Source organism: Monodelphis domestica, chromosome 1 (assembly GCF_027887165.1).
Source record: "Monodelphis domestica isolate mMonDom1 chromosome 1, mMonDom1.pri, whole genome shotgun sequence".
Lineage (NCBI taxonomy): Eukaryota > Metazoa > Chordata > Mammalia > Didelphimorphia > Didelphidae > Monodelphis > Monodelphis domestica.
The window spans coordinates 319,058,180-319,346,537 of NC_077227.1; the positions used below are offsets into that span (position 1 = coordinate 319,058,180).

The 288,358-nt window shown below is 38.3% G+C and overlaps 3 protein-coding genes across 17 annotated transcripts; 1 reads left to right on the forward strand and 2 right to left on the reverse strand.

Moving 5' to 3' along the window:
• Positions 1-4,023: 4,023 nt before the first annotated feature.
• Positions 4,024-47,299, reverse strand: TRMT61A (tRNA methyltransferase 61A). 2 transcript variants are annotated; one of them, XM_007473514.3, is made up of 4 exons: positions 47,135-47,299; positions 41,505-41,868; positions 19,400-19,666; positions 4,024-5,222 (listed from the first exon to the last, which is right to left on the reverse strand). In XM_007473514.3, the coding sequence occupies exons 2-4, from the start codon at positions 41,833-41,835 to the stop codon at positions 4,951-4,953; spliced, it is 870 nt and encodes a 289-aa protein (XP_007473576.2). In that variant the 5' UTR covers positions 41,836-41,868; positions 47,135-47,299; the 3' UTR covers positions 4,024-4,950. The 2 variants fall into 2 exon arrangements, with proteins under 2 accessions (XP_007473576.2, XP_001366850.2); XM_001366813.4 differs by having other exon boundaries at positions 41,505-41,865; positions 47,135-47,291.
• Positions 47,300-57,541: 10,242 nt separating this feature from the next.
• Positions 57,542-67,842, forward strand: CKB (creatine kinase B). Of its 2 annotated transcripts, none has more exons than XM_001366860.5 (8): positions 57,542-57,672; positions 58,884-59,088; positions 59,628-59,782; positions 60,119-60,251; positions 61,604-61,775; positions 64,870-64,993; positions 66,154-66,343; positions 67,450-67,842. In XM_001366860.5, the coding sequence occupies exons 2-8, from the start codon at positions 58,896-58,898 to the stop codon at positions 67,626-67,628; spliced, it is 1,146 nt and encodes a 381-aa protein (XP_001366897.1). In that variant the 5' UTR covers positions 57,542-57,672; positions 58,884-58,895; the 3' UTR covers positions 67,629-67,842. The 2 variants fall into 2 exon arrangements, with proteins under 2 accessions (XP_001366897.1, XP_007473577.1); XM_007473515.3 differs by having other exon boundaries at positions 57,554-57,672; positions 58,913-59,088.
• Positions 67,843-107,633: 39,791 nt separating this feature from the next.
• MARK3 (microtubule affinity regulating kinase 3) lies at positions 107,634-240,887 on the reverse strand. 13 transcript variants are annotated; one of them, XM_007473516.3, is made up of 19 exons: positions 240,632-240,781; positions 221,233-221,424; positions 201,626-201,679; positions 188,769-188,817; positions 177,283-177,348; positions 165,447-165,517; positions 145,371-145,427; positions 143,829-144,065; positions 143,533-143,652; positions 141,594-141,693; positions 141,125-141,237; positions 140,502-140,655; positions 135,292-135,342; positions 134,719-134,936; positions 132,960-133,063; positions 115,558-115,815; positions 112,272-112,298; positions 110,529-110,573; positions 107,634-108,633 (listed from the first exon to the last, which is right to left on the reverse strand). In XM_007473516.3, exons 1-19 carry the CDS (start codon positions 240,680-240,682, stop codon positions 108,288-108,290), a joined length of 2,313 nt encoding a protein of 770 aa, XP_007473578.1. In that variant the 5' UTR covers positions 240,683-240,781; the 3' UTR covers positions 107,634-108,287. The 13 variants fall into 13 exon arrangements, with proteins under 13 accessions (XP_007473578.1, XP_056667195.1, XP_007473581.1 ...); XM_056811217.1 differs by lacking the exon at positions 135,292-135,342 and having other exon boundaries at positions 240,765-240,887; XM_007473519.3 differs by lacking the exon at positions 177,283-177,348.
• Positions 240,888-288,358: the final 47,471 nt, after the last annotated feature.

A 288,358-nucleotide genomic window follows, 5' to 3' on the forward strand; every position in this document is an offset into this window, starting at 1 on the left:
GGATAGAAAGCCAGGCCTGGGGGATAGGAAGCTCTGAGTTCAAATCTGACCTCAGACACTTCCTGGCTGTGTGACCCTGGGCAAGTCACTTAACCCCAATTGTCTAGCCTTTACCACTTTTCTGCCTTGGAACCAATATGTAGTATCCATCTAAGATGGAAGATAAATTTTTTAGTGTATGTGTATGTGTGTGTGTGTTTTAAATGCTATTTGAGGGACAGCTAGATAACTTAGTGGATTGCCAGGCTTGGGAAAGGGAAGGCCTGGGTTCAAATCTGGCTTCAGACATTTCCTAGCTATGTGATCCTGAGCAATTCACTTAACCCCCATTGTCTAGCCCTTCCTGCTCGTCTGCCTTGGAATCTTAATACTGACTCTAACACAGAAGGCAAAGGTCCAAAAAAAATCCTTTTTTTTTTCAATTTAAAAAGTTACTTGAAACATGTCAAGACCTTGATCAGCCATCTTTCCCCTTAACTGGTTGAAGAGAGGGAGTGGGAATGCGCCTTATTTCTACAGCACTCGGTAAACTCCCTTCTTTGGGGGTTCACATTTCCAATCCACAGTTATCCCCGATGAACATGCTGGTAGCTTTTGTTTGCCGAGCTCCAGGACCCAAAGGGGCCAGTGCCTGGCTCCTGGGCTTCCCTTCGCAGCTCCTGCTCTCACAGCGAGGGCCTCCACGTACACATGGGTGCTTTTTCCAGCACCCTCACTGTCCCTCCACTTAAAATGGAGGCGAGTCCAATCTCTATTCCCTAAACCCTCCAAGATTATAGTAGAGCCAGGGCAGCTAGGTAGGTGGTGTATTAGGCCTGGAGCCAGAAAGGTGAGAGTTCAAATCCCTCCTCAGACACTTATTAGGTGACCCCAGGCAAGTTATAACTATTGTTTGCCTCAGTTTCCTCATTTGTAAGAGGGTGATAACCGTACCGACCTCCCAGGGTTGTTGTGAGGATTAAATGGCATTTTATACCTCAGGACAACCCCAGGAGGGAGGGCTGCTATTGTTAGCCCCATTTTGCAGAAGAAACCAAGGCCCAAGCTTGTCCCAGATCACGGAGCTATTTAGTGTCGGGGTCAGGGTTATTACTTAACCCTTAACACTTAACATAGTGCCTGGCCTCTATAAATGTTAGCTATTTATGATAATGTAGCAAAGAGAACCTGAGTGGGGTCATGTAGGGCCTGGCATGGTCACTTGACCATTGAGTTAAAGGACTTCACTTCATCTCAGAGGCCTCAGTTTCCCCATCTATAAAACGGGAGGATTAGACAAGAGGACCTCTCATTTTCCTTCCAGCTGATGTTCTGGTTCCAAATGGCAGACAATCCAGAAAAAAGAATTTCAACACGAAGTGTGAGCAAAAGGCAGGGAAGACTTTCTGGACAAAGTGTGTGTATGTGTGCAGAGAAAGGCGTTTGGAACCTCAGAGCCTTCCCCAAGGAAATAGAGAAATCCTTGCGCCTCGGCTTCTTCCTTTTGTAGAATAAATTCTCAGTCTGGGTAGAACATACTTGTTGGAGGGATGCCCCGGATTGGCAGGATTCTTTCAGACCTGGTGACCTTAGGTAAATCACTTAACCTTTCTAAGTCTCAATAAAAGGATGGAGAGAGAGATGGCTCTTGCCTGCTTCTCATCGTAGTCCAGAATTGCCCGGGTCCGGGCCTTGACCAACGGGGCCACCCCACAAACCCAGCTGGCTCCAGGTCCTGCCCTCGCGCTGGGTACTGGGAGCAGCTGAAGCCCATGGCCGTCAGCAACAGGATGTGGTCTGGCAACCCACAGAACACGGCCGGCCCGTGACCCCAAGGCAGCACAGCTGCTCTCCATCACCCAGATCTCCGCGCAAACACCCCCCCAGAGGCCTAAAGGGACACATACGCACTGTGGGGACGGCTCCCGTTAACAAGGTTTAGTGCTATCCCTTCTCTCATCTGAGCCCAGGACAAGCCCAGGAGGGAGGGCCGCTATCATCACGCCCGGTTTGCAGAAGAAACTGAGGCGCCGGCTTGCCCCAGATCACGGAGTTATTAAGTGTCAGGGTCGGGATTTGATCCGAGTGTGGACCCCCAAATTCAGGACGCAGCTGCCTATTCGGCACGCAGCCATGTCTGCACAAAAGCATCTGGACAGATATGTATGCACACTCAGGCATGTGCACACACCGACACCGATAGGCCTTCATGAGAGGCCTGGGAGAACCCATTTCTGATGTCTCCTTTCAAAAGGCAAATACCCGGGAGACAGCTGTCATCTCCAGTAACACACAACTGCTTTCTGTCTTTCTTGATCCCATTCTTTAACTTGCTGGTGGGATCAGATGGAATTTCCTTCGTCCAGTTGTTTCGGTCTTGTCTGAAGACCCCATTTAGGATTTTCTTGGCAAAGAGTGGAATGGTTTGCCATTTCCTTCTCCAGCTCATTTGACAAATGAGGAAAACGAGGCAAGCAGGGATAAATGAGTAGCCCAGGGTCACGTAGCTAGGAAGTGTCCCAGGCCAGATTTGAACCCAGGAAGAGGAGTCTTCCTGCATCGTCCCAGCGCTCTCTTCACTGTGCCACTTTAGACAAGTCTGGGTTGGGGGCTAGGAAGGGTAGAAACACCAAGTGTGTATCTCTACTGGTTCATTTTCCCAGAACAGCCATAAACCCAGGCTCCACAGAGGTTCTCTTGCAGGTATTGGGGTGAGGGGTCTTGGTCTTTGAACCCCAGATTCATTTCTGCACTCCCACCCCATCAGGGGCAGCATCCTTAATGTTTCCCACCAAGAAGATGTACTGCTCCCCGTGAGACCTGAAGAAGAGAAGCCTTAAGTGGGAAATAAAATCACTGAATTCAAATACGGGAAGGGTTATTTTTTGGGGTAAAGGCTTTGGCCTTGTTCTCTTTGGTTTCCAAATTTTAGCCTGATTAAGGGTGGAAAAAATGACTAATTCATTCAAAGGGTCAAATTTCCACCTTTAAAAAGGAGATACCTGGGGGCAACTGGGTAGCTCAGTGGATTGAGAGCCAGGCCTAGAGAAGGAGGTCCTGGGTTCAAATCTGGCCTCAGACAATTCCCAGCTGTGTGACCCTGGGCAAGTCACTTGACCCCCATTGCCTAGCCCTTACCACTCTTCTGCCTTAGAACCAATACACAGTATGGATTCTAAGATGGAAAGTAAGGGTTTAAAAAATTAATAAAAAATAAAAAAGGAGATATTTGTGCAAGGATGGTGGTCAATAAGGCATCAACCAGATTTCAAAGCAACCAATTATTGACAAAAATCAGAGCTATCCAAAAATTGACTGAGCTGCCTCCAGAGGCACCAAGTTCTCTGTCACTAGAGGTCTTTAAATAGAGAGGCTGGATACTGTAGAGGGCATATTGTTCAGGGACCCCGAGAGCTGTTTGAGCTCTGAGATCCCATGATTCTGTAAGGCCCAAATTTGTCTGTTTTTATACATCCTGGAGAAATCTCAGAACTGGAGGACATCACCCCCACAAAGGGCAAGCCCTGCCCATATCCCCAAAGTGACCAGCAGTTCATCACCCCAAAAAACATTCTTTAGGGCAGCACTGATTAGCAGAAAATTTTTCCTTAGGGCAGGTAGGTGACTTAGTGGATAGAGTGCCAGACCTGGAGGGGGAAGATGGGTTCAAATCTGGCTTTAAGACACTTCCCAGCTGTGTGACCCTGGGCAAGTCACTTCACCCCCATTGCCCAGCCTCTTCTGCCTTAGAACCAATACACAGCATTGATTCTAAGATGGAAGGTCAAGGTTTGGGGGGGAGGGGGGAGTAAAGAAACTCTTCCCCTGGTATTGGGTCTGAATAAATCATTGACAAATGAAGCCAGAAGGAGAGCCTCCTCAGCCCCACCCCCACCCGCCGGCCCCCCTCAGAGAAGTGGGGAATTATTTCAGGAGATGGAAATGTGATCTGGCACTCCAAGGGAGACCTGGGAAAAACAAAGAGCTGAGACTGATGCACAAACTGGGCCAAAGACTCTCTCTGGGTAAAGAAACATGGGAGGGTTTAAAAGAATGCACCAAGTTCTCTATTGTTACAGAGGGGTCAGCCACAGGCTGGGGATGGTATATTTTCCATCTTACAGCTGCAACATTCCAGGGCAAGGGGGAGAGAGGCCCTTCCATCCCCAGGGAATCGCCGGAGGAGGGAGGCTCGCTCCTGAGGACAGCTGGAATCCAGCCCCCAAGCCAGGCCTGGGGTGGGGAACCACAGCCTGCCCAGGGCTGCCCCTGACCAGACTGGCCACTCAGTTTGGGGGTTAGAGTTCGAGTCCAATCCTCTCCTTTTACAGATGAGGAAACTGAGGTCTAGAGAGAGGAAGCCACAATGTAAGGTTGTACACTGAATACGGAGCAGGGCCCAACCCCAGGTCCCCATTTTAAAACTTGTGCTTTTTCCGCTAAACCTCAGGGCGCCCTGGGACGGAGCACCCATAGAGGAATGTGGAAGAGGCTGGGTGGCAGGGGTGGGGAGAGGGACAATTTTTTAAATCTTTAGGACAAAAATAAAAACCCAAGGAAATGAGCCTGGGGTGGGATGGGGGTGGGGGTGGTGGAAAACAGATCTCCCAAATCTAAATAAGTTTAATCCAGGCCACAGGGCCGGGGAGGGGAAGTGGGGGCGGGGGGGAGGGATGAGAAGGATGAGAGGGGATGCTGGAGGAGTTTAAGAAAGAGGGTGGGGGTGGGTGAAAAGATGCAAAGTAAACACCCCACATAGGACTTGGCCAGATTCCCTTGCTCGGCTTCCAAAAACCCGGGTGCAGGCTGCCCAGTGCCTGGCTGAGTGGCTTTTCTGCAAAAGCCCAGGCCTAAGAGGCCTGACTATATAAGGCATTCTCTGACCGAAGGAGGAAAACCGGGCGACTCCACACATCGCAGGCCCCCCTTCCCTCCACCGCCCGGCCTCCTCCCTCCTCCCGATTGGCAGCATCAAAACAGACTCTTGCTGGCAAAAGTCAGGTAGCCGGTGTGGCCCACAGTCTCCTTCAAGGGCACCCCAATCTTAAACTGGGCCTCGCCCAGGACAGGCAGGGGGTCCAGGGCCTCCCCCAGATCCGGCATGGGCAAGTTTGCTGTCCGAACATTGTACTCTCGTAGCAGGATCTCCAGGGTGGTGACTTCGATGAACCCATGCTCAGTCAGGGCCTGGCAGGTCCGCTGGACTTGCTCAATGCAGGGAGAGAAGGAGCAGAGGCGACCACCTGGGGGGAGAGGGAGGCAGGAGGAGAGCAGGATTGGGGGGGAGGGAAAAACACATAAAACAGCAAAGTTACTCTCTTCCCAAGACCAAACTCAGTTCCACCCTTAGCACCACGGGATTCGGGGCAAGGACATATCTTAGAGCAGACCTGGAGACCTTTAGGGCTCATCTCATCCACTTCCAGATGGACTGGAGAGCGGATGAAGTGCATTGGCTGGTGAGTAAGGAAAGCCAGGTGTTCCTACCCCAAAAAAATCCCGTTTTCTTCCTGTATCTCATACATGGGATGGCTCCCTTACTGGGCGATATTTACATGCCACCCCAGCCCTGAAAAAATCCAGCCCCATCCCTCCCAGGAAGAGAAGCAAGAAATTATGAGCTCCCGTGAGGTTGGGTACCTTTGGGAGTTTATTTAATTTGTCCCCCTCCTCCCCCTAATTAAAGGTTATGGTTGAATACAGGAAGGCAAATCTTTGAACAGATCCAAGATCAAAGAAGAGGTCTGACTCTGGAACTACTTGTGCGCACTACGCCCTGCCCAAAACTGCCAAACCCAGGATTACATCAACTCAAGAACCTTTCTATATTACTAACAACTATTGGTAAATACAAATACCAATAAATAATAAGGGTCAAAATACCTTTTTACCCCCGTGCCTCAGTTTCCCCAGCTACCAAATGAAGCAGTCAGACCAGATGGCCTCTGAGGTCCCTCCCATTGTGATATTTATGATTCTATGATTCTGCAGCACTGGGCTGAGAGCCAAGATCACTGGGTTGCAGTTTAGACTTCTGCCCTTAACTCTGTGTGACCGGAGGCAAGACTCTATCCCTCTCTCTAAACCCTTCTTCCTAGGTCAAATGGGAATGGTGCTTTATTGCAGAGTAGCAAAGGGTACCGGATGGTCTTAAGCTCTGTTCTCTAAGAATCAAGAAGTTCCTCTTCTTATTTATCATCCAGCCCCTCTTAGCTTTGGACACCAGGCCAGCTAGACCATCAGGATCTGTAGTTTGGAAGGTCTAAGTTGGGACTGCAATTCCTTCCTCAAGTCCATCTTTAGTTATATTACTTCCCTTCCCCACCTTCCCTGGGGACCTCAAGTCCCAGGGGATGAAATCAGAACCCTCACCTGGAGAGATTTCTTTATGAAAGGATTTGTGTCTTATCTCCATGGGGAGGAGACTTCCAGGACCTTAGGATCACAGGATTTAGAGTTAAAAAAAGACACTTGAAGATCATCTAGTCTAAGCCTTTCAGTTACAGATGAGGTACTCCCAGGGAGATTAAGAGATTTAAGGTCAAATGGGTCCGTAAGTGGCAGGGACAGAATTCAAATTCTGGTATTCTATCATTAAATTCGGGCCCTGCCAACATCTTCTATGAAGCCCCAGGGCAGTCAGAATCAAAAGTAGGAAGACCATTCAAACAAAACAATCAGAAGGTCAAAGACTCTGGCCCTCTCCTGGGATAGTGAATTTCCCAGTTGTTATTGAAGATATTGCACCAAAGGATGGATGGCTACTTTGTCAGGGAGACAGCAGAGGAGATTTAGGTGCAAGATGAGAGGATGGAGGGATGCCTGCTGAAGTTCCTTCCAGTCTGGGGAGTCTATCCCAGCAAAGGAATGCTTCATATGTGGAAGCACAAGGATTGCCCTCACCTTGATCCCTGCCCCAGTACCGCTTTCTTGCACTGTTCTCAAGGCATGCCTTCTTGCACACACACAAATTGCACAGGAACTCAAAGAAGCATGGCCTTATGCCAGGAAGCAGCTGTACCACTGTTGGAAGGCTCTCCTCTGGCGGCCTTGTCCACCTTGTACCAAGTCAGCAATTTAGCCCACAGGGCAGACCTCTAGTCACTTAGCAGCACAGTGTGACACAGAGGCTGGGGTAGCCCTAGTGTTCAGAGAAAGTGTCTCAAGAAGAGCCTCATCTTCTCTTTGAGAGAGAAGGGCTGATTCACCACCAGCATCACCACCCCCAAACCAGCTCAGCTACACTTCCATGCTCTCTGGGAAGCCTCGGCTGATTTCTCCACCCTGGGGGGTTCTGAGTTCCCCCAGTACTTAGTGGCTATATCATGCCTGAATGAATGAAATGTATTTCTTGTACAGATATAGTCTCTTCTACCTTCCTAGACAAAGAGAAGTCCTTAAAGTTAAGATCTGGGTTTTTAATTCCTGGGTGTCCCCCAAACTAGAAGCTCCCTGGGGATAGAGCTCAGAACTCAAGGTCACAGGTCACTCCTGCCACAGCACCCCACCCCCACCCCCACCCGAGTGCATACCCTCCTCAAGTCATGTATCACCTACATACTATAACATAATCACATCATGTTGTCAAGAGTATAAAGACCCCAGAATTGATGTCCTAGAGGAAGCGGCTTCCCCTCTATGCTGTCCTCCCAGCCAAATTCAACATGAATTCCAAATTAATAAATTTCTCTTTTTATTCCTAAGCTCAGTTATGAAGTCTTGCAAAGGGTACCCATCCCAAACCCAGGGGGGTTCACCTCCAGCCCCCCACAACACCGGGAGAAGTGTGTCCAGCCAGGTAAGAGAGCTGAGCTGAGAGCCCTTGTAATCCTTTCCCTGCATCCCTGACTTCTCCTCTGCAATGCTAGGTTTGCTCCTAGCCCCCACCCTTCCTACCCATGGGTCAGGCTGGAGAGAAAAGGGGCAGAGATGTCTGATGTTCACTAAGCCCTGGGCTGGGAGACGGGAGGGAACATCATGCTTGACTTCTTCCTGTTACCCTGGTGATCACCTCTGTCCCTGCACACAGGAGGTGGGGAGAGAGAAAAGGGAGATTTCTCGAGAGAAGAGGAAAGAGGGAAGTAAGGAGAGGAGAGGAGTGAGAAGAGAAAGATGGAAAGTGACAAGGTAAAATAGCAAAGAGAAGAAAGAGATGGACCTCTTCTCCCTGGTCCAGTATACGATGCTCAGAGAAGGGCACTTCCCCCCAGGAATGGCTATCCAGGAGAAAGCAGTGATGGGGAGACCTAAAGATAGCCCCAAGGTTGTGAACATGGAAAAGAACACGAAAGCTGGCATAACCCAGTGAAAGCAGGAGGAAGAGCAGGTTCAGGGGGAACAATAATCTCCCCCCTAGTAGCAATAGTGACAAATGCAGACATGAGCCCATGTGAGGAAACAAGCCAGACAAATTGAATCAGTGATCTCCACTCTCCGGGGATCAAGGGACTGAAATCCAGGGCATCCCAGTTGTTGCTCTCAAGGCTCCAATTTGTTGGGAGCACAGCTGGGATTGGAGAAGGGGGGGTGATATACGGGGCAGCACATTCCACCACTCCCCTTTTCCAACAGCACCTGCTTCTCTACAACTCCCCAGCTCTACCTCAGGAGCCCATGTCTGGATGCTCTAATCTCTCTGGAAGCTGCCTCGGTGTCTCTTGTTATACTCCCCCCAAATTCTCCCAGCCCTTAGCTCAGTGGCTAGTGGTGACATTTTAGGGAAAGAATTCCTTTGGTAATGTAAAGAACTCTCTCCCAAGAAAATAGAAAGAGGGGAGGTGGGGGAGTGGGGGACATCTTTCCTCAGCTGCCCTAGACTATGGAAGAGGGAAGGACTCAGGGGCTTTCTCCATTAAAATTCCCCACCTTCCATGGTAAGGGGGCTCAGGAAAGGTTTTGTACTTAGGTGATGGGAAGGCGTCGTCGCTGGGAGTAAGGGGGAGCCTGATTTTAGGTCCTGGGAGTCAAAAGACCGGTGGTACGGGTTAGCGTTTATAAGCTGAGCTTCTCAACCGGTGTTAGAAATGGGAGTTGTCATTGTGACAGCATGGATGCCAAGGGATAGAGAATTTTGGCACAGGGATGGAACTTAGACCACCAAAGGCTCACTCTCTTATTTTACTGCAGAGGAAACTGAGGCCTAGGAAGGAAGTTGGGAGTGGAGACACAGTCTTTGGTACACAAGGGCGTAAGCAGTAGAATTCAGAGCCAAGAAGGACCCCAAAGGCCACTGAGTTTTAAGCTAGTAACTGTGATAGCCCCGACAAAGGTCATCCATCCAGCTTCCTCTCCAAGGCCTCCAAGAACTGGGAACTCCCAAGCTTTAAGGCAGCTCCCGGTGTCTTTATCCCAACTCAGAACTGTGCTGCAGTCTCTTTTATAAATGGTTTTAAGGCACTTTTAAAAAACACCTGAAGTAGTTCCCACATCCGGCTTTAAAAATTCAGATCTTCTGGTTCTGATACTGCAATTACTGGTGACTAAGCAACCTCACGTTGAAGTGTGTGTGAGCATGGAGGGGATGTTTTTGAGAGCTCGTGTGTCTCAGAACTAAAGCAGTGGGAGGCCCTGGAACAGAGAAAGAAGGGGAAGGATTAAGACACAAAAGCAGGGTCTCCCCATTTAATCTCAGGGGACTGGGATGGGGGGCAGAATACACCTTCTAGTGACCATAGCTGCAAACGCCTCCCGTTGCTTGGTTCTGGGTTACCCAAGGCCGGAGTCCCTTTTCAGGATCTAGACTGAGTGGATCCATGTGCCTGTACTGAAATTAATTCAGGGGCGAGCTAATTAGAGAAGTCGAGCTTTGGAGGTTCGATTCGAAGGAATCAGTAAACTTGAATAGGGGACCATTTTTGAATATTTATTTCAAAATAATTTGATTTGTTTTATAATCCTGTTTTTTCTGTAATGAATTTAGAGATGTTACTCCGAGAAGGAATCCAGACTGCTTCACCTAGACTGCCAAAGGGTCCCAAAGCTTAAGAGCCTAGGCCTTAGACCTCTCAGCGGGCCAGACAGAGAGTCCCCTTCAATAATGAATTCCCAGGTGGGAGCCCCTCGCCCAGGTAAAGTGCGGAGCATGGAGTAACGCCCCGGAGATGTTCATTCAACATGACCGCACTGAACCAGGGTTGTGGTAGGATAACTGGAGATGGTTTCTGTCCAAATGAAGGAACAATAAATACGCACTTAAGCTGATGTGAAACATGTACAAAGAAAATATAAGGCAAATGCCAGATCACTGGGCTGGGGGAGGTTCTAGCAGTTCTGGAAAATCAGGAAAGACCTCCCAGGAGGAAGCGCTTCAGTTGAGCATACAAGAAAGGCAGAGGGGGAGGAGAGAAGGAATTCTGGGCCTGAGGGACCTATGCAAAGACACAGAGGGGTGGGAGAAGGAATTCCTATGTGAGGAACAGCCAGTAGGCCCATCTGGCTGGTTTGGAGAGTGCATGCAAAGGAATAAACGGATGAGTCTAGAAAAGCAGACTGGAGCCATGTCATCAAGGGCTTTGAATGAGGGCTATAAATGTGTTGTTTGTGGTTCAATCTTGTCTAGGACCCCATTTGGGAAAGACTAGAGTGGTTTTGTGATTCCTTCTCCAGTGGATTAATGCAAACAGAAGTTAAGTGACTTGCCCAGGGTCATATAGCTAGGAGGGGATAGGATTTGCCCCTTGCTTTAAATTTAAATTTCCCCAAGTGGTCAAAGGGCACAGACAATTTACAGTGGCTGCCTAACAAAATGCTCAAAATCACAAATAACTAGACAAATGCAAATGAAAAACAGCCCTGAAGTTATCTCACCTCTGCCATGTGTGAAAAGATGCTAAAAGATCATTATTAACATGCTGTTCACCTCCTGATAAGGGAAGGGATGGGCTTGGGGTATAGAATGGGACATATTTTGGGGGATGATGCCAATTTGAGAATTTGTTTTATTTGAACTATACCTATTTGCTGTTGGGGTTTTCTTTTTTCTTTTTCTAATGGAGGGAAGGTAGAAGGGAAAGAAAATAAATTTTTATTAATTGAAAAAACATTTTTTTAAAAGATCAGCTCAAGGGGTAGCTAGGTAGCACAGTGGATAGAGCACCAGACCTGGAATCAGGAGAACCTGGGTTTAAATCTGGCTCCAGATACTTCCTAGCTGTATGACCCTGGGCAAGTCACTTAACCCCACTGGTTAGGGTCTTCTCATGCAAAGCTGTTTTGAATCTTCTTTCTATGTGGCTTGTGTATCACTTTAGAATATAAGCTGCTGCTGCTGCTTTTTTTTTAAACCCTTACCAGAAGCCTTGGAATCAATACTATGTATTAGTTCGAAGGCAGAAGAGTGGTAAGGGTTAGGCCATGGGGGTTAAGTGACTTGCACAGGGTCACACAGCTAGGACATGTAGGAGACCAATTTGAACTCAGGACCTTCCATCTTTAAGTCTGGCTCTCAATCCACAGAACCACTCGGATGCCCCAGAATGTAAGCTTCTTGAGGTCAGGGGCTGTTTTGCATTTTGTGCACATAATGTGCTTGACATATGCTCACTGACTGACTGATTGATTCCTGAGACTCAGAGGCTGGTTCTCTATACATTATGCCCTACTGCATCTCAGTAATAATAGGTCATAATCCAGATTTTCTACGAAATGTTAACTTCTCTATTAATAAAAATAAACATCACCATTGTTTTAGAAAAACAAACCACCCAACAAAATTCTCTTCAATAGAAGGGCTGTGGGAAGACAGACGTGCTAATTCCACCCTGGTAGAACTGTGAATTGGTTCACTAGTCCTAGAAAACAATTAGGAATTATGCAAGCAAAGTTCCTAAATTGTTCATACCCTTTGACCCAGCATCTACTACTGGGACTATATAGCCCAAGATCGCCAACAGCAAGAGGAGACTCATGCACAAAAAATGTTCACTGCAGCTTTATCTGTGATAACAAAAACTGGAAACAAAATATGTGGCCAACAACTAGGGAAGAGCTCAACAAATGCTGGTATACAAATGCCCTAGAATATGACTGTGCCAAGAAACCAGGGAGCACGAAGGATTCAGAGAAACTTGGGAAGACTTGTGACCAATGAAGCAGAGTGAAGCCAAAAGAGAATACATATTGTGTCCAAAGCCACATTAATAAAATCCATGTGAAGAGATGACAAAATTCTGGGAAGAGGTGTGGTTGAGTGGAAAGGGTCAGAGGGCTGTAATCCCTACTTCCCTGGGCCTCTTCCCATCCAAGGGAGTAGACTCAATGGCCTGAGGCCTTCTCCAGCACCTCATAAAAGGAAAAGAGATTTAGAGGCCCCCAAATCTCCCCCCCTCATTTTAAAAATGAGGAAACAGAGGCTCAGATTCACACAAATAATGAGGGGCAGCTAGGTAGCAGAATGGATAAAGTGCCAGGACTGGAGTCAAGAAAACTCATCTTCCTAAGTTCAAATCTGGCTAGCTATATGACCCTAGGCAAGTCTTTTAACCTTGTTTGCCTCAGTTTCCTCAACTGTAAAATGAACTGGAGAAGAAAATGGCCCACCACTCCAATATCTCTGCCAAGAAAACCCCAAATGGGGTCACTAAGAGTCAGAAACAACAAGAATCGTTGTCTATGACATAATTATTCAAACCTATCAATTACAATTGATGTATCCTTTCTGTGAACAATCAATAAACTAGGAACTTTTCTAGGAACGTACTTTACAAAGAATTTTTTGGGGTTTTTTTGGGGGGGGGCACGTAGTTTGTGGAGAAATGTTTGCTGCATCAAAAATACCATTTATAAATGTGATGACATATTTTTAAGCTAATTTCCACATTTACCAAGCCAAACTGTAAATAGTCAAAGTTTACACTTTTAGGGATAGTCCCTTTGTGGGTTCTTTTTTGTATTTGTGTTTATTGATGTTAAGTTTATAAGAAATAATAATTATTATAATAATAATAAGACAAGGAGGTTGGGGTAGGTCATATCTATAGTCCAGCTATAAAGTGTGTGAATCCACCTCATTCCCAGTCCCAGAATGCTTTCCTCCACCCACCTCCTCAGTTCATATGGGCAACCACATATGTTCTTGAGGTTTCCCTAAAATAAGAAGGGCAGTGAGGTGGCTCAGTGAATAGAGAACCAGGTGTCAAGACAGGAGGTCTTGGGTTCAATTCTGGCCTCACACACTTTCTAGCTATGTGACTCTGGGCAAGTCACTTAATCCCTATGGCCTAGCCCTTTCCACTCTTCTGCCTTGCAAATGGTACTAGGTATTGATTCTAAAACAGAAGGTATGGGTTTAAAAAAAGAAACAAAACATAATGCTTCACACCTACCATTTTTATCTGAGCTTCCAAACACCCCCAAGAGGGAATCAAGGAAGTTGGAAGTATGTGACACTTTGAATAAGTCAGCATTCTTTTTTTCTGTTAGTTTCCACTTCAAAAATGGGGAAAAAACCTTCTACTACCCTTCCTCCTTGAAACAGGACTACTGTGAAGATTAGATGAGATAATATATGTAAAAAGCTTTTTCTAAACTAAAAATTGACATCAAAATTTAAGCTGTTGATATCATTACCCTTATTTGAGGAGGAGACGATAGAGTCTCAGGGAAGAAGTGAATTCACTGAGGCACAGCCTCCAGAAGGAGGAAGGGGACCGTCTTGCTTTCCTCTGTCCTGGTTAGACACCACCTGGGATAAATCTGTATGCGTCTCTGGGTACCCCATTTTAGGAATGATATCCATGAACTGCCCTCAAAGGAGAAGACTGGAGATTAGACCAAGCAGAAATCAAATGAAGGCCCTGGGGATGTTTACCCACAAGAAAATTTAGGGGAGACTAGCTGGCTGTCTTCCAGTTTTAGGTAGCCTCTCATTTGATGTGGGGATTAGAATTGTTTATGTTTTGTCCCTAAGGGCAGAATGCAATGAGTGGAAATTGCTGGGGGGAGGGAGGGGCACCTGAGGTTTGGGTTTTACATGATGATAAATTTCCTAACCATTATAGCTAGCCAAACGTGGAATGGGTTGCTTGGATATATGATAAGTTCTCCAGTACTGGAAGGCCTTTAAATACAGGCCAGATGCCCACTTGGGAAATCACAAAATTTAGAACTGGAAAGGACCCTTAAAGGTCACCTGGTCTAATCCATTGACATTTTTTGTTTTTGTTTTTTTAACACTTCCATCTAAGAATCAATACTGTGTATTGGTCCTAAGGCAGAAGAGTGGTAAGGGCTAGGCAATGGGGGGGTTAAGTGACTTGCCCAGGGTCACACAGCTGGGAAGTGTCTGAGGTCACTTTTGAACCCAGAACCTCCATCTCTAGGCCTGACTCTCAATCCACTGAGCCACCCAGCTGCTCCCTCCCTTGTCCATTTGAGAAGAATAGAGAGAAACCATGAAAGAGGAAAGGTTGTAATAGAGCAAGAAGCAGAAGTGGGATTCAAATGCTGGTCCTCAGACTCCAAATTTAGTCCCCTTCCTGTTCCAGAGAGGATTCTTATTCAGGTAGGAGCTGTCCTGAAATCTTTGAAAGTGAAGGTCTGTCCCTTACTCTTAGATTACATGGCAAGTCAGAGGGAAAGCCAGGACTAGGTCCCAAATCTTCTACCCTCCAATCTGGTGCTTTCTCCTCTTCACTAAAGTCTTATCCTCTGTTAAGTTTGTCTTCTTGAGGACAGAGTTGTGGAAAAGACCTCTGATGGCTGGGAGATGAGGGGAAAGACCTCAGGGGGCTGGGAGATGAGGGGAAAGACCTCAGGGGGCTGGGAGATGAGGGGAAAGATCTCAAAGAGACTGGGAGATGAGGGGAAAGATCTCAGGGGGCTGGGAGATGAGGGGAAAGACCTCAGGGGGCTGGGAGATGAGGGGAAAGACCTCAGGGGGCTGGGAGATGAGGGGAAAGGCCTCAGGGGGCTGGGAGATGAGGGGAAAGGCCTCAGGGGGCTGGGAGATGAGGGGAAAGATCTCAAAGAGACTGGGAGATGAGGTGAAAGATCTCAGGGGGCTGGGAGATGAGGGGAAAGACCTCAGGGGGCTGGGAGATGAGGGGAAAGATCTCAAAGAGACTGGGAGATGAGGTGAAAGATCTCAGGGGGCTGGGAGATGAGGGGAAAGATCTCAGGGGGCTGGGAGATGAGGGGAAAGATCTCAGGGGGCCGGGAGATGAGGGGAAAGATCTCAAAGAGACTGGGAGATGAGGTGAAAGATCTCAGGGGGCTGGGAGATGAGGGGAAAGACCTCAGGGGGCTGGGAGATGAGGGGAAAGACCTCAGGGGGCTGGGAGATGAGGGGAAAGATCTCAAAGAGACTGGGAGATGAGGGGAAAGACCTCAGGGGGCTGGGAGATGAGGGGAAAGACCTCAGGGGGCCGGGAGATGAGGGGAAAGATCTCAAAGAGACTGGGAGATGAGGGGAAAGATCTCAGGGGGCTGGGAGATGAGGGGAAAGATCTCAGGGGGCTGGGAGATGAGGGGAAAGATCTCAGGGGGCTGGGAGATGAGGGGAAAGATCTCAAAGAGACTGGGAGATGAGGTGAAAGATCTCAGGGGGCTGGGAGATGAGGGGAAAGACCTCAGGGGGCTGGGAGATGAGGGGAAAGATCTCAAAGAGACTGGGAGATGAGGTGAAAGATCTCAGGGGGCTGGGAGATGAGGGGAAAGACCTCAGGGGGCTGGGAGATGAGGGGAAAGATCTCAAAGAGACTGGGAGATGAGGGGAAAGACCTCAGGGGGCTGGGAGATGAGGGGAAAGACCTCAGGGGGCTGGGAGATGAGGGGAAAGATCTCAAAGAGACTGGGGAGATGAGGAAAACAAAGCCTTAGCAATCAGGAGTGGCATCTTTGAAAGCCTGCAAAGGAAGACTACCCAAACAAATATCTGAAGTATGATTTTGTCTAGACAGCAGTAACCTTGTAACCACCACCAAATCCTCCTAAAGGCTGAAAGGATTTGAATTCAGTGACCTTACTCCTTGAAGCTGGGGGACCAGACCCTGCTGGGTGGTCGAACTCAAGACTAATATCCCATCACTTCCACAGGGTTCTGCTTTCAGAGGCAGGAGTGGCCAATTTAGAGACTGAGAGGCAATAGGAGTAAATGCTGCAAAGGCCAATATGGTTGTGGGAGTGAGTGGAGACAGAAGAGGAAAAGACCCTAGGAAAAGGGATGCTTTCTTTTTTTATTCAGCAGATACTCTCTTATGCCTGCTTCAAGCCTGCTGCTCTATATTCTGGAGAAGACAGATGAATGAGAACTGGCTCCAGACCTCAGGGACTTCACAGTCTAGTAAGGAAGATAAATAGGTCCACAAAGAGCTAGGTAGAAAAGTTAAGATTTGAAACCATGTCCTCTGTTCCTAAATCCTTGAGAGCCGGGCTCAGACTGCTTTCTAATCCTCACCTGGTCACCATGCTCATCCTCATCTTCCCCCTGAAACTTGGACTCTGCCCATGGGTCCCCCAGGTTTGATAGGTGATCTTTTCCATACGTTACTTGGGGACTAGACTTCCAACCTACATCCCAATAGCCCAATAAATCTGGTTCCAAAGCCATACCCATAGCCCAAAATTCCAGCAGGTGTTGTCTTTCCCCATCAGAATATAAATCCTTGAGGGGGCAGCTGGGTGGCTCAGCGGATTGAGAGCCAGGTCCAGAGACAGGAGGTCCTGGGTTCAAATGTGTCCTCAGACACTTCCCAGCTGTGTGACCCTGGGCAAGTCACTTGACTCCCATTGGCTAGCCCTTACCACTCTTCTGCCTTGGAGCCAATACACAGTATTGACTCCAAGACGGAAGGTAAGGGTTTAAAAAAAATAAAAATAAAGCCTATGTTGACATTACTACCTCCACTTTGTTCTATATTTGATGGCCTTTTGTTTTGTTTTGTTTTGCCCTGTGATGTCTCAGCAAAATGTCTTTCTTTTGATACTTCTCCCCTTCCCCTTTAATCTCTCTAGGGTTACAAAAAGAGAACTCTGAGAACCTAAGAATCTTAAGGAAGTTATTCCCCTAAGCCTATAGTAGGCTCTTAGCAAATGGTAAAATGATAAAGAAAGTCAAAATTTTCTTTGGCCTAGTGTAAATGACTATGCTAACAAGGACACATTCTTTCCTTTGTAACAATTTAAGCATCCTGTTTTGATTTTAATAAGTATCTTTTCCTGCCTTCTGGACCATACCTGTTCTTCCCAAAACTGTAAAACATATTTTCCCTTGTTACTCTTCTCGGGGTCACATAACTCAGGAGAGGATAAACACACACACACACACACACACACACACACACACACACACACACACACACATTGGACATATCATCTGCAGAATTATAAGACATACACGCCAGTCACCTACTGATGGTGTATGTCATACTCTTGAATAAGTAAATAAATAAACAAGCTGCTGTGTTTACCTGTCTGTCTGTGTCCTGCGCTGGCTTATTTGGATAGTAATAAGTAAAGACCCTAAAAATTCTCACAATTTGGAGGCAGCTGGGTGGCTCAGTGGATTGAGAGCCAGGCCTAGAGACGGGAGGTCCTGGGTTCAAATCTGATCTCAGACACTTCCCAGCTGTGTGACCCTGGGCAAGTCACTTGACCCCCATTGCCTAGCCCTTACCATTCTTCTGCCTTGGAGCCAATACTCAGTATTGATTCTAAGATGGAAGGGAAGGGTTTAAAATTTGTTTCCCACAATTGGTCTATCTCTGCACTCACCTGTCCAGCCAGCTTTCTATTTTTAACCCACAGGTCTAGCTGTGACAATCTAGTAGGAAGGATAGGATGAATATGCAAATAAACATGATACAAAGTAGAATGTGACAGGGCAAAAGAGGACCAGGCAAAGTGCCAAGGGAAAATTTGAGGAGGGAGGAATCCCTTTTAGTTGAGAGGAAATCTGGGAAGTCTTCATGGTACCATGTTTCTAGGAGTTAGGCCCTGAGGAAGAGAGATCTCAAGAGAAAGAGATGAAGAAGGAGCCTAGGACAAGCCCAGGGGAAAAGGTGTGCCAAGGCACAAAGGCCAGGGAGGGGAGGATGAGATCTGGGAACAGGAGATGGTCATGCCAGCTGTCTGGACCCTGAGCCAGCTGGCCACTAAATGGCCCGCCTCCTCTGCCTCCGTGGCCTGCTGTCGGCTTGCCTGGTCACAGTCCAGACTCCCTCTGGGATGGCTAAGGTGAAGCCTGCGCTTTCAGGGAGCGATGGAGGAAAGTAGCCACTGAACCATCAGATGCTAAACTGCCATGTATTCTCTGTCTTCTCCTCTTCTGCCAGGCCCTGCCGTCACCTGGGAGGCTGGGCCAGGCCGGGGCCGAATGCATCTCCCACTCGGTGGGCCCAGAATGACTCTCTGCTATCCTCAGCTCCCCAGAGAAGCACAGGCTCTGACGGAGGATGCTGGAAGGTTTCCCCTCTTCCCTCCAGGCCCTGGCAGGGCGGGGAGATGAGCAGATGGAACAGGGCCCAAGCCAAGGACATAATCTCTCTCTTAGCCACCCTCTGCTGAGCAGGGAGCAGGGAGGAACAACACTGGCTAAGAGGGAGGAAAGAACACTTAGAACACACACTGTCAGAATCCGAGGAAGGGCCTAGGGAGCCTAGAACACAGACTGTCACAGCTAGACAGGGCCGTCAGCCATGGAACACAGAATGCTGGGCTGAAAGAGCCTCGGACGACGGAGCATAAAAGGACCACTTTGGAAGGGGATATAGAATGTGGAATGTCAGCTCAGGAAGGAGGTTCCGAACATAGAAGAACAGGGAATGTCAGAACAAAAAGAGGGCCTAGAATTATAGACTCTTGGGTGCCAGGGCTAGAAGAAATCAGAGATAATCTAATAAAATCTCTCCTTTTACAGAGGGAGAAAATGCAGCCCAGAGAAGGAAAAGAGTTTGCCCAAGGCCTCCTGCCTCTCAAGCCAGGACTCTTCCCTCTACATTACACACTTATAGGCTGCTCTATTATTTCCAAATATGCTCCCTCTCCCTCTTCCAGGGAAACAAGGGCTCTGTTTGACATCATCAGCACCCATATAATTCAGAGCAGTTATGACCCCAACTTTAAGTGAGAAATAACAGAGACCGATAAAGAGCCAGAACAGAGGGGACAGCTAGGTGGCAGAGTGAATAGAGCACCAGGACTAGAGTTGGGAGGTCCTAGGGTTCAAATCCTGCCTCAGTCTCTTCCTGGGAACATCACTTAAACCCCAAAAGCTCTTACTGCTCTTCTGCCTTGGAACCAATACAAAATATTGATTCTAAGATGGAAGACAAGGGTTTAAAAAAAAGTTTTAAGGGGGACACACACACACTCCTAAGTCACACACAACAGCCAATGCAAATTGACTTATGTACTCATGCACACTCATGCACACTCCAAACTATGACACCCTCTCATACCATGGAGCCAACGGCCTGCAGCTTACCTTCTACCTTGAGAGCATCCTTGGCATGGCCAATGGCCTCCCAGGGCGAGGGGATGTCAAGGAAGACTGCATCGGCCACATGGGACACGCCAAAGCCATTCTTACACACGTCCTGGTTCCTCACGGTCACCCAGCGGTCCACTCGGTGCTCCCGGAACTCTTCCTCCGCCTTCTGGGCTCGCTGCTGATGGAACTCCACAGTGTGCAGATGGCCAGTGGGAGCTACTGTTCGGATGATGGCATGGGACAGGGAGCCACTGCCTGTACCTGGGACAAATAGAGCAGGAAGTTAGTCAGACTCACTCCATTCACTTGCTGAATCCTGGGATATGCCAGGGGACTGGGCATGGATTCTTTTCTTAAAAAAAAAAAATTCCCCCAAAATCTACATTTTCTCCTTTCTACCTCTTCATTTTTTTCTTTTTTTCCCCCTCACATCACTCATTTATTCTGTTACTTTCTCCTTCATCTCTGTCTCACATGACTATGTATGTGGCTTGCTACCCCAAGGCTAACCTCTCTACTTGCACAAGTGAACCCATTCTGTCCTCTCTCCCCTAATGGATTGCCCCCTCTGTCACCCCCTCCATCACTTATCTTCAGTTTCTCCCTGTCTCTTTCTACCTCTTCAACTGAGAAAGAAAAAAGGAAAATAATAAATATGAAGAGTCAATCTAAACAAAATCTTGCACTGGCTATGTGAAAAAGAAAGAGAGAAAGTGAGGGAAAGAGGGGGGGGGGAGGGAAGGAAGGAAGGAAGGAAGGAAGGAAGGAAGGAAGGAAGGAAGGAAGGAAGGAAGGAAGGAAGGAAGGAAGGAAGGAAGGAAGGAAGGAAGGAAGGAAGGAAGGAAGGAAGGAAGGAAGGAAGGAAGGAAGGAAGGAAGGAAGGAAGGAAGGAAGGAAGGAAGGAAGGAAGGAAGGAAGGAAGGAAGGAAGGAAGGAAGGAAGGAAGGAAGGAAGGAAGGAAGGAAGGAAGGAAGGAAGGAAGGAAGGAAGGTCTCCATCTGACCCTGAGCTCCTCAGCTCTGTATCAGGAGGTAGGCAGTGGGTTTCATCATGAATTTTCTGGAATGGTAATAGGTCATCCCATTGATCAGAGTCCCTGAGACTTTCAGAGTTTGCTGTTACAGTATAAATTGTTCACCTGGCTCTGCTCATTTTACTTTGCATCAGCTCATAGAAGTCTTCCCAAGTTTCTCTGAAACCATCTCCTTCATCTTTTCTTCCAGCACGATTATATTCCACCATATTCATAGGCCATAACTTGTTCAGCAACTACTCAATGAATAGGCACCCCCTCAATTTCCAAATCGTTCCCACTGCAAACAAAGCTGCTATACAAATGTTTATACATGAGTCCTTTCCCTCTTTCTTGGTTCTCTTTGGGGTGCAGACCTAGCAGAGGTATTCCAAGGTCAAAGGCTATGGACAGTTTAATGGCTTCTGGGGAAGAGTAAGAGCTCCAAATGTTTTTCCAGCATGGCTGGCCCTATTCACACCAGGCATACATTCTTATCAGGACTCTTTGGGAGAGTAACCTTTGACTCTGCTCTCTCAAAGCTCTGTCATTCTGAAGGACAGTGTGGGGCACCAAGGAAAGGCCTTGAACAGAGAAGGTCTGGTGATCTGGGCCCTACATTGGTACGAGACCGATCAGTAATTCTCAAACGATGTTTGTTAGGAGGAAAGCACACATTTAAGTTTGGCAGCACAACTGGGAAACTTGCGCAAGAATGCACAAGTAAATTCCCAATAATTCCCAGGCCAGTATTCCTGTATGTAAATTCCACATAGTTCATGCCTTTCGAGAACCAGGGCTCTCGGGTGACTCTGGGTAGGTCACTTATGAGAGTCAATGTGGGGTCTTGGTTTCCTCATCTAAATGTAAACTTTAAATCAATGTCAATAACTCCAAGTATTAATTTTATTAATCACTTGAAGTAGAAGGAATAAAACTCTCCACCTGGTCCAATCGGGTGAAAAGAGAGAGAGCAAAGCTACCCAAAACTTATATCCTCCCTACATTAGCATGTAATATGAGAAGGAACATGGGAAGCTAGGATTTAGAGTCCTGGGGAGAAAAATAAAATTATATCTATGGAATGGGGACGATAATCCCTGCCCCTTCTCCTTCTCTGAGTTATGGTAAGATAGGGAATAGGAAAAACTTTGTAAACATTAAGGTGCTGGGGCAGCTAGGGAGCACAGTGGATAGAGTACCAGGCCTAGAATCAGGAGGTTCAAATAGGGCCTCAGACATGTCCCAGCTGTGTGGCCCTGGGCAAGTCACTACACCTCGAGTGTCTAGTCCTTGCCATTCTTCCGTCCTAGAACTGATACTAAGACAAGTAGTAAGGGTTTAAAAAAAAAATTAAGGTTTTTTTATAAATTGTAAAGAACTGCTCATGAGTTAACTGGAAGTGAAGATTTCTTTCATTGGCAGTTCTCTTCTCCAAAGCTGCAAGGCTTAGAAAGCTTTGTCCTCACAACAGACCAGGGAGTGACTTGCCAAGCACTATGGGATACAAACAAAGAGGAAAAAAAACTCCAAGTAAACAAACCCAGACACTGCTCTCAAGATCTCTGCCTAATGGGAAGACAACATGTGAATAATTATGTACAAAGGAGCCATATATAAATTGGAGATAAGTGATGGAGGGAAGGTACTAGAATCAGGGGATCAGGAAGGCTTTCTTTAGGAAGTGAGATTTTAGCTAGGACTTGAAAGAAGTCAGGAGACACAGATGAGGAAAGAGAGAGTTCTAAAGCACTGGGGAAAAGCCAGTAAAAATGCCCAGACTTGGAGGAGTGAGTGTCTTAATTGAGAAATCTCAATAGGCCAGTGTTGCTGAATTGGGGCAGCCTTGAGGATAAGATGTAAGAACTGGAAAAGTAGGAAGGGACCAGATTATGAAAGGCTCTAAAAACCCAACAGAAGATTCTGTCTGGAGGGCAAGGTAGTTGGCTCAGTGATTAGAGAGCCAGGCCTGGAGACAAGGTCCTGGGTTCAAATGAGCCTTCTGACATTTGTATTAGGGGATTATTTAAGTGGGAAATGATAATTCAAGATCAATTAGGCCTCAGCCACTTCCCAGCTGTGTGACCCTGGGCAAGTCACTTGACCCCCATTGCCTAACCCTTACCACTCTTCTGCCTTGGAGCCAATACACAGTACTGATTCTAAGACAGAAGTTAAAGGTTTAAAAACAAAACAAGAAGACTGATTCGAACCTGGAAATGGCAGGGAGCCATGAGGTTTCTGAACAGAGGTGTGACAAGGTTAGGCTTTTGCTGCAGGAAGATGAGTGGAGGAAGGCCTGGAATGGAAAAACATGAAGGATCAAACCAGAAAAGCTCTGGGTTTGGAGCTGGAATCCTTGGATTTGAATTTCTGATCTGCTATTTAACCTGTGTGATTTTAGGCACAGTTCTTAACCTCCCTGGGCCTCAGTTTCCCCATCTTCTAAATGAAAAAGCTAGACCCCATCTTTTTTCCCCCCAATCTTTAAGTCCTATGAGGTACAACATAAAGAAAAGCTTTCTATGAGGACTCTTTAAGCATATCTAAGATCCCTTCTAATTCTCAAATCTAAGAAACTACAAACTGTGGCTCCAATTGCTTAGAAGCAGATATGGGGTATATTTGAGACCCATCTAGTAATCGAAGATGTAAACGGGCTAGGGAGTAGGTTGGGGGGGGGGGATAAGCATTGCTCAAGGGCATATACTTGGAGGTCTATATTGTGGGATGGGCAGAGGAGAGGGGAGCCTCAGTCAGTCCCCTGGCTCCCCCCCTCCCAGGTCTTCCCTCCCAGCAGAAGGAGAGACAGATGGAGCTCTAGGGAAGACACAAGGAGTTTGGGGGGGGGGGCTGGCATCACAGGGAGGGGGGAATGGGAGGGGGGAAACAGGGCAGAATTTCCCCACTCTCCACAATGGGGGCTGGGACTGAAATTCCAACCGGGGCTCCCAGCTTTGTATTAGAAACAAAAGAGCTGGTCTTGAGTTTCATCTCATTTTACCCCTCTTCCAAGGCCAGAAGGATTGATCTCTGGAGGGGGTCAACAACTACAATATCAGAGAGCAGGTGGAATTGGCCAGCAGAATGGCACCTCTAACACCAAGGGAGAACAGTCACAACCCACATTTTTAAAGTGCTTGATAAGAGCACCCACTCTGAGTCAGAAGAGGCCTCAGAGGCCATCTCCCCCCCAATGAACAGGAATCCCCTCTAAAAAATAGAATTCAAGAAAAGTGGTGGTCCTTGCTTACACCCCTGTAGACAACACCCAAACTGTCTACCTCAGCCCAAGTCAGCCCCTTCCACTCCAGGGATGGTGCTCATTATTAGGAGGTTTGGCCCTGGAGCACAGTAAATCTGTCTCTCTACACGTCCACCCGGGGCTCTTCAAACTACCCCCAGAGGAGGTCTAATCCCTCTTCCACAAAGCAGTCTTTGAAGAGTCTTTCTTCCTTCTCTCTTTCTCTTCCTTCCTTTCTTTCTTCCTTCTCTTCCTTTCCTTCCTTCCTTCTTTCCTCCTTTCTTTCTACCTTCCTTCCTTTGTTTTTCTTCTTCCTTCCCTTATTAAAAAAAAAAAAAGCCTATCTTCTATCCTGGAGTCAATACCAAGTACTGGCTCCACAGCAGAAGAGCAATAAGGGCTAGGCAACTAAGGCTAAGTGACTTGCCCAGGAACCCACAGCTAGGAAATGTCTGAGGTCACATTTGAACCCAGGACCTCCTATCCCTAGGCCTGTCTCTTTATCCATGGGCCACCTAAACTGCTCTCAGTAACCCAATTTTTTAAAAAAGGAAATGGATCTAGTTTGGAATAATTTGTTCTTTTTTTTTCTTTTTTAAATCATTACCTTCTGTCTTAGAATCAATACTTTGTACTGGTTCCATGGCAATAGGGGTTAACTGTCTTGCCCAGGGTCACACAGCTAGGAAGTATCTGAGGCCACATTTGAACCCAGGAGCTCTTTCCATCCCTAAGCCTGGCTCTCCATCCCCTGAGCCGGCTAGCTGCCCCTGGCATAACTTAGTTTTGATGAAACCCCACTCTCTTCGATACCCAATTCTGCATTTACATGATATCAATCTGGAGCAGCAGTGTGGGACAGCTGGTAGGCCCCAGGCTTTCAAGTTAAAAAGGACTGAATTGAGGGCAAATGATTTCAAGTCCAAATTCTCCAAGTCCCACCCTGACCTTGACCCTCTCGGCAAATAGCTTAAATTTCAGGCAAGGGGTGGGGGTGGGGGGTGAAATAAGAATTTATATAGTACCTCCTATATGCCAGGCACTGTGCTAAGCATCTGTCAAATATTATCACATTTGTGGAAATAAGTTCTGCATAATACATGTATAACCCAGATGGAATTGCTTGCCAGCTCCCGGATGGGGGAGGGAAGGGAGGGAGGAAGATAATTTGGATCATATAACTCAGGAAAACTTGTACGGAAATTTGTAATGACATGTAATTGGTAAATAAATAAATTACAAATATTATCTCATTTATCTTCCCTACCCTGCAAAGTAGGTGCTGTTTATTATCCCCATTTTACAGATGAGGAAACTGGGGCAGACACTGGTTTAAGTGGCTTGCCTAGAGACACAGGACCAGTGAGTGACTGAGGCTGGATTTGAACTCAGGACTTCCTGGCTCCAGACCCATTAATCAATCCAGAGTCACCTTGTTGCTTCAAGGTGATAGGGTGGCTATGAAACCTATGGAGGGAGCAGCAGATGTTGGCACCAAGTCTGCAGTGACATCCTGAGTGAGGTCCTCCCTGCTCATTCCAGTCAATTGCTGCCCATTCTTGGAAACCTGACAGCATCTCCTGCCTGGACAATGCAATCTCAGGTCTGGTACTGGTCTCTCCACTATCTATGGTGGTTTTGTTCTCTATCAGCTCACTAGCAATAATAAAAGCTCCCACAAAGGCATTCTCTTCCCAGCAACCTTGTAAGGAAAGTAGTAAAAGTTATTATTATCCCCATTTTATAGATAAGAAAATTAAGAGTTGGAGAATTGAAACAATTTTCTCAGAATCACAAAGTTAGTCAGAGCCAAGACCACAATTCAGTGTCATATTGTGAAACGAACCCTGACTTTGGAATAAGGATGAGCGGGGTGCAAATTCAATCTCTGTTACTTAATCTCTCTGAGGTTCAGGTTTATCAGGGTTAGGAGCAGGAAGGTAACACCAGGCCTGGAGCCAGGAAGTGTAGGTTCAAATCTGGATTCAGACACTTCCTAGCTGTGTGACCCTGGGCAAGTCACTTAATCCCAGAATTAATAACTAAGCCAGAAGGTAAGGATTTTTTTTTTTTAATGAAGGAATTAGGCTGCCTGGTCTCCAAGATCCCTTTTCAGCTCTAAAATTATAATCCTATAGTTTTCTGATTCCAAGTCCAGATCCCTACCTTTGTTCCCCATAGTGTCTGGTCTCTCTGAGTGTGGGATGGGTCTCATTGGAGGAGAACTGGTTGGTATTTGCTGAGGGATGAATAATGCTACTTGGCATTTTGAAGGGGGCTTTTAATTATTTTTAAAAATGTTTTATGCATTCTGTAATCAAATCAACAGTAGGAGTGCCTCTAGGAAAAGAATGACAATCAGCTGTTTCACTCCCCATCATTTGATTTCCTCAACCAAATTTCCAGGCTGCTTCTCTCTGGCTCTGGCTCTGTTTCTGTCTGTCTCTATCTGTATGTCTGTTTCTCTCTTTCTCTGTCTCTGCTTCTATCTCTGTTTCTTCTGTCTCTCTCTTTACTTATTCCCCCATCCTTGCTCTCCCTCCCTCATCTCTCCTTTCTCCTCTTTCTCTCTCTTGAGAGAGCCAAGGTCCTCTCAAATCCCTGGCTTTCTATCCCTTGTGCTACCTAGCAGACCCCCCCACCCCCCAGGTCTTTTTTAGCTCTGATCTGCTCCTTACTAGCTATCTGACCTTGAACAAATCAACTACCACCTCATATTCCTAAATTTCCTGTGCTCTACCATGGAGGGGTGTTCTTGTAAGGATAAGTAAGAAGGATGTAAAGTACCTGTAAGCAAAAAATATATATAGGCCAAACACGGGAGATTATCATTACTATTTCCTTAGGGAAACATTTGAAGCTTCCCCAGTAAGCGCAGGAGCAAGGCAAAGATGCCACCTTTTGTAACTGTGATTTGACCTGCTTCTAGAAATGCTAGCAATATCAGTAAGTCAAGAATGAGATCAAAGGCATACACCCAGACAAAGAGGAGACACAACTATCCCTATTTGCTGAAGACCTGATAGTTTGCTACTTAGAAAACACTAGAGAACTGGCAAAGAGCCTGAGACAATTAATAGCTTCTATAAAGGAGCAGGACACAAACTCAAGAGCATTTCCATATAGCAATAACAAAATCCAGGAGGAATAGAGAGGGAAAGTCCCATTCAAAAGAACCACAAAATACCTAAAGTAGCTAGAAGTCCCTCTCCTTGGGAACACGCAAGACTTCTAGAGATGCAACTACCAAAAAAACAATAATTTTATATATATATATAAGATGGTGTTCATGGAAGGGCCATACCCCCCCCCCCAAAAAAAAACAAACAAACAAAAACTATTGGTTAAAAAGTAGAAAGCAGAGCTGAGTGGATATAGTACATGAAAGTAGACCTGGATTCAACAAGATCTGAGTTCAGATCCAGCTTCAGATACTTCCTATCTATGTGGCTCTGGGCAAGTCATTTAATCTGGTTTTCCTCATCTGTAAAAGGAGCCAGAGAAGAAAATGGCAAACTACTCCAGTATCTTTGCCAAGAAAATCCTACATGGGGCCATAAGGAATTGGACACAACTGAACAATAACAAAAAGTAGAAAAGTATATCAGTGGAACAGACTAGATTAAAAAGAACCAAAAACAATTCACTAGCCCAGTATCCAAAAATTTAACAAGAATTTCTGGTAAAACTGAAGAGCAATGTGGATGCCTTTAGACCTACAAAATAACAATTATAGTAATAATCGCTAGTGTTTATATAGTTCCTACTATGTACCAGGTACTGTGCTAAGCTCTTCACAAATATTTTCTCATTTGTCTCTCAGAATAGCCCTCAGAGGTAGGTGCTATTATTATTATTATTATTATTCCCACTTTATAGTAAAATAAAAAGGGAACAGTCAAAGTGACTTGCACAGGGTCACTGAGCTAGGAAGATCTGAGGTTGCATTTGATCTCAATTCTCCATAACTCCAGGTCAAACACTCCATCCACTATCCCACCAATTGCCTATACTGTGATAAGTTTTTTAACTAAACACAGGATAGAAATAATCATAGAAGAAAATCAAAATAGAAAATTCTGACTGCATGAAAATAAAAAGCGTTTTCAGGAACAAAATCAGTGTAATGAAGATGAGGTCAAATGCAAAAGAACCTTTACATCAAATATGGATATTTCTCATGTAAGATATATAAGGAAATAGAACAAATATATAACAATAGAAGCTATTTCCCAATGGATACATGGTCAAAGGATTTTGACAACCTTGTCTTTGGAAATTTCCAGATTGACCTTAGTCCCAGCCTGAAAAATACCTTTCAATCACTCAAGTCAAAACTCAACTCAAGACAGTCAAAACCTTAATTATTTATCTAATCACCATAGCCTCTTGGCTTCTTTCAGCCGCCTAAGACAGTGGCTGGGGCTTCCTTCCAAAGCAGGTGGCAGGGCCTATCCTCTACCTTCTTTCCAAAAATCTATAGAAGCATTTTGAGTTCTACAGTTCACAGGAAGTCCTAGGACTGAGGTTCTGGGCATCTTCCCAGATTAATCTGCCTCTTTAATCTCAATTAAAGACCTTTATTATAACTACTTTGGTGGTTCGTGCTGAGCATTGGTCTAAGTGAGGGGTGAGAGATAAATACAAAAAGAAAGAAGCTTATAGTCTAAGGGTGGAAGAAAACACTTCACTCAGTTAAGGTCGGGGAAGATTTTGTTGGGAAAGGAACTTGTTGGGGGAGTGGGACTATGGGTGAGTAGACGGGCATACCATCTGAAATAATGGGTCTTGGATGGTATTCATCTGCCATAGACCATCAGGGCTCCAGAGCAGGAGGTCCAGAAATGAAAAAGTTAAACCAAAACAATTCTATGTCAAAACAACTTGGATGTTTTATCTCAGACCAAGTAAACTGATAAAGAAGTTAACGCAAGTCAGCATTGAAGGGGATGATATGGAAAAGAGGCGTAAGAACTCTTGTTGGTGAAACTGTGAATTGGTGGAACCATGCAGGAACTCAAATAGGGTATTATGCTAAGAGAATAACTAAGACATCTATTCCATTTGATCTAGGGACACCATTGCTAGGTATGTACCCACCACAGAGGTCAAAAAAGGAAAGAAAGGTCTCATACACTAAAACATTTGGTAGCAGCACTTTGGGTATTGGTCAATAATTGGAAACAAAGCAGATGTTCATTGCTGGGAGAATGGGTAAACAAATCATGGTGTGTGAAAATAATAAAATACAAGGTATTTTAAACTACTGAAGCTTTAAACAGCCATAAGATTTTTGGGACATCCTGTATTGTGCCAGCTAGGTGGCACAATAGATAGAGTGCCTAGACAGGCATCAGGAAAACTTGAGTTCAAATCTGACCTGAGACTCTTGGGAGCTGTGTGACCCAGGGCAAGTCACTTAATTTGTTTGTCTTAATCCTCTGGAGAAGGAAATGGTCAATTACTCCAATATCTTTGCAAAGAAAACCCCAGGAGATGCTGACGCTAAATCACTTTATTGCAAATATTAATAATATGGAAATAGTTCTTGATCAATAATACATTTAAAACCCAGTGGAACTGCTCATTGGCTATGGGAGGGGGAAGGAAGGAGAGGAAGGAAAGAACATGAATCATGTAACCATGGAAAAATATCCCAAATTAATTAATTAAATGTTTTTTTAAAAGAAAATCCTATGAACAATATGATCCACTACAAAGAGACAGGCACAACTGAAGAACAACAACAGATATGCCAGGCACTATGCTAAGGGCTGAGACTACAAAAAGAGACAGTTCCTGCCCTCAAGAGTTTACAGTCTAATGGGAGGAACAGTTCACCAACCCACAGCTTTACTATCATCATGGAGATTGATTCAGCTTGTATACATTTGTTTGCAAGTCACCTATTAGTCCCCAGGAATAATAGGGGCTTAATAAATGTTTAATTACTGTTGACTATGTAAGACTGAATTATAAAAGGGGCTGGATTGATTAGTTTTGCTGTTACTTTCTTTCACTTACAAAAATGAACAATATGGAAATATGTTTTGATTGGTGATACATATATAACTCAGTGGAACTGCTTTTCAATTCTGGGAGAGGGAAGGGAAGAAGGGAGGAAGACAACACGAATCATCTAACTTTGGAAAGCTTACGTGGAAATTTGTTATTAAAATAAAATAAAGATAAAACATTTAAAAAAAGAAATTAAATTTAAAAAAATTACAGTGATGTAAAAACAACAACAAACTTTTTTAAACTTATTACTTTTCCTGGACAGCTGGGTGGCTCAGTGGACAAAGAGCCAGGCCTTGAGATAGGAGGTCCTGGGTTCAAATCTGACCTCTAACAGTTTCTAGTTGTGTGATCCTGGCCAAGTCATTCATCCTCCATTGCCTAGTCTTTACCATTCTTCTGCCTTGGAACCAATACCACAGTATTGAGTTTAAGATAGAAGGTAAGGTTTTAAAAAACAAAACCAAAAAAATTGATTACTGTTCCAGGGTAGCTGGATGGCTCAATGGATTGAGAGGCCAGCCTAAAGACAGGAAGTCTTGGTTCAAATTTGACCTCAGACACTTCCTAGCTGTGTGACCCTAGGCAAGTCACTTAACTTCAACTGCCTTACTGCTCTTCTGCCTTGGAACAGAAATTTAAAATCAATTCTAAGACAGAAGGTAAGGATTTTTTTGTTTTGTTTTAAATATTTCCTTTCCTTTGGCAGATCTGGAATGTTTGGTTTTTTTCCCTTATCAAAGAGAACACTCAGGAAGGGAGCTCTGGGTTCAAATAGATGCTGAAGGTCATTCTTGCCTTCCAAATGCTCATAATGATCCATGGAAGGAAGTAGGATAATAATTTTCATTCTGTAAAGGAGAAAACAGAGACCCAATGAAGGACACTGACTCCAAATACTAGGCAAAGCTGAGAGGAAGGCCTGCATCTCCAGACAATCAGCCCAAAATTGATGGCAAGAAGGAAGAGTCCCTTGGTTGTGAGAAATGATTTGAGGATTCATAATGGCAGCAACATCAAAAGTTCCTAACCATCAGTAAAGGAAAAATACAAGACAGGGTTCTCACAAGTGCCCAGTGACCCTGGGCTGGGGCCCATCTCTGAACAACCATTGTTCTAAGCCCTCATCATTATTCCAATCCCTCCCACTACTCAGTCACCCTTTTCTTCCCTCAAGGTCTTCAACTTGGAAAAGCTGGCTGAGTAGAAAGGGCCTCAGCTCTCTGCTCTCCTTCCTGGAGTGACTAGTTCCAAATCAGCCTCTTTTGAAATGTAGGTCCCCAGCTAGCTTAGAGTCAGGCAAGGCTAGTTTGGGGGAAGATATTGTCCAGGAAAGACCAGCCTCCTATCCATTTCTAGTATGTGGAATGGTACCTGAGCATCTTTGTAAAGATGGAATGGAAAATGCCCTCCTGTGGGAATCAAAAATCTAGGTTCAAATCTTACTTCCATCACGAATTTAGACAAGTCACTCACTCTAGGCCTCAGTTTCCCTTGATGAAAAATGACAGGGCTTAGATGAGATCTCTAAGATTTTTATATCACTAAGATCTCTAAGGCTTTCCCTCAGATGGTAGCTCCCTGGAAATGATTGGGAAGCAAGGCTAAATCCATTATCTGGAGACAGACCCGATGGACCAAGCCATAGGCCCTGTGTTTGCTGTCATTTTGCTACATGCTCACCACCCATGAGAATCAGAGAATTATAGCTGGGAGGCCCCTTTTAATTCTGATGTCTGTGGTTCTGAGGCTCTCCCAGTGATAGCACCACAAGCTCAGACTCAGGTCTCAACGGAATGATATCACAGGTCTGACCTCCCTATCTCTCTAAAAGCCATCGTGGTTCAAATGGGATGTGGTACTCCTGAGAAAGAAAAATACCCAGGCTGAGAACTGAGAAGTGGGTTCAAGTAGTGGCTCCATTCCTTACTTGCCATGTGACCTTGGGCATATCATTTTCCCACTCTGGGCCCTTTCTAAAAATCAAATGGTTGGATTAAATTATTATTATTTTTTGTCATTTATTTATTTTATTATTTATTCTTATATGTTATATATTACTCCAATTTATTATATGTTATTTTTATTTTTTATTATTACTTGAGGTCCCTTCCAGAGGTAACAAGCTATATACTCCAGGGCTCCTTCCTACTCTCATATTATATTATGCAAAGGTCTCCCAAAGTCGATATTTTGTCTCCCTTTGATGTGAGAGAGCCAGTCCTTCTACTCTGTCAAAAGTCTTTTCTACTCTAAATTCCCTCTCCCCAACACACACTACAATCCTCAACAGGAAAAGCAGTGTGACAACAGAGCTCAAACAAAGGGCCCATTCAATACTCCAGTCACTTGCAAAAACCAAACGGTCTTTTAAAGGGACCCATCCTTCAGAGCCGAAAGGGATAAGCTTCAGCTAAAGGCCCTCAGCAAAAAGCCCCAGCAGGTTAAAAACTCATCCCTAATGTTTGCCCTGGGAGGGTAAGAGGGCCTGTTCACCAAGTGTGACTGGGAAACAAGGCTCTGTCCACTAGCTGCAGACAGATCCAACCTTTGGGTCCTACATGTTCAGTGTCACAGAATTGGAGGTGGGCATGCCCTTAGAACATGAAACATAGAATGTCAGAGCTGGAAAGGCCTTTATTTATTTTTAATTTTTTATAATATTATATTATTAATGGTTTTTATTTATTTTTTAAATAACCTTTATCGACTTATGAGAAAGAGCGCTATCAACATCCAAAGAAAGAACTGTGGGAGTAGAAACACAGAAGAAAAACAATTGCTTGATCACATGGGGTCGAAGGGATATGATTGGGGATGTAGACTCTAAATGATCACCCCAGTGCAAATATCAATAATATGGAAATATTATGGTCTTAATCAATGACAATTGTGCATTGGCTATGGGAAGGGGGTGGGGGGAGAGCAGGGAAAGAACATGAATCTTGTAACCATAGAAAAATATTCTAAATTAATTAATTAAATAAATTTTTAAAAATTGCAATTAAATAACCCCTATCTTCCCTCTTAGAATCAATCAATACTATGTATTGTTTCAAGGTAGAAGAGCAATAAAGGCTAGGTCATGGGGGGCTAGGTGACTTGCCCAGGGTCACACAACTAGGAAGTCTCTGGGAAAGGGCTTTAGAAAGCATGTAGCCCAACCTTCTCATTTTACATTGGGAGAAATTGAGAAGAGGCTTTTGAAAGTTATGTCGTCAGGTCTCCAGAACCCCAAATACATGCGGATTCCTCTCCTCTCCTCTTCTCACTTCTCCTTCTGTCTCCTTCTCCTTCCCTCTCTTTCCTCCCTTACCCCATGCAAGCCAAGGCTAGACTGTGTCTATGATACGTAGGATCAAGGGCTCTGGACCTGCCACAGCATCTCACAATTGCAGGGGGTTCCTAAGAGGTCAGGTTCCAACCTGTCCCTGAATAGTAATACCCTTCTCAGATACCCCCAACAAGCTGCCACCCAGATCCTGCTCAAAGAACTCTGGTGTCAGGGAGCTCATTCCCCAGCAAGGATACACAATATAGTAGTGATGGGAGACTTCAATTATGCAGACGTGCCGGAGCTCTCTCTGCCAAAAGCAGAGATGACACATTCTTGGCTTCACTCTGGAATTTCATTCTTCAAAAGATGGAGGAAACAATAAAGGAAACTGCTATTCTGGATCTGGTACCCATCAACGATGAGAAAACTGAAGTAGAAACAGTTGGGGATAATCCACTGCTCTGTCCTAGAATTTTTGAAAGGGAAGCCAGATGGGGGCAGCTAATATAGAGAGCCAGGTCTGGAGATGGGAGGTCCTGGCTGACACTTCTTAGCTGTGTTACCCTGATCAAGTCACTTAACCCCCGAGGTCTAGCCCTTACTGCTCTTCTGCCTTGGAATCAATATTCAGTATTGATTCAAAGATAAAAGGTAAGAGTTTAAAATAGAAAAAAACTGAAGTTCAAGTGTGACAAGCACCCTAGATTTGGGGAAAACAGATATCAAAGGGTACAAGTAGGGTTCCAAGAACTAGAAATGCTACAGTGGAACTCAAAGAACCACAGACTTAGGGCTGGAAGGGTCCTTAAAGCTCACCTGGCCCTGGAGTTCTTAATCTTTTCTTATATTATGGACCCCTTTAGACCAATCAAACCTATACTTGTTCAGTCATTCAGTCGTGTCCAACTCTGTGATCCTGTGAACCATATGGAGTTTTCTTAGCAAACATACTGATGTGGTTTGCTATTTCCTTCTCCACTAGAGATTAAATGACTTGTCCAAACAGCTAGTAAAGGTCTGAGCTCAAATTTGAATTCAAGTCTTCCTAACTCCAGGCCCAGTAATCTATCTACTGAGCCACCACATTGCCTCCATAAAAACCTAAAAACTTAAAAACAAACAAAAAACCCTTAAAAGCCCCTTGGGGGGGGTGGGGGGGCAGCTGGGTGGCTCAGGGAGCCAGGCCTAGAGACGGAAGGTCCTAGGTTCAAATCTGGCTTCAGACACTTCCTAGCTGTGTGACTCTGGGCAAGTCACTTGACTCACATTGCCTAACCCTTACCATTCTTCTGCCTTGAGACCAATATATAGTATTGATTCCAAGACAGAAGGTAAGAGTTAAAAAAAACCAAACAAACCTTGGCCAAACAATGTTTTTAGAGGCATAAAATAAAACATATAGGATTACAAAAGAAATAAATTATATTGAAACAGTTCTTAAAATAGATTTAAAAAAAAAAAAAAACATGTTCACAGACCCCAGATTAAGAACCCCTAACCTGGTTCCACATCCTAAATTTCCTGGAACATGATATGAACTGACTTGTCCAAGGTTGCCTAGGGATGAAAGAAAAGTCAGTAATTTTATTTTTAACTTTACCTTTTGTTTTAGAATAGATACTAAGTATCAGTTCCAAGGCAGAAGAGCCATAAAGGCCAAGCTATGAGAATTAAGTGACTTGCCCAGGATCACACAGCTAGGAAGTGTCTGAGGCCAGATTTGAACCTTAGGACCTCTTGTCTCCAGGCCTGGCTCTCTATCCACTGGGCCACCTAGCTGCCCTTTACCAGTCAATATTTGGACCTAAATACTGTGACTCCAAAGCCATGAAAAAGGATAAGAATGAAATTCTAATAACATGAAAGAAACAATTCTGAGAAGGGATAAAGGAGAGAGTGGTCTAAAGAGACCACTTGTGGATACACTGACTCTTCTGTCAACTTGGAGAAGACTAGAAAAAGAGAGCACGTAAGAGAGAATGAATGGCACAGGGGATAGAGCACTAGGTAATCTTCCTGGGTTTAAATCCAGCCTCAGTCACTTACTAGCCATGTGACCCTAGGCAAGTCACTTAGCCCTATTTGCCTCAAGTTTCCTCATCTGTAAAACGAACTGGAGAAGGAAATGACAAACCATTCCAGTATCTTTGCTAAAACAAACAAACAATTCTGAGGGATTTATGAGAAAGAATGCTCTCCATATCTAGAGAAAGAACTGTGGGAGTAGAAATTCAGAAGAAAAACATGATTTATCACTTGTTTATTTTGGTATATGATTTGGCATTTTGATTTTAAAAGATTACTTTGTTACAAAAATGAACAATATAGAAATAAGTTTTGAGAGATAATATATGTATAACCCAGTGGAATTGCCCGTCAACTCAGGGAGGGGGGAAGAAAAAGGGGAAAAGACAACAAGAATCATGTAACCATGGGGAAAAAATGTTAAAACTTAAAAAAATTTAAAAACCCAAAAGGAGTCACAGAGTCAGAGAAAACTGAACAAAACTGAGAATGGTTGAAAATGAAGCATAGTCACAGAAAGGTCACAGTCAGAAATACTGAAACTTAGAAGATGGCAGAGGACAGAAGATGCTGAGGCCAGCAAAAAGGCCTTTATTCCATGATGGAGGAAAGAAGCAGGCTTAAAGTTTGAACTTGGAGTGAACGAAACTACGATCCTGAGAAAGCTCAAATCTTCCTTTAGTTTCTTTCTCTGACAGAGGAAATGAATGGCCACAAAAATGGTCAACAGGAAATTGAACCCCCAAATAAGTGAGGTGATAGCCCCCAGCTGTCACCAATTTCAAATGACCAGGCCCAGATGGAATACATCCAAGGGCTTGAGAAAAGCAAATGGAAGTGACTCCTGAGCCATTTCAGGGATCTTTGAAAGGGCATGGACAAAAGGAGAAATGGTAGAGGAGAAGGATAAAACTTAAATCTGGGCCGATCCTCCACCTCCCTTGCCCTCTCCCTTTCCTCTCTTCTCTCACTCCTTCTGTTTCTCTCCATCTCTAATTCTTTTTTCCATCTTTGTCATTCATTGTTGACTTTCTCTCTGTCTTCTCTCCATGTCTGTAATTCATTCTGTCTCTTCTCCCTCTCCTCTCATTCCTTCTGTTTTTCTCCATTTCTAATTTTTTGTCTTTTCTCCATATGTCATTCTGTCTACTCTCCCTCTCTTCTCATTCCTTCTCTTCATGTCTGTAATTCATTCTGTCTCTGCTCCCTCTCTCTCTAGTCTCATTCTATTTTTCTCCATCTCTAATTCCTTGTCTTTTCTCCATCTGTTATTCATTCTCTCTTCTCTTATTTCTTCTTTCTCTCCATCTCTCTCTTTCTATACTTTCTGTCCCCTTCACCATCTTTCTTTCTTTCATCATTTCCTTTCTCTTAGCCAAACACAGGATAGACTGGATTCTTTAATTAAACACACATTTATTAAGCACGATCATATAAATGAAATAGTCTCTGCCCTCACAAGGAGATTCCATTCTATTGAGCAGACAATAAATTCTCTAAGACACCTTCACTCAGATGATTTGCTCAGCTGAGTCTGTCAGACTTTTGAGACCAGCATGGAGGGGGCAATGAGGCAAAGAAGAGGAGCTGAAGAGGGAGACTTGAGAAGAGGAACTATAATATCCCACTTGCCAAAGCAGACTGTGTCTATCTTGCCTATTCTGCACAGTTCCTCACCCACACTGTGCCTAGGCTAGAGCTCCTAGAGCCAGATCCAGGTTTGAAATTAAAGGAGAATGGTTCCCAGTAGGGCCCACAGGCCTGGAGGATAAGGGAAGGACACAATAAATCATCTCAGCAATTCTTTCATTAGGCAAACTGCCTAACTTCTATCACTACTTCCTTTTATATGTTATTATATTTGTTTATATATTTTATATTTATTATAAATATGTATTACATATATTTTAAACCCTTATCTTTCGTCTTAGAATCAATACTGTGTATTGGTTCTAAGGCAGAAGGGTGGTAAGGGCTGGACAATGAGGTTAAGTGACTTGTCTTGAGTCACACAGCTAGAAAGTATCTGAGGTTAAATTTGAACCCTGGACCTCCCATCTCTAGGTCTGGCTCTCAATCCATGAGCTACCCAGCTGCCCCTCCTTTATATTTTATACATCCCAGGAAACCTAACTTTTCATTTTTTGCTTGATTCCTTACCCTCCTCTTTGATACTTTTTGCTCACTGTCCCCCAAACCTAAAATGCCCTTTCACCTCTGTATGCTGAAATCTTCCCTGATCTTCAAGGCCCTGCTCAGATAGCTTCTCCTCCAGGAAGCCTTGCCCAATTTCTCTCTTCCCAAGCTAGAAGTGATTTTTTCCATTCTCCAAACCTCTTTCCCATAACTTACTACCTCTCTAATTTTTTTTAGCCATCTGTCACATGCTGTATCTCTGTGTCTCATGCCTTATCCCTCTACTAGATTTGAGTTCCCTGAGGGCTGAGATTAGGTCTTATCCTTCTGCCTCCTCCCACAGCTCTCAGAAGGGTTTCCTGCACCCAGCCAGTGTTCAGGGAACATGTGCTGAAGGAAAGACCAGGAGTAAAAAGGCTTGTATTCTGTTCTTGGCTCTGCCAACCAGTTTGCTAATAAAACACGAGTGAATCACTTCATTTTGGGGTCTTTATTTCTCCATCTTAAAAGTAATGATTAAAAAAATATATAACTACTCCTATCTTCTGCACCTTTCCCCTAAGCAGGATTATCATGAAAATCAAATGACATGGCAGTTGGAAATATGTTTTGTTTTTGTCACTTTAGTTGTGTCCAACTCCTCATGATCCCATTTTGGATTTTTTTGGAAAAGATACTGAAGTGGTTTGCCACTTCTCCAGCTCATTGTACAGATGAGGAAATTGAGGCAAAAGGGTTAACTGACTCAAGGAGGTTCATGCACCTAGTAAGTGTCTGAACTCAGGTTAATTTCAGCCAGCACTGAACCATCTAGCTTTAAAACTATTAAATGTTTTGTTCATATACAAAAACACTGAACAACATCATTATTGAGGGAAGCTAGTTGGCTCATTCGATTGAAAGTGAAACCCAGAGCAGAGGGTCTCGGGTTCAAAACTGGCCTTAGACAGTTCCTTGCTGTGTGACCCTGGTAGTCATTTAACTCCCATTGCCTAGCCCTTACTGTTCTTCTACCTTAGAATCAATACACAGTAAGGGTTTGAAAAAAAAAAAGATAAAAATATCACTATTATTATTATCAAGTCCATGAAGCCCACAGCAAGCACAGACTAGGGAGAGGGACAGATGGAAGCTCCAACAAGGACCTGGAGGGCAGCCAGGCCTGGACTGATGCATGAGAGAATGAAAGAAGAACATATCAATTCTAGTCCTTTCTCCCACCTACCTCCCATGGCTGGGCAAGAAGGCTAAGACCTTTTCAGGAAACACACTTCCCACCTAGGGTGGGCCCCAAGGAAGCCCAGAGAGGACAGGGTGGGGACAATAGTTTCCTGAGGCCCAGAAAAAAGAAGTAACTTGCCCAAGGTTATGGATCCTAATCAATGTTTGAGATCAGTTTTTCTTGATTCCTAGGCCAAGGAGTCTTCAATAAACCCATCTGCCTTTCTCTTTGTTTAGTGAACTGACTGTAAAAAACACTTACTCACTCAAATCACTGGGCAGAGATAGTGGGAACAGTAAGAAAAAAAACACAGGAGATGACTAACTAGTTCTAATCAGGCTCCCTGGGGGCAGAGAAATAGGCTTAGCATTCTGGAACATCTCCAGAAAGTAGAGAAAGTGCTGGGTAGCCCACCCTCCTGCCAAGCCAGATTTGGCACTGTCTTACTCATTCATTCATTGGAGTCCTGGAATCTCAGCATTAGAAGGATCACAGATTACAAGCCTGAAGGAATCTTATGAGATCATCTAGTTCTCTCCTCTCAATTTATAGATAAAGGAACCAAAAAGACCAAATTAACCTACTCGAGGTCGCGCCTACCCCCAGATGCTGAGGAAGGCATCCTGGGATAGTGACAACAGTTTTGTTTTTTTTTAGCTGTTTTTGAATCCTGGCTTTGCAATATTTATTGCCAGTATGACCTTCCTAAAGGACAGCTGCATTTTCTTAATGCCACTCCTTAGAAGAGGTAGCTGGATGACACATTACATCGAAGGCTGGGCCTGAACATGAATTCAAATCTAGCCTAAGATGCTTCCTAAGCTGTTTTGACACTGGGCAAGTCACTTTGTTTCTCTCTACTCCCAGTTCCTCAACCATAAAATGGGGATAATTATAGCACCTAGCCAAAGAGTTGTTGTAAAGATTAAATGAGATATTTACTTTTCTTAAAAAATTAGATTGCAAGCTTTTTGAGGGCAGGGAGTGTCTTCTGCCTTTCTTTTTATACTTGGCACCTAGAAGAGTGCCTGACACAAAGCAAGTATTAATAAATTATAAATAAATATCTGATTCTTCCTTACCCAAAAGGTTCTCCCTTTCCTTCTTTTGTCAGTTGAGTTCTAAACACTCCTTTAAAGCCCCACTCAAAAATTAGAGAAACCTTCCCTGATTCTCGTTGGCCTATAATGGGCTTCTTCCTTGGACTTTCCTATACTTTCTTGGCACCTGGATATGTGCCTAATGTTTAATATTAGGTGTCTCTCCCCCTTATTAGACTATAAATCCACTAAGACAGATACCCTACCTTCCCTAAACTCTGATCTGAGATAAACACACCTGCTGAACTAAAAGTCTATTCTAGCAATAAAACTATGGCATCTAGTCTAATGTCTTTATTTAATGTGTAAGGAAACTGAGGCCTAAGAATGGGGAATAGAGAAACATTTCTTTAATAAAAAGCTTCTCTTCTTCAAATAGCATTCAATGTACAAAATTTTCATTTCTCAGTCTTTCTGATATACCATTACAGTATTAAATTGAGCTCTCACTCCTACCACTATGGTCAGAAGTATTAGGATTCAGATTTGGTTAAATTCTGCCAATTATACAAATACTTGCAAGTAAACAGTCCATAATTTGAAAACATGTACCTGGCAGACGTCCCTTTAAGGGGATCTTTTAGAATGGACCCCAAGAAGCCTTTGATTAAAGATCCAGGAACTCAAATGAAAAAAGAAGTTCAAGAATTCAAGAGACTCACCCAAGCTGAGTCACCTAATCAAACCCAGTCTGGGCACAAGGGTGCTGGGCTGGTACCAAAGGCCTAAGGTCAAAAAACAGTGGCCAGCTGGGGAGGGGGTCTTCAAGTCCCACTCACTGATACCAGATAGATCAACCTAAAAATTGAGGACTACCAAAGTAGCAATAAGGGTCTCTAAATCAGGGTAGAGGGAATGCAATTCAAGGTTACCACACAACATAGGAGAGCACTGAAGTACCAACTCTAAGGGGTGTCAACTTTGAAAAAAACAGAAGTACTAAAGTAGTCAGGAAAATCAATTCTTTAATCAGGACAAGAGACAGTGCTCAATATTCAGTGACCACAGAGTCAAGTGCTTAATACCACACAGAGCCAAAGCTCTGGGACTCTGAAAAAAGTGTCTCTGGGAAAACACACCAGCAAAGATGATTTTCCAAAGAGTAACAGAACTTAGGGGTCTTCTCATATACCTTTTGGGGAATAAAGGACAGGAAAGTATAATTGATTAGGTTTACAATGGCCTCAAGGAAAAGAGAAGTCCAGGGATGGACAGATGATTTTCCAAAGAGTAACAGAACTTAGGGGTCTTCTCATATACCTTTTGGGGAATAAAGGACAGGAAAGTATAATTGATTAGGTTTACAATGGCCTCAAGGAAAAGAGAAGTCCAGGGATGGACAGATGATTTTCCAAAGAGTAACAGAACTTAGGGGTCTTCTCATATACCTTTTGGGGAATAAAGGACAGGAAAGTATAATTGATTAGGTTTACAATGGCCTCAAGGAAAAGAGAAGTCCAGGGATGGACAATCAGGAAGAGGCTGATGCTTTACAATGGATACAAAAGACTGATTCTAGCCAGGGGCTGGCTACCTGGGAAGAGGTACCAGGGATAAGACAATACCATGGGAGAAGACAAAAAGGGTACTTAAGATTTGATTATCTAGCTCCTCCAGCTGGGGGGGGGGGGTAGATTGGGGGGAAGAACAAGAATCATGTAACCATGGAAAAACATTCTAAATTAATTAATTAATTATTTAAAAATCTTATCAAAACTGGGATCATTAAGTACTTGAAGGTTTATGGTTCAGTCATAGACAAGGTCAGTCTGGGACTTCCCTTAAGGCAAGTTCCCATGGGACTGGGGCAAACTTGGAGGGGGCTCAGTTGACAGTAGGGAGGACCAAGTGTAAATAAACTTCAACAGGGAAGATGGATCAGAGGGGGAAACAACAGTGAGTCACATTTGGGAATATCAAATATCTAGATGTGATTAGTGAAACTTTGGGAGGACTGATGGCATCAAAGTCTGATCAAATCAAGGGGTGGTAAGTTTCCAGAGATAACAGAAGACCTGCTCCAAACTCAAGGCAGCCCCTTATCACTTCATTTAACAAAACTCACCTGATTCACAGACAATGGAGCCAGGTTTCAGTTCCAGCATCATGGTGATGATGGAGATGTCTGTGGAATAGAGGATCTGGGTCCGGTGTGGAAGGTTCAGGGTCCAGAGCTCAGGGGTGGGGTGGAGCACATATACCCAGCCCCCTTTGCTACAGGTCACCCGAGAGCCAAAGGGTTGTCCAATGAGATGGGCTGAATGGCGGATCACACCATACTTGGTCTGTGTCTGAGCTCCACGTTGGACTTGCACAGGGAACATGGAGCCATGGCCCAAGAAAATGATGGCGGTATCCCCCTCCTTAATGAGCTCTTCGTACTCAACAAAACTCATGGTGGAAGTCTCTACAGAGGCTTTCCTGCCCTTCTGGAAAGAAAGAACAAAACTGTGTAAATATAGAGATTTGTATCTGGCAGGACCAGAACCATGAGTTTGTCCAGAGAAAGGCTCCCAGTAGAGGACTTTATCATAAATATCATAAAGCCTACCCAAACTTCCATTTTCTACCTCAACTATCACTTCATCCAACAACAACAATTAATAAACTATCCATTAATAGAGAATCCTTAAGCTTTATTAAAAAAAGTCTTCCTCCCCTCAACCCCAAGAGGAAGGTCATACAAGTATTACCATTCCCAGTTAGCTGATAGGAAGACGGAAGTAAAGTGACTTTCAGAGCTCCTAAGTGTCAAGTTTCCCAGATTCCCCACCCACCCAACCAAGTAGATAAGACCTTTCTCTTTTGGATCCCATAGAACACTAAGTTTGCATTTTTTGCAATGCCCTTAACATGTATCATTCTGTATTATAATACTGTGTAGTTTCACTGAAATGAATTGCCAGAGGGAAGAGGTCTTCCTCTCTTCCCCTTCCCCTATCCCACTCCCTACAGCCAGTGATTCCAAGTGCAAGGTCAAGAAAGCAGTGTAGTCAAGATTAGGTGACCTGGGAGGGGAAGAAAACCAAGAAAAATTTATTGATTGGAGACAGCACAATGAACAAGAGTAGTCAGGGTGGCCTTCATAATGAGGTGTCCCAGATCTGGGCTTTGCAAAGGATCCCATTGGCAATTAAGGACTGAAACTCGGGGGAGAGGTGAGGGCTGGTCATAAAACCATAAGAGACATTTTCATAGAGATGATACATCTCAATCCCCTTTAAATTCTCACCCCTGCCCTCTGTTAATTATTCCCATTTTATCCTGTATATAGCTTATTTGTACAGTTATTTGCATGCTATTTCCTTGAGTTCAAATATGGCCTCAGATACTGACTAGCTACATGACCTGAGCAAGTCATGTTTGCCTCAGTTTTCTACTCTGAAAATGAGCTGGAGAAGGAAATGGCAAACTGTTCTGGTATCTTTGTAAGAAAACCCCAGATGGGGTCCCCAAGTGAAGAATGACTGAATAAACCAATGCTAATTATTGATGGGGGAAAGAGTGTGAGGAGTGAGACATGAGTGTGTTATCTTCAAGTTATCCTCAATTATCAACATCTCACTGTTGTTAGTTAAGTAAGTTAAGTAAGTTAAATAAAGCTGGTCTCCTCCCCAGGGGTTTACCCCACCCCTACTTCATCAAGCAAGACAAAAGTTCTAAATGAGTTTATCTCTGAATTTGCCCTAGGCAGAAGTCCCAGGTAGATGGTCTTAGATCCCAAAGTTCCAATTTTGAAAGTCTCTTCCTATTGTATCAGAGGCTACTTAAAGGAGGTCAAACCCAATTACTGGACTTCATCCCAGATAATCCAATCCTGACTTCTTCCTCTTTGTATGATATTTCTGGATTAAAACCTTTAACTCCAACCCTAGACCGTTTCTTTAAAATATTAATTCAATTAATCTGCTTGAAAGTACCCACAGTAAAGCTATTCTCCAGTTTCTTGAAGATGTTAATTTGCTTGAATATGTTCATTGCAAAGTCATTGTAGAGCTATTCAATGATCTGATTCCAACGTCTTTTGTATTTTCCTGAGGTGGGAGTATTTTTGGAAACCAGAGAATTGTATCAAGCTATCAAAGCTATCAAGCTCTAGTCACTCAGTCTCCCTCTCTCCCTTAGTCTCTTCCAGTCTCTGTCTTTCTGTCTCTCTAGCATTACATCTTAATCCTGATCATTGGCATCCCAGTCCTATTTTTTCATAGTGGTTAAAGAAGGTATACTTTGAAATTTTCAAGGTTCCCTCAATTTCCACTCCATATAAGAGATAATCAGGAAAGGCTTGAAGGAAACAAGGAATTCCTAGTTAAAATTGTGGTTCCAGGTAATCTGGATAGTTTGTGCAAAGCTGATTGAAGTCAGGCACTACTAGACAGTAGGCCAAACTGGCTGAAAATACAATTTGTGAAGGGGAATAATATGAAACAACCCTGGAAGGAGAAGCTGGAATCATATTGTGGAGGGCCTTTTAAGACCTTGCCAGGCTGTATTTTATTCTAGAGGCAGCTACTTAAATTCTTCTATAGTAATAATATCTGACAGTTATATATGCACTTTAAAGTTTATAAATCATTTGACAATATATTATCACATCGGAGCTGAAACAAATGGGGAGTGATGGCTGTAGTGAGGCTGATGTTTGAGGAATATTCACAGGTCAGTTGTGTAGATATTGTATAGAAGAAATTGTGTAGAAGGAGGAGACCTGATAACCTGAAGGCAGAATGACCAAGTAAGAAGCCATTTGAATAGTTCAAACAAGATGTGATGAGGGATGGAACCAATCAGGACAGAGGCTATATGAGTGGAGAGGAAGGGGCCAAGGGAAGAGATATAGAAAGAGAATTTATAAGACTTAGCAACTAACTGGACATGGGGTGAGGGAGGAGTTGAGGGACCAGAAAGATTCAAGGATGACTCCAAGATTGCAAATACGGGTAGCTGGAAGAATGGAGACATTCATTCTGGTCAGAAAATTCTTAGTTTTTCATTCATAAGGAGGTGGAAAGGGCTGGCAAGGCAGGGGGATGAGGAACATTTGTTTTCGACATGTTGAGTTTAAGATGTGGCTGGGCCATCCAAGTAGATTTATTCAGCTGGCTTCTGGGGATTAAGGACCGAAGGTCAGAACAAAAAGGAGAAATTAATATACAGATTTAACTTAATTCTCAAGGGATGGGTGAGGGACAGGAAGGAGAGAGAGAATTTGGAACTCTCAAACATAAAAAAAAATTTTTTTAATTTACATGAAATTTGGACATATTTAGGAAATGTTAAAAATGTTTTAAAGAGACTTCATAGACAATAAATGAATTCATGAGAGCTGATAAGAATCATAAGAGAAGGGAGAGAAGAAAAAAGGGTCCAGAACCAAATCATAAGGGATACCTATATATCTAATGTGGATAGAGCACTGGACCTGGAGGCACGAAGACTTGATTTCAAATAAAGCCTTAGACACTAGTTGTGAGACTTTGGGCAAGTCACTTACTCTGCCTCAGTTTTCTCAACTGTAAAATAAGGATAATAATAGCATCTACCTCTCAGGGGATTAAATAAGATAATATTTGTGCAGAATGCCTAGCAGTACATTTTGCCATTTGTGGTTTCAGTCACATCCAACTCTTCATGACCCCTTTTGGAGTTTTCTTGGCAAAAATATTGGAGTGGTTTGTCATTTCCTTTTGAAGATGTGGAAACTGAAGCAAACAGGGTTACATTACTTGCCCAGGGTCACACAACTAAGGTCAGAAGCCAGATTTGAACTCATAAAGAGGAGTCTCCCTGATTCAACATTGGGCACTCTAATCACTGTTACCACCTTGCTGCCCCACTAAGCACATAGTAGGTACTTAAATTCTTGTTTCTTTCCTTCCTTGATGAGAGGGAATGAAAGATCCTAAAAAGGAAGACTGTCAAGAAGATAACCAAAAGAGAACACTGTCAGAAACCAAGAAGACAAGAATATAGAAGGTGCTACAGACAGGCCTAGATAAATGAGAACTTTAAAGATATTTGATTTGTTCAACTGTTCCCAGTTACTACAGAGCTAAAAGTCTACGTGGGGAGACAAGACCCCTATTGTGTCAAAGGAAAAGGGAAGTGGGCACTGAATATCTCATCCTGCATATCCTCCTATTTGTGGGAGTTAACTTCTCACTGGGTCTCTGGGTACTTTTAAAAGGCAAAATACATGCTGGAAGTAAATCTGAGATAAGAATCAGGGGACCCTTGTCTAATAAATACTGGTGGGGAAAAAATAATGAAATCTGGACCATGCATGGGAACAGGGCCAGGGAAGGGACCCAGAAGTGGGACAGGCAAGGAGTAAGGGATGGCAGACAAAGGGAGGTGCAAGCAGAAAGGGGCTGGGGTTGGTATACAAGGGAGCCTGAAGGAACTGGCATGGGGAATGGAGCATTATGGGAAGGAGTAACACACACTGTATTGATGTATGATGGATGGATGGATATATAAAGGTCTTTTATACACCAACATATTATCATTATGGGCAAGGATAATACACACAATATCTACCTATAATATGTCTATATATTTAAAGACCCTTTACCGGTGGCACAAGGCCTGGACTGAGGAAGACTCTAATTTAAATCTAGCCCCAAACATTTCCCAGCTGTGTGATCCTGGGCAAGTTACTTCACCCTATTTGCCTCAATTTCCTCATCTGGAAAATGAGTTAGAAAAGGAAATGGCAAACCATTCCAGTATCTTTACCAAGAAAACCCTCAAAGGGGTTACAAATAGATAAATAAAACAACATACAGATTTAAATTTTTTTTTCAGTGAACCCCTACCATGTGCCAAATACTAAAGATTCAAAGACGAGGAAGATTCAGCTTACAGCTCCAGCAGCTGCTGGGGAGAGGAGAAAGACCTCAATTAGAAGCTTAACTTTAAAGGAAATGAGAAATTCAAAGGAGCAGAATTGAGAATATCTGTGTATACATACAGATCTACAATACACACATCTTTTTATTGATCCTTTATACGCCAATATATTTTTAGCATTATGGGTAGGGGTAATACATACTTTGTGTATATATACACATACACACTATATATGTATATATATGTCTAAAGCATTATGGGTAGGGGTAATACACACTGACACACACACACTATATATATATACATATATATGCATATATATTCAAAGCATTATGGACAGGGGTAGATACTCTGTGTACATACAAACTATATATGTGTAGATATTTTTAAAGCATTACCACACATTCACGGGCACCCAATATAAATGTCTAGACTCACATATATACTTAAAGGAACACCAACATTTTCAGCAAAACTTTTTGTGGTAGGAAAGAACTGGAAAGTAATTTGTCCGTTGGGAGGTGGGTAAACAAATTTCGGTACATGGTCTGAGCAGTTTGGGCTCTGTGCCTAATACCTTATGAGAACCCGAGGGGATGGAGGGATTGGGGCCTGTGGGCAAAGGGCACGGGATGGTCTTTGTGACTTTCCACGCCTTGTTTTCCCCCATTTGTCATGTGAAGGCTCGGTCTGGAGAACGACTAAAGTTTTCCCCACTCTTACCCCAAGACTGCTGTTTGGGGTCCGACACCACGAGGAGTTAGGGGGTTGGGGTGGGGGGGATGATTGGGGGTCCCTAGGTCCTGCTCATCCTGCGCTGCCCCGCCCGCCTCGGAGCCTCACCTGGGGCTGCTCCGGGCTCCTGCCCTGCCTGCCCAGCTGTCCCGCGGGGTCCGACGCGGGCCGGCTCCGCACGTGGTCGGGGGCAGCGGCGGCGGCAGCAGCGGCGGCGGTGGCGGCTCCGGGAAAGCTCAGCTTCCTGGCCGGGCGCTCAGTGCTGACGCCGCGAAGCCGAGCTCGGGCTCCTCCCCCGGCCCCGCCTCCTGCCGGCTCGGGTCCCGGGCTGCAGCGGTGAACGAAGCCCTCGGTCCGAGCGTGAAGTGCTATTAGTGCGATGGTGACAAGGACAGCTATTAGTACGATGGGGGGGAGGGGGGGTCTGGTTTGAACGCCGTCCGGGGGGGGCTGTGGGAATAACTCACAGGATCGAAAGTGGGAAGAGACCGAAGTGCAATCCCCCTACATTTTACAGATGGGGAAACTGAGGCCAGCTAACTTGCCCGAGGTCTCATATTGGATGTAAGAGGTAAACTAGTGCCCTTCAACTCCAGACCTGAAAGCCAGCAGGGCCCTTGTACCTTAATTAATAATAATAACAATCTCATTACCAGTGCCTCTCGAAATTTTACCGCGAAAACTGAACCGAGGGCTGCCAATGACTTTCATGCCTCTTTCTGCCCCAACCTCAATCTCCTCTCACTATCACCTCTTCCCTTCTTTGCCTCCCTCAGAAGCCACAGACCACTGCAGCAAACAGGGTCATAAAGTGACAAACCATCCCTTCCAGACCTATCCACCCCCCTCCACCTGCTCTGCCCCCTCCAACCCGTTCCTCCTTCAGATTTCCTTATTTCTGGCTTTGTTGCAGCTGTACCTCGAAGCCTCTTCCATTTCAAGACCTTCCATCTCTCTCCCTTCTCATTTGAGTAGGTTACTGTAGCAAGGCTTGGGGATTCTCTCTTCATAGTAACTCATCTGCCTCCTCTTCTTTCTATTCCTGTATCCACCACTGTAATGGCCATCCACTTGGACTTTGGAAATCGCCTCCTTCCAATAGGTCTTCTCACCTCCACTACTGAAATAATTTGAGGGCCTCACAAATGCGTGAAGGCCCTCTACCCCTAGAGTGAACAGAAGAGGATGTAGTGATCTCTGGAGAGGTGGCTGTTGCATTTTTATCTTTTTATCATCAGCAGTGAGCACAGGGCCTGAACAAGAAGAGCTTGATAAATGTCTGTTGACTTACTAGTGGGGGAGGACAGGAAACAATTCTCCCAACATTCACCTCTCTGCTCCCTTATCACCTCAAACTTGAATCACTGGATAGCCTTCTAAGGGGTTCCTCTGCCACTAGTCTCTTCCCTCTCAAATCCATATTCCCTACAAGTTGCCAAGAACTGATCATGTTACTTCTCTGCTCATCGACCTCCAGTGACTCTACTACTGCTTCTAGAAAGAAACATGAACTAATTGACTTGGTATCTAAAACCCTCCATCTTTTTTTTAAACCCTTTCATCTTAGAATCAATATTGTATATTAGAAATGAGTGGTAAGGGCTAGGCAATGGGGGTTAAGTGACTTGTCCAGGGTCACACAGCAAGGAAGTATCTGAGGCCAGATTTGAAAGCCCTCCATAATCTTGATCCAACCTATGTTTCCAATCTTCTTCCACATCATACCCTGTGAATGGTTATACCTTCCAGAAAACTTCCCAACCTAATTTCTCTTCCTATCCCCTCTTGCTGTTAGCTTCTACAGTGGTGGGGAATTGAGAATGCAAAATGTGTTATCTAGATAATTTTACACAGGTCAGGTTCCTTCAATTACCTCCTTCCTCAATTCTGCCCCTTTGAATCCTTCATTTCTTTTTTTTTAACTCTTACCTTCTATCTTAGTAGCAGTTCCAAGACAGAAGAGTAGTGATTTGCCCAGGGTCTACCCACTGTACTAACTAGCTCCCTGCCTCTTTCCCCTTAAAACTCATCTCCTAAAGAAGGCCTTTCTAATCTCCCCTACCAGCTGCTGGGGCTATCAGCTCCTTGAGGTTGGACTCCATGTCTTAGAATTTCTAGTATTTGGCACATGGTAGGAATTCAATGAATGCTTATTGTTTGGTTGATTGTATCCCCAGCAATTAAAATTAACATAATGGCCTCCACATTAATGTGTGCACTCATATAAGGAACCCTCAATGTTGAAACTCCCTGGACCCATGCAAAACTTCCTGGAGACATTGAGAGGTTAAGAAAGCTGCCCTGGGTCACACATGTGTCAGAGGCATGACTTGAGTCTTCCAGACTGAAGTTGCCCCTCTGTTTTCTATGGCATGCAGCTTCTCATCTCTCACATAATAGCCTCTTACTAAATGGCTAGTAATTGAATTGAATTGGGAAGGGGATGGAAGGTACACATACTTTAAACATTGGGAGGAAAATTCTGAGGGGTTGGTGAGTAGGAGGAGGCAAGAATAGAAAGAAGAAGTCGAAAAACCAGCCCTGACTCACTGACCATTTCTGCTTTCTGGGGCTAAAGGAAGGTGTTTGTCAGCAGATGTGAGGCTGATTGACTGTGACTAGGATCCTCCATTGTCTTGAGCCCTTCCAGAGATGTCCCATGTGAACTGAGTCCTAACCCTTCATATAGATTGACCTCTCCAAGGGCAGAGCCACTGTCTGCTTCTCTGGTTCATGAAAAAGACAGAGGACTTCGGGAAAGTTGACTTGACCAAGGTTGGACATTTGACCTCCACTCCCCTTCTCCATCACCTCAAAGATTTAGAATCATTCAGTTAAATCTAATAAGCATTCAGTACATGCCTACTATGTGGGTGGGTAGCTAAGTGGTGACCTGAAAAAAATATGGAACTATCAAAGTAGTTATGATAAAGGTCTTTAATCAAGGCAAAAAAATTATAATCTGGGAAAGCACACAAAACCATAATAATGAGACTTCCACTGCACTACAGAAAATGGACACCAAACCACTAAAGTAGTCATAAAACCAAATCTTTAATCAGGAAAGAGACATCCGTAATAATAAGCAGCCACAGAGCCAAGTGCTAAATAGTACACAGTAGAAACCCCGGGAGCTCTGGGGACAGTGTCTCTGAGAGAATCACTGCCAAAGATGATTCACCAAAGAATAATAGAACTTGGAGACTTATATACCTTTTGGGGAATTAAGTACAGCAAACATACGTGGACAGTTTATAAGCAGGCTTGGGGAAAAAAGGGGAAAAGCCAGAGGCTGGGGTATCAGCTAGTGGCCTAATTTGCAATGGGTACAAAAAGTATGGTTCCTGCCAGGTATTGATCTTCTTGGGGAAGGATCTCTGATATGATGGAAAAACTTCTGAGAGAAAAGGGGTGACTGAGGATTTTAACATTTCTTTTACTCCTATTCAGGATGCTTAATGGAAGCTTGAAGATCTCTTGTTCTGTCTAAGACAAAGTCAGTTTGGGACTTCCCTTAAGGCAATTTTCCAAGGATAGAGGCAAACTTGGGATTTCCAGAACTCAAGTTGGCAGGGGTGATTGTATAATTTTTCTTGGAAGGGAGGAGGTTATAACTAGGTCTCTAGAGTTCACAAAAAAAATTGGAGAAAAAAGCAATAGCTAGATGCCAGAGGGGCTAGGAGAAACCTAGATGCAATAGCTGGAGGCTAGGGCAATGGAAAGTTACTTTAAATTTGATTGTTTTCTTTAACTAAATCAGGGGAAAGTGGCAAAACCAATTAATAGTTAACTTAAACATTTTCTGTCTTTTGAAATCTTTGTTTTCATACTCTGAGAAAGATTCTAGCCCTTGAGTATGAAAATAATGTCATTAGTCTAGAGCTAGCCTAAGGCACTTAGTAGCTGTGTGACCCTGGGCTTGTCACTTAACCCTCTTTGCCTCAATTTCCTCATCTTTAAAATGATCTGGAGAAGGAAATGGCAAATCACTCCAGTATCTGCCAAGATCCCCAAAAGGGATCATAAAGAGTTGGGCACAACTGAAGCAACTGAACAACAATATTGTTGAGAATAGTATTAGGAACTAGACATATAAAGGGGGAAAAACAGTATGGTCGACATATATAACATATAATACACTAGCACACATAAACAAATAACTATAATTTAAATTTGACAGTAAGTGCAAAAGGGCCTAGACAAAAAGTTAGCTCAGCAGAGAGATAAATTACAGCTTTCAGTGCTGAGAAGAAGAGAAAAAGAGTCAAGGAAAACTTCCTGGAGGATGAGGCACTGGAGCTAGGCCTTAAAGGGAATGAAGGTTTGGGTAAAAAAATGGAGTTCTTCCAAGTATGTACAAAGGCAGAGATGGGAGAGAACAGGATGAAATCATGAATTCTCAGATACTCCTGGGATGAAGTCCTGAAAGCCACTCCTGGCTTCTCCAAGCATCAATAATGAATTGGCTTTGAAACCCTTTAGAAACTCAGAGATACCAGGATGGCAGAGGCCCTTCTGATCTTCCCAAACCCTCAAGATGAGAGGTTCTAGTCTCCACCTAAAACAGAAAAGAAAAATACAAAGACAAGGACCAAGGAGGGCCTCTCCCCTTCTAGCACCAGTTTTTAGAACATAAAGTTGAGAAGAAAAACAAAGGTATAGTATGATTGAGTCAAATTCCAAAAGATCTTCACAAGTTAAGATCTTATTTTTTAATTTTATTCAGATGAAATTCCACAGGGATAAATGGAAGTTCTTGCACTTGGGTACAAAAAATCAACTCTACCAATATAAGATTTATGGGGGAGGGCAGTGTGGTTGGGGGATAGGAAGGAAGGGAAATGAGAAAAAGGAATAAACATTTTAAAAGTACCCACTATGTGCCAAACACTGTGCTAGGGTCTTTTTACAAATACTATTTTATTCTTGTACCAACCCTAAAAGGTAGTTGCTATTATTATCCCCATACAAATGAGAAAATTGTAGCAGACAGACAACGTGTCATGATTACTATCACATAGCTAGTAAGTATCTAAGGCTAGATTTGAACCCAAATCTTTCTGACTCTGTCCTGGTGTGCTCTATTCATTGTGTCAACCCATCTGCCTCATTAGAAAACAATTGTTCTTAAATATATCTGGGGGTTTTGTTATTCAAAAGTGTCCAACTCTTCAGCACTCCTTTGGGGATTTTTCTTGGCAAAGATACTGGAGTGATTTGCCATTTCCCTCTCCAGTTCATTTTACAGATGAAGAAAAGAAGGCAAATAGGGTTAAGTGATTGGTCCAGGGTCCCACAGCTAGAAAGTATCTGAGGGTTTTAGTGGACTACAAGTTCTTTATGAGTCATCAGTGTGATGTTTTTTGGTTGGCAAAAAAAAAAAAACAACACAAACCCTGATGCCTTCTTAGACTGCATTCAGAAGGACATAGTTTTCAGAAATGGGGAGATGATAGTACCTATCACTGTCTTATTCCCTTCTCAGAACTTATTTGGACTATCATGTTCAATTCTGGGTACTAAAGTTTAGGGAAAACATTGATTAAACTGGAGAATGTCTAGAGAACATCTAGAACAGTGAAGAGCCTTATATTTGTACAGTAAGAGGACTGTTTGAAGGAATTTATAATATTTAGCCTGGGGAAGAGAAGATTTGGTGGAGGGGAGGATGGACATGATAGCTGTCTTCAAATATCTGAAAGGTTATCCTATGGAAGAGAGAATAGGCTTGTTCTTTTCAGTCCTAAAGGGCAGAACTCAGAACTCTGCACTGGGTGAAAGTTGAAAAAGAAGCCCAATTAGGCTTGATGTTAGAGAAAACTTCCTATTAAAGCTATACAGTAGTAGAATGATCTGCCTCTTCCTCAGAGGCCTTACAGCATAGGGGAAATGACCACTTATCAGGGATATTATACCTTTTGAGTAAGGGCTATGTTAGAGATGATCACTGAGGTTCTTTCCAACTCTCATTTATGGTGATTCTGTAATGCAGAGCCCTGTCAAGGTTGTACTACTTGGCTGGGAGGAAAGGTCTTTGCCAACTTTAAGGCCCTATGGGACCAGGGAAAGCTCTTAGATTTTCCCCTCCTTACACTGAACAAGAATCAAGGAGAATGAGGATTGACTTTAGAGACTGAAATATATTATTAGATGGTCACCAGGGATTTAATTTTTAAATCCCAAAATGAATTACTAAAGTAAATGGAATTTATGGTAGTTTATTTACAATATTTATAATAGAAGGAAGATATTAAGGAATGAGAGAGAGAGAGAGAAAAAAAACTCTGGCTTCTTCTGATATCAATTAGAATTTCTAAGCCCCAGCCAGGGGAAGAGAAAAGCAAGGTCACTAAGTCAGCCTTTCACTGACCAATGGTGACAGTCTAAAAAGAAATCTGGTTGTCTGTCTTCCAGTCTCTCCTCTGTAACTGTGAAAATGTGGGTTTCAAGACTGTGAATTGCCAAAACTGTAAAGATAATTTTTAGTGTCTTGATTTAAATAAAAAATGAGTGGTTGCCATGAGAAAATTCCCAAATATGAAAATACCCAAGTCAGCTGGGTTTTATGGAGATTTTAATTAATACAAATGAAGGAATTAAGGGAAGAGAGAGAGAAGAGAGAGCCAGCTCCTCCAAACTAACTGGAAACTCCAACCTCCATGGCGAACCCCCTGAACTAACTTCAGAGAGCTCCTTTTAAAGAGAATTTTCTCTTATGTCACCTTCCTTAAATTTTCACATCTACCAATCACAGTAGACACTTTTCCCCAGGACTGTCCATTCTTGGTTCACATCTCTCTTTAGTTCTCACCTTCTCTGGGTAGATTATATCTTCTGAGTATTTCACATCTCTTTTGCTGAACTTGCCTTTTGTAAGTTGCTTGACCTTTTAGTGATTAATTTAACCTTTATAGGTACTTAGCACCCTTTTGTATTAGAGCTAAAAATAGAAATAGCTTAAGGTTCCTGCTTTACTATAAGTATGAGTTAGGGACTTTTCATTATTCCATCAGGAGTTTACAACTTTATCTTCTCCTAAGGCACTGTCTGAGCAGGGTGGAGTAATTTTAAAGTTCTCCATACATTCCTGACTAAGTACCTATATTGTTACAATAGGGGAATAGCTTAATCAAATCTTCTAAGGTATAGTCTGAGCAATTTTAAGATTCACATCTCCAAGTCAGTGCCTCCAACTGGAAACTCTAATCGAATATCTGTCCAATGAATCTTCTTCTGCCATTTTGGTCCTCTTTAAAGATCTTTTTCTTTTGTGTCACCTCCCCTAAATTTTCATGTTTACCAATCACAGCAGACACTTTTCTCCAGGATTGCCCACTCTTTAGTTCTCACCTTCTTTGGGGTTAGATTATATCTTTTGGGTTTACTTAACACCTTTTTTGGTAAGTTCACCTTTTGTAGTTACTTAACACCTTTTTGTGCCTTACATATAAAGGGCACTTCATAATGTTGATTAATTGATCGCCAAAATCCCCTTACAGAACCAGTGAGTATTCATGTAGAAGGCAGGTCAGTCACTTGTTCACCAGAGAAACTAGTTAGATTTTGCTATGGGTGTCTGATACCCAACACCAGGCTCTGACTCAGGGCCACTGCCCATAATTATAAAAGCTGTAGTTCTTTGAGGTTCTTGGACAGAATGAGGAGGCTGCTGGGATGGAGTTCAGTTGTAGTTCTCAGGCCCAGGCCCCACCTCACGACTGATGTGTCATAAAACATGTCTTTAGAAGAACCCTAAAAGCTATAAAACCATCTCTGCCTGCCTATAGACGCCGAGTCCTAAATACTTCTTTTTATAGGGAAGGGAAGTTTCCATATGGGACAGTCTCTCTGTATGGCCATCTTCATTTGTGGTATTTCCTAAAAAAAGTAATGGGTGAAAATAGATTGTTGGGACCTGGAGTCAAGAGACTGGACTTCAAATCCTTCTTCAGATACTTGCTAGCTATGAGATCACAGGCAAGTGATTTAAAGTGTTGGAGCCTTAATTCCCTCATCTGTAAAACGGGTACCTTAATCTCCACCCTACTTACCTCACATGACTGTCTGGTAGAAAGTACTTTTGCAGATATTGGAGTTTTATATAAATGAAAGTTGCTGTGTGGCAGACTCACTGTATGATGATAGTCTTTATGGAGGCTTCTACAAGTGGACTATTGTGGAGATCTCCAGAGAGGGGCAGGCTGTAGAATTTGAATGGACACCATGATGGTCCATTCCATTAATTTTCAGGGGACGGGTCTTTCTGGGACTTAATTTATTCCAAGTGAAAGTCTTCTCTTTCCTTGATCTTTTCCTTGATTATGAAGCTGATCTTTCCTACCAGGGCTGATATGAAAAATCTGAGGAAGGAGAACATATCTCAAGGGTAAAAAACCTGACTCATTCATTCACTGCTAGAAGATTTGCCTGTGTTTTCCTTATAATCCTCTGAGACTGGGAGTATACATTTATTATCATCATTTTACCGATGAAGAAACTGAAGCTCTGAGATGGTAAGTGACTAAGATTACCCTGTTAATCAGTGTCCATGGCTGGATTCAAACTCAGGTCTCCTGACCAATTCCAAAACTCTTTTCATTATGCCATGTTGATTTCTTTTTTAACTTTTACAAAGTCTAAGGTAATAAAACCTTCATATTTTAAGATACTTTGTATGTCTTTAATGTACTAACCATGTATTATGTTCTATTCTAGTTAGCAAACTATTTTGTCTCTCATCCAATTCTCCTCTAGTACCCAAGGTTACACATTATAGATTAGTAGTAGCAGTAAGATTGATGAGGAGAGTAGCTAATATTTATATAGGGCTTTAAGGTTTGTAAACTATTTTCAAATATTCTCATTTGATTTTTATAACCACCCTGGGAGACAGGTTACTTTTATTATCCCCATTTTTTGGATGAGGAAATTGAGGCAGACAGATTAAATCACACAGCTACTGGGCTTGAACATAGGTCTGATCCAGCACTCTACTCACTGCACTACCTAGTTTATGTTGTGATTGCTCTGGGCAGATGGTGAGGGCCAGGGCATAAGGGAGTCCAGCCCACATAGGCTGAATAAAGTTGACTGCAGAACTGGAGTTCTGAGATTGTTAGGAACACCAAACTAGACTAAAGTCAGGGAATTTTGAGCAAGTTTCAAAGCTGGAAGAGACCTTAGAGATTTCTTTGACCAAATTCTCACTTCACAGATGAGGTGCCAGTGAACCAAATATGGTTAAATGATTTGTCTAAAGTCACAAAAGAGATTAAGTGGCAGCACTGGGATTCTAACCTATGCCCTCTGACCCCAGATTCAGCTTTTTCCCCACTACATCCCAGGTCTCCCCTCATAGGATAATAGAAACATCAGAACTGGAAGGAGTCTTAAAGCTCATCCAGTCCCATAATCTTATTTTACAGAAGCAGATCCAAAAATCAAAAGGAATATTGCCTGGGGTCCTAATGCTAGCTATTGTTGAGCTAGGACTCAAATCTCTGGACTCCTGACAGCCTGAGCTTCCTTTCTACAAAGATAGGATTGCATAGTTTCTAAGAATTCTTCTAGTTTTATAAATTCTATTATTTGAATTCTGGCTCTCCTCCTGATTTGCTTTATGACCTTGGAAAAGTCCCTTCACTTTTCTGACACTTCATTTCTAAAATGAGAGAGTTGGATTCAGTGACTCTCTAAACCACGCCCCCCCCAGCCCTCACCCCTCCAAATTCTGACATTGACATCTTATGATTTTACCATAAGGTTGTTGGAGAGAGGAATTCAAGCTCAAAGCTTGAGTCACTTGATCTCTGTGACATCCATCTACCCTTGGGTTTGCAGAGGACCAAGAGTCCTGCGTCATCCCAGCTGCCAAGGTTGGAAAAAGTCCTCCCCGCTATTCCTCTAGGGACCAGAGACAAAGCTTTGGAAGCTGACATTTGGTGAGAGGGTGCCCTGTGGTAAATGGAGAAGACATTGGACCTGGATTTGAATCCGGGCTTTGCCATTTTCTCATGTGCCACTTCCCCACCGTGGGCCCCTTTCTCCATCCCTAAAATCAGAGGGTTGGACTGATAGCTAGCATTGAATAACTGGCATTTACCCAACGTTTTAAAGGTGCGCAAAGCGTTTCCCTTGGGTTATCTGGTTATCTGTTGTAAGGATGATCTCTAAAGGCTCTTCCAGCTTCAAAATCATATGAGATGCCTTCCCACCCCTCTTCTCGCCCATCCTTGCCCCGTCTCTCCTCCCCATCCGCCTCCCACCCTAAAGAGAAAGAGGAGGCTGGGCCCAAGTACCAGATTACTGAGGAGGCTCTAAGTACCCCCCTCGGGGGATTGAAGAGGGAGGGCAGCAGATCCCTGAGGGTTAACAAAATGGAAGGCATCAAGCTGCTTAATAGACAAAGACAGCGGGGCGACTCCCTCCAGCCTGGGGCCAATAGAATGAATGGGATATAAATACCCACCAATGGGAGGGCCCATCCTGGCCACTATAAAACAGGAGGAGGGCAGCTCGTCCGGGACTTGGTGACTGAACTCTGGTGTAGGTGGCTTGGGAACGCAGCAGCAGCTCCTTGCCGCCGCCGCCGCAGCAGCAGCATCCTCCGATCCTCACGCCTTTCTGCGACCCTTGCAGCAGCCTTGGTGAGTTCGCACCCTGGCGCCCTCCGGTAGCTCCAGATGTGCAGCCCCCGGTTCGACGCGCACCTGCTTCTGGGGATGAGACGTGTGTGTGTGTGTGTGTGTGTGTGTGTGTGTGTGTGTGTGTGTGTGTGTGTGTGTGTCTGTGTGTGTCTGTGTGAGCCTGTGTGTGTGTGAGCGTGAGCGTCTATCTATGAAAGTATCATCTCGTGAAATTTCATGTGTATGCTTGTGTTCGCTGGCAACTACTGCCCGATGTTTAAGGAACGGGAAGCAGGGGTGGCGGAAAGGATCCCAGCCCCCTTTGTCTTCACTGTCTGGCAGCCCTGGAGCCCGGGGGAGCGCCCTCTTGCAGAATTGGGAGGAAGGGGGGGGGGGTTCTTGAAGAGGACGTAGGTGAGGCTGAGCCTCTCCTCTGTCTTGGGGATCAGGAGGTAGAGGAGTCGGGCACAGCTGCTGGGCCCTTGTCTCCCCATCTAGTCCTCGGATTAGCTCGGGTTGAAGCTTTAGATGTAGAGGGGGGAGAGTTTATTTACCTCGGGCGCCCCCCCCCCACTCCCCCGGGGATGAGTGTGTGTGTGTGTGTGTGTTTGTGCCTGCCTTCTGGGGTGGAGAATCTCTAGGGATGTGAGCAAAACAGATGGCTGCTTCTGGAGGGGAGGGGGATCCCAGGGGCGGGTCTGGCTCCTTTTCTCATCTTCAAGCTTCCATCCTCTTTGCTCACCCGCTCTTCCAGTTCCATCTCCCTCGACCCGACCCTGGCCTCTAGACATTGCGGAGGCAAAGACCGGGGGGGGGGGGGGCGGAGGGGTCCTCCCTAGTTCTCGTGATCTCCCCCTTTCCGTTTAGTCCTTCGACTGCCGCAGGATAACAGGTGTTGGGTCCAGGAACCTCGACCCCTGCTCAGGGAGCCCAAAGAGCTGCAGGGCTGCAGAGGCTTTGACCTTGGGAGGGCTGCCGGGAGGAGGAGAAGGGAGAAGGGAGAGGGGGAGGAGGGGGAGGAGACAGCCTGGCAGTCAGCAGTGAAGTAGCTTTGTACATATTGCACGGGGCGTTGTCGCAGCCTCCTCCTCTCTCCCCTCCTTCCTCCTCCCCCACCCCCTTCCCTGCGGCTGTAATTCTGGCTCCCAGCAGGGGTTCAAAAGAAGACTGGAGAAACTGGGGGGGGGGGAGGTCGGGGGCCTGGATAATTGATCCCCTTATCCCCCTGCCAGTCTCCCGCCATCATGCCGTTCTCCAATAGCCACAACATGCTGAAGTCCCGCTATACCGCTGAGGAGGAATACCCCGACCTCTGCTCGCACAACAACCACATGGCTAAGGTGCTGACCCCAGAGCTCTATGAAAAACTCCGGGATAAGGTCACACCCAGCGGTTTCACCCTGGATGATGTCATCCAGACCGGTGTGGACAACCCAGGTATCTACCCCCCCTCCCCCATCTTATCCAAGTGCTGCTTTCTCTGTCCTCTTCAGTTTTTATCTTCCCACACATTTTCCTGGTCAGTCACATCCAGTGATGGGAGGTTTTGAGGCTATGGTCTGTCTATCCTTTTGCCTCTATTACCTCTAGTCTTAGTAGATTTTGATCATTCTTTCCCATCCTGTTAACCCCTTTAGAGGTTTGAATATCAGGTCCCTTCCCTAATTTGGGATCTGTTACAGATGACAGGCTTTCATCACCACCCCCACCACCCCAATCTGCTAGAGTGTTCTTAAAGCAGAGAGGTTTCCCATTTTTCAGTTACTTCCAAGTCATGTATGTTAGGGGCTGGGGTTGGAGTTGAGTGCCTTCTTTCAGCTCTCCTAGTGAGATCCTTCACCCCATATCTGAAAATTTTCCTCAGATCTGTTTACTTCCTCCCCAGTTGTTACTTGTTCTTCCCTTCTGCTCAATAGAGAGGAGGAAGCCTCAGCTTTCTCTCCTACATCCTTCTCCCCCTTTTCCCTCCAACCTAGGGCACCCATTCATCATGACTGTGGGCTGTGTGGCTGGAGATGAAGAGAGCTATGATGTGTTCAAGGAGCTGTTTGATCCAATCATTGAAGACCGACATGGGGGCTACAAGCCTTCGGATGAGCATAAGACTGATCTCAATGCTGATAATCTGCAGGTAGGTCTGCCTCAAGTCTCTGGCTGCCTGCCTGCCCTTATATGGCCTGATCTTAAGCCTCAACTCTAAACTAAGGGGATTAGATTAGTCTATTCTAGACCCTCTGCTGGATAGTTTGGTTTTACATATATGTTAGGAGTTGACAGGAGAAGGGATAGGTTCTTAAACCAAGTTAAAACTAGAACAAAATTATGCATGGGGGGTACACAGGTAGACATGGGTAGGACAGGATTTGAATAATGTCATAAACTAGGCTGAGGCAATTTCTGGGAGGTCTGTTAGGGGGTTAAGTAGTAACTTCCCCTCTTTTCTTCCCCCTTTTCCCCTCTCCCCCAGGGTGGTGATGATCTGGACCCTAATTATGTGCTGAGTTCTCGTGTTCGAACTGGCCGTAGCATCCGAGGATTCTGTCTGCCCCCACATTGTAGCCGAGGAGAGCGCCGTGCCATAGAGAAGCTCTCCGTGGAAGGTATCACCTCAGAAGGAAGGGGAGTTGTGGGGGGGGGGAATACATCGGACCCTTTCTCTTCAAGGGGGAGAGCTGCCAACAAAATAGCCCTGTATGGGAGGCATTCAGGAAAGAGAAAGAGAAAGAGAAAGGGGGAGAGATCTTGAGGCAGACTGAGGTGAATCTGGTTTTCAGTAGCCTTAGGGGAGGCAAGCATCACCGTGCAGGAAATATCCTAGCTAGGGCCCAGGAGACCTTCATTCTAGTTCTACTTTGTAAGGCTCTTTGACCTTGAGCAATATGATCTTAGGCTGCAGCAGAAGACAGAGATAGAGCCCACTAGAAGTCATCTGCCAGTGCTGGGCACATTTTAAGGAAGGACATTCCTTGAAAAGCTGGGACTTCAATGTCCTTCTGTAAGATAAAGATAATTGTATTTAATTGGCTTGGAAATTCCTTTGTAAGCCTTCAAGTGCTTTTGGGCATAGCATGGACTGACTGTCCTTGGAGACAATGGGGCCAGCAGACCTCCATTCTAGGGTCCTGCTGATAGGGAAGGTAGTAAGCCAATGATGCAGTAGTATCAGTAGTACCAGCTCAGAGCCTGGCCAAAAATTCCCTTTATGGTTAATCAGGAGTCCTTGGCTTCAGAGCTTCCCTCACTAGGATGTTATAGAACCTAACATCTTTAACTAGCTCTGACTCCTTTACTATGTGACCTTGAACAAGTCATTTAACCTAGAATCCCATTTCCCCCACCTTTCCAGCCCTGTGGAACAATTGATTTTTGGATGAAGTCTAAAATCTGAGAACTTAGTGGGACCCAGGGCAGATCCCCAATTTTTACAGGGAGAAGAAACAAGCTGAGAGGTTAGGTCACTGGCCCAACATTATAACAAAGTGTGAACCAAGAAAATGAACTAGACATCATATTTCCAAGGCTAGAACTGTCAGGGCACTTTCTCCCTGATTCTGCTTTTTTCCTCATCCTCTTTAAGATGGAACAACTAGACTTGTTTTGCTTGGCTCTAGATCCCATTTGCTTTGGGTTCATGTTGAGGAAGCAGGGGGGAATTCAAGAGGTGTAGATCTCTGTATACTTCCTGTCAGAATTGTTTCTCAAAGGGTACTTACTTGAGCTGCCTATTGGAACCAGGCTTCAAAAAAAGCCAAATAACCACTTGGTGGGGGCGTGCGTTATAGTGGGCTTCCAGTTGAAGTATAGCCCATGGATGGTTCAGAGAACAACACTTAGGTATTTTCTCATGCCCTGACTCTAGAGAAGTAAAGGCTCAGGGCAGGAGCAAGGGTGAATTGCATGGGTTTCTTTCCTGGTCTTGGGGCTACTGGTCTGACTTCCTGATTTCCCCCAGCTCTGGCCAGCCTAGAGGGTGACCTGAATGGGAAGTACTATGCCTTGAAGAACATGACTGAGCAGGAGCAGCAGCAGCTGATTGATGACCACTTTCTCTTTGACAAGCCTGTCTCCCCACTCCTCCTGGCATCTGGCATGGCCCGAGACTGGCCTGATGGCAGGGGCATTTGGTGAGTTTTTGATACAACTATGTAGGATCCAGAAGGATCTTTTTCAAATTTTCAAGAAGCCAAAAAATCTGTTTCTCTGGTTAGCAGTATGGATTTTGAAGTCTCTTGCATTTTACAAATTGAATACATATGGTCACCCTGGAAAGTGTTCCTATTAAAGGGGTAGATATTTTAATAATTGGGAGTTGGTCTTTCTGAAGCATGAGGATGGAAGAAGGGTTTTTTGCTCATTTACTTGCTGCCTCTCTTATAATGTGACTTATACAGAGTGTATGCCTTAGGAAGTTTAACTTCCTTTCTTTGGTATTAGAGTAATAATGCTTAAATGTAATGATTGTTGATCATATTGGCCACATCCTTTTTAGAAATGTTTATTTTTAAGGACTGTTTTTGCTATCTTGTAGTGCAATAGGTCTAAACCCAGACCACGTATCAGAAATTAGTCCCTTGAGAATCTCAATCTATAAGTATCTGGGGGTGGTAGAGTGGATAGAGCTGGGCTTGGGAGTCAGGAGTTCAAACCTAGCCTCAGGCACTTATTAGGTATTATGACCTTGGACAAATCACTGTATCTGATCCTGTAAAATAGGAATAATCTCACTGGGAAGTTGGTGAGGATTAAATGAGAATTTTTATAAATATCAAGATCCTTAAATCCAATCCTCTACTTGTGGGGGGAAGGATGAAGGGGAAAGAATTCAAGGCTTACAGATTGGACTTGCCCAAGTCTCTGGTAGCCAGTTGTAGACAGCCAATTTCTTGACATCTGTCCAAAGGAAGTATAAAGCTAGATTAGGAACCTAGAAGTATAAAGCTAGATTAGGTCCAGTGAAGGGGAGGAACCTAGTTCCGTAGTAACCTAATTGGTACTGAAGGAGGTATTACTGGCCACTGCTCCCAGCTCAGCTTGGGGTTCAAACCCAGTGATCTCACCTGGATCTAAGTGTTCTTTCTACCCTAGCAGTCTCCCCCATGGCTTAAATACTTTATAGCTGTGATCATGGACCAGTCACCACCTTCCTTGCAGACTCCAGCCTAAATACTCTGGAAGGAAGGTCAAGGTGGTTTAGAGGTGTTAGTTTAGCCACACCCAGACAGACTTGTGATGCCTGCCTGGCTGGCACAGCCTGCTGCCAGTATGCAGAAAGCATTCCCCAGCTTCCTGGTGGGGATGAGCTTATGGCTTTTGTGACCTTGGACAGCAGGACTGACAGTGCCAGAAATAGGGCCCCCTACCACAATAGCTAGATCAAGTAGGGGCATGGCGAGGAGGGGAAGAAGCTAGAGATGGGATTCCCGCCCTCTGCCCACAGTCAAGTCAGAAGACCTGTCAGAAGAGTCTTCTCTGTCCTTTACTGGTTAGCTTTTTCCCCCCCTCAGTCCTCAGTTTGCTTCTAGAAAACAAAGGGGGTTCAAGGAGGCAGTTTTAGTCTCTTTCCTTCCATACTCCCATCCCCACCTCACCTTGCCCTCCAAGAAGACAACATGAAGACTTGGTGATTTAATTTCTAGCTGGAGGAGAGTTAAGTTGCTGAGTTAACACCTGGGTGGGAGCCCACACTGCAGCCTCAGCACTGACATCACTGAGCTCCTGCAGTTCCTTTGCCTCCCCATTGACCACAGTAGCCAAGTCCATGGACAATTCAACCTCTTCATCACCTCCAGAGGTCTGTCTGCAGTGACTTGCCCAAGGTCACACAATTGGTAAATAATAGGAAGAATTCAAACCCAGCTATTGGATTGCAAATCCATCTACCTTTAACCCTTATTTTCCATCTTAGAATAAATACAATTTATTGGCTTGGGGGTTGACTTGTTGAACCCAGGACCTCCCATCTCCAGCCCTTGCTCTCAGTGAGCCTTTATGAAGCTAAGGAGCTAGTTTATATTAGCCCCCCAAAATGCTTTAATATTTTCAAAGCCCAACTCCTCTTCCCCCCCCCCCGCCCCCCCAGAGGTTAGCAAGCAGGAGGATGAGGCTGTTCTAGCCTTGCATTTTTTAGGGTGAATCTGGTAGGATGTTGCCATGTGCGGATAGGAGCTGGACTTGGATGTCCTGGAGCACCAAGGTCTTAGGAGTCATCCTTCTTAAACTGGTCTTGTTGCTTCCTGCTGTCTGTTCCCTAGGTCCCCTGTGTCCCTGAAGCTTGGCTGCGTCCCCAGCAGTCAGGTGGCTGAGGAGGCTGTTAGCTATGAAGATGTAGCCATTGCAGCAGTGGGGAGGAGGGGGAGGCCAGGAGGGGAGGTGAACCTGCAGAGCTTCCTCCCTTGCCAAGGCAGGTGGAGGGAGGGAAGGGGAGAGGTTATTCCTGGCGCCAGGGCCTGGTTTTTCCCCTTTCACTTGGGCAGCTTCCACTGACCTTCACAGAAAGGGCTGTGGACACAGATGCTTTGTCCCACAAAGACCGTTTTCTAGTTTGGCCCTGCTACACTGGGATGAGCACGCCAAGGTCATGGCCATTGTCTTCCTGAGTCCTCAGAGCAGGGAGGACTTGGCTATCATTTCCTCTGTCTGGGCCCCCTTAGATTTAGGGGAAAAGTACTATGTTGACTGCTTAGTGTTGTGGTGATTCCGCTTCTGGATTTTCTCTTCCACAAAATGGGGTAGACAAGACTTGGACTAGATCAGGGGATCTTGCCAAGTTTCAATATAATTCATTTCCTTAAACATTTTAGGCACTTAAACCTTCTAAAGAAGGGGTCTACAGACTTAGCACACAAATGAAGAACAGGAACTGTTTTCTATTTTCTCAAGGACTTAGCAGCTTTGTTCTTTGCAGATAGAGCATAATAAATGCTAGCTGCATTCATTCAATAAGGAGTTTATAGTGAATCCATGCTTGAAGGTGCTTGTGGGAATGATTCTGAAATCTGGATTTGAATCCCAGTTTTGATTCTTGGGGCTTTGGACAAGCAATTTCCTAATTTATAAAAGCAAGGGGACTCTAAGATTTCCTCCCAGTTTTAGGATGATTTTCTGCCTCTGCTTTGCTACTACATGGGGTATCTGGAGCTTAACTGAGGCATAGAAATCCAAGGTGGCCTTGAATTCCCTGGAAAAGACTCTAGGGCTGACACTCTTGCTCTGTCCCAGGCACAATGACAACAAGACCTTCCTGGTGTGGATCAATGAGGAGGATCATCTGAGGGTCATCTCCATGCAGAAGGGGGGTAACATGAAGGATGTGTTCACACGTTTCTGCACAGGGCTCACTCAGGTAAGGGGGCTAATGGGGGGAAGGGTATGCTGAGAAGGATGGTATGCGGAGAAGGATCCGCCTTAGGAAGGAATCTTGAGCTATTTCTAGAAACAGGAACTCAAAGAAAGAAATTAGAATTCTGATGTCAGTCAGTAAGCAGAAGTCAGTCTACAGTATTCCCTGAGCCCAGGCTAAGATGGCTGGTGAGTTGGTAACACAAAAGACACAAATGTCTCACACTGATGTGAATTAAGTACAGTGTTGCTGAAATTCAGAGGAAGAATTTTATGGGTTGGAGGCTGTCCTAATAGGACTATGTAGGGGAGGAGGGGTGGTTATTTCAGAAGGTAACCTATGGGTAAAGATAGCTCTTGAGGTTCCAGCTGGGTCCATGAACCCCTTTCTTGTTTGGCCCTCCCTATACAATTTGGGGAGGCCCTTGCAAGCCCATTTGTTCTGGCCCCTCTTGGGAAGTGAGAATAAGCCATACATGCCCTGCCTCAGTGCTGTGTATCATTCTTAGGTGTAATAGTAATTGGAGCTAATTTGATAGTTGCCCTTTGCACAACCAGATGGGAGGTATCAGCTTCCATAGCCCAGGTTGCCACAGCACCTGGCTCTGGCTATGTGGTTCTCTCCCCTGCCCCACTATTTCTTTTCCTCACCTGATAGCCAGGAATTTGCACAGATCCCTTTGAAAAAAAGTCTGTCACTGTCTCTGGGGGATTAACTTGGTGGTGTGGCATCTGCTTCCTCTGTTGCCATGGCCCCAGTCCCTGGGGATCCTGGTTCTGACGCCATTGGGCTCCTTCCTTTCCCTTCCACCCCCACCCTCTGGAAGAGTCATCATGTTCCCTCCTGAAGGGGTTGGTCCTATTCCCCAAGTGCCTCCTGGGGAACCATGCCAACAAGAATCAACAGAAGCCTGTGGGATCCTCCTGCTTTTCCTTGTGATCATTCCCCTAGTCATCAAGGCTTCAAGCTTCCATCACTTGCCTCAGATGATCCCCCCCAGACCATGGTGATCTCTAAAACCTCTGCCACCCACTGGATACTGATCATAGCACCTGGATGCTCAGGAATGATTAGATTCTGAACTGGCAACAAGGGTAGAATTAGGGTGGCATGATTTCTGTTGAAATGTGGGCTAATGAATGAATTTCCTGTCTTGTGTCCAGATTGAAACCCTTTTCAAGACCAAGAACTACGAATTCATGTGGAACCCTCACCTGGGCTACATCCTGACTTGCCCCTCCAACCTGGGCACAGGCCTACGTGCTGGTGTCCACATCAAACTTCCCCACCTGGGCAAGCATGAGAAGTTTGGGGAAGTACTGAAGAAGCTGAGGCTGCAGAAAAGGGGGACAGGTATGGAGGTCATAGGGATGGGGAAGGACCAGATAATGGCTTCTTTGATTAAACAAAGGACCGCAAAGAAACGGAGCAGCTGCCATCTCAGAGTATTCTGTGGTATCTTCCTGAACAGGAAACCAAAAATGAAGGCTGCCTCATTCTGGGTCACCAACTAGATAGATCCCAGAGCAGTTGGCCCCCAGGGCTTTGCTTCCTTCTCACCCTGTTTTGAGATAAATGAACCCTTGGGCAGCAGCAGGCCTTACCTGGGGAGGATGTGGGATCAGGGTTATTATTTGGTGGGGGTTCTTCCTTCAGAGGAAGATGGCATCTCTTTTATTCTATCCCAAGACAACCATCCCTGACCATATTGGAATCCTGAGCCCACATTGGTCAGGGGTCTGCCATAACTTGAGCTCTGGCCATAGCTTTCTAGAAGCCAGGGTCAAACACCCCACAACAGCAGCAAAAGATGAAAATATAGCCTGCTTATATGTATATAAAGCTGTAGAAATATTGGGCAAAGAATACCAGGATGGGAATAGACACTGGTCACCTTTGGGGGACACTTTCATAGAAGAAAATCAGAATAGGAGGGGACTCACAGTTGGTTCTCCCACCCTCAAATTTGCAAGTGGAGGTTGCAGAGCAATTAGTGGAGAAGAATTATATAACATACTAACTGGTAAGACTGGTAATCCCTCCTGACCCTGTCTCTCAGCTCTCTAGGGTTCTGCTCCACTCATTCTCCTGCTTCAGAGGGAAAAGTCCTTGGTTCTATTTCACTGACTGGCCAGACAGAACCTTGATTTTTAGTTCCTTCCTGTCTGTCTCAGTTTCTACAGCTTTAAAATGGCTCCTTATAAAAAAAGTGGCTTCTTTGCAACCACAGTGCTTGCTCCTTGCAAGCATTATGCTTACTTGAGATGAACTTTTGAGGCTCAGAAATATTTCATAGTAAGTTTTAGACCAAGGACCTTCTCTTGCAAATATAGTGCTGATCTTGACTTCCTATCTATCTTGACAAATTAGGGGTTGAGCCCAAGTCTCCCAACTGTTAGCATTTCTGGATTTTCTGAATTTTTTTCTCTCAGACCCTTACTATTTTGTTCCTTGCACAGGGGGTGTGGACACAGCAGCTGTGGGTGGTGTCTTTGACATCTCTAATGCTGATCGACTGGGCTTCTCAGAGGTGGAGCTGGTCCAGATGGTGGTAGATGGTGTGAAATTGCTCATAGAGATGGAGAAGCGTTTGGAGCAGGGCCAGTCCATCGATGACCTCATGCCAGCCCAGAAATGAGCAGTCAGCCCCCCAAATTCTGCCGCTTCCTAATTTATTGGACGAATGAATAACCACCATCCTATCCCGCCTGAGGTGCCCTGGGGGCTCCGGATGCAGCCCACCTAATCATGCTGTAGAGAAGTCTTCCTTCCATCCTTCCGGTGTTAGAGTTTATTTTTGATGGCTGAGATGTTGCTGAATGCTGAAATAATAAACTATTGTTTTGGCCTGACCAGGTCTCATGATAATTAGAAACATGTTCTCAAAATCCCAGAGAGGGTCCAGTACACAGTAGGGGTGTGCCAGTGCCAGATGTTTGTATCCACCATCTCAGGGGCCCCTAATTTCACTTTGAGGAATCCCCACATACACACCATCCCATCCTTCTCTGAATGCCTCCTTAAAGCAATCCATACCATTTTTGGACAGCTCTCGGACGTTCCCTCCCCTGACATACTCCAGAGTAGGATATTTTTGTTTGAGTTGGATGTGTAGGATTAATAGGCTGTAGCTCTCCTTAAAAGGCAAGTTGCTGTCAGTTAAGCAGCACTGATTAATCACTTGCTGCCCAAAGGGAGATATAATAAAGTTAAGCTAGATCAGACTGCCCCTGCCTTCACATACAACTGCTACTTCATATTACATAAGTGTGGTTGGAGGCTCAAAGCTGTCATGTTTGGGAGAATGGGCTGGAATCAAAGCCACAAAACATGCCCAGTTCAGTGGGAGAAAACTTCCTCACACCCTAGGAGGGGGTGGTTCAGGGAAGAGATACGGGTATTTCAGGGAAGTTCAGATTTGCCCCTGAAAGGAAGAACAGGGAAGTCCAGAGGGTTACCTGGTTGGGGTATTCTGGGGTCCTCTGGGACCTTGTTTTTTGCCCACATCATGGTCAGGCTTTTGCACTTGGGACAAGAATCTTCCCCACTTTAGGCTACTCCATCCTGCCAGGGTTATTTTTGAACTAATATGACTTGGGACTTTTAAACCCCTTCCTAACCTGCATTCTGGTCTTGGCCCACCCACACCAGGACTTTCCCTCCCACTCCCACATCTAGCAGTGGACCCCAGAGCAGCCTTCAGGGATCAGTTTCAATCTTCTACAGACTTCCTAAACCAGTTGCCAATCTCAAGTTTCCCACAGTAGGGCTCTTTGGGGCTTTACCCAAAAAAATTTTTAACATTAGTTGGTGGTTCAACCTTGGGCAAAGAGGCCTCTCTGGGTCAGTCAATGAGCACTTTGATGAAGTGCCTACCTCATCAGTCCCACTTGGTGAGGCTACGAAGGCAGGGTCAGTCTTATTCCTCAGTTAGATTCTGCTGAGAGGAAAAAAAGACAAATAGGTAAATTGAGAGGCAGAGCTTGGGGAATCTAGAAAGGTTTATGGAAGGAAGAAACAAGCCTTCCAGGAGGCAAAGGTGACAGCCTTCCTGGAGTGGGAACCTTTTGAGTTCCTAAAAATCCCTGTTGTTCAAAATCTCAAAACAGGGCTTAAGTAGGGTTAAGGACATCATACTCATAAACTTTGTCAGTGACAAGATAGGGATCTAATAAAAAGGATAATACACATAAAATTAATAGTGGTCACAGGAGTAGCCACTCAGGCTGCACCTCCATGACAGGTCCTGTGGGCTATAATTCTAAGGGGGTGGTGTTGGTGTTGGGGCACATGGATGGGGACTGGCCCTCCTCCATCCAGCCTACTGCACCAGAAGATAGGCCATAAATAAGGCACTTTACCTTGAAAAAAGATTTGACGTTTACTTGTGGAAGTGGGTGTCTGCTGGGTTGTAGCTTGTGAGTTATTGGGAAATGGTGCAATTTTCTGCATACTTGATGTTTCCTGAAGACAAATCTCAAACTATAAATTCGTGTTATGTTCAGATTGTTCCCTCATATATCAATTGCTGTGGAACAAATTAGCATTTTAAAAAAGTTATAGTAGAACTGACTACAGGGAACAGTAAGGATGTTAGTTTGGCTGGTACTAAAGGGTGAGGAGGAGGAATATATCCACCGGAAAGACAGAAGGTTTTTAAATGCCAGGCAAAGGTTTGTCTTGTCCTGGAGGCCATGGGGAGCCACTGAAGCCTCTTGAGGGGAGGGGAGTGATCAGATCAGCTATAAGAGGGATGGATTAGAAAAGAGTGAGTTTGGAAGCAGGGAAAGCCTAGTTAAGGCTACTGTAATAATCTAGATGAAATGTGAAGAGGGTGAGACTAGACTGGTGGTGGTGTGAATGGAGAAATGGTTTAAGAGATGCTGACCAGTTGATGAGATTTGGCAACTGATTACATATCAGGAGGGAAGGGGAGAACAAAGGTTCTCCTGGGTTGAGGCTAGGGTGGTTCAGTGATTAAGAGTACTAGGTCAGGAGTCAGGAAGACTTGAGTTCAAATCCAGTCTTAGAAACTTCCTAGCTGTGTGACCCCCAGATAAATCACTTAATCTATGATTGCCTAACAAAGGATTCACTGAAGAAGGAAATGGGCAAACCACTCCAGTATCTTTGCAAGAAAAGTTCATGATTAGTTGTAGTCCATGGGGTCACAAAGAGTACAACCTAGGTTGGGAACTTGGGTTACTATGGGAATGGTATCCCAACAGAAATAGGGAAGTCAGGAAGGGTTTTTGTTTTTTAACCCTTACCTTTGTCTTAGAATCATATTCTAATTATTGGTTCCAAGGCAGGAGAGAAGTAAGGGCTAGTCAATTGGGGTTAGATGATTTATCCATATAGCTAGGAAGTATCTGAGGTCAAATTTGAACACAGGACCTTCTGTCTCCAGGCCTGGCTCATATCTGTCAGGGCTGAACCTTTGGTCAAGATTCAAGCCCGTTTCCTCAAGACCAGCTGCATGGGAAGAAAAATAAAGAGTTGGGCTGGGGGGTGAGGTGAAGAACTCTACTTCTAACTCTGCTGGTAACTCAGTATGACTGGAGAATCCCCTCTCAGAGTCAGTTTTCCTAGGAGGTAAATGAAGAGGTTGATCCACAAGGTTCTCTGAAGTTCCTGTCTGCTTTATTCCAACATTATCCCACTAGATTGGGAATTAGATAACCTGGGTCTCATCCCACCAATTTAGGAGGTATGACTGTGAGCAGGTCACTTCCTCCTCTTGGTCCTGGTTTCTTCAGTAAAATTAATACTATCTGTCTCCCAGGGTAGTTGTGTGGAAAGCATTTTATAAATCATAACATTCATTCACTGGAAATTCAACCAGCTCTTAAGCTTCCCCTGAAACAAAGGCCCATCCTTTTCACATCAGAATTCTTCCTTCCACTTTGCTGGGGATATCACAGTTTCTGAAGAATTTGAGTTGGAGCTCTCCCAAATGGCAATGGAGAGACACCTGGGAGGTGTGAGTGGGCTGTGACATATTAGCAACAGAGAACTTTGCAAGAGAAATGCCATAAAGGATGCCATCCAAGAGTCGTAGGACTGAAATAGGAGGTGGACTAGTCATGTAGGAAGAACAAGAGATAATGAATGCACAGCTTGTGTGCTCTGCTGTTATGTATCAATTTACCTGAGGGCAAAGACAGGAACTGCGCAGGATAAGACATGTGGCATCTCTATCACTGTGAACTGCATCTGACCCACCCTGGCACTGCTTTCCCCCTCATCCCACTCCTTCAAGTGTTCTTCCTCTTCCCCCATTAGAATGTAAACTCCCTGACTTGACTTCTTATCCCCAGTTCTTAGCACAGGGCCTGGCACATAGTGAGAGTTTAATAAATGCTTGGTGCTTGCCTGTCTGCATGGAGGCAATACTTACACTAATGAGGCCACATCTACTTAAATATAAAGGAATTATTGATGTTATTAGTCCTCCTCTGCTGCCTCACTGTGGTCCCCTGGGTGTCTGCAGGTGCTGACAGTAAAGCTCCAGAATAAGGTCTGGAGGGCTCTGAGTGGGACCTCTGTGACCTGCATCTGGGGCCAGAGAACCAACGAAGGGGCAGGGAGCCATGGGGTACCCACAAGGTGAAGGATTTTTCAATTACAATAACTCACAGGGAACTATGGGAGGTTTTTCAGGCAAGTGAATCTGAAGTACTAGGTTATAACATGTTTGCTATTATTATTGGGGTGTCATTGGAAGACCAGCCTTGTCAAAGAGGGAGAAGCTTATAAGCAAAGGGTTGGCCAAGGGGGATACTTTTTTCCCCCTTATGACAACTTTTTTTCTTAATTTTAAATAAAAAATTAATGCAATTCCTACTCCAATTACATGTAAAAAGTTTCCATCACTTAACAAAAAGAATTTTTTAAATCTCAAATTCTTTCCCCTCAACCAGCTGAGATAGTGAGCAATCCAATACAGATGTTATATATGCAATTTCATGGCAATATTCTTGAAAAATAGTCTAATGACAATTTGGAGGGAGTTTCTCGATCCTTAAATCATGGAATCCCCTGACTTGGGGATGACACAACATGAAATGGAATCTGGGTCAGCAAAGAGAGAAGTATAGGTTGAAGGAAGAGAAAATAATAGCATTTAGTTAGAAGGATCATAGAAGCCTTCCTAAAGGCATCCTAGAATAATGGAAAGAACACTATTCTTGGAATTAGAAAACCAGAAGGCATTTTGAGTCCCTTGTTCAACACTTCTCATGTGATTTTGGGCAAATCACTTCCATCTCTGGGCCTCAACTTCTTCATCTGTAAAATTCAGGGGTTCCATTATGATTTTTAAGGTCTCTTCCAGCTCTGATATTCTGTGAGTCTAACTTAAACTGGGCCTTAAGGGACATAGGATTTAAAGAGGTTCAGAGAAGAAATGGGGGAATTCCAGGCAAGTCGATCTGAAAAGGGAAAGAAATGGGCTGGGTGGTGCATGTGTGAGAATCAGGAGAGAAGATTAATATTAGATGGAACACAGAGAAGGCTTCCTTTCTTATTTGACCAGATTTTCTTTTGACCCACCCTGATTGATGTCAAGGGTGGGTGTGCTTTCTTGATTGTCTTGTCTGTCACTTATGGGCATGTTGTATGAGATTGTTGCCTAGCCTAGATTGTCAGGCTTTTTGTTTCCCTTTGCTTCTTCCCCAGAGATGGCTAGATCTTGACCTCAGAGCTGGGTCAGGGATAGCTATGGAAACTGCCAGAAGAGAATTGGGAAGGTTCTGGAACTGTCAACTGTGACCTCTCTGGAGTTGGGACCACAGGAAGGAGGGCTCAGACAAGGAAGGAAGACTGGATGACCTCTGGGGGTCTTTGCCAAGAATGGTAGAAGTACATTTCACTGTCAGCACTCTGGGGAGAATACTTAAGCAAACCAAAGATAGATAAGCTCACAGAAGACTGGAAAAAAAAAGACCATTTAAATTAGGTGACATTTTTAAAGTTTTTCCAAGAATAAAAAGGAATCAGATAAAATAAGAGAAACCATCAAGTGGAGGAAGTTTGCATGAAACATTGCAAATTAGTCAACTAGATAATTAAGTTGAAAAAATTGTTTTAACAATTAACTTTTAGAAATGGCTTTTTACTATAGTGGTATAATTACAATAAAGCATCCTCCCTCCTACTCTGTGACAGGCTCTTCTACAAACACATATGATGTCCAGGGGGAAGTGGGTTCAAGCTAAGAGGACAGGTGGCAAAGAGTAGAACTCATAGGTCCTTTGTGAGAGTCCACAAGATTTCTTCTGGGCTTTTTCTGCTAGGCTCTCTGTAGAGCCTCAGATCTCCTTTCTTCATTGCATCCGATCTGTCTCCTCTTCCCAATGCAGATGCTACCATCAGCTGTTCCTGAGGCCCTGCTGGATGGCAAAAGGAAGTCTGAAAACTCCAGACCCTTCAAACCTTGTAAAGTCCTCCTCCACCTAAGGGTGGGGGGTGTAGAAGACCAAGGCCAAGGCGGAAGGCCTTTTCCTAATCCCAGATTAATTCTTTTTCAGCAATTTGCCTGGAAGGCTTCCATCAACTAAATTGCCAGGATTGAAATTCTGCATTGCAAACTAGTTGTATATGAGCCCAACCTGGCTTAAGCTAGAATCTCCCCCAATCCAAACATGCTTTCTGAGTGGTTTCATTTCATTTCTCTCAATAGCCTGATTAAAGACTTTTCAGACTTAGTCTAAAGTTGCTTAATTCATTCATTAGAGCTGTTTAGGTATGATTCAAACTTAGTTCCTACCTCTGATTGAAGGACAGATTGTTCTTTTTATTTTTGTTTGAAGTCCCTGTGTGTGGTTCCAAGGCAAAAAAGCAGTAAGAGTTAGGCAATGGGGGTTAAGTGACTTTTGTACATCCTCAGATGTGAACCGAGGACTCCCAGTTCCTAGGCCTAGCCCTCAACCCAACCCATTGAGCCTGGACCTGGGTGCTCTCCTTCCACCCTCCTCTCCCTCCCCATTACTATTCTTACTTGTCAAAGAGATAACTATTCTTGGTATCTAGCTGATCACTTTAAGTAGCTTAAGGTAACTGGCTAATTCAATTCACTACCAACCTTTGGTATTTTGCCTGGCCCTTAACACCTGACTTATATGGAGCATGAAGTTCATTAAAACACCCACATCTATCTTTCTTTCTTTTCTTTTCTTTTCTTTTCTTTTCTTTTCTTTTCTTTTCTTTTCTTTTCTTTTCTTTTCTTTTCTTTTCTTTTCTTTTCTTTTCTTTTCTTTTCTTTCCTTTTCTTTTCTCCTCTTTCTTTCTTTCTTTCTTTCTTTCTTTCTTTCTTTCTTTCTTTCTTTCTTTCTTTCTTTCTTTCTTTCTTTCTTTCTTTCTTTCTTTCTTTCTTTCTTTCTTTCTTTCTTTCTTTCTTTCTTTCTTTCTTTCTTTCTTTCTTTCTTTCTTTCTTTCTTTCTTTCTTTCTTTCTTTCTCCCTCCCTCCCTCCCTCCCTCCCTCCCTCCCTCTCTCTCTCTCTCTCTCTCTCTCTCTCTCTCTCTCTCTCTCTCTCTCTCTCTCCCTTCCTTCCTTCCTTCCTTCCTTCCTTCCTTCCTTCCTTCCCTACTTCCTTCCTTCCTTCCTTCCTTCCTTCCTTCCTTCCTTCCTTCCTTCCTTCCTTCCTTCCTTCCTTTCTTCTTTAGTGCTCTAACCTGTCAAAATCCTCTTGGATCTTAATTCTGACATCTGGGATGCTAGAAATCTCTCCTATTCTGCTTTGTTGTTGTTGTTGTTCAGTCATTCTAAGATATGTGTGACCCCATGGACCATAGCAATCGAGGCTTTCTAGCTAGCTCCATGATCTCTCCAAGCTAATGTTTGCTGCTTCTGTTGTGGGAGGAAATCTAACCTGCTTTGGGTGAGCTGACTCACCCAGAGCATTGGCAGGCTCACAGTGAATTCTATAAAATAGAGAAATTTATTAGGAGAGAGGATTATATGACCAGGAGACAAGATGGAAATTGCTTCCTCAAGGGAAAGGATAGTCAGGCTCATATATGTTTATAGACAAAGAAGGCTATGGGCTGAATGAGGAGCTTACAAAAAACTGGGAAGGGGACTGTCTTGGGGTTTGAGAAATGGGCTATCAATGAAGTATGCAGCAAGGAGCCCACATGTCTGGGGTGTGAGTTTGAGGGGTTCATAAACTGGGGAGGGGATGTGGGGCATGCAATAAACATCCTGCCAAAATATCGAGGGGATTCTGTTTTTTACCAGAGTCAGAATTCTCCAGCCACACCACATTCCAGGGGTCCAAGACTGAGCTGGTTCTCACATAATATCCAAAGTTTAAGGATCTCTTAGGATTTGGGATCTCTAGATTTCTTTCGAATCCCATGTTCCACTACATTTCTATAACACTGTCTATCCATCTCATCCTCTACTGTTCCTTTTCCTTTTGCCTTAAGGTCTTCTCTGATGAATCCTGTCTTCTCATTATATGGCCAAAGTAAATACTTTCAGCATCACTATTTGACCTAATTTGAACTAATTACTTTAGGTATTGATTGATTTGACCTCCTTGCTATCCAAGGGACCCGAAAAGTCTTCTCCAGCACCATCATTTGAAAGCATCTATTCTATAGCACTTACCTTTCCTTATAATCCAACTCTTACAGTCATACATTGCCAAAGGTAAAATCATAGTTTGGATTATATAGAGCTTTGTGGGCAAGGTGACATCTTTACTTTTTAGTATGGTGCCCAGAGTTGCCATAGTTTTTCTTCCAAGGAATCTTTTAATTTCATGGCTGCAGTTGCTATCAGCAGAGATCTCTGAGCTCAAGACTATAAAACATGACACTGATTCCATTTCTTTTCCCTCTATTTACTTGCAAGTGATGGGACCAGTTGCTAAGATCTTAGCTGTGTGTGTGTGTGTGTGTGTGTGTGTGTGTGTGTGTGTGAGTGTGTCTTCATTAAGAGGCTTCTTAATTCTTTCTTATTTTCTTCCATTAGAGTGGTATAATCTGTATGTCTGAGATTGCTGTTATTTTTCCTGGCAACCTTATTTCTGCCTTTCGATTCCTCTAGCCTGGCATTTTGCATGATGCACTCTACTTCTAAATTAAAAAAAAAAATAAGGTGACAATATTCAATCCTGCCATACTCCTTTTCCCATCTTAAATCATTCAATTCTTCCACGCTTGATTCTAACTATTGCTTCTTAGCTTGCATACAGATTCCTCAGGAGACAAGTAAGATGATCTAGCACTCCTGTTTCTTTGAGGATTTGCCACATTTAGTGTCCATATAGTGAAAGGCTTTAGTGACCTCAATTAAGCAGAAGTAAATGTCTTTAAAATTTCCTTATTTTCTCCATAATCCAAGTAAATGTTGTCAATTTGGCCTCTAATTCCTCTGCCTCTTTGAAAATCAGGTTGCTCTTCTGGAAGGGTTCAAATATTACTGAAGCCTAGCTTACAGAATCTTAAGTGTTACTTTATTGGCTTATGAATTGAACACAATTATTCAGTAATTTGAATATTCTTTGGTATTGCCCTTCTTTAGGATTGGGACATAAACTGATCTTTTCCAATCCAATGGAATGATAAGTTTTCCAAATTTGCTGGCAGACTGAGTGCAGCACTGTAACAGCATCATCTCTTAGGATTTTAAATAACTCAACTGGAATTCCATCACTTCCAGTTACCAATATTTCCAAAGGCCCATTTTACTACCTTTTGGGGGATGTCTGGCTCTAGATCAACAACCACACTATCATGGTTATTGGTGATGTTAAGATCCTTTTTTGTATAATCCTTTCATACAATTTTGCCATCTCTTCCTAATTTCTTCTACTTCTGTTCAGTTCCCACCACTTTGGTCCTTTATTAGGCCTATTTTTGCATGAAACACTCCCTTGACATTTTTTTATTTTCTCAGAGAGATCTCTTGTCTTTCCCATTCTATTGTTTTCTTCTATTGCCTTGCACTGCTCATTGAAGAAAACCTTATCTCTCCTTGGCTAGTTTCTGGAATTCTGCATTCAGTTGGGTATATTTTGCTTTCCTTTTTTCTCAGCTATTTGTAAAGTTGGATCAGACAGTCATTTTGCTTTCTTGCTCTTTTTTTTCCTTTGGAATTTTTTTGTTGCTGCCTCCTGTACAATATTGTGAACTTCTATCTATAGTTCTTTAGGCATTCTATACCATATCTAATTCTTTAAATCACTTCACTTTATATTCATAAGGGATGTTATTTAGGTCACATCTATGATGTTTTTTTTTACTTTGTTCAATTTAGGTCTGAATTTTTGCAACAAGAATCTTGTGATCTGAGCCATAGTTACCTTCAGGTTTTGTTTTAATTGTACAGAATTTCTTTTTTGAAAAATTGGTTACAAGAATCTTTCTTTCCCTCCCCTTCCTGTAGCCAAAGTGAAATTCCACTGGGTTTAACTGCACAGAATTTTTAAACCTTTTGCTGTAAAGTACATAACCAGTTGAAAAGGCATTTTTGTAATAGATGAGAGCAAGGTTTTGACCCAGGAATTGATCGACTGATGGTTCCAGCTGACTCTATTGTAAGGAAGCAAGCTTTACTTTTAAGAGAATATAGTCAGAGTAGCTAGTATTAAAGTAATTAAAGTAATTAAAGTAAGGATAAGGAGGTAAGGAGAAAGAGAGAGAGAGAGAGAGAGAGAGAGAGAGAGAGAGAGAGAGAGGGAGAGAGAGAGAGAGAGAGAGAGAGAGAGAGAGAGAGAGAGAGAGAGAGAGAGAGAGAGAGAGAGAAAGAGAGAAAGAGAGAGAGAGAGGTGGATAAGGATTTTCAGCAATGCTTTTTGTCTTGATTAGTTGCCAAGGAAGGAGCCATTTGTTTGGATATTTCTTGCCTTCTGTTTCCAGGGAACTGATGCCATTTTACCCATGGTCCACTTTGGTCTGCTTAGCTTTACCCATGGTTCATTCTGCCCACTGGGGGCAGAGAGCAAATCTGTTAAAATATGTTAAATACCCTGGGCCAACTTCATGTCACTTTTGCCCCTTTCTGTGCAGACTCAAAAGAAAGCAGTGAGTGTGGAAACTGAGCATTGTTTGAACCCAGTCCTGTGTGACTGGGGAACAGAACCCCCTGTGTTTGCTGCCCAGAGATCCCAACCAAGGCCCTGGGTTATGTCTAAAGATTGATGTGAGGAGTTTTCTCATAATTGTGAATCTAAGCAACTCATGTGTCTTATCTGAAAGGTGGCTCCATTCTAACCAACCAGTTATTGTTTCTCTGTTCTTTTAATTGTGTGCAGCTACTTGGCAGGGTTTGTGGGACATTTCAGCCCACATCACTTGACAAAGCTCTAGTAGTCTCTACCCTGCTTAATTTTGTATTCCATGGCCAAACGTGATTGTTTTTCCAGTTATCTTTTTATTTCCTACTTTAGCATTTCGATCCCTTACAATGAATGTGGAATCATCTGTAAATTCAGTCTGCTTTCTCCAAGTTACTGATAAATGGTGAAGGCAGTTCTGGGTCATCTTTTCTTCAATTTCCTGAAGAGTGAGCTTCTTAAGGGTAAGGGAAAAACCTGTCCCAAAACCGAATTCCATGAGGTCAAGGACTAGGGGCCATCTTCCATCTGTTCCTCCCAGCATGTGAGATTAGAATAACTCTGCTAGAGGGGTTAGGTGACTTTGAAAATGTGCCAATCTCTTTTAGTCTTGGGACCTTCCTGGCCGAGTGCCCTCGAACAAAGAATGGCCCTGAAACAAAAATGGTTTGGGCACCCAGATCCTACCTGGGAGGTAGGCACCCAAGATAAACAGAACTATTGTCTCCCATGGGGCCTTTGTGAAGGGCCAGACTAGGACCTCCTACTGCTTGGCTTAGTCTTCTGTGAATATATGTACATATAGGGGTAGAGAGTTGTTATTGTCTAGTGGAGGAGAGAAAAGAATGAGTGACCCATACTTGCTGCCTTTCACACAACTTTCTCCCCTTCAGTAACTTAGCATGTTCTGTCTTGTCTGTCCACCCTGGGTGGCAAGTACTGTTGGGCAAGATAGGAAGAAGGAATGGAAAAAAGAAGAGAGAAAAAAATAAGGGAGCTAGTGCTACACTGTATGATATGAAGAGGCCTTCCTATCATACGAAGGGGGTGATGGGAGGCTTTCCCTTCTCCTGACATCCTGCTTCACTGCTATCTGAAAGTCCTTTATTTGACTTGTAATTTGGGGGGTTAAAGATTAGAGACAATCATTAAGCTATAACTATTTGGTTCTGGGAGGAGAGAGTACCCTGACACCCATAATTATTTTGTGGAGGTATGAGTAAGTCTGAAGTAATGGAGAAAAAATAGAACGTATCATAAGGGTTTTTAATTTCCCTTTATTAGACTTTATTATTTGGGGTTCAGGGCTGACTCTCCTGTTTTGGAGGTTATTTGGCTGGCTGCAACTTGTCCTAGGAGAAGTTAAAATTTAGTGAAGACCTCCAGATATTCCTGAGATAAGAAGCCAAAAGAGAAGCCAGGTTTCCCAAAGTAACTGGACTTTTTTTATTTGTGGAAGGTCTCGAAGGCTCCCTCTGTTCTTGCCTTTAAATCTCCCCTCTCAATAAGTCCATTGTAAATTCTAAATTTTGCAAACCTAGCTTTAATATGTAACCTACTTTAGGTTATCTACAGATGTTGGAACTAAGTTTGTTTTTAACTTTTATGGTGTTGGCCTTAGAGGATATGGGATAATTGCCTCTTTTTCAATCAGATGTAGGAATAAAAACTTTTTCTCTGCCTCTCTGACATAATCGAAATTGAAATAAACTTTGTTAGAACCATAATCAGGTTTCAGAACCTATTTTTCTGAACTCTTAATCTAGGCTTAAACATAATAAAACCAAGGTTTTAACCTCTGGAATCTCTACTTGATGATAGTGTTATTTGGCAGCAGTTTAACTATCATAAGAACTGAGTGGCAGTATTTTTTCCCATCTCAAAAGCTTCCTGGATCCAGAGCCAGGAGACCAGTCCAGGAGTGGGCACCAATTCGTGTGTCCTTGGGCAAATTCCCTTACCCCTCACCAGTAGAGAGGCCTTAGTTTCTTTGTGCGATGAAGGCAATGGGATTTTCTATCTGAAATAACCTTCCCTCTGATCTCACTTAGCACTTGGTGAATTAATCACATTTTGGGGGGCTCCTTAGTTGTTTGTGCCTTCATATCTTCCCAGGGTGGATGTGGATAGGGCTAAAATCGAATATTGTATACAAGAGACACTTCCATATTGAATGAGTGAATCACGTCTTAGTTACCTCTATTTCTGGGGCCATGTTTATCTGTCTTGCTTTTCTCTCCACTCTGTAAGCGTTGGGCTAGCAGGAAATAATGTAGGATTTGGCAATCAGGAGATTGGGGTTTAAATCCTAGCTCTGGTTGTTTTCCATCTGTGATCTTATGCAAGTCATTTAAGCCTCCTTCATATCAGTTTTGTAACCTATAAAAGAAGGTGGAGGCTCAGATTCCATTCATCTGAAGCCATGAAAGTGTTTATGTGAGGATGTTGCAGGCTGGTGGAATGGCCCTGGTAGAGATGGACTAGGAAATGCAGGGATTAACGTTGTTCTCTGCTTCTTCTCAGAATGTTCCTCCCCAGGCATTTTGGGGTGTTCCAAGGTAAAACCCTGGAAAATGGGCATGGAGGAGGTGGGTACCTTTAAGGCAGAGGTGTATTTTAAGGGTCTGCATGTCATAAGGTGAACTTTAGGGCACACACAAGAAAGAAAGGGGGCAGAGGCAGCATTTGGGGAATTTCCCTTAATTGCAAAGAGCCCCAGTGCACATGTGTTATGTTCCCTCTTGTATCCTGCTTAACATCACGTGTCAGCCATTGAGATACCTCCGGTACCCTCCTCGACAGGCTTGGAATGTTAGGCAAGCTCTTATCAGATGGGTGGAAGGCACAGGGAAAGCAGAGGATCGTATATGTCATGGGCAGAAAGCACAGGGTTGGCATATACTTTTTTACATTCTATTTTGCAATGTTTGCTCACTGCTGAAAAGCCCAAGATCTCAAAGCACACAGTCCCACCTCCGTCACTTCCCACCCCATCAGAGTCAACCAGTGAGGAATGATTAGATAATTCAAAGTATCATAGATTTAGAGCTAAAAAGGATGTTAGAGGTCATCCCCTTCATTGTACAGAGTAGGACATGGAGAACCTCAGAACTTCATTCAACACAATTTAAAAAAACATCATGGGAAACTAAGTGGTTCTAAGATGGAAAGTAAAGGTTTAAAACAAAACCAAAACAAAACATGATGAAGCAGGGATGGGATGAGGGTCAGGGTGGAAAATGCAGCTGAGTTTTATGTTAATGAGACTCCTGTTCTTCTTCAGGTCTGTCTGACTCTTCATGACTTTATTTTGGGGTTTTCTTGCCAAAGATAATGGAATGCTTTGCCATTTGCTTCTCCAGCTCATTTTTACAGATAAGGAAACTGAGGCAAACAGGGCTAAGTGACTTGGACAGGGTCACACAGCCAGGAAGAGGCCACATTTGAACTCAGGAAGATGAATTTTCCTGATTCCAATGCCAGGGTTTGATGATGGGGAAAAATGACAGATTTAGATTGAGTCATAAAAAATGTTAGGATATATCACTCATCACTCATCATCGTCACAATTAACCCTCTAAAGTATGGAGGTGACATGGAAGAATGAGAATATTAGATCTGAAATTGGATAATATAGTTTTATTTTGCTGAAACCCATGCTGTGGGACTTTTTGGGCTTTGGTAAAATTCAGCAAAATTTATCTCCCAAACATAAGTACACAAAGTGAGGACGTAACTGAAAAGGATACTGAATGTAGTTCAGGTGTATTAAATGTCTATTTGTGCATTAGCAAATTATACATTTTATACATTAGTAAATTTATACATTAATATTAGTAAAATTAATTAGTAACTTGGTAAATATTAATATTAGTGAATTGATTAGTAAATGGATAAATATTAATATTAGTAAATGAATTAGTAATATATTGATGTTAGTAAAATTAGTAGCTTGGTAAATACTAATATTAGTAAATGGATAAGTATTATTGGTAAAATTGATTAATAAACCAAACAATATTAATATTAGTAAAATCAATTTATAAATAAATATTAATATTGGTAAAAATGAGTAAACATGAGTTCTTTTTTATAGATAAGGCTGACAGTGGTAGACTGGACATTACAAGACTGGTTAATAGTAGAATTCAGGCCCACATCCAGGGCTATTTTGTGACATTATGATTTGACCCTCCTGGGCACACTAGAGGGACTGATGGGGCTCAGCCTTATGACTGCAGTTGGGAGGAAGATGAGAAGGAAAAGCGGTGGAAGAAGGCCCCACCTTCCCAGATGGAAAATCTAAAAGTGATTCACTGCCTCACCCTTCCCTGAGGTTGTGGTGGGACCTTTGATGTTCCCTGGGCCTCTCTGGGGAAATAAGAAGAGGAGGGAGGGAAGAAGGACTTCCCCTACCCTCTTAGCTCTGGCTCTTTGCAATAATATTTAGCCTGGTTGCCTTTCTTTAGGCATCTCTGCTTCTTTCCCTGTGGCTATCTGCTTGACCCTGGCTTTTCCTGTTGCCTTATATTCAGGCTCATGGGAGAGAAGAGAGTGGCCCTTATAGTGGACAAAGCTAGGTCCATCTTTGGGATACTGTAGGAGTAAAAAGGAATAAATATGCTTCTCTTCCACCTCTAACCAAACCTGGGACTACATCCAGGCTTAGAACTGTGATTGAGAAGGAGGGAAGGAGAGATGCTGCCAGTGGATAAATCACTTTATATCACTTCTCTCTAAAATGGGAAATTTGTTCTGTTGTTTTCCAGTTGTGATCCATCCTTGATGTGGTTTTAAAAGGTAAAGTAATAAAAAAGGAACAAACAAAAATGTAATGTTGGGGGCAGTTGGGTGGCTCAGCAGATTTGGAGATGGGAGGTTTCCAGGTTCAAATCTGGCCTCAGACACTTCCTAGCTGTGTGGCCCTGGACAAGTCATGTAACCACCATTGCCTTGTCCTTACTGCTCATCTTCTGCCTTGGTATTGATCTGAAGCATTTGATTCTAAGACAGACGGTATGGGTTAAAAAAAAAAAGTTCTGTGACCCCATTTAGGGTTTTCTTGGCAAAAATAATGGAGTGGTTTACCATTTCCTTCTCCAGCTCATTTGCCAGATGAGGAAACTGAGGCAAACAGGGTTAAATGATTTGCTTAGGATTACACAGTGTCTGAGGCCAGATGTGAATTTAGGAAAAATGAGTCTTCTTGACACTAGTGTTTGATCCAGTGCTCTATCCATTGTGCCACTACTTAAATTGTTCTATTTAACTATTTTTCAAGGGAAGGTAGTATGGAGGTTATTTTTTTTGGTAGGAAGGGGAGGGACATGTATATTGAAATAATGTATATCTATGACTATAACATAAATGCTCATAAAAATAAGGATTATATCCTTGCACTGCTTACACCTCCCAGAACTGGAAAGGTGTCTCTGTATATATTATTGGGCTTATTATACCCAGGTCCCAAAACCAGGAAGCAGCTAGAACAGTGTGGGATCATGTTACAGTCTAGTTAGCTACCTGCCATGATTCTGGTCACAGATGGAAGAACTACTTCTCTTGTAGACATCTTGGAATGACGGTTCCTTCTGCTCACCAACATTTCTTCCATTTCTGAAGAATTTTAGTTTTTTCTCATTTTGATTAGATATTGATACCCTTCAGGATTGACACTGGAAAACCAAAGACCTAATCTGTCCTCTCTGAAGTCCCTTTTTTCCCAAAAAAGAAAAAGGAGAAGAAATTAGACAGGGTCCTCATCCCCTCAAATGCAGAATAATTCAATCTGATACCAAGCTCCCCAATTTTTTTTTTTCAGAAAGGCTAATGCCTTTCCTTATGGGCAGTCATGGGGAGGAGATGTGGGAGGAGAGAAGGGATCGGTGGTCAGCCCTTCTCAAGGGGCTAGAAGGATAACCCCCTCTTCACAAGGCTAGAATGCCAGGCTCATGAGGCCACTCATCTGGAACTGCCCAGGCCCACACAGTGGCTCAGAAAGCAGTCTGAGCATAATGGAAGTCGCAGAGGCAGATTGCAGATGAATAACCAGAGCCATCCAGAAGTGAATAGATTTTCTTTCAAGGTAGTTTCCCCATGATTGAAAGTGCTCAGGCAGAAACTGGATTCATCCCTGAAGACCAATATGGAGCCTATTGTTTTGAAATAGCTTGAGTTTCTGGGCCTACAACTTCTTACATCTTTAGGTGCTAGAGAAGAACAGAAGCTTAGCTGTGCAGGGTGTTAACGTGCTAATGAGTAGAAGACCGGAAACCGGTGAAAATTGCCCCTTTGATGCTATCTATAGAACACATGCCAGAGAAGGGTGTGGCCTAGATGGGGATCCTGATCCCCAAGAAGGTGAAGGGCATCAGATGGCCTGCCAGCACCAGGAGGGGGAAGGGAGGGAGGAAAACTTGTTTGTAAATTTATTATTACAAGTAATTGGTAAACACACATACAACTAAAAAAGAACAACCCCATGATCACCACTAAAAAAATTTTTTTTAAAGGTTAAGGGCTTAATTAACTTTTTCAAATGTCCTTTTCTGCCTCCCGAGCTTCTTTAGGTTTCTGTGGGTCAGTGTTGCAAGCTTTCAAATGAATACTAAAATGCTTTTGTTGTTATTTAGTTGTTTTCAGTTGTGTTTGACTCTTCATGACTCCATTTGGGGTTTTCTTGGCAAAGATACTGGAGTGATTTGTCAATTCCTTCTCTAGATCATTTTATAAATGAGGAAACTGGGGCAGAGTCACATTTGAACCCAGGGCCTCCTATCTCCAGGCTCAGCTCTATCCACTGAGCCATTCAGCTGCCCCTAGAGCTGGACTTGTGCTCATCTTTTACTGGACCCCTCTTGATGCACTTGCTGTTTGTTGCTGCTTTGTTGAGTCATGAGTATGGGGGTCTCTTCCTACTAGAATGTGAGATTCCTGAAAGCAGGGACTGGTTTTTCTATTTGTGTCCCTATGGCTTATTAGCACAGTGCTTTGCACATAGCAGACACTTAGCACTTTTTAAAAATAATCTTTTCCTTCCATCTTAGAAGCAATGCTGTGTATTGGTTCCAAGGCAGAAGAGCGGTAAGGGCTAAGCAATAGGGGTTAAGTGACTTGCCAGGGCCACATAGCTAGGAAGTGTCTGAGGTCAGATTTGAACCCAGGACCTCCCATCTTTAACCTAGCTCTCAATCCACAGAGTCATCCTGCTACCCCCTTCTCTCTAGGTTTTTAGGGCATCATTTTCTCCTGGTTCTTCTCCCACCTATCTGTCTACTTCTCAGTCTCCTTTGCTGGATCCTCCTCCAGATCATGCTCTCTAAGTGTAGGTGACCTACAGAATTCTGCCCTGGGCCCTCTTCTCTTCTCCCTCTATACTACTTCACTTGGCCATCTTGTCAATTCCAACTTTTTTTTAAACCCTTACCTTCCATCTTGGAATCAATACTGGTATTGATTCCAAGGCAGAAGAGTGGTAAGGTCTAGGCAATGGGGGTTAAGTGACTTGCCCAGGGTCACACAGCTAACAAGTGTCTGAGGCCAAATTTGAACCCAGGACCTCCTGTCTCTAGGCCTGGTTCTCTTTCCATTAAGTCACCTTGCTTTCTTCTGAATGGTTTTAATTACCAATCACTACTGATGACTCTCAAATCCAGTCATCTTTCTCTTTTATATCGGTTGATTTCCAATCTGGTATCTCCAACTACCTTTCAAACATCTTGAACTGAATAGCCACTAGAGAGCTTAAAATCATGTCCAAAAGAGAGCTTCTCTTTTACCCTAAACTCTACTCTATCCACACCCCAAAACCTGCTTTGTCACTCTAGAGGGAAACACCTTCCAAGTCCCCCAGATTTGAAACATAGGAGTCATACTGGTCTCTCCACCATCTTTCATCCCTCATATACAATCAACAGCCAAGGGCTGCTCACTTTCCCTTTTCTAACCTCTCTTGACCCCTTCTCTCCTGGCACTGCCATCATTTTAGAGTTTGCCCTCAACATTCCACTCCAGAATTATGGCAACAGCCTGTTCTGTTTGCCTCGAGTCTCTCCCCACTTCAATCACTCTCCCTCCAACCAATAAAGTAGTTTTCCTAAAGCGCAGGTCTGTTCATGTCTCCTTTTTACCCAATAAACTCCAATGATTTCCTTCTACCTTGAGAATCAAATACAAAATGCTGTTTGGCATTCAAAACCCTTCATGACTTCCTCTCTACCTGTCCATTCTTTTTTTCCCTTAAACCCTTACCTTTTGTCTTAGAATCAATACTATGTATTGGTTCCAAGGCAGAAGAGTGGTAAGGGCTAGGCAATGGGGGTTAAGTGACTTGCCCAGGGTCACACAGCTGGGAAGTGTCTGAGGTCAAATTTGAACCCAGGACCTCCTGTCTCTGGGTCTGACTTTCAATCCACTGAGCCACCCAGCTGCCCCCTATTCTTCTTATATTTTATTCCCTGCCACAAGCCTTCTTGAACAAGACACTTCTGTGTTCCCCGTAGCTGGTAGACCTTCCCTCCTCATCTCTGCCTCTGGGTTTGTTTCCATGTATTCCTTTAAGTCCCAAGTAAAACCTCACCTTCTACAAGAGGTCTTTCCCAATCACTGCCTTCCTGGGTGTCAGAGCCCAGACTGGGTGAGAGAGACACCAGAAAGGTAGAGAGAGGCAAAGGATATGTTTACTGTGCTCTTCTCAGGAGACCAGTATGCTTGTGGGAGCTCCTCTCCAAGGGACCATTAGATACAGGAATTATTTATGAAAATGAGGAAGGAAAGGGAAGAATAACCACCCCAACACAGGGAAAAGGCATGACAGCAAATTCTTGCTGTGGGTGTGGGTTGCCTGTAGATACAGGCTGATAACAGTTACTTTATCTGGAACATCTCCAAGGTTGCTCCTAGTGGAGATAAGAAGTCACTAAAGGTTGTTTCCAGTCCAGGTTCAGCTGGAACAGTCTGGTCAGGATTCAGTTGGTGGATTCCCATTTCTCAAGCTTGGCTTATAGTTGCAAAGGATTATGGTTATGTATCAGAGACCTCTGGGGAAAATGGCAGCTTGAACAGATCCAACTAAGGATTAGAGTCAGCATTCCTTTTATTTTCTCATTCTAAATTCCGGGTCCTTCCTTCTGTTAATAATAATAGCAACAGCAATTTCCTATTTCTCTTGTCTATAGCATATTTGTACATACTTGTTTACCTGTTGCCTCCTCCATTAGCTTGTGAGTTCCTTGAGGGCAGGCACTGTTTTTTGCATCTTTTTGTATCTCCAGCCCCTGGCATAGTGTTTGACACATGGTACGTACTTAGTAAATGTTTATTGACTCTGTTTGTGACTTATATTTATTTGTGAACATGACAAGACCTACTAGTAAAATGTCTCCCTTTTGGGTTTATATCCCAATGCCAATGCCTGGTGCATTGTAGGCACTTAAAAATGTTGGGGGGCAGCTCAGTGGATTGAGAGTCAGGCCTAGAGATGGGAAGTCCTGGGTTCAAATCTGGCCTCAGATACTTCCTAGCTGGGTGACCCTGGGCAAGTCACTTGACCCCCATTGACTAGCTTTTACTGCTTTTCTGCCTTGGAACTAATATGCAATATTGATTCCAAGATGGAAAGTAAGGGTTTAGAAAGAGAAAAAAGAAGAGAGCTCTGAGTCAAATATAAATTTGGAATTAGGACTAAAAGCGGAAGCCTTGGAAATAAATGAGATGATCAAAGGGACAGATCTCTGTAGCCAGAGAAGATGGCCAAGTAGTGGGGAATGTCTGTGTGGGAGGGCCAGAGCAGATTGAGAAAGGTTAAGATGATAACCCAGAAAGCGCTGTCCAAAGCCTGGAGAAATGGGTGGGTAGGAGATGTTGAGACTTTACTGTCTCTCAATAATATTCCATGGATCAAAGGCGATAATTCTTGAAAACAAAAGGATTATACATATGTGAGACGTTATTATTTCCTGCTCCACCAGCCATCCTTTGCTCTCTTCCTGGCCTGCTTGATGTAAAAGGTCCAAAATGATAACAGAAACCCACATTCCCTTCTACTCTATGAGCTGCCGGCCAAAGGCAGTAGTTATCCCAAAACTCAAAAAGTCACACTTCTTAATGGACAAGAGTATGCTGGCCAGCAACATAGAGCTATGTGAACTTGAGTAAATCACTTCCCTTTTGTGCCTCAGTTTCCCCACCTATAAAAGGAGCATTAAAAGGGCCGGTAGCTGAGGGCCCTTCAAGGTCTGCTATATTGTGGTTTCAGGGATGCTAAATTATGGAGGGCATTGTGGCCAGTACGTGGCAGCAGTAGGGCCTGAACTCTTGGGCAATCTGCCCAGAAGTCCAGCCTCTTAGATGCCAGTGAAGCTGCCACTGTAGATGTATTTACAAACTCTTTTCTCTCCTCCTAGGCAGGGTGAGGAGGGAGTAGGAATTGGCAAGTGGAGAGAAATCTGGCCTCATAGTCCAAAAATGATACAGGATGTGAATTAGATTCAGTGAGAGATGCTAAGTTGGGAAGTGTTATCTATACTCAGAAAGACAAATAGGCAGGGGCCTGGGGGCCAGGGCCATGGAAGGGTGGAGAAAGGGAACAGTAAGCACAGATTGGCTCTGGGCACATGGATTCCTCTCTCAAATCTCTCATAGTCCATTCTCCCTTTTGTTCCCATGACTCCCACCTTTCCCCAGGCCCTTATGTCTTATATGAATTATAAAAGTAGTCACTCCCAGGGCAGCTAGGTGGGTCAGTGACATACTTGAGTTCAATTCCAGCCCCAGACATTTACTAGTTGTGTGACCCTGGAAAAGTCATTTAACCCAATTTGCCTCAGTTTCCTCATCTGTCAAATGAGCCAGAAAAAGAAATGGCAAACCATTCTAGTATCTTTGCCAAGAAAACCCCAAAAGGGGTCTCACAAGAGTTGGGCATGACTGAAATGGCTGAACAAATGGTCACACTTCTAATCCAATTTATTCTGCACATTTAGAAATCCCCATCTCTTTACATTGCTCCTCTTCTCAAACATCTTTCAGTGGCTCCCCACTGCCTACAGGATAACATCCAAGCTCTTCATCCTGGATTTCAAGGCCTTATAAACTTGATCCCCATCTGATGATCCCCATGTGGGGATCATCATCCTCAGAGTCTCATTCTCTAGTTTACATTTCAGTCCAAAAGGACCAGTCAGGGAAGTTCATAGAATTTAAAGAAAAAATAAAGTATGATCAATGGTTTTGAATAGGAAGGACCTGAAAGCGTAGCTTTTTTACAGATGAGGAAACTGAGCCCACTGACCCATAAAAGGAAGTGGTTTTAGTCAAGGTCACAGTTACAGAATTTTATTCCAAATCAAGTGTTCTTTCCACTGAATCGTTCCATCTCCTTTCAGATTCCCAGCTGCCTCTGCGGATCATAAACTGACTTCATTCTCATTGGTGAACCCTTCCCTGAAGGCCCCTTTCCTTCCCTTTGCTTAGTGAAATCTTCCCCTTCCTTCAAGGTTTTAGTGAAGCTCCCCAGATCCCGAAAACCTTCCTTTATCATTGTGAACCAATGATTTCTCTTGCCCTTCTCTGCCTTCTTGATTGTTTTTCCCTTCATCACAGACTGCACTTGGGGTCAGCTCTTGAATAAATTGGGTTACATAGAACTACGTTGGGGAGATCCTCCATGGAAAATGTACAGGAAAATATGGAGGAGTTTTGCATAAGATCAGTACAGGGCTTACAGCGGTGGAGGAAGCACCTATCCTGATAAGATCATGTACCCATTAAAGTGTCAAGCAGATATTACCCAGCTGCTCAAAATGATTAACAAAGAGCTCATATTTCTCCATCGTTTATTTATTCATTCATTTGTTCATTCATTCATTTATTTATTTTCAAGCTCAATCCTAGTCATTGAAAAAACCCCACAAGAATTGCTTGTTGGCTCTGGGAGCTGGGAGGGAAAGAAAATGAATCATGTAAACATAGAAAAATATTCTAAACAAATAAAAAAGAAAAAGAAAAAACCCATGAAAACTTACCTTCTGTCTTAGAATCAATACTGTGCAACACAGAACAGTAAGGGCTAGACAATGGGGGTTAAGTGATCTGCCCAGGGTCACACAGCTAGGAAGTGTTTGAGGTCATATTTGAACCCAGGACTTCCCATCTCTAGACTTGGTTCTCAACCCACTGAGCCATCAGCTGCCCTAGTCTTTGTAATTTTAATAAGAGTAATGGTAATTATACGTAATAAGAATTACAACTTACTTAGCAAAGTTCTTGGTACATAGTAGGCACTATATACATTTTGGTCCATTTATTGTTATTATTTACAAATATGCTCTCCATTAATCCTTACAACACAATGATTTTTACTTATTTTAAACCCTTACCTTCAGTCTTAGTGCCAATTCTAAGAAGAGTGACAAGGGGGAGAAGTATGTGAGGTCAAATTTGAACCCACAGCCTCCCAACTCCAGGCCTGATGCTCGATCCACTAGCTGTCTCCTCTTTTTTCTCTCCCCCAACATTTTTTTTTAGGACTGCAAAACCCTTTCCTTGGGAGAGGATTGATTGCAATGCTGTGTTGCAGATGAGGCAGAATGAAGCTCTGAAGGGTAAAGTGACTTAAACCCCAAGTAAGTCAACAGAGTGAAAACGCTAGCACTGAACTTGTGCTTTCAGGCTCCAAGTTCCTCCCTTTGACTCTTATCCTGGACTGAAACCTCTCCATATCTCTTCCCCACATGAGCAACCCACGTGAGCGCGCGGATTGTGTCTTATTTATATCTCTGTATCCTCCCAAGGCATAAGAAGAACGAGCTAGATAGCTGCTGCTTGATTGATGGCTCTAAATGTACTTTGTGTAAGGGGCTGTGCAGATGCTGAACTCAGAGAACACAATGCAGAACAATTTATCTACCCAACCAATTGCATTCACCATCAGGTGAGGCAGAGCCGCCACCCTTCAATAACAAAGGATTCACCCATGGAATATGAAGTCATTCCTTTGGAATTATTCCCTAAGTGAGGGAGGGAGGTACAAGAGGCCACCTTTCAGGGTCCCGGGGAATCTGATCTCACAGGCTTGGTCCCAGCTCACCTTTGTTCAGGTAAAGAACACCTTCACTCACTTAAGCAGGAGAATGAATGGCTGTCTGAAGAGCTGTTTCCTCCAGCTGGTAAGTAGTTCCAAAGAAACTCCATTTTCTGTAAACTTGGGACACTATGCAGTCTCTTAAGATCTCGCCAACACTATTTTCAAACTTTTAATAAAATAGACAATTAAATATAAATTTCTGAAATCAAGACAGAATGTTCTTTTATGTAGAACGTCATACTATGAAAAAAAATCATTGTGTTTTAAAGCTGTTTCATTTCATTGATTCCACAGAATATCCTAGATAAGGTGATTTGGGGAGACCAAGTCAATTTAGTTCTGTGTGAGAATTTTGGGCACAGAATTCTGAGCGACCCATAACCTGGTTTAGAGGCAGAGAGACAAAGTGGGCCCAGTGGCAGACTTGCTGTCAGGAAGATCTGGGTCTAAATACCCTTCTCAAAGGAATTCCACGTGAACTGGAATGACCTCCAGGAATTGATGCAGAGTGAAAGGAGCAGAACCAGGAGAACCTTATATACAGAAACTGATACACTGTGGTACGATCAAATGTAATGGACTTCTCTACTAGCAGCAATGCAATGATCCAGGACAATTCTGAGGGACTTATGAGAAAGAACATTACCAAATTCAGAGGAAGAACTGTGGGAGCAGAAATGCAGAAGAAAAACAACTGCTTGATCACATGGATCGATGGGGACATGATTGGGGATGCAGACTCTAAAGGATCACCCTAGTGCAATTATCAATAATATGGAAATAGGTCTTGATCAATGACACCTGTAAAACCCAGAGGAATTGTGTGTCGGCTATGGGAGAGGGATTGGGGGAGGGCAGGGAAAGAACAAGAATCTTGTAACCATGGAAAAATAATCTAAATTAATTAATTAAACAATCCCCCCTCAATAAATAAATTCCTTCTCAAACACTTGGTAGTTTTCTCAATTGTAAAATGGGGATAATAATTGTGCCTGCCTTGCAGGGTCGTTGTGAGGCTCAAATGGGATCATATTTGTAAAAAGTGCTTAGCCCAGTATCTGGCACATAGTAGGCATTACATAAAAGTGCTTAATGCTGACTTGTTGTTGTTGTTCAGTTGTGTCCAACCCTCTGTGACCTTATTTGGGATTTTTTTGGCAAAGATACTGGAATGGTTTTCTGTTTCCTTCTCATGCTTACTCTATAAATGAGGAAACGGAAGCAAACAGGGTTAAATGACTTGTTCAGGGTCACACAGCAAGTAAATACATGAGGCCAGAAATGAACTTGGGGAAAATGAGTCAGGTATGGCACTGTCTTCTGTAAAACTTTGCTGCCCCCAAAATGCTGATTATTGATGCTGAATTGCTTTCCTTAGAGCAGCCTTGGAAGGGGCTAGTAGAGCAAAGAGAATTAGACCCAATGTACAGAAAAGGAAGTAAGGTACATAGCTGGTAAGTAGCAATGGTAAGGTTAGAACTCAGGTCTTCTGAATTCAAAGATCGCAGAAGGGTGAACTGATTCTTCACATTTTTCTGAGACATTTATAAACTGTATAAAATAGGACAGTTATATGGTCACATGGAAGAACATGAGAAAGACATAATGAGCCCGGAGGCACTAAAACAAAGTAAGTTACTTGAAAAGAAGCAGGGATGAACAATAGACAGGTTGGTTTCAAGTGTTTCTATTTATGCCTCCATTACCCAATTTCATCTCTTTTTTGGCCAGTTTCTATTTTGACTAAGTAAATAAAAAGTGTGCGAATTTGTAAAAAGTTTTTTTGGAATTTTAAAGTCCTGTGCTTCATAAGAGGAAGTAGGCTCCACTAACTTTCCAGCATCAGTAGGCTAATGGAGACTTAAGGCTTAAGGCAGGTCTATTAGCCTTGGGAGCTGAAATCAGACACAATTATAATCCATCCCCCCACCCCCCCCCAATGCCTCTTTCCTACTGTAGGCATGAGTCTCTTAAGACTATCTAGAGAAGAGGGCAGCTAAGTGGCTCAGTGGATTGAAAATTAGGCCTTGAGAAAGAAGGTCCTGGGTTCAAATTTGACCTCAGCTACTTCCTAGCTGTGTGACCCTGGGCAAGTCACTTAACCCCCATTACCTAGCCCTTATACCCTTCTGCCTTGGAACCAATACACAGTACTGATTCCAAGATGGAAGGTAAGGGTTTTAAAAAATATAAGACTATCTAGTGGAGATCAGATTGCTTACTATCTCCAGGAGGAATGAGGAAGGGAGAGGGACAGTTTGGATCTTATAACTTCAGAAAATGTATGTGGAAAATTGTCGCATATAATTTGGAAAATATTTTTTGGGAGATCCTGTGTTCAAATTCGACCTTAGACACTTCCTAGCTGTGTGACCTTGGGCAAGTCACTTGACCTCCATTGCCTAGTCCTTACCTCTCTTCTGCCTTGGAACCAATACACAATATTGATTCCAAGACAGAGGAGTAAAAAAAAAAAAAAAAAATATATATATATATATATATATAGTCTTTGCTGCTCTTCTCTTAGAATTAGTACGAAGAATAAGTACTAAGATAGAAGGCAATGTGTGAAGTAAACTATCTAGGGCACCTCCATTCCAGCTTTGATCCCATATACCCTAGTGGCAGGACATAGGACTCACAGAGTCCTGTGTCATGTCTGATAGCCCAACACTGGTGTTTCCTGGCGTTACCGTGAGCATCTCAGGGGTGCCAGAGCCAGTGTGATGGTGTCATGGAGGTGGGAACTGGTGAGGGTGGGAAGAAGAGAGGTCTTTTTGCTTCCTCCTTTGACTGAATGGTCTCTGGGGCTTTGCTTTCTCTCGGCTTCCTTTTATGATTTGGTCATCTCTGGCTGCCTCAGCCATCCAGCTAAATGGAGAATCAGATCTATCCCCAAAGTTAGCAAGGCTGAGATCTCTCTCTCTCAAACATATGTACATATATATATCTTTCTCTCTTTATTAAAAAATGCTTATAAATCTGAAAGAAGCCTCCAAATTAATTTTTATTTATACAGTAAGAATTTTAAAAATCCAAATAAATAACTGACATTAATATTAATGTAACTTCAAATTGTAGAATAAAAATGAACGGTTTTCTTCAAAATAAGGTGCTATGAGGGTAGAAAAATATTTGACATCTTATATTCCCACTAAAAAAAATTAACTTACCTTTTCTCTAAGAATAGATACTGCAGACTGGTTCCAAGACAGAGTGGTAGGGCTAGACAAAAGCAGTTAAGAGACTTGCCCAGGGTCACACAGCTAGGATCTCCCATCTTCTGTCCTGGTTCTCTAACCCCAAAGCTCCCCCATTGACCCTCCTCAAAGCTTTTTAAAGACTACAATAGTATGACACATTTAGAACTGAAAAGAACCTCAGGGCCAAATGGTCCAACATCTTCACTTTACATAGGAGGACAATGTGGCCCAAGGTGTAATTTGCCCAGAGTCACTCAGCTAGGAAGTATTTGAACCCAGGACCTCCAGTCGCCAGGCCTGGCTCTCAATCCTCTGAGCCACCTAGCTGCCCCTATATTTTCATTTTGTTGAAGTTAAAGAAGAGTTGAGTTGACTTGCACAAAGTTGTCTTCAGACATCTGGGATTTAGTGTTCCGTGTCATTTTCTAAAATCATATCTTAAGAAGAAAGGGCATGAGGCAGCTACATAGACAGCTTCTCACTGTGTGACCCTGGGCAAGTCACTTAATCTCCTTTGCTTAGCCTTTACTGCTCTTCTGCCTTGGAATCAAGTGAAATAAGAAAGTAGTCATTAAAAAAACGTGATAGCCATGCATTTTCACATCATAGAGTTAGATTTAGAAAAGGTCTCAGAGGCCATCTACTTTAATCCCCCATACTTTGGAGAGAAATCCTGGAAAGGTCAACTTGCCCATACAGGTAGACACCACAGGCAGGATTGGAATTCAGATCCTCTTGATACCAGAGCCAGAGCCCTTTTTGTCAAACCATACTGTCTTTGCCTTTCTGTTTTTGTTCACATTCTCATAGTCCCTTTTAGAGAAAGAGCTTCCCTTTCCTTTTTAAACTCATGGAGTCTTTCTTCCCTTTCACTCTATCCCCTACTGATCTCGCTCTTCTCTTCTACCTTCCACTCTTGTTTCAATCAAGTATTACCGTTAACTTTTATGCACCTGCTTCAAAGTGTGTGCACTTTCTCCATCTCACCTGCGTGTAGCACACCATTGGACAGACGTATAGTGGGCTCAACCAATACTCCAGCTCAAGTACAATTGTGCTGGTCTATCCTGAAGCACTGACCGCTCTAAATCTTCCATGCCAAAACCTTCAGTCTGATCCTTCTGCCTGCTTACTGAATAAAATAAACTTTTGATGCTGGCATTCAAAGTCATTGATTACCAGGCTTCTTATGCCATTCCCATTCCCATATTCTACATCCTTTCTTCTATCTGGGTGCCCTGGCTAATGCCTCGGCCCTTTCCTGAAAGTCTCCTTCCAAGGCATCTTCCAAACTTCTCCTTTTCTTCAAGGTTGGCCACAGAGATCCTTTCCCAAGAAGCTTTCCCCTCCCTTATCTTCAGGTTAAAGTGATTTCTCCCTCCAATTTCTTATAGTACCTAGTTTTGTTCTATACTACTGATCTATGTCTTTGCAATTGTCTACTCCATTAGACCATAAGTTCCTTGAGGGAAGTGCCTGCCACAGTCCTCTTTTATCTTAGCACTTGGTATGGTGCCTGGCATGTAAGAGGTGCTTGGTAGATGTTTGCTGAATTGAACATTGGAGGTGGAAAACAAATATTAAACTACTGAACACTGGGATTCAAGGTGGATGTCTTTTATTTTTAAAGTTTATTTATTTAGTCTTTTTAAAAAAGTTTATTTATTTAGTCAATTTAGAACATTATATCCTAGCTAAAAGAATCATATTCTTTCCCTTCCTGTAGGCAATGCACAATTCCACTGGGTACCACATGTGTCCCTGATCAAAACTCATTCCCATGTCATTGATGTTTGCACTAGGATGTTCATTTAGAGCAGCGGTTCTCAATCTCTCAATTTCTGGCAATGAGAATACATAGTGCATATCAGGTATTTACATTCCAAATCATAACCGTAGCAAAATTACAGTTTTGAAGTAGCCACCAAAATACTTTTTTGGTTTGGGGTCACTGAAACATGAGGAACTGTATTACGAGGTCACGGCATTAGAAAGGTTGAGGACCACTGCTTTAGAGTAAACGTCCCCAATCATATCCCCTCAACCCATGTAATCAAGCAGTTGTTTTTCTTCTGTATTCTACTCCCAAAGTGGATGTCTTTTATCAAGGGACTTTACTGATTTTAAGACAGAAGGTAAGGGTTTAAAAAAAAAAAAGAACTCAGATCTATTTGTTCTTCCTAGCAGATCCCTTATTAAAAAAAATCCTTCAAGCAACTTGGCCTCCAAGGAATCATGGTCACAAGTAACCCACTTCCTCCATGTTCTTTCTCATCTCTGAAGTCTTGAGGGTCAGGTATTCAATAATCTTATTGAATAATCTTATAAGATAAGAAGAGAGCACATTACTGTGAAGTTGTACTAGCCTATGTGAAGGTCTTGACTGCAATTTCTTTTCTACTTCTTCTCAAACAACTTGGCAAAATGTCCCGTTCTTTAGTCAGCATGGAAACCACTTAGCAAGCTCATGTAAGCCAAAAATTGAAGTAAAACATTTGGAGTATTAGAAAACAGCAGAGGACACACTTCTTGGAATTATTTCTTTTTGAGTTTTCTTCTTTGTTCAGGTACTGAGATCCAGGGCTTCTCATCTAATGGTGGTCCAAGAATTATAAGGAATCAAAAAGCACTTATTAAGTGTCTATATGCCAAGTGATAAAGGACACAAAAATGGAAGGGTTTATGCTCCGAAGGAATTCACATCTTATCAGAGTAACATGTACACACAGAAATGCAAATACAAATCACTTCAGATACATAGTAATTTCTATTTTTTTTTTTAAGCAGGTGAAAGCCACTAACAGCCTGGAAGGAAGATTAGGAAAGGCCTCTTGTAGGTGGGGCACCTGATCTGAGATCAGAAGAAAGCTACAGATTAAATGTGGTGTATAAGGGAAAAAATCAAATCAGTCTGGATTGAATATATGTGTAAGGGGAATAATATGTAAGAAACATGGAAAAGTAGGACAACTAAATTGTAAGGGGCTTTAAAAATGCCACATCAAAGCGACGGGGAGCTGGAGCTTTTTAAACAGGCAGGTGACATGGTCTAATCTTTGAATTAGAAAAATGACTTCATGACTTCGGCAGCTGTCTGATTGGATATGAGAGAGGACTTGGGATGGTGAGTCCTTAGAAGGCCATTCTGGAACCTGTGAGAGGGGATGAAGCTCTGAACAGGTGGTGGTATATAACCTGGAAAGTGAAAGCATGCGGGAAAGCATATGTATTCTATCCAATAACCTGTAGTTCTGGCATAGTACTGAGCTTTTACTTTGTTGCCACTCAGCAAAGAACACTTTTCTGAATGTTACCATCAACATCCATTGCTATAATTCATAGATATAATTATGCTTCTGTCTTCCTTTCTTTCTCCTTTACCTTCCATCTTGGAACCAATACTGTGTTTTGGTTCCAAGGCAGCAGAGTGGTAAGGGTTAGGCAATGGGGGTCAAGTGACTTGCCCAGGGTCACACAGCTAGGAAGTGTCTGAGGCCAGATTTGAACCTAGGACCTCCCGTCTCTAGGCCTGACTCTCAATCCACTGAGCTACCCAGCTGTCCCCAGTTTCTGTCTTTCTTGTAAAGTTTTAACAAATTTGCCTATTGCTTTCTGAATAAAATAATACAGTCATGTTTCTTAGAGAGACAACAAAAGTAAAGCCAGACTTGGGGAAATAAGGACCTTTCTTTTTCTTTTGAAAAATGTATTTAATTAGCCAATTTAGAGCATTATTCCTTGGTTACAAGAATCATATTCCCCCCACCCTCCATAGCCAAGGCACAATTCCACTGGGTATTACATGTATCTCTGATCAGAACCTATTTCCATGTTGTTGATGTTTGCACTAGGGTGATTGTTTAGAGTCTACATCCCCAATCATATTGCCCTCAACCCATGTGATCAAGCAGTTGTTTTTCTTCTGTTCCTACTCCCACAGTTCTTCCTCTGGATGTGGATAGTGTTCTTTCTCATAAGTCCCTCAGAATTGTCCTGGATCATTGCATTGCTGCTAGTAGTAAAGTCCATTACATTAAATTGCACCACAGTGTATCAGTCTCTGTTTACAATGTTTTCCTGGTTCTGCTCCTCTCACTCTGCATCAATTCCTGGAGGTTGTTCTAGTCCCCATGGAATTCCTCCAGTTCATTATTCCTTTGAGCACAATAGGATTCCATCACCAACATATACCACAATTAGTTCAGCCATTTCCCAATTGAAGGTCATCATCTCATTTTCCAACTTTTGGCCACCACAAAGAGTGCAGCTATGAATATTCTTGTACAAGTCTTTTTCCTTATTATCTCTTTGGGGTACAAACCCAGCAGTGCTATGGCTGGATCAAAGGACAGACAGTGAAATAAGGACCTTTCAAGATATGACCTAGGTATTTTAACAAGCAATAATGACAGAGGGATGCATAATTTTATAATTTCATAACTAGTCTTTACATGCTCTATAAAGTGCTATGGAATCAAACCCATGGAAACTACCTGTAAGCCAGAATTGGGAGGAAACATAAAGAGGGGAGAATTAAAAAAAAAAAAGAGAGAGAGAAATGAGGAAGACAATAAGGGACTGGGTAACTTTTGTTTCACATTTTTCTTCTTGGAATTTTAAATATGCAGATTCGGCATCACCTCTGTAGAGTGATCAGGATGAAATCTTGCCTGGAAGACGGTGCCCATTAATAAATGGAAAGCCATGCTTTTATTGGATAGTTGTTGTCAATCCTTTGTTCAAAGGAGACCGAAGATGAGATGTGTGTCTAGATTGGATTTAAGGGAGGCAGAGTTACACAGTCGTCTCACTCTCTCTTCTAGGAGACAAAAGTCTGGATGACTGATGATGGTCTAGGATGTGATGGAAGACCGAGCTTCTCTGAGGTCTGATCAAACTCAAGATGCGTCGCGGCGCCCGTTTCAGTTACCTTCATAGTTGTTGGAACATATTATTCTCGTCCTCCCATTCTGCTGGGGGTGGAAATCTTCACATGCATGGAGAATGACTGGTTTGAGGCCTATCAGTTGCCCTCAACCTGGTTTAGCCTGTCTGCTGAGGCAGTTTTACTAGGGCATGGACACTGTGCATGCTACAGCTTCTTGGAGTCATAGGTAAGAATTGGGCAAAAGATACCAAAGATGGATGAGCAGACCTGAAAAATTAGACGATGGGAAGTCCCTTTAAGGACTATTAAAGCATGCGGTGTGAAAAGTTATTAAAATCCCATTACAGTTTCATTTTTTGGGAGAATATATAGAAAAGCCAGTCCAAGGGTCACAGAGAACCTTCAGGTCACAGATTTCTCATTCCTGGGCTACATAATGGCACTTTACTATAAAGTCAGCCTTTCTGAATCAAGGCACCCTGAGGGAGATACAGGAAGCAGCATGTGCCAGGCAAGTTGAACCATTATCACTACCCTGACCATCATGCTCCTTCAGACCCTGAACCCAAGAATAGGAATATTTCCCACCTTGTGCCTGTAACCAGCTTCCTAGGAAGCAACTCACAGGTGTTACAGTGACAGCTAAGGAAGACCCAGAAAAGAAACTTTTTGTCACTAAAATTCTTGGCATTAACAAATGGTTTGACATCAAAACAGGTGGATTTTATCAGTGGAAATGGTATCAAAGAGGCATCACCACCTGCTTGGTTGCTTCATCCAAAGGACACAGATCCTGCCTGATTGCAGTTGAAACCTTCCATATGTTGTCTCCCCCATTAGAATGAGCTCTTTGAGAACAGGGATTGTCCTACTTGAATTTCCAAGGCTTTGCACATAGTAAGTGCTTTATTCATTTATTCTTTCACTTCAGGTACAGTACAAAGAGAACTAGAGGTTTGAAGGGGACTTGGGGATCAGCTAATCCAATCTCTCCTAGTAGTGAGGTAGGGACTGTTATCCTCCAGTATCAAACACAGCAACTAGTAGGTCCATAAGACACTTGCTATATAGAATTAATAAAATATTAGATTTTGCAACAATGCCCATTTCTGAAGGCCCTTCAAATATTTGAAGTGAATCATATCTACTTAATGTTCTCTTCTCTAGATAATGCTTTCTTCTTTAAAAATAATCCTTATTTTTGCTTAACAAGAGGGCAGTAAGGGGTAGGCAATAGGGGTTAACTGACTTAACTATGGTCTCACACAGCTGGAAAGTGTCTGAGGCCACATTTGAACCCAGGACCTCGTGGTCTGGTTCTCTAGCCTCTGAACCACCTCGCTGCCCCAGATAATACCTTCTTAATTCAGCTGATCCTTATTTCTTGGCTTTTTCTTATCTTGGTTGCCCCTCCACTAGGTGATACTTGCCAACATCCCTTTTATAATTTAACACACAGCACAGGGTTATATAAAATAGGTGCTTAATGTCGTACCGCTTCTGGGGTCAGGCCTCCAACTTATACCCATAGGTTGGTAGTCTAGAGCAATGTCTATGACCCGAGGTCTAGGCATGCTTCCATCAACAGTCAATAGATTTTATGGCTTCTAAGTCTTTGAGTCCATTGCCAGTATTCTTGTTTAGTGAAAGGAGTTACACTCTTTGAAGCGCTTCCTTTCTCAGGGGACATCTTTCTGTATCTTTGTCCTTGTTTTTTTCCCCCATTCCAGGCATGAAGCATTCCTTATCTCCTGTTGATCCTGTCCCTTCAATGACATGGTCAAAGAGAAAGGAAGAGATAGAGAACCCCTTCATTCCCAGCTCATGAGAGATTCCCTTTCAAGGGCCCAATTTCTCCTCTTCTGGGTGTCATTTCCAGAACTGATAAAACTCCAAACTGAAACTCTTCCATCAATGGACTGGTCACCCTTAAAACTGATTTGCCACTGTTTTTTATATTAACCCAGAGACATATCCGATTCTCTGGGCCAATCACAATATACCCTATGTGGCGTCAGCTTCTTTTCATCCCACGGACAAAGCCCTATAATCCTCTGGAATTAAGGATTTATTCCTACATTGTAGGGATACAAGGAAATTCCTAAAACCTACCTTAAGATTATATTTCTTACCTGACAAAGGGATCAAAGTTTAAGAGAATTTTTTTTATACATTGAAACCTAATCATGTCCATCTACTGATTAATTACCATGACTGAAGAGTCTAGGCCTTTGTGAGTGATTACTTTGGGGTAGAAGGTGGATCTACTTCCTACTCTACATTAAAGTTTGTTGCACTGAATTTGATCCAGACAATCTAGGAGAGAGGCAAAGCAGGCAGAACTTAAGAGATGAAATTCAGATAGTGACTTGCTGAATCAGTCTCAGGAACACACTTGGGATACAGTTTTAGAGATGCTCTGTCAGATTTTGGCTACCTATTCCAAGAACTCAATAGATATATTTATATAATTTGTTGTCATTGCCAGGCATGTATTAGCTGGCTGGATCCCAGCAAGGATTCACAAATTACTTGTGTCTTCAACTTCTCCCATTCCTAATCAACACCTTTATTCCTTGGATTATAAACATTCTCCTTAGAGAGACTAGATGCTCTCTTCTAGGAAAAAGCTTGTTATTTACTTCAAGTGTACATAGTTCTTATCTTTTTCTTTCTCTCTGTCACATTATACAACTTTTAAATCTCTTGACAGACGTGAGGATACAGATCCTTTTTTCGGCCTTCATTTTTACCTTATATTTGGACATGTATATTTCTGCTCCCTGTTTCAAGATAACTATGATAAAACTAAGTTATATTTTTTCACTAAAATTCAGATATCACTTTTATAATTAAGTAATGACATAGACAAGCTATCTTGTACATAATAGGAACTATAATGAATACTTGTGAAATTGGATAAAAGTTTAAGATTGGGTTCTGTTCTGTAGTAAAACACAAATGGCCTTCTCCTTGTAGTATTTAGAGTTGCAGCACCATCAAGTGGTCATTATTGTTAGTTCTCTACCTTTCATCTCTCATAAAGAAAACTTTTTTTTTTCTTTTAAAACCCTTACCTCCCATCTTGGAGTCAATACTGTGTTTTGGCTCCAAGGCAGAAGAGTGGTAAGGGCTAGGCAATGGGGGTCAAGTGACTTGCCCAGGGTCACACAGCTGGGAAGTGTCTGAGGCCACATTTGAACCTAGGACCTCCCGTCTCTAGGCCTGGCTCTCAATCCACTGAGCTACCCAGCTGCCCCCAAGAAAACCTATCTTTAAAGAATAGGATCATAAGATTTATAAGATTTATTGACATTTAGTCTAACACTTTAATATTATGGATGAGGAAGCTGAGGCCCAGGGAGTTGTGATTTGTTTAAGCACATGAGCATGTACCGCCCCCCACGGTGGTAGAGCTAGGATTTAAAATCAGGTTCTTTAACTCCAAATTCAGTCTTTTCTCTTCCAGCACCACGACTGTCTTGAATTTTGGCCAGTTATACAGAATTGGAAGAGATTTTAGAATATAATAGTTTTAAAGGTTTAGGAACAATTAGAAAAGTAAGGGATTAGGCAAGATTTTCTAGTCCATTTCTTTCCAAAAAAAGTAACCCTTGGGGGCTCAGTGGATTGAGAGACAGGAGGTCCTAGGTTCAAATCTGGCCTCAGACACTTCCCAGCTGTGTGACCCTGGGCAAGTCAGTTAATCCCTATTGCCTAGCCTTTACCACTCTTCTGCCTTGGAGCCAAATCACAGTATTGATTCCAAGATGGAAGCTAAGGGTTTAAAAATTAAAAAAAAAAAAAAAGACTTGATGATCTAGCCTTCAATCCTAAGGTCCCTCTATCACTTTGTCAAGTCTAATGAAATGGACAGCACTGAGGATGTTTTTTCAATAACTATTTTGGAATTCCTTAAAATAGGCTCAATATTAGTTACTTAGGGATGTTTACTTAAGGGATGCCTTAAAAAAGTTCAGGGTCCCTCCTGTTTCAGCAGGTTCTTACGGCATCTGAAAATGTTTTGTTTTTTTTTTAAACCCGTACCTTCCGTCTTGGAGTCAACACTGTGTATTGGCTTCAAGGCAGAAGAGTGGTAAGGGCTAGGCAATGGGGGTCAAGTGACTTGCCCAGGGTCACACAGCTGGGAAGTGTCCAAGGCCACATTTGAACCCAGGACCTTGTCTCTAGGGCTGGCTCTCAATCCACTGAGCTACCCCGCTGCCCCTCTGAAAATGTTTTGAGAGCCATGTGGCCACAAATGATATTGCCAGAAGGAATCTGGAATGAATTGTTAAGGATTATGAAGTCTTGGGCAAGAAACTGAACAACATAGGGCCCAAGGAGGTACTTTTATCACTGCTACTAATTTAAGGCAAGGGCTTCAGAATGACAGATCTGGAAAGTAAACAGTAAAGAATATGACAGAACTAGAAAATAGATGGCAAATTACAGAGAGGCAATTGAAGTTTGGTATGAAACACTTTGCTACTTGAAATTCTAATGAAGAATCGCCTTTTAAAGAAAGGAGTCCTGATAGCCATTTAGTTTCCCTTTAAACACTTCTATGAAAGGCTCTTGTTGCTTTAAAAGAATAATCTATTCTACTCCAGAGTACTGGGTAACTATTGATTAGCAATTTTTTCTTGTTTAGCTTAAATTTGCTCCCCAATAGACCCAACTTTGCCCTCTGGAGGTACACAATAAGACTATGCCTCCTTCCACATGGCAAACCTTACCTTTTCCCTTTCTCCCAAAGTACTCTGACTGTACAACTAAAATCATCTGATTTTTCATATGGATTATCCTATTCATTCTCATATGAACATGTTCCCTCTTAAAATGTGGCATCCAGATCATCCTGAAAATTTCCAGAAGGATCTACTTTGGTGCCAGACCTAATAAGATCAAATATTTTCATAAATGTACATAAAACAATGTCTGTTTTAAACCCTTTACTGACACCCATAAATTTCACATGTAGTACAGTGAAGAGTACAGAACTGGGAGTCAGAAGATCTGGGCGAGTCATTTCCCTTTTCTGACATTCACTTTCCCCATCTATAAAATAAGGAGGTTACGGGATATTGAAGGGTTTAACCACATTCCATTTTTTTGAGGTCTTATGTTTAGTGGGAATTTATTTAGCCCACAATGAATATAAACTCAAGAATCTTTACTTTCTTCCAACTTTTAAGAAAAATAGTGAACACAATGCAAGAGATCTTCCTATTCAGTGACATGTAGATTTGGTTATGGAATGGGTTTACACGTGAATGAATTTGAATAACTTTTCCAAAGCAACAAGCAGATAAATTTCCTCCCCCTGCCCCACCATGTTGGCATCAGGCTATAGTATATTTTTCCCTTAAGAAGAGTTACATTTACTGCACAAAGTAGTAGTAATGTTTTTAGTGGTTTTAAATTTATTAATTCTACAAATATTGTCAGCACTCCCTGCATCAGGCAATGTGATTGTGATATCCCATATTCATGAACCTTGGCAGCCAGTAGAGACCCAGGGCTAGTGCTAAGGATTTTCTTTTAGCTCCCAAATAACAATTCTTTCTTCCCTATCACTTGGTTTATTGTTGCTGGGATTGTAGATTTGCAAAAGACCGTGATGCAAGGCTTTTCACAAATGGCAATTATCTAATGTTAGGGTCTTCAAAGTTATAGTTTCCAGAAAAGGAACTTGCTTAGACTATATCAATCCCATACAAAAAAAACCCTAATACCAACATGACCCAAGCTCAAGGAAAATTGCTGGGACAATCATCACAGTAGTCATGCTTCTGAAAATGTATTGATCTTCACTTCCACATATTAAATAGGATCAATCATTTCTTAGAAAGAAGTGTTTTGTTTCTAAGAAATGACAAGTTGAAGACTGGAGACCATGCCACAAAGGATATGCTGAAGGAACCTGCAACATTTGGCCTACAGAAAACTTTAAGGGGTTGTAATAGCTGAAGTATATGAAGGACGGTCATGGGAAAGACCACCTAGATCTATTCTGCCTGGCCCCAGAAGGCATAACAAGGCTTGATGTAGAGTTGTATAGTGGTGAAATGGGTTGTCTCAAGATGGAGTATGTTCCCTTCCCTTTAATTAGCGATCTGGAAGTTTAGGCTGGATGACTTTGTGTTAAGAGAGTTTACAAATAGAATTTCCATTCAAGTATGAATGATGCCTCATTTCTAAGATTAGGAAAACTTTCTGGGAGATGGGTAAACTAAATAGTTAAATTGCTTTGATTAGGATGATTACCGCTTTTATCAGAATCGCCATTAACTAGGTCATGCTTCAGGAGAGATGAGCACTGATGGGGGGAGGGGGGAAAGAGGAAGCCAGCTAGGTGGTTCAAAAGATTGAGCCAGGCCTGGAGATTGGAGGTCCTGGGTTCAAACGTGGCCTCAGATATTTCCTAGTTGTGTAACCTTGGACAAGTCATCCCATTGCCTACCTCTTACCACTATGCTGCTTTAGAACCAATAAGCAGTATTGATTCTAACACAGAAAGGGTTTAAAATAAAAATTCCTCATTGACTTCTAAAATCTGAATGACCTTTTACTTTTTCTATGTCTATTTGTCACTTTATTTTTCATTTTTCAAACCCTTACCTCCTGTCTTAGAATCAATACTGTGTATTGGTTCCAAGGCAGAAGAGTGGTTAAGGGCTAGGCAAGGGCCGTTAAGTGACATGCCCAAGGTCACACAGCTGGGAAAGGTCTCAGGCAACATTTGAACCCAGGACCTCCCATTTTTAGGCCTGGCTTTCCATCCACGGAGCTACCCAGCTGTCCCAAAGGTGTCCTTTTCAAAGGACTCTACTCTTCAATTCTGTATAACAGAATGTGAATTATCTGAATGAGAATTAAAACATTTCTTAGAAAGAATAATAAAGAGACACTAGGAAACACCAAAACTTGTCCTCTAAATGCTTTTGCACTGTTTTGTTTTATTTAACCACGGAAAACTTCTAAAGAACAACTAAGGATATGGTTATGATGGTGAGATAATTTCTAGGGTAATAGTTTTAAGTAAAGTTCAAGCTGCTGCTCCAGTGTAGTTGATTCATGGTGTTTTGCTGAATCATGGAGCTTAGGGCAGAAGGGTACATGTCTCTAAGCTGCTGATGGACTGGTAGGGAAACCGTAAGGACTTGGGTACTGTAAAGTACTCCCAAGTTCTCTGAACAAGTGTTATATGTAGATGCAAAGGGGAATTATTCAGTAGAAAGAAAAACTCATAGAAAGAAATCTATCTGGAAATTGTGTTCTGGAATGGATACTTCCAGGTACTTCCCATTTTCTATATAAATGGAAAGATATTTACTTCCTCTCAAGTGTGTCCACCTAGCATTTTCTAAGAATGACCAAATAAAAATACAAGAAGGAAGGAAGCAAGACCTGAAAAGGTGCCATTGGCACATTGGGCTTTATTATATAACCTTGAGTGGGAAAAGAGAAAATTTCTGTCCAACTAGAGCTCAGAAATGAAAGGCAAAGGCCTCAAGCAAGATTTTTTTCTCCCAAGGTAAGTTTAAGAGCTATTGCTATTTAAAGCCATTTAAAATGGGGATTAGGGCTCATCTTGTTTCATGCCTATCCTCCTTTCTTCCTCATTTTGCAAATTAAGAAACTGAAGCCCAGAGGGAAAATAACTGGCCCAAGGTGATCCCTATGGTGATTCTGTAAATATCTGCTTCCAGGGAACTTCAGTCTTAAAAAAGTAATTCTGAGTTAACAATTTCCCTATCAAGAAGCTATAATCAATCACAAACTGATATCTGAATTAATTATGCTCTCATGTAATCATGTAGGAAGTAGGAAAAAAGCCTGTAAGCCCGAAACAGGCAACAAACCACAAAGAATAAGAAAATTTCATACTTCATTGAAAGCAAATCTAATGCCATCTCAGATTCGGGTCCTGGTTAGAAATTGAGAGAATCAAGTCTCTCCACAGGTCTAAATCCTTTCTCAAATCACATGGAATTATGCTCCTTATTCTAATTCCTCTCTGAGAAAAGGTGCCAGGTTAAAAAACACTGCCCTTCTATTCCCCCCACCCCTCACTCTCCACAGCTGTTCTAAGGATACAGTAAAGAAATTCCAGCTCCAAGGAGAAACTTACTATTCAATACAGAGGCACTTTAACTGAGTAATATGAAAATATCCCCCGAGAACACCTTGCTCATGTTCTACTAAATGCCCACTGCTAACATTGTTTCCATGTAACTATCTTTCTTTTTCCATGGGCAACACTGTCTTGCCTGTTATGATTATAAGGACTCTATTGATGCTATTAGGTGAAATATGCTTGTACACTTTGGTTGTTATTATTATTATTATTACCAAATTTTAAATACAGTACTAGGAGACATAATGCAGAACTCTATTGAGGAAAAGTGATTTTTTAATGATCTCATGAGATCTACTCGGGAAGAAAAAAAAACAACAAATGCGCAATGTTCACAACTGTAAATTCAAACCCTTTGCACTTTTTTTTAAAAGAAAAAAGAAAACCCCACAGTAGCAAACTGTAAACCCGCACTAATTATAACTATTCCTATGTTGATTTTTATATTAAATGAAAATTTCCTCCTTGGCTATATCCATTTTTAGCACCAAAATGATCTTCCAAAGAGGTATTGGTACAGCTTGGGATGTTGGTGAAAGGACTTGTTTACATATATAATACTTTAAACTTATATACTATACACACATACTATACACTCTCACAGCCACACAAATGGGAGGCATATTTAAATGGATATATTCTGTAGACTGTTAAGAGACCTTAGAACAATGAAAATAAAATGATGGGGGGTAAATATTTTACAGAGTAGGCAACTTTAATGCTGCAGTGCACTTAGAAAAAAAAAGTCCAACTCTTTCTTCTGGCTGAGCAGCTCATTTTCATATATATATATTTTTAATACCATGATTCTGAAGATGCAGAAGTTATTGCCTAAATATTATTCTATACATTTCCATCAGTGTTCAGGAAAACACTTGAAATTGGTACTTAATTTACATCATAATTACTTTGTTACAGCTTTAACTCATTGGCAATTTTGGAAGCAATGTTTTTAAAAGCTATGGATGTTCCTGATATCCGCTTGAAGCGGACTCCATTCAGCGACAGTCTTGGCAGTTTGCACACCTCCATTTCCCACTGTACAAGGTTTTCTGCATGCCCATCTCCATGGACACAAAAGAGCAAGAATCGCTCTCTCTGTTCATAGTCACAGTTATTGGCATCCAAGACTTTTCGAATTTCCCTCATCATGTCATTGGGATCCATGGAACTGGTGGTTTTCATGCTCCAGGTAAACCGCAGGGAGCGGGGCTTTGCCTCCTTGTTTTCATCCTTGTGCTCGGCTGACACGTTGCGACTGAAATGCACAGAGGGCAGGTTTATTTTTAATTACATATGAAAAACAATATCATCCTAATTTGGTTAGTGAAGCAAATGGCAAATTAAACATGCAGTGTTTAATAATGCACACATGTCATTTTTCATGAGAAAGCATCTATTACAAGTGGTCACAAACATCCTTAAAAAAATTCATCATGCCATCTAAGTCCTATCTGGCTAGTAATTTGCATCAATTTCATATTCATTTATTTCTCACCTTCTGCTGTTTTGAGGAAACACTTTATAAACCTCAGTGCCATAAAACTGAGTTATTACTAATTTGAATTTCATTAGCTTTAATTATCAAGAATTCTTCCACAAAAAAATTTGGAAAGCCAAGAAAAAAATAGAAAATAGGAAAAAAAGGGCACAAACAGGGTATACATAATATTCCTTTCAGGTCTATCAGAAATCCTTTGTATTTTCATGGATTACCAGGAATAGAGAAGCAGCTGTTTTTTGTTTTTGATAGTGTACAATTAAAATCCAGAAACCTACAAAATGATTTTGAGAATAGTTCAGTGGATAACAATATATTTTAAAATGTTTTCCCCCCTCCTATCCCTTATTTCCTTATAATGATACACAATTTGATCATTTTTCTAGAGAAAAATTATATTCATTTCTCATGTCTAAAGACATCCTCTTATCCCAGATAAACAGGATCTAGATCATATTTTATTAGGAGTCTAAGGATAATTTTCTAGAATGATGATAGTAGTGCTGAGGAAATAGGAAAGTAAATTCTGGGTATTCTGGGACTCTTTAGTCACTTTCCAACAAATAACTGGTTATTTTGCCTCTATTTCTTTAATGGTTAAAAATGAGAATATAAATTTCTAAATCCCAAGTGATTATAGTATTCTCAGATTACAACATCTGTAGTTAATGATTAAAGCAGTCATCAAAACAAACTCTTAAAAATGTAAATTTCTACGTTTTAAGGAATGTTTATTTAGTATTTTTTTCAATATGCTAAAGGCAATGTTATAGAAGAAAACCCAGAGTGACCCACCTACAAAATCCCTTTTTGGAGAAGAAAAAAACAAGAAAAAAAACAACCAACCTTCATTCATCTTTTTGTTAGAGATTGCTGGGCTTTGAATTAGAGTACAAATCCTGTGCTCTTTCTATTAGTGTATATATAACACAGTGAAACTTACTAGTGTACGACTACTTGTAAAATATCATACTCGTGTGTCTTCTTTCAGGTAGGACTTGGAGCTGTGGGAGCTTAGGAACCCTATCATTTACTACTCTTCTCCCAATCCTAAGCCAATGCTATTCTATGGCTGGGAGATACCTTCTCTCTCAAAACTTATGCTTCCTACTACTAATATAACTGGAAAATGTTGCCTAATTCTAGCAATGTAGACACTAATGAATCAAATAGGAATTTGTGCAATGCTACTTGTATGTGTACCTGTTTTCACCCTATAGGAAAGCAGTCTGGGGACACACTAAATGAAAACAGTGGTAAATCTACTATATTCCTTCCCTTAACTCTTACATTCTTATATTTGGGAAGATGGCAATACACATAAACATATTTAAAACAAATTAAGGCGTACTATTATATGAAATTATTAGGGAGGCTTTCTGGAGTTCCATTAGCTCAGTTAAGATGATGGATAAGTCACATCAAATCAGCACCCCCATGTAGTTAATTAAAGTAATTAAAATCTCATTAGTAATAAATACACCTTGAATTTTGAGGTAACAACAGCAAGCACATGCTTTGACTAAAGCTAAAGCAGACTCAAAAAAGTGACAGGTTTATTAATGTGATACACAAGATTCAAGTAATATGTTATCTCCACTATACAAATGCAGTAATTAAATAAAATTTTAAATAAAAATGATTCCCCTCACCTTGAGCCCTCATATCTCCCGTTCCTCTCATATTCAGTTGGGAGCCTCAAGGAAAAGAATGAAGAAGCATAGGGAAGTGGGAAAAAGAAGAGAAATCTTATACTAGTGCACAACTATCTAAATATGACACAAGAAATTATTTAAAAAGACACCAGATTTATGTCTACATAAATAATATTTTCCTAAACATTTACTTTTCTACTTTAATCTTGTAAAGATCATTAGGTATAATTTCAAAAGAATATCTAACACTATACTTGTATGATGGATGACAAATGATATATACAAAGATAGAAAAGTATGAACTTGATTCTGAATTTCTAAAACTGTTTTCAAAAAAAAAAAGTGGGCTTCTGACAGCAAAAGTGGGTTATAGTTTTAGTTCAGACCCTTTATGAATTCATTTTTTTCTTAAAAAGGTAAATTTGACAGATTTTGTTTCTCATAATGCCTAACTAGCAGCTAACTTACAATAGTAGTGGTGAATTTTAGCATTTAATAAAAGACACACCAGTCTATAAACCGTATGTGAAAAAAAAAAACACCCCAGCATTTTCACCCTTTACAAAAAAGTCAAGAGAATATTGTAACCAACCTCAATGGTTCTTTGCCCTTTATTTTTTTATTTCACATTTTAGTGCTCATCATAAAAACATGTAGCTTACTGATAAAATAAATAAGTCAAAGCACACTTTTATTTTTTAAAAGCTTACTTTCTATCTTAGCAATGATACTAAGTATCAATTCTAAGGCAGAAGAACAGTAAGGGGCTTAGGTGACTTGCCCATGGTTGCACAGTAAGAAAGTGTCTGAGGCCACATTTGAACCCAGGTCCTTCTGACTCCATGCCTGGCTTTCTATCCATTGAGCTGCCTAGCTGCCCCAACACTGGCTTTTAGTTACTTAACAGTAAAAACACTTAATGATCATCTCACAGAAGCTTACGGTATCTTTATTCATGCATATATTTGCATGCCCTGGGATTGGAAAAAAAGGTAAAGAATTAGCCTTATTTAATGGATGAAGAAATTGAAATGGAAAGTAATCAAGTGGCATATAATGATGACAGGAATTTGAGTCATAAATGAAACTTCTTGATTCCCTCATTCATTAGATAGAGCCTACATCTTTTGTTGATAAAATCAAGTAATCAAAATGTTTAACTCCAGAATATCTTAAATGTGGCTGTTAAGCAGTTGTCTGCGTCTTAAGGTTTTCTAGGCTCACTACATTGTACCTCAGCATTATTTGAATTTGGGTCTGTTTCTAGGAAATGAATGTGGTAAATTTCACCATCATTCTGATTTTCCAAGAATTAATTAAACCCTCTAAACAGAGAAACTGTGATCAACACAAATATTACTCACCTTTGGCATGCTAATGGCTATAGAGCAATAGTTTATAAATGCTATTGAATATTTCATTCTTCAAAAAGAAGCATGCTAAGTATATTAGTATGAAGACCAAATTATTCAGATGCTAATCATTCTACAAAAGAAAGAAAATGCACAGAGCATGCTTAGCCTCTTGTTATATGGGTGCCACAGGCCCTTACATTTTGGAAAGAGTTCATATGATTCTTTCCATATACTTAAAAAAAAAAAAAGAAACAAAGTATTTAGTTCTCAGCAGAAATTTTAGTTTTAAAAGAAACCAGGGCTATGAAGCCAAACCTGATGTTAATTGCAGAAGCCATTTGGGGAGGGGGATGGAAATATGTATATATGTATATATAAGTCCTACCTTTTGATAAACCTGAATGACATGTTTCTAAAAGAAATTAAGCCAAAAGCAAAATTAACCAAGATGATTTGAACAAATTAAAATGAAAAAAATCCAGTCAATTAGAGAGACAACAAAAAACAATAAATAAAACAAACATTATCTTACTAACAAATAATGAAACTGTTTCAAGATGTTGGCTGAAAAATGAGTCAGTTATGTTAAACTGAATATACAAGTTCTTAATTTGGGATTTTAAAGTGAACAGGGATCAAATTTACTTTGTAGCAGAAAAACTTTTTTGGGGGGAGTATGGGGAGAATGTCAGAAACAAATAACAAAGTTTTGTATAACCTTGTATTGAATTAAACTCTTTAGATCTTCACAGGTATAACTAATCATTATTCTAGAAAATTCAAGTTACATTAAGAAAAGTGAGAAATGAAAGGTTTTTAAAGCAGATCAAGTTAGTTGTGATTCTCATAAACAAGTCACTGTTGAAATTTCTTTATCTAAGTGACAAGCTTCCCATGCAAAAACTTTGAAATTACTAAAAATCTGAAAATATTACTACTAAACAGAAATACATATAGAAATAACCAAATACTCAAAAATCAGCCAAACTTTATGGTGTCAATATTAATGCTACTCTGAGGAGGGGTAGGGAGTAATATATTTCAAAATCAATACAACCAGTTTTTAAGCTCTGAAATTGATATATTAATTAATGATAATGAATTATTTCAAAATGGGCTATTACACATTTTAAATGAATTATTTAAACTTTTGCAGTGTCTTTATTTCAATGATAGTAGCTATACCACATTTCAATCACTCTTGGGAAAAAATAGGTCACAATTTCAGAGCTTAAAAGTACTTTAGATTTTCAGATTTTTTTTATTACAATTATAATTTCCTTGTTGTGTAACCTTTGCTTTTTAGTCATTCAGGAAAAGTGACATAATTTCAGAAATTAACAAATTAGCCGAAGTAACTAAAAATAGTAGGAAATTGTCTTTCTAGAGCCCTTTGCATAAATTGTGTTCTGTTTAAAACATTTTGCCTTATATTCATTTTACCTATTAGGCCATCAGCTCACAAATCCATACTCATGTTTGCATCCTGCGCAATACCGTGCACATATTAGGTGCTTAATAAATATTTACTGAATTAAAAGTTTCATAAAACAGAAAAAGAGGCAGTGCTATATTCTACTCTTTTTATATTAGGATAAAAGTGACAGAAACCATAAGCTGTAGCCATGAGTAAAATATATTCATTTAAAAAAACTGTTCCCCAAGTATAATTTATATTAAATCTCAGTCAGTATTTTAAAAATTATTTTTCTTTTAAGGCAGGAAGAGCAAAAAGAACAAGCAATTTGGGCTAGACTGATTTGGGAAAATGGGCAGTGTTTTTAATGACCCTGGGCTGCTCAAGGATTCAAAGGCCATTCTTTTTTAACAAAAATATTCTCCCAACGACACAATATGGCTTGTAACTCATGGAACATTTTGATTTCAGAAAAATCATAATCGCAGGTAATTCAAAGGGCAATGAAAAGACAAAACAGAAGTGTGTGCAAGCTGTAGGATATTATCAGCAATGGTTATATGTATGAGAAATTGTGTTGAGTTTATATCAGCTCATAACTCAAATGTTCAGAGCTGGCTCTAGTTAAGGAGAGAGGTAGAGGCTAAGTGCTCTTCCTCAACTTTGATTCCATGATGACTCATGTAAAAAAATTTCCTGAGAATTTCATGTCACTTGTATTAATTAAAGGAAAGAGAAATTAATGTGACTGTCACAGGGTACAGTAGAAGGTATGTTACACTTGGAATCAAGAGATCTGGGTTATAATTTCTCATGACTACCAAAGAAATTTCAGGGTTCATTCATTCATTCATTCATTTATTTATTTACAGGAGGAAGAGGTTAACTAGATGTTATCTAAGGTTTTTTCTAAATATGAAACTCATGATCTAAGTCTTGGACTGATGATCTAGACAAGCCATTAAAGGGGCCTACTAGATTGAAGGATTCAGCACACATCTTAAACAATACAGATCACATAAAAAATAAAAGTGATAATATAAGCGACCAGGAGAAGTCTTGACGAATAAGAACTCAAGAGAAGATCTCTACTTTTCTTTTTAAGCAAGAAAGCTGACAAATAAGAAAATGTTTTCAACTTGCAGAAGTTTAGCATGAAATAGCAGGCAAATCTAGTTTCAGAGGCCCCTCACTAAAGGAATCTTTTGAGATGTTATCTTGGATTTACAATGGCTCTCAATTTTTTTAAACACGCTCTTAATTTTTGCTATCTGTCTATACAAAGGGCCACAAGTTCATCAATGTGTTTCTTTTTTTTTTTTTTAACCCCTTAAGAGCTAGTATTTTCCAGGCTATATCACTGTAACAAATTTTACCTCTCATTACTAAAATGAAATACAATCCTTTATTAGAAAGAATCTTGTGATGATAGGGGTGGGAGGGGAGGAAAATACATTTTTAAAATTAACAATAAAAAAGCCCAAAGAATTTTACATGATATATAGGATTTTAGCAGCCATAAAGATGGTATTCTTCAAACAGTTTCATGATTCAAAATTTAGGGAACCCAATTATAGAATCAAAGAACTTGGCAAGGACTGCAGAGGTCATCTAATCCAACTCAAATCTGACTAGGAACACCTTCCACAATATCCTTGCCACTTTTGTCTAGTTTCTGCTTGAACACCTGGACGAGGAACTCAACCTGGCCAGATAACAGACACTTTGGATGGCTTTAACTTCAAGCAAGTAAGTTTTTCTTTCTACCAAGTGCAAGCTTGCTGCTGTGCATCTTTCATTCTTTGATCCTTCTGTAATGATCCTAGACTTCAAGGGCACTAAAATCAGTGTGAAGGAAGCCTATCCTTCACTTTTTAAAAGGGCATTGTCATTTTTTAAAATGTTATTATTTATCGAGCATCAACTGAGCATTTTTGCTCAAACTTTAGAAAATGACACAAACATATGGATCATAAAGTACATTTATTCAACACAGATACATTCCTAAATGCTAACTTTGAATACTATGAAAAGATTTTAAAATGTCTGGCTATTAATTCCAAAAGGCTTTGTAGCATCACATTTCTAAAAATTAATAAAGGCTAAATAAGCTAAAGAATATTCAAGACATGCTGACTGGAAAAGCATGAGTTGAAGTGAGAAGCATTTGACTAGTGGCTTCATATAACAGAGGAAAAAGCAGCTTTTCTAGGTTTGGTCAAATTAAAACATACCCAAACTCCATAGTACTTACCTTCTTGTGAGTTTTGATGTTAATTTGCTAAAAAGATTAGAAGATCCCCTACTTCTGGTCTGGGAAAGTGGAGTCGCTTCATGTGACAAACTGGGTGATGCTGGTGGGCCATTGTAAGTTGCTGTTCGCCGCTCACGGGGCTGGCCATGGAAAGTGCTACGACTGGCAGTTCCTCTTGGGAAGCGAATTCGATCAGGAGTAGTTGCACTGCTGATACTATGGGTTGAAGCAACTGGTGTTCTCTGATCAGGAACAGTGCTGCAAAAGTAGAAAATCATAATTAATTTAAACTTCCTATTCTTTGACCTAACCTTTGGCAAATAATCCATGGATATCATATTATAGTCACAATACAACTTTTTGCACAAAGGAAAGAACCAGTCATTTAAAAAAAAAGTCCAAAACAGGGACATTTTACAAAGAATTAGGAGAAAAAAGTAGGCTAGAATAGAAGAGGAAATAAAGGGAACAGTATGAAGAAATAAACCTTAAGGGGAACTTAGGAGAATCGTGCATACAGATTTTCAGGGATAAGACTAATATAGGGAACTTCTGGGACAAAGAATGTTTAAAATTTCTAAAATTTCTTTCTGTTGCTTCCCCTCTCACAACGGTGCCTACATGCAGAGAAACTTCCCAATTAAAAATAATCTGACAGAAGAACACACAGGTGGAATTTAAAAATAGGCAACTGAAAAACTTTTTAAGCCCATAAAAAGTACCATTCCACATGCTAAAAGAACTGGGAAGGGAGCGAAGGAATTCCTTGTACCCGAACAACTATGCAGAAGGTATTTAAACACATAAAGATATTGCAATATATGAAAGACGTCACCACACAGAGCATAAAGAAAAAGATGGTGAGAAAGGACATTTTATAGACGGTCATAGACTTTATGACTCTAAAATCCACAGCACACAATCAAAGCAGTGGGTACACATTAGTATCACAAGGATTTTGTGGGGTTTTTTTCTTACATATCCTTGAAGTTATCTCCTTCACTGTCTATTGGAGGTAACATCATCTTGGGTTGCCCAGAGGCTGACATGGACATCGACTTCTGATGTCTCAGCCGAATACAGGTAGAAGATGTGGTACAAAGTGAGGCAGGACTAGCTGCATAAGCGAACATTTCTGTCAGGCTGTGAGGGGGGGTTTTGGGTTTAGGCAGAGGCAGAAATAACAGCATGATGGACCAATGACAAAGAAAAGCAACTACAGTTTAAAGCAAACACCTTCTTTCCCAAACCATTTAATTTTTGTCAAAGAATGAAAACTTATCATCAATTGCCATGAAGAAATTGGTGCATTTTGCTAATCTAGAACTGAAATATTCTAAAAAATAAAATTCTTCAAAGATTAGCTTGAAGAGAAGATAGCTATTTCTATATTTCTAATTTCATACAAATATATTTAGATATAGATATAAAAACCAGAGCTCTGAAGGTTTGTAGAAAGTCAATTTTAATAGGACATTTCTAAATTCAAACTTTTAAAGTTTTAATGTATGCATATATGCTGAGTATGCTTGCATCCTTGTTCTTCAAATAGACTCAATCTATTGCAAGCATTTAAAAAAAATCACTAAAAAAATGGATTAGCAAGTTATGGATACAATGGATCCCCAGTTAAACTTTTATTCTACTTGCATGAAAACATCCTGTGTGTGCAAATAATATAGTTTAGAAATATTGATTATGAAAAAACAGAAATTCCTTTTCAATGGGAAATAAAATCAATAAATATTTATTAAATGCTTACTATGTGCCAGGTGCTGTGCTAGGGTACTGGAGAAACAGACAAAAATGAATCAATTCCTTTTCTAAATGATCTTAAAACTTTACTGAAGGGATAAAAACTGAGAAGGCAGAAAGCACTGAAAACTAGGGGGAATCAGGGAAGGATTCATAGAGGAGGTGATAACTGGGTTGAGTCTTGAAGAACAAGGCTTTGGATAGGCACTTATGAAGAAGAAATGCATTCTAAGCAAAAAAATACTGTGTGAAGTCTCAAGCAGAAATGAATGAATAAAAAGCTTTATTAAGTGCTTACTTTGCGCAAAGCACTATAAATACACCTCAAACTTCCTGAGAGTTGTTCTAAAACACCAATTAGGTAAAGAAAAGTAGGCAGACCAAGTGAGCTAATTATAGCCAATAATGTTTGTCACAAGTGACTACAAGTCCACCATGCTTCACTGAACAAAAATGAAACTGTTAAAATAATTTTCAATGTGATTTCTCAGCATAGGTATAGCTAAGTAACAATACCTTAACTATCCCACCCCTGCAATATCATCATTCCTACATTAAAAGTAATCTTCTGATACTTTCCATGGCAAGGAAAGGTCTTAACAGAGTGAAAAGATTTAAGAGTACTGGTCTTGAATGGGCTGCCTGAGAATCAGTCTGGGCACAGGATCATGAAAATTTCAGCCGTATATTTTCTTTCTTTCTTTTTTTAATCTTTTCCTTTTGTCTTAAAATCATTTGGTTCCAAGGCAGAAGCAGTTAGGGTTAGCAGTTAGGCAATGGGAATTAAGTTAGCAGTTAGGCAATGGGAATTAAGTGACTTGCTGAGAGTCACACTGCTAAGAAATGTCTGAGGTCAGATCTGAATCCAGGACCCATTTCTGCCTTGCTTTATTGAGCCACTTAGCTGCCTCTAGCTACATTATTTTTCAACAAAGAGATTATAATGGGTATCAAATGAGTAGTTATTGACGAAATTTTGGATCTGAAATATTGAGCTAACGGCAACAACATAATCTAAATCAAGTCTGGGGTCTTCATTTCTTTCCTTATTTTTTCCTTGATAATCTCATTAGCTCCTCTGGAACTCAGTTATTTTTCTTCTATTGAGATGACTACCAAAGATCTATCTATCTATCTATCTATCTATCTATCTATCTATCTATCTATCTATCTATCTATCTATCTATCTATCCAGTCCTAAGATTTTCACTTTGATGATGTTCACTTGCTTTAGTCTTGTATGACTTTTCAAGACCCCACTTGGAGTCTTCTTGGCAAAGGCACTTGCCATTTCCCTCTCCAGCTCATTTTAGAGATAAGGAACTGATCCCAGGCCAATCTATCCACTGAGTCACTTAGCTACCCTACCCTCACTGTGTTCCAATTCTCTACCCCAAATACCTATTGAAATTTGGAACAGAAAGTGCCCTAAAGCACCCCAAATTTAACATATCTAAAAGATAACACATTCTGTTTTTCCCCAAACCCACCCCCCTTTTACTCCCAAGGACACTAGCATCATTTTATTTACCCAGGTTTGTAGCCTCAAAATCATTCTTCTTCACTTTCATCACTGTACATATCTACCTAGCTGTCATATTTTATAACTTTTTCCTCGATATCACCTCTTGTATATGTCCCCTTTCTTTTTTAAAACCCTTACCTTCCATCTTGGAATCAATATTGTGTATTGGTTCCAAGGCAGAAGAGTGGTAAGGGCTAGGCAATGGGGAGAGTTGCTGAGTCACACAGCTGGGAAGTGTCTGATGTCAAATTGGAACTTAGGACCTCCCATCCCTAGGCCTGACTCTCAATCTGCTGAGCTACCCAGGTGCCCCCTGAACAGTTAAAAAAAAAAAAGAAGAAGAAGAATCAATTCTGACTTCAGAAAAAAGCTGGAAAGATTTACCTGAACTGATGCAGAGCCACATAAGCAGAACTGGGAAAACATTGTCTATAATAACAGCAATATTTAGAATGATCAACAGTTAAAGATTTAGCTACTCTCAGCAATACAACGATCTGGGACAATTCTGAAGGATTTATGACAAAGTATGCTATTCACCTCCAAAGGAAGAACTGTTGGAATCAGAATGAAGAACAAAGCAATACTATCTTCCACATTAGTTTATCTTCATTTATATTTTTGGGTTTTGGTCTTATATAAATATTCTCTTACAATGATGACCAATATGGAAGTATGTTTTGCATGATAATACATGTATAACCCAGATCATATTATTTACCATCTCTGAGAGGAGGGAGACAATTTAGATCTTATAATTTTGGAAAAAGTATGTTGAAAATTTGTTATTACATGTAATTGGGAAAACAAAATATCTGAATAAGAAAAAAATCAATTCTACATTTAAAAATTGTTTTGTGTGAATGTGTTTCTTTCTGAACTATCTTCTGTTGTTATGTCTACATTAAGCAAAAAAAGTTTCCATTTCTCTTTTGGATGTGACTACTGTTGATCCCATCCTTATTAATTAAAAAACCAAGATAAAAAAGAAAAGAAGAATCTTCATAGTCAAGCAAAATAAAACTATACACTGGCTTAATCCAGAAACATGTGTTTTCCTCCAAACTTGGAGATTATCATCCATCAGAATATGAGCAACAAATATTTTATCAGTAAGTCCTTTGGAAACACTGATTGTAGTTTTAAACTATTTAAAAAGTTATTTTTCTTTACACTTGCTGTCTTTGTGCAAGTTCCCTTCTCCATCTCCTTTTCCAATCTTTAGAACAGAATCCATCCAACCCCAAGATGCTTTTTCATTTTTTAACTTTCTCAATACTTTGTGAAGTCATTATGGATCTTAACAGACATGTGTTTTTCCCTCCCTATTAGAATATTAGAACCACACCATTATATAATCTCTTTCATTTTCAAAATTTTATTTATTTAATTTAGAATACTTTTCTATGGTTACATGGTTCATATTCTTTCCTTAACATCCCCCCCTCCCGTAGCCAATGAGCAATTCCACTGGGTTTTACATGTATCATTGATCAAGACCTATTTCCATATTATTAATATTTGCATTAGAGGGATCACTTAAGAGTCTACATCATGAATCATATCCCCATCGGCCCATGTGATCAGGCATTTGTTTTTCTTCTGTGTTTCTACTCCCACAGTTCTTTTTCTGGATATAGGTAGTGTCCTTTCTCATAAGTCACTTTTTTGCTCTGGCATATGTGTATTTGATCTGCATACTTTCTGCTTTCCATCTTTTCAAGTTTTGCAAGATTGTAGTCCTGTTAAATCAAGGACTTCTGCAATTTCTAGCATGGCAAAGGAACTATTCCCTATTCCTAAAACTCCTGACTATATTCTTTCTTTTTGGAAGTTCCACTCCATTTCCTGCTCAACTGAAAGAAAAAAAACAAAAAACTTATCTCCACCATAGCTTTTATTCCATCATACGAAAGAGGCAAGAGGGAAAATTCCCTTTAGCACTTTTTTGATTCTTTTGGCATGAACATTCTTGCATGCAATACTCCTCAAATTTTTTACATCACTTTGTCTACCTCTCTATTTTGTCCTCATCCTATCTACTTGGGTATATACACATTTGCATATATGTTGTATTTTTATTCTTTTGGAAGTTAGCATAGTGCCTTGCACAAAAAAGGAGTTTAAAAATAACTTGCTAGAAATCAATCATTCTCTTTACTATTTGGTTCAGATGTTTTTATACACCTTTTTTAGAAGCAAATAAGAAAATATGAAATGATCCTTTATAATAATTATAAAGTGCTTTGGTTCTTGGTGCTATTTTTAAAAGGACTAATTTTCTAAACCTATATAAGAAGAGATAGAACTATCAGACTACATAAAAGCCATGACTAATGGGCTGGACATCATAACAGAAAATTGCTCGGATATATTCAAACCAGAGGGCAAAGTAAAAATAGAAACTACTAGTAATCTTCTGAAATTGGATAATGAAAACTCTGAGAAATATGATGGACAAAAACCAGAAATTCTAGGATAAAGAAAAAAAAACTTCAAGAAGCCAAAATAATAATAATAATAATAATAATAATAATAATAATAATAATAATAATAATAATAATAATAATAATAATAATTCAAGTACCCAGGAGAAACCAGAGCAAGAATCACCCAAGGTTTAGTGGCTACCACTATAAAGGAACAAAGAGACACAAAACAATAGAAGAGAATTTCAATAGAAGAGAACAATTCTAAAACATCTAGAGGCAAACACTTAAAAGAGATGAAATGTTAAAAAAAAGTTTAAAATGTTTTTTATCAGTGAAATGAGAAGATTAGAGGAAAAAATCAGAAAAGAAATGAGAGCTACAAAAGAAAAAATTGGAAAGGGAGTCAACAGCTTAGAAGACAAGAACAAAGAACAAACTTCCTGAAAATTAGAATAGATGAAATAGAAGCCAATGATTCTATCAGAGAATGAAATATATTAAAAACAAAAACAAACCCCGAAAATCTAAGGTAGCTCACAGCAGGAATATCTGACTAGGAAGAGTTCAAGGAGAAAAAATTAATAAACCACTGGACTACCATGAATCCCCCCCTCTCCCACCACAAAGTTCATACATCAGATTTTAAGAAATGTAGAAATAAAATTACCACCCTTGGGAATAAGAGAGCAAAGAAGAAATTAAAAGAATTTACTGTCCTCCTCTTCAAAGAAACTCCAAAATGAAAGTTTCTAAGAAGATCATAGACAGAATTCAGAGCTTCTAGATCAAAGAAAAGATACTGCAAGCAGTCAGAAAGAAAAAAATTCAAGTACCAAGGAAACACACAATATAGGCAGTCATCCCATGAAGTGAAACACTTAGAATACAATAATCCAGATGGAAAAGGAATCAGGCTTATAGTCAAGAATGATTTATTCAGTAAAACTGAATATAATTCTAAAGTGGGTAAGTCTTTACCGTAAATAAAATAATAGAACTTTTGAGCATTTCTTATATAAAGAACAGAACTGTATAGAAATCTGTAAGTTAAAATATAAGAATTAAGAGAAACAAAAAGACTGAACAAGTATAATCTGCTTACATCCTAATATGTGAAGATGATACATGTATTCTCTAAATGAACCTTTGATACCACAATTATGCACAAAATTTTTATAGCAACTCTTTAGGTGTTGAAAGTACAGAAACTAAATAAGTGCCTAGCAATTGAAGAATGGTCGAATAAATCATCGTATATGAATGTGACAGAATGCTATTGTGTTTAAGAAGAAATAATAGGTATGGTTTCAAATGAAATAGGTATGGCTTGTATGAATGGATACAGACAGAAGTGAGCAGCAGAACCAGAGGAATAATTGATAAAAATAATAATATTGTAAAGACAAAAAACAAAACAAAACAAAAACCAAACCTGCAAAAGCCATAAGCACTCTGATCAGTGCAACGATTCCAGAGGACGAGAAGTAATATGCTGTCCACATTCTGACTCTAGAGAGGTGATACACTCAGGGTTCAGACTGAGATATATTTATTTGGAAATGGCCAAGGTGGTGTTTTTTTGGTTTGATTATGCATATTAAAAAGTGGGTTTTCTTTTATTTCTTAAGGGAGGAAGGTGGGAGGTAGAGAAAATAAACTGAAAAAAAATTTTAAATGTTGGGATTGGATGGCTTTGAGTTTTAAAAAATGTATTTAATAGATATATTCTCATATTCTAACTCTAATTTTAAAAATTATAAGTGGGAGAAGATATATGTGGAATATAACCTCCTTCTTTCAAGAACTACCCTAGATAGAGACATCCTTTGGTTTAACAATATTTTTTTTCTTTTTTTTTAATATATTTTATTTGATCATTTCCAAGCATTATTCGTTAAAGACATAGATCATTTTCTTTTCCTCCCCCCCACCCCCATAGCCGACGCGTAAGTCCACTGGGCATTAGATGTTTTCTTGATTTGAACCCATTGCTTTGTTGATAGTATTTGCATTAGAGTGTTCATTTAGAGTCTATCCTCTGTCATGTCCCCTCCACTCCCATAGTTTATCCTTTGCTTATGAATGGTGTTTTTTTCTCCTGGATCCCTGCAAGTTGTTCAGAGACATTACACCGCCACTAATGGAGAAGTCCATTACGTTCGATTATACCACAGTGTATTAGTCTCTGTGTACAATGTTCTCCTAGTTCTGCTCCTCTCGCTCTGCATCACTTCCTGGAGGATGTTCCAGTCTCCATGGAACTTCTCCACTTTATTATTCCTTTTAGCACAATAGTATTCCATCACCAACATATACCACACTTTGTTCAGCCATTCCCCAATTGATGGGCAGCCCCTCGTTTTCCAGTTTTGGGCCACCACAAAGAGCGCAGCTATGAATATTTTTGTACAAGTCTTTGTGTCCATTATCTCTTTGGGGTACAGACCCAGCAGTGCTATGGCTGGGTCAAAGGGTAGATATTCTTTTGTTGCCCTTTGGGCATAGTCCCAAATTGCCCTCCAGAATGGTTGGATCAGTTCACAGCTCCACCAGCAATGAATTAATGTCCTTACTTTGCCACATCCCCTCCAGCATTCATTACTTTCCTTTGCTGTTATGTTAGCCAATCTGCTAGGTGTGAGGTGATACCTCAGAGTTGTTTTGATTTGCATCTCTCTGATTATAAGAGATTTAGAACACTTCTTCATGTGCTTGTTAATAGTTTTGATTTCTTTATCTGAGAACTGCCTATCCATTTCCCTTGCCCATTTATCAATTGGAGAATGGCTTGATTTTTTGTACAATTGATTTAGCTCATTATAAATATGAGTAATTAAACCTTTGTCAGAGGTTCCTATGAAGATTTTTTCCCAACTTGTTGTTTCCCTTCTGATTTTAGTTACATTGGTTTTGTTTGTACAAAAGCTTTTTAGTTTGATGTAGTCAAAATTATTTATTTTACATTTTGTGATTCTTTCTATATCTTGCTTGGTTTTAAAGCCTTTCCCCTCCCAAAGGTCTGACATGTATACTATTCTGTGTTTACCCAATTTACTTATGGTTTCCTTCTTTATGTTTAAGTCACTCACCCATTTTGAATTTATCTTGGTGTAGGGTGTGAGGTGTTGTTCAATTCTTATCTCTCCCACACTGTCTTCCAATTTTCCCAGCAGTTTTTATCGAATAGTGGATTTTTGTCCCAAAAGCTGGGATCTTTGGGTTTATCGTATACTGTCTTGCTGAGGTCGCTTTCCCCCAGTCTATTCCACTGATCTTCCTTTCTGTTTCTTAGCCAGTACCAAATTGTTTTGATGACTGCTGCTTTGTAATATAGTTTTAGGTCAGGGACTGCAAGGCCCCCATCATATGTGTTTTTTTTCATTATTTCCCTGGATATCCTTGATCTTTTGTTCTTCCAAATGAACTTTGTTATGGTTTTTTCTAAATCAGTGAAGAAGTATTTTGGTAGTTCAATGGGTATGGCACTAAATAGATAAATAAGTTTGGGTAGGATGGTCATTTTTATTATATTGGCTCGTCCTATCCATGAGCAGTTAATGTTTTTCCATTTGTTCAAGTCTAGTTTTAGTTGTGTGGCGAGTGTTTTGTAGTTGTGTTCATATAGTTCCTGTGTTTGTCTTGGGAGGTAGATTCCTAGGTATTTTATTTTGTCTAAGGTGATTTTGAATGGGATTTCTCTTTCTAGTTCTTGCTGCTGAGCTGTGTTGGAGATATATAGAAAAGCTGATGATTTATGTGGGTTTATTTTGTATCCTGCAACTTTGCTAAAGTTGTTGATTATTTCAATTAGCTTTTTGGTTGAATCTCTAGGATTCTTTAAGTAGACCATCATGTCATCCACAAAGAGTGATAACTTGGTCTCCTCCTTGCCTATTTTGATGCCTTCAATTCCTTTATCTTCTCTAATTGCTATTGCTAGTGTTTCTAGTACAATGTCAAATAGTAGAGGTGATAATGGGCATCCTTGTTTCACTCCTGATTTTATTGGGAATGCATCTAGTTTATCCCCATTGCAGATGATATTAGCTGTTGGTTTTAGATATATACTGTTTATTATTTTTAGGAATGGCCCTTCTATTCCTATGCTTTCTAGTGTTTTTAATAGGAATGGGTGTTGTATTTTATCAAAGGCTTTTTCTGCGTCTATTGAGATAATCATGTGGTTCTTGCTAGTTTGCTTGTTGATGTGGTCAATTATGTGGATGGTTTTCCTAATGTTGAACCAGCCCTGCATCCCTGGTATGAATCCTACTGGTTTAACAATATTTTAACGTACCTAAGGTACTTAATGGCATCTGACTGTATAAGTAATTCCTAATGAAGGTCAATTTGAAAGATTCTGAAGTGAACTAGTTTTATGAAATAACTAATAAGTCATTGCCTAATTAGATTTTAAAAAAGAAAGAAGAAAACCAGATTAGCAGTATTAAAAGTGAAAAAAGTGAATTCACAACTTATCAAGTAAAAAAAAGGAAATGGGGGGATTTTCAGTAATTCTATACAATTACAAATAAAACTGACACTCAAAAATAGAAAAACATGAAATAAAATAATTAAATAATTCTATCTTATAAAAAGAAACTGAACAAATCATAAATAAAGCTCCCTAAAGGGGACCCCCCCCAAACAGGATTTCCATTGACTTTTACTAAAGATTTAAAGAATAATTTATTCCAATACTACGTAGACTGTTTAGAAAAAATTAGGTAAAAGAGAAATACAATTAAAGTCCTTTTATAACAAATATAGTCTTAATATCTAAAGTAAGTAAAGTCAAAACAGAGAAAACTATAAATCATTTTCCCTAATGAATACAGATGCAAAAGTCCTAACAAGGAGATTAGAACAATAAAAAACAAATATTATATATACCATGAACAGGCTGGATTTATATGAGGAATGCAGAGTGGGATCAGTATTAAGAAAGCTATTTAGCCTAACTGACAAGATCAATAACAAAAACCACATGAGTATTTAAATAGATACAGAAAAAACCCTCAATAAAACATACCTATTCATATTAAAAACACTAGAAACAGGAATAAATGGAGGTTTCCTTAAAATGCTAAGTATTATCTATCTAAAACTAAGAGCAAATATTTATAATTGTGAGAAGTTACAGACCTTTCTAATAGGATTAGGAATGAACCAAGGATTTCCATTATTACCACTCCTATTTAGTACTGCCCTAGAAATGCTAGCTATAACAATAAAAGGCAAAAGAACTTGAAGGAAGAATAAGCATAGACAAAGAGGAAACAATACTATCATTTTTTTTTGCAGTTGATATGATGATTTATCTAGAGAACTTAAGAGTCAAGTAAAAAACTAATCAAAACAATGAATGACTTGAACAAAGTTGCAGGATATAAAATAAATTCACAAAAATAATAGTCAAAATTCAGCAAGAAGAGACAGAATAAGAAATTAGATTTAAAAGAACTTCAGATAGTATAAGGTACGTGGGAGCCTACCTGCCAAGAAACAAATAAGACCTGCATTAAAACAACTATAAAACATTCTTTATGCAAACAGAGATCTAAATATTTGGCTCATGGATAGGCCAAGCCAAGATAAGAAAAATGACAATACTATCTAAAGTAATTATCTATTCAGTGCTATATCATTCAAATTATCAAAGAATTACTTTATAAAGCTAGAAGAATAACCATAACCAAATTCATATGGAAGAATAAATGGTCAAGAATATCAAAGAAGTCAATGAAAAAAATAAAAAGCGAGGACTTAGCAGCACTTGATCTCAAAATATACTACACAAAGTTGTAATTGTCAAAACAATTTAATAACATGTAAGAAATGGAGAGGTTAATAACTGGAAAAGCCTAGGTACATAATCTACAGAAACAAATAAGCACAGTAGCCTAATGTTTGATAACTACAAAGACCTTGGTTATTGCATCAGGGAACTCTCTATTGTATAATTGAAAATCTGTTACCCGAAAGGGGAACTACAATTCCCGAGAGCCCACTGACATCCTGTCATTACATACTTCCTGTAGACTCACACAGCGGTTAAGTTAAAAAGGAAATAGATCTCATTTTTTTGATGAGAAATCTTTGTATTCTACCTCTCCTTGGCTGACATAGTGTGTCACTGATTATAAGCTATATATTTTTTATTTTTAAAACTCCTTTATTATTGTTTTTGCTTGCATGTTTAATATACTATTTCAGTTTTTTCTCTTCTTTTTGTATTTGAAGCACATGTCAACAGTATTGAGATTTTCTTTAACTTTCTTGATTTTGCAGTAATATAAGTTTAAAATACATTTGCCCTGATGTCAATGCATACCCAAAAAGCTTTAGATTATATAAATGATGTCAATGGACTTTCCTTAAGGATTCTGTCTGATTCCAGGACAAGAGAATACAAAAAGAGCCATTGCACAGTGCCAAAGAAACAAAAAAGCTAAACTGCATAGTGCCAATTGAGCACAAGGCCAAAGAGACCAACCAATCCTGATGGGATTGAGGAAAATTTTGAGCCAAGACAAAGAGGACCTGAACTTGTTTGGGGTTCAAGGTTACGGCTGTTTAACATGTGTTAAAGGCAGGTCTTCCTTGTCCCACATTCTACCAACTATCTCAAATTTGGCTCCTATAACCTAGTCCCTTTTCTGTCTTTCATGGTGTAGCAAACTTTCTATAGTCCTGGCTACTGATTGGGTAAATGCATAATTGCTTAAATCATTTTAATTGGGCCCTGATCCAAGGACCTGTTATAGTTTTTTTTTCCCTTCGCTTAGAATTTTTACACATAAGACTTCAATAGTCTATATTTCATCGAGAAATTATTTTTTATTTGGATTTTTTAAAATGTTTTTTATTTCTATTGCCAATTGATTCATGCATCTCATAACTTAGCCATGCATTCCTAAGTAATCCCTGTGTTTTTCAACACCCTCTTCAGGAGGGAATGTATAATTATTCTAAATTGCAAAGTTTAAATTCCTTTTGAGAGTAATTTTAGGTTAAGAAACATGCTACCTCTCCGAATCCAGAAAATGAACTGTTTGGAGAAGGCACCATGAAGATGCCTCCACAGACCACACACGACACCAGAAGATCCAGAATGAACTTTGGGATATGGTGATTTGAACTGTGTGGGGTTGAATGCATTTGTTTTATATGTATACTTTTATGCTGAAGGGGACTGACCTCTAATTGGCTTTTTGTCAATATGCCTAGAAATCATTAGTTTTGTTCTCTTTTCCTCTTATCCTCAAATTATTATAATTTCAAAGTTGGTATGTTTACAAGACCCACTAGAGAGACTAGTCTTCCTCTGCTCTCAGGAGGGGAATGTATAATTGGAAATCTGTTATCCTAAAGGGAAACTACAATTCCTGAGAGCCCAATGACATCCTGTCATTTCATACTTCTTGTAGACAGGGAACAAATATCCAAGGGGGAAGTTCTGCTCTGTCTCTTTTTGGGAATGATGCAGCAATCAGCAGTGATGGTGGTAAGGTGGGGATTTTGAAAATGCCTAACCAGCCATGGGCACATGGTTTATATTTTATATCCTCTTTATTTCTTGATTTTTTAATGATCTTTTAATGAACCTCCTAAAATATATTTTATTATGTAAAAAATAGACTCGAATACAGGACTACAATCCCCACAAGCCTTTGCTCCACTTCCCCAAAATGCTTTGTAATCTCACGGGAATTCTGAGGTGGGCCGAGATCGAGGAAGGATTTAAGCTGGTGGCAAAGGTTTTTGGGGGTCTTTTTTTTTTTTTACTTCCATTTTGGAGCAGATGCATCTCTTCTGTGATGTGATGTTTTCTGGCCTAGGCCTCTGGCCTAGGCATGTGTTTTTTCTTATTCTGTATTTTCTTTAATCTTTAACCTTCAATAAACCTCTAAAAAAATATAATACTCATTGCAGAGAGAAACTAATTTCTACCTGCCTCAGATGCCTCAGCCTCCCCATATTCCCTAAATTTTAATCTTTACAATTATTAGATATAATTTTAATTTTTACACTATTGGACATTAACTGCTGGAAAGTAATCTGACAAAAACTTTACAGTTTATCAAGACAAGCTTAAAAAGGATGCATGATTTAGACATAAAGGATGATATGTTTGGAACATTAGTGGAACAGGAATTATCTGTCAGATCTATGGAAAGGGGAGAAGATCATAACCAAACAAGAGATAGAAGATAAAACATAACTTTGAATACATAAATTTAAAGTTATTCCATAAACAAAACCAATGCAGCTAAAATTAGAAGAAAAGTAGGAAATTGGGGGTTGGGGAGGAGTGGAAGAATCTTTGCAGTGAGTTTTTCTGATAAACGTCTCATTTCTAAATATATAGCAAATTCAGTCAGATCTATAAGAATAAGCATTCTCCAACTAATATTGGAGGATAAGAATAGACAGTTTTCAGAAGAAATCAAAACAATCAATTGTTAGATAAAAATGCTCCAAATCACTAATAATTAGAGAGATACAAATTAAAATAACTGAGATACTACCTCATTCCCATATGATTGCCAAAAATGACATTGGAGAAGTGGGAAAACAGATACACTAATGTCACTGTTGGTAGGGCTGGGAATGAATCCTGCCATTCTGGGAAGCAATTTGGAATTATGTTCATAAAGGTTATTATATCATGCATACCCTTTGATCTACCAATACTACTAGCAGGGTTGCACTCCAAAGAGAACAGAAAAGGAAGGATCTATATGTGCAAAAAGATTTATAGCAGCTCTTTTTGTGGTGGTAAAGAACTAGAAACCATGGGGATGCCCATCAATTAGGGAATAGCTTAATAAGTTAATAGTATATCAATATGTATGTCTTAATAATACTATTATGTTGAAAGAAAGAAATGATGGAGATTGGGTTTCATAAAAACCTGGGAAGATTTGAAACATACTATCCCACCTTCAGATAAAGAGTTTTAGAACTGATAAGACTCAAGAGTGCAAATGGAAGCATATTACTTTCTTCTTTAAAAAAAACAAGAACATGGCTAATATAGAATTTTTTTTTTGCCTGACCATGCATATTTACATATTTGTAATAGGCTTTTTCTTTCCTTCTCATTGGGTGAAGGGGATAGGGGAAGGCAGAAAATTCAAAACTGAAAAAAAAATAGTACCTTAGAATTTAGATATTTACAGGCTATTAAGTGAGGGACACAAAAGTGGTGAAACAAAATACATTTTAAAATCTCTTGATAAGAGAAATAAATCATATTAGGAAATGATCATCTATTAAGGGTACACAAATAGGAGGAATAGTTTGAAAAAGTACATTTCACCCTAAAGAATCCTTAGTAAAATCAGAACTCAATGAAGTTCCAGTTTCATAGAATCATGAATTCTAAGGCAGTCACAGAACTTATAGAATAATACTTATACAGTCACTTCAGGTCATGAACAATCTAGAAACTTTCATTCAGCATTCTGTTTATCAATAATTTTTTATTAGGCCACTTTTTTGGAGATGGAATGTGAAGTACTTTTAGAATGAAATTTTAGTAAAAAAATAAACTAGCAGAGAAATTGAATTTTTAGTCACATGTATGTGAAGAGGACAGGCATTTAGAATGAGAATGCATGTTCATGATATTTAAACACATAATTATATGAAAATGTATTCCTTCGATGAAGAATTTATAAATTTACATATTGCTTAGCACCACAAGACAATGAGATAAACGTGGTGCTTTTCTTTGGGTCATGTTAATAATAATGACAATAAAAGAAGAGCAGAACTTTAGTTGTCTCATTAGCAGTACACTAACATACTATTCTGATATTTTGTTGTGTAGAGATGTTTCTTAAAGACATATAAGCTTTGGCAAATTTTATCAACCAGAAAAGCTTTCAGTATTCCCTCATCAACACAACTTGTATCTGTGGTCTGAGAAGTAGCCTAAAGAAAAGATTATTACTACATAACAGGTCACCAGGTGATGAATTTTTCAGTTACAGAAACACACAAAGGCTGTCTACTAAAGTTTGGAAGGCTTGTAATCTCATGTCAGTAGGCAGAGTCTATGCTACACAAATTAAATGACATTTTTTGACACACTGATGTGAGTTTCTAGTAATTAGAGATGTAGGAAAAAAGTCATGGATATAAAGAAACAAATAATTGCTGCATTTACAGGAGATTTAAAGTATATAAGCTATCTATATGCATTATCCATCCTTGCCTCAAAATCAGTCTGAAATTTTGATAAATATTTTGGACATATTATTACTTCAAATACTATGGATTCATTTTTATTTCATGTTAATTCAACTATTGTGATGGCATCAGAGACTTACAGGAAGCTGACTAAAACAGGGTGAAAAGCTATTTTAAAGAAAGAGGAGCAAGGTTTTTGGATTAAGATTTGTTATTAAGAAGCTTATTGGATGTAGAAAAAATGACAAGTATTAAAAATGAAATTAAAACAGACAATGATGGTAAATTAATCTCAGTAAGGAAGAAGAAAACAAAAACTTTTGTGGTTAAACATAAGAATTAGATATGACTGAATAGAATTCAAACAATAAAAAAGACAAAGTTATAGTATACCTAATAACAATTAGCAAGAGACATACTATTAGGTCACACATTTCATTGAGGAACAAGAGAATCTAAATTTCCTAGATAATTTATTGTGAATCTCACAAATAAATATTTCATTTTAATATAGATTTTCATGGTTTCAGTTTTGGTTCTAATAGTATTTTTCCTAAAAGGGGTCTAAATGAGAACTTGGCATTCAGGAAAATATATGTTCATCTCTCAGTGCAACTGATGTCTTTCTTACAACTTTCTCTTTATATTAGCTTTCCTAATCTCACTCTTCAACAATAATTAATTTGTTTAATCTGTGTCCTTTTGATTTTCATATTCAGTTTACATATCACCTTATAAATTTTAGTTTTTTTAGAAAAGTGCCTGGCATTTCTTTTAACTGTGTATACTTGTTACTCCAAGAAAAGATTGACATTTTATATGAAGGAAAATCTTTCTTCCAAGATATTCTCATGAAAATTAGAATAGAAAGTGCTCAATAGATGTTTATTTCCATTATTTAAAAACCCCAAACCTTAAGTATTCAAAAGAAAGGTTCGTTGTTTAGATTCCAAAGATGAAATAAATTTCAGTATATAACTTGAGTATGTATCAAAATACTTTTATACTGAACATGTTTGTCTGTCATTATCCATAGTTATTCAGTCATTCACAATTACCCTCTGGGATGAATTTAGTTTTGATCTTTGACTTCAAACCTTTCTGATTACCTATAGAACTGCAGCTCCCATTCTATCTAATTCTCCAACAGAACCTAATAGTAGTCTTCTGCATCAAGTTTTTTATTTTTCTGCCTGTGAGCCTTTGTCCTTGTTGCCTAATAACCATGGATATAAAAATGTCCTTCCTGTAGCACAACCTAATTTCTTGTTACTTAGTCTATTTAATTGAATTGTCAAAAATTTACTGTTTATGACCCTGACTATGAAAAAACTTCACAATGTGGGAGTTTCTGTGAATAAGCACACTAATAAAGCAGGAGTCATTTGTTTTTCACATTGTTAATCATAATGAGAAAAGAAAACAACACATGATTCTTGGGGGAAAAAACAGATGTTCACATTTCTCTGATAATAGTTTAAGCTTCATACCTGTTTTCTTTGCCATTCTGAATCACTGAATGTCTATCTGCAGTAGTTCTTTCACTACAAACGTAAGTATTTCGCCGTGTCATCCCACCAGATGTTGAATTATTCTAAAAGTAAGAATAGAATTTATTTTCATGCTAAGAAAAGCTCAATTTCTTAATACAAAGTTTATGAAAATAGTAAATCTCAAGACTATTTCTTGTTTTTTATCACAATTTGATAGCACACTCACACTCAATAGCACACTCCAAATATACAGATCTCTCAAAGTACAATAGAAGAAAATAAATGAAAACCTAATCATAAAATCAGAGCTACTCTGAATCTTTAAAGAAAATCAGTTATAAAATACTAAAAGTAAAGCCTAGAATGAACATAGATGACAAATTTACAATGAAGTATATTCAAAGACAATATAAAATCAAATATTTATAAGTAATGGAAAACCTTAGATTGGAGAAAAAATTTAAGATCACTATTCCAATTCCCTCATTTTACACACATCAGGAAACAGAACCAGAGAACCATCACATAATGCTTTAGAAGAGTATTACCATTTTCCTTTATTGAACAATTATATTTGTCCATTATTATCACCTTACTGAAAACTGCCCTTGATAAAATCCACATAGAATCCCCAAATCACCCCAAGTGACACAACACAATATAATTTAAAAAGGCCACAATTATCAATGAACATTTATGAATTAATGAAAAAAGGAGGAAATGAAATAGTAAATATAAGAAGTAGTGGATATTTCTTAAAATAAGAATGCTTTTCAAATAGTAAGTGGATGCTCTAAATATTTAAGCAAAAAGATAACATATTTTCCCAATGAGTTCTGAATGAATAAGAGAAATTAAAAAAATTCAAATTTATTTCTCTAAAAAGAATTAAATATAGACGATTGACTATCATGGAAGTATTTGCAAGAGAACTGGAGAATGTGATGGAAGGCTACAGTAGGTAAGCAAATCTAGGGCACTCTATAAGCCACTGCTCCTCTCTAAGACCTATTTTATCTATAAAATGAGGGAATTGGACAAGATATTATCTAAGGACCCTTCCAACTATAATAATCAGGGAAATATTATATATAGATATATAATATAGACATATTTTATGTTTTTGTGACTAGTACTAGCATAATAAGCTAGGAGTGTAAAGAGATAAAAATCAAAGTTGAAAAACTTGAAGAGCCAATACAACTTCAGAAATCAACTTGCTAGGCTTTATTCCCAATAGGAAGAAGTTAACTAAACACTGTCTAAAAACTAATGAAATCCTTTATGTTTCTTTCCTTAGTAGTCATCTTATTAGACTTTCTGGAGCCATATTGGCCTGCTAGGGAAATAGCAGAGCACAGTTACACAGTATAAACCTTTTGACAACTTAGTGACGATCAAATAGGATTTAATTCTCTTGAGTCACACTTAAAAATGATGCAATTTCAACTAGATGATGCAAAAGGCCCTTCCAGTTCTAAATCTAGAAACCTATAAGCCTAAGAAAAACCAACTCAGAAAGAAGAAAAGATATATCAAAGGTCACACAAAAATAGTAGATAGATTTGAACACAGGGCCTATGACTACAAATCCACACTTCTACTATTCAACTATTTCTGTAAGAGCTAAAAGATAACTTGTGATGGTAGTTGAACAAAAATAGAATTCATTCATAGGCAAAATTGTTCAAATCAAGTATTTAAGCTCTCCTTACACAAGAATAAAACTACAACTACTGAAAAAAACATGACTTACGCTAGGAATAGTGGCACTTTTCTTCCGTTCAGGAATATCAGCCTTATTTGGATTATTTGCATTTCCTAACATGGGACTAGCTGGTGCTAGTCCCTTTCCTCCCACAGCACTACTACTGGATTTTCTTGGCTGAATTCCTTCTTCCTTGAGGTCATTATCTGTTGTGCTGGTCTGACTTCTCTTGGGATATGCCACAACTGGAGGAATGGATGGTCCAGCTAAAATACAGAATTTTTGTTTCAAATTAGAATAGATTTTTCTATTATTGACTTGTTGAAAATCAAGTACTTAACAAGCAGGGCAAGAAAGTGCTATTCCAAAGGGGGGAAAAAAGGTAACGCAGTAAAATCCTCTATGAAGTTCCCCCTGATATACAATTTTTTAACGAATAATCTAAATTGTTAGGTGTCATCTACTTATTCATAATTTTTAATTTCCTTTAAAAGATTTTATAATTAAGAAGCTTCTGATAACTGTCCTTTGGAAAACATCTTAGGAGGATGTTACTGTAGTCATAACAAATCAACTATGCTAATGATGCACACAAAAATCATGCAGAAGCAATGGGTTCACCTTGGAAATTTGACTGAATTACATCCTTTTTTGTATAAGAGAGGCCTTCACCTTTTGGAACAGAATAGTATTACACAATTACAAAACATTTCCTTTGAATTGTTTTAAATTTTACCCTGAATTTAACTCTTTAATGGAATGAAACTGTGGCTCACCAGGATGGGAAAAGTCAGTGCTCACTTAAGCAGAAGAAAATTAAAAATTCAAACATTTTTGAAAATGAACAATTCCAATATTATGGAGGTAAAGAATAAAAATGTATGACCATCTTTCAAGAGGCAGCATGAGATAGTGGACTTGTGTGAATTGTGTTTTTATCCTGGCTTTGATATTTACTTGTATGAATGGCAAATTACTTTGAATATGAAGCTCAGATTTCTTATTTAACAGGAATAATCCAGGAAGGAGGGAATAAACCCTCATTTTGCTTTTTTTTTTTTTAAAAACCCTTACCTTCTGTCTTGGAGTCAATACTGTGTATTGAGCAGAAGAGTAAGGACTAGGCAATGGGGGTCAAGTGACTTGCCCAGGGTCACACAGCTGGGAAGAGTCTGAGACCACATTTGAACCCAGGGCCTCCCGTCTCTGGGCCTGGTTCTCAATCCACTGAGCTACCCAGCTGTCCCCTCACATGTCTTTTTAAAGAAAAGTACTTTGTAAATTTTAAGGCCCTGTATAAAATCTACAATATTCTTATATTTAGTATGATGAGCATTTAAGGTTTTATAGCTAAAAGGAAAAAGAACATGGCTCATCTCTTTCAAAGAGAAAATTCCAAATCAAGATATTTATTTGGGTTGAACCAAATAAACAAGGTTTTATTAGGAAAGCATGATTAAGTTTGGTAAGTTTCAAAACAGAAAAAAAGCAGTAAAATACTACTAAAGCTTAAAATTTGCCTATGATACTGTCCTTGGCTCAAAATGTCATTTCTTTTCTTTTCCACATCTTAAGAGGCCTAGCATCACCTCAAATGTCTACTTTCAGGTAGAAGGGGAGAGGGAGAATAACCAAACCAGAAAAAGAAGAGATTCAAAACATGAATGGAACACGAGAGCTGCCCTATTCAGTTAGAATGTATATAAAATATATGAAGCTGAAAGGGTAGGTTTGAGCAAGAAAGTGGATGGTCTTCAATGCAAGGCTCAAAAGTTTTATTTCATTTCACAAATAATTTGCAACCATTAATATTTTATAAGGTGGAAGGGAAAGTAAGGTAAGAGAGAAGATGCAAATAATTCAGAATCAATATGAATCTAGTAAAGGATTAACCACAAGGTACAAAACCAGGAAGAAAATTTCCAAATCCTTAAAATTTTTTCATACCCTCACAAGGCAGTTAGTCACATATTTATATATTTAGAGGGGAGAAGAGAAAGGGGACATATTCTCATTAAAATTCTGAGACATTCATAAAGTTTTTTTTTTCCCCAGTTCATTAAAGTATTAAGTTAACTGCTTCTCTGCTCAGGCAATGGTAGATGCTATATAAATCAACTTAAATCTATTTGGTCCCTTCTTTTTAGGAGCCAAGACTTTGAAAACACTGATAAAAATAGGCACATCTTTAAGGGCATAAAAATACTTCTACTCTAAGCTATCAGTTATGATACAGAAATGGGATCTAAACTAAATAAAAATAGTTCTATATTATTTGCTGACAACTTCAAACTAATATGTAACTTTGGTCAAAAGTATCCATGATACTGGACATCAATAGGAATTGTATTGGAAATCCAAGAAATATTTTGTAGATTTTGTACAAAGTTGATGTTTGTCCACACTTGGACTCATTTTGCAGATATTGTCATAAAACCTCAAAGTAAAATAATGGAGATAGAGTAGAGCACAGAACATCTCAAATAAAGGGATAAAGATACGTCCAAATGATGATATATTAAAAACAAAATAAAAAAACAGGACTGAGTCAATGATCTTAGAATCTAAAATTAAGAATCTAAGATCTGATCTTAGAATACTAGAATCAGGGGAAAAATTAGATTGAAGTTTCCAAGAACTAAAATACTTCCTGTTAATAAAAACAAAAGCAATTACATTATGCTCTCATTAAAATGATAACGTGGAAGATCATTGACAGGGCTGTCTTAATGAGTTAAACTACTTCCATAAACCAACCCTCTTCAAAAGGGCTCCAGGCTTATAAATGAACTTTATTAGGAAGAGTACTACAGGAATGCTATATTTACCATGAGTGGCTGATGAATATATAAGTGTAGATCTGTGTTCTAACACTTGAAAGAACTCACACACTTTACCATTCACAGAATCTTTAAGGGTTAAGCACCATGGTCAAAAGCCACAACACATACCATATGACAAATAAACTCCCAGGGATAAAAAAAATTCTGAGATAACTAAGTAAAAACCATACACCTTTCACCTTACCCTGACATTACTTCCTCTTTTCTCATTTGTACTCACCTCTTCCATGGAACAAAGAAAGAGTTACTTTCCCCCTTTACTTGGCATTCTGGAACTTCCAATCTAATTAAAAAAAATAAAGCCCTTACCTTCCAATTTAGAATCAATACTGTGTATTGTTTCTAAGGCATAAGAGTGGTAAGTGCTAGGTAATGGGGGTTAAGTGATTTGTCTGGAGTCCCATAGCTATGAAGTGTTTTGAGGTCACATATGAACCCAGGACCTCCTGTCTCTAAGTCTGGCTCTCAAACTATGGAGACATCTAGCTAGCTGCCCCCTGCCAATCTAATTTTTAACAATTTTCTCTCCACCTTTGATTTCTTATACCCTCTTGCATTCATATTCTTACAGTTTACTTTTCTATCCAGAAAACAACTAATTTCCAATGATTTCTAGAACTAATTATATTTTCTTTTTGATTCTTATCCACACTTCCAGACCATCCCCTCTTCTATTATTACTTAGCAACTTCTCCACTAAGGTTTATTCCTTCTAGATCTTAACTATTGCACCTCAAATCATCTACATTCTCTCATTTTTTCCCCTATAATCTTCAGCCTCTCTCTGTCTACTGGTTCCTTTCTTACTACATTCAACATGCCTAAGTCCCTCCCCCACACCCAAGCTTTTTTTTAATTGGATCCTACCATCCACTTGTGTTAAAATCCAATGTCCCTCTTCTCTTTCTCAACCAAATTCACAGAAAAATTTTCTATACTCATTGCCTCTATTCCACCCCCCTAACTTCTCAGCCCTTTGTGATTTTGCTTCCAATCTCATTCAACTTGAATTGCTCTTTCTAATGGTCCTAAGTCATCTTCTAAATTGCCAGACCTGATAGTTTTTCTTTTTTTTCTTAGGCTTTGAGTGCATTGTTGCGACCGACACTGCCAATTATCTTTTTCTGTCCGACTAAGCTTTTGTGGTTTTCTTTGCTGGTTCATCATCTACGCCTTACTCTCTAACTTTGGTATGACATCTCAAGACTTTGTAATGGGCTCTCTTCTACCTTCATTTTCTACCCCAAAGACCTGATTGATTAGCTCAAATATTGAGGTATCGTTACACAGATGACTTTCAGATATTTATTTCTTGCCTGGAACATAGTAAGTGCTTAATAAACTCTTTCTTATTCATGCACTGTTCTGATTAAAGGATCCTGAATAATCAAGTGCTAATGAAACATTTCAATTTGGATTTCCAAAAGACATATCAAACTCTATAAATCCAAAAGAGAAACGATCTTCTTTCTCTCCAAATCCACCTTTATAATAAATGCCCCTTTTTTCTGTTAAAACCCCCTGAGTTACCCAAATAAGTGAGGCATCTTCATTTTCCCTCACCGCATATATACAAACCATTGCTAATGTCTCTGGCATCTCTCTTCTTTCTGAGGACACAGCCACCACTTTGATTCAGGCCTTCATTACTTCTCAGCTTTATATGTATATAAGCTAATGTAAATATATGTACATGACTAGATGAGGTGATGTATGTACATATATGCATATATAAAAAGAATTAAGAGCTTTCATAAATAGCTATTTTAATAATCTATGATATACATAATCTCTATCATAAAAGGTTTTCTCTTTCTGAACCCTACCTTACACACAGCTGTTAAAAGTAATATTTCTAAATCACAGGTCTGACCATGTTACTCCAAGAACTCTAGATTACCTCTAGGACCAAACATTAATTTCTCTGATATTTAAAGACCTTCACCACCAGTCTCCAACCTATCTTTCTAGGCTTATTACATATCACTTCCATTCACATATACTTTAGTTCTGCCAAAGTTATCTTTTTGATGTTCTTCAGCTAAAACATTCCATTTTCACTCCTGGTGCCTCTATAAAGGCATTCCTCATTCGAATTTCCCTGTCTTAGATTTTCTAATTTTCTTCAAAGCTCATCTGAAATGCATCCTCCTTTATGAGTACAATTCCTGGTCATCTGCTTTCAACAAAATTAACCTCTTTACATTTTCATTATGCTTATAATCTATATATTCTCTTCCTCAATGGAATATAAGCTCATTGAGGTTAAAAAGAGTGTATCATTTAGGTCTTTGTATCACCATTTTTTAGTATTGTGCCTTGTAGTTGCTTAAAAGAATGTTTGCTGATTTATGTTTTGAAAACAGATGCATCAGATAGAAGGTAGTTTTTTGAAGAGTTATACATTAAATCAGGGAAGAAAAGCCATACATTTGACCTCTCAATATTCTAGGGTGATTTCCTATATGGTTAAGTCTACACAGCTAAAACATCAGTGCCAACCAGCTACAAAAGTAGCCAAATAATCCAGAAACTGAACCTGGTTCCTCAACTGCAGGTATTATGTAGAACTTCTACTTACATACTTCAAAAACCTTTAACTTGATCAATGCAGGTATTGTCTATTGGTACAGAGATTGCAGTCCCTCCATTAATTAATAGATAAGTGTTTCATATTGCTGAGGCTGAAAAAAATTAGTCTGGGTGTTTAATCTTATGGGATATGCCTCACAACAATCTTTAGATGGCAAGCACAAGGTCTGTTGCTATGCTCATATTTAAAACTCATCTTCATCTTAGTAGAACCTACCAGAGCTTCAGCTGCACAGAGATAGAATCCAAAGTTTATCTCTCCTCACGCCACATCAGGACTTTAGTTGAACACAGAACTCACACACACAAAAAAGACACCTGGCTAGGTAGTGAGGTATAAAGACTGTATCATTTTATGTAAAGGCAAAGATAATATTCTTCACCACTATCACTCACCATGATCACTGTATCGTCTTTGCTTCTGGCTTGAAGAAATGCTTCTTTGGACTTTGTGGTGAGGAGATTGTCCAGTGCTATTATTAAGGTCACTGCTTGGCCTAACCTTAGCAAGTGAAAGATTGCTGCTGGAACTTGAATCACTAGCATCCAGCTAGGGAAAAAAAAATAAAAAGAAAAAGGACAATGTATACATAAATATAAATGATTTACTAAAATGTAAATTTGAACCTCACATAATAGAGCTATTTTAGTGTGATGTGAATTCAAGGAAGAAATATATTCCTGTTGGTCATTCAAAGGTAAAGAAGGAGGAAAGTATATTATACTTTTTAAAATCTGTTGCAAAGGGCAGAAAAAAATATGTTAAATATAAATTTTTTCCATAATAAACTGATACATGAAATTATTTCTAAAATACTAACTTGAGTTATGAAAATGAATATTATCTGTGATAATGTCTAGCATTAAAAGCTATTACCTCAAAAAAGATAGGTAGCAAAAAAAAAAGAACAGTAATAGTCCCAGGAAATTGAATGAATACTATTCCTTGCATATAAAAATATTACCAAACTAAAAAATTACAAGTTTTCTTTAGCTTTCCTTTCTGAAATAACTCTTACCTCTGAAGATTTTCTGCCCAACAACAAATATGTGGCTGTGATTTCATCATATTTCATTTTACTAAGAGATTCTTGAATTTCTTCTTGTGAATATCCCATTCCAACCATTATATCTAAAAGAAGGGTACAAGAAAGCAAATAATTCAGAACATTTTATTTCATGATAAAACATTCCCTTGACCTACAAAGACTATATGTTTTCTTAATATGAATGAATATTTAACTAATTAGTCTAGTTACTTGCTACTAATGCAGTGCCAGTATGCTTCTGAATGTCACTGACATACAATAGCTCTATAAACATATAAATATACACACAAAGATACATTCAAATAAATCACTCAGACACTGCACACACGCAGATACACACACACACACACACACACACACACACACACACACACACACACACACACACACACACTTCTTTCTCTCTCCGTTTTCCCCCCACAAACCCACCAAAGATTACCTATTCTTTTCTGGTCTGAGATGTCTAGTTCTGGTTCTACAAATGGTTTGAGTTCATCTTCCTCATGCCCTGCATTGATCCACCTGTCCTTCATGATTTGCTACAAAAAAGTGAACTATTGATTAGCATTGAAAAAGTATAAAAAACACAAGCAAAAAAAAAATCACAATAACACCTCACTCTGTGTAAGGTCTCTGAATTTCAAGTTTACTTTCAGATTTTTGTTACATAAAACTCAAGGGAAAAATGCTTTATTCTTTCTTGGTATATAATTCTCTTAGGAGCCAAGTATTAGCTTCTATGAAGGGAGCTCCAAAGTCATCTGGTTTGATCAAGAATCTTAATTACAATACATTCTACAAGTGGTATTCTCTGCCTTAAGACCTCAAGTCAGGGAAAAACCATTGCTTCCTAAAGGAGCCCATTCTCCCTTCAAATGGCTTTAGTTACTGGCTCTCTAACCTCTGAAGCCATGCAAAAGAAGTCTAACATTTCTTTAACATGACAGTCTTTCCAACACCTCAAAAAAAGACAGCATGCCCCTTTTATTTCTTCTACTTCAAGATAAATACTCCCAGTTTCTTTAATTGGTTGTCACATGCATGTTAAGCTCCTTTACCATCTTGGTTATATTCTAGTTTATCAATGAATAAAATGTACCAAAGTTTACTAAAAACCCCAGAGTTTTCAAATGAATTGCTGATTAGCCATGTGTTCCCCAAATCGTGTATTCGGTAAAACTAATTTTTTTTTCCTAATCCAAGTTTAAAATTATATGTCTCTATTAAAATTGATCTTACTGGATTTGATGTTCAAGCCTAGTGAGATTTGATTCTGACTCAGTATTTGGATTGGCTATTCCATCTGACTGTTGGTTTTAATGAGAATGTCATCTACACCTTTATCCAAGTTACTGATTAAAATTAGAGAGATAATCACACGAACACCTGGTCAAGTCAAAATAACTCAGTTTGCCACACTGCTTTAGTCCGCTAGCCAAAAGTGACTCTGCCAACAACTAACATGCTAATTTCCCAATGAATAGGGGAAGGGGGATTGTGTGAATTTTTGTACCCCCCTTACTGTTTGAAAAACCATTTTTGATCAGTACTAACCCCACCCTTTGACTAGGCACCTCATGGCTACCTGGCTGCCCAGAAGAGGTTGGCTTTAGTCTCATGCAACTTATGGTGTCTTGGACTGAGGTCAAATCTGTCCAAAAGAAGAGTCTTGGGAGGAGTGGTAAAACTGGCTTTATATATTCACTTTTTGGGCATTCTGGTTTTTGCATGGAAGGTCTGGAAGATTTTTGTTGGCAAAGCTGCTTTTGACTGGCAAACTGTTGCAACATAGTAGGCTCAGCCAGGTGATCACATGATGTTTTCTCTAACTTTTAATAATAACTATAAATTAATATACAGTCTCCAGAGAATTTTAATTATAACACCAGTTTATAATACAACTAAAGTGTACTCTTGTCTAGCCTATATCTATCCAACTTGTCCACAAGAATAGCATGAAAGATTGAATTAAAAAACAACAAAACCCAAAATCTAAGTAAATTTATTGACAGTATTTGATCTAGTTTAAGTTATCCTGTGTAAAAAAAAAAGGAAACAAGGCTAGTTTGGTATGACTTGTTTGTGCTGAAATCATGTGGTTCTTTGTGATTAATACTTAATTTCTCTAAATGTTCACTACCCACTCCCTTAATATTTCTAGAATACTGAGAAGAACTGAAGTCACTAGCCTATCATTTGCTGACTTAACTCTTCCCTTTTTGGAAAATCAGAATGCATTTGCTTTTCTCTGGTCCCTTTAAATGCTCAAAATTGAAAGTCTCCGTGAATAAATTAAAGAGTTCAGATGAGGTAAGCAAAGTTCTTAAACTATTTCAAAGAACATTCAAAGTTTCCAATTTTTTCATGTTGGAAATTACCTCTAATGTGCCTCTTTTGGTTGGATTTAGCACCAGGAAACGTTTGAGGAGATTTTCACAATCCGTGGACATGTAGAAAGGGATTCTGTATTTTCCTCTTAATACTCTCTCTCTCAGTTCCTTTGCAGAGTTCAGATTAGAAGAGTGGCAAGTCAGTGACAGGTTAAAAGGACAATATACCATCATAGTGATACAATTTTACAATGATTTGGCTTATGTTTATTTTTTATTATTATTTCAGTGATATTTAACAATTTGGTGGTATTTAATAATAAGGATCAAATCACATTATATACCTTTAGGTTTTGTCCATCAAAAGGAAGAGAACCACTCACAAGAGTGTAAAGAATAACACCTAAACTCCAAACATCCACTTCAGGTCCATCATATTTTTTGCCCTGAAAGAGTTCTGGAGCTGCATAAGGAGGACTGCCACAAAATGTATCCAGTTTATTTCCAACAGTAAATTCATTACTAAAACCGAAGTCTGCTATTTTAATGTTCATATCGGCATCTAGCAATAGATTTTCAGCCTAGAAGTAAAATATTTAAGGAAAAACAAGAGATAAATAAATAGCACAATTACTAATATAAGTGACTTGGTATTAAATTAGAATAACGTCTTTTACTGATCTGCAAGTCAACTCAAGAAATATTTCTTAAGTGCCTACTAGGTGCCATGCACTGTGAAAAGTATTGAGAATACAACGAAAGGCAAAAAAATTATGTCTACTCTCAAGGAATTCACACTCTAAAGAGGGAAGACAACATGCAAACAAATAAGAACAAACTATAAATAACTATAGAGGGAAGACATTCTAATGATTTAATGAAAAAGTCTTTCCAGAAAAAAATGGAATATAAATCATAATCTAAGTTTTTATGTCATAAAACAAGAACTTTAATTTAAATTTATTCCAACATTAGTTTCAGTCATAAAACAGTAATCAAGAAAGTCTTTTGTAGGAATATATGACCAAATGTTGCTGATTTTGTTTTTTTTTTTAATTGACAAAAGGTTTATTTGCTTTAAGTTTAAAGTAAAACTACCTTTAAACCTCCTATCTGCCAAAACAAAAACCCTCACCTTCTGTCTTAGAGTCAATATTGTCCATGTATTGGTACCAAGGCAGAAGAGCGGTAAGAATGGGGCAATGAGGGTTAAGCGATTTGCCTAGGATCACATAGCTAGGAAGTGTGAGGTCAAATATGAACCCAGGATCTCCCTAAGTAAACTCCTAGGCCTGAGTAAAAACTATTTTTTAAATGGCTTGATGCCCATGAAGTCATATAAAATATAGTTATATTCCATTAAAACTTTTATCTATAGAAAAAACGTTGAGTATAAAATGATTTTATTGTTTTCTTTCCTAACATGCTCTTAGGAAATTAATTCTGGAAACAGAAAAAAAAATTAACCTCTTCTAATACTTCATGACATTGCTTACAATGAAAAATAGGTCTAATCCTTCATGACATTGCTTACAATGAAAAATAAAATTTCTTTTAAAAAAGAATTTAATGGTAGAGACAGTTTCACTTGAAGGCAAATCTTGTCAAAATGACAAAGATTAAGCAATTCTGTAGTGACCTGGGATGAAATAAATGAAATAAATGACCACAATCTACTGTCACATCATAAAATCTTAACTATAATCTAAAAAATACTCTCCACTGTGACTTAAAATATTTTTTAAAATATCATTATCACATAATTATTAAATTTTTTTATTTAAAACAAAATTTAAGTGACATTTTTTTTATTCCCACAGCTAGGGAAAGTAAATATGTACCAATATATTTCACTTAGAGACTAATCAAATACTATTTCTACTTACTTTAAGATCCCTGTGAACAATGTGCTTTTGGTGACAGTACTGTACTGCTGATACTATCTGCATTAAAAAACAAAAAAGCTTGGTTTAATTATCACTGAATATAAAGATTAATAATTAACAAAGCCAATACTTAAGTGAAACATTATTATACATCTGCAATCAGTCTTTTGAAAACTATAAAATGTTGATGTCATACAATACTGTACACATATTTTATATACAGAAATTCATAAAGAATTTAAAAACTTTTTTCTGTTTGGAGCTTCCACAAAACTCCACCCAAATTTCCATTAAATTTCTTATGTTGACCCAAGACATTGAAACAGTGATGATGAAAGTTGTGATGTGGAAGGGACACCTGAAAATGTCATTTGATCTTTCAGGAAACAATATTCTTGTGGATTATACTTTTGAGAAGTCTAAGTCTAGATCAGATCTAATCAATAGGTGAAAGTCTCTACTACTACTCTTCTTAATCCTAAGTGAGGTATGACATTTCTGGCCTTGCCCTCAAATTTCTGGTTCAATTTTAAGTGCTAGTAGAAAATTGGAGAAAGTTTGCCCTCCTTAATGACAGTAGTGATGACCTTAACTCAAGGCACACTTCAATTCCTCAGTAACAACTAAAAACAAACATCTTTGTATCTTTGTGATCCAAAACAGTTTTGTTTATAACAATTCAGCAAGACATTAAATGCAATTATAAGTATTCTGGTTTTTTAGATGAGAAAACTGAGAATGGAAGAGGTAAAGTGACTTGCCCAATGCTGGAGTCAAATCTCTAAACAAGTCTTTGATGATAAGTCTTAGTATTCCTTGGATTAAACCATTCTGCCTTTATCAATGTCTATAGTTTTCAGACAGGCAGCTCTAGATTGCCCAGGTTAGATTATGCCATGTTATTCCTTAACTGAAAAGGAACTGATTGAATAGGAGTTCATTCTCCTGACTAATGGGAGTTTTCATTATGGTTCCCACATTAATGGTGTTTATATTAAAAAAGAAATGATCATAAATTAGATTTGCTATTAAAAACCATAGTAACACCTTAGTTTGCAAAATTATTGTAGTAAAAATTTTACTTTTAAAAATTGAATAAAAACACTTTCACCTTTAATTATCACCACTATTTTATATTCTATATCCTCTCATTCCCAGAAAGTCACTCTGTAATAATAGAATAGAAAAATGGAGAAAAAATTGAGCAAAACCAACAACTATAGTGGGGGGAAAAAACCAAACCAAACAAACCACAACTAATATAGGGATTTCTTGTTAAGATGGCTGCTTGAATGGTAGGTAGACTGACCCTACCCAATCTACTATAAATTTGAAATTCATATGGACTGAATAATGATAAATAATTCCATTAAGAAACTATGGTAAATGACTTTCTAAAGTTCTAAATTTATATCCTAAAATTGCACACATAAAAAATTGATAGGAAAGTGAACAGCAAGCATTAATGAGGGCAAAGAAGTCCCACTGCAAAAAGCCAGGGACCTTTGTGATCATGCGAGTCCAGGGATTCCAGTAGAGGAGTGGGGTTAGGTAATAAACTAAGATATTATTCTACAGAAGGGGACAGAAGATATTCTGGTGTGAACTTCCACTAAAGAGCTCTGAGTGTCCTAGTACTCTTCTGACATATTAGAGCAACCTGAAGATCCAGCATTCTGAGACAAGGAAGAAATGACCAAAACCACCCCCCTAAAATGTACAGCTTGGTTAGGCTAAGTCTAACCCTGGCACAAAGCTCTGGTTGAGGAATCTGGAGGGTTCAGAAAAGGCAGAAATCCAAAGTAATTCAAAGATATCAACTAGTATAAAAATTGTGGATCTAGAGATCTGAAAATATCCAGCCTAGAAAGAGAAAACAACTGCAAGTAGAGTAAAAAAAGGCAAGGTGTTCATAAGGACTCTAAAAAGCCAAGGAGATATGATTTGGAAGGAGAATAAATAGCTTAAAAGAAAAAGTGCTAAACCTCACCCAAATAAGATGTTTAAAACTAGAATAAGCCAAAAATAACCAAATGACTCCATAAGACAGAAAAATATGTTAGCAAATAAAAAAAAAAGACATTTGATAAAAACAAATGACCTAGAAAACAGGTAGATAATTTAAGAATCACTGTTCTTCCTGAAAACCATGATGAATAAAGTGAAGCACTATATTATAATAAATTATCATAAATCAAATCTGCCCATATCTAGCATAATCACAGGGTGAAATAAAAAGAACATATCCTTTTAGTCTCTTAAAAGGAACACCAGAAGCAAAAGCCCTAAGAATACAAAAAATTCAAAGCTTCTACAAAAATATTAAGAAAAAAATATTTAAAAATATTGCAAACATCAGAAACAAAGCAGTTCAACTACCAAGAACCAAGGTTAGGATCACATAAAAACTGTGTCTGCCTATTGGGGAAAAAATATCTTGAATTGAATAGAAAACTTTGAAGCATTTTGATGAAAAGACCAGAGGTGAAAAAGAAATACAAGAACCAAGAGAAAACTTGGATAAATTCAGTTGAATAAGAAACTAAATGATGCTATAAATACTAACATTTTAATAAGGGAAGAAGAAACAAGCATTCTTGCAGAACTTTAATGTCTTCAAAAAGTACTGAAATAAATTAAAAAACGAAAACAGATTTTGGGGATTGGTTTTGTTCTGGGGATTGGAAGAGGAAGAAATACATTACTATAGAAAAGGAAAAAAAGAGTAAAACTTGGCATATATCATAATTGGGATGTATGAAAAATATTCATGTGAAGGTATAAAAACAAAGAGGTAGGAAAAGTAGGCAGATGAACCTCACTCTTTGGACACATACTAAGAGTCTGATTTAGAAACATATCCTCAATATAGAAACAAAAAAGGATTGTAGTGTCAGGGTTAAGGGAACACCAGAAAGGAAGGTTATAAGCAAAATAAGCTTTCTGATGCTGAAAGTTATATTAAAAACAGGGAAAATTAAAGTACTAGAATCTAAGGAGATTCCCTTGAGTGCCTTTTAAGACAAATGGAATGGATTGAGAGCCAGACCTGGAGACAAGAGATCCTGGGTTCAAATGTGACCTCAGACACTTCCTAGTTACTATGTGACTGGGGGCAAGTCACTTAACCCCCAATGTCTAGGTTTTATCACTCTTCTGCCTTGGAATCAATAAACAATATTAATTCTAAGACAGAAAATATGGGTTTTAAAAAAAAGACAAATGGTAGAACAAATGAAGGTTAATCAATGTAATAGAATATTATGCTTTAATAAATGATTAAAAATGATTTCACTGTTAGTAGGAAATGAAACAGTAATGCAAGCAGAATCAGGAAAATACTCTATATAAGGACTATGCTGTAAAGAAAAACAATTTTGAAAGATGTAAGAACTCTAATCAATGTAATGACCAATCATGTCTCCAGAAGAATTATGAAGTGTTACCCTGTTGGATAGGCCATAGGAGGTACAGAAAAAGATATATTTTAGGATATTGTGACACTTTCTGGATTTGTTTTTCTTCATTATGCTTTTCAAGTGGTCATTTTTTTCCCTATTCTTTTTCTGTTTTAAATTTGGGAGTAGGGTATGGGGATGGTTAAGTGACGTCTCATTTCAAAATAAAATAACCACTATTTTAATATTTAAAATGCACATAGAAAACCAAGGGAAGTTAAAAAAGCACAGATAAGCAAGATTGTTTTGATAGTAACATGTATTTATTATATACTTATCCTAAAGAATAATTTTAAAAAGGAGCAAGATGAAATTCATGGTTTCAGATACAATCTTTTTAAAACTATACATGTCTTTCAAATTTTTTCAGTTATATGTAGAAACAATTTTTGACAATTGTTTTCTGACATTTAAGGATTCAAATTTTTTCCCTCCCTTGCTTTCTTATCCTCCCCCCACCTGAAGGTAGTTTTGATATAGATTATACCAATGCTTTCATACCATAATGTTGCTATAATCCTCATGCTGTAACAGAAGACATACCACATATACAATATGTGTAAGATGGCATGCTTTAGGGGGCAGCTGGGTAGCTCAGTGGATTGAGAGTCAGGCCCAGAGACGGGTCCGGTCCTAGGTTCAAATCTGACCTCAGCCACTTCCCAGCTGTGTGACCCTGGGCAAGTCACCTGACCCTCATTGCCTAGCCCTTACCACTCTTCTGCCTTGGAGCCAATACACAGTATTGACTCCAAGACGGAAGGTAAGGATTAAAAAAAAAAAAGAAGAAGATGATGGCATGCTTTATTCTGCAATCAGATTCCAACAGTTCCTTCTTTGGCTAGGATAGCATTTTTCATCATGGGTACCTTGTGGGTATTTTAGTTACTTGCTTTGCTGGGAAAATGGTTTAGTCCTTCACAATTGATCATTGTATGACATTTGTTACAGTATACCATTGTTCTCCTGGTTTGTTCACTTCACTGTATCATTTTATGTCTTTCCAGATTTTTTGGAACTCATCCTATTCACTATTCCTTATGGCACAGTATTATTCCATTGCAATCATATATCACAACTTGTTCTGCCATTGCTCAAGTGATGGACAACACTTGGGTTTCCAATTCTTTGCCACTACCAAAAACGCTGCTAAAAATATTTTGGTACCAGGTAGGTCCTTTTCCCTTCTTTCTGATGGCTTTGGGATATAGACGTAGTAGTGGAATTGCTAGAACAAAGGGTATGTGCATAGTTTCATGGTCATTTGAATATGGTTCCATATTGCTCTCCAGAATGGTTGTACCAGTTTATAGCTTTCCTTTTTGGTCATGTTAGCCAATCTGATAGGTGTGAGGTGGTATCTCTTTGCCTTTCTCTATTCAATAGTAATTTAGAACATTTTTTCAATTGACTATACATTTCTTTTCCTGAGAATTGCCTATTTACAACCTTTGATTATTTTTAAATTGAGGCCTTTGTCAGAGATACTTGCTATTGAAATTTTTTAATATTTTCTTTTCTCATATGACTCTCCCCTCTGCTCAGCAGCCCAATGGGAGGACTTCTTAGCTTAAGTCTAAGGCATGAGGGTTCACCATCACTGATCAAGTTGATATACTGCTCTAGTTCTTAGCCAGTACCAGATTGTTTTGATGATTATTGCTTTGCTGTATAGTTTGAAATCTGGTACAGCTGGGCTTCTTTCCTTCACATATTTTTTCACTGATCCTCTTGATAAGCTTGGCCTTTAGTACTTGCAGATGAATTTTGTTATTTTTTTTTCTGGGTAGTTTGATGGATATGGTATTGGATAGGTAAATTAATTTAGGTAGGATTGTCAATTTTGTTTTATCGGGTTGGCCTATTAAAATTGTGCATTTTTTGGTATTAACTTCAGAGTAAAAAGTAATTTAAAGTAAACCAAGAGAAGCAATATTAAATAAGCCTTTCTTAATTTGAAAAGAAAAAATGTTCTAATATACAAACAGGCACAAAATATGCCCAGGAACAAGGCCTAAGATCTATTGGGATTTAACTACCCAATATCCATCTCCTGTAAACTCTCCTTATGCATATGCGAACCACTCACTTTGGTACTAAAGGTTTTACTGTCTTGTTCCCATTTATCATTCTATTTTTAAGTGATATAGACAAATATATTGTTCTCATTAGATAACTATATGAATCCCATTAGAAGAAATTAACCTAGTCAGGGGAGCATGCTATTCCCATTAGATAAGCATTTTATCCTGATTCTTGAAATAAATGATAAAAGTGATTAGGAAAGGAAAAAACTACAATAACAAAAATAATAGGTTGATATATGTAATTTCCTACCTTTGCAAAATGCAAGAGGTAACTTCTTATGATTGTTCATTAGGGCTAAGTATGGACACCTTAATATCATAGCAGTTGGTTTTGTTTTATAGAGGGAGAGCAGCTACTGCTGAGGTGGGTTGAATGCTGGGTATAGAGTCAGGAAGATCTCAGTTGAAATCTGGCCTCGGACATTTAGTTTAGACAACTGCATGATGATGTGACCGAAGTCACTTCACCTCAATTTGCTTCATTTCCTCAGTGTAAGATGGGGATAATAATAGTACCTACCTTGTAGGGTTACTATGAAGATCAAATATTTGTAAAAATATTTGACACAGTGCCTGACACACAGTAAATTACATATATAAATCCCCTCTCCGCACCAATTTCTTTTTATTGCTGATATTTCCATTTATATTGTTGCAGTCATCATGTAGATTATTTTCAGGCTTCTGTTTATTTCATTTTATATCAGTTCATAAGTTTTTCTCTTGATGCTTCTCTGTATTCTTCATGTTTATTATTTCTTATAGGGCAATATTATTCCTTTATATTCATGTTATGCTTAGCTATTTCCCCAATCAATGTGCATCTACTTTATTTCTAATTATCTGCTTAAACAAAAGGATCAACTATAAATAATTTGGAGAATGTGAAGCTTTAAACATTTAAAATTTTAAATAATTTACTTCCTTGAGTTTTGTGTCTTATAGTGGTAGAACCTCTATGTCAAAAGGCATGAGTATCTTGGTCATTTTCTTTGACAAATTGCTTTTCAGGATAATTAGACCAAGTCACAGCTTCACCAACAGAGCATTAGTGCGTCACCTACTATACATATGATGTACGTTTCAGTGTGGTGTAATTAAATATACACTGGGACTTATATCATAAGAAATGACAAACAAGATGATCACAAAAAAAACGTGGAAAGACATATTAAGTGATGCAAAGGGAAGGGAGCAGAACTGGGAGAACATTGTACACAGAAAGAACAATAGTGTATGATGATCAACCGTGAATGAATTGTTAACAAGGATTCAAGACAACTCCAAGGGACTCATTATGAAAAAGGTTATCCAACACCAAAGAAAGAACAAATGGAGTTTGAATGCAGACTGAAGCACACCATTCTTCACTTTATTTCCTCCATGAATTTTTCTCTAGTCTAAGCAATACTGATGTGCCTTGTTTTATAACATGACAAACATGGAAATATGTATTAAATAATAACACATGCAAAATCTATACCATATAGTATCTGCCTTCTTGAGAAGGGGTGGAAAAGAGGGAGAGAATATAGATTGCAAAATGGCAAAAAAGTATTAAAAGCCGTACAATGTTAAAAAAAAAAGGAAAAAATATGTTGGAACTAGGAAAAAGTATATCAAGATTTCAGTCCTGGCTCTGCCACTTCTATATCTGTGGCCTTCAGTCATTTGGGGCATTAGTACTCTTCAATCAAATAAAGGGATTGGATAAAATGATCTCTAAGACATTTCCTCAATATAAATCTCTGGTCTACAGGAAAAAATCCATGTCAAGATGTATTCTCTCAAAGCTATCTTTATTTGCCACTTTCCCCATTCCAACACCTTTGTTGTGTAGACTTCAATACAAACTGATATAAAAGAAAGAAGTGGGAATGTAAATCGACAGCAGGAAGTAATATAAGGTACACCTAAACAACATAATACATTAAATGATTGCTACCACCTCAACAATTACAAGATAGTCTAGGAACCTGAGCCTAAGAGCTCTTAAAGTAGGTATGCCCTGTTAGATACATGGAGAATGGACCAATCATCCTCACAACTATCACAACCAACTGCTATCAAGAGGTGGCTAAGTCTGAGTCCTGGTAATAGCAGTGCTCTGCTAATGTAGTTCTTCAATCTAGGGAAGCAACTTTTGTGGAGAAAAGGCAAGCAGTCCTATCAAATTCTGAACAACTGTTATCTACAGTGTGGTAAACCCAGTCTGGTCAAAAGGGGGGAGGTTGCATGTGCCAGCAAAGAAAAATCACCACTTGACTACCACCTCAGATGCAAATGGAGACAGAGCAGGCCCAAGAGATCAGACAATGTTGAGCCCTCCCCAAACTACCAGTTTTACACCCAACAATCTTGAAAGTCTCATCCAAGGAACCAACCCTTATAGAGATGAGACTGAGGAAACATTTCTGCTGGTGCTACACTACTCAGTAGTCACAGCTTTTGAAGAATGAGAAAAGAAAGTTCTCGTCAACGATTCTTATGGTTCAATATAAGAAGTGAATTTGGCTTTATCAATGGAAATAACATTAAAAAATGCATTACCATATGATTTGCTGATATACCCTAAGGATCACTGGGCTTTTCCTTATGAATTGTAGTAGAAACTTGCTATGTTTTCTCTCCTCACAAGAATGTGAGCTCCTTGCAAGGAGACTGTCTTTTTAAAAATAATCTCACACCAACTATGAAAACATAAGCATATATATTTATATATGTATATGTGCACACATATACATATACACAAACACATTAACATCTCCAAAATTTCCATTATATTTCTTTTCTCTCCTTCCCAGAAAGCCTTCCTTACTAACAAAAAAGAAAAAGGAAAAAACAAAAAACACAACATCCATCTGAGTAAGATTAACTAAACTGGAACACTCTATACCCAGTTCCTGACCTCTACCAAGAAGGATGGTACTTTTTAATAATTCCTCTTGAGGGCTAAGTCTGGTTATTATAATTTCATAGCATTCAGTTTCAAATGTCTTGAGACTGTTCTTTCCATGTTTATTGCTTTAATAATTGGAATACAATATTCCTGGTGCTGCTTATTTCACTTTGCATCAGTGCAGCCTTCCCATCATTCTCTGTATTAATTATTCATTATTTATTATAGTCTGTGACATTCATGTACCATTAACTTATTTAGTTATTCTCCAGGTGACAGGTATATGTTAGTTTTCAGTTCTTTGCTACTACAAAAAATGCTGCTATAACTTTTTGGGTGTGTTTAGGGATTTTTTGCTTTAACATTAATTTCCCTAGGCTTTATGTCTGATAGGGGAATCTCCAGGTCAAGGTATGGACATATTAATCAACTTTCTTGGCATAATTCTAAATTGCTTTCCTCAGTGGGTTGTACAAATTCACAATTCCATCAGTCATTACTCTTGGCCTTATGTTATACTATACCTCATTTTATACTATACCTCAATGAAAGGGAGAGGAGGACTTTAACAGAACATTTGGACAAAACAATTTTGCTTAGCCTTGGGGCTTTGCCTTAGTACGAAACATGAGTGTTGAGTAGGTTTCAAGGAGAACTTGAATGACTCCTGAGTTAGGTTTTTTATGATACACTATTATTTTATCTCAAGTGAATTTCTAGAATGTTAGTCACACTCCTAGGCCATGAGAAGTACAAGGATTCCAAAACCAAACATTCATTTATTCAATATTCATCAAATGTCTATGTGCAAAGCACTAGAGGGAATACAAAGATTAATCAGATATAGCCTTTACCCCCATGGAATTTATTATCTAGAGAGAATATAAGTAACTACAATGCATGGGAAATGAATAAGAGATGTGTTAACAAAATATTATGGGGTTAGGATAAAGACATTATGGTTCTTCATCTGCAAAATGAGGGGATTAGACCAGACAATCTATGATGACTTTTCCAACTCTAAACCTATAATTTTGTTGGGGATAGAAGAAGGAATCAAAGAAGGCTCCACTGAAGAAATTCTGTTTTAGCTAAACTTTAAAGAATGAGTCAGATTTTTTTTTGCCTGCAGTGTAAGCAAGAAAATGGAAGAAAAGAGGACCAGGGGAAAAAGGAGAGTATTTCAGGTGAAAGGAATAAAATGAGTGAAGCCATATAATTTGGAAACCTCAGTGTGTATTTAAGTAGTTTTTAGTAGATAAATTCCAAAAGTGTGTTCTAGGGAACACTAGGAGTCCCCAAAATGCTTTTAGGGGATCCACAAAATGAAACCCTTTAATCTCTACTATAGTAAATGCTGATAGATATACATAAACCAAAAGCTCTTTTGGGAGAGGAGTCTTCCAATAATTTTTAAGAGCATAAAAGGGAACTGAGAAACCAAAAAGTTTGAGGATCACTAGCACAAAGAATACAGAAATAATTAGTGGATGATTAAAAGATCATATTGGGAGATTTTGGGAAAGTCTTGATTGCAATACTAAAGAGTCTGCATGTCTTTAACATGCAACTGGGAGCTACTCAACCATTTTTGGTAGTTCTGACTTCATGCCTTAAAACTGCCATCTTCGAAGTCATCTGTTTTCTTCATGAACAAGTCTGAAAGTCCTCTTCAAATGAGAGTTCTTCTATTGCTGGTTTACTATCCTTACTTTCCACCCATATCTCTTGAGAATTCCCCAAGGCTCTGTGCTAATAGCTCTTCTCTCTTTACATCTCAGTGACCTTACTGGCTCTCTTATGTTTTCATTTTGATTCAGATGAATCACAGATCTATATATTTAGATTCAATCTTTTCTCTGACTTTCAATCCTGTATGGCCAATTGCCTACTGAACATAGGTAACTGTAAACCCTAGAGAAGCACTGGTAAACCCTTTAGAGACCATGTACCCAAACTTCAAGCTGCCTGTGAGCCCCTATTATCCCCATTTCCCCCAGAAAGCAGAGGGAGGAAGTGCTTGCAGCAGAGGTTGCTGGGCAGAGGGGCAGAACATGTGAAAAATGTCCTCGGGCACTGTGGAGAGGGGAAATGGAGCAGTCCCCTCCCACATGTCAGGGCATGCATGCCATGTCTGCCTGCACAGCCCTAGAGACATCTCATTCAATGTATCTAAAACTGAATTAATTATATTTCTCCTAAAACTCATCCTTCTTCAAAATTTCTCTATTTCTACCAAAGAATACATCCTTCCAATTTCCAAGGTTCCTAACCTCAGCATTATCTAAAACACTTCAATTTCCTTCATCCTACATATTCAATCAGTTGCCAAATCTTGTCAATTTATCTCCAAAAAATCTTTGTATCCTAAACCAGTTCTCTCTACTCATATAACCTTTCTCCCTATTCATACAAGTGTATAACTTGGTTTAAGCTCTCTTTACCTCTTAACTAAACCATTTTAGAAGGCTGTTAAATGGTCTTCTCACTTCAAATTACTCCCATTTTCAATTGATCCTTCACAGCTGCCGAAATGTTTTAAAACCACAAATATGATCAGGTCACACTAATGTGCTCAAACTTTGGAGCCTCCCTATTGCTTTTAAAACCAAATGCAAAACTGACTTTGGCTTTTAAAATCCCTTTATTAACCTGGTCCTCTTTCTAGGCTTATTACTTGACAGTACAGGGAAAAAAAAAAACCTCTCACAAAGAGCAGCAACTGACTGTCTTTGAACTTTTGAATTTTTGAACTGACTGTCTCCTTGCCCAGAATGTGATCCTTCCATACTCAGCCTCATAGAAAGTCTAGCTGTTTTTCTTTTTTGTAAACCCATACCCTCCAATAGAAGACGCCAAGTATTGGTTTCAAGACAGAAGAGTGGCAAGAGCTAGGTGAATGAGGTTGAAGTGATATTTGCCCAGGATCACAAAAATAATGCAGTTTAAACACTATCTTCTATACCAACTGTATATACCTTGTGTGTCCCTATTATCTTATATTTAGCTACCTGGTACTCATTCTGTTTATAAGGGGATCTCAACGCTTTGGTGCTATTTTAGTTTTAATAGATTAAAAAGGAAAGCTGTAATAACTTAAAATTACACCAACATTTTTGGGATACCCTATATGTATATGTTTCTGCCAATAATGTAAGTATTTGACAGTAGGAATTATTGCATCCTTTCTATTTGTATCTCTAATACTTAGAAAAGTAACTAGAACTTAAGTGCTTGTTGATTAATATCAATCTAATTATTACTGATAAAGCAACATCAATATTGTTTTGAAAAGTCGAATTGTTTGCAAAGGGAGTTTGGAAGGCAATAAAATGGAGGAAGAAAAAAGTTTATTATATAAGTCAGATAAAGAACGAGAGAATGACAGAAGGGGTAATCAGAGTAACTCCTATTCAAAGGCTACTGGGGAGAAGAGGCCAATTTTTAAAAAATGTGCGAAGTGAACGATTTAAAATATAGGGAGTATTTTTGTGTGTTTAGACTAAAATAAGAGAAATATTCATGAAATTAAGAAAATTTTATTGCCTCAATAATTAGGCATAATCAAATGTGTATATTCACAAGTATACACACACAGAGAAAGGATTGAATTCTTGCAAAAATAAAAAGTTTAGGGATGAGTTATTAAAATTTAACCCAATAATATTAGTGTACTTATAAGAAGCACATCAAATGCAGAATGCAAGAAACTTTTTGGTCTTAGAATTCCTTTATACTCTTAAAAAAACAAAACAATTCTTACCTTCTGTCTTGGAATCAATATTAAGTATTGGTTCCAAGGTAGAAGAGGGATAAGAGCTGGGCAACGAGGATTAAGTGATTTCCCAGGGTTACAAAGTGAGGAAGTGATTACGGTCAAATTTGAACCCAGGGCCTTCTGTCTCCATAAAGCCACTTAGGTACCCCACCCCTCAATACTTTTAAAAAATAATGAAGGCCCCAAGTCTTTGTTTATGCCTTATATCAATATCTACCATATTAAAAATTAACAATTGCTACTTTAGTTGATGACAATCTGAACTCAAATAGATTATTTCGAAAAAGAGTATTTTAAAAAGCAAATTAATGGCTCAGAATTATGGAGATAGTTTTGACCTTAGAGATACACTTGAAAAGTAACTCTAGCGTCTCTTGGTCTATGGATGAGAACTGAGAACCAATGCTACAAGGAATTGAAAAAAAATTGTAATACTTAGATTCACTCTCTAACATATACTAGCCAAAGGATAAGAACAGCCAGTTCTTGAAGTAAATACAAATCACTGATAATCATCTAAAATAGTTTCAAATCAAAACAGCTTATACTGTCTTCTACTTATTAAATTGAGAAGAATCACAAACAAATTCAAATCCAATAGGAATACGGAAAAATAGGCACATGATTATATTGTATTAATAATAATGATAACATCTAACACATATATAGCACTTTACTGTGCTAGGCACTTTACCATTATATTATCTGATCTCACAACTCCTCTGGGCAGTAGGTATTATTACTATGCCCATTTTACAGATGAGGAAACTGAAACAAAACTGTTAAGTGATGAGGCAGGTTCATATAGCTAATAAGTATCTGAGGGCAGATGTAAACTTGAACACAGGTCTTCATGACTCCCAGGCTTCAAAGCTGATTCATCAATAATTGGGCAGTGTTATAACTGAACACAGTAGGAACTTTAAAAATGCTGGGTGAATTTATGAAAACAAGATAGATAAGAGCCACAAAAATGTTAGAATCTACAAAAATGCTGGCTCAATGCTCCCTCTACTAGGAAGGAATATGGCTGAGATAGCTATTGTCATGCATGGCTTTCTTCTTTGAAGACAAAGCCTAAGTTCTAGCTTTCCTACAAGTCCTCCCTCCCTATTTTAAATGTTTTCCATTCCCTAACTTGTAAACAAATACATATTCTATACATTTATTTATTCTACTCCAACCAATAGCCATGTATGTCATCTCCCTCAATAGAATTAAACTCCTTGACACTATGATTTCTTTTTATTTATATCATTAGTATCAAGTACAGTGCTTTGCTTGGAGCAATTTAATAAATGATCATTGATAAAATAGGCATTAATATCAATTATTTGTTATTCTTGCCATGTGACTATTTCACTTCTTCCATAATCCTATATTTCTTGGTAGCAGTCTATAAACTGTTTTGTACCATTCTTCACTAGTAGCAGACCTAGCCTATTTGGGCCCATTATGCAGATCTCCAACTGTCTTCTTGGTCACCCTTAATTTAAATTTAGAGAGCCATGAAAACCTAGTTCAATCTCATTTTAAAGTTTAGGAAACAGATTCAAGGAGGTTAGTCAAGTTATTAGGTATCAGATGCAAAATCCGAATTGACATCCTCTGACTGCAGTGCCAGCACTCTTTGTACTGTCCTTCTGATGATTTTCAATAAAGCTATATTAAAATATTTCTTCAAGACAATCTAGACTGCTCTCTTATTCAATTCTAGGGCTGGCTTACTGTTTATGTATAGTTTCTACTCAAGATAAGTGTATATAAGAACAAATTTTAATGGGCTGTCCTTATAGGTGAACATTGTAGTCCAAACAACAGGTATTATAGATTCACCTGGACTTTTCTGTCATTTCTTCATTCTTTTAAGTTACTTCATTTCATTTAGAAAGATTCTAGAATATTCTTGGGCTTGATGCAATCTGCACATAAAGAGAAACACCTGGAGGACTTCATCATGCCTACCACCTTGAATTATTTCAAGGACATTAGTAAATAGCTTAGGCAGACTTACAACTTCTTGGAGAGACTTCAAGATAGCATTTCTCTTTAACAGATTAAACATTTTTTCATAGTCAACAAACAAGAAGCATGACTTTATTCTTTAAATGTGCTCAGTTATAGAATATTGATTGTTAAAGCATGCCTGTTCCCTTCTCATACCTTTACCAAGGATTGCAATATGTTCATATCATTCTCATACATTTTTTGTATAGTCTTGAAAGTAGGCATATGAACAGAAGCTGTAGTTATTAACATTATCTTTGTGACGTTAAAAAAAATAAGATCCAAGGCTTTTCCAGGCCTTTGTCATCTTTCCCCCTTGAGAATGAATCCTTTAAATGCCCTTAAAATAGTGTCACTTCTAGTATAGACCTCTCCTTCTTGCAGAATTAATTGGTCTAGTCTTATGTTTTCCTCCCTTAAGAACTATTTCTTAAAAAATAAATAAAAATAATTCTATTTTTCTCACGTAACATTAAAGACCATATAAAGTTGTTCCATTGTAACTGAATGTTCAGATCTTCTTCCATTTATTTATTGACTTCCTATTCCAGCTTCACTCTTAAATGCCATTTTAGTGATTTTAACTTTAAAATCTTCTATAAACTTGTTTCTCTCTAGTCCTGTTCCATCTTCCAGTCTTTTTACACTTCGTAACTTATGTACTCTACAACTCCAGTGATACTGGCCTCCTTGCATATCCTCATGTAACTCATTCCACATTTTAAGATTCTAAGCATGTTTACCACTATTCCATATTCTTCCTATTCCATATGACTGGTTTCTGCTTTCTTCTAAGTTCTAACTAAAACCCCACCTTACACAGTTTTCTCTCTCTTAATTCTTATGCCTTCTTTCTGTTAATTACTTCCAAATCCTTGTTTGAACATAGTTATTGGCATGTTGATATCTTCCCCATTATATTATGAAATGCTTGTAAGCAAGAACTATAACTTTTTTGTATCCCTACTACTTAATATAAGTATGAATGTTTACTAAACACTGTTTCTCTGTTATGAGGTAATACTATTCATAAGTTCCCAGCTATTATCCTCCTCCATATGATCTTTCAAATGAATTTATAACTATTAAAGTTATTGCCTTTGGGTGTCATCTCTCTCCATCTAGCAAGGAGATGAAATGTATGCTTGCTGATGATGTCTCTAGGCACTTTTGGCTTTCTCACTATGGCAATTGGTTTATTTTGCTTCAACATCCTTTGGAACAAATAATGGTCTGTGTAATTTGTTTCCTCCATCTCCTATTTTTCAGCATTGAAACCTTCTTTTAAAAAGGTCAGGGAACAGTTGCTTTAAATATACTATATAAGAGGGAGCTACATGGCTCAGTGGATAGAGAACCAAACCTACAAAAAGGAGGTTCTGGGTTCCAATATGCCTCAGACACTTCCCAGCTGTGTGACATTGGGAAAATCACTTAGCCCCTATTGCCTAGCTCTTACAATTCTTCGGCCTTGGAACCACCAAATGGAACTGATTCCAAGATGGAAAGTAAGGGTTTAAAAAAGACTGTATTACTACCTCATTTCTATTCATTATTGTATAGTGAAACTTATTTTTTATATCTTTGTTCAAATACATTAGTAGTTTGTAAACAGATAATTAAATCAGAATTATTTCTTGGAAATAAAAACATCAGTAAACAGTTGTTTCCTGTCAAAATATAAGCAACTTTACTTTTTCATGGAGATATTCTTGCAAATGTTTATCATGAACACTACAAAATGAAATGATAAAATGCTCTATTAAAAGTATCATACTGACTTTGGACTCCACAATAAAATCAAATTAATCAACTCCTTTATTTTCCTTCCTAAGGAGAACCTGTGATTCATGCTTCTATTCAGGTGGAACTTCCTTGTCTTCTGGTTTTATACATATGTGTGTCTGTGTGTGTGTGTGTGTGTGTGTGTCTATAGATATAGAGTCAATATTACAAATATTTTGAGAAAACCCATATATTCTCTTTTAGAATAGATACTAAGTATTGATCCTAAGACAAAAGAGTGGCAAAGACTAGGCAATTGTGGTTAGTTGACTTTCCCAAGATCACAGAGCTAGGAAGAGTCTGAGGTCACATTTGAACCCAGGACCTCCTGACACCCTACCCACTGTGTTACTCTGGGTGCCCCTAGAGTCAATACTGTATTGATAGGAGTTCCTCCAATAATATGTTCACTTAATAACCGGACAAAGATTGATATTTAGTACCTTCTGTCCATTCCTGACCATTTGACATTGTTGAAAGCAGAGAGGGGGTTGAATAAAACTGAGGGACATTACTTTTTTCCTTGTTTTATAGATTGCTATGGTCAAAGAACTTATTGCCAAGTGTCAAGTCTATTGCTAATGAGCCTTTGGAAAGCAAAAATAGTCTGTTGCCAGGACAGTATTCAAAGATTTTTCAGCATTGTGGAACTTGGCAGATCTTGATCTCCACTATTTTAGCTTTTGAAGACTGAGAATAAAATCTTGCAGGAAAATTTAGACGGTGATACAAAAAGAAAAAAGGGCCAATAAAAAGATAACATAAGTATCAGATATATAATAACAATGTTATAGAATCCAAAAGAGAGAACATCACAGAGAAAGTTGTATCTCAAAAGTGTCAAATACTATAGAAAGCTAAAGGAGGCTTGACTGATGAGAAAAGACCATGGGTTATGATCATTGGTAGTTACAGGAGATTCTAATAACAGCAAATTCAACATAGCTGGGGGGAATGAATAGCAAATATGCTTTAAAAAAGAGGCAGTTTTGTAAACAAGAAGCCTATGGACTGCATATTCACTTAGAAGACCACAGCATGCTTATAATTCTTTTTTTATTAAAACACTAACACATTAAAATCAGTGTTCAGCATTTCTGACACCTCTGTTACAAACTCTGGGGATTTTTTTTCTTCAAAAAACTATGTGTAGAAGAAAAGAGAAAAATTAAAGATGGATTGAGAAGATAACAGGGTTAAAGAAGTTAGAGGTTTGGGATGAGAAATAATTTTAATTAGGAGTAGAAATTAAAAAAAAGATGATAGAACTATTATTGCATGATTTCAGGGGTAGAATGTTTGAAAAATTATCAACTGCAGTACACGGACATGTCAATGAATGAAGGAAGGAACATTAAGCATTTACTATATGAAAAACACTGTGCAAAATGCTATGGGTACAAAGAGAAAGCCCTAAAGTTGCAGGATGGTAAGCCCCAACAGTCTTTAGAAATGACAACAGTAGGTCAGATAAGTGTGCCAGGGGTCTACAGATTATAGAAGTTGAGAGAATCTTAGAAGAAGTGGCAAGAAAGACAGCAATATCTGATGGCCATCCATTTCATGGGAAGGAACAGATTTAGTAACTCTCATTCACCAATATCATATGAATAAACAGCCTGGATGAGTTCTAAGTAGCATACCTAGATAGCAGTTAAGAGGATCACCAGGCACTGAGGGAAGATTTAAGGTTAGATAAAAACAACAGCTATGCCACATCCAATTGAGTAACTATTCGATGTTTTCTAATAATACTTGAAAACCTTAGAATAGAGAAAATGGACAGAAGAGTTTACCTAAGGTTGTAGACTGGGAAGGTAAAATACTAGAAGTTCAAGGAATTGAAAGATTCTAGGATTTCTCTTTAGATCATCTCCTAAAATGGAACATTCTGGAAATAAGTTACTACTTGGCCTCTACTTCAATGATCTTACTAGATTCTGCCCAATGTTCTGGTTTACTAGGAACTCTTTGTAATTTAGTTCTGAGTCTGCAAACCCCTGTCCACCTCAAAATTGGCCCATCTAATTTAATGATTCTATGCACAAAGATTTCTAAATTATTGCATGTGATTTCCTCCTAAGATCTGAATAATTTCAAGATTATATGTTGGTAAATATTTTGGCCATTGACAAACAAATCACAGGATCTGAGAAACAGAAAGGAAGAAATGTTAAATTTGGTAACAAAAATCCTCCTTCCTTTCCCTCTCTAAAAACACCTCTATACCTTCCCCCTTCCAATGAAAATAATTTCTATAAGGTTAAAGAACCAACACAAACAATGGAAGCTAAGAAAATTCAGGCCAGGATGTTAAAATGCCTCATCATATTTTGTATTCTTACATATGTGCATGTGCTGTTTCCAACAGAATGTAAGCTACTTGAGAGCAAGAACTGTTTTATTTTCATATTATTTTGTCTGTAGCCCAAACACCTAGCACAGAATCTGACACAAAGTAGATGCTTAATAGATGAAGGAATTTCCACTTATGCTTTTATTTCAATTGGCAAGAGTTAAGGGGAAAAAGAAGCTAAATGGTATGAGAAATCTTTGGCTTTGACTGCCAGTAGAGACTTAAGGACTAAAGAAAAAAGGCTTACTACACTCATCATTTCATGAAACATGAGATAACAGAATCAGTGATGAGGCCCAGGTTTCTCCAATTCTCTCATTTAATATTTGACATTAATTCCAGGGAGGATAAATGAATTCCAGATCACATTGATAGTGATAGAGCATAGATATGAACCTAGGTGTTTTCCATGTATGTTCTTACATTTTTCAGTTAGCTACATTTAATTTTAGTGTTAACCTATTTTTCAATTTAGTTTTAACCCTAGTTTCATCACGTAAAATATTCAGTAGTAGCATAAAGAAACCTGAACATGGGATCCGGAGAGGGTTGGGTCTGAATGCCAATTCTGACACTGATGATAGGTATGACTAATGCAAATCATTTAATTTCCCTGAATCTAGGTTTCCTCACTTGTAAAATAAGGTTAAGTCCCTATCTCATGGGATTTTTGAGGATCAGATGAGAATGCACATAAAGTATATATCTAGTATGGTCTAGGAAAGATCCTCTGAAAGCAAAAAGGTAGTTTGTTACTGGCAAATTAGATTTGCCTACTTTCTAATAGAATCTAATAATCATAACACCAACAACTAGTATCATATAGCAACTTAGAGGAAATGAGAAGCAGAAAGGTTGGGACAACTTAGTCCCACATTTAGAAGGTGGCAGAATTAAGATGGCAAAGTGGACAGAGTACTATACTTTGAGTCTAACTCAGCTACTGATACCAGCTGCAAGACTCTAATAATGTTGTCTAACCTCCACTTCAATTTCCTCATCTGTGAAACGGGGATTGTAATAGCACCTACTATCTAGGGCTGTTGCAGATCAAATTATATAATATTTATAAAGGAATATAAATACTAGTCATGATGATGATGATGGTGTTTCTCAGATGCAATGCACATCAGGAGGTCCATACTCAAAGCCTTTCCGGCTTGGTAGGATATACCAGAACATGCATGCATATACATATATAAACCTATAGATGCCACTGCTTGTTAACATAGCCTTCGAGAACCCAGACCAACATCCCCACCATGAAGTATCATTGGAGAAAGATTTTATCATCACCAGGGATCTTTGGAGCACCATGAAGTGAATTCACGAACCCATATATGCAGCAAAAATTGTCATCATGTTCATATTTAGCTCGAACAAAATAACTGAATAATGAATATACATTCTGTCAACTGAAAAAAAATCTTGCTTCTTTCTGTATCATTTGCCTTTTAATAGAGATAATTTTAAATAATTTTAAATTCACTTAAAAGGTTTACTGAATTTTAATAGTTCTTGGTCATTATTTATTATCTCATTCAATGAATACTAATAATACAACTCCCCTCCATTTGAGAAGAAAAGGAGTCCATATATTCAAAAAAGCTGGGAACCAGTGTTATAGATCTTATATAAAAGGCTAGAAAGCCAAATAAATACTTGTTAGCTTCTCAATTTATTCTAGACGTGAACTTCATACATACCTGTCTAAACTTAGCTCTGGCCTCCTTTTCCTTCATTCTTCCATGTGCAACCAAATAGTCAAACACTTCACCTATAATTGAGGAAAATAAAAGTGAGTAGAAAGAAGCCTCTGGAAATAAAAGTGTTTAACATGAATTTTAAAGATAAAATTACCACTATTGTTAACCTTAAGTTTAATGACTATCATTCAGTTCTCATTAATAAAAATCCAAAAAACTTTTTAAAAATATTCCTTAAAATCATGCAGTCTGACATCTTAATACTAACATATTCTTTAACAAGTGGAAAACACTATACATCTTGATTTGATCTTCAAATATCACCTACCTACCTGTGATAGACGTGATGTTATTCCCTTCTTAAGAGATAAAGAAACTGACACTAAGAAAGACTAAATGATTTTGCCAGGTCACATAGCTAGTCAAGATTGAATTCAAGTTTTCCTGACTCCAAGTCTAGCACCCCTCTCCACTATGCTGCCTATAATTCTGACAATAGTCAGAATTCATTATTTTGTGACATTGTTTTAAATTTAAAAAAATTATATCAAAATTGGAATTTAAATAAAAGTTGAGTTGATGTGTTTATAAAGATTCACTACAGTGTTCCTTAATTTCCCCCCTACAGCAATGGGTTTTTAATTTTGCTTTTACATTACCTTCACTTACTATTGCATTCCTTGCCTACTTTTTCTACCCAATAAATCACTTCATGACAAAGATAAAAAACAAAGAAATATATCAGTTCAAGCAAACCTATTAAAAGATCAAATCAAATCAATCAAAGTAAAAGTATAAATAATCCTGAACACCTTATCCTTCATTTAAAAAAAAAGAGGAAAAACTTTTCTTTGGGTTTAGGCTTGGTCATCACAATTTCATAGCATTCAGAGTCTCTCTTTTTTATATCCTTTCCATTTAACTTGTTCAAGTCATTCGACCGTTTTTTTTTTTGTGCTTTGTTGCTTACTCTATTCCATTATGTATGAGTTTTGATAAGCCTTCAAAAGCCTTTCTGAATTCTTCATATTGACATTAATTTATTCTGGGAGACTAAAAATTGCAATATTTACTCGCCACAGTATCTTTAGCTAGTCAACCAATAGACTCCTGCTTTGTTTCAAATTCTTTACCATTAAAAAGTAGTCAGTTTTTCTGAAAAAAAAAATGTCTCTCCGGAAGCATTTAAGAGTTTTTGTTACAGATCATTACTTGGAGGAAGTACAGAGATACAGAAAAGACAAAGGATTAGGAATAACATCAAATTTAAATGAAAAAGGAATAGCATTTAAATTATGATGCAAAATGTCAATATAATTGACTTGCATACCATTTTTTAAGCAATACAGCACCTACTTCATGAAGTAAAGCAAACCCAATAAGTGGTCTAATTACAACACTCAAATAAAATCAGTAACATTTTGTGGCATCAAAAAACCAGAAATAAAGTGGCTACCCAAAGTTTAACATAATGGATTCAGAGTTTTGAGAAGAGATGAACTGATATGGAGCAAAGAAAACAGAACTAGGAAACAACATCCACATTGATTATGAAAATGTATCTGAAAGCAGATCAGTACAGTAACTTCAAACCAACACTAAACAACAATTAAACGGAGGTTAACTGAAAAAAATCTCTTGGTTCTGGAAAACATAATGAAACATAATTTTCTTCTCTCAATAGAAGGCAGGAAATTCGTAAATGCAAAAAGTTGCATGACTTATCAAATTTGCTGGTAATTTTTTTTTCTTATTATAAAAGGTATTTAATTAAGTAGCAGTGACACATGACACCAAAAGATGGCACTGTTTCAGAATATCATAATTTAATTTCTTATCAACAGAATTATTTTGGTTCACAATGCCCAAGATTTGTAAATGATCTAACTTGCATAGAAGAAACATGACAGAAACTGGAATAATTAATAAAATGAAAAATTTTCAGGCTTCAAAGCCAATTTAGTATAAATTTGAAAGGGAGGGTGACACTAAATTTGTCAAAAACCACCAAAAAAAAAATCTGTCTCCTATATCTGAACCTGTAGATCCATACCAGAAAAGAATTACTGAGAATTAAATGTATCATAACTCTGATATGTATACTTTCTTGTTTTAAAATAAATTAACAACATTTGGGAGACAAATACAATGACTGTTTAAAATAAACCAATTCTAAACAATTAACATGCTTTATTTTTATTAAAAACAAAACAAACAACAACCAAAAAAACCACACAACCCTTACCTTTCATCTTAGAATCAATATTAAGTTTTGGTTACAAGGTGGAAAAGCAGTAAGGGTAAGTAAGGTAAAGGTAAAGAGCATTTGGATTAAGTGACTTGCTCATGCTCACATGACTAGGAAGTATCTGAGGACAGATTTGAATATAAGACCTCCTGGCTCTCTATCCACTGGGCCACCTAGTTGTCCCTAATTTATGTACTTTTAAATGTAAACATAAAGACTACAAAAAATGAACAGTTTAAATAGTATTTTAATAAAGCATTGTTTCTGAAGTGTATGAGCTATTTTAAACATGACATATAAAGGCAAAACAATTGATGACAAGTGAGTCAAATGTGTACTTACAATATGAAAAAAAACTGACTGTTTATTAATAAACTAAATGGATTGACTAGCAGCTGCTTTAGTATCTGGTAGATAAAACCAAAATCAATCCATAATGCTAAATAGATTAAATTAGAAATATCAATATGACAAAAATGGAGTAACATTTGTAGACTATTCTGAGGAACTCAGAGAAATTTCCTAAAACACACAGAAAATCCCATACAATCAATATGCTACAAATTAAGAATTAAGCCAATTGAATTAGTATTTAAATGTATTTATTTAAAATGTATTATTAAATTAATAATAATTCTAAAAATTTTTAGAAAAAACTTGCCAAGCACTATGCTAAGCACTGAGAATACAAACATCATTTCAATACAGTCTTTGCTCCTAAGTAGCTCACATCCCAATAGGGAAAGACAACACATGAGTTTGACTATGGAGAACATGGAAAAATCCAGTGGTCCTTAGGACAAACATAATGATAGGGCAATAGGCAACATTTAGAGATTTTAAGGGTATAGGTGAAGTGCAGGTAGCAATGTCTATTAGTTTAGAGTGCACAATGATAGGTTTTCACCAACAAAAAGTACATTTAGCTCAGCACTGAAATATTAAAGAGGAAGGCAAAGCACTCCTTTATTTTGGCCTTCATCTTGCAGGTAAAAATTTAGCTGAATAAAGACTACCTAATGTCTTTCCAGGCTGTATAGAATCCAAAGTTATAAGCAGAAACTCAATCAGTTCCTGTTGGCCACAGCAGCCACAACCAAGGAAGGATACCTTGCTACTGGCTGAGACCAAGTGAGTGGTACTAGGCTACTGCTATCAAGAAGCCAAAATTCCAGTTGCCACAAAGCAGTTATTTGAATATATGCCTAGCATCAAAAATAGGCAATTGGATGGGAAATTTCTGTTCTAAAAGACATTTGAGGTTAAATATATTATCTAAGATGTGGCAAAGATCCTTCCTAAATTACCAAGCCCGATTATGACTTATGTTTCAAATGAACAAAAATAAGTTCGAGAAAAAAATTATGCACTAAACAAGCATTATAAAGTTTGGGCAGGCAATAAGCTCCTATAAGTGATGTTTTCAAAAATGCTGTCAATGGAAACAATAGCTTTAGAAAAGAAGGGGAGATCTGGCAAGGGAACAGCTAAATAGGGACAAAGGATTTTGGATTCAAGAGTTGGACAAGACAGTTCAATGCCCAAACTTTACAAACAAGGAAACCCAGAGACATAAGATATTACACAAATGAGGAAACCCAGAAACATAGGATAACACATGTATGTTTTACTGTTGCTCCCTACCTCCTTGCCACAAGATATAAAACCACAGAACAAGCAATAATGTAGACAGAAGTAAAGCTGTACCCATGACCAGAAATTTATAGAAGCCAAAATCTAAGGAAGGTGTCATTAGAAGTTCAAGCCTTCATATTTATATTCAAATTAACAAAGTATGGACAACAATAAAAAAATGAACCAGATTCTAACACAAGGAGGCAAATCTGATTTTATATTAATTACCAGAAAGGGAAAGATAGAACCCATAACTAGAATGACAAGAGAAGAATATACCTTACTCAAAAAGATGAAGATAGGTAAATGAGGGTAATGGGGCAAGAGAAGGGAATAGCATTATACATTAAGACAACATACTCAATGCAAAGAAATTCAAGAAAGAAAGGAAGCATGGTAAGGTTGATATGTAGGTAAAGAGGGAGAAATGGAAGTAAGTACTGCCATCATCATATATTACAGGCAATCTGGACAGAAAATACAGTGAAAAGGTTCCTGAATTTGGAATCACCAAAATGTCTGTGTGAACCTGGAGCCTTCTCTGGGCCTTAGTTTCCTCATCAGCAAAATAAAGCATCTGCTGAAGGTCATTTCTGACTGCAAATCTATGATCTTATGGAAAAGAGGAAATAAATGAGTTAAAGAAAAGATTACAAGAATGGCATGAAAGTATTTTAATGTAGGGATGAGAATGTAAATATTCAGCATCTGTGGGTTTGCTCTCTCAAAAGCAAACCAAATGATAATTTTTTTTTCCTTAAGGAGAATTTCATTCTTCAAAGGTAAAGAAGAATGAGTAAGAATTTCTAAAATATGAACGTGTAGCTAAGGAAGAAATAATGGTAACCACTACATCTTAGCATTCTTGACAGGGAAGAAAAGGAAAGCTAAGCAAATACTCTAGAATTTGGCAGGGTACATATGAAATATTTTGCAAAAAGGAGTGTTATGATCTCATGGAAAAAAATTTTACAGAAGTTCAAGAAGGTTGGGAAGTTCTCAAGAATGAAATTTAGGAACTTACGGCAAACAATTCTGATGAGAAAGAAAGACAACTATAAAGAATAATGTGGACGCAAAGAAAACTAGATTTTAAAATGAGTTTGGGGGATACAAAGAAAGGTAAAATATGAATACTGTTCTCAAAGAGCTCACTGTCTGATGAGGGAGACAACTTGCAAATAATCATGTACAAATAAGCCAGATAGGATAAATTAGACATAAACTTAGAGGAAGATGTTAGGTAAAACCTGAAAGAAACCAGGGAAGCCAGGAGATGGTAGTCAAGTAAGGGAGAGAATCCCAGGATATACAGGAAAGTCAATAAAAATGCAGAGTTGGTAGAGGGAGTATGTTGTGCAAGGAATAGGAAAGTGGCCAGTGTCAGTGGATATAAATAGAAGGGAGGTATGGGTAAGAAGGAGGAAGATAGAGGATATATTTGATCCTGGAGATAAGAGTCATCGGAATTTACTGACTTAAGGAGAAGGGGCAACATGGTCAGAAATGCACTTAAGATCAATTTGGCAGTGGAGTGGTAGATGGTTAGAGTAGTGAAGCGATATGAGGCAGGAAAACCAAGTAGTAATTGCAGAAGTCCAGGCATTAGATGATCAGGGCCAGCACCATCATAGTGGTTATGTCAAACAGAAGTGGGTAAGGGAGAGAAGTTGTTTGGGAAGAAAGGGAAATTTAACTTTGGATATAGTAAGTTTAAGAAGCATACAAGACATCCAGTTAAAAATATTTTTAAAAGCAGTTGGAAATAAAAAAAAATTAAGACTTGAAGAAGATATCACTGGATAAAAATGTATTTATCTCGAGTTGAGGATTTACTTTTTTTAAAAAGTTACTAGAGTTGTAGTTTAAGGAAATGCTATAGTTAATTTAAATTTTAATAAGTTTTCAGGGTAAAGGTGTGGAAAAGATAGATGTCAGCTAGTAAATAGTACAGATTAGCTTTAGAACTATTGGACAGTTAAATCCAAAATGTAGTCATTAATGGTTAGATGTAATCTTTAAAGAAAGAACATCTGAGGAATCTGATCTGGCCTTATGCTATGACTTAAATATCAGATTACCAAATTTATGATGAGGAATAGCTAACAGATAATTATCAGGGTACAAAAAAATCTTAAGACATTAGAATGAATCTACTAAGAAAAAATGTAATAAGGCTACATATAAAAACTTTATATTGAAATTTTTTAAAAGTTACAAGTAGAATATTGGGGAGGTATAGAGTTTTTCTGATAGATGTTTTTTTTTAGCAGATTATAAATTCAACAGTATTTCGATTAATAGAAAAACATCAATTTAAGTTGTATTCTGCCATAGTCAGACCACATAGCACGTTCATTTTAGAGTACTATAGGGAAAGAGGTAACCAGGTGTCTGAGCTGATAGAGCCAGGCCTAGGCCTAGATAGAGGGAGATCCTGGGTTCAAACGAGACCTTAGACACATCCCAGCTGTGTGACCCTGGGAAAATCATTTTAACTCCCAGTGTGCGCATGTGCATGCATATAGACATGCATAATATAACCAGAGTAGTGACAATGATCTGGAAAACTTCCAAAGAACTGAAAACAAGATATGGGATCTTGAGATCATGAGTATAAGCTAAAGAAATCAGAGATAGCCTGAAGAAGACAAGATTTATGGGGAACATGCCAGTTGTCTTTGAATATGCTGTATGGAGGCAGATTTTAGTCTAGATATGAGGAAAAAAAACAACTAGATGCGGTTCATATTTCTATAGCATTTTAAGGTTTGCAAAGTGCTTTCCCTGATAAAGTAAGAAGTACAAGCACTATTATTCAAATATATTTTACTTTCCCCAATACATGTAATAACAATCTTCAACATGTTTTTGAAATTATAAGATCTAAATTGTCTCCCTCTGTGAAAGGAAATTCTTGGTTCTCTTTGTCTATTCTCAGTTTATAGACTGGTGAAAAGGGAACCCTTTATTCTCTTAGCCTAGCTGGAGTTAACACTTTGGTTAACAATAACTTAAGTACCCCTACTTAGTATTTTACCAGGCTATGAAGACAGGATTAACTCTTTTGTCTACTTTTGAATTGAATCAACAAAAGCTTGGAACACTCTACTTAGCATTAGATAGAGGAGCTCTCCACCCTTTAAACTCAATAAACCAGGAAATGAGAATTCACACCTCACTCTGCTAGGAATCTATGAACCCTTATGGTAAGTATTCATCTCTCTAGAAGGTGAGAAGTGGTTCCCACAAACACTGCCCCCTGGGCAGTGCTGGGCAATGCTGGGCAATTTGGAAACTGTGATTGGCCCCAGTGAAGAGGAGAAGGGACAAGAAGCCACTATAAAAGCCCTGAATTTCTGGGGCTAGGGAAATCTTTTAAGAAGGACTTTTAAGACTTTTAAGAAGGAAGTTGGCTTCAAGGGGTTGGACTTCAAGAAGGAAGTCAGCTTCAAGAAGGTCGGCTAAAGGAAAAAAGTTGGCCTCAGGAGTCACCTTTAGCTTAAGTCATTGTCTTAACCTGCCTCTAGGAGGGAACTTGGGTGAGCGGCTTTTCCTTGTCTTCTGGAGAGTTTATTTGAAGGTCAACAAGTCCTGGTGAGTAGAGCACCGGAGCAAAATTTATTTAGATAGGCTAATGTCTTCTCTACCCTTTTGTATTTCTCTACTTTCATTCCTTCCAATTCTTTTGTAACTAAAAGTTATTAAAGTCATTTCAACTTTGAGCAATAATACTTTGAATTGGCAACCACCATTATTTATAATTTTCATATATATTAGTCAAACCATTAAAATTTAATTCTTACACCTCTCTTCACTCTCCCCTCTTGGAGATCAGCAATTTGATCTGGGTTATATATATATATATATATGTGTGTGTGTGTGTGTGTGTGTGTGTGTGTGTGTGTGTGTGTGTGTGTGTGTGTGTGTGTGTGTGTGTGTGTAAAATCATATAAAACATAATTCTATAAGTGAAAGCACTATTATTCCCATTTTACAAATGAACTATAAATGACAAATATTTGGCCCATGATCATACAGCTAGGTGCCTAAGGTAGGATTCAAACCTAAGATTTCACGTTTCCAAATTTAATGTTATATTCATTATTCCATTTTACCTTTTAGTTCCAAAGTAGGATGGCTACCTCAGGAGATACTAAGGTCCTCCTCACTAAAAACTTTCAAGTAAAGGCCAGGTGTCTTGCTGAGGACCACAGTATAGGAAATGATTGTTTTGTATAATTTTTGTAAAATTCAAGATTTTTTTAAAAATTATTTTTTGAGATAAATTTCAGGAAAAGAAACTCACTAACTCCCCAAATCAAGAAAGCAAACTTTTTGAAAAAGGTGCCATAAAGAAGCCTATAGAAACCACACACTGCACCAGAAGATCCAGAATGAACTTTGGGATGTAGTGAAGTGAACTGAAGGGGATTGAACACATTTACTCTGAATGTAAACTCTTATACCAAAGGCGATTGCCCCCTAATTGGTTTGTCAATGCACCTACCAATCATTGGTTTTGCTATCTTTTTCTTTTATTTCCCTCTCACCCCCAAATTTTTATAATTTCTTTTTAGAAAGTACATTATTGTACGTACCTCTAGTAAGAGATCTTTAGATATAAGCTGGTTTATGAAATGATTCATTGGAGAAACTAGGCATGTAAATCTGGGAGATTTCAACATGCTCGCCTCCCAAAAGAATCATAGGGGGCAATTGTGTAAAGGGACCCTTTCTCCCAGGGTCATGAACTTTCTGTTTGTCTGAGCCAGCCCATCAGCATGGCTAGAACACTCCAAACAGAGGTCACAGGTTAAGAGCCCTAGGATCATAACTTGGAATTAAGGGTCATAGGTCTGAGTCAGAGAGACTTGGTTCCTGAGATGTGATAGACCAGCACACAGGGAAAGGAAGTGTCATGGAGAAAGAGGACTATAAAAAATGAGACAGTAGAGGAGATCAGGTTCTTCTCTGGAGATCTTTGGAGGTCTTTCCATGATTTGTCATTGGTGGCTCAGGGGGAACACACCCTTATATTTATATTAAATTGTTAAAAGCTACTATTATCCTTGTGACTTAAAGAGTTAATTATTTTATAAACAGCGACCACAACAATCTTTTAAAAAACTAGTATTATATTTACAAACTAATCTCTAAATATTACATTTACAATATTATATATGGCATAATATTAATTTTCAACATTAGAGTTTAGAAGTGGGTTGAACTAAGTGTACTTTTAAAGTTCATCTAGGCCTGCCCACCTTTCCTTTCTATGCTGAGATGGCCATTCTGTGACAATAATGCACTGGTGTGGCAGATGAGGGAACAGAACAAAAGACAATCTAGTCTTGGACCTACAACCAATTTGCTATATGACCTGGGGAAAAATTGCCACTTCCCAAGGCTTCTCATCTTAAAAGGACAGAATTTTGATGTTGTGACAAGGAAATCACTTTAAAAAACTGATACATATTAATTTAAGGTCGCCAAGGAATTCAGCTATGTAATTCCTAAATGAAAACTTAAGTCAGCAGTCAACCTTTTATAGAGTTTACTTACAAACAGGAGGAAGAAAGGAATTAGAGATAGAGAGAGAGAGGGGGAGAGAGAAAGGGGAGAGAAGGGAATAGGGCTTAAATACCCCCTCTGTTTAGGCTGGGCCAAAAGGCCCAAGCCCTTAGATAGCTGAGGCAAAGAAAGGAGATCAGTCCCTATTACTCACGTGACCAAAATGGAGAAACAGTCTCAGGGGCCTCCACCTCCAGCTTCCTTCAGAGCCAACTCTCAAAGCACCATCTCTTAGACCAAAAACCTCTCCAACCAACCCCCTCAGTCCTCAGACCCCTCTATCTTTAAGGAAACCATCCAAGTTCCCTCCCCTCAGTTCTCACATCTACCAATCACTGTCCATGTCTTCCCTGTGCCAATGGTGGCTCTAGCTTAACCCAGGACCGCCCAGAGGTCTGTGGCTTTGCACATGTCTGTTGAAGGTCATATTCTCAATAATTAAATCTTGATCCTTTGCTGCAGCCCTTCCTAAATCCTGTTAGGACTGAGTGGGGTGGAAATTGTATTTTCCAAGACCTGGTTCTGTCATTCCAAGTATCTCTATTGTATCAATTCTAAAATCAATCATGACTCAAAGAAATTCCTGTTCTATGCTTAAGCATAGGTCAAAGCCCTTTCCATTGTTCTATAAAAGGTTTCTGTCCTAAAGTAATCTTAAGAAGGGAGGAGGAGGAGGAACCTCCCATGCCAATGGGGTTCACATTCCAATAGAGTTCCCACTATCAATAGGAAATTTTTCAAGTATGAAATTTCCCAATGGTGAAATTTCCAACATTTATAAGTCTAAGAAATTTTAAGGTTTACAATGTTCTCAAAATTCCTTACTTGCTCTAACTAAAATATACCCATATAAGATCAAATATACCCTTCTGTAAAAGGAAAGATTATATAATAATAATTTCCTATATTAGAGTAGATAATCCAATGGAAACAGCATTTAATTAACATAGTTAAAATAAATTTCTCATCACTTGCCACTTCAGAAAAATATCATACATATTAAAATAATAGGTCCACAAACATATTCAGTGGCTTTCAAGACAAAATAGAAAAAGGCAAAACTTGTATGTAATACTCTTCTCCCTGCTGGGTTCAGATTACTTTTTCTTATTTATACATTCAATTTAAAAAAGTGTTTATTAACTGCTTCTGCTTCCTGGTTTTGTAGAATGACTTTTAAAATTCACTTGTGATAAACAAGATTTTAACTTAACAAAAAATTCAGTGTTTTGTAGATAACATATAAATAATCAATCAGAACTCTATATAACGTTCTAGAGAAGAAAAGCATAATTGGTTAAAAGAAACCAATTTTATAAAAATGTGTGTGTGTATATATTTATATAATCAACAATCAAATTATGATATATTAAATTCAGTACTTCAATTTGATAATCTACTCCCCCTTCTTTGGTATAGACTCAAACTCATCCATACCTTCTTATCTTGCAATTCTTGCTTACATTCATTTTGAAAGTAACTGAGTCAAATGTTTGTATTCACACAGCCTTACTAAAACTAGTTAACTAATTCACAATTTCCCCATTTGCCTCACAAATCCTGACATTCCAGGGAGTACACAATATTAAAAGAAACCCTATATTTAAAATACAGAAATGATTGTGGAATGATCTACTGTGATAGACTTAGCTACTCTCAGCAATACAATGATCCAGGACAATTCTAAGGGACTTAAAAAAAGAATGCTATCCCCCCTTCCAGAGAAAGAACTCCTGGAGCCAAAATACAGATGAAATCATGTGATTTTTTACTTTTTTATGTGGGTTTTTGGTTTTATATGATTATTCACTTATATGGAATTTTTTTATGATAATACATGTATAGCCCAGATCAAATTGCTTGCCAGCTCCAGGAGGGGATAGGGAGGGAGACAATTTGGATCATATAACTTTGGAAAACTTATGTGGAAATTTGTTATTGCATGCGATTGGGGAAAAAATTTTAATATATTTATAATAGAACAAAAAAAATACAGAAATGATTATTGCTCTGGAAAAAAACAGATCATACGAACAAAATAACACCTGAAAGATGAAGGCAGAAACACAAAATATCTTCCATTTTAAGAAACTGAGGTTCCTAAGTTTTAAAAAAATTTATTTTGGTTTTAAAGTATTTTCCTTAATATCTTTAAAAACTCATGAGATTTCTCCACAGAGACACACTAATAAAGAATCACTTAGACATTACCTTCTGAAAATGCCTAGGAAAATTTAAAATGGCTCTCAAATACCCAAGCTTTTAATTTTAAAGGAAACCTTAAAAGCCAGCATAATAGCTATCTTGCCTAATGAAATAAAAATTAAAAACAAAACAAAACACATGCATGATAAACAAGTAAAAAGCAAAGGTACTTACCTCCACTTGCATACTCCATGATTAAGTACAGTGTTTTTTCAGTTTCAATTACTTCAAATAACTTAACTGAGGGGAGATTAGGAAAAGGAAGTAAAATTTACTAACAAAATGAGCATATACATTTGTTTATTTAGTATTCATTATTCAACAACAATGTTGAGAATAAGTGTTTGTATGTAGGCTTAGGTATGTTGAAAACCTTAAGTTCATAGTTTTAATTCCCCCCCCCCCCTTTAAAATTTTCAGCAACTGATTCTTTGAAAAAATGCCAATTGTGTCTTTACTAATTTTATATATGCTTTAGCAAATAAAAAGATTAAAATCAGAGATATAATAAAAACACAGATGACTCTTGGTACCTTCTAACAAATTAATTTTGCATTTAGTGGACCATGATAAGTCAAATTCAATACTGACTCCTACCTGAAAATTTTCTTTACATTTGTTATTTCCTCCTCATATTTCAAAGAAATATAATCCTCTCAGATCTTCCAACACTCTTAATGATGGTACTCAGATTTTATAACCTTTGCAAACTAATTAAATTTAACAAACATTTAAATACCCATTGTTTAATGTCCTGCATTAAGTACTTAGGATAAAAACATCTTGAGTAAAAAACATTAGCAAGCACTTACTATGTGCCAAGCACTGTGCTAAGTGCTAGAGAGATAAAAAGAAAAAGAGATACAGTCAAACTCTAACTGTGGGAAGCAACACATTAAAAAGTTCAGCTGTGGACTAGATGGATAGAAAAGCCAGGAGTCCGAAGATTACAGAGGTAAGGTGGTAGATGGCAAAGGGTCTTTAGGTTTTATTAGTAGGTCAGATTTAAATGTCAAGGATCTTCAAGTATAGAAGCAGAGCACATGTTAAGACCTGGTGATCCTCCCTCTGCTAGGAAGGAAAGAGCTGCCAGCTCTACCTTCTTCAAACTTTGAGAGCAAAGCAGACAATCCAAAGGAGCTGGGAAGGGTGTTCCCCCCCAAATCCTGGCACCAGGTTTCACCTAGGTAGTCCAGGATGATGCTGAGTTGGCTGAAGGAAGGGTGATGGTAGCACTGGCAACAGATAAAATCTTATCGTCCCAGCATGCAGTAAGCTTAAACTTTAATAGTTCAGATTTGTTTGTGGATAATGTGATATGACATGTAGAATAGGATATGGGCAAAGAAAAATAATCCATATGAAGTGATAGAAAAAAGAATCTGATGTGGACAGCACTTTCCACTAGGAACAGGGAGGGATAGAGAGCAGGAAAAGTTTCACGGCTGGGAAATATGACATACTTGAAATAATAAAGGCTCTCAAAAGGTAGAAAAAGTCATATATTCTGGGTGTGTGTACAGTCTTAAAAAAAGATTTAAGAGTTAACAGGTGGACAGTATGTAATATGGTCAGAACACAGGGAACATGAAGGAAAATCATAACAGAGAATGTTGGAAAGATAGAATAGGAATTTTAGAGGGCCTTAAATGCTAAGCTTAAGGTCTACTTTAAACTGAAAAAGGGAACCAATGAAAGAGGAATATCATTAGTGAAGAAATAGGAATATGAATGTGCTGAAGTGAAGTGGGGCAAACTTTTAAGAGGTTATAACAACAGACAAAAGGGATGAGACTTAAACTAGAATAGGGAATACAGCAGGTAGTCTCCATTTTCATAAGCTCACAACTCAACTTTTCTTATTTCATCTTTTAAGATATAATTCTGATTAAAATATTATTAGTTGAAGTGTGATTGCAATTGTTTCACAGAGAACAAAAACCTTTAAAGTTAACCACTTTGAAGTAGAAGCTGAGAGAAATGGAAAGCACTATGATAAACGGAAAAGGATAACCTCAGAACATACTGGCTTTTTGAGAGAATTAATCAATTTTCATGGGGAATGAGGTCCTGTTCTGTTACTTCCCTTTAGTTAACAGAACATTCTTCTTACTTTTACCAACAATTGAAAAAAAAAAGATGCAATCTGGTAGCTTGGTATTAGAAACGTATAAATTCTAAAATAAGTCATAAATACATAGGGAATCTACAAAGCCAACATTTTGGATAATATTCCTATAATTCCAATAATTTGGATGCCAATTTTGCAGTGTTATATTTATGACAAAATTATAATGTATGCTAAATACTTTCCAAAGTCAAGGTGAAATTATAACTTCAAGAAAATTTGTTTTGTCATCATGAAAATACTTAACAAATTCTGTCAATGAGAAGTGTCCATTGTAAGGGAGGATCAAAATGTAAATAACTAGATACATACAAAGGAGATAAAAAGTAATGAGAAGAGCCGCCACTAGTACCTCGGAGGATTGGGAAAAGCATCTTGTAAAAGATGAATTTTAGCTAAGTTTTGAAAGAAGCTTTGGGAAAAATTAGGAGGCAGAAGTGAAAGATTATAGCCAGCATGGAATGGAGAGATGAAAGTGACTTGTTCAAGGAAATATAAGTAGGTCAGTATAGCTAAAACATAGAGTATACAGTGGTGAGTTATGTTTAAGAAATCTGGGAAGTGAGGCAGCTCAGACACTTCCAAGTCACTTAACTCCCATTACCTAAGTCCGCATGGAACCAATACACAATACTGATTCTAAAATGGAAGGCAAGGGTTTAAAAAAAAAAGTCTAGGAAGGTAAGAAAGGGCTGAGTTATAAAAAGCCTTAAATACAAAACAGAGGACTTTATATTTGAACCTAATGGTGACTTAGAGCCACTGGAGAGCTAAACAGGGAACTTCCATGAGAAGGTAAGACCTAGAAAATCATCTTGAAGTGTAGGATGAATTAAGAATAGAATCAAGGGATTTGAGGCAGGGAAACCAGTTAGAAGGTTTAAAAACAAAACAAAACTTATCTTCAGTCTTGGAATCAATACTATGTATTGGTTCCAAAGCAAAAGAGTGGTTAAGGACTGGGAAATGGGGGTTAAGTGACTTGACCAAGGTCACACAGCTAGGAAGTGTCTGAGGTTATATCTGAACCTAGGACCTCCCATCTTGTAAGTCTGGCTCTCAATCCACTGAGCCACCCAGCTGCCCCCAGAAGGCTATTGTAATAGTCCAAGTCATAGATGATGACAATAGGTATGAGTGTAGGGAAAGGGTCTAATATTTTCTGAGGCTATGATACATATAATTTAAAGAAAATCAACTTCAAAGACTTATTTTGCAAACCTAAGTTGTCAAGAAATAAACCATTATTGAAACATGTTTATTTTTTCTTTTCTCTTTTTAAAGCCAAAGAATTGGATTTTAAATCCCTCTAAAACTGAAAACAAATATAACTGACTGTCATACCAAATCTAGTAGAAATTATGGAACCTATTTTAAAATCATCGACATTGTATGTCACTTAATGATTATAGTAAAGTGATATGGAAAGAATCTATCACTAAAAAAAAAAAAGAATTAAAAGATATAATTTGAAATTTAAGTTAGAATAAAGGAGGGTGATAGCAATAAATTGAGCCTCAATCTAAAATGAAAAATCAAGACAAGATGTTTCCCAACTCCCACAAAAACATTATCCTGTGTAATTTTCTCTTTAATTGTATGGTATATAATCATATCAAGAACAGAGACATTTTGACAGTTCTTGGTTTTGAATTTAAGCCAACTGCTCTGCCATAGAATAATTTCATAATCTAAGTTTCTAAAAATCAACTAAATCAGGGCAGCTGGGTAGCTCAGTGGATTAAGAACCAGACCTAGAGACAGGAGGTCCTAGGTTCAAATCTGGCCCAAGACACTTTTTAGCTGTGTGACCCTTACCCTTAGTAGATCATTAAATCCCATCTGTCTAGCCCTTACTGCTCTTTTGCCTTGGAAATGATACTTGATATTGATTCTAAGACAGAAGGTAAGGGTTTAAAAAAAGATAAAAATATGTAAGTGAATAGGACACCTTGGTACAGAAGAGAAAATACTTATTAAAAAAAAATCATTGCATGAACAGATTTTCTTGGGCTTACCATGTAGTAGGAACTACTGTAAAGCAAAACTGTACAGTTGTGGTTATTATAAAAGTTCTTATGAGACATCAGAATTAAATTTTAAACGAACAGTTAAGACTGGAAAATTAAAATGTAAAATCTAAGTTAAAAGTAAAATCAATAATATCTTCATTTATTTGTACTTTAGTATTTATATAAATCCCTACATATTTTTATGGAGTTTACCTACCCATGCTGTAATACACTTTCCCTCATGCTAGTTATGTACACTGGGCGGTCATCAAATTAATTTATACTATGCCTATACATGCATGTAGACACTAAAAGATACTGGCTATGCTACAATTATACACAATATTGGATCATAGGATTTTCAAAAAGAAAAGGTATCAGAGATCATTCTTTGAGGGAAAATAATTCTACGGGGATTAAGTAATTTGCCCAAATCACATAAATTAATAAGTAGAATGAGTTGGAAAGAGTGGAATACAAAAATTTCAGTGCTAGAAACTCAAAGGTCATTCAGACCAAAAAGAAGCCATTTAATAATATCCAAAAGTGGTCCTTTCAGTCAGACAACTTCTAGGGATAAGAAGTTCATTATCTCCTGAGGAATTACACTATAATTCTGAAATAACTGTAAGAAAAATTTTTCCCTTATGTCAATCTGAAATCTTACTCCTCTCTATAACTTTCATCCATTGCTCCTCTTTTTCCCCCCTCTGGAGTTATACTCACATTTAACTTCTTGTTCCCTAAGAGGTTAGAAGATCTATTAAGAGGCTACTGTCATGGTAAAGAAAAGTAGTAAGGAGACCATGTTCTAGGATGATGGTCATAGAAAAGGAGTAGAGGATAATATGAAAGAGATTACAGAGGTGATATTTACAAGTAATTGAGTGGATATCAGAGATAAGAGAAGAATTGAAGATAACCTCAAACTTTCAGATGTGAAGAGATTGAGAGGAAAAGTGAAGTCCTTCAGTCCCAATATCCATAATTATTTTAAAAAAGGATTTACCTTAATTTGTGTTGATAAACTTTTATTTTTATATTTTTCATTTAGAAATATATGCCACATCCTCCCTGAGAGACATCCCTTATAACAAAGAATAAAAAAGGGAAAAAAAGCTTAGCAAAACTAATTCATCAACCAACTTTGACATTATATGCAATGTTGGGAGAACATTCATAGTACCCTATCTCTGCAATGAAGACAGAGGTACATTTTCAATTCTTCTTTAAGGACAAACTTTGTTATAACTTTAATAAAATACTCAGTTTTGATTGAAAATGATGTTGCTATTCATTCCATTTATGTTTATTTATATTAATGCAGTTATTATACATACTGTTTTTATGATTCTGTTTACTTGACTGCACTAGTTCAAAGTTTTACCATGCTTCTCTATAGGAATAGCCTATTAAGATCCATATACCACAATTTGTTTAGCTATTCTTCAATCAACGGGCATCTACTTTGTTACTATCCAAAATATAGCTACAATTATTTTTGTGTATTTGAGACTTTTCCATTCTTTACTTCCTTGGGATATAAACCGAGGTGTAGGTCAAAAAGTATGAATACTTTAGTCATTTCAAACTGCTTACCAGAATGAATGCACCAATTTATAGCTCCAATCTTATTGGTGGGCCACTTTCCAAAAAGTGTATAACCACAGACTATTCTCAACTTCTGTTATCTATACCCATTGGTTTGTATAAGGTAAAACTGATGTAATTTTGATTTGTATGTCAATTAATAGTGATTTGTGGCTGATCCAATAAGAAGGTTCAACGGCTGCGACGCAGCAAAGCACTGAGAAGTTGTTAGGGCGTGTTGGAGCACAAAGGACAACACAGCCATCCAATGCAGCTGAGGAAGTCTCCAGGTTTAACGACCTTTCGTGCCACTGGACCCAGGCTTCCAATGCTGAGAGAGTGGGACTGTCTGTGTATCGATTTTTCCACTTACATCTCCTTCACGCACAAGTGTCTTTGTGCACACTCATCTATACACCATAGATGAAAACGCACAAAGACAATCGTCATCCTTGGTTACTGAGAGACTACTGCTGTGGCTGATCTAGATTGAAATTATTTGTTGGAAAATTGTTCATGAACTGTTCTTTTACCAACTTATTCATTAGGTAACAATTGTGTGTGTGAATTGCGCGTGTGCACGTGCTGTGAGATACTTAAGTGTGTGTGTGTGAGGGAGAGAAAAAGAAATATACCATGTATCTCAGACATCGAACCTTATCAGAGATGTTTGATGAAAACATTTTTCCCCTCAATTGGGATCTTTCCCTTCTTGTCCTAGTTGCACTCATTTTGTTCATGTAAAAGCATTACAACTTTGGATAACAAAAATAATCTATTTTACCTTTTGCTATAAATTTTGGTTAAGAATTTTCTTCCTCTCCATAACCTAACTCTTTATAGTCTGGCTTCCAACATCATCACTCACCTGAAAGTGTTTCCTCTAAAATTATGACTTCTTAATTGACAAACATAAGGGCTTTTTCTCTCTTTTCTTCTTAATTTCTACATAACCTCCAACAATGTTGATCACTCTTTTCTCTCTAGGTTCCTTTAATCTGACTCTCCTGTATACTAGTACCTTTTTAGCCTCCTTTGTTGGATCTTTGTCTAGATCATGCCTGTTATGTGTAAATGTCCCCTTGGGACCTGTCCTGAGGGCTCTTATCTTTTCCCTTTTTACTATTTCACTTGATAATCTCATCAGTTTACTTAGATTCAATGATCATCTCTATGATGATGACTCTCAAATCCTAAATCCTAACCTCTCCATAACTTTGTCTTAAATCTCCAATCGTCTATTATTTATCTCAAACTGTATATCCTGTTGATATTTTAACCTCAACATGTCCAAAATTGAATTTATCACCTTCCCCTCAAATCAGATCCCCTTCCTAACTCCTCTATTCCTATTGAGGGAATAGCACCACCATTCTCCCAATCACCCAAGTTGACAATCTAGGTGTCATCCTCAATCCCTCACTCTTTTACCACCACACCTCTTACACCCAAACAAACTAGTGCCAAGACGATCAATTTTACTTTACTAAAATCTCTCAAAAACTAACCTTTCCCCTTCTCCTCTACCACTGCTACCATGGTGGTGCAATTTAAATTACTGCAATAATCTGCTGATTAGTATCCCTGCCATAAGTCTCTCCCTACTCCAATCCCATCTACATTCATTTGTCTAAGTGATCTTCCTAGAGTCTAAGTCTGTCCATGTCAAACCTCACTACTTAATAAATTCAAGGGGCTCCCTATTACTTCTAAGATCAAATATAAAATTTTGTTTGGCATTCAAATCTCTTTTCCAGCTCCTGACTTTACCTTTCCAATCTTTAAATCTCACACCCTCCACAGACTCTTGAGTACTAATCTAGTGGCACTGACCTCCTTGCTATTCCTCATACAAGACACTCCACATCTCCCAAATCTGGGTATTTTCACTGGCTGTCCCTCAAGCCTGGAATGTTCTCCCTTCCTCCTCTCAGCCCCTAGCTTTCTTCAATCTCAAATCCTACCTTCTGAAAGAAGTCTTTTCTGATCTCTCTTAATGCTAATGCCTTCTCTATAATTATCTAATACTTATCCTGTATATAACTTGTTTGTACATAGTTATTTTCATACTGTCTCTCCAATCGGGCTGTAAGTTTCTTAAGAGAAGGGAATATATGCTGCCTTTATAGCTCCAGCGCCTGGCACATAGTAGGTGCTTAATATGTTTACTGATTTTATGACCAACAGTTATGAAATCTTCTCTTCTTAGAGAAAGCATTCACTATGGTAAATGTAGAAGATGGAGTTTGAAATCTAATTTAAGCCAACTGCTATTCGGTTTACATGGGCTTGAAGTCAGGTACACCTGGGTTTAAATTTTATCTTAAGACACTTACTAGCTATGTGATGTTAGGCAAGTCTTTAATCTTTGTCATTCTCAGATTTCTCATCTCATCTTAAAAAATGGGAAAACTATAATAGCGCCAACTTCAAAGTTGTGAGGATCAAATGATATTAGTACAGTGCTTGGCAAACCCTAAAACGCTATACAAATACTAGTTACTATTATTATTATTATTTTTTTAATAACCCATACCTTCCGTCTTGGAGTCAATACTGTGTATTGGCTCCAAGGCAGAAGAGTGGTAAGGGCTAGGCAATGGGGGTCAAGTGACTTGCCCAGGGTCACACAGTTGGGAAGTGGCTGAAGCCAGATTTGAACCTAGGACCTCCCGTCTCTAGGCCTGGCTCTCAATCCACTGAGCTACCCAGCTGCCCCCTCTATTATTATTATTAAATAATCACAAACAGGGAGATATTTAAAGTAATTTGTGATGCTATTTATGTAAACTTTCAAAGATCACAATGGATCAACAAGTACATCTACCAATTATTTTATTACTCTGGGATATAGTCTATTGGAGACTGGTAACTTGAACTTACCCTCAAGACTGGTTAGGTGCTTTATTACTATCTCCATAATTATTTTGGTTTTCAAGCTCCCATCAGTCATTTTTGTTAAGTTCTTTCTAATCTATAAAAGTTTCCTTTTTAGATTTAAACAGAATAATAAGAGCTGCATATTCCTACCAGATCCCCATCATGCATTATCCTCCTGAGTAGCAATCCTATTCCTTCTTTGATCCTCCTCTTTTTCTCCATTTAAACTAAAAGTCAACAACCTTTCTAGGATTCTCAACATATCCACTGGGCTAGGCTACTTTATTTTTTCCCTAATTTTAATCTATATCTTTTTTTAAAATCACTTTCATTCCCTAATAGATTCCTCTCTCCTCCAATTCCCTCCCACCCCTTGTAAGGTATCAAATGCTGTAAAGAATAAAAAAAGAAAAAAATTAGCCTAACAAAGTTAACCAACCATGTCTCATATTCTCCCCTTCCTCCAAACCTTTGTAAAGAAGAAAGATCCATTTTCTTATCTCCTTTTAAGTCAAGCTTGGTCATTATATATAGAGGCATAATACAGGCTATTCTTTCCTATTCATGCTTGTTATTTGACCTGGCTTCCATTTGCCATACATATCTCTAAATTCTTTCGGTTTACACATTGTTTCTTCAAAGCCCTTACCCCTCAACCCCCCTTTCAACTCAAGAGTTGTTTTTTTGTTGTCAGCAGAATTTTATTCAGGATAATCAAAAGTCACTGGAACTGACTTTGTAGAATTTTAAACCATGGGATAAAAAAGATGTCTTTTCTGTGAATCCTTTGAAATTTGCATTCCTACTAAAGCTGGATATCCCTATAATGTACATCAAGTTATAGTTAGCCTTCTTTTATTCTACAACAAATTCTAAGATATAATAGCCATGTTTGTCTAAGGTTAGTAATAAAATTTTATTTTTGTAGTTCTTTCCTCCTATGGAGAATCAGGTCCTGATGACAGTTTTCTTTGTTGATTCCTTAATTTTTTGTAGGATTTATTATAATTATAAATTAATTACTTTTACAAGAGTGTTCCAATAAATATGTCCTTCTTCATTTCTATTTGTGTCTACAAGCCAGGCTTGTGATGTGTTTCTATAACTCACCTATTTTTTCTGTCTTGGTGGTGCATATTGTTATCAGATATAAAATCTAATTTGTTTTAATCTTTCTGTTAACCTTCACTCTAGCATATTTCTCCTATTCAGTTTTCTGGATTTCCACATATGAATATATCTTCTTAATATAGAATCCTATCTTACTTTTACCTGACTTGTTGCTTCCAAATAAGTAAGAATCTTCCAGAGCCTTATTACAAGAAAAAAGTCCCACTTTACCAAATCTTTGTTATATCTACTAAAGTAAAATGTCCATGGATTTTTGCTTTAGAATTCTGAGTTGCTTGCGGTTAATAAATTTCCACAGTTTTGTACAATCATCTGAAGCCATGAAACTCCTGTGAATTTCTAAGGCTAAATTGGAGCTAGTTTCTATGCTATCAAAATTTGTGAAATGGCACTTTTCCCTCTCCCCCTTCCCAATAAGTTTAAAGTCGTAGACTCCAAGCAAAAAATTTTATCAGCCTTTGATGACCTCCAAGCATAGCCAAGATGCCATTCTTTTAATATTTTAATATATGGTCCCAAAAGTCAAATCCTGCTTAAGATACAATTTCACCAATCAGATGTTTAGCTCTAAGTAGGCTTTTTCTCTTTTCTTACATTTGTTTTCACTCAGCAGTAATGAAAACACTGTGTGCCACTGCAATTTTCAGTTTCTTGCCAAAAACTTAATAACCCTTATAAGGTAATGCTTTCTAGATTCCTTCTGGAATTATCATTTATGCCCATGTGTATAACCAGAAGGTTGGGCTTCTTCTAACTGAAGCAAGAATGCATCCTATCCATACCACAACATAATAAGGCAGCCAACCTTCCAGTAAAGTGTTTCTGTGGCCTTAACCAGACTAATCTTGGGATAACTATTCTTAACTGAGGGGAAAAAAAACACCACTCATTGTTTCAGAAGAAAAAAAATCCAAGTTTTTGTTCTATCTTCAATGATTTAAAGTACACATATTAAATAAATTTTTTTGTCAAGTACCGAAATCACCCAAGTTCTGAAATAGTTGATCAAAAGATATATATAATTGTTTGAAAAATTAAAGTTTTGAAACAATTTTACCATCTCACATTACTTTTAAACCACTTTTTTATTTATTTGTTATTTGGGCATAATCCTATTTAAAACACAAATATGACCCAAGAAATTCAGGCTTACACAAAATATAAAGTAGAGATGATTGCCTCACAAAAGGAATTACTCTAAGGCACCGTAAGTTACAAATTTTCTTAGTGACTTAAAACATGGATATATATATATATACATAAACAACTTAACCAAAAAAAGTTTCTTTTCTTTCTTTTAAAAAACAAACCCTCATCTTCTGTCTTAGATTCTAAGGCAGAAGAGCAATAAGGGTTGGGCAATGGTACTTGCCCAGGGTTATACAATTTAGGAAGTGTCCAAGGCCAAATCTGAACCCACGACCTCCCATCTCTAGGCCTGGCTCTCAATCCACTAAGCCATCTAGCTGCTCCCAGGAACATGTTTCTTGCATAAAGGAAGATACTTTTACAAACGACAACAAATTTTCATTTCTGTGTATTTTCTCTTTATCCATCAAATTAACAGAATAGGATAAAAGGTTCTGTAACAGTGACAAATTTGGCATAAGACAAGTATTACTAATCCTATTTAAAATATTCACCCATATACACAAATAGCATTTAAATATTAAATCAACAAGTATTTAATGTAACACCTAATAGTTCACCTTGTCAGGGCAAGAATTCCATATACTTAGAGGCAGGCCATACTCTCTTATGTGGAATTCTACAAAAAAATCAATGCCATTAACAATTCCATATTGTAAGAAAATGTAATCATATAAGGGCCACTTTTCTTGGAAGAGACATTTCATTTTGAGGCATGCCTTTCCAGAATGCATTTGGTTCAATAAGCATTTGAAAGAAAACAAAAGTACCTATGTTTGGATGGTTTAAAATCTTCATTATTCTTACTTCTCTGAAGAGCTAAAAAAAAAGAAAAAAGAAAAAACAAAGAAAAGAAAATGAAATACATAAAATTTACTGAACAGGCTATCCCACTGGTACAGTAAAAATCCCATAGGCAAAAACAGATACACACACATACTTTTACTAGAGAGGGATTGCTTTGATTCATTTCAAATATTTTAGTGTTTCTTGTCTATGACCAAGTTATGAAATACAATATAATTAACACGGATTTTAGTTTGCTATTATGAAAAAGTTTAGGGTTATATAGGGACAAACCACATTAATAATTTCATCTTGATATTGAGGTAACAGTGTTTAAATCTTCAAAATGAAAAGTTTCAAACCAAATTTGTTTTACATATTCAAGTTCTGACTATTTAAAGGAGTAGATATTTTTTGTAGTCGCAATGAGTTTTTTCATAAACATGCCAGGTTGAATCTCAAAACAAAACAAAGATTTTAAACAATCACTAGAATTCATAATAGAAAACAACAGTAATAGCTGATAGACTTCACAAAACATGGATTCTTTTAAACTTCAAATTTGCCTGGTAACTTGAAATTTGACTTGATGTAGAACACTTTTGTAAGATCATATCTTTGACATAATAAGAGATACATTTATAAACAATAACAAGTTTATCTCCATGTATCATTTTTCTCTATTTTCTAAGGAGAGCTTTTTGTTGGGTTGCAGGACACTTTCTAAGATACTTGCTCAGATTTTTAAAAACAAAACAAGACCCACTCTATATGTCACTATTATTACCCAAAGCCAAATCCCTTCATATTTCTAGCTATATCCAGAAGAAGATCAGACTAACTATGGTACAGTTCATATGGAAAGAGAGAGCAAGCACTGTGGGTTCCATACCATATGAGCAGGGAGCCATTCCAAAGCTACCTAGACACTAGGGAGTTAAAATTTGATCTGAATACTTGGTTCTACAAATGAAATAGGATTTAATAAGCTCCCTCCCAATAAGTTAAAAATATGGCTAGGTACCATGAAAAACTCCATTCCCAGTCCATCCTCCAATTCCCTACAGAAAAAAAATCTAAGATGTGGCCCTTGCTCTCAAATACCTAATAATAAGCTCAGAAAAAATTACAAACACATAAAAATTATTATTAAAGAGTTGAATAAGATTAAGAGAAGCCAAATACTATAAAACCAAAGGTCTTATACCACCAACTGCTTGTTGTATATTTCCAACTAGCTCTCTAATAAGCAAACTCAACACATTCAATACTTTCTTTCCTCTTTACTATGATTTCTCCTTATTCTTTTCCTCGTCAATGCATCTTCCACAAAAGTCTCAAAATAATCTTTCTAAATTAAATGTTCCCTATTTAATACTGATTTTGAAGTGGCCTGTAAAAGACTATAAAATACTTCAGGAACATTATGATAGAGCAATCTGCTATTATGCTTCCCTGATATAGGACAATGCAAATTAAATCTCATTATAATTTTTTTCCCACCATCTTTAAGGATCAAGAAAAACCAGGTAGAGAATTTAATAGATGCATTTTTTTACATTTGTGATGGATAATAATGGAAAAATAATAGAAATTAAGAGTAGGGGAAAAATATTTGAATTCCCAAGCAATTACAGTGGTGCTCTAATATCCACTTATATCTGAACTATGAGTCCAGAGAAAAAATTGTAAGGGTTTCTATTTTTCATTAGAGGATTTGAATTATTCATAAGTATGGGCTTATTCTGAACACTTTTCCTCAGCTGTTCAAAAAAGTAATTTAAGGTAAAAGTTTCCTCATTCCACCTCCCAACATAAAACTAAGAAAAAGTAATTTAACTAAAGCACAAGTTTGATCACATCATTCCCCTGCTCAAAAACCTTCAAAAATTCTCTATTACTTTTTTTTTTAAACCTTACCTTCTGTTCTTGAAATTGATACAGAATATTGGTTCTAAGGCAAAAGATTGGTAAGAGCTAGCTAACTTTAGTGACTTAACCAGGATCACACAACCTGGAAGTGCCAGGGACCAATTTAAAACCCAGGATATTTCCTGTCTCTAGACCTAGCTCTCTATCTCTAGAGTCATCTAGTGCCCCACCCAGCCACCTCCAATACTTTTAAGGATAAAAAATTCAGTTTACCCTGCAGAATCTGGTTCTAGTTTATTCTACATGCAAGTTTATTTCACAGTATTCCCCCCTTCATAAATTGTGTTCCTACTAAACTTTATTATTTCAGTAGCTATTCCTAGAGTTCACCATTTAACCTCCTTTGTGCCTTTCTGCAGGCCTGGAATGCATTCCCTCCCTTAACTCCATTCCCTTACAAGTGAATCCCTACCTTCTAAAGCTCAGTTCAAGGCCCACCTCTCACTAGAAGCCTTTCCACATCTCTCTAGATCTAGGGTTTTTAACTATTTGTTTTTTATGAACCCCTCTGGTGAAGCCTATGAACCCCTACTCAGAATATTTTTAAATGAGTAATATAAGATTTCAAAGGAAATCCATCTATATTGAAGTTAATAAAACATTGCTTTAAAAATCCTACATTTTATTGGTTGGTGTTTTCTCCCTCATGAAATAATCAAATATTACCTGTTCACAGTATAAATTCCTGGAGGGTGGGATTATTTTTCTTGTCTCTGCATTCCCAGCATTTAGAACTATATCTCACACAGAGATAATCTTAAATAAACGTTTACTGATAAAATAGACTGACTGGAGAAGAATTAAATAGAGCACAAAAAAGTTAGAAAGGGCTGGGTTCTGTTCAGAAGTGGCCCTTCTATAATTTCTTAGTAAACAACGCTCAGGTTTAGAAAAGGACTGCAGATAAGTGAAAATCTGAGATTTTGGTGATGTATATGTCATTAAAAAGCTCGTTACTATTAATAAGAGTGACTGCTAGGCTAAGTCTAGTTTCCTAATCTCTCAAAACTAAAAATGGGGGGGGGGGAGGGGGGGAGAGGACAGTATTAAAAATTGTGCATGGGGAAACCTGAAGATAAAGACTATGGGACTGATTTTGCAAAGCTTAAGAACCTGTTTGTGTTTTTGAAAAATAATAAAACCAACAAAACTGTAATAACCAAATTCCCAAATAAACAAGAAAACATGTGCCCCCCTCCCCCCCTTTGCAGAAGTTGAGACTAAGCACATTGTCAAGACTTGGTTAGGTAAAAATTAGTTTACACTAAACTGGTTTTTTCTACCTTAATCTCTTGGTTTTATTCTTTGTAATAAGAAAATGATTCACTGGGCAGAGGAAGGGGAAAGACACATTCAGAAAAGGTATCAAATCAATTTTTTAAAACCCTTACCTTCTTAGTATCTTCTAGAACAGAAGAATAACAATTATTTATTGTCCAATCTCAAAAAGGCTCTCTCACCTCCCTCACATTAGTATTTTACTGGTATAACAGTAAATTTGTGGATTGAATATCAATATTTTACTGAATTAGCCTTCTTATCCCAAAACTGAATATTCTATTTTCTTAGCTCATTTTTTACATCTATGAAAACTGTTTTGTTATAGATTCCATGTCTACTGTTAGGTTATTTAAATTATCAAATCAGTTCATTAATGAGTACTAATATTAAATTTTTAGTCTGGGGAGCAAATATTCATACATTTTTCTCTTAAGTTTTCAGTATGTTGATATGTAATTCAAAATACCTTCTAATTTTAAAAAATATTTTCTTCCAGAAAAATAACAAAAGCTGGAAAAGAAGTGGAAAAATAGTTAATAATATACTATTATTGGAGTTGTGAACTGGTTTAACCATTCCGTAGAACTGCATGGAACTATGGCCATAAAACTGCATATCCTTTTATCCAGCAATACCACTAGTAGGTCTGTACTTCAAAGAAATCAAAGGAAAAAAATAAAGGATCTATCTATATGTACAAAAATATTTAAGGCAACTTTTTGTGGTGGCAAAGAATATGAAATTGAGGGGATAGCCCATCAACTGGGACATGTCTGAACAGGTTGTTGTATACGATTGTAATGGAATAATACTGTGCTATAAAAAATGATGGAGGGAGTGGTTTCAGGACAATCTGAGAAGACATAAAGATTGATGCAGAGTGAAATGAGCAGAACCAGGAGAACATTGTACATAGTAACATCAGTATTGTAATGATAATCAACTATGAAAGACTTAGCTATTCTGATTAATACAATGACCTACAATTCCAAAGGATACATGAAAAATGTTATCTGCCTCCAGAGAGAACTGATAAGTGTTGAAGCATATTTTTAAGCATTGATTTTTCTTGTCTTTTTTTTCAATACAGCAGATGTAGAAATAAATATGTTCTGGATAATTTCCTATATGTAATGAGTATCATATTGATAGCTTTCTCAATGAAAAAGGAGTGGGAGGGAGAGAATTTGGAATTAAAAATAAAAAATGAGCTTTAAAAAAATTACTTTCAATCTGGTTAATTTGATTTTGTACTCTTTGGATGCTGAAAAATGTCTAGAAGAGAGCAAATATGGTGGCAAATGGCTTTGAGCTAATGCCACATGTAGATAAGTTGAAAGAACGAAAAATATTTACACTGGATAAAAGGGATGAATATGATAGATGACTTCAAATACTAGATGACAATTATATGAAATGGCCTCAGTATGTTGTGCTTTTTGAGTTGTGTCTCCTTTCCAGTTTTTCTGCCTCTTCCCTGTTAGGCTAGAGACTATCATTTCTAATCAGTCTCTGCATCCCTATCTGTACACCAACCTCTTTTCCCCACTTCTAATTTATTGGATCTTAGAAACCAGATTAATTAATGCATTTAAAGAATAATTTGGATCAGAATAGGGTCCTGAGTGGTTCTTCAAAGAATAAAGCCCATGAACTTTCATAGAGACTCTGTCATGTCTATATTAGTTACCCAGAATTTGATTTGCTTCCCTCCAGGTTCCTGGCTATATTCCAGGTTGGGTAAAGCTACCAGGCAACTGGGATGACAGATTTACTGGACTGTTAAGAATAGTAGATAAAGGTAACATGTGTAATCTGAAATCCCTAGATTCTCAACATTAATTTTGGCTGTTCATTTTTATATCATCCTTCTTCAAAGAGTTTCAACCCTTAAGGAATTTAACTTAACCTAAGCCCCTAAACTAAAATAGCTTTAACTAAACCCTTAAGGAGTTTAAAAAATGAAGACTAATTTTACTATGTTTTCTCTGTCCTTTCTTATGGAGATGCATAAGCAGTAAAATAGTCAAATGTTTTTTCTCTGACTACTGTAACCCTAAATAAATCATAAACTGGACGATTATTTTAATAATCAAGAGGCTGCTGTACACAATGATCTAGAGACAACCAGGAGCAGAGTTAATTTTAGATTCACCCAAATTTTTCCATGAGTCTATGACATGATTCTTACTCATTAAAATATATAGCTCCTTTGGGATTTCTCCAAGATCAATGGTAAAGTTGTAAATAAAACAGCATGTGACACTATTTTAACTAAAAATAAAGTTACTTATAATTAACAAAGTATTTAGATACTAGTGGAGGTTTCTAAAAAGAAGCACTATTTCAATTTTATTTTTTTGCTTTCAAATCTTCTTGTGAAATAGAAATAATAAGTGCATATAAATGTTTCCTTTCTTAATGTTTACTAAAACAAGCATGATTTAAATCTAGTATTTTTGTATTATAGTTCCTAGATCTAACACACAAAATCCAAAACAGGCACAAAAATAACAAAAGAACTAACAAAAATAATGATCAAAATTGTTCCTCTATTCAGTAGAACACAAAATGTTATTTATCCCATCTTAAAAAAAAAAGTATTACACTAATTTTTTATACTGTATATATAATTTTATCAACATGGAGGGAGCTTCTGACGAGGAAACTCTACCCATGCAGATTCTCTTGACGTGCAGTTTTGCCTTTTTTGCTATTGTTGTTCCAATATTTCATATTTATTTCTTCTTAAACAGTGTAAGCCAAAAAGACATGTAAATAGGTCAACATAAAATGTCACAATTGAAATTTTCTCCAATCAAAAAAATAAACAAATCAGCTTTATTCACTTCTCAATGTTTTAAAACAAAGAATTTTTGTTTTGATACAATAGTTTAAAAAAAATTTTAATGAAAGAGCAATCAATTTTACTATAAAGTAAAAATTGCCATTCCCCCCTCTCCCCTAATTAGTCCAAAGTTGCATTTGGGAACTTATTTGCTACTGTACCAATGTCATGACAAATTAAAGTGTAGGATTGAAGAGGTAAGGAGGCTTGGTTCTGTTTTATTTTCAAAATCCAATGTTTATGGTCAAGTTCTAAAAACATTCCAATTAAAAAGCAAATATATATATTTTTAATTTTCACCATAAATTTGCCTCATGGGGTTAGATGCTGAAGGATGAGGAACACCTTGCTGGATACAGATGTACTACCTAGCGGTCACCAAGGGCAAAAATTTATAATCTCCCCCTTGGTATTCTATTACCTTTAAATCTACTGGGTATCCCAAAATACCTTCAATTCCATAAGACTTAGTTATCACAACCTGAGATCTTTCCTAGAACTTGTCTGTAACAATACCAATGTTGCTCCAAATTTCATGTGGTTTTTATATATTCTTAACAACTCATATTCCTTTCCTTCTCCTTTGCCCATAAAATTGTCCTTGCTCTTAAGTAAAATTCAATTCTTTGGTGATGAAAAACACAACTCATTGTATCTAGATTTTCAGACTAGAAAAATCTTTATAGCTCTCCTTTCCAAAATCTTTAGTGTATCTTCAACTCCAAAACACTACTTTATGCTATCTTGACTAATTTCAAAGCTATCATCCCGATCAAATATAATCATATTGGCTTAGTTCAATTTTAAAATTAGTTGATCCAGCTAAGAAACTAGGCACAGTGAATTTGGTCAGGAATTCTCGTTTCCTTGGAGAGTGTTAACGAGTTCCCCGCTACCAAACTAAACTTGCTAGTCTTGGACAGTGTTACAAGACCTTCTTCATATGGAATTTGTTGTCACAGATACAATGATATATGCCGATTGGTTTGAAAGGTTCAAAGCCAATACTGACTTTTTCTTTCCTTATTTGTCAAACTTGTTCTAGAGTAAACAACCAGACCATTTGGTAGTGCTTTATTACAGAATTTGAGTCTTTGCTATACAAATATGATTCTCAGGACTGAAAAATGATTTATGCAAGATTTCATGTTGAATGAACTTTCAAATTCAACTGCTAACATTTTTACCACTCAAGATATTTGGTCTTTTGGAAGAATAATCAATGATGTCACACTGATACCACTGCCTTGGTCTGCCCTACTCTTAAGCTTTTTGCTCTTCTACATCTTGATATTCCTGTCAGCAGTGCGGCAATCATCAGATATTTTCTGGTTTCCTGCTCCCTAGGAACCCAGGCTCAAGTGGTAGAAGGGAACTCCCTAGGAGTAGGAGAAGCAAGTAGATTATGGGTTCCCTCTTCAGGTGGCTTCCTCATATAAAATCTTAAGAATTGCTTAGAGAATTAAGAAATTAAGTGACCCAGTCTGTCAGAAAAACCTTCAGCTGTACTCCGTGGCTAACTTTCTATTCATTATTTTAAAATGCTTCTTCATTTACATCAAATAAAATATTTTTAATAAACACCCACATGTACCATAAAATATATAATTCAATTAAATTTTTTCTTAATGAATTTTTCCATAATCTTTACCTGAACACATCTGATGCATGAGTGCACGTGTGTGTATCCCTCTGTTCCTTGCAAGGCATACTTTGTTTTATTTTTATTGGGGATCAGAATTCTGAACTCATACATTTTAGGAGCTCTGAGGAAGGAACTTCCTCTTCCAATAAAGATTTCCATCCTCTTTATAACCTATAGTCTTAATTGTTTCCTATGACACACTGAAAAGTGAATTGAGTTGGATGGCACTTGAACCCAGGTCTTCTTGACTCAAAGTAGTTCTAAGAAAAAAGCTATTTCTGCAAAACTAACCAATGCACCTGAAGATATATTTAATGTTTCACACTCAAATTTTCCTACCACTACAACAAAAAGAGGTAGGTGCATTTTCTCATCTCTTCTTTAGGGTCACGCTTAGTCATTATGGTTTAATTAACTACAAAGTGAACTATCACTTGCTTCTCAAAGAAAGGATAAGACTAACAAAATAAAATTTAATAGGGTTATATGACATCTAAAAACAAGTCTTACTAAATAGCTCAAACTAGAAAAATCAAAATATAAGAAAACTAGAAACTTCAGAGAATTCATCTTTTAATTTTGCTTCCACCCCCACCCCCCACGCCCACACACCCACCCAATGTTATATGTAAACCATTTGGCAAAACTATTATTTTTAATTATCATTTTCAGAAGAACCAGGATTGTATAACACATTAAGGCATCTTTATAACAAAAGCACTCATTAAAAAAAAAAAAGACATTCCAGAATCAGGATTTAGGTATAGAATACAAGCCATTCATCAAATCTCTCTCTACCTCCAAATTTCTCTACTTTTCCACTTGTTCTAGTCTGAAGAAGAAAATGACCCCTTTCCCAACTAAGATGAACTTTTTTATTTGTATGCTCAGTCCCAATCCCCCCCTAATTTCATCCAGGAACTGCTCCACTAATCATCTCCTTAGTAGCTTTCTTTCCTCTCAGCCTACAAAAACACTCAGGTTGAAAGGTGTAGAGCCAAGTATTCTAAGACAACCCAGTTTAACTCAACCTCAAATCAAAATCTGGAGCTGCAGAGACAATGAAAGGTTAGGGTGAGAAAAAAGTTTGTGACACTGAGGTAGAAGCCTGTCTAGAACCCATGCATGCAACAACAGCAGCAACTCGGGGAGCTCTCAGACCAAAGATCATAAGGGAGTCAGACAACTGGTAAAAAAAGATTATAGGGCACCCTTTGTTGGCAGTGGGTACAATTGGCACAGAATGGCAACTTTATTAACCACATATAATTCTGAGTTGTAGTTCAAAGTTAAGAAATGGGCTGGAAAAATGAGCAAACAATTAAAAAAGAGCTTTACCCTAAAGAAGAGTTACTGTGGTGGCAGGTTAAGACCAAGATGAGAACACAGAAGACAACAGTGAGAAAACAGCTACCAAAAAAGCCTCAAAGAAAAATGATAATTAGATACAAGCTCAAGAAGAATTCCTGGAAGGGTTAAAAGGATAAGAGTAGTAGAAAAATGACTAGGAAAAGAAGCAAATGACACAAACAGCTTGGTAAAAGAGGCCCCAAAAAAGTACTGAAGAAAATAATACTCTTAAAAACAGAACTGGTTGTTGCTGCCCAATGAGGCAGAGAAAGGAGATGCATGAAAAAAAAGAAAATAAATGTGTCTTGAAATAAATTTAATTAATAATAAATTTAATAATTAAAAAATATATTTGAATTTTTAATAAATAACTTTTAAAAACAAAAAGACAGAATTAGCCAAATGGAAAAAGAAGTACAAAACCTCACTAAAGAAAATAATTTCCGAAAAACCAGAACTGGGTTAATGGAAGCTAATGACTCCATGAAATAAGAAACAATAAAACAAAGTCAAAAGAATGAAAAAAGGGAAAATTTGAAATATCTCATTAGAAAAACTGACCTGGAAAAAAGATCAAGGAAAGATAATTTAAGAAGAATTGGACTATATGAAAGTCACGATCAAAGAAAAAGCCTTGATATCATGTTTCAAGAAATTATCAAGGAAAATTGCCCCAATATTTTAGGGCCAGAGAGTAAAATAGAAATGGAAAGAATTCATCAATCACTCCTGAAAGAGATCACAAAATAAAAACTCCCAGGAATATCACACTCAAATGTAAGAGCTCCTGGATCAAAGAGAAAATATACTTCAGTCAGAAAGGAAAAATTCAAATATCGTATAGCCACAATCAGGACTACACAAAATATAGTGGCTGTCACATTTAAAGGACAGAGGATTTAGAATATGATCTTTTAGAAGGCAAAAGAGCTAAGATTATAGGCAAGAACCACAGACCCAGCAAACTGATTATAATCCTTCAAAGGGGAAAAAAAATGAAATTAAGGGCTTTCAAGCGTTCCTGATAAAAAAGAGTAGAGCTGAATAGAAAATGAAACATTCAAACACAAGATTTACACAAATCAGTTGTGTATAGAAATGTAACTTACCCAACAGAGAAAGAAGAGAGGAAGAAGGCAAGAGACTGGGGGGAAAGGAAGGAGATGTTAAAAGGGAGGACAGATTAAGGGAGGCAGTGGCTAGAAGTGAAATAGACTTCAGAAGAGAAACAAGTATAAAAAGAAAGATGAAACAGAAGGAAATGGGAAGGAGGGAAATACACAGTTGTTATACTTGTGAATGTGAATGGGATAAGTGCATCCAACAAGAAGCATACATGAAATAGAAAAGAAGAAAAGAGTTAAAATACAGGGTTAGAGCAGAATCTAATAATCCAGAGGTAGCAATCATGGTCTTAGACAAAGCAAAAGCAAAAAAAAAATTAATTAAAAGGGATAATCAGGGAAACTACATTTTGCTAACCATACTATAGATAATGAAGTATGGTAAAAAAAATGTAGACCAAATTTTTCTGATAAAGGCCTCATTTCTCAAATATTTACAGGGTATAGTATTAAATCAAACTTATAAGACTACCAGTTATTCCCCTATATATAAATGGTACCCCCATTAATAAATGGTCAAAGAATATAACCAGGCAGTTTTCAGAAGAAGAAATCAGTTATTTATAGTTGTATGTAAAAATGCTTTGAACCACTCCTTTAAAAAAAAATGGCAAATTAAAACAACTTTGAAAAAAACAAATCACACCTATAAGAAATAACATGCCAGAGGCGATAAGAGGAAAATAGGTACACTAATTGAACTGCTGGTAGAACAGTCCAACTATTTGGAGAACAATTTGGAACTATGCCCAAAGGGCTATAAAACTGTACATACCCTTTGACCCAGCAATACCATTCTAGAAATCCAAGAAAAAGTTAATGGAACTATATGTACAAAAATATTTATAGCAGCTCTTTTTGTAGTGGGAAAGAATTGGAAATCATGGGGATGCTCATCAATTGGGGAAGAACTGAACAATTTGTGGAATATGATTGTGATGGAGTACTGTGTTCTGTAGGAAATGATGAGAATAGTTTCAGAAAAACCTAGAAAGAGCTATATGCATTGATGCAAAGAAAAGTGAGCAGAACCAGGAAATCATGGTATACAGTAACAGTAATGCTATAATGATGTTCAACTGTGAGACTTTGCTATTATCAAAACAATGATCTACGACAATTCCAATAGACTCGTGATGGAAAAAATGCTATCTACCTTCTGAAAGAGAACAGTAAAAAATGAAATATAATTCTCTCACTTTATTTTTCTTGCTTTAAAAAAATATAACTAAAACAGTCTTGCTTGATTTCACATGTATAACTGATACCATATTGCCTGTCTTTCTCAGTGGGGGTGGGGGGGAAAGGAGGGGATTTGGAATTCAAAATTTTTAAAAAGAATGCTAAAAATAAAATAATTTGAAGAAATGAAACATTCAACTTGACCTTTTCCTAAAAAGCCTTCCTTTGACTCTGAAAAGGCATTTGAATGTCAAATGTTTTTAAATCTGTGCACTGAAAGTAATAACAAAAAACCGATTTAAGAATTGTTTCAAACTTCTTAATACAACTAAGGAAAGATATCAACATCTAACTATTAGCAAAACAATAGAAGCCTATCTATGCCCAAAACACTAACCAGATCAATAAGACTTTTTAAAAAGCATTGACTTATACTATTTCTTTGCTCAATGAACCACCTTGGTTCTGCAGCATGTAACTTGGATTATTAAAATAGGAATAGGATACAACAATTAAAATTGTTAAATTTTCATATTCTTCCTTCTATATGACATAACAATTTAAGGGCAATAATGCTAAATAGTTTGTGTATTTCAAAAGACAGTCTCAATCTAAGATCCTTCAGTATAAACATGTGAATAAAACTTCTCACATAAATGTATCATATCTGATTTAGAGTAAAAAGGAGCCTTAGAGAGTATCTATTTAGTCCAATTCCCTCACTTTATGAGTAAGGACATTTAGGCCCAGAGAGGGTAAGCAACTTGTACCAAGTCACATAGGTACTACACCAAATAGGTACTTGCATCCAGGTCCTTAGATTCTAAATCCAATACCCTTTCTACTTTTCAATGCTGCCTCTTCATTTTCATTCTTTGAATTTTATTGCCTCTGCCTTGGAAAAAGTAGCCCATAAACATTATTCAAGTTTTTGGTAGATTTAACCATTTTCTAAATTATAAGTTTAAGGGAAATGAAAAGCATCAGTTTAAGTTTAGAACATGAGATACTTTTTATCTAATAATCTCAATTTGAAAAACTTCATACATAATAATGAAACTGTAATAAAGTCCTATGTCAGTAATTCATCATGATGAAGTGATGACCGTTGGTACTTCAAGGATAGACCTTCTGCTAAGTCCTACAAAACCAATTTCATAAGTTTCAAATATGGGCGCACCTATGTGTGCCTCTGAGTACTTGCTTAACCAAGCACAATAAGGCTTTTATCATAGAAAGTAGGTTACAAAATAACTTTTTGGCTGTAGCAATTCTTACAAGATTAGAATTTTTATAAGTTTAAGGAATTGATCATACAAATATTTCAAACTACCAAAATATTTTGTGGAAAAAGTTTTGTTACATCAACCACGAAATGAACAAATATTAAAGAACCCAAGAAACACAATGGAAAAAATAATGATGGTTAAAAAGTACATTTTTTTCCAGTAACATTCACAAGCAGATAAATAGCCTTACCTTCTGTAGACTTGTTGGGTTCAACTGAGTCTTATCAATTATTTTTATAGCAACCTAGTGGGAAAAAAAGAAAATTTATAAATTTTAAGAATTTGTGCTTTAAAATCTTAGACTGATATAGTTAAAAATTCTAAAAATGATTATTACTCCCAAAAAGGCATAAGCAAAAATTTATGGAACCTGACAATAGCAAACTCTAAAAACAATGGTTTTCACTTGTGACAGTGTCATTTTTCATCAAAACAAAAATATGCTTCTCCAGAAATATTAGGATAGTTTTAATTTTTAAAATTCATTTACATTTCACACAATAATAAAAAACATACAAGATAAATATCTTAAACATCACAAAGCTAAAATCAGAAGAGGAACATCAGCTTTATTTATCCTAACTCTAAAACATACTTTCTTTTAAATTGCTCTATCTTCCATATTCCCATTAAATATGAAAAACTGGTATCCACAAATTCCAACTAAGAATTCGGCTTAGTTGGGTCTTTTGCTAAACATTCATTCAAATGTTTTACAAAACCAGTTCATATTCTACAACAGTGTTAACCCTGGCTACTACAGTGTTCTTGACAATTAAATAGTTTGTTGATGTAGTCTTTTAAAAAAAAATTCCCCAATTACATGTAAAAACAGTTTCTAACATTTTTTGAATACTGCATCTCGAATTCTCTCTCTCCCTCCACCAGGACCTAATCTCCTATGTATTTTACACACGCAGATATGTAAATTCATTGTAAAATATTCATGACACCATAAAATGTTCTGGTACTGCTTACTTCACTCTGCTTCAGTGCATGTAGTTTTTCCAGGTTTCTCTGAGCTCCTGCTTGTTGTTTCTTACAGTCCTAATACTTCATTACAACCAAATACTATAACTAATCAGCCATTCTCTAACTCATAGGTAACCCCCCTCCCTTTCCTCATCTTTGCCCCCTTCCCAAGAGTTGCTTTAAGTATTTTTGAACATATAGGTCCTTCCCCACCCCCCCCAAATCTCTTTGGGATACAAGCCTACTAATTATATGCTGGCCCTTTGGGCATAGTTCCAAATTGTTCTCCTGAGTGACTGAATCACTTCACAACTCCACCAACAATGTGTCTTCCTGTTCTGTCCCAGTTTTTCCATTTCCTCTCCAAGTTTTGCCATTTCCCTTTTCTGTCAAAATAGTCAATCTGAAAGGTGTGGAGTGATACCTCAAAATTGTTTTAATTTGCATTTCTCTAAACGATAGTGATTTACCTATCATAACGGCCAATATGGAAAGTGATAAATGATCAGGTCAAGGGAAGTGGCAAAACTTGGACATTAATGCATGGTTAGTGGAACTGTGAACTGATGTAATCGATCATTCTGGAGGACAATTTGGAACTAAGCCCAAAGAGCTAAAAACAATGTAGACTCCTTGATCTAGTAATACCACTACTAGATCTATATCCCAAAGATATTTTAAAAAGAGGAAAAGGACTACTTGTACAAAAATATTTATAGCAGTTCTTTATGTGGCAAAGAACAGAAAATTGAGGGGACGTCCATCAATTGTGGAAATGGCCGAACAAATTGTGGTATATGATGGGGATGGAATACTATTGTGTTATAAGGAATGACAAGAATAATGATTTTTTATAAAGAGCTGTTAAGACCTACATGAACTGATGAGGAGTAAAGTGAAATAAGCAGAGCCAAGAGATAATAACAGCAATATTGCAGAATTAATGATCATCTGTGAAAGACTTAGCTAGTCTCAGCAATACAATGATCCAAGACAATTTTTAGAGACTTATGACAAAGAATACTATCCACCTCACCTCTACCTTAGTTTATCTGTGTTTTTATTTGGGGGTTTTGGTTTTACATGAGTATTCTCTTACAAAAAAGGACAATATGGAAATGTTTTCAATGATTATACATATATAACCCAGATCAAATTATTTTACCAGCTCTGGGAATGGGAAGAAAAGGGAAGGTGGGAGACAATTTGGATCACATAACTTCAGAAAACTTATGTGGAAAATTGGTAATATAAAATATCTTTACAAAAATAAGTATTTTTCATGACTTTAGAAAGCTTTACTTTGAGAACTGCTTGCTCATATCTTTTGACTATCAATTGGAGAATGACTTGTATTCTTATATATTCAACTCATTTCTCTATGTATTTGAAAAATAAGGACTTTATAAGAGACACATAAAAAATTTTTGCACCATTATTATTACGGTGTATTACTTTCTATCCTATTTACCTGTTTTGTTTCTGACCTCTCCCTCCCCTAATTTTCCCTTTCTATTAGCTTCCTTTTCCTTCCCAATGCTGTATGTTCTTCCCTCACTGAGCCAATTCTGATGAGAATAAAGTTCATATGCTCTCCCCTTCTCACCTCTCCCATCTTCCCCTCCACTGTGAATATTCTTTCATGCCTCTTATACACAATAATTTTCCCCATTCTATTTTTCCCTTCCTCCTCCTCCTCCTCCCAATGCATTTCGCTTTGTCATTCCTTAATTTAATTTTTTAATATCATCCCATCATATTCAAATTACACCCTTGCCCTCTTTTCTGTGTGTATTCCTAACTGCTCCAATAATGATAAAGTTCTTTGGCATTACAAGAATCATCTCCCCTTACAGCAGTGGTTCTCAACCTTTCTAATGCTATGACCCCGCAATACAGTTCCTCATGTTGCGGTGACACCAAACAAAAAATTATTTTAGTGGCTACTTCAAAACTGTAATTTTGCTACAGTTATGATACCTGATATGCATCATGTTTTATCATTGGTGATGAATCACAAAAACAATATTTAATTATATGTTGAAAAATATTAATCCAGCAGGAGGCAGCCTGAGCGCTGGGGCGGGAGGCAAGTCCTGCCTGGGGAGGGGGTCTGCAGGCACTGCCTCCTTCTTCCTGTCGGCTCCCTCCAGCTTGAGCTGAGGCTTCACTTTGCTGGGGTTACTAGGCTCCGTTATCCGCTCCAGGACTTGTTCTTAACCCCTCCAGAGCCAGTGCCTGTGTGCTCTCTCTGGATCTCTGTTTGAGTCGGGTCTCCAGGCAACAGGGTAAATCCATCACCCCTCATAGGGGGAGGGCTACTGATAGGTAACTAATATTAGTACAATGTGCGGGCAGCAGGGTCCCCGTTCTTTCCGAGATCTTGCTGTAAAGTAGCGCGATTTCTCAGCGGCTAAAGCCATCGGAAATATGTATTTTCCGATGGCTTTAAGCAACCCCTGTGTTTTGGTTGTTCAGGGTCTCGACCCACAGGTTGAGAACTGCTGCCTTACAGGAATGTATACAATTTAATATTATTGAATGTCTTTTGGTTTCTCTTTCCTGATTCTAGAATCTTATATTTGAGGGCCAAATTTTCCATTCAGCTTTGGTCTTTTCATCAGGAATGTTTGTGAAAGTCCTCTATTTCAATGAATACTCATTTTCCCTCCTGACGAATTATGTTGTTTTACTGGCTATGGGATTATTCTTGGTTGAAGTCCTAGCTCCTCTGCCCTCTGGAATATCACATTCCAAACCCTCTGATAGAAGTAGAAGCTGCTAAATCTTGTGTTATTCTAACTGTGGCTTGACAAAATTTGAATTCTTTTTTGGCTGCTTGCTATCTTTTTTCCTTTGACATGGGAGTTTTGGAATTTGGTCACATTCCTGGGAGTTAATCTTTTGGGATCTCTTTCAAGAAGCAGAGCAGTGGATTCTTTAAATTTCTATTTTACCCTTTGGTTCTAGAATATCAGGGCAGTATTCCTTGATGATTTCCAGAAAGATATCTAAACTCTTTTTTGGGGGGTAGGGGTGGGAGGGGGGAATCATGGCTTTCAGGTAGTCCAATAATTCTTAAATTCTCTCCTGCATTTATTTTCCAGTCAGTTGTTTTTCCCATGAAAGATTTCACATTTTCTTCCATTTTTTTCATTCATGATTTTGATTGTTATTGATGTCTCAAGGAGTCATTAGTTTCCACTTGACCAATTCTAATTTTTAAGGCATGCTTTTCTTGAGCTTCTGAATCTCCTTTTCCATTTGGCCAATTCTATTTAGTAAACGGCTCTTTTCCTTAGAGAATTTTTATACCTCTTTTCCCCAGGGATCAATTCTGCCTTTAAAGAAGTTTTTTTCTTATGTGCATTTTTGCATATATTTTTCCATTTGTTCAATTCTTCTTTTAAGAAGTTTTTCTCTTCTTTGGATGTTTGTGCTTCTTTGATCAATCTATTCTGTTTAAGGTATTAATTTTTTCAGTATTTTTGTGTGTGCCTCCTTTACCAAACTTGACTTTTTTTCATGACTTTCCTGTATCACTCATTGCTTTTCCCAATTTTTCTTCTACCTTTCTTATTTGATTTTTAAAATCCTTTTTAAGCTCCTCCATTACTTCTTTTTGGATTTGAGAGCAATTCATATTTTTCTTGGAGGCTTTGGATACAGCAGTAGTGAGACTATATTTATAGTCTTCTGAGTTTGAGCCTACCTTGTCACCAAAATGACTATGTTGCTTTTTTTGGTTTATTTTTGGTACTTATTTTACTGCCTTTTTCTTTCTTTTTAGTTTAAAAAACTGTTAAAACTATTGGAGTCTGAATGTAGAGTGAAACATACAATTTTCATTTTAGTTTATTTGAGTTTTTGGCTTTATATGATTAATCTCTTAGGAAAATGGATCAATATGGAACTACATTTTGCATGATACTACATGTATAAACTATTTGGATCATATAACTTTGGAAAACTTATGTGGAAATTTGTTACTGTAATTGGTAAAATAAAATATCTTTATAATTAAAGAAAAAACTGTTTAAGTTGGGCTCTGTAACTGTTGTGAAGAGAGCACTCTTCAAAGCTTCATGCTCTTTGTGCAGCTGCCTTCAGAGATGGTACTGGAGATCTTTTGCTCTCAGTTCTTCCAAGGTGATATAATGTTAGGAGAGCTGTGTTTAATACTTTCCTGAGGGGCAGCTGGGTGACTCAGTGGATTGAGAGTCAGGGGTCCTAGTTTCAAATCTGGCTTGAGACACTTCCTAGCAGTGTGACCCTGGACAAGTCACTTAACCCCAATTGCCTAGACCTTACCATTCTTCTGCCTTGGAACCAATACACAGTATTGATTCTAAGATGGAAGGTAAAGACTGCAACTTGGTTCTGCATATTGGCAATGTGACAAGAGCTGTGTACCCAGAGCCAGCAAAGGAACCCCTATAATTTCTTTCTGAGCAGTTGTCTGAACCCCCTGTCCTTTACCATCTGTGGCTGAGTTTTCTGGAAGCCTTAGCTGCTTCTTCAGCTGTGCCCAAAGCCTGTTGCCTTGATAGGGTCTGCCTTAGTATGCTGGACTCCACCTCTACTCAGTGCACTAGATCCCTTGTGTAGGCCTTCTAAGTTGTTTTGGGCTGAAAAATTACTTCACCTGATCTTTTTATGGGTTATGCTGCTGCAAAATTTGTTTTGAGGCATTATATTATTTGGTAGAAATCAGATGAGTCCTTGTACCTTTCTCCACCATCTTGGCTCACACGCCCCCCCCCCCCCAATTTAGTCTTAAAACTCTTTTGGTATCTTCATTATGGTAATTGACTTACATCAGTTGAATCTGTGTATTAAAGTATAATTTGGGTCTTTTCTGCCACTAATTTCCCATTGATACAGGTAAGAGTGGTTAAAACTGAAAATCTTATCTTTCTTTGAATCCATTCTTTTAGTTTTGCATTTTTATTCTTGTTCTAACAAGTTAATGCTATGAGAATACAATCAAATTCATATATCAGTAAAGAATCACTTTACACCAATTAAAATATAATCAGTTTAATTTTTTTGTGAGGCTATTCAGTGCCTCCACATTGAACACTTTCTAATTCTTTTCTTGAGCAAAGTATTCATAGTTATTGGCAACGAGGCTTCTTTATATTCCACAAAACCTTGGTCTCTCTCATTTCTTATTCCTAGATTACATTTTAAAAGCTTTTAAATTTTATTATTTTTTGCATTCATTTAAAAATCTTTTTTGAGTTCTGATTTCACTCTTCTTCCACCTCTCCCCTCCCTATTGAGAAGGCAAGCAATAACATCAATTATACATGTAAAATCATGCAAAACAAATTTCCACATTAGCCATTAGAACATTTTTCAATGTTTTTGTCTAATTCCATCTTAACACTTAAATTACCAAGTATAAAAGAACACACTGATTTAATCGGCAAGGACTTGATATTTTCGTAGAATTTCTCTACATTTTCAATCTCTGCAAAAAGATGTTGCCACATAAGTGGCATATATCTTCATGGTGGTCTTTTTTGCAAATACTTCTGAGAAATGCAAAAAGATGACCCCATGAAATTATTCTTAATTTAGTTACAGTGTTCTTCTGTCTTCTGGTTTCATTTATAACGAGAATCTCAAAATTGATAAAATTCATTTCTTCTAGTACCAAACCCAATGGACAGGGATCCAACAATTAAGAGAATCAGCTAAGTTAATGCTGATAAGCCATCTAAAAGCTGTGTGACTCTTACCACTTTATGCACTCTTTTCAGCTACTCTATAACCATAACAGCAGAAGAAGGGAGCTCCACCCCCCCCCCCACCAATAGTCAGCAAATTGACAATATATCAAAAGATCAGGATAATACTACTGCAAGGTTGATGAAGCTCTGATATAGTTGCTGTTGGTCCTTCATTTTTGACATGACATCACAGGGTGTACAAAGTCAGTGAGTGGCCTCACTCTCTGACTCATCAAAGACCACTGGCAAGAGAGGATGACTGATGATGGCCTAAAATACAGTGGATGATCGTAGCATATTCAATGTCTGGTCAAGCTCTGAGTGCTCCACAGCTCCTGTTTTAGCTACCTTTGTGGCCACTGGAACAAACCATTCTGCTGACCATTTAACCAAGGGAAATCTTGGGGAAGATATTCCCCTAATTCACCAAAATGTTTGAGGTCTGTAACCTTGGTTGAATTTAATCTGTCTAGATAATTTTACTGGAGTGGAACTACAGTTTCTTGGAGCCACAGGTGACAGTTGGGTGAAAGGTAAACAGCAAAGGTGAATCAACAGCCATGAAAAGAACTTGGTAAGCCCTTATCCAAGAGGTGGCAGTCCTCCCTGAATACCCCAAACATCCCTCTGAAATAGTACAACTATTATAGAAATCAATTTGGAATCATGGAAATAGGGTTACTAAAATGTCCATATATTTTGACTCAGATTTTATGAGGCACATAGCTTGAGGAAGTCACTTAGAAAAAAGCTCTATATACATCAAAACATTTATAGCAGCATTTTTTGTGGTAGCAAAGAACTGGAAACGAGGATAGCCACTTTAACAAACTATAATGAGTTAACAAAGAAAGACCTGAAGACCTGGGGCAATGGACCTCAGAAGACCAGTAAAAATCTAACCTTACAAGGTAGAGGTGAAAACAGGAACTGGAATGACAAAGGTCAAGACCAAAGGAAGAACCAACTAAATAAAAGCCTCTATTATATGTACCCTTGTTCCCATTTCCTATTTTCTCAAGTAGAATGCCCCTCTAACTAACTACCCTACTCTCACTATCTTCAATTTTTCACTCTAGTGGCTGCTTCCTTACTGCCTACAAACACAGTCATGTCTCTATCCTAAAAAACAAAAATAAAATACATACACACACTCCTAACTTTACCCATTCATCCCCACTAGCTAAATTCCTCTATCTTCCAAACCACCCAATGTGACTAAATTCCCTCAGAAAATTGGTACCTCTACTTCAACTTCTCACTCTAAACTTTCTGTCATCTGATTTCTGACCACATCCCTCAACTGAAAAAACTCTCGGAATTTTTACGATGATCTCTTAATTGCCACATTTAATGGCCTTTTTTTCAATCTTCATCCTTCTTGACCTTTCTGCAATCTCCGACACTGTGGAACAACACTTTTCTCCTGGATACTCTCTCCTGTCTAGGACTTTGCAACAGTACTCTCTTCTGGTTCTCTTCCTATCTGACTGCTCCTTCTTGGTCTCTTTTGCTACTTTTTCCTCTAGGTCATACCCACTAACCAAGGTTGTATCCCCAAGACTCCTATATCCTATTTTCCAAAAGATAAAAAAAGGTATCTTGCTATCAAAAACAACTAAGAAAACAGATCAAGAAGATAAAAATCATGGGACTTCTTAAAAACTATGATTCAATAAAGAAAAAAATCTAGGATACTTTATTTCTGAACCAGAATGCAAAATAAAGATAGAATCCACTGATTACTTCCTGAAAGAATGCCCCAAAGAAAAAATCCCAGAAATATCACAAATTTAGGAATCTCATAATTGTCAAGAGAGAATCATAGAAAACTTAGAGAGAATCATAGAAAACTTATCAGTGTCTGCACTATAAATAAGAGCTCTTATAAGGACCTTACCATTCTGTTGGGAGGGACCACAAATATCTATGTAAACATATAGCATAAATTTAATATGAATACAAAGTACTGAACCAGAAAAGTAGAAAAGATAATGACAAAAGATAAATGATGCTTGATCTGTGTCTAAGAGTGGGTATCTATAAGGGTAAGGGAAGGGAAAGAGGGAGTAGATTCTAGATATTTGGGATAGCAAGGCAAATCCACAGAAGAGATGGGAGCATTATGTAGGAAGAGCAGAGTTGGCTGGTTTGGTCAATGAAGTTGGAAAGATAGGTTGAGGATAGGTCTTCAATAGCTTTAAAAGTTAAAAGGAATTTATACCTTATCCTGACAGCAAAAGGAAACCACCAAATATAGGACTGAGTCAAATTTACACTGACGCTACGGTGGGGAAGTGGCTTTGAATAGGGAGAAACCTGAGACAGAAAGAGATCAATTGGGGAAAAATATCTATAATCTAAGTGGGATGTAATAAGGATTGGAACTACAGTGAAGGCTGTAAAAAGAGAGAAGGGGTCAAATAAAAAACATGTTATGGATATCTGGCACCTGGTCAGAACCATGAGTTAAGGAGTTTTTTGAATGAGAAAATGGAGCATCTATCATTAATATTGATATCTAGATAGGGTGGATCACAGTGAATAAAATATAGACTTTAAAGAGATTGAGGAATTAAGTGGGTAGGAAATTAGAGGAAGCTTTTACATGGATACTGAACTCCCCTAGTAATTAGGGCAAGGATTTGGAGAGGAGAGACAATGAACCAAGTGATGATGAACTCCTTGAGAAAGCCAAGAATGATATAGGGGCCAGAATATTATAAATATCTTAATTTTAATAAAGTGAATAATCTTGATACTATGAAGTTGAAAAGGAGGTGAGATAACTGAATAACGGTGATTAAGAGAAAAATTTTAAAGTAGTATGAGGGAAAGGATGAAGCCAGCTAGAAGGGTCCAGGATGTAGTTTTGTTGGAGGGGAGCTAGGGCTCAATGACGAGAATAAATTTAATGTGTTCTATCACTAATATAGGGACAACAACAAACAGTACACATCAAACCAGTGAGATAAGTACCATCAATTTATCCCAATTTTACAGGAAAGGAAACTGAAGTTCAAAGAGTTTAAGAGACTTGTCAATGATCATAAAGTTATAGAAAGGATGTCATAGCCAAAGCACATTTTTCCAAAACTCTGTTTAAAAAAAAAAAGCCCACTTTACAGTGTGATTTAGAGACAGTATATTAATGAAGGAAAGGTTTTTATGTGACTATAAAAAGCAGAAAACCTAAAAAGTCATCAATAGAAAATAACATAGTAACTTAGAATGACATTTTAAAAAGTGGAAATGCATCTGGAAAATACTGTTAAAAGGTTAAAAAAAATACAATGTAACCAAGAAAAAGATAGTAAGAAATTTGTCACCTTGCACATATCACTGGCAAAAGGTGAGGTTTTAATATGGAAGACCTGAACATCCTGGCAAACAAGAAAACTGCCAGAGCAAAACAGGACTGTATGCATAACATGTACTGAACATATGTTCTTTATAGCCCTGAGGTAAGTATTACAAGCACTGTTATTCCTATTTTTCAGAAGTTTTAGAATAAAGTTCAGATGTCACAAGATTTGCCCAGGGTTGTCCTACAGCTAGCAAATTTCAGAATTGGGGGTTTTTAAACACAGGTCTTTCAACTCCAAGCATCACCTTTCCCACTATATCACACTGCTTTTCTACTAAGAGCATAGTGCCTACCACATAATAGGCCCATAATAAATGCTTATAGACTTGATTGAGGGAAAATTTCAAGATGTAATCTATATCCTTTTTTATCATATCAGTACAGGTCAAACTTGAGAACTTTCATATTGCATAGCAGTGATCAAATAATTCAAAATTTGTCTTAAGATTTTAAAAATTACAGAAAGACATAACTGTTCTTATGGCTTGTTTTATAGAATTTCAGGTAGAAAGAATTCTGGAATCACCAACTACAAAAGTCCTTGATTGACTCATGAATTTTTTCTACCAATGTGTGTAACCATCATTTAGTCTTCATTTACATGGAACCAGTGAAAGAAGCTTAATTACACAAAAAGGGAACTCATACTAATTTTGTCATATATTGGCAGTATATTGAAGTTTTATGTTACCCATATATTTAGTAAACATGGCTGATAAAAAGAATGCTGAACCTGTTAGGCCTCAGGGCAGAGTGCCATACCCTGCCAGTAGAATCCTCCCCAAAGCTGATATCAACTAATCGACATTTTTTGGGATCTGACAATTCAATTAGTTTCACATTTATCTCAATGTATTACATCTAAGGCCACATTTCTATATCTTGACAACAAAGACACTATTTATTCATATTATTTGCTAAAATTTAGGTATAATTTTTGTGGTTGTCCAGTTGTTTCAGTCATGTCTGACTCTTTGTGACCTCACTGGGGGTGTTTTAGTAAAAATAGGGAGTAATTTGCCATATCCTTCTTCAGCTCATTTTACAGATGAGGAAATTGAGGCAAACAGGATTAAAGTGACCCGGCCAGGGTCTAATAAATGTCTGAGGCTAGATTTGAACCCAGGAAGATGAGTCTTCCTGGTTCAACAGGCCTGGTGTTCTATCCACTATGCCACCTAGTTGCTCAACAGTAGGCCATATCACATTAGACAGTACATTTATATTTTTTTGTTGCTAAGTATCTGACTCTTCATGATCCTATTTAGTTGGGTTTTTTTTTTGACAAAGATATTGGAGTAGTTTGACATTTCCTTCTCCACTTCATTTTACAGATGAGGAAACTGAGGCCATAATGGTTAAATGACTTAACTAAGAACATGTGGCTAGTGTCTTGAAGCCAGATTTAGATAATTTTCATGATGCCAGGTCCAGAGCACTATCCACTGTGTTTCCTGGATGGCCATTAGACAGAATACAGTTGGTCTAAAATATTAAATCTTACGGCCAAAGTCTTCATCCAGATCAGTAGCCCTCTTGTCTTAAAGGGTTAGGTATCTGATTCATAGCATTCATTCTCCATTCTAATTCCTGCCCTTATACTTGGGCTGCAGCACATTTAGGAGAAAAATATTAAATATTCAATTTTTTAAATTAAAAATTTTTCAATCAATGAAAATTCGACTTCTCTCTTCATACCACTACTCAACTAAGAAAGAAAGAGAAAGAAAGAAAAAACCCTTTTACAAACATGTAAATTTAAAGCAAAATAAAATTCTCAAGATGGCCAAGTCCAAAAAAAAAGTCTCAGTCAGCACTCAATCTATTGTCTATCTTTATCTGGAGGTAAGAAGCATACTTCATCCTAAGTTATCTAGAATCATGATTGATCAACTGTAACAACCAGAGTTCCTAAATCTTTCAAAATTGTTTGTCTTCTGGCTCTGCTTACTTCACTGTGCACTGTTCATACAAATCTTCTTGGGTTTCTTTGAAACCATCCCCATGATCATTTAATCTATCCCCTTCATCATTTCTTATAGAACAATAGTATAACATCACATTCATATGCCATAACTTAGCTAGCCATTCCCCAATTGATAGATATCGCTCATTTCCAATTCTTTGCTAATACAAACTGAACTGTTAGAAATACATTTGTATATAAAGGTACCTTCCCTCTTTCTTTGAGATACAGAATAGTGATATAGGCAGGTCAAAGGGTTTGCAAAAAAAAAAAAAACTTTTGGAAATGAGTTCCAAATTATTTTCCAGAATGGCTTAACCACATTACAATTCTACTAACATTAAATTAGTCATCTTGTTTTTCCATGGTGTCTCTAATGACTAAACCTTTTTTCATATGACTATTGATAACATGGAGTTCTTCACCTATAAAACTATAAAACCAGGAATGGCTTTTTATTCTCATAAATTTTAATCAGTTCCCTATATATCTTAGAAACAAGACTTTTATTAAAGACTTTCTCCCATTTACCTGATTCTCTTCTAATTTTTAGTTGCACTGATTTTATTTGTGTAAAAATTCTTTAATTTTATGTAATGAAAATCAGGACAACTAGGTGGCTTAGTGGATAGAAAGCAAGACCTGGAGTCAGGAAGATTTATCTCTCTGAGTTCAAATCTGGCTTCAGAAACTTACTAGCTGTGTTACTCCAGTCAAGTCACTTAACCCTGTTTGTCCATTTTATCTTCTGTGATTCTCTATGCCTCTTGTTTGGTCATGCCCTATTCCCCAATCCATGTCTAACATATAATTTCTTCCTCTTGTCTCTCATTTATGATGTCATCTGTTATGCCTAACCCTTATGTTCATTTGTAGTGTATATTGATATGTTGTAAGATATTAATTTAGATCTAATTTCTGGCAAACTGATTTCTTTTTCCTAATAGCTATCAAATAATGAATTTGTGAAGAGTGAATCAAACTTTGTCTTTCAATCTGCAATATTTAAATTAGTCAAAAACTTAAGCATCCTACCCCAAAGAGATAATAAGGAAAAAGACTTGTACAAAAATATTTATAGCCATGATCTTTGTAGTGGCAAAATAGTTGGAAAATGAGGGGATGTCCTTTGATTGGGGACTGGCTAAACAAATTGTGGTATCTGTTGGTGATAGAATACTACTGTGCTCAAAGGAATAATAAAGTGGAGGAATTCCATGTGAATTGGAATGACCTCCAGGAATTGATGCAGAGTAAAAGGAGCAGAACCAGGAGAACCTTATATACAGAGACTGATACACTGTGGTACAATCGAATGTAATGGACTTCTCTACTAGCAGCAATGCAATGATCCAGGACAATTCTGAGGGACTTATGAGAAAGAATGCTATCCACATTCAGAGGAAGAACTGTGGGAGTAGAAACACAGAAGAAAAACAACTGCTTGATCTATGGTTTGAAGGGGATGTAGACTCTAAACAAGCACCCTAGTGCAAATACTAATAATATGGAAATAGGTCTTAATCAATGACACATATAACACCCAGTGGAATTGCTTGTTGGCTACAGGAGGGGGTTGGGAGAAGGGGAGGGAAAGAACATGATTCATGTAACTATGGAAAAATATTCTAAATCAATTAATTAAATAAATTTTTTTTAATGTTAAGAAAAAATAAGTTTACAGAAGCCCTGGAATCTGTCCACAAATTCCACTTTAAGATTTGTCTTAGTAAAATGTGTTATTGTTAACTAAGCAAGAGAATTCACGAGTCATTTACTAGAGTAAGCTCACCCCTCCAAAGGCTACTGCCAACTCCCCTGGGCAGTGCTAGGCAAACTGAAAATCTTAAATTGGTTCCCATAAAGTAGAGGAAAGGACAGGAAGTGCTGTGAAAAAAGGACTATAAAAAAGTCCTGAACTTCCTATTCAAGGGGCTTCTCCTTTGGACTTCTTTGGAGGTGGCTTCTCCTTTGGAGGACTTTGCCTTTCAGACTTCACTTTTGAACTTCAACTTGGGAGACTCTGCATCAGTGAGCTGGACTGAAGGAGGAGACTCTTTCCCTGAATCCTGTGTTGGCTTGCTGGGTGAGTAGCTGGCCTACCTTTCTTGGCTTCTGGAGAGACCTTCCTTTCCTGGAGGAGGCTGTATTGGTGAAACCCTTGCTGAAGGTTACCGAGCCCTGCCAGGGCTGAGCCAGACACAGGAGCAATACTTACATTTCTCCACTTTCACTCTTTCCACCTCTTTGTAAGTAAAACTACTAAAAGCCATTTTGACTTAAGCTATATTTTTAAATAGGTGACCACAATATTACTTTAGAACTTTCAAATTAGCATAAAACCTTAAATTTTTATATTCTTACAAGTTCTTATCCCAATAGCAGGGATCTTCAGTTTTTTAAAAAACACTATGTGCTCATTTGCCTCTGTATTTTATTTAACTAATCTGTTTTGCTTTTGATCCTCTCCCCTCAAGAGCCTGCTCTATTTGATCTTCAATATCTCCTTTCCTATAGATTCCTTTACTATGTTCTACAAATATGCTTAGTCTTCTCCTCTGACTTAAAAACAAAACTTCACTTGTCCTGTAAGTTACTCTCTTCTTGTTTCCTCTTAGTCAAATCCCTAGAAAGAATCACTGACTTCACTTCCTCATTAACCTCAAGCCTTTAAATATCCAGGTTTTTAAATTGTACTCAATAATAGTCTTTATTATTATTATTATTTTTTAAAATAACCCTTGTCTTCTGTCTTAGCATGCATTCTAAGACAGAAAAGCAGTAAGGGATAGGCAATTGGGATTAACTGACTTGCCCAGTGTCATACATCCAAGAAGTGTTGGAGGTCAGATTTGAACCCAGGTCCACTGATTTTAGGTCTGGTGCTCTTAGCCACTGTGCTACCCAGTTGCCCTAGTCTTTATTCTTTTAACTTCTCTGAAGGGTTGACAATGTTTAAAACTCATACTTCTGATCATTCTCCTTTCTTCACTGCATGACATTTGTCTTCTTGGTCTCAGTCTTCTTTGTTGGGTTAACTTATGCTCTTTAAGCATGAGCACCCCAAACTTCTACCTTAGTTCCCTTCTTTTTCTCCATTATCTTATTTTGTGATTTCATTTCCTGGTTTCAATTTTTGTGTAGATGACTCTGAAATCCATGTTGTTGTTGCTGTTCAGTTGCTGTTCAGTTATGTTCAACTCTTCATGATCCTATGAACACCACAGGATTTTCTTGTCAAAAATACTGGTGTACCCTGTCATTTCCTTCTCCAGAGGATTAAGGCAAATAGAGGTCAAATGACTTGCCATGGGTCACAGAGTTAACAAGTTTCTGAGGCCATATTTGAACTTGGGTTTTCCTGACTACAGGGTCCAATGCTCTATTCACTGAAGCATCTAAGTGCCTCCTTGAGATCCTTAAATCCAGTGATCTTCTCCTGAACTTTAATCATGAACTTTCAACTTTCTGCTGTATAGTTCCACCGCATATTCCATTGGCACCTGAAATTCATTATTTCTAAAATAGAACTAAACTTGCCCCTAAGTTTTCCTCTTCTCCAAATATCTCTTCTTCTTCTTCTCTCGAGAATACCAGTATTATTTTCATAAACACTGGTATTCAGCTTCATAAACCTCAGACTCATCCCTAATTTTCCCTCTTTCTTACCCACCCCACCTTCACAATGCACCAATGAATTCCCAAGTCATATTAATTCTACCTCCATAATACTGACACCTCTACATCTTTCTCACCACACATATTACCAATACCCTAGTTTGAGTTGTTATGTCTTGCCTGATTATAACCACTTCATTAATTTCCCTACTTCAGTCTCAATTATCTCCATCCATCCTTCATATAGCTGTCAAAATAATCTTCCTGAAGTACAAAGTTTTACAATGTCTCTCCTCTACTTTAAAAGAAAAAAAGCATCTTGGGGTTTCTGGGATAAAAAACTAATTCTGCACTCTGACAACTAAACTCCTTGCCAGCCTACCTCCAATCTACATTTCTTCAACCAGGAAGGCATCTTTCAAAGAATTCCTCTCATGAGAGAACTATGTCAGGGAACTTGATTATTTATGGCAAAGCAAAGCACTGTATTCCAGGAAGAAGCAGGGAGATCCTTGATTCAAATCTAGCTTCCATAACTCATCTTTTTAGAAATTGCTACCTTCCCCATTCTACATGTTTTAGATACTGGAAAAAAAGGATAATTTGGGCATCCAGGGCCATGTAATTGCAGTTAAATGACTGACTCAGGGTCATACAGCTAGGAAGTGTGTGGAGCTAGATTTGAATCAAGGATCTCCCATCTCCCGGCCTGGATCCTAAAACTACTGACTATTAAAGGTCTTCATATGACCTCATTATTACCAGGTGAAACTAGAGTAGTAACATAATATGAGGACTCTGTTATAAAAAACTGGTTCAGAATGAATCAAGGCCCTCAAATCATTTAAGTCATAATCAGCTGAGTGGGCTTTTTTAAAAAATCATATTGGGGGCAGCTAGGTGGCTCAATGGAGGAGAATGAGATCAGAGATAGGAGGTACTGGGTTCAGATCTGACCTCAGACACTTCCTAGCTATGTGACCCTAGACAAAGTCACTTAGTCCCCTATTCTGCCCTGAAACCAATATACAGTATTGATTCTAAGATGGAAGGTAAGGGTTTAAAAATATATTAATAATATCTTATGTTTTTAAATCATAATAGTGACTGGATAACCCATTCTATCTTCATTCTGGGAACTGAATCGTCTCTTGGAACAAAGAAAACAGTTAAGCACAAATAATTGATGTGACTTTTTCTGTTAATGTATGTAATAATGATAGCATTTATATAACTCTTCAGGGTTTACAATCTTTTAAAACTCTTTACTACTTTACATGTTACCTAATTTGATCCTCATAATAAATAAATCTGTGATGTAGGTGCTATAATTATCTCCATTTCACAGACAAAGAAACTAAGGCTGACAGAAGTGATTTGCCCAGTCATGTAGCTAATAAGTATCTGAGGCAGGATTTGAACCCAAATCTTCCTTACTTCCTGATTCCATATTCTATGAGCTTTTCTAACTATCTTCCTAATATTCTGCCTTCACTGCCCCAGGTACCTCCTCTGAAAAGAGAACATTATTTGCTCTCTAGGACCATTGTTAGCTTTTTAAAATTACTCAGAAACCAAAGCATAATACAATGGAAAGACTGATGACTTCAGAGTCAAAGTACCCGAGTTCAAATTCTGGCTCTGTTACTTACTGCATCCGTGACCCTGCTTAAGTTACTTCACCTTTTCACTAAACATTTAGAAAGAGTCTATTATGTACATGGCAAGGTGCTAGAATACAACAATGAAAAGAGAAGTCCCTTTCCTCAGAAACTTACAATTTATCATGGGAATCAACATCTACATTGTAATTTTATATTTATTTTATGTATACTTATGTATAAAATAAAAATAAGATTATTTGTGGAGAGACTATTAATAGAGGGATTCAAGAAAAGAACTTAATTCAAGAAAAGAAAATAGTATTTGAGCTGAGCTTTGAAAGAAACTAGGGATTCTAAGTGGTAAAAATGAGGAGGGAGTGCATTTCAGGGATGGATAACCAGTCTGGGCAAAGCCAGGGAATGATGTCAGGAAATATTAAGTAGGATAGTTTGGCTAGCTCATAAATGTATATGGCAGAGTGTGACGTACAACTAACATAAAAAGGTAATTGGGAACGTGAGTTGAGAAAAACATTAAATATATAATGTATAAGTTTATATTTAATTCTAGAAGTAATAGGGAGCCACTAGTTTGCTTTAGAAATATCACTTTAGGGGGAAGCTGGGTGGCTCAGTGGATTGAGAGTCCAAATCTAGAGACGGAAGGTCCTAGGTTCAAATCTGGCCTCAGATACGTCCTAACTGCTGTGACCCTGGGCAAGTCACTTGACCCCCATTGCCTAAAAAAGAAATATCACTTTACCAACTGTATGGAGGAGGAGCTGGAGAAGGAAGAAATGTGAGGCAGGAAGACAAATCTGAGGCTATTGCAATATTCCCAATGATGGGTAATAAGGACCTAAACTAGGGTGGTAGTCCAGTGGATGGAGAAAAAATGAATGTGAAAGATGCAAGGAAGTAAAATCAACAAGACAAAAGCTGATTGAAAAATGGTTGTTATTAGTGGTTAACTGGATAAAGGTTAAGGGAGAATGAGTAAGGGGGCAGCTAGGTGACTCAGTGGATTGAAAGTCAGACCCAAGAAACAGGAGGTCCTGGGTTCAAATCTGGCCTCATACACTCCCTAGCTGTGTGATTCTGGTCAAGTCACTTAACCCCCACTGACTATCTCTTAGTAGTCTGCCTTGAAATCAATACTTAAGTTTTGATTCTAAGACAGAAGGTTATGGGTTCAAAAAAAGGCATTGCAAACTACAAATGAACACACTCTCTAAACCACAAATAGTAAGAGAAATGAAAATAACTGAAGTTTCACCTCACTCCATATAAACTGGCAAAGATAATAAGAAACAGACAGTTGATGTTGGACAGGTTGTAAGAAAAACAGACATAGCAATATACTATGGAACTATGAAGTGATAAGGATATCAATTTGGAATTAGATAAATATCGATAAAATTGTTCATTCCTTTTGACCCATTGATCCCACTAGAGGGTACATACCCCAAGAAAGATAAAGACGGAAGGAATGATTCAAAATATGACAAAATACTCATATCAGTGTTTTCTGTGGTAAACAAGAACTAGAAACAAAGATGGTTTATCAATTGGGAAACGGTTGAAAAAAGTTAGTATGCAATAAAAATGATAAAAGAGGATTCAAAGATGTGGGAAGGTCTTCATGATTTGATGCAGAACAAAATATGCAAACCCAGGAGAACATTATAAATATAAATTGACTACAACAATTGTCCCTGAAAAGATCTTTAAAAAGAAGCTAAATTGCTAACTAAAAAAAAAAAACCAATGTCTTGGAAAACAGATGCTTTACAGTGTACATAATCTTCCACTTATGGAAGGGAGGCAAGAGACTACAAGGACAAGGTATTATGTACACCATCATATATATTCACTATCATATGTTTATGTTTATTTTGTTGGGGGGTTTTGTCACAAGGTAAGGTCAAGGGGAGAGAAAAGCAAACAAAGTTTAAGTTTGAGATGTTAAGTTTAAGATGATTATGATATAAAAACAAAAGATATTAATAAACTAAATTTTATTAAATGGAAAAGGGAAGGGAGGGAAAAAGTACATGTTTTACAGCTTTCTTAATGTCAAACTTCAGTTGAATTGTTTTAGTAATTTTATTCTGTACAATTAATTATGAATTATTCATATGTGAAGCTTGGGGCTCAGAAACAAGTAAAAATAAACTCCAATCTAATTATCCCATAGTTCTACTTTTCTCCTAGGTCAATAAACCTCAGAAAAGCTTTGAGAGCTGACTAAATTTCTAGGAGATATAATTTGCAAAACTAAATATGTCAAAAATGACAAAATATGTAATCAATGACATTAAAACACCTTTTATTTGAATTCTAATACAAAGTTTTAAATTATTTTAGGGATACTAATGAACACTTAGAAAAACCAGTCACTTCTGACTAACTGCATACTATATATTTTTAAACAAACAGGTGTTTATAGACATTTTTGTTTACTTATAAACACATATATGGGCTACCTTTGAACTTTTTTTTGGAATCAAAAGTGTAACAATCAGTACTTACTTCTCTGCCTGTAAGAATGTGTCTTGCCAGTTTTACTTTTGCAAAATTTCCCTTGCCAATTGTTTTCAGGAGTCTGTAGTTTCCAATATGGGGTTGTTCATCTGCACAGGAAGCTACTGAGTTTCTACAGCGAGCTCCAGAGCGCCCAGTTCGAGAGGTAACTTCTTGACGTCCATCTCCATGAGATGTGTGCTAAAATAATAACAACATACACAAGAATAAGGAAATAAAAGGACACAAGGTATTTTACCAAGTTTTAAGTCTTTGGTTGAAGAAATAACATTATTGCTTACAAATTAAAATTAATTTTAACGTGTCATGAACTTCTAGGAATATCTGTCCATTTTATTGCAACTTTCCATTTTAAATTTAAGAGGAAATGAATGAATATTTGGAAGACTAGAATTATAGGGAATTGGAGCAGCTAAGTGGCCCAGTGAATAGTCATGCCTGAAGACAGGAAGTCCCAGGTTCAAATCTGAACTCAAAAACTTCCTAGCTGTGTGATCCTCGGCAAGTCACTTGAAAGCAAACTAATTTACAAATATGATTCTCTTTAAAACATCAATAACAAGGAATTAACCCTTCTAAAGTATTTTTTGCATATAGTTGATCTTCACAATAAACCTACGTGGAATAGGTGTTACACTGTAGACAGGTGCTATCCTCATTTGACATGGTAGGAGATAAGTGATTTTGTTCAAAGTGAAAAAACAATTTAGTAACCAAGTTATATATAAAAAGAGCCAAGGTTTCCTAAAATTAAAGTCCTGTCCAATTTCCACTAACTATAATCATTCAAAAGGTATGCCTACAAACACTTACAGTATAACTTAAAAGGTCACTAGTATTACAACCACATAAGCATCTAATTTAAATAATCACCCAAGTTATAAGCACTCATTTTTAAACACATTTTAAACACAACTTTTAAGGTCTTCTAAGGCTATCATACATAGCATTTTCTAAACTCTTCTCTTCTCTGAGATGTCCTGGATCAATAGTACTAAAGATCAGTGGAATAGACTTGGGGTAAATGACCTCAGTAAGACAGTCTTTGACAAACCCAAAGACCCCAGCTTTTGGGACAAAAATCCAGTATTTGATAAAAACTGCTGGGAAAATTGGAAGACAGTGTGGGAGAGATTAGGTTTGGATCAACACCTCACACCCTACACCAAGATAAACTCAGAATGGGCAAATGACTTGAATATAAAGAAGGAAACTATAAGTAAATTAGGTGAACACAGAATAGTATACATGTCAGAACTTTGGGAAGGGAAAGATTTTAAAACCAAGCAAGACTTAGAAAGAGTCACAAAATGCAAAATAAATAATTTTGACTACATCAAATTAAAAAGTTTTTGTACAAACAAAACCAATGTAACTATAATTAGAAGGAAAGCAACAAATTGGGAAACAATCTTCATAACAAAAACCTCTGACAAAGGTTTAATTACTCAAATCTATAAAGAGCTAAACCAGTTGTACAAAAAAATCAAGCCATTCTCCAATTGAAAAATGGGCAAGGGACATGAATAGGCAATTTTCAGTTAAAGAAATCAAGACTATTAATAAGCACATGAAAAAGTGTTCTAGATCTCTTATAATCAGAGAGATGCAAATCAAAACAACTTTGAGGTATCACCTCACACCTAGCAGATTTTTCAACATGACAGCAAAGGAAAATAATGAATGCTGGAGGGGATGTGGCAAAGTAGGGACATTAATGCATTGCTGGTAGAGTTGTGAATTGATCCAACCATTCTGGAGGGCAATTTGGAACTATGCCCAAAGGGCACTAAAAGACTGTCTGCCCTTTGATCCAACCGTAGCACTGCTGGGTTTGTACCCCAAAGAGATAAAAGGAAAAAGACTTGTACAAGAATATTCATAGCTGCACTCTTTGTGATAGCCAAAAATTGGAAAATGAGGGGATGCCCTTCAACTGGAGAATGGCTGAACAAATTGTGGTATATGTTGGTGATGGAATACTATTGTGCTAAAAGGAATAATAAAGTGGAGGAATTCCATGGAGACTGGAACAACCTCCAGGAAGTGATGCAGAGTGAGAGGAGCAGAACCAGGAGAACATTGTACACAGAGACTGACACATTGTGGTACAAGAGAACATAATGGACTTCTCCATTAATGGCTTTACAATGTCCCTGAACAACCTGCAGCGATCTACGAGAAGAAAAAAAAAACTATCCTCGAGCAGAGGACAAACTGAGGGAGTAAAAACACAGAGGAAAAGCAACTGCTTGACTACAGAAGTTGAGGGGACATGATCGAGGAGAGACGCTAAATGAGCATCCTAATGCAAATACCAACAACAAGGAAATGGTTCAGAGCAAGGACACATGTGATACCCAGAGGAATTAAGCATTGGCTAGGGAAGGGGTGGGGGTGGGGGTGGGTTGAGGGGGAGGAAAAGAAAATGATCTGTTTCCTATGAACAATGTATGAAAATGACCAAATAAAATAACGTTTTAAAAAAAAGAAAGAAAGAAAGATGAGAGGGGAGGAAGGGAGAAAATCTGAATTCTAAAATGTAAAAAAATTATAAAAATTTGTTTCTACATGTAATTGAAAAAATAAAAAAATTGGAAGGAAAAAAAATAGTACTAAAGAGTAGCCCAAAATCTGTTTAACCTAACTAGTTTCTTCCCTATGAGCTTTACATCCCATCCCCTTTTCAAGACATACTTTAAAGTGCTTTTCTACTTCTAATTCTAAAGTATCTGAGGAAAATCTCTCTTGCCCTAGTTTTTCAATTATGATCCAAAATAAACCCAGTCATAATCAACACATTTCTCCACCCTTCTCATCATACCTATACCTACTGAAATGTATCTTAAAGGTCCAGCTCAGGTGAATTTCTTTCTCTGATCTCCTAAACAGAAGTAATTACTGCCCATCCCTGACTTTCTCAGATCTCTGCTCAACCTTTGCCCAATCCATTCCCCATGGATTCTAATCCATTCTCCACTTTGCTATTCATCTGACCAAGTCATCCCTTCTTCCTTATTCAATAAACTCCACTGGTCTTCTACCACTTCTAATTTTAACATTAAAACTACACTTAAGACTTCTGGGATATTGTATAAAATCCCATGACTTTCAAAGCCCTTCATAATATAATTTCCAGTCTTTTTATATTTAATTCACATACTTACCTCACATACTCTATGCTTTAGTGATACTGGTATCCTTGCTATTCTACATTCAAGTCACTCCAATAGCTCTAGACCCAGGAATTTCACTAGCTATCTATTTTCCATGCCTGAAATTTTCTCCGTCCTCACCTCTGCATCCTGATTTCAATTTGCAGCTAAAATCCCACTTTTAAGGAAGTCTTGATTCTCCTTAATGCAATAGTCTTGCCCTTTACTGATTTTCTCAAATTTATCCCCAATAGATCCTTTGTCCACTGCTATTTGTGTGTAGTCTCTCCCCATCAGAATGCAAATTTCTTGACAATAGGGGTTATTTTTTGGTCTTCTTCATATTCCCATTTGTTTTGTAAACGCAACCTTTTTACACATCATATTTTCTTAAAAATAGAACACACAAATAATTTAGCACTCAATTTTAGGTAAAAAAAATTACTCTTCAATTTTAGAGAATACAGGCAATTTTTTAAAAGATTCACGGTCATTTAAAATTTTAATTTGCAGCTTAGTTTTTCCTAGAAAAATTAACAGATAGCAATCTCAATGATTCCAAAAGGATACAGACTGGGGAGGAAAAGAAATCACATTTATAGACAGCACACAGTCCAATTCTACCATGGTTTCAATATATCTGTGTTAGCATGGACTGAATATGAACTCAAACTAGTAAGGACCCTTGAAGTGTTCCCTTCCACCTCCCTATTCCCAGACTAATAGCTCTATCTGCAGATATAAAGGAGGGAAATGATCTAGGAATAGCTTGGTAAATGTTTAACAATCAGATCTCAGAGGGAAAAATGTGCCCTTCATGGCCTGAAGTTTAAACTGCATTAACATTATTTCCAACACTTTGTGTGTTATGGGTCCTTGGGGAGTATGCACCACCAGAATCATTCTAATGAACAGATAGGAGTCATGATAGTATGCAGACAATCAACAAAACAAACACTCTAAACCTCCAAATTCTCTTTTCCAACTGCCTAGTAAATATCTTATATTGGATGTTCTATAAACATATTAGACCCAGCATATCCAAAACTGAACTCCTCATCTTTTTCTCTCAAACCTTACTTTCTTCTTAATCTGCCTATTATTATCAAGAGTACCACCATTCTCCCAGTTTCCCACACTCACAAACTGGTGGTACAATATTGTAGCATTTTTCCAGACTCCAAAAATAATAAAAAGCTAACATTTATATAGCACTTTAAGGTTTACAAAGTATTTATATATAACATATATATATTTCATATTGTATATATCTATGTAGGTATATATATGAAAATATATATATATATAAATAAAATCTTTCAAATACCATTGATAGTGACTCAACAATTACATTTGCAAATTTTAAAAATATTCTATATGGGCCAGATTGGCTTAAACTAATCAAAAGTAACTCATTACTTTCTTGGATATCGACTTCCTATTTGCCATTTTGCATCATTCTTTTCTGAAGCAAAGTAACCTCCTTACAATAGTTTGGATATTTTAGGTACAAAGTAAACAAGGATAAGAGAGAGGGACTAGACCAGTGATTTTCCCCGACACAGAGAATTCTCAATAAAGAAACACCTCTACCAATGAACATCAGCAACTTTTTTTCAATTTACTGTCTTACAGAGCTGTCTAAGGCACTCTTTGTTTTCGACTTGCCCAGGATAAAACAATCAGTCATAGGTAGGCCTTAAGCCCAGATATTCCTAGCTCAGAGGCCAGCCTTCTATTCATCAAATCAGCCTATCTTTCATACATTAGATAACCAAAGTAAGTCAAGAAATTAAATTTAAAAAATTGTGGCAGTACTTAATCCTTCTCCTTAAATGTATCTACTAATTAAAACAGACCTAGCAGGTATAACTACCTATCTGCCATATAGCTCAACTGTAAAATACAATGGAATCAAATCTTGTTAAAGTGGAAAATGCTCAAACTTTTCCCAAACATAAAACTAAACATAGGTGTTAAGGAAAAGTTAATGACAAGTTACATTCATTCAAGAAATATCATCACTGAACATCTAACATTCAGAGCTCCACAGGGGATACAAAAATTATCATATATAATTCTGTCCAAGACTTCAAAGAGTTTACATTTGAATATAAGACCAGGGCATAAATATATTATAAAATATGATAAGGTGAAAGAATATAAAGAGAGGGAAAAAATATTATGTAAAGTCAAAAAGTCTGGACATCAACATTAGGAATAATACTGATTAGCTAGAAAATGCAAAGGAAGTCTTCACCCAGAAGACTAGAAATGAATGAGTGTCCTTCAGCCCATGTCATACTGGGAGCAATTGAAGGAACAGGGGAATGTTAGTCTGGAGAAGATAGGGATAGAGAGCAAGATGGATAAAACTTGGTATTTCTCTAGTAAGTAGTCAAATAATCAATATTTACTAAGAACACTGCTAAATGCTGATCCCAGCAGGAATGATGGTGGAAGTTGTAGGAAACTTGGGCTTGAGGCCAAGAAGAATTTCTTAACAATTAGTGCAATCCATAAGTAGAATGGGCTGCTTTGTGAGGTAGTTCCCCCTCATTAGAAGTCTTCAAAGTGGCTCTCTTGCCACATGTTGTAGTTGAGAATAGAAAGAGAATGGGTCTTTTGAGTATGAGTTCAACTAGATAGTCACCTTCCCACTTTATATTCTGTTATTCCTTTGGGGGAGTAGGAAGTAAGATACTCAAGAAAATTTCAGGGAAAGAAAAAAATCACATGTAGCATGTTTATATTACATATACTGTATTACAATAAGAGACATCACATTTAAACTAGATCTTAAAAGGATGGGTAGCAAGACAGCCAATGGTAAGGGTAAAAAAGTATTACAAAGGAAATATTGTGAGTGAAAATCATGAGAAAAGACAAGGGGGGTGGGGCAGGGAAAGGAACAGGAATTTATTAAATGTCTACAATAGGCCAGTGTTTAGGCCTATACTGTGTTTAGGGATTTTATAAATATTATCTCATTTGAACCTCATAACTCTGCAAAGTAGGTGCTTTTATTATCTTCATTTTGTAGCTGAGTTAACAGGCAGATAGAGGTTGGGACCTGACTAGGCTAGTAGTATGACAAGCTAGACTTAGTCATAGCTAAGTAAGTTTCTGAGGCTGTATTTGAACTCAAGACTTCCTAATTCTAAGCCTAGCACTCTAGCCATTGCCCCACCTGGTTATGGAAATTTGAGATGTTTTCAAAACAAATTGTCCAGTTAGGTTTCAGTGGCTGAAGAGGAATAATCAGGCTAAGATGCAACCAATCATGAAGTCTTGAATGACAGATAAAAACATTTGGATTTCATTCCAAATACCTAAAGTAAACCATTATATTTGTTTTTTGAGAAAAGGAATGATCTGTATACCCTAATACCTACATCCACTAAGATGATTCTTAAGGTCCTGATCAACACTTGTATTCATTCCTTAAATTAGGGTAGCCAGCAACTTAGAACCTCAGAAAAGCATTATAAACTGGCAAAATCTTCATATCCATAAGAGATTTCCCAGTCTCAGAATCCCAAAGGTACTAAAAAGGTCCTATACTTCCAGTGAGTTAGGAGATCAGGAGTTAGCTGTTTGCTCAACATTGGAATACCTTCTGAAACTGTTTTATCTCATCACCTTGGAATGAGGCTAATAAGAGCTCATTCTGAGTGGGAATTCAGTCTTTCCCAAGAGACCCAATTACTACTGATACAGATTACTGGCCAAAAATCACTGACACCTCTACCTTTACAGCATATACCCTTCATAAAGAAGTTCCCTAGTATTTGGAATAATAAATGTGCTGTCACCTTCTATGATCTCTACATCAACACAAAGCTTAATTATCATAGAATCCTAGAGAGGGAGAGTGCCCTGATCAATTGGTTCTTTCTATATTTGATAATCTTTTGTTCCCCTTACTCCTGAATTCAAGACTTGCCACCTACCAATGCAAAAATCCTCTTCTCTTCTCTTCCTTCTACTAGTCAACATTCTTCCCTACCATTCATATAGCATTTTATATTGTACCCATATTTGATCCCACAAAATTTCCAATTCTATCACTTAAAATAAGCCTGAATCTTTTCAGAGCAGGCTACTGTCACTACCATAAACCTAAATAAGAAGAGTAAATATATTCTTTTTTCTTTCTCCAAGAGAGCTATTTCCAAACTTCTTCTGCTATCATTATTCACCCAATCTAGATACTTTTGGTGAAAACAAACTCTCCTCCCCAGACCCCCAAAAGAGAAAGAAACATATTCCACTCCTCTTCTCAAGGAATTTAATACAGGGTTCTCAATCTCTCCAACTTGACCCCTTTCCTCATTCTTAAAAAACTTCCATATACGTGCTATTATCCTCTCAGTGACCCTGGGTTTCCTCTATTTTCATGTGCCCTGATCTTCACTTAAATTCTGCTACCCAAAGGTTGCTCTTTCCTCGGATCTCACTGCCACCTCTATGATTTTGGATTATAAAATTCCTCTTTTTTTTTCTTTTGCAGTGCTCATTTATGTTGTCAGTGATATAGAAATATATGTTCAATAGATACATATATGTCCATATAATAAGTTAAGCTTCTGGACTTGGAACTGAATTCTCATCTTCCTTTCCCCATCCCCATTTAAACAACAAAAATAACCCCCCCTACTTTTCCCTTTTCCATATCTCTCTAAATGATATACCAACAAAAGCCAAAAATGACATAATGCTAAAGGATATAATCTCTAATTCTGTTTCTGTCTCACTTTTGCTCAATCTTTTTTGTCTTCAATATGGTTCCCTATATTCTCCATTGTCATCCCAAATACATACAACTTGAATAAGCTTCTTGTAAACAAATATTGTTATTGATATTATTTTATTACCCATGGTTCCTTTTATCAAGATGTAATTTCCATCCTCTCTTTTAATTAGGTCAATTTTCACTTTTGCTTTGTCTGAGATCACAATTACTACTACTATTTTTTTAACTTTAGAAAAAGCATAATAGATTCTGCTCCAGCTCTTTCTTTACCTTTATTCTGTTTGTGTTTCCCTGCTTTAAATGTTTCTTATAGATCACATACTGTGAGATTCTGACTTTTAATCCACTCTGCTATCCTCTTCCATTTTATGGGTGAGTTCATTCCATGCATATTCATAGTTAAGATTACTATGTGTTTACAGACTTAAAAAAAAAATCTTTGTATACTCAGTGTCCAATACAACACATTGTGCATAATAGATGCTTTTTGGATAGACTTATTCTTCTAATCCAATACTCAAGCTAAAGCCTTCACTTTCCTTCCTTTAGACTTAACTGGGTCCTTCCTCTTACCCTCCCAGGTCCCTATCACTTGTATGCTCCAATTTCTATATTGCTGGAGGAAACCATGGAACTGTCCCAACTAGGTTTATTACTAACTAGTTTGTTAGCTAATTTTTTGATGTTTTTACAATTTTTCCAAGTAACAAGTATTTCCCCCCTAAATTGTCCTTCCCACTAACTCCTTCCCCTCAACTGAGCAAATTATTTTAAGATCTGCAGGGCAGGATAGTTTGGGTGATGAGCAACAGAGCCAGACAGAGTTAGTTAACAAAATTTTATATTCACAAGGGCAAGAGTGGCCTGTTTAACAATAGAGGAAGATAACAATAAAAAACAAGACTAATGAAATGAGAATGTTTTCTAAACTGACCAATAAGGAAGGAAGAAAGAATGAGGAACAAGTATGTAGGTACATACAACTTTTTAACTGTGCCATGCAGCAAAAGGAGGGAGGGGATGATGTCCAATCTCTAGGACTTGCATACATCCTGGGGGGTCTGAAGACATACCAGTCAAACTAGTTTTCTTCAACTCACAAAATCCCTCAATACATACCTACCTAATCCAGTAAAACAAGTATCCACATTAGCCATGGCTAAATAGGAGTATCTCTTTCTAGATTTTAAGTTCATCACCTCTCCATAAGAAAATGAGTTGCATGCTTAATCTTCCTTCTTTTGGCTTCGTGGTTTATCGCTGCACTGATCAAAGTTCTAGCATTTTAAAATTATTTTTCTTTACAATGCTGTTATCACAATGTAAATCACTCGTAGTTCTTCTTGGTTTGTTCTGTTCACAGAAGACGTCTTCCCAGTTCCTTCAGAAATTGTCTATTTCATTATTTCTTATAGTATATTCATATACTATTTCCTTCATATGCCACAATTTAATTATTCATTCCCCAATAGGACAATTTTTGACTATTATAAAAAGAACTATACATACTTTTGTGCATATAAATTCTTCTCCAATTTCTTTTGGACAAAAATCTAGTAGTAGTATTGCTACAGCATCAAAGGCTATTTTCAGTTTGGGAACTCTGTGAGTGTGGTGCCAAATTGCTTTCCAGAATGCAGGGACCAATTGAGATTTACAAAAAAGTGTACTTATCTACTTGTTTTCCCCATAGCTCCTCCAACAATGTCAATTTTCTATTTTATCATTTTTTGCCAGTCTGATAGATATGAGGAAGAACTTTAAAGCTGCTTATCCTCTTCTGTTAGTGATTATGAATATCCCCTACCATTATGGTTTTTGATACCTTGGATTTCTTTTGTAGAAAACTGCCTATTCACATCCTTTCACCATTAACCTACAGGAGAATGGCTCTTTAAACAATTCCTTATTTATCTTGGATAGGAGAGCCTTCCCTCTCCCCCTTACCTGGTTTCCTTCCAATTTTCACATAAGATTTGGGGGGTTGAGGGGTTTAGTTTTAAATGACAGAAATTTTCCATTTTTTCTTGTGTGATCCTTTCACTTGGTTAGTCTTGAACTTATCCCCTATCCATAAATCTGAAAGATTTCTTCCTTATTCCTATAATTTATGATGCAACTTTTAAAATATATAACTTTTAAAATATCTAAACCATGTAGGTATTTGGAGATTATCTAGGTATAAAATGTAATGGGTCAATTTTTCCTATCAGTTTGTCAGTTTGTCTTTACCTTGCTAGGAAGGCCTATCACTTAATAACAATGTAACCACTATAATCCCTCTGAGATATAGTCAACTCTAAGATTTATCTAAATCATAAATGGGATGCCTCTACATAGATGGGAGGGGGTTTCCACACTAAGGAAAGCAAAAGATTCTTGATACATTTGACTATATGGATAATACTTTATTTTGGGCCAGTGTGGAAGAGAGAATTTGAGAATGATTTTGTAGCAGCTGAGTTTGGAGCAACTGTCAGTCAAATGAGTGTATTCTGACTTGGAATGTTCCTGGGAAAGGCAGTTGGGAGCGAGACCAACTGTAAGATTACCTGGTGGATCCTGGTTGCCTTCTATCAGGGAAGGAAGCAGCTGATTTCTCTCTTGGACTTTGGAGAATCAAACTGGAGGTGGCCTGGTGACTTTGAAGGCAGAAGAAAGAAGGACAATAGTCTAGATATCTCTCTGACTTGCTCTGTTTATGATAGTGACTGAAATCCAGATCTATCAAGACATTTCTCTCAACATCCTCCAACCTAAGGCTCACAGTAGTATTAGGGAAATCCTCATCCCTCTTACCTCCATTCTCTATCCCTTCCTGTTTTCCCCAAATAGACCCTTTTCAGAAGATAAAGAAGAGAAAGACTATTTCATTTGAAACATCATAGTTCACCCTGAGTGATTTAGAAAGAAGAAAGGGGGGAGGGGAAGCTGAAGAGGCTGAAGAAGAGGGAGGCTGGGAGAGAGGGAGGAAACAGGAAAAAGGGAGGGCAGACAAAAGAAAGAAGATAACTAACTGCCTGATCTGTTAGTTACCAATTACAATCAAATATAGTCCCTTATTATTATTATCTATTACAATAGCTATCTTTTTAATCCCACCCAGTATAGACTGGATAAGACTTGCCTATCACTAATAGGCCTAAAACAGAAGAGTTGAGCAGGAAGGGAAACAAGTACAAAGAGAGGGGGAGAATACTATTAACTGAAACAGTTTCCAGAGATTGACTGAGATTTAAAGTATTATTTTGTCTAAAAGTTTTAAGGGCAGAGGATGAAAACAGGCTGATCTCTGGAAAACCCTTCCTGCTCTTTGGTTTCAAATTTATCCCTATCCAGAATTTTAATTTAATAGGTAAAATGAAGGCAGAATAGATGATTTAGCAAAAACAAAAAATAAAACACAAAACTCCTTGTATTTTAAAATATGTGGTTCATAATTACAATTTTAATATTTAAAAATTCTCATCGATAAGTAATTTCACTTAGAATCATTTGGGACAACAAGCCTTCACTATCTCAGTTGAAGTATGGTATCCATGAAGTCAAAGATGAAAGTTTGGTTTCTATATAGTAGCTTCAAAATATGAAAAATACTCTAATCTACTAGCATTTAGTCCATTCTATATTCAGGTTGTCATTTTAATACAAAACAGTTGAGAAAAAAAAAGGAACCAAGGACCAACATATAAATATATACTTCATTATCCATGTGATCCTGGCCAAATCACAAACCTCGTTAAGCATCCACATATTTTATTAAAATAAGAATCTCTAAAGTTTCTTCTAGTTCTAGAGTCTATAATCCCATAATTCTATAAATCAATTACTAGTACTAAGAATAAAAAATCACTTCAAACACAGGTCCTTCAAGCAAACAACTCCAAATATTGCTGGAGACTCAAAGCTTAATTCAATAAATATTTAGAATGCTTACTATCCCTAAACAAAGTAGTTTTTAAGATATCCTGAAGTTTCACATTCCCTTAAGAATGAATATTCAGATTATTACCTAAATAAAAGTAATATAAGGAAACTTGTGACTTGCTTTTCTCCCAGTTCTATCAACAAGAATAAGCTTTCCTGGCTATTACCTAAAACCACAGAATATGTTTCACAAGCAAGTTGTTGCTAGTGATGAAACCATAGGATCATCGAGTTTTAAGTGGTACAGGATTTTGGAGATAATCTAATACAACTTCCTCATTACAAATGAGGAAACAAGAGGACTATAGAGGGGAAGTGACTTGCCCAAAGTTATGTGGATGGGAATAGGAAAGCAAAGATTCAAATCTTTGTCCTGACTTCAAATCTTTTTCCTATAACACAGTGCTTCTCCTAACCCCCCCATACATCAAATATATCTGGTACTCTGATTTATAGGTATTTCTAGGAAGATTTGTTTGAGAGGAGGTATGACTAAGGGGAAAGAAAGGTTTCAAATTCTGTTGTGGAATCCTTCTGTATTTATGGTCTAGAACCTCAAAACCTGGTTTACTCTCAGGTTTTGCCAGAATGTATTAAGTAAATGTAGTTAAGCATTTCTTCTAAAGAAGCTTTTTCTTAAAAAATAAACAAACAAAAAAACCCCAACAACACCATACCTTCTTCCTAAGAATCAATACATTGGTGGGGCTTGGCAATGTTGGGTCACACAACTAGGAAGGGTCTGAGGCAAAATTAGAACTTAGGACCTCCCATCTCAATGGCCTAGCTCTCAACTTATTCTTACAAGATGCTTATAGAGAAATTCGGATTTCCCAAGGAACTTGGATTTAGACCACTGTTTTATAAGCATGATAAAATCTAAAAAAGAATAGTTTCCAATAAAAGTAAATATGAACTGACACAATTGTGGAAAGTTTAAAAAATTAAAATGTTACTATGTAGCCCTTCAAAACCTGGCCACTTCCCTACCTTTCCAGTGTTCTTTTACTTTATATTCTCCACATACTCTTCAATCCAGAGACCCTGGCCTCCTAGTTTTACCTGAACTAAGATGTCTTCCTTTCATGCATAGAACACACTCCCTTCCCCACCTCTTGGCTTCTTTCAAGTCTTAGCTAATATCCCACAAAAAGTCTTTTCCAATCCCTCTTAATTCTAGTTCCTTCCTTCTGCTGACTGTTTCCTATCGATTCTGTATATAGTTTGTTTGTACATGATTGTTTGCATGTTGTCTCCTCCACTAGATTCGTGGACTCTGACAGCATTTGCTTTTTTCTCAGGATCCCCACTGTTTAGCATAGTATCTGCCACACAAAAAAGGCTCAATAAATGTTTATTGACCAAGTATTACTTGAATATTTACTATTCCCAGTTCTTTGCATTCAGAATACCCCTCCGGAATAAGCACACCACTGGCCTAATGGATTCAGGAGGTGGAATGAGGAATACTATTTTTTTAATACTGTCAATGTGGGAATTTGGTTTTGTTTCATTATGAATATTTGTTTTAACGGTTTTGTTTTGTTTTGTTTTTTTCCTCCAACAGGAGGAGATGAGAGAGGAAAAAATTTTATTTAAAAAAAATTTAAGATCCAGAGGAGTTCCGTGAAATTATATGCTATGCTGACTAAATAACCATTGAATTCCTTTTTCACAATCCCTGGAGGCATTTAAATTTTAAGTATTATTCTACCCATTTTACAGAGAGAAGAAATTGGTGACTTTCTTTCCTGGCAAAATATATCATCTATATAACTTCCTAAACATACTATTTTTCCCCTCATCCATCTGGACTAAATCTCTTGCAAGAGGCTTATTCTCTGTCACCTTTACAAATAATAGATCTGTGTTGTAATCTTTGAATTTTTAAAAAACATTTCTGCTTTGTAGAGTTTCATTAAGATTCCCAAGATCTCAAAGCAAGAAGCAGAGTTTTTAATTTGATCCAGTAATAAGATCCATTCCCCTAAAACCTTTAAATGAGATCTACTTTTAATGATGTTTCCTGTTTTATATATATATATTTTATATATATATATATATTTTATATATATATGTATACACACACACACACACACACACACACACATATATAAATTAGCCTTCCTAACTATATTAAGAAATAATTTAAAAACCAGGCTGAGTTTGTGGAAAAAAATCAGGACCAGAAGTTTAAATATTTACAAGTGTATGAATTTGAACTATCATTTGGCATATGACTCTTTAGGCAAGGGTCTAAACTTTCTTTTTTCCATTTGCTAAAGGAGGAGGTTGGACTAAACGTTTTCTAAGGTTCTTTCTATATACTAAAATTCTAAATCTTTTGTAATTCTACACACCCATCAGTTTAATATTGGAGATTCAAATCACAATAGGGAGCTGAAAGGGGATTTATGATGAAATATTACATTTTCATCTTATGATATAAAATATTCAATAATCAAAATTAAAAACAAATGATTTAACTTGTAATGTAGTGTAGTGGATAGTGTGTTTGAGTCAGGAGACCTGGGTTCAAAACCCCACTTCTGATGTTTCCTAGCTGTGTGACCATGGGGAAATCACTTAACCTCTTGAAGCCTCAGTTTCCTCACTTGTAAAATGTGTACCTATCCTCATTGAATTGTGAGGTTCAAGTAAGAATGAACACAAAATATTTTTATAGTCAGTTACTTTTAACAGCTCTTGAATTTTAGTAAAGCACCCAAAATTGCCAAAATAATTGTTGACTAAAATTACTAGGGCAAACAAAACTTAATATCTTCATGAGATGCCTACAGGAATTGTTCATGTCGAATATGAATTTGAGTTTTAGTTTTGAGATGTACTTCAGGGAATAAAAGGCATTTCAAATCTTTCTTGAACAAGCCAAGACAAGAGTTACTATAAACAAATTGAGGTGAACAATTCTGAAAAACATATAGCAACTTTCGATTAGTGGAGTAAAAAAAGATTAATGAATATACAATAAAGAATGCACATAATATATGTAATAGACTGAAAATTAAGAATTTAAAACCAAATTTTAAAACCTGAACTTATAAAACTCTTAAAATTACTAACCCTCTCAAAATTATAAACTGTTAAATCAGAGTTCAAAGAGGCCCAAACACAGCATGTCCAAAACTGAAAGTTAATTTTCTACCTCTACAACTTGTCTTCCACCCTTTTTCTTCCTTGCTGATGGCAACCATCACCTTCTTTGGGACCATCCAAGCTAAAAATCTCCATTGCCTTTGGTTCTTCAGTCAACATCTAATTGTTGCAAATTCTAAAATCTCTCTTGTAAAATCATCTCCTTTACCTTTACCTCTACCTCCAATGCAAATAATCCTAGTGCAGGAATCAGGGGACCTAGATCTGAATCCCAGTTCTACTACTTGCTTATCTACATGACCCTGAAGGGATCTCTGGGACTATCTTCTTAAATAAAGGTACTGGACTAGATCATCATTTCTCAAACTGTGATCTGCCTCCCTCCATACATAACCCTCACCCCCTCAAGGGATCCTTGAGGTCAAAACTATTTTCATAATAAAACTAAGACAATTTATAATGTGGTAACTATCAACAAACATAACCCAATATAAAAGTCCTTTGAGGTTCTTAATTTTGTAAAAGGTTCCAAGGCCAAAAAGTTGGAGAATCACTAGCCTAAGTAGTTGCTAAGTAATAACTAGACTAAGTAATAGGCCCAGCCCTGACACCTGTTTTTGTAAGCACAAACTAAGAATGGTTTTTACATTTTTAAGTAAAAAATGCAAGTGTATTTTATTTTTTAAATAAAAACAGAGGGCAGCTGAGTGGCTCAGTAGACAGAAAGCCAGGCCTAAAGTTGGGAGGGCCTGCTTTCAAATTTGGCCAGACACTTCCTAGCTGTGACCCTGGGTAAGTCACTTAACTCCAACTGCCTAGTCCTTATCTCTCTCCCCTCTTGGAACCAATACTTAGTATAGATTCTAAGGCAAAATGTATGGGTTTTTAAAAAGTAAAAAATAAAAACGGGCAACAGGCCACCTCAGATGATAGTCTGCCAACTCCTGGCCTAGACAGTCACTTAGATCTCTTCCAACTTTAAATCCTCTGACTCTCAACAGATCTATTGAAAGAGCCTTTTAATTGGCCTCTCCCCATTCTCCCATCCGGCATAAAAATGGCCAGAACAATCTTTATTATGTCTTCTAAACAGCATGGAGGAAAAAAGTCTTCAGTGCTCCTTTACAGCCAAGTGCAGTCCTTGGCCCCCCACATTTATCTGTATGAACCCTTCAAGGCTTATTGCATGCAGTTTCCTTATATTCTCCTGATTTCTAAGCCTTTTCATATATTATCTCTGAAATACATTCCCCTTCAAAGTCCAGCTCAAGTGCTAGCTACCGCTTCCTTGTAACCTTCCACCTTTCTAGAATCTACCATACTACTCCGGACCATTCCTATGCATGCAACATCCTATTACAATTTGTATTTTAATCTGGGTTCTTAGTCTATGAAAACTCCTAAAGAGCAGGGCCAGTTTTGTTTCACCTGTTGATACACTACAAAACAAGAGTGTATTCATGTCATCAAATGTTAGATGACTTAACGGAGGCAAAAAATTAAACTCAGAAACTACTTGTAGCCTAAATCATTTGTTCTTAAAATTTTAAACATACAAATTCTTCCCTCATCCAGATTCACAAACTGAAATATATGTTTGAGTGGTGAACATTGGATATTCTTGTTGCCTCAGACTATGATAGGAAATCTGCTCCATTACTGTTTTTAATGTCAATTTAGAGATGAAGAATTGTGTTCTTGACCTTACTCCAGATAGTCAAATCTGACTAACCTTTTGCTTGATCCATTCCACTAAGCATTCCAAGAAAAAAATCAGCAAGTCAGAAATCAATGACAAGGGGGGGCAGCCAGGTGGTTTAGTGGATTGAGAACCAGGCCTAGAGACTGGAGGTCCCGGGTTCAAATCTAATCTCAAATACTTCCTAGCTGTGTGACCCTGGGCAGTCACTTGAACCCCATTGTCTAGCCCATATCACTCTTCTCCCTGGGAACCAATACACAGTATTGACTCCAAGATGGAAGGTAAGGGTTAAAAAAAAAAAGAAAGAAATCAAAGACAAGCTCTTCAAAGAAAAAATATTTAATCCATTAAGTTTAAGATTTTTCTATTGTTCAGTTTTGGTTTTAGTGCATTTAAGTAAAACATATCATTTATAATTACTGTACCAACAACAACCTATTGTTATTAACGAAGTAGCCAACATAATTATATGCTGGAGATACTATGTCCCAAATTTTACAAGAGATTAAATCACCAGATGGCCAACCAACAAGTAGCAGTGTGTGGGGATTAAACTTAGGCATTTGATACCACTCGGCAACATTTAGTTGCTCAGTGTAGTAGTTAAGAGTGAAGAATACCTAAGAGAAGCAAGGAATCTTTTTCTAAAGTAATCTAAAATCAGCCACCTTCACACTGCCCTAGTTTCGGTACAAATTCAGACCTTCATCTACCTTTTTACCTGGCCTACCACAGCCTTCCTAATTGATCTCCCTGCCTCAAGTCATTTCCCCAACTCTAATAGGCTCCCTACTCTGTACAGTTGCCCAAGTAATAGTACTGAATAGTACTAAAATACAGGTCTGATCAAGTCACTAGCCTCCTTAATAATTCCCAGTGGCTCCTTATTACCTCAAGAATAAAATACAAACTCTTCTGCTGGGCAGTTAAAGTCTTTCACTGGCTGACATGAACCTGTTTGAAGACTTATTACACCTTCACTAATTCTACTGTCCAACCAAAGTGGCTTACCTGCTGCTCCTCCTATCATTTCCAGCCTAGGTGCCTTGGCTGACTGTTGTCCAAATCTGGAAGGCATTCCATGCTCAACTCTACCTTTTAGAATTTCTAATTTCAAAGTTCCATTCAAGTGCCTCACTGACAAGAAGCGTTTCCAGATGCCAGCAGCTGCTATTGTATCCATTCACCAAATCACCTTCTATTTACTTTGTATACTTTGTCTATTTATTTACCTATTTACATAGTTTCCCCAATAGAATTAAGCTCCTTTAGGGCAGGGCCAATTTCATTTGTCTTTGTAGCTCCAGAACCTGGCAGTGTCTGGCATGTAGTAGGCATGTAATAAATGCTTTTAGGTCTAGTTACCAATAAAACTTTTAATTTAAGTACAGCATTTGGTTTCTAATAATTACTTAACCTGATATTTTTGCAGCCAAGAATTTTAGCTGATTAATTCAATCAGTTCTGTTCTAAAAACTGCATGAGTTCAATCATTTGGATATAATTTACCCCAAAGTTTGAGGGGAGGTGAAGTTATCACTTTAAAACAAGGTTTCTTAACATTTTTTTAATCTTATAGATCCCTCTGGCAGTCTGGGGAATCTTATGGGCCTTCTCGGAATGCTTTTAAATGTGTAAGATAAAATACACAGGCCTACAAAGGAAACCAATTGTATTTAAATAGTTATAAAACAAAAAAATTTTTTTTAAGTTTCCAGGACCTAGGTTAAGGAATTCTCCTTTAAAAGAATCACAAAGACAGTAACTGACAACAACAAACAAGCAAGAAAAATAAAAAAAATTTTCTGTTTTCCTCCCCCCTCAAAAGAGATGTGACAAAAACTATTTTTTAAGAGTGTGGATTCTGAGTAATTTAAATATTTTTTTCATCTAGTGGTTTCTGACTACCACCCAAATTGATCATAAAGAATTTTTAAAGGCATTTTTTAAGAGACTGACTTCTGTCGAGGTGACCCAAACAAGTTATACTAACTAGTACAACAGCAACATTTAGACTTTATTAGTCAATACCACTCCTACTAAGGCAACACAAAATATGTTCTCACAGCTCAAACATCAGTGGATATTACTTAATTAACAATCCCTAGTCAGTTTGAAAATAAGTATTTTTAAGAAAACACAACAATAACTGCTCTTGGATCAATTCAGGATTTTACTACTGCCCATTGTGTGCAGATTTAAAGCCTAGATTAGGACCCAGAAGCTCTTACCTCCCCACTAACTCCGAGAGAACCGAGACCACATCACAACTTTGGATTTGTCCCAACGCCAGACTCCTAAGATTTCATTTATAAAATATATGGCCTTTCAAGGTTTACATACAGTGCTTTCCTCCTAACAACTCTGAGATAGATGCCTACTCCCAGTACTACACCCAATTCACCAAAAAGGAAACTGAGTCTCAGAGTTTGAGATTTGCCCAGTCACAAAGGTTTTAAGTAGGATCAGGTCTAAACTAGTACTCTTTCAAGTACACCAGCCTAAGGCCATTCACAGCAGGCAAGTTAAGTGCACGGCTGCACACAATAGGCGCCTAGTGTTTATTGAATGCTGAATGTTAACAGTCTGTTTTCAGATTTGCTGACAAAATTTACCCAGTTGTTTTTAGCTTCCGGAAAGAAGAGTGTTCAAGCAACAACACTATTTGAAACATCTCCCAGAATAAAACAAATGCTACCAATGAATTGCTGCATTACCGTGGCTACTTACGTTTTCAGTGTCTCGCTCAATCACCGTTGGCAAGGGGGTCCTAGTGGACATTTTAATTCACTTTTAATTTTTCCCCCACAATGGAAAGAGAGGAAATACAAAACAAAACGAAAAAAAAAGACAAAAAAATTACCCCCAAAAAACAAGGAACGACAACAAAAAAGAATCAAGTCTCGCCGGTCCGGTGGCCACAGGACAGTCTCAGTAGTGGTTCTGAAGGGGCACCATGGGGGAGGGTGGCTTCCTTCTCCCTCCCCCCGCACAGTGGTCTAGATCCCAGGCTTGGCCCAACGATTCCCCGGGCAGGTTCCGGGCTTCATGCTGCTTTCGCAGCCCCACCCCCCAGGTCTGGGACCGGACACCGACCCCTTTTCCCCCCTCCCCGCCCCGGTGCAGCTGGAGGGGCGGGGAGGCTTCAGGCGTGGGAAAGTCCTGGAAGGAGAGTGGTGCCCAGGACAGGGCGATGGAGGGCGAGGTGGGTTTGGCCTAGGGGGTCTCTAAGGTCCGTCCTGGCTCCGTGCTGGGCGGTCAGGGAGGAGCAGCACGAGCAGAGACAGCGGCAGCAGGCAGGGCAGGGCCAGGCCAGGCTGGGCAGGGGAAGAAGGGAGGGGAGACTGCAGGGTCCGCCCGCCAGGCTCTCCCGGATTCCCGCGAGCTTCGCACTCCTCCGGCCGCGGCGGCTCCTCTTCCTCGCCTCAGGTTTCAGCACCGGGGCCTCCACACCTCGGCACCAGCAGCCCTGGAAGAGGAGTGAAGGGCAGGCTGCGGAGGGTCACAGGCGCCAATCATGGAAAGGGCTTCAGGCAAGCAACCGTAGTCTCCCGTCACCGTCTTGCCTCCCCAGCCCCGCCCGCCCGCCTCCCTGCCTGCCTCCGCTGCCCAAATCTCCGCAGCCTGCTGCCGCCTCTCCTCAGAGATCCAAGATGGCCGCCGCCCAGCTTCCTCTGCTGCCTCCGGCTCCCCTCGCCGACCCCAGACCGGAGCGGAAGTGACAGCACCCCCTTTGCCCCGCCTCTCCAGCGGAGATTCCGCCAATAGTCGAATTGGCTGTTGTTGCTAAGGGCGACTGGATTCCTGTCAGGGAGGGGAGGGAGAGGGGAAAAGGAAAGGGGAGGGAGAGGAGGGGAAAAGGTAATAAAGAGAAAAGGTGGGGTCATGGGTTTGAGAAGACTCCTAGGGTCATAAAATTTAGGAGTCTGAAGGGACCTTAGGGACTATGTGGTCCAAACCCTATTTTTACAAAAGGGGAAACTGAGGCCTCGAGAAAGGAATTGACCTGCCCAAGGTCATATAGTGTCTGAGCTGGAGGAGGAACCCAGGTCCTCTGATTTTAAATCCAGTTGTCTCCTCAACCCTTACTATCTTCCTCTCTCCCTGGAAGTGGGGTTTAGTTCCCAAACCTTCCTTTAAAGAATCTTTAGAAGTCCATTGTGTCCTATCTTCTTGCTTTCTTGACTATGTCTTCCCTATGTGGTCCCCATCATATTGTGGCTTTCAACCAGGCATTACCGAGCCTAGCTTTGTGATTTCTGAGGCTATAGAAGAGACCATACTTTAAAACAGAAGACAAAAATATCATGGCTCTGATCATGTCCTGTCCAATGCTTAAGAATGTTCAGTAACTTCTTGTTGCCTACCAAATACAATTTATAAGGTGGATGGAAGGATAGGATTTAGAGGTATACTGGGATTTAGAAATGACTGAGTCCCATGCCCTCATTCTGCAGATTAGAAAACTGAAGCCCAGAGAGCTGATTTCCCCAAGGTCACATAGATTGTAGGTAATTGAACCTGTATTAAGTCAAATATTTTTGCTTGGCATTCAAGGCCCATTGCAACTTGGTACTACCTTTTATTTCCAGCATTATCTCACACTACTCCCTATTATCTAAACAATTGATCAATCTTTTATTAAGCGCCTACTATGTGCAGATCATTTTATAAAATGATAGAGATGTAAAGACAAAATGAAAAACAGTATCTGTCATCAAGGAGTTTACATTTTACTGGAGAGATACAACAAATTATTTTAGAAACTAAGAGAAATAGGAAAGACTTTCTAAGATCTCTTCCAGTCTGAGTTTTATGGTCTTAAGAGCCCACTTTTCTAAGAGATTAACTGGATTTAATAGGAGGCTTGATTATGAAATGAGAAATGCCAGTGTATAGTCTAGAAAATTGACAGATGCTATGTGAGCTATAAAAGACTGAAAATATAAGATGGCTGATATTAATGCAAAAGTACTAGTTTCTTCTACTCATGTATCCTATAATCAGTGTAAAACAAGACAAAACGAACAATTTATAGTAGACAGAATTTTTCTGGTCTAAGAGATATACAAAGGTCATAGATCTAGAACTGGAAAGGGCCTCCCAATCTAACCCCCTCATTTCACAGATGACGTAGATGAGATCTGGAGATTTCCTCAAGTTCATATAAAGTGGTAGAGCCAATATTCAGACTTGGATTTGGATTGGTATCAGGTTCATTCAGTACTGCAAGTGGAATGTACTTTCCACTGCACCCTGCTGCCTCTAGAGGAGGGCAAAGATTCACGTATAGTATATTCCAATCAGATTGAATTCCTCTCTGTCCTCTAGCATATCATGGACTTTCCTGTCTGCATGCTTTTGATCAAGCCATACCCTATAACTGGAATGTTTTCCTTTTACCACTTCATTTACTGATAATAAGCACAGCAATAATAGACACATTTTATTGTTGAGTTATTTCAGTTGTGTCCCACTCATTGTAACCACATTTGGGGTTTTCTTGGCAAAGGTACTAGAGTGATTTGCCATTTCCTTCACCAAGCTCATCTTAAAGATGAGGAAACTGAGGCCAATGGGGTGAAATGGCTGGCCCAAAGTCACACAGCTAGTATCAGAAGCCATATTAGAACACAGGAAGATGAGTCTTCCAGACTCTAGGTGTGGCACTTTATCCCCACCTAGCTGCCTCTACTAGGTACATACACTGCTTTAATATTGATGCAATTATTTCCCCCATTTTACAGATGAAGAAACTGAGGCTTAGAAGTTAAAGGACATAATCACACAGTAAGCATCAACATGGGATTTAAACCCAGATCTCCTAACTATAAGAAAGTCCTATTGCTACCTGTCCTTTAAAGCTCAATTCAAATGGCACTTAATCTGCTGGTAAAAACTTTGCTTCTTTAATCATGACATAAAATTTAACTTAACAGCCTCTTAAGCTCTTATCATGAAATTCTTTGAATTATGGTCACTTGTTTTAGTCTAATTCATTTACTAAATTATAAACTGCATAAGTACATGCATGGGACTTAGCTAAACTTTGTAATTCCTCCAGTGCCTGGAATATTGTCCCAACATAAAAGGGATTTGACAAATGTTCATTGCATTTCATTGAATTGAATTAAAGATGTTAGTCCCTACCTTCAAGGAGTTTATGAAGCAATTGGGAAGCAAGATTGACCCATATGAACAGCTAGAGAACAATACAAGAACATCTACAGAACAATTAAGCTGCTCCTTATCTGGGGCAGACAACTATAGGAGCTGAAAAAGTGAAGGGTCAGGAAAGCTTCAGAGAAAGTAGGTCTTGAATATAGCCTTCAGTTCGATTCAACGACCATTTTAAAGGGCAAGTCCCTATGCTGAGCACTAGACAACAAAATTTTTTAATGTCTTAGAGGCTGCCTCCATAAAGCTTACAATTCAAGAAAGGGAATAACACTTATTACACAAGTTACTATGATACATGTATCACAGAATATGACAAGGACAAAGGAGAGATCCAGACTAGGTGCCATAAAAACCAGGTTTGGGACAGCTAGGTGTCTCAATGGATAGAGAACCAGGTCTAGAAATGAGAGGTCCTGGGTTCCAATTTGATCTCAGATTCTCCTAGCTGTGTGTCCCCCAGCAAGTCACTTAACCCCAATTATTTGCTCTTCTGCTTTGAAAACACTGCTGATTCTAAAACAGAAAGTAAGGATTTCAAACAAACAAACAGACATACAAACATAGGATGGAGGAAGAGAACTTTTAGGTGAAGAGAAGTATCTTCTAAGCCAAGTGTCATGAAAGTGTCATCCCTGTAGGGCATTGAATTAAATGAAGGAGTTTAACAGATGGAGATTAGCAAAGGATCTCATTGCAGGCATGAGGATTTTGTAAACAAAGGCTTAAATAGAGCCCAGAGAGGACAGGACAAGAACAGATGGTGAGTAAGTCCAGTTTTGCTGGAATGCAGAATATGTGAAGGGGAGTAATGGCTGGAAAGATAGAGTGGCACCAGACTCTGGAAGGGGGATGATTGATGGCTTGGGGGAATTGGGAGGCCTTAAAGAAGTGGGAGTGCCTCTTCTTATGAGAAGAGAAGAAAGGGTGTGTGAAGATATTCAGCACTTCAGAAAAGAGGAGAGAAATTTGGGAAGTTTATGTCAAGGGACCTCAGTCTTTCTAGTAAAGTGTAAGGTGTATTCACTTGCTGTGTAGAAGGATAGGTTGGATTTGGGTAGACTGAAAAGAAGTGCTAATATGTGTGTAGCCTGGAAATTATATTAAAACATAGAAGACAGAGCCTCTATCCTCAGTGAAATTCTAATCTAAAGTTAAAGGCAAGGGGCAGCTAGGGTGGCTTGATGGATTGAGTGAGAGCCAGACCTAGAAAAGGGAGATCCTGGTTTCAAATCTGAACTAGGATACTTCCTAGCTGTGTGACCCTGGGCAAGTCACTTAAACCCCATTGCCTAATCATTACCACTCTTCTGCCTTGGAACCAATATTCAGTATTAATTCTAAAATGGAAGGTAAGAATTAAAAAGGAAAAAAGAAAAAGAATATAGAGAAATTTAAGTACAGGAATAACCATTCAGTCAACATGCAATAATTAAGTACATGATATATAGAATATTGTTCCATGTGCTAGGAATCTAAATAGAAGACCAAAAAAAAACAAAAAACAAAACAAACAATTTCTATACTCAAGGTACTTTTATTCTCCTGAGGAAATTCAGCATTTACACAGATAAATAAGTACAAGATAATATGGAAAAAGGAATAGTTCTATACTAGAAAAAAGTTCAGCCATTCTCAAAAGCAATTTGAAACCATTCATCAAGTCACTAAAACTGTGACAGAGAAATACCCCAAAGAAATCAGAAAATTACTCAAATGTTTATATGTTTGGGGAAGGGGATATATAAAAAACATATATATGTTGTAATAATGAAAGGGATACTTCAGAGAAACCTGGGAAGACTTTAACAAACTGATCTAAAATAAAGTAAAAAGAACCAATACAAAAACAACTTTGAACATGTAAGGTCTTTGATCAGTGTGATGATCACCAAGGATTCTAGAAGTTCAAAGACAAAGCATACTGCCTACTTCCTGTTAAGAGGGGAGATAGACTTAAGGTGCAGAATGAAAAATACATTTTTGGATGTGGCCAATGTGGAGATTTGTTTTGCTTAACTATGCCTGTTTCTTACAAGGATTTTTTGTTTGTTTGTTTTTGCAGTGGTAGGAAGGTTGAAGGGAAAAGAGGTCCCCTTCCCTCAGCCCCCAAATTGGGAGCCAACAGAAGGAAAAAACCAAAGGGAATAATAAACAGGACAGTTCTGAAAGCAACATGTTGAATTTATTGCATTCTTAAGAAGAAAAATTGTAGTTTTATGAACAATACTCTCCTATTTTACAATGAAAATGGAAATTTTAATTTTATTTGGCATTTGTTAAGAATAAAAATAAATGTTAATAAGAAAGAGATAAGATACTTCAGTAGTAATTTGACCCAATCCCCTCATTTTATAAGTAGGAAAATAAGACCCAGAGAGTAGAAATGACCATGTATCCACCAGAAAGGATTTGAAATGAAATGAAATATCACACAATATGAAGTGTCAGAAGTGGGATTCTAGGAAGAATCTAGGTCTTTCTTGACTCCAAATCCAGCACTCTTTCTACTTCATGCTGACCCACTTATTCCTTATGTGACTTTTAGGAAATCATTTCCTCTCTTTGACACTCAGTTTCTTCATCTGTAAGGTGAAAAGCTTGGATTAGATTTCTAAGGTACCCTCCAGCTCCAACCTTCTTTGGGTCTACAAAGGCTGACTTACTGAGTGATATATTGTAGTTAAAGTGAGAGAACCTGAGTTCCATCCTGTTTCTGATACTATTGAGTCACCTTCAACAAATCACTCCATGTTTCTTCATCTGTAAAAAAGAAATGATTAGACTAAATGATCTCCAAGGACTCTTCCAGATCTAAGTCCTATGATATTATATATAGTAGAGAAAAGTAAATAGATAACACATTAAAATGCCAGTTAGGAAGTGACAGAAAACATAGGTGTTTCATTTGCTCATTTTTATTTTTCAAATGAGTTTAGGATTTAGTAGCATCACTTCAGCAACCACACCAATGTGTTTGGTACCTTTGCTGCCAGTCTACTGAGCTTGCACGACCCTCTTGATCTCCTCTTCCCCCTTGGACATTAGAATTCTTTCAAACTGTATGTGAGAGACAATCAGTCATCAGACCACTTTCAGCTAAGAGGATATGACTTTCCTCTCTATTTCTAGTATTATATATATGTGAAGGAAATTAATCTAGAAGAATCATGGTATATTAGACCAGTTTATTTTTAAAATCTTTATGAAAATCTAAGGCCAGCTCTCTATACACACACATACTAGCTACTTACTAGTCCCCAGTTCAGTTCAACAAAACAAATGTTTCTTGTTTCTTAAAAAGGAACTCTCTCCTTGCCTCACCAAATCCCATGTTTACACATTGAGTAGAATACATTAAACAGTTTTGGTTTTTGTTGGGCAACAATTTCATTATAGTTTAAAGGCTTAGAAGTAACTATAAATATATAGGAAATTACTGAAACATTCAGGCTTACCTTGCCTTTCACAAAGTCAAACAGGGATGGACAGCAGCAGGGAGTGAAAGTAAATAGATAAAACAAGAGAGCATTTGACTTCTCCCTTGGAGAGAGAGAAGGGACAGGGTATCATTGTCTTTTCTATCTCCTGCTTGATTAGCAGTAAGGATTTCACTCAGTCAATAGCTCATGAATAGATCATCTCCTTCCTGCCTAGCTCCTGAATCCCCAATCTACTGGTACTGGCAACCTTCCCCAATCCCTTTCTCCAATAGCTCTTCTTAGTAGGTGTTCCTCATTACACTAGTTAGCAACTCTTTCCTTTCTCCTTCCACAAGCCCCTTCAATATTAAATTCAACATAATGGATCCAAGAACTTGTAGAAATGTTGGGTACATCCATCCCAGGGAAACAGAGTATGTACCAGAGGCCCTCAAGTCTCCCAAGTAGGTGTCTAAGTGGGCAGGATCAAAAAGGGGTGGCTGTTGTTGTTTTTAGTTGTGTTCAACTCTATACAACTCCATGAACTTTTGTCCATGGAGTTTTTTTGGCAAAGATACTGGAGCATCTGCCATTTCCTTCTCCATCATTTGATAGATAAGGAACTGAGGCAAAAAGGGATTAAATGACGTGCCCAGGGTCACACAAATTGTCTGAGCCCAAATTTGAACCCAGATCTTCCTGACTCCAAACTTGGTACTCCATTTACTGTACTACTTAGTTGCCTGAAAAGGGGGTTGCATAAGTGTAATTGTTGAGTTTTCTTTTTAAGTTGATGTAGTAACATAATATAGCTCCCTTTATGATATGAAAACTTATCTAATTGTATCAAGAAAGAAACAGTGTGATTTGTCAAGTAAATAGATTAACCATGCCTATGGAATCTTTAAATAGCTAAACCCTGAAGATCTCAAGGCAGATAAGACTCAGATTAGTAATGGACTGAGATTCTCAGAGTGAGTGTCCCCATTTTTGCCATGTTGCTTTGAAGTGAGGTTATTAGACTTGGAGAAGACTCTTTGTTCAGTGGAGAGTAAAGATACACATTCCAGACAAACATGGATACAGAGAGACAGTCACCAGAGGGAAGAAGTAACTTCAAAGAAGTAACTTGACCCCTAGCAATTGAGGGTCAAGCTACTAAGAGGAGCTGATGTTAGGAAATGATAGTGAAGACTCTACAAAGAGAAAAAGGATTTTCAGACCCAGTGGTACTAAGGTTTGGGAGTTGCCTTTGATACCCATGTATGTTATGCTTGTGCCTCATTCCCCTTTTGCTCTAAACTTGAGCCCACTCTCTCTTTGAATGCCCATCATATCCTATTTGTGGGAAAGTGCATCCAAGGGTTTCTTTTTGTGTGTGTGTGTGTGTGTGGGGAGGATGGAAATAGTATTCTTGCTATATCACTTGAGTAAATGTCTTTTAAAAAGAGCTAATTATATCTACCAGGAGACTGTTAATGACAAGCCTAGCTTTGGGGACTTCTAAGAAATATATTTAGGGCATAGAGTCAGGAAGACTCATCTTCCTGAGTTCAACTTTGGCCTTAGATACTATGTGACCTTGGGCAAATCATTTAACCTTGTTGGCTTCAATTTTCTCATCTATAAAATGAACTGGAGAAGGAAATTGCAAACCACTCTAGTAACTTTGCCAAGAAAACCCCAAATAGGGTCACAAAAAGTCAGACATGATGAAAAATTACTAAGAAATAGGAGGAGACACTTATGGGCTTATACCTAGAACCTGAGAAAGAATCATCCTTTGGGGAACCAATCTTTGACTCCAGGTGCAATCTGTGAGAATAACTCAGAGTGGGCATTACAAAAGAAAAAGAGTTAAAAAAAATCTGACAAAGTAAGCATATTCTTCACACAGGTTGTAAAATGTGAGTTTTAGTCAATCCAAACCTTCATCACATAATGGAAAAGATAATAGGCTGTTCTAGTTTCTGAAAGTTATTTCCCCTACTAGTTTCTGAAAGTTATTTCCCCTACTCTATCAAGACATTAATCAATATGATTAAAATATTTTAAAATAACTTTTTTCAAATTACATGCAATATCAATTTTTAACATTTGTTTTCTACAATTTTGAATTCCCAATTCTTTTCCTCCCCATCACCGATGGTAAGCAATTTGAATGAGGTTGTACATGTCTGATCATGCAAAAAAAATTTTTCCATGTTGGTCATGTTATAGAAGAAAACTAATATAAAAAAAACAAAAAAATGCAAAGAAAATTAAGTGAAAAATAATATGCTTCAATATACATTCAGATTATGTCAGTTCTTTCTCTGGAGTTGGATAGCATATTTCAACACAAGTTCTTTGGAATCATCTTAGATCATTGTATTGCTAAGCCATTCATAGTTGATCATTGTATAATATTACTGTCACCGTATACCATGTTCTATTGGTTCTGCTCACTTCACTTTGTATCAATTCATGTTGACCTTTCCAAGTTTTTCTAAAATCATCATGTTTGTTATTTCTTATAGCGCAATAGTATTTCATTACAGTCATATACTATATCTTGTCAGCCATTCTCCAATTGATGGATATCCTCTCAATTTCTAATTCTTTGCCAACACAAGAAAAGCCGCTATAAAATTTTTGTGCAAATAGGTCTTTTTTCCTTTAAAAAAATCTTATTTGGATATAGAACTATCTAGTTTTATTTCTAGATCAAAAGTTTTATAGCCTTTTGGGCATATTTCTAACCTGTTCTCAGAGTTGTTTCAATGTTTATTTCTCTAATCAATAGTGATTTAGATTTTTCATATGACTATAGATAGCTTTGCTTTCCTCTGAAAATTGCCTATTCATGTACTTTGACCATTTATCATTTGGGGAATGTCTTCTATTCTTATAAATTTGACTCCATTCTCTATATTATTTGAGAAATGAGGCCCATGTCAGAGATACTTGCTATATATTTTTTCCAATTTTTCTATGTTGATTGCATTGGTTTTGTTTGTGCAAAACCTTTTAAATTTAATATAATCAAAATTATCAAACAACTTAGGGAATTCACAGTGACACCCCTTAAAACAAGTTGCTTTTGTGAACATGCCCCACAATAAATCAAGTCATAAATATTTATTAAGTACCTACTATGTGTCAGGCACTGTTACAAGTCCTGGGGTTACAAAGAAAGGCAAAAGACTCTCAAGGAGGTTATAGTTTAATACAAGAGAAAGCTTGCAAACAATTATGTACAATTAAGATAATATATAGGATATACTGGAAATAATCAACTGAGAAAGGTGCTGACATTAAGGGGAATAGGGAAAGGTTTACTGTGGGTAAAATTTTAGCTGGGACCTGAAGGAAGCCAGGAAAGCATGAAGGCAGAAATGAAGTGGGAAACCACACCAGGCATGGAGAACAGTCAGAGAAAGTACATGGAATCAACAACAAAGAAACTGGATGTCAGTGAGAATGAGTAAGATTCAAGACGATTGGAAAAGTAGGAGACTATCAAGTTGTGAAGGGCTTTGTATGTAAAATCCTTGAGGACTACTATTTCATTTTTGCCTTTTATCTCAAATACTTCAAATATTCACATTTTTTGTGAATTCACAAAAATTCACAAATATTCACATAAATGCTTGTGGGTTGACTGGTTTTCCTTCCCAAAGACTTGAATGAAAAACAGTCCTTGGAACTTTGTTGCATTTGCTACAGATTACATAATTGCCTTATATTTAAACATCTAAGGATTCATTGGATAGAGAAAGAGACAAAGATGACATATTTCTTAGGGAAAAATATCAACCTCTTTTTTTTTTCTATTAGCAAAGTCCAACTTGGCCAAGTCACTTATTAAGTCATATTCTTAATGCAAAGTACACAATCCACAACTGTTCCAAATAAGATTCCTTTTAAGCACATCACTCATCTGTGCCAGGGCAATTGGTTTCCTGGAGTGATGACAAAATAGATTCAAAATGGGAGTCACAAAAGTCACAGATTCACACACACACACACACACACACACACACACACACACACACAATACTTTCTTGATTACCACTAGATGATATAGATCAACCCCCTTTACAGATGAAAAAACTGAGGACAAGAGGAAAAGTGACTTCTCCTAGGTCACACACTAAGAAACTGTCAGAGCTGGGATTAGAACCCAGAATATCACAGGTGGGATCTCAAAGGTTTTTCAAGTTCCAGACACTTAATCTATACTAATGTTTTAAGCACTTATTTTGTGCAATGCATTTTGCTAAGAGCTGGAAATACAAAAACAAAAAGTGACATCATTCTTGTACTCAAAGAGCTTACAGAATACTAGGAAAGTTGCAACAAATATGATAACTAGACAAGGTACAATAGATAATCTAGGGCAGTATTGATGAACCTTTTAGAGATCGTGTGCCCAAACTGCAACTACAAACTGCCTGTGAGCCCCCAGCATTACCCCAGGCAGTGGAGGGAGGAAGTGCTTGCATTTATCTGCTGGGCAGATGGGGTGGGGCATGTAAAAATTGTCTCCAGGCACAGTGGAGAGGGGGAAACAGAGCAGCTCCCCTCTGACATGATGAAGCATACATGCCATACCTTCACCAAAATAGATATGGTAAAAGAAGGACCAAAACCTAAACTTCTTCTTTCTCCCAGGTAAGGTCTTTGAGGGCAGGAGTAAAGAGCAGTCAACAATGATCTATGCTGCAAAGAGGCAAAGAAGGATGATAACCATGTAAAGGCCATTAGATTTAGCAAATAACAAATAATTGGTAATGGCAGAAAGAGCAGATTCGATTGAATAATGAGGTTAGAAGTGATGCTGCAAATGGTTGAGAAATAACATATTCTTCAACTGATAAGGGAAACTTACATTCACAGACATTTAGGATCCTCCTTGGAAATTCCATGGGGCAATAACACAAATGAAAACATTTATTAAAAGACAACATAATTCAGATTAAATGTCTGACCAATCTTTCCCCCTCCCCCCCCAAGTATCAACATTCTGGTTTTTGGAGCTTGTTTGCATTCCTTGCTCCCCTCTTGAAGCTTCTGAATCCTTCCAAAGAGAGCTGCAACCACTAGGAAAGTAGTAATGACCACCAGGGAGAAGTGACCCTCAGAAAAGTGTTCAAGGTCATGGTCCAGGATACTTCTGTAAGAAGGGGCTCTGAGATGATGGGACACAAGAAGACATGTCCATCTGTTGAATTGGGCTCCATTGAAGGGAAGCTTTGTTTTTATGTTAATTTTCTGTTCTTGAGAACCCCCAAATTCTGCTGATCCTGGAGAACCCACAATGTCCTGGTATCCTTCCATATAAATGTAGTGATCTACAAAGCACCCCTGTTTTGTAGCCCACAAGTGATATGTGGCCCTGTCTCAAAAGAATAGCAGGCAGAGGTGCTATAGAGAAGTAAATTGATCCACTGAGAGCCCTCTGGGAGACTGTCAATAAAGGTAAAAGTTGGCACAGTGAAACATTGATGAGTTGAGAAAAGGGGCTCTGAAATACATAATATTTCTGACCAAGTGATAATAAAACCCATTTTTCTCTTTCAGTAAAGAAGTGACAGGCAGACAATGTGTAAAACATTCTGAAGTCTTAACCCTCCCCTTTACTCTTTTTCTGCATTGAGTAAGGTGATGTCTCATTATATGTTTTCCAGGCACATCAATGGGCTTTCCTTTACTCAAGAATCTGGTTTCCTTTAAGTGACCTTTCACTTATGTTGGCATACTTGTTGCATATATTTTTTATTCTTTCATTCTGAAAAAGTTCATGCAAATCTCATGTTTTTCTAAATTCTCCATTTGTAATTTTCTACTGTACAATTAATAATACATTACATTTATATCCCAAGACACTGCTGTTCCCTCAGTTTAAATTCTCATGAGCCTTGTGAGTTGGATTCCCAGAGGACAACTACTAATCTGGTTTTAGCATAGATTATGGGGCTCTCCTAAATTATTTAGAATTATTTATATTCTCTTTATTACCAACTATTTCTTATTTACTAAATCCAATGGCATGTCTTAATTCTCAGTCCTCTTTACCTCTTTGCAACATTTGTTTCTGTTTATCACTCTTTCTTCCTTTCTTTAAAGGGCTTACATTTTCCTGGGGGAGGGAAAAGGGAGCTTCTGCTAAAATATTCCTTTTAACTTTCTATTCCTTCCTGGGGTATGTGGTGGCTACATAATATCTTTGAGTTATTAAAATTTCTTTTATATATGGCTGATCATTTAAGGAATTTATTATTTCTTATTGGAATTGTTAAATTAAAACACTAAATAGATCACCAGGTGTTGTCACTGTGTGACCTTGGACAAGTCACTTGAATTCAATCTGCCTCAATTTCCTCAAATATAAAATGAGGATAATAATAGCACCTACATAGAAGGGTTGTTATGAGGACCAAATAAGATATTTGTCGAACATTAGCACAGAGACTATACATAGTATTCTTTTTGCTGAGTAGAAGTTTCAAGAAAAAGATTATATTCAGGAGGGACTGGTAAATTATACACACACACACACACACACAGAGAAAGAGAGGTTGAAGATGAGTGAGAGAGAACAAAAAAAGTGAAAGGTAAAGCTGAAACTAAGATGTGAGGAAGGACTGTGAGAATTTGGAAATTGGTGGTTTGTGACTAAAGACTGGTGTGTGTATGAAGGAACCCAGGGATAGAAGTCCAATCAGATTGAATATCTGAATGACAAATTTCTGTGTTCCTTGTAGTCTCTGAACAGGAAGAGGGTGTGCCTGGGGGCAAGAAGAGTTCCTACTTGTAGTTCAAGATGTGACCTGATAGCAGCCTGCCTCCAAGTGTGAGTGGTCTCTAACAGTGCTGACTGACTGACTTAGGTTAGAAAATTTTATAGAGATTTCACATCAGGAAGGAAAACCCAATTTTCTTTCTAATATAAATACTATCATAAAGGGCTACTTGGGTCTCCTTGGAGGCTTTCAGAGATTGAGCTATTTGTTAGGAAGGTTTTGGGAGGAATCTTAGTTTAGCTAAATTTTCTCCAAGGTCCCTTCTAACTAAGAGATTCTATGGTTTGGCTTGGTTTTTCTGTGGTAACTGTTGGTTTTTTGGACATAACCAGATATCTGAGATTAAGGGTTGTCTTTCATTCTCACAGTCACTATTCAGCTTGAGGGTGCTATTAAGGAAGGAGAGGCAGCAGGTACTCACACTTCCCCCTATGACTACAGTAGCCTGATATGCTCCTAGCAGCTGAATTGATTTTCTCTTTGTGTCATAAGAAATGAGTCAAATACCAGGCAGGAAGTGAGTTTGTTGAGGGACAGTTTCATACCACCTTTCTAGCAACCACAGCTAAGAGAAGAAGCATTTTCATTGTCCACAAAACCACATCAATAGACATTTGTGGCTGTTAGCATGTGGATATGTGCAAAGGCTGAGAAGGGCAAAGGTGATTTTTCTCCATGGTAGCAGTACTAAACCTGGATATTAACAATATATTGTGTGGCAAGGGAATGGATTTATGTTGCCATGGGAACCACAAACTTGGATTTCCTGGCACTGCTGGGTTTTATACTTCAAACTTGTGTTTAATTCATCTTGGTTGGAGAATTTTGCAGCCTCTTCTGAATATAATGATTTCTCTTTAAAAAATAATAAAACATATATTTTACAAATTTTTTAAAATCAATTTTTAAAATGCATCATACTAAAAAAAGAAATGGGATGTCATGTTTCTTTACTAAAAATAATTCATTTTGATTGGAAATGAGGCTTAGTCACTCCTGTAGGAGGAGGCAATTCTGTGGATGACAATTAAATACATCTTACTGTTATCCTGATTCACAATGAGATAAGATAAACTCTTTGGGGACAGAGACCAGGTCTTAAAATACACACTCATCTCTGAATCCCCCATTACCTGGCACACTGTAGGCACTCAAATGTGTTTTGAATAAAAGAATCAATGAATTCAATAGACATTTTTTGAAATGTCTATTATTTCAAAATAGAGAAATAAAATATTTTTAAGAGTTGTCTAGGTTTATGTTTGTATTTAATAAAGCATTTTACAGAGTATTTAGTCAACTGGTCTCCCTCCCTCTGGTCTTTCTCTCATACAACTCAAAAGATCAGTGTTTATCCTGTTATATAGGTTAGTTCTTTCCCTCAAAGCAAGGAATCTGCCCTTAAGACTTGATTGGCCCAGGGAGCTGAAGCCCAAGCCTAATGGCTAATTCACATGGCTTCCTGGTCACCTAAGGACATAAAGTGGTTGGCTTACATGGAAAAAGGTTCTTTAGACTTGGCTGATGTTCTGAAGGTTTGGTGAGTCATTGCACTCTACTCAGCTGACTAGATATTTTTACATGAAGGGAAGGGGGCCACATCTACCCAAGATAAATGTTGCATCTTGGTTGTGCATCCTTTTTATGCAATGGTTAAATAAAGCTCCTTTTGTTAATTATTAAGAGACCTAGAGATGTCACATTCATTTTATTATAAAATCTGCTTTTTTAAAATTTATTTTTATTATCATGGAAAACACTGAGTTGAAAGATAATATGCTTTGATCCACATCCATTGAGTCCAACAGTGCTTTTTCTAGAGGTGGAGCGCATTCTCCATCATAAGTCTTTCAGGATTGTCCTAGATCATAGCATTGTTGAGAGCAGCAAAATTTTCATAGTTGTTCATCTTACAATATTGCTGTTACTATGTACCATATTCTCTAGGTCTTGCTTATTTTGCTCTGCATCAGTTCATACAGATCTTTCCAGTTTTTTTCCTGAAATTATCTTGCTTATCATTTCTTAAGGCACAAAAAAATCCATCACCAATATGTACCACAATTTGTTCAATCATTTCCCAGTTGATGGACAATGTCTCAATTTCCAATTCTTTGCCACTACAAAAAGAGCTGCTATAAATATTTTTGTACAAGTAGGTCTCTGGCCACACCTTTTTTGTATTTCTTTGGGACACAGGCCTAGTAATGATGTTACTGGATCAAAGGGTATGAGATAGTTTGATAGCTCTTTGGGCATAGTTCTAAATTGCCCTCCAAAATGGTTGTATCCATTTACAACTCCATCAATAATGCAGTGGTGTCCCAATTTTGCCATATCCCCTTCAACATTTATCACTTTACTACCATACTGGCCAATCTGATAGGTGTGAGGTAGAACCTCAGCATTGTTTTAATTTGCATTTCTCTAATAAAGAGCGATTTAGAATTTTTTTCATATGATTTTTGGTGGCTTTGATTTCTTCATCTGAAAACTGCTTGTTCATAACTTTTGGCTATTTGTCAACTGGGGAATGACATATTCTTGTAAATATGATTCAGTTCTCTATAAATTTGAGAAACTAGACCTCTATCAGAGAAATTTGCTATAAAATTTTCCTTTAGCTTGTTATTTCCCTTCTAATCTTGGTTATATTGGTTTTGCTCATGCAAAAGCTTTTTAATTTAATATAATCAAAATTATTATTTTACATCTTATGATGCTCTCTCTCTTATTTGGTCATAAATTCTTCCCTTCTCCAAAGATCTGCTGGATAAACTATTCAATGTTTCCCTACCATCACTCTTTATATCTAAATCTTATACCCATTTTGAACTTATCTTTGTATAAGGTGTGAGATATGGGTCCATACCTAGTTTCTGCCATACTGTTTTCCAATTTTCTCATCAATTTTTGTTAAATAGTGGGTTATTATTCCAAAAGTTGATGTCTTTGGGTTTATCAAACACAAGGTTCCTAAGGCTGTCTACCCCTGCATATTGTGTCTAATCTATTCCACTGACATACCATTCTATTTCTTAGTACCAGACCGTTTTGATGATTACTGCTTTACAATACAGTTTGAGATCTAGTACTGCTAAGCCACCTTCCTTCACATTTTTTTCATTAGTTCCCTTGATAGTCTTTTGTTCTTCCAGATGAATTTTGTTATTGCTTTTTCTAGTACTACAAAAATAATTATTTGGTAGTTTAATTGGTATAGTACTGAATAAGTAGATGAATTTAGGTAGAATTGCTATTTTTATTATGTTAGTTCTGCTTACACATGAGCAATTAATATTTTTCCAATTACTTAGATCTGACTTTATTGGTGTGAAAAGTGTTTTGTAAGTGTTTTTGTATAATTCCTGGATTTGTCTTGACAAGTAGATTTCCAGGTATTTTATATTGTCTAGAGTTATTTTTAATGGAATTTCTCTTTCTATCTCTTGCTGATGAATTTTGTTGATATTATATAGAAATGCTGATAATTTATGTGGGTTTATTTTGTGTCTTGCAACTTTACTGAAGTTATTTTTTCAACTAGTTTTTTAGTTGATTCTCTAGGATTCTCTAAGTAGATCATATCATCTGCAAGGAATGATAGCTTAGTTTCCTCATTGCCTCCTTTAATTTTTACTTCTTTCCTTATTGCTCAAGCTAGCATTTCTAATACAACATTAAATAATAGTGGTAATAATGGACATCCTTGCTTCACTCTTGGTCTTGTTGGGAAGACTTCTAACTTATCTCCCTTGTAAATGATACTTGTTGATGGTTTTATTTTAAGGAATGACCCATTTATTCCTATGCTTTCTAGTGTTCTTAATAGAAATGGATGTTGTTTTTTGTTGAAGGTTTTTTCTGCATTATTGAGATAATTATGTGATTTCTGTTAGTTTGGTTATTGATATGATCCTACTATTAAACCAGCCCTGCATTTCTAGTATAAATCTCATCTGGTCTTAGTGAATGATATATTCAATACCACAATATATTATGATATATTGCTGTAGTTTCCTTACTAGTATTTTAGTTAAAATTTTTGATTCTATATTCATTCATAAAATTGGCCTATAATTTTATTTCTCTGTTTTTGCTCTTCCTGGCTTAGGTACCATATTTGTGTTATAAAAAGAATTTGGTAGGATTCCTTCTCTGCCGATTTCCCAAAATAGTTTCTATAGAATTGGGAAATTATTTGTTAAATGTTTGATAGAATTCATTTGTGAATCCATTTGGCCCTTGGGACTTCTTCTTAGGTAGTTCATTAATAGTTTGTTCAATTTCTTTTTCTGAGATGGGATTAAGTATTCTATTTTCCCTTTTGTTAATCTGGGCAATTTATATTATTGCAAATATTCATCTATTTAACTTATATTGTCAGATTTGTTGGCATATAATTTGGTAAAATGGCTCCTGATCATTGCTTTAATTTCCTCTTCAGTGGTGGTGATTTTACCCTTTCCATTTTTTGTACTGATTATTTGATTTTCTTCTTTCCTTTTTCAAATGAAATTCAGCAATGCTTTATTTTATTTGTGTTTTTTCCCATAAAACCAATTCCCAGTATTATTTATTAGTTCAATTATTCTCTTACTTTCAATTTTATTAATTTCTTCTTTAATTTTTAGGATTTCCAATTTAGTCTTTAATTGAGGATTTATAATTTGTTCTTATTTTTAGGGGTTTTTTTGTTGTTGCATTCCCAATTCCTTGATCTGCCTTTTCTCTATTTTACTGATGCAAGCATTTAGAAATATAAAATTTCCCCTAAGTACTGCTTTGACTATCCCCTAAATTTTGATAGGTTGTCTCCTCATTCTTACTAATGAAATTATTGATTGTTTCTATAGTTTGTTTTTTGACCCATCCATTTTTTTAGCATTAGATTATTTAGTTTCCATTTACTTTTTGATTTGTCTTTCCTTGGACCCTTGCTGATTATAATTTTTATTATATTATGATCTGAAAAGGATGCATTTATTATTTCTGTTGTTTTTGTTGTTGTTGTTGTTGTTGTTGTTGTTGTTTGCATTTGGCTGTGAAGCTTTTATGCCCTAATACATGTTCAATTTTTGTGCAGGAGCCATGTGATACAGAAAAGAAGATATATTCCTTTCTCTTTCCATTAAATTTTCTCCAGAGATCCCACATAGGAATACATACACTTTGACTTTAGTGAATCGCTTCAATTTTCTCTTTCTTATTTACTTTTTTAAGTGCCTCTTATATCTTGTGTTTGGACATCAAATTTTCTGTTAAGGTCTGGTCTTTTCATCAGTAATGCTTGGAAATTTTTTTATTAAATGATCATATTTTCCCCTGGAAGAATATACTTCGTTTGCGAGCTATGTGATTCTAGATTGTAAACCTAGATTTTTTGCCTTCTGGAATATCAAATCCTAAGCCTTTAGATCCTTTAATGTAGAGGCTGCTAAATCTTGTGTAATCCTGACTATAGCTCCATGGTATTGAATTGTTTCTTTCTGGCTACTTCTAGTATTTGTCTCTGGTTTGGAGACTCTTGAATTTAGCTATAGTATTCCTTGGAATTTTCAGTTGGGGATTTCTTTCCACAGACGATCTGTAGATTCTTTCCATTTCTATTTTACTCTCTTGTTCAAGAATATCGGACTTATTTAGTGCCATACCCATTGAACTACCAAAAGATTTTTTTACTGAATTAGAAAAAAACATAACAAAGTTCATTTGGAAGAACAAAAGATCAAGGATATCCAGGGAAATCATGAACAAAAAAGCAAAGGAAGGAGGACTTGCAGTCCCAGATCTCAAACTATACTATAAAGCAGTGGTCATCAAAACAATTTGGTACTGGCTAAGAGAAAGAAAGGAGGATCAGTGGAATATACTTGGGGTAAGTGACCTCAACAAGACAGTCTATGATAAGCCCAAAGATCCCAGCTTTTGGGACCAAAATCCACTATTTGATAAAAACTGCTGGGAAAGTTGGAAGACAGTATGGGAGAGATTAGGCTTAGGTTTAGATCAACATCTCACACCCTACACCAAGATAAACTCACAATGAGTGAATGACATGAATATAAAGAAGGAAACTATAAGCAAATTAGGTGAACATAGAATAGTCTACATGTCATATCTTTGGGAAAGGAAAGATTTTAAAACCAAGCAAGAGCTAGAAAAAAATCACAAAATGTAAAATCAGTAATTTTGATTACATCAAATTAAAATTTTTTTGTGCAAACAAAAGTAATGCATCCAAAATTAGGAGGGAAGCAACAAATTGGAAAACAATCTTCATAACAAAAACCTCTGACAAAGGTCTAATTACTCAAATTTATAAAGAGCTAAACCAATTGTACAAAAAATCAAACCATTCTCCAATTGATGAATGGACAAGGGACATGAATAGGCAGTTTTCAGTTAAAGAAATCAAAACTATTAATAAGCACATGAAAAAAATGTTCTAAATCTCTTATAATCAGAGAAATGCAAATCAAAACAACTTTGAGGTATCACCTCACACCTAGTAGATTGGCTAACATGACAGCAAAGGAAAGTAATGAATGCTGAAGGGGCTGTGGCAAAGTTAGGACATTAATGCATTGCTGAGTTAGGACATTAATGCATTGAGCTTTGGTAAGAACTAACTTGGAGATTCCAGGTCAGAGTAATCCAGAGCAGCTCTGTGCCACCATGAGAATCCTCTCTGACCAAGATTAAAATATCACCACAAAAACAAATACAGGAGTGAAATAACCAACAAGGAGGTAGAGTGAAACAACTTTCAAGAAAAGAAAAATCTGAAAAGTAGGCAAAGAACATCTGGGGCTCTGGGGTGAGAGGAGAATAGAGCCAATAAGGAGCTGTAGCAAGGAGGGAATTGCAAATCAAGAACAAGACACACACCTCCACCTCACAACTGCTGTCAGAGGTTCAGAATCTCTGCACAAGCCACTATCCAGACCCTGAGATCCTGCCTGGGCAAATAGTGGTACAAACCAATCCATACCCCTTGAAATTTCAAACCTGTGGAGAAGTTCAGAGCCCCAGCCCAAGGAATTCTAGTCTAGGCTTAGGATAAGGACTTAGTTCACACTTTGGGGTGGCTGATAGTACTGAGTACTAAGGACTGATCTTTTTTGCCTAAAGCTCAGGGCAGAGCTCCAAGACAGGACAATAAAGGTTGTGCCTCATTGGATCAAGTACAAAGTGAAACCAAAAACTTGAGCCTAAGCCTGGGGCTAAAATTTGATCAGCCCCTGACCTGATCAAGATCAGAGTGAGATCAAAAGCTTATACCTAAGCCTGAGGCAAGTCTTTAAACTATTGGAATCTCAAGGGTCAATTGAATCAGCAGGGGGAGGGGGCTCTCAGAGCTCTCAGCCCTCAGACCATCACATCATTCCCCCCAAGCCTACCTATAATTAGATTGGAAACATGAACAAACAACCCAAAAAAGTGCCTAACTCTAAAGAATTTTTATGGAGACAAAGAGCAAGGTACAGACACAGAAGGGGACAGTGAAAGGAAAGGAAACACTATGCAAAGTACAAAAGAAAAATATGGATTGGACACAGATTATGGAAGAACTCAAAAAAGATTTCAAAAAGCAATTAAGAAAAAGCTTGATTTGGGCTCACACAGGCCAAGGTGCTAGGGATTGTCATTCTGAGTTTACAGAGACTGCCTTACCCTCAGGCTCAAGTCCTCACCACAAGCTTGGGCTAGGGCTCCAGACCACCTCAATCTGGGATTCTGGACATTACTGCAGGCTTGGGCTGGGACTTAAAACTTTACAGGGTGTGTGGGTTTGTATTGCTATTGGCTTAGGCAGGGTCTCAGGGTCTGAATGTTGGCTTGGGCCCATGTTCAGGGCCTGAAAAGTAGACGTAGGATGAGGGGGCTTTCTGTTGGCATGAGCAGGTACTCCTTGGTGTAGTCTCCTGCAGGCTGTGCTCCCCTCTCATTCCAGTGAACTAGACTCTCTCTGCCTACCTTTTAAGTTGGTCTCTGTGTGAAAGTTGCTTCACTTCAACTTCTTGTTGGTTCTTTCACTCTAATACAGTGATCCCTCACCTATCGTGGGAGTCACATTCCAGAGACTCCTGGGATAGATGAAAATCCTCAAAGTAGTGGGGTTATATTTATTTTATTATTTATATATATTTTAAGACTTTATATAGATCAATATTTTTAAAAAACCATGATACAGTGAAACTGCAATAAGTGAAACACAATATAACAAGGGAAGACTGTATTCATTTTAGGGTGTTATTTAAAGTTAGTTAAAGAGGATTCACATGGATGGTTCAAGCTTTCTCTACTTCTACTCCATCCTCAAAAAACTTTAATAGCTTACTATTACCCATAGGATATGGATGAATTGATTTAGCATTCAAGTCTCTCTATAGTCTGGCTTCATCACCTTTAAATCTTTCTTCCCCACTATTCTCATTCATATATTCTGTGTTATAATTGTGATTTTTAGATTCTCTCCATCTTGCTTGGTCTAGCACCCAGGAATGTGCACACCCACATTACATGGGCATGTGCTAGCGAATGATAAATCAGAAACAGCAGACAAACCCCTGGGCTGTCCTAAGTCAGGCTAAGCTATCATTGGTACAGATGAGATGCAGAAAAGTGGTGTAAAACCATCTATATAAGGCACGTCACTTCCTCTCTCTCCCTTCCTCCTCCACCCCCCCCCCCCCCCAGAGGCGACTCTGGCTGGCAGCATGCTAAGCATGTGCAGACATCTTGGCATGGTGGCAGCTATTTGTCTGGGTTTGGTGATGAGTTTTGGCTGAGCCCTTTGGGAGTTCAGGCTGATTCCTTCCTCCTTACTTTCTAGAGCCTCTGGTCTGCCTTCTGGCACTAGCCAGGTGGGAAAAATCCTACTCCATTTCCTTCTTCCTTCTTCTTAATCTCTTTCCACTATATCAATTAAATCACCATAAATTTCCAGCTGACTTGGGTATTTTATTATTTGGGATTTTCCCTGGCGACCAATTAAATTTAGATTTTAAGTCACAACGCTAAAATTATCTTTACACAATCTTACTGGACTATTTGTTATTATCAAATGTTATCCTGTATTTTGCTACCTTATTCTTATCAATACCCTTCTAAAGGAAGAAAACAATTAACTAGGGAAGAAATTTTTGCAACAGTTTTCTCAGATAAAGGCCTGATATACAAGCAATATAAGGAACTGATTCCCATATGAGAATGACAGGCAGTCCCCAGATAAAAGGAAATGAAGGGGTAGCTCTCAAAGGAAAAAGTCCATGTGATCAACAAACTTTTAAAAAGTTCTGTATCACTTGCGAATAATCAGAATCTCAGAGTTTTAGTTTATATTTATGCTACATTTAACAAAATGGCAGAGATAACAAGAAAGGTAAATAATAATGGTTGGAGAAGATGCAGGGGAAAAGACACACTGTTGCAATATTGTGGATCTATAATTGGACTAGACATTCTAGAAAGCTATTTTAATTCTGTCCTAAATATCACTAAACTGCATATATCCTTTGACTCAATGATGCCACTTCTTTGCCAAAAGGGATCAAAAAAAAAAGGAAAAAAATTCATATGTACAAAAAATATTTATAGTATTCTTTTTAGTTGAAGTAAAGGACCTATAAAGTAAGGAAGTATCCATCAATTGGGGAACAGGGTAATCAAATTATATTATATGAATAAAATGGAATATTATTGAATCAGCAGGAAGAATCAAAAGAGGTGGATTTAGAGAATTGAGAGAAACCTGGGAGTACTTGTATGAACTGATGCAGAATGAAGAGGGTAGAACCAGAAGAACAATTTACACAGTGACTACAACATTGTTAGGGAAACAACTTTGAAAGACATAAGAACTCAGATCAGTGCAATGGCTAGTTACAGTTCCATTTGTTGGATGACAAGCCTCCTGACAGAGTGATGATGAATTCCAGATGCAAAAGGAGAGGTAACTTTTTGAACATTCCAAACATGTGAATTTGTTTTGCTTGATTATCTTTATTTTTTACAAGGATTGCATTTTTTCTCTTTAAAAAAATTGGGATGGGGATTTGGGAGAAGAGGGGAGCTGGTGATGGTGTTGCCAAAGAGAAGCAAAATGATCATTGAAATACTTTTTTAAATGCACAGAAGAAAAAAGGAAGGAAATGCAGACAAGCAGGAGAGTTTTGAAAGTAACATGTTGAATTTATTTTTTTTTAAGAAGAAAGTTTTACACAACAGTCATGATTTCACATGTGAGTTTATTTTTCTGTTCTTTATATATGGAAATGTTCTCACTTTTGGGGGAGGTTCATTAAATCCTAAATTTAAAAAAATTAAATTAAAAATTCTTCCTTTCCTTCAAGGTTTAGCAGAGATGCTATGCTATCTCTTCTACCAAGTCAAATAAAAGTAATTAATCTCTCTCCTCAAATTTTCTTGGAGCACTTACATGGAGTTTTGGAGTTTTTTGTTTGTTTGTTTGTTTGTTTTTTGCTCTTTTCATGTTCTATTATATCTCATGTTTAGAGGCAGCAAAGTGGTACAATAGATAAAGTGCTGAGCCTGGAATCAAGAAGACCTGAGTTCAAATCCATCCTCAGACACTTATTAGCTAAGTGATACTTCATTCATTCAATAAAACATTTAAAGAACCTACTTTAAAAAAAAGTTAGGGTAGAATTGCAGCTAGGTGGCTCAGTGGATATAGAACCAGACCTGGAGACAGGAGATCTTGGGTTCAAATACTGGTCTCAGATACTTCCCAGCTGTGTCACCCTGGCAAATCTCTTAACTCCAATAGTTTAGCCCTTAGCTACAGTCTTGATTTGGACCTGATATTTAGAATCAATTCTAAAACAGAAAGTAAGGGTTTTTGAGAGAGAGAGAGAGAGAGAGAGAGAGAGAGAGAGAGAGAGAGAGAGAGAGAGAGAGAGAGAGAGAGAGCGCCTGCCACTATGTGGTAGGCACTGTTCTGTCTCAGTTTCTTCACCTGTAAAACAATAATAATAGGTTGCTGTGAGGGTCAACTAAGATAATGAAAGGTACCTGGTACATAGTAAACATTAAATAAATGCTTATTTCCTTCCTTCTTGTTGAATTAGAAAAAAATGAAACTGTTCTTATCTATTCTCAGTTTTTTGTGTATTTGGAGGACCTTCTTTTCTCTCCTGGAGTTGACTCGCTTACCCAAAGTCTTCATTATGCCAGGTTAGGGGTTCTCAAAGGGGCTCACCATTGTTGTAACTTTGCTTAGAGTTCTTATTTAGAGTACTACTGGGGTACACTTTAGCTCCCAAGCCCCTGATGGGGTGCTTCACATTTAACATCTTGTCTGGCTGAAGTCCATTTACTCATAATCAGAAGCATTTACTAAAACAGAAAGCAAAGCAAGAACAATAATAACAACATTTTATCTATAAACAGGGGACACAATGTCTCACAGATACACATGATGAGGTTAGGAAGTTGAGCAAAAACTTACAAAACCATAATAGAGAAACACATTCATAAGGAACACATGGACTCAGGGCAACTCACAACTCTGGACTGGCCTTGATGTTCTTTGCCTCCTTCAGGAACAGTCTGTACAATAATTGAGTGACTGGTAGAATCACTTCTCTGCCAGTTACTATTTTTTGGGGGTTTCTCTGCTCTCCTACTAGGTAAAGCTTCTCCTCTGCTAGATTCTCTTCTCAAGCTGCTCCTCTGTTGATCTGTGAAGGTAGTGCCATGCTGTTTCGTCAAAACTAGATTCCATAAATCTGGGATTTACATGGACATTCCAGATGTTTTCTTGGTTAGACTCTGAGGAATTTAGAGTTTTCAGATTTTGGTAGGGTATTCTCTTCCCAGATCTGATTAGATGTCTCTTCTGAGAAGAGCTCTCAACTCTGAGCTCTTCCATGAGTTTCAAATTCAATACAATTCCAAAAATCAATGGATCTACTGGTCCAAAACAGCATCTCTTCAATTAGATGACTCAAATTCTAATGCTAATAAACGGAAATTCACAGTCTTGGAAATACAGCTGTGTCCTAGTCTCTCAGCAATATAGGTATCAGAGCTTCCCAGACATTAGCTTCAATAAAATGTAAATTATCCCCTAGGGCATAGATTAGTTGAGTCCTTTAGCTGGAGTAAATGCTGTTTTTCCTCAGGGGCTAGTTTCTTCTGTTTTTCATTTATAATTGTCCTTGATTTTGCCCAGTTTACCTTAGCAAAAGTATTTGCAACTGAAAGGAGCAATCTTTTACACTTGAAATAGGTAGATATGGCATATGTCATCAATCTTATTCTAAAGCAGTGACCAGTAAACTACATCCCCTGGGTCAAATCCAGGCTACCCATGTGTGTCTTATAACCTATGACCCAAGAATGGTTTTTACATTTTAAAGTAGATTTGTTGTATAAGAGAATTAAAAAACCATTCTTTACTTACAGGATCACTAGTACCTACAACATAAAACCTCAACTCTTCCTTTTTTGTTTTTTACCCTTACCTTCTGTCTTAGAATCCATTTTAAGGCAGAAGGATAGTAAGAACTAGGTAGTTGGGGTTAAGTGATTTTCCCAAGGTCACACAGCTAGGAAATATGAAGCTCTATTTTAATCCAAGACCCTCTGTCTCCAGGTCTGGCTCTATCCACTGGACCACTTATCTGCCTCTATCCATCTTTTCTTCCTCTCTTCCCTCACACATTCTGGGCTTAAAAGTTCAGGAAGAAATCTTTAGGAGAGAAGGCATAAGAAAATACAACCATAATATTCCATAAATTCGTCAAAGAGTGGTAAAGAAAATGCTTTTTGGAACTATTGTCTAAAGGGAAAGGTTGTTACTAGTCATTAGAACCAGGGAAGGTTTTACAGAGAAGAAGATGTTTGGGTTTGGCTTTAAAGGGTGAAAAAGACTAGACTTTTGATTTCAAAAGGCAAAGAAAGAAAAGGAGAAGATCTCAGGCACAAGAAATATCACATGTGTAAGAATTTAAAATTTAGGTTTTATGCTAATATGAGAATTCTAAAGTAATATGGTCGTTGATTTAAAGATATTATAACTTAAGTCAAAAATGACTTTAATAGCTTTATTTACAAAGAGGTAGAAAGAGTGAAAGTCGAAAAAAGGTAGCTAAAGAGATAGGTTTTAACAAGCCTACTAGCCCTTCTCTAGTGAAGTGAAACTCAGCCCCTCAGGGGCTTCCTCACCTCCAGTGGTGACTTTAGCTAGAGTTCCACCAACACAGCCTCTTCCAAAGCCAAGGCAGGAATCTCAGAAACCAAGGCAGGAAAGGAAGGCCAGCTACTCACCCATTCAAGATGAACTCCAAAGAAGACCAAAGACCAAGTCCCAAGGCAAAGTCCTTCAAGACAGAAGTCCAAAGGAAAAGATCCAGGAGCAGTCCTCCAAGAAACAGTCCAAAAGTCCCAGCTTGAAGTGAAGCTGAAATCCAAAGGAGAAGCTCCTCCAAAGAAGAAGTCCAAAGGAGAAGCTCCCCAGACAGGAAGTTCAGGACTTTTTATAGTCCTTTTTCCATATCACTTTCTGTCCCTTCCTCCACTTTATGGGACCCAATTACAGACTTTCAATTTGCCTAGCACTGCCCAGGGGATGGTCAGTAGCCTCTGGAATAGTCACCCACTTTAGCAAAGGACTTGTGAACCCTCTTACTGTTAATTAGGGGTGCTTAAGTTTTTAATTTATTAATTTAAAAATTGCTGATTGATAAAGTTTGATTCACTCTTCACACATTGAAAGGCAGGGAGGCAGAAAAGTGAGAGACATTTTCAGAGGAAGAGAATTGTCCAGGTTGGCCAGTGCTGTAAGATAATTTTAGTGTTTTGACTTAAATCTAAATGATTGGTCGCCAGGGAAAATTCCCAAATACTAAAATACCCAAGTCAGCTGGGAATTATGGAGATTTTAATTAATATAGAGGAGAAGGAATTAAGGGGGAGAGAGAGAGAGAGAGAGAGAGAGAGAGAAAGAGAGAGAGAGAGAGAGAGAGAGAGAGAGAGAGAGAGAGAGAGAGAGAGAGAGAGAGAGAGAGAGAACTAATTTAAACTGCTCTGGCTCAGGCTGAGCCAGGCAGTAGTTAAAGACTTTGGCCAAAGTGGCCTACCTGAGTCTAAGAGTAAGGGAGTCAGTCTTATCATTCACCATGAGACGGTCTCCAAACTGGGTTCCAGTCCTCCACTGAACTCAATCTCCTGAACTGAGTTCAGAATAATCTCTTGAACTGACTTTTAGCCTTCTTTTAAAGAGAATTTTCTCTTATGTCACCTCGCCTAAATTTTTACATCTACCAAACACAGTAGATGCTTTTTTCTAGGACTGCGCATTCTTAGTTCTCACCATTCTTTAGTTCTCACCTTCTCTGGTTAGATTATATCTTCTGAGGTACTTCACACTTCTTTGTTAAGCTTGCCTTTTGTGAATTACTTGACCTTTTTGTGATTAATTTAACTTTTACAGATACTTAACACCTTTTTGTATTAGATCTAAAAATAGACCTAGCTTAAGTTTCTAGCTTCACTATAAGGTATGAGTTAAGTACCTTCATTGTTCAATCAGGAGTTTACAACTTTATCTTCCCCTAAAGTATGTCTAAGTATAGGTGGAGTAATGTAAAATTCCCAAGACATTCCTGATTCTTGTTAGACCAAGTATCTCCACTGTTATAATAAGGAAATAGCTAAAATCAAATCTTCTAAAGTACAGTCTGAGTAGTTTTTAAGATTCACAGTGCCTAGAATATATATACACAAATAGTGTGAGATAACTAGAAAAACAAGATGACACCAAATTGTGGAGGACTTAGAATGTCCATGTAAACTGGGAATCAAGTGGGGTACTTAGACTTCTCTACTATTGTTAGTTAAATTGCATTCACTGGGAGGTGAACTCTAATAACCTCAAGGTAGATTGTGGTTTATTGCCACTAAAATACATCTGGGAACATTAGAATCTGGTTTCTTTCTGGCTCTTTACCAAAACTATTCAAATAAACTCACCTGAAATCAACAATTCTTAGCAAATGTTTGAAAATAAAGCAATTTGTTACAATATAGAAAGAAGAGAAAGGGAGTTTGCCACTGAAACCAACTTAGAAAAAAAGCGTCATCTTTTCTATTTCTAGAGGGTTCAGTAGCCATTTTTCAATAAATGAACTTAGAAACTACATAGGCAAAAATCTAAGTAATTTGAGTCAAGTTGAAGTGCTTTGGGAAAAAACATGGTCTATATTCTAGCTCATGGCCCACTTCCCTTTCCTGTCCCTGTGCAAGTGGTTCCTTACTATTTACAGTAATTGCTGTTCTCCAATTAGTAACATCGGCTCTGTGACATCATGCAAACATTCTCTGCTTTCTTTCAATCAATTCCTGTGTCTTGTGCCAAAGTGTCTTGGGAAAGTTCAGTGTGTGAGGATCTGCATAGATTTAGAGGTATTGGCTTTCAATTCAAGAAGTTTAGCACAGTGTCACATTGATTAGGAGGAGTAACCCTCTGGAGAGCTAAAGCTAAGAGTATCCATGACTAAGGCAGTTATGGGTTATTATTTTATTTATTATTAAATTTCTCTTTTTATTGATATAAACCCGGCAAACAAACATTTTCTCATACAAAGAACAACAACAAAAAAACCAAATGCATATGACACTGAATCTTTATTACAGATAACTTTTTTAAAGTATTTTGCAAATTTAACATGGTAGTTCCACTACTGCCCTGCTTGTCTATGCCCCCTTCTGAAACTTCCTCTGCTTGTATTTTTAAAAAATGAAATACACTTTAAAAAGACTCATTGATGCTCTTTTCTTTTTCTACCCCCTTCTTAGCATCATCTTCACTAATCCCTTTCCCTGATTCCCTGCCTCCCCCAAATTATAGCTTTCTTTTGCAACAAGTCTATAATGAAGCAAAACAATCTATATACTTGTCATATACAGAAATGTATGTCTCAATTCTTCTGCAGCTTTAGTCTATCACCTCTCTGTCAAGGATAGGAAGAATGATTCCTTATCAATCTTCTGGATCACTAGTCATTGCTTTGATCCAATTTCTCAAGTCATTCATAGTTATTTTCCTTTACAATACTGTAGTCACTATGTAAATTATTCTGCTTGTTATGCTCACTTCATTTTGCATCAGTTCATACAAATACTTCCAAGTTTCTCTGAATACAACCTTTTCATCATTTCTTAAAAAAATGTTACCTTCTGTTTTAGTATTAGTTCTAAGAAGAGCAGCAAGAACTAGGCAATCAGGGTTAAGTGATTTGCCCAGTCATACAGGTAGGAAGTATCTGAGGTCATATTTGAACTCAGGTCCTCTCAATCCTAGGCCTGGAACTTTATCCACTATCCTACCTAGCTGCTTCTTTTTCATCATTTCTTACAATCCCATTGCATGTATATACCATGTTATTAAAAAAAGCTATTCTCCAGTTGATGAATACTCACCGTGTTTCCAGTTCTCTGCTACAAAAAATAGAATTTCTACAAATATTTTTGTATGTATGGGTCTCTTTCCTTTCTTTTACTTTTTGTGTGTGTGTGTGTGTTATTGTCTTAGTACTGGTAGTGGTAGTGGTAGTCTCTCGGTGATCGAGAATGACTATTGTCTTTGTGCAGTTTCATCTACGGTGTACCCTCATGTGGCTTTGGAGTCCAAAGGCTGAGGCGCAGAGTTTGTAGCACATGGGGCATGGGACGCCAGTTGTTATGGGAGGTGCAGTTGTGGCCTGGTGTTGGCATTCACATGCAGTGGCAAGACGTCGACGTCGTTCATCTTCAAAGGTGGCGGCGGCATGGTGAATGTGGGTTCGCCAGCTGCTTCTGTCAGAGGCAGCGAGTTCTAGTTGCTTTGGTGTCATGCCAGCCCACTTCAAATTTGACTTTAGCTGATCCTTGAATCTTTTCTTTGGTCGGCCTTGTTTCCTGAGTCCAGCTGACAGTTCACCATAGAATACCTGTCTTGGTATTCGCTGTGGGTCCATGCGGATGACGTGTCCAGACCATCGTAGCTGGGTTCTGAGGACCATGACTTCGATGCTGGTGGAGTTGGCTCTGTCGAGGACTTCCTGATTGGTGATTCGGTCCTGCCATCGGATCCTCATGATTGACCGGAGAGAGCGTTGGTGGAATTGCTCCAGCTGTTTCATGTGTTTCTGGTACAGTGTCCATGTCTCACAACCGTACAGGAGCGAGCTGAGGACCACTGCGTTGTACACTTTGAGCTTCGTCACAGTGCTTACACCTCTGGATTGGAGGACTTTGCAGTGCAGCCGCCCGAGTGCCTGGCTGGCCTTTTGGATCCTGGCATTAATCTCGTGGTCTAGGGGCCTGTCGTTGGCGATGGTGCTGCCCAGGTACTTGAAAGTGTTGACGTTAGAAAGCTGTGAGCCGTCGATTGTAATGCACGGCTGGTTCATTGGCCTCCCTGGTGCAGGTTGGAACAGCACCTCTGTTTTGCTGAGGCTGATAGTCAGGCCAAACAGTTTTGTTGCGGTGGAGAACCTGTCCACAATGGTTTGGAGATGATTTTCTTGTTGGGCCATGAGAGCTTCCAGGATGAGTCTCTCTGTTGTCTTTGTTTTTGCAGTCAGGCAGTGAAGGTCGAATAGTGAGCCATCCAGTCTGTATTTGATATAGATGCCCAGGTCTAGATCCATCACAGCATGTCGTAATACTTGGGTGAAAAACAGGTTGAATAGTACCGGAGCGAGGACACAGCCTTGTTTCATGCCATTGGAGATGTTGAAGTGATCGGAAGTCTCTCCACCAGATAGGACTTCCCCTGTCATGTCGACATGAAAGAGCTGGATCAGTTTGACGAATTTTGCTGGGCAACCAAGCTTGCTGAGGATCACCCACAACACATTCCTGTTCACTGTGTCGAACGCCTTTGTCAGGTCTATGAAGACAATGTAGAGACTCAGGTTCTGCTCAAGGCATTTTTCCTGCATTTGCCTCACTGTGAAGACCATGTCGATGGTGCTGCGATCTGGTCGGAAGCTACATAGTGATTCAGGCAGGTTCTGCTCTGAAACAGATGACAGGAGTCTGTTGAGTATAACACGGGCAAGGATCTTTCAGGCAGTGGAAAGTAGTGAGATGCCTCTGTAGTTGTCACAGGCTGTTTGTGAGCCTTTGTTCTTGTATAGGGCTACGATGGAGGCATCTCTGAGTTCTGGGGGCATGTCTTCCTCTTCCCATATGCTGGTCAGCACTATGTGGAATGCCTGGAGCGCCTTTCCATTTAAGGCCTTGTACACCTCGGTTGGGATCCCGTCTTTACCGGGTGCCTTGCCTGTACTCATTTGTTTAATGGCTTTTTGGACTTCCTCTATTGAAGGAGGGATGTCAAGTTGTTCAATGGAGCAGTTTTGGGAGATCTGGTCAAGGGAGCTTTGGTTGACTGAAGAGGGTCGGTTGAGAAGCTGACTGAAGTGTTCTTTCCACCTGTTGCTGATGCCTATTTTATCTTTTATGAGAGTGTCACCGTCAGAGGATAGCAAGGGAGTGGTAGTGGGTTTTGATGGCCTATAGACAGTCTTGAAGGCACTGAAAAATTGTAGTTTTTCATATCAGCAAACCAGTGGATTTCTTCTGCCTTTTTTCCCCACCATCGGTCTTGCATCTTCCTGATCTCACGCTGCGCCGTGGCTTGGAGAGACTTGAATCTGTCTTTTTTAGGAGCAGAGTTTGGGTTATTTTGCCACTCCATAAAGGCTTTGTTCTTCTTGCTCAATAGGTCTTCAATAGCAGTGTTGTTCTCATGGAACCAGTCCTGGTGGTTGTGTTGTTTTGGGCCTAGGACTGCCTTTGATGTTTCCTTCACTGCGTCTCTGAACTGGTTCCATTTCTCAGTTGAGCTTCCAGTGAGTGGACCCTTGGCAGACAGCTTGTTGTCCAGGCAGGACTGGAATGTTTGCAAATAAGATGGATCTCTAAGATGACTCACGTTGTAAAATGCGTGAACTGTCTCGGCGCGTTTTGGATGGCGAGGCACAATGAACATTTGAAGAGTCGCTCTAACCAATAGGTGGTCTGTCCAGCATTCAGCTCCTCTCATGGCTCTGGTGATCTTTACATCCTGGATGTCTCGCCGGCGTACAATGATGTAGTCAATGAGAGTACTGGTATCACTAAATCAAAGGCTATACACAAAAGTCAGTGAATTTTTGGGTAGAGTTCCGTATTACTTTCCAGAATGGCTATACCAGTTCACAGCTCCACCAGCAAAGCATTGGTGTCTTTGTTCTTCCTACTACACTTCTAACAACTGCCATATACATGTTTTTGCCAGTCTGATGCATGTAAGATATAATGTCACATTTGTTTTAATTTGCATTTCTCTAATTATTAATTTGGAGCATTTTTTCATATGGTTATAGATAGCTTGAATTTGAAAATTTCTTTTGAAATTTCCTTTGAAAATTGCCTGTTAATATTCTCTTTTGACCATTTATCTATTGGAGAATGGCTCTTGTTCTTATATATTTGAATCAACTCCCTATACATATTGGATATCAGATATTTATTGGAGAAAAACTCTGCAAACATAAATTTATGGTTTTCCTTCTAATTCAACTGCAATGATTTTGTTTGTGCAAAAACTTTTCAATGTTATGAAATCAAAATTATCTATTTTATTTTATATTATATGATACTTTATCCCTTGTTTGATCAAGAACTCTCCAAATATCTATAGTTGTAAAGGATATCTACTTCCCAGAAACATCATTGAATTCCTTTCTTCTTGCTGTATCCTGAGGCCATTGTGTTTGGGGGCCAGTGATTATCCTTAGCTTCATCATCTTCCTTACTCTCTCCTCTCACCACTGACCACCTCTTAAGTTTTCTTTTGTATAATTAAAAATGCACTAAATGCCTCTAGAATCACTAGCTGGACTGATGCTTTTGTATTGGTTTCCTAAATCACTATTACAATGGACTTATACCGATATGGTTCTATAATTCTGGTGCATCCTGCCCTGAAAGTAGTATATGGCCTAGTAACAGTTCACATTTTGGGGTTACATGAGTGACATCTTTGCGTCCTTGAAGCAACAAATGCCATCTTGATCACTAGCTGGATGACCCAGGTACTGTTGCTACACATACCCTTTATACAGTGCCAGTTGGTGGCCTGAGGGTCTTAGAAGGAGCAGCCTCTGTGGGGGAGCTGAGGACCTTCCCCTCCTCCACCCCAGGTCCCATATCCTCGCTTTCATCACATGATTGATGTCCCTTCCCATCTGGATACTAACCTTCCTCCTCATTCCCACCTTGGCCTGAGGTAAACCAGAGCCCCACTCTGATATGACTCTTGGACCTATCATCCTTTCCCAACAATAATTTACTGGGGACCATCTGCCCTGCCATTGCTCCCTAAGTTCTATTAGATCTTACCATCTGCCACTGAATTATAAGGATGACATGGGTTTTCCATCTGCACCAAAACTGAACTCATATATGTGTTGTCTCCTCTAATTACAAGTCTCCTCTAATTACAATCTAAGTTTTCTCTTTCTATTTCCAGAGCTTAGCATACTTCTTGACACATGATAAGTGCTTAATCAATGTTTTCTATTCCATTCCATTTGACAATGACCCATTGTGTCTTCTTATTCTTTTTGTCTAGTTGGGGTAGGCTACTATCATCTGACAATTGGACTATTATCCCAATTCTGAGGCTATGGACAGCCCAAGCCAAATGATTCTGGATTTTGCTGGGAGCAGGGTTTGGAGGAGATGAGGAAGGAGATCATTAATGGTATCAAAATCTTTTGGGAGCCTCTGCTGTCATAGAACCCCCAAAGTAGTTGGCATGAATGAAATGTCCTTTCAGTTCACTTTTTAGCTCCTGTCGAGGCAACGGTTTCTCTCAGAATGTGTACTTGCCTTCAAGGATCTTATATGAAGTATAGTTCTTTCCATTTCTCAGTCTAGGAGAAATTCTTTATTGATCTACTTTAACTGTGGTCTACCCTCTAAATGAACTTAAGTATTATATACTATTACTCATGTCATTCCAAATTAAGGTTATGGATACAAGGTAGGGCTACCTCAATTTTTCTTTCATTTGAATAATACATTGCATCCTTCTAGATAAAAACATCCTCTCTGGGTTTTGGTGATATGACTTTTTCTTGGTTTACCTCATATCTGTATGATTATGTCATTTAAGAACTCACCCCTGACTCATCATGCATGTCACAGAAACTAAATGTGGTTCTACCTCTGTCTTGGCCCTCTCTTCACTCACCTAACCCTATTATTGGTAATCTTCTCTTCAGCCCCCATGGGTTCAATTATTATTTCTATGTTGATGATGCCCAGGTCTATTAATATAGTCATAATCTCTCTCTTAAACTCCAGTCCTACTTTACCAATTCCCTATTGAACATTTTGGGCTGGATGTCCTAGACACATCTCAAATCAGCACATCCCAAACCAGATCTTTTTCTTTTCTCCCATATCCATTCATTTTCCAAATTCTTTCTGCTGAGGTTGCCATTATCCTACCAGGTACTCAAGTTCATAACTTTGGTGTCATCCTTGACATCTCATTCATGCCACAATCATTTGCCAAATTTACCACTTCTATTTCCACAACATATCTCATGTACATACTTTCCTCTCTACTCACATGGTCACCATATCAGTTAAAGTTCTTGTCTATCTCCTACTTAGACTATTATCTTGGTCCTCATTCTGTGGATTCTTCTCAGACCCAAGTCTGAAGTATGTTCAGAACCACTTGGAGCTCTTCTTGTCCAACTCTACTACTCCAAAATACAGTTTCTGGTGTGAAGTTACTCTCTTTTTTGCATGATGAGAAACAAACATCTACATTTATTTTAGCCAAGTTCTAAATAGGCAATGTACAATTGTTCTATAGTTTTAGTTTGATTTTAGTTCTCAATGCTTTGTAACTATAATCCTTAAAGTCGTCATATTGGTTGCATGCGAATTAAATGCTGGGAAACAGGACACTTTGGCCATCTTTATTCTGAGTACCTTTTCTCTGTGGGCACCTTTTCTATTGTTGTTTCTTTCACAACTGTCTTTGTTTCTGCCACTTTTTATTTTACAAAATGCCTAAATGAGAAAGACACATCATCTTATATACTCATATGTGGGAAACAAGGTCATCCTATGGAAAGTACTTAAAGCTGCCTTTTCTTTTTCTACTCAACTGCTTGGGAGGTTTGAGACCAGTTTCCAGATGTGTATATAACTGAGGATCCACACTGGGAGATGATGAAATGTTTGCTAAATGGCTGCAGAGCAGTCGTCTTCTGCTCTTATCCAGTATGAAGCCACTTCTTAGTCACAATATAAAAGTTATTAAAGAACATCAATCAGCATGTACTAAGAATGTACTATATGCCAAGCAAGTCATGTGCTAAGGAAACAACAAAAACAGCTCCTGCCCTCAAGGAACTTACATTTTAATGGGGAAGTGACATGTGCATGAGTAGGTACCTGTAAAATGTGTAGAGTATATAGAAAGTGCCCATAGGGCAAGTAGGGGAACCAGGAAATAGCTGCTGAAGAAAGATACTTTGTCTGTATCAGACAAAGGGAAAGGGAAGGAGGCAACATTCTAGTGTTTCTAAGCAGCTCTATCTGGTATGTACCATCCTACCCAAGCCTATAATATTGTAGAGAGTCAGGTGGAGGAAGGAGTCCTTGCCTCTATCTCCCACTTGACCTCAGTGAAACTATGAACACATGTCCTGACTGGGTAAGCTTGCACCTGTGTCCCTGGCTATCTTTGCCTCTTTTGTGTTCTTTCCTGATTTGAAGCAAATGAGAAAGCAGTGATGGATGTATTCATCTTTGAAAGGCTGAGAAGCTTTGTTTCCGGATGGATTGGAGCTAGCTGGTGGCAAAGAAGCTTTAAATTAGAGAAGTTGGTCACTGACAAGAAAATTGGCACGTCTGACCATTTTACCAGTAGAGGAGTATGGGCAGTGCTAAACCTAAATGAAAATGTAAAATACCTTAATAATACTTCAAGCTGTTTTATGTTTGGGTGAGGTTTAAGAATCAGCCTCCCACCAAATTGTAATAATAGTTATAAATGGGAAAGGAATGAGCATTTTTAATTGCTAACTTTCTGCCAGGCATTGTGCCAAGTGCTTTACAAATATTATCTCATCAGATCCTCATAACATCATATTTGGGAGGTAGGTGTTATTTTGCTATTTTATGATTGAGGAAATGGAAGCAGACAGTATCCATAAATGATTTGCCCTGGGACACACAACTAGTTAAGTGTCTAAGATAGGATTTGAACTTAAGTCTCTAGTTGTTACTATTACTAATTGTTTTTGAATTTTTCCCAATCCATCTGTTAATGTACACTAAAGATTATTTTATACTTATCATTCTTTTGGTGTATAGGGATAAATTATGTGCCTCAAATCTGATTCATAAAGTGTATTTAATACCTTTTGTACTCCCCTTTTAGGGAGACCTCAACCCAAGGCATTGGGTGGGGAACTTAATAAGTCAATGAATGTAAGAGAGGGGAACCAAATTCTCAGTAGGGCAGTAATTCTCAGTTAGGTATCAGCAGCTACAATTCAAGGGATCCAAGGCTTGAATGGAGAAAATTTACATCTTCTAACAACTAACATCATAAATATGAGCAATCACATGTCAAGATCAAATTGCTTCACCAGATTGCCAAAGGAGTTTATGACTCAAAAAATGGTTAAGGACCCTTATGTTAGAGGCAGATTCTTCCAGACTAAATTCAGTCTAAATTTCCTGCTTGAGAACAGACCATGAGAATGGAGAGGTGAGTGTCTCAGTCCTCAAGAGCACACAACCCATTGGTTCCTCTATGTTAATTGAGTAAATGTTATCTCCCCATTAAAAGGTCCATTTTTTGAAGACTGTTTCCCCTTCATTTTTGTATCCTTAGCACTTAATACAATACCTGACATATTCTTTGGCCACATAAAGAGAAGACAGGACTCAAAGACCCTTGAGGTTGGTTTGAAGACAAAAGGAAGAGCACAGAGAATGAGATTGATAGATAGATAATGTCATGGAAACAATAAACATGAACTTGGACAGACTTCAGGGCATAGTGAAGGACACCTGGTGGGCTATGGCCCATGACAAGTCAGACACAACTGAAAAACAACAAAAATAATACTCATTGATTAATAGTTGTGAGTCTATCTTCCCCATTTCAGACACTCCAAAATATAAGGCAACAGGGAACTGTGGCTCTTGCCAAAATATCAGAAAATATGAAGAAAAACTTGGGATATTGTTCTTGAACTAGAAAAATCATATAATGCCTTTGCCAAGCCTTCTGCTCAGGCTTCAGAGTCCCCATTATGTTTGGCAGGATGAGATTCCTTGAGGATAGTATGTTATTGTGTTGGGTAGAATGGTACATACCAGATGGGGATGCTAAGAAACACTAGATCTTTGCCTCTCTCCCCTTCAAAAGGCACAAATACTCATTTCTTCAGCAGGTATTTCCTGGTGCCCCTAGCTGCTGTATGACTACTTTTATCTATTCTGTGCATTTTATAGGCACCTATTCATGCACATGTCACATTTCCCATTAAAATGTAAACTCTTTGAGGGCAGGAGCTGTTTTTGTTGTTTCCTTAGCATAGGATTTGCCTGGCATATAGTAAATTCTTAGTACATGCTGATTGATGTTCTTTAATGACTTTGATATGGCTCATGTTTGGATTTTACCGAGATAAATTTAGGAACATTCCTGAGTTAAATTTAGGAACATTCCTAAACCTAGGAATAGACTTGCTTCTGGTCCTCACCCTGTGTTATCACCTAGGGCTAACCTGGAAGAAACCATTTACAAATTCAATATTAGAACAGAAAGCATATTTATTATAATATGTAAAGAACAACAATGTGAGTTACCTCTCAACCATCGTTAGCAAGAAATAGGTTTTTTCCTTTACAGTTCCTAGAAAGGATCATTTCCTATATCCTCATATGCTAATTTATAACAACAATCAGGAAAGTCTCAGCATCATAATTAGAATTGTAGAACTTTGCTGAATATAGCATCTAGGTGCCATCTCAAAGGTTGCTTCTCTTATAGGCTTGTCCCCTGTGCTCTCAATGCCATATGCCATCATTATATCCTCTCAGTGCCAGTTCTACCGGTCTCCCCTGCTGCCATAGTTGCTAATCACCACCAGAACCTTACATGCTTCTTTCTTGCCTTGGTGCCCCTGGCTCCTACAGACTCACAGCAATCTCTGCTTTCATCTAATCAGCACCTGCACCTGGGCCCCATGCGTCATGGCAAAGTGAGCTTCTGCTCTCCTTTAATTAATGCCTGTGCCTTGGACCAGGGGCATTATGGGAAAAATTATCCTTTTCTTGTCCAGCAGGACCATTATAAGGACCATTGTACTATGGAAAGAAGGGTGGACTCTATAATAAGGATCCATTTAGAATGGAAATTCTTTCTTCTGTTTTCATTCTCTTTCTTATTCAAAGTGTTATTTTTACATAAGTTTGTACCTATGATAGGACCTATGATTTCAGTGGTATAAGGAATTTCCCATAAGGAAACTCCCTCTACCAATGCAGATTGTTACCAGTACTGCAAAGTAGTTTTAGAGAATTGCTTAGGGCAATGAAGAGATTAAGTCACTTGCCCAGGGTCACACTGTCAGTATATGCCAGAGGCAAGACTTGAACTCACATCTTCCTGACTCCATGCTAGCTTTCTCACCATTCTGCAAAGCTGTCTACAAGTTAAACTTGATTGAATGGTCCTTTCCTAATTTGAAATTTATGTAAGGGAGTTGGTATGTACTTTTGTTTTCTACAGAGAATTTAAACTTGAGAGTTCTGGGAGTGGCATAGTTTGATATAAGAACAAGATGGAAGGATAATTGATTGCAACTAGAGCTGTGCAGGTGTCCTAAGTGCTTTTGCCACCCTAGTCAAACTCCACTTTGGGAGACCATCTTGGAGAGGCCCTACCACATCAAAATTCTAATTAGAACTTTAGGATTGCCTTAGTTTATTAATTAGTCTCTAACAAAGAGTTCTTAACTCTTTTTCAGTTTAGTAAAAACTACAGACCCCTTTTCAAAATAAATGTATAAAATAAAATATTACCAAGGAAATCAATTATATTTTTTTAAAAGATGTGATTTTTTTTTCCCAACCAAATTCACAGACCACCTGAAATATATCCAGGGACAACCTTGCCTTGGAGGTCTGTGGACCTCCAGCTAAGATCCCCTGGTCTATAAATTATTGAAGATTTAATATTTCTTCTGTCCCATCAATCCAATTCATCCTTGCCCCTTCCCAAGACAGATACACATCTACCTATTCCCTCTAGGCCAGGGATTCTTAATCTTTTTTATGTGTCATGGATCCCTTTGACAAAATGGCAAATCATATCAACCTTTTCTTGGGATGTTTCTAAACATATAAAATAAAAAACATAGGATTACAAAGAAAACCAATAATATTGAAACACAATTATCAAAATATACAAAAACAAGCTCATAGACTCCCTACCTAAGAATTCCTGTTCTAGAATCTCTGTTCTATTTTAATGAGGTCTCCATTATCTTTGATCTTTTCCTCTTATAATATATCTATCTTCTCCAGGTTTAAAGAAATCCATGTCTTTAAACTAGAAAAAAAAATTCTTTCCAATGCTGTCTTGCCTGTAGACATACACCGGGCTTAGAAATTCCTCTTTGCTCTCCTGTTTTGAATTATTGTATAATCCTTTCTAGATTATTGCAGCTGTCATTTAACAACCTCCAGGTCACTCTTCTTCCTCAGTAAATCGGCACCTAGTTTATGATTGTTATCTTCTTCACCATATAGAATTCATGTTGATAATTTGTCTAAAGCTCTGATATCCCAAGTATTTGATTTCTACAACTCCCCTGGTCTCTATTTCCATTCTACCTCAGCCACCCACAAATGTGGTAACACCTTAGACCTTATCATCTCCTAAAACTGTTCCACCTCTAAGGCATCAAACTCTGAAAATTCCCTTCTCTGATCACTATCTCCTGTCCTTCCTCCTCTCCCCCTTCCTTACACTTTCTGAACCTGCTATTAATCTTCAGCACAACCTCCTTGTTAGTCCCAGTCCATTATCCCTGTTCTGAGCTCCCCTTTCTCCTATCACAATGTTGATCCATCCAATAGTTAATCAGTTCAAATAGCCATTGTCCTACATCCTTGAATCTCTTGCTCTCTTGCCCTTTCATTGTTCAAGTACTTTAATTTTTAACTTTGGGTTATTACACTATTTGATTTTTCCTCTCCTACTCCCTTGAGTCAATGAATGTTGCTGGAGGAAGTCACAAATATGTATAGACTGGGTCTACAACAAATTCATGTTACCTAAATTCTCTCACTGCCACCCAGTAATCTTTTTTGCCAATCTCTGATTGACTGCTTGTTGCACTCTCCACAGTGGTTGTTTTAAACCTTTCTTTAATCCTTTATCAATATACATTTATTAAGCATGTGCTAGGCTCTGGGGGTACAAATGCAAGGAACAAAATTCCTACTCTTAAGCAGCTCAGAGTCTACTGAAGAGGCAACGTGTGTATATATGTGTGTGTGTGTATTATATTAATTATATGCCAAAATGAATACCAGATTAAGAAATATAAAGTAGTTAGAGAGGGAAGTCACTCACTAGTTACTAAGGAGATGGGGAAAGGCTTTGGAAAAAAGATGGTACTTAGCTGAGTCTTGATGTTAGAAAGGAATTCTGGGAGGTAGAGGTGAGGAGGAAGTGCATTCCAGGAATGAGGGCTGACCAGTTCAAAGAAATAGGAGATAAAACGCCTTGTGTGAAGAAAAGAGAGAAGACCAGTTTGGCTGGACTATAGAGTGAAGGAAAGGCAGCAATATATATATATATATAATGAGGCTAGAAAGCTAGTTAGGACTCTGACTTCATACTGACTGATCAAGATGATAAAAAAGGAAAATGACAAAAACTGGAAGGGATGTGGGAAAACAGGTACTCTAATGCACTGTTGTTGTAAACTAGTCCAACCCTTCTGGAGAACAATTTGGAACTATGTCCCAAAAGCTATAAAATTGACATACCCTTTGCCCCAGTAACACCACTACTAGGTAGACTATACCAAAGAGATCAAAGGAAAAGGAAAAGGACCAATGTGCAAAAAAATGTTTAGAGTAACTTTTTTGTGGTTTCAAAGAAGGAATGCTCATCAGTTGAGGAATGGCTGAACTAATTATGGTGTATGAATGTGATGGAATATGAGTGTCTTATAAGACATGGTGAGTGGAAATGGTTTTGGGGAAACCTAGGGAGACTTATATGAGCTGATGCAAAGTGAAGTGAGGAGAACCAGGGGAACAATCTACACAGCAATAGCAATATTGTAAAGATAACCAATTATGAAAGACTCAGTAACTGATCAATACATTGATCCACCACAATTCTGAAGGACTCATGGTGGAAAATGCTGTACATCTCTAGAGAGAGAATTAATAACCTTGGAGTGAAAATTGAATCATATATTTTTTCTTTTTCTTTTCAAACATGACTAATGTAAAAATGGTTTGCTTGACTTTGTATATATAATGGACATTGTTATTCTTGCCTTCTCAACAGGTAGGGGAAAGGGTGAAGAGAGGTGAGAACTGAAAAATGGAACTAAAAATAAAATTGAATTTTTTAAAAGTTGGTTGGGCACTAGGATGTGAACGGCTTTAAAAGTTCAAAAGAAGAGTTTACCCTAGAAACCTTAGGGAGTCATTGGAGCTTTTGAATGAGGGTGGTAATGTAGTTAGGATAAAATAAAATAATGTTTGCTGTGTATAAGAGATGAAGAAGGGAGAGACTTAAAGCAGTGAGATAGTCTGGAGGCTATTACAATAGTTTAGACAAGAGATAATGAAGGACTGAACTAAGTTGTTGACGGAGATAAGGAATCTGATGTAAGAGATGTTGGAGATAAAAATGGAAAAATTTTGGCTGAGGTGAGCCTGTGAGAATAGAAGAATGGTGGTAATTTCAAAAGAAATGGGAAAGTTTGGGAGAAAGGTTAGGTGGTAAAGGTGCTAAGGTCTGTTTTATATATATTGAATTCGAGATATCTCTGAAATACCCAGTTTGAAATGTCCAATAGACAAGTTGTAATATAGAGAATAAAGCTCAACCAAGAGAGGAGAGCTGAATATATAGTCCTGTGAGTCATCTGCATAGAGAGTTGATGAAGTTTCCAGTCAATTAACATTTATTTATTAAGTATCTACTATGTAGCAGCTAAAAGGTAGGGACATAAAAAGAGGAAAAAGACAGTGCCTGCTCTCAAGGACAAGGAGCTTGTAAATGGGGAAGACAACAGGCAAGCAAATATGTAAAAAGCAATTCCTAGGCAGCTAGGTGGCTCAGAGGACAGAGAGCCAGACCTGGGGATAGGAGGTACTGGGTTCAAATGTCACCTCAGACACGTCCTAGCTGTCCTGACCAAGTCACTTAAGCCCTATTGATTAGTCCTTATCACTCTTCTGCCTTAGAACTAATACATAATATTGATTCTAAGATGAAGGTATGAGTTTAAAAAAAAAAGAAGTCATATATAGGATAACTAGGAAATAATTAACAGAGGGAAGACATAACAGAGGGATTAAGAGGGGGTCAGAGAAGTGGAGAAGGAGGGTGTTCCTAGGATGGGAGATAGAGAAAATGGCCAAACCCAAGAGATGGAGTGTTTTATTTATGGAGCAGTTAGAAGGCCAGTGTCACTGGATCAAAGAATCTGTGTTGGGGTATAAAGAGTAAGAAGACTGGAAGGGTAAGAGGGGGCTAGGTTATGAAGGGCCTTGAATGCCACAAAGAACATTTTGTATTTGGTTCTGGAGGCAATAGGAAGCCACTGGATTTTATGGAGGAGGGTGACATGATTGGACTTTCACTCTGGGAAAATCACCTTAGTAGTTGAATGGAGATAGGAGTGAAGAGAGATATGGGGCAGGTCAGCTCACCTGCAGACAACAATCCAAATGTACAGTGATGAGGGTCTGTACAAGATTTTCTGTCCTAGGTGACAGTGTCAGAGGAGAGAAGGAAGTGTGTATAGGATATATTGCAAAGGTGAAATTGGCAGACTTTGGAACAGTTTGAATATGAGGAGTGAGAGATAATGAGGAATCCAAGACTCTGCAGTAACAGAGAACATAGGATGATGGGGGTGGTGGTGGAAATAATGAGTTCTAGTCTAGACATACTAAATTTATAATGTCTACTGGACATCTGGTTTGAGATGTCTGAGATTGGAGGTCAGCAGAGAGTTTGGGACAGTACAGATAGATTTGGGAGTCATCAGCATAGAGAAGGTATGTCAATTCATGGGAGTTGATGAGGTCACCAGGTGAACTAGTAGAAGAGAAGAAGGTCTGGAAATACCCTGAGGGGTATTTGTAATTAGAGAGAGTCATATGGAAGAGGATCAGGCAAAAGACACCAAGAGAAGGTATTGGGAGAGAAGATAAGAGAGATTAAGATCAATAAGGGGAATATCCAAAGTTAAGGGTCATGATATTGATGGAGCAGTTGAGCAGTGCAGGTGGGTTTTGGAAAGAGAAGGCCAGAGGAAAGCATTGAACAGGGGAATGCAAAGGAAAAGGAAACCAGAAAAGATGATTTGTTATAAATGTTAGTGTTGTAAAGATAGGGAGAAGAGGGTGGTTGATAATGAAAAACAAAACAGAGAGGTCAAGAATGATGAAAAGACCACAAAATTTGTCAAATAAGAGATGACTTGGAGTTTTGCTCAGTGGTAGCATCATAGCCAATGAGATTTAGCAGAGGCTTGATTATTGCTAATTGAAAGAGCTGATTAGTAACTCTGGAGTCGTTTCAGTTCAATTCGACAAAAAATTCAACATCAGAAGTCAGAGAGGAAAGGGTTGAGGAGTGAGAGGAAGGGAAGTGGAAGCAATAAATATAATGAGCCTTATTTCTAGAAGTTTGACAGAGAAAGGGAGGAAACATATAGGACAATAGCTTGAGGGAATGGTGGGGTCTAATGAAGACTTTTAAAGAAGGGGGAGACTTGTTTATATACAGCAGAGAAGGAATCAGTAGGTAGGGAGATGTTGAAGATTAAAGGAGGGGATGATTAATGGAGCAGTCTCTTAGAAAGGATATCAGACTTCCAAGTAGATGGGTTATCCTTGGCAAGAAGAAGGGCCATTTTGTTGTCAGGGACTGGAGAAAAGGAGAAGAGAGAGGGGATGTCAAGGAATTTTGAGATCAAGAGAAGTGCACAAGAGGGTGCTTCCTGAAAATGGCCTCAATTTTCATAGCAAAATAAAAGGCAAGATCCTCAGTTGAAAAGCTTGGGGAGTTTGGGAAATGACTCAGAAGACTGGAGGAGAGGAGAGAGGGTTTGAAATGGCTTTTATAGGGTAAGGGGTAGAGAATCAATTAAGAAGGAATACAGGGATTGATTTGCTCTAGTGAAGCCACAGTTAAAGTTAAGTAATCTCACTACTTCCTTCTCTCCCAGAGCTGCCTTTTCTGACAGCACTGACTCCATTGAAACCTCAATGTTTGTGGCTCCTCATCTCCACCTCAAAACCTCTCAGTGTCTACTTATTTTCTCCTTCTTTGCTCCATATTCGGAAGAGGCCTTTCTCCTTGGAAGACTAGCCCTTCCATGTGTGACCTTGATTCCATTCCCTCTAATAACTATTATTTATATAATGGTTTAAGGTTTAAAAAGTACTTTCCTCACAACCCTATAAGGTTTATGGTGCAAGCATTATCTTCCCTACTTTGCTGATGAGAAATGTCTGAAATTGAAGTGAATGATTCAAACTCAAGTTTACTGCTTTTAAGTCCATTGTTTTATATCCACTGTGCTGTATTCATATTCAGTCTCTCCCTCCCCCTCTCCCTTGGACTATTGTAATAGCTTTGTCCCCAGCTCTCAGTCTCTCCTATTCAATCCACCCTCCTCATCACTGCCAAAACAATCTTTCTAATGCATAGTTTTGACAACATTCCCTTGCTCTCTGGCTCCCTATGGCCTATAGGATAAAGCAAACTCCGTAGTCTGGCTGTTAAGTCATTCCACAATCTGGCTCCAAATTACCTTTGCAAGGCACCAGAGACACTATGTTCCAGCCTAACTGGTGTACAAGCTGCTTCCCAAATTCAATCCATTTTCTCTCTCCCTGAGTTGCATGGGCTGCCTCCCATACCCAATGTCAAAAATCACCTTTCTCTGTCAAGACTCAGCTCAGGTGCCACCCCCTTAGTGGAGCATTCTTTACAGTGGAAAGAGTCCAGGGAAACTGGGTCCAAATTTTGCCTTTGTGTGAGACCTTGGGTAGGACACAACTTCTAACTTCAACTTCCTCATCTTTAAAATGAGAAGATTGAACTAAATGTATTGGGCCAGTGAATTTTCTTTTTTTCTTTTAATTTCTTAAAAAGTAGTTTAAAAAGTAATCTACCTTCTCCCAAATTAAGCAAATAAAAAACAAAAACAGAAAAACAAATTCCTCAATACATATTTACATAGTCTGACAAAACAAATACCCATATTAGCCTTGAACCAAAATATATCTCTTTCTACATGTTAAGTTCATTGCCTCTCAGTAAGGAGATGAGTCGAATATTTTATCTTCATTCTTTTGGACTTGTGGAGTATCATTGCATTGATTAATTCTAAAGTTTTTCAAAGTTGTTTTTCTCTATAACATTGTTATTATATAAATTGTTTTCCTGGTACTGCTCACTTTGCTCTTATTTTTTATGGCATGATAATAATACATTTTATTCCATATGCCATCAATTTGTTTAGCCATTCTATACTAGAACAACTCCTTAGTTTCCTATTTGGGGCTATCTTGAAAAAAAGTTATTATAAATATTTTGATTCCTTTAAATTATTTTCCTTTCTCTTTCATTTTTTTGTGGGCATAGGTCCTATGGTGGCATCACTGGTTCAAAGCACATACACAGTGTGATAATTTTCTTGTCATAGTTCCAAATTGCTTTCCAGAATGACTAGGCCAATTCAGAACTCCACCAGTAGAGCACCAGTATAGGTAGGTGATTTTCACTGACCCACTAATCACCATTTCAGCTCTGGGACTGAGGGAAAAAACAGAAAGTCCCACCAGGAGAGTATGTTGGAGGTGGACAACAGTCATTGGTTAGAGGATTGCTATTCTCTGAAGGGAGGTATGGAAGGAAATGCACCAGAGAAGATAGCAAGGTGCTGATACTGGGTAAGGTTTATTTATTATTTTTTATTATTTATTATATATATAATATATATGTAATATATAAATAATATATATTATTATTTATTAGCTTGAGATTGAGAGGAGTTAAATTGGTCCAAATCACACCAAGAAAGCAATAGGACTGGATCTGGAATTCAGGTCTCCTGATCCCTAGTTTTATATTCTTTCTATGGTGTCTCATACTGCCTAAAAAAATGGAGAAGTGATTATTGACTTTCCAATGTCACCTCAGAGCAAATTAAATCCACAAAATATTTTGAGTACCTATTTTGCATCAGGTCATGTTGGATAAATAAAGATGAATAATAAATAGGATAGGATCCATGTCCTCGAGGGACTTGTAGTCTAAAAATAACTGCCTACATTTTTACAACTTTAAGGTTTATAAAGTGTTTTACACACATTATTTCATTGTTTCTTTCATGATTATCTGTAATGTAGATACTACATAATTATACTCTTTGAAAGGAATGGGATGTACAAAAATATTCATAGCAGCTCTTTTTGTGATAGCAAAAATCTGGAAATTGAGAGAATACTCATTAATTGGAGAGCAACTGAGCAGGCTGTGGTATATGATTGCCATAGAATATTATTATGCTATAAGAAATGACGAGCAGAATGGTTTCAGAAAAACCTGGCAAGACTTATATGAACTGAAACAAAATGAAATAAGTAGAACTGGGAGAACAATCTACACTTTAGCAGCAATATTGTAAAGATAATCATGAAAGCTACTCTCAACAATAAAACGATCCAGAAAATTCCAAAGG

What these genes read in the sequence shown, in the direction of transcription:
- TRMT61A (XM_007473514.3), bottom strand. Translation starts at nt 41,835, where the DNA reads ATGAGTTTTGTTGAGTACGAAGAGCTCATTAAGGAGGGGGATACCGCC. An exon ending in CTCCATTGTCTGTGAATCAG is followed by an intron (nt 19,667 to 41,504) that starts GTGAGTTTTGTT and finishes TATTTGTCCCAG; the next exon opens with GTACAGGCAGTGGCTCCCTG. An exon ending in GGATGCTCTCAAGGTAGAAG is followed by an intron (nt 5,223 to 19,399) that starts GTAAGCTGCAGG and finishes CTCTCCCCCCAG; the next exon opens with GTGGTCGCCTCTGCTCCTTC.
- CKB (XM_001366860.5), top strand. Translation starts at nt 58,896, where the DNA reads ATGCCGTTCTCCAATAGCCACAACATGCTGAAGTCCCGCTATACCGCT. An exon ending in AGAGAAGCTCTCCGTGGAAG is followed by an intron (nt 60,252 to 61,603) that starts GTATCACCTCAG and finishes GATTTCCCCCAG; the next exon opens with CTCTGGCCAGCCTAGAGGGT. An exon ending in CCTGATGGCAGGGGCATTTG is followed by an intron (nt 61,776 to 64,869) that starts GTGAGTTTTTGA and finishes GCTCTGTCCCAG; the next exon opens with GCACAATGACAACAAGACCT.
- MARK3 (XM_007473516.3), bottom strand. Translation starts at nt 240,682, where the DNA reads ATGTCCACTAGGACCCCCTTGCCAACGGTGATTGAGCGAGACACTGAA. An exon ending in ACCCAACAAGTCTACAGAAG is followed by an intron (nt 188,818 to 201,625) that starts GTAAGGCTATTT and finishes CTTTTTTTTTAG; the next exon opens with CTCTTCAGAGAAGTAAGAAT. An exon ending in AAGACGATACAGTGATCATG is followed by an intron (nt 135,343 to 140,501) that starts GTGAGTGATAGT and finishes CTGTTCCAAAAG; the next exon opens with GTGAAGGCCTCTCTTATACA.